Genomic DNA, 288,070 nt, shown 5'->3' on the forward strand with positions numbered 1-288,070 from the left:
TTGCTCAGCAATAGACACATTCTACAAAAGTTGAAATAAAAGTGCTGTTAAGTCTGATAGCTATAAAGAATATTCTTGTGTAAGAAAACCACAAAGCTTGGGCCGGGTGTGGTGGCTCATGCCTGTGATCCCAGCACTTTGGGAGGCCAAGACAGGAGGATCACGAGATCAGGAGATCGAGACCATACTGGCTAACACAGTGAAACCCCGTCTCTACTAAAATTACAAAAAAATTAGCCAGGCGTGGTGGCAGGCACCTGTAGTCCCAGCTACTGGGGAGGCTGAGGCAGGAGAATGGTGTGAACCCAGGAGGTGGAGCTCGCAGTGAGCCGAGATTGCTTCACTGCACTCCAGCCTGGGCGACAGAGCGAGACTCCGTCTCAAAAAAAAAAAAAGAAAAAGAAAGAAAACCATAAAGCTTTTCACATAAAAATGGAAATAAATATTTTAGTGTTTGATATTTATTTAATTCACAAAATTTTTTATTTTGGATTCCATTAAATAATAAACATCCATATGTGGTTAAGTGCTTGGATGCCCACCACTTCCTTGTGATTATGGATGGAAAACTTGAGATAATGCAAAGAAACTTTAAAAGTGGTATGAACCACAGCCAAAACTACAATCAATCAGAAAGTAAGCCAAAGTGGCCGAGTGCCGTGGCTCATTCCTGTAATCCCAGCACTTTGGGAGGCTGAAGCAGGGGATCACGAGGTCAGGAGTTCGAGACCAGCCTGGCCAGCATGGTGAAACTTCGTCTCTACTAAAAATACAAAAAGTTATCCAAGCATGGTGGCACACACCTGTAGTCTCAGCTACTTGGGAGGCTGAGGCAGGAGAATTGCTTGAATGCAGCAGGCAGAGGTTGCAGTGAGCCGGGATCGCACCACTGTGAGCCAAGATCGCACCACCGCACTCCAGCCTGGGCGACAGAGTGAGACTCTGTCTCAAAAAAAAAAAAAAAAAAAAAAAAGCTTACCTTTAGTTATTAGGCAATAACATGCAATTTCTAAAACCTAACCTAAATGTAGTTTTTAAATCAATTTAAAATGTGTCAGTTTAGTTACATTTATTGAATCAAGTTAACAAATAAGTATCTCTTGAAAATGAGAGCTCCCAGGACTTATAAAAACCGTAAAGTTCCCATTTGCTTTCTGTATTAGCATAGCTAATTATGACCTTTACTTAACATGCATAAGTCAATTGAACAACTCAGTATATCACCAAATTAAAAACAAGAAGTATATTAGAAAAACAAAATCCAAAAGGGAAAAGTTTATATAACTAACCTCGGTCAAGCAGTTCATGCTGTTATTCGAAGTCTATGGGCTTGAAGTAGCGATCCTTATGGGTATTTTTGGAATATATTTTCTGTTGTGACCTATACTATTAAGATTTCCAACCCAGGGTGGCTCTGGGTCTGGCCTCATAGGCAGAGTGGTGAGAACAGATTTCATGTGCTCTTTCTCTATATGGAGCTTGCTGCTGACCATTGCTATTATCTCATTTGATCTGTACAGATAGCAAAAAACAAACGCTTAGTATTTTATTTTTCCTTAAATGATTCCTAAATGATTTGCATTTTTAAAAAAATTGCCCTGAGAGCAAACAAAATTACCCACTAAACAGTGTTTTAACACCAAAGGTGTGAGAGCATACCTGTTATAAGCAAGTATAATTTTAAAATTGTTCTAAAAAATCACATATGTTTCTAAGAAGATTTCTAGTGAATAAGTAATTCAAACAAAGTAGGAAGGACAGAGAAATGGCTATCGATGTATGGCTCAATAGGTAATGCTTGCTACCTTCTAGAAGGCTGTACTTACAAGATTTGAGGATGCCATTAGAAATACTTGTATTCAGGCTGGGCGTGGTGGCTTATGTCTGTAATCCCAGCATTTTGGGAGGCTGAGGCGGGCAGATCACAGGGTCAGGAGTTCGAGACCAGCCTGGCCAACATGGTGAGAACCTGCCTCTACTAAAAATACAAAAATTAGCTAGGTGCAGTGGTGGGCGCCTGTAATCCTAGCTACTTGGGAGGCTGAGGCAGAAGAATTGCTTGAACCCGGGAGGCGGAGGTTGCAGTGAGCTGAGATTGCGCCACTGCACTCCAGCCTGGGTGACAGAGCAAGGCTCCATCTCGGGAAAATTAAAAAAAAAAAAAAAAAGAAATACTTGTATTTAAAGGTAACTATGCGGGATGATATGTTAATTTGCTTGACTAAAAGAACCACTTCACTATGAATAAACATATAGTAACATGTTGTATGCCTTAAATAATATATAATTAAGAAAACAAAAACAAAAACAAACAAAAAAAGAAGCTAGAAATACTTGTATTTAGAAAACCAGTTTCAGGATTTTAGAAATCACTCCTAAATATATTTTCAAACATTTGTTTTCACCACCCTTGTACATTTCACCCATTATCTAGGAAAAAATAAGCATTTGGCACTGAGAAATCATTCAGAGCAAGAACTCCTAGGAGAGAACTAGATGGTTGGATTGATGATCAAAAAGAACTAAAGCATCTCTGAAGGCAATCAGCCCTTAGCATTGTGACCAAGGCACTGGAGGTAAGGCTTGCCCTTTCTGTCTTCCACACACCCCTTCAGGCTGACCAAGGTGTTATTTTTAAACAGCTTTGTAAATTACACTTTCTTTCATCCCTAGGATGATCATTCCCTGTTTCACAAGCATGTCTTCCTGTAGACTGAAAAAACTATACAGAATAGTTTGTCTCAAAGCGCCCTCTAGTGATAATACTAAAAATCACAATCAGGAAAGTTAAGTTACTAAATGCCAGGATGTGCCCAGAATAGCAGTAGTTTGGGCACTTTGAGTTTAGATTGTGACCTACTAAAAAACAAATTAAATTCATTAATATTTCCATTTAGAAGAATTCTGGAAAGTAATTTTATAGCAAGATCACTTTATTGACTATAAAGCTTCAAAAATGCTAAAAGACTAATAGACTAGGTTAACTACGTAAGATTTTTCAGGGGAAAAGGCCATACAAAAGTTAAAAAAAAAAATAAGGGAAGAGACAGAAACTGTCCTTGACTAACATTTTAAATGTAAGTTTATTTACTAACGTTATTTTAAAAAATTATACTATCAGGATAGCTTTCACTTACTACTAATCTCATGAAGTTGTCTCACTAAAAATTGCGCTTTCACGGCAAATTAATGAACTCGATTGATTTCCGACAACTGTTTTGACTTATTTACTTAAATTTTTTGACTTGGATTTGTTAGCTTTTAATGTTACTGCAAAGACTTCCTCATATTCTTCTAATTCCATAGTAAGCTCTTCATAAGCGGTTTTCATTTTGGAGAATTGACATTCCATGTCTTTCAGTCAGAATTCTCTTTTATTCATTGAAGCCATATTATTCTCTTTTAACTGCTGTAAGTGTTTTTCATATTCTGCTTGTTTCTAAAACAAATGAAAAAATCATACTTTTAAAACAATTATAACCTAATTAGTCTGCATTTGTTGCCTTTCATTTTGAGTCAGTGATTCAGAAAGCAATTTTAAATATGTGTTTTAAAAAGGAGCTGAAGTTTAAAACATTTATTAGCAATTTCATGTAAATTGATAACAGAATTCAGAATTAAATATGAATTATAAAAATTTGAAATCATTCTTATGTTAGTGTTCATGTAATCTAATCATTTAAAAATAATAGAATCCATTGAAAATGTTAAAAACTGAACAATGTAGCTTAAGACCAATTCAAAAGTATCATATAATTTAAAATCGCAGTTTTCTTTTTCTAATAGTCTTATGCCAACTGATCTTAATAACCAAATGACTGTATACTGAAAATCACTACTCTGAAAGATCAACTTAGTTATAATCATGATGGAAATTTAAATATTTAAAATAAGACACAGGTGCCACCTTTTTTTCTAAAACTCTACAAAGCAAATTCCTATAAGAGAGGCAGACAAAACAGTGTATATCTATATTATAATTTGCAGTGAAATAAATGAAAGCACATTACAGATAAACCTACCTGATTAAAAAAACTAACCTGTAAATTGATTTCTTCTAATTTTTCTATTTCCTGTCTTGCTCTTTCTTCTAGCTGCAATTTACATTCTTCTACGTCACCAAATTCTACCATACTTTTTTCCATGTGTCTTAAGATTCACTACTTCTTGTTCCAAAATTTTAACCTCCTCAAGTTTTTCACATTTCTGTTGTACTTCTTTCATAGATAACTCCTGTTGAATAACTTGATTCTTTTTAGCCAAATATAGACATTTTTGAAGATATAGATTCCAGCTCTGCTGTAAGTTCATCAAACTGCATAAATAAAATAATACAGCTTGATAATGAAGTAGGCTGACAATATTTTAATACAAAACCAGTAACAAATTTTGAAATACATTTACTTGCAATAAAATGTTATCTATAATGCGGTAGATTCTTCCAATGTGAACCCTTAAATTACTCAGAAAATCAAGAACAAAGTTAAAGCCACCAAGAGTCAAAGAGATATATTAGTTACTTTTATCATCTTTGCCATAGAACTTTTGCACTTGATCCTACACTTCTATTTTTCTGATTGTTTATTTTTGTTCCTCCCTAAATGACTCTAAGTTATTTCTTAGTAGAAAGTTTCTAATCTCCTTCCCTCATGATCATACCCAATAATTTCTAAAGAGGTTTTAGGGACATCATATTGGGTTATTTAGGCCAAAGTCAATAAATGGCTCTCAGAATAAGACTCTGAAAATAATAATCTAGGCCGGGTGTGGCGGCTCATGCCTGCAATCCCAGCACTTTGGGAGGCTGTGGCAGAATGATCACTTGAGGCCAGGAGTTTGTGACCAGCCAGAGCAACAGAGTGAGACCCCCATCTTTACAAAAAGTTGTTAAAAACAATTGCAATTAGTTAAAATTACAATTAGTTTAAAATTACAATTAGTTGAAAACAATTACAACTGGTTAAAAACAATTACAAAAAGTTAAAAACAATTAGCCAGACATGGTGGCACATTCCTGTAGTTTCAGCTAGTTGGGAGACTGAGGCAGGAGGATGGCTTGAACCCAGAGTTCAAGGCTGCAGTGAGCCATGACCACACCACTGCACTCCTGCCTGAATGACAGAGAAACATCATATCTCAAAAAAAGACAAATTAATGCGTCCTGTAAATAAGGAGTATGATATGGTTTGGCTGTGTCCCAACTCAAATCCCATTATGAATTGTATCTCCCATAATTCCCACATGTTGTGGGAGGGACCTGGTGGGACATAATTGAATCAAGGGGGGTGGTTTCCCCCATACTGGGCTTGTGGTAGTGAATAAATCTCACAAGATCTGATGATTTTACAAGGGGTTTCCCCTTTCACTTGGCACTCATTTCTCTCTTCTCTGCCACGATGTAAGACATGCGTTTCCCCTTCTGCCATGATTCTGAGGCCTGCCTAGCCATGTGGAACTGAGTTCATTAAACTTTTTTCTTTTTCTCAATTACCCAGTCTCAGGTATGTCTTTATCAGCAGCATGAAAATGGACTAATACAGTAAGTTGGTACCAGTAGGGTGAGGTGCTGCTATAAAGATACCCAAAAATGTGGAACTGGGTAATAGGCAGAAGTTGAGACAGTTTGGAGGGCTCAGAAGAAGACAGAAAAATGTGGCAAAGTTTGGAACTTTCTAGGGACTTGTTGAATGCCTTTGACCAAACTGCTGATAATGATATGGACAATAAAATTCAGGCTGAGGTGGTCTCAGATAGAGATGAGGAACTCATTGGGAACTACTGTAAAAGTGATTCTTGCTATGTTTCAGCAAAGAGAGTGGTGGCATTTCGCCCCGCCCTAGAGATACGTAGAACTTTGAACTTGAGGGAGATGACTTAGGGTATTTAGTGGAAGAAATTTCTAAGCAGCAAAGTATTCAAGAGGTGATGTAGGTGCTGTTAAAAGCATTCAGTTTTAAAAGGGAAACAGAGCATAAAAGTTCAGAAAATTTGCAGCCTGATAATGCGATAGAAAAAAATTTTTTCTGAGGAGAAAGTCAAGCCTGCTGCAGAAATATTCATGCATTAACAAGGGGCAAAATATTAATCACCAAGACAATGGGAAAAATGTCTCCAGGGCATGTAAGAGACCTTTGGGGCAGCCCCCACCCATCACAGCCCTGAAGGCCTGGAAGGAAAAAATGGTTTTGTAGGTATCCAGGCCCCCACTTCTGTGTGCAGTGCAAGGACTTGGTGCCCTGCATCCCAGCCACTCTAGATATGGCTAACAGGGGCCAAGGTACAGTTCAGGTTGTGGCTTCAGAGGTTACAATCCCCAAGCCTTGGTAGCCTCCACATGGTGGTGAGCCTGTGGTTGCACAGAAGTTAAGAATTGAGATTTGGGAACCTTCACCTAGATTTCAGAGGATGTATAAAAATGCCTGGATGTCCAGGCAAAAGTTTGCTGCAGAGGCAGAGCCCTCATGGAGAACCTCTGCTAAGGCAGTGTGGAAGGGAACTGTGAGGTTTAAGCCCCCACACCGAGTCCCCACCTGGCACACTGCCTAGTGGAGCTGTGAGAAGAGGGCCACCATCCTCCAGACCCCAAAATGCTAGACCCACCAACAACTTACACCATGCACCTGGAAAAGCCACAGACACTCAAGACCAGCCCATAAAAGCAGCCAGGAGGGAGGCTGTACACTGCAAAGCCACAGGGGCAGAGCTGCCCAAGACCATGAGAATCCACCTCTTGCATCAGCATAACCTGGATGTGAGACACGGAGTCAAAGACGATCATTTTGGAGCTTTAAGATTTGCCTGCCCCGCTGGATTTTGGACTTGCATGGGGCCTTTAGTCCTTTCATTTTGGCCAATTTCTCCCATTTGGAATGAGTGTATTCATCCAATGCCTGTACCCTCAATGTATTTAGGAAGTAACAAACTTGACTTTGATTTTGCAGGCTCATAGGCAGAAGGGATTTGCCTTGTCTCAGATGAGTCCACAAACTGTGGACTTTTGAGTTAATGCTGAAATGAGTTAAGATTTTGGGGGACTGTTGGGAATGTATGATTGGTTTTGAAATGTGGGGACATGAGATTTGGAAGAGGATGGGGCAGAATGATATGGTTTGGCTTTGTCCCCACCCAAATCTCATCTTGAATTGTAGCTCCCATAATTCCCACATGTTGTGGGAGGAACCCCATGGGAGATAATTGAATCATGGGGGTGGCTTTCCCCATACTATACTTGTGTTAGTGAGTAAGTTTCATGAAATCTGATGAGTTTATAAGGGGTTTTCCCTTTCACTTGGCGCTCCTTTCTCTCTTGTCTGCTGCCATGTAAGACATGCCTTTCACCTTCTGCCATGATTGTGAGGCCTCCCCAGACACATGGAACTGTCAGTTCATTAAACCTCTTCTTCTTTATCAATTACCCAGTCTTAGGTATGTCTTTATCAGCAGTATGAAAATAGACTAATACAGATTATGAGGATTCTAATGCCATTAGCCTTTCCCTAAACTTCAAATGTTTTATGATAATTTGAATTGCATTCCAAGAAGTAATGATTCTTCATGCCAAGGCCATAGAAAACAGAACCCAGAAATAAATCCACGTATTTACAGGCAACTGATTTTGGACAAAGGTGCCAATAACATACGTTGGGGAAAGGACACCCTCTTCAACTAATGGCACTGGAAAAAATGGATAGCCAATGGAGAAGAATAAAACCAGACACCTGTCTAACACCATATACCAAAATAAACTCACAATGAATTAAGGTCTTAAATAGAAGGCCCCAAACTATCAAACTACTAGAAGAAAACATAGGAGAAATGCTTCAGTACATTAGTCTGCACCAAGATTTTATGTGTAAGACATCAAAAGCAAAGGCAAAAAGCAAATAATAGACCAACGGTACTGTATTAAGCTAAAAAGCTTCTGCACAACAGACAACTGAATGAAGAGAAAACCTGTAAAATGGGAGAAAATATATGCAAAGTATTCATCTAATAAGGAACTAATATTCAGAATGTACAAGGAACTCAATGTGACAGTACAAAAAAAGGGTAAAAGATCTAAATAGACTTTAAAAAAAGACATACAAATGGTGATGAAATATATAAAAAAGATCAATGTCACTAATTGTCAGGGAAATGCAAATCAAACCCACAATATGATATAATCTCACTCCAGTTCAAATAAATGGTTATCATTGAAAAGATAAAAAATAACAAATGCCATTGAGTTTGCAGAGAACTCATATGCTGTTGGTAGGAATGTAAATTGGTGCAGCCACTATAGAAAATGACATGGAGTTTTCTCAAGAAACTAAAAATGGAGCTGCCAAGGAACACAGCAATCACACTACTGGGTATTCAACCAATAGAAAATAAAACAATATATCAAAAGGATACTTGTACTTATATGTTTATTGTAGCACTATTCACAACAGCTAAGGTATGGAATCAACCTACATGTCCATCAACAAATGAGTCTGTGGCTTGTTTTCTGTCTCTTAACATCCATTTTATTTTTACTTTTGGAACTAAAGAAGAGGAATGGTCAACTTTCTGTTATTGTTGTAACAGCAATGGCAGAACCAAGAGAGAAGGCACCCAATCTTGTAATCACATTGGAAGGCCCTGATTGTGCAAGTGTGCTAATTCTACATTGAGCAAAGAAAGTCGCATGGTCAAGTCCTACATTAATGAAATGGGGTAGTATATGCAGGTGGGGGAGGGGAAAAAATCTTAAGAGTAATATAATCTGCCATACCATCCATGAACCTACAATGGCTCCCTGTTACCTTATTATCTGGTTTGTTTAATGTTGGAATCTTTCTGGAAGATCCTTCAACCTTTCTGGAAGACCCTAATCTGAGAACACCATCAAAAACACACTTCTTCTTTTGGCATAATTTAAATTCTCTGACATCATTCACATTTATCAATGTCACATATATAAGAACTCACCGGCCATGCGCGGCGGCTCACGCCTGTAATCCCAGCACTTTGGGAGGCCGAGGTGGGCAGATCACCTGACGTCGGGAGTTCGAGACCAGCCTGACTAACATGGAGAAACCCCGTCTCTACTAAAAATACAAAATTAGCCAGGTATGGTGGTGCATGCCTGTAATCCCAGCTACTCGGGAGGCTGAGGCAGGAGAATCTCTTGAACCCGGGAAGCGGAGGTTGCGGTGAGCTGAGATTGCGCCATTTTACTCCAGCCTGGGCAACAACAGCCGAGATTGCACCATTGCACTCCAGCCTGGGCAACAAGAGGGAAACTCTGTCAAAAAAAAACCAAAAACTTCACCTACCATATTCCTCCTTGAGTCCAGTTCAGTGAAAAAAGGCTGGTTTCTCGTTTCTCCTCACTATCTTTTCATAGTTGACAGCATGTAATTCTGTAAACCATGTAATTCTATAACCATTTTCACAATTGTCTAACAATTTTATAATGGATTGGTTGCTTACTATTAATTTTTTAAAAGTCATGGCTTCTCCTGTCATTTCTTGCTTACCAAAATTATTTCATGAGATGGGTTAGTCCTCGTATATTTGAAAATGATGTTTGCTTCTTTCTACTTAAAAAAAAATTTGAACATACCTGTTTGGATCACATTGTCTTGTCCTGATAACTGGATAGAGGTTGCTTCAGCATTGTTATTGTTGTTGGGGTGGTTATTATTAATATTACTTAATAATAATTTATTTATTTAAATAAATTATTTAATATTATTTAATAATATTTTAAAAATTAAAATTTTAAAGAAGACCAATGTCTTTTTTTCAATCCCAGTACATTTTTCAGAAGTAACTAATGCTGTTGGCTTTGTGCATTATAATTCAAGACCATTTTATATGTTTTAGTTATATATACAGTATACACACACGTGTTATATTATTCCATTTCTTCTAGCATTAAACATCAGTGTGAAAAACTCTGAGAAAAATTTACTTTTGAACAGAACTTTTCCTTTTCTCAGATGTCCCCTTTTTAGAAATTTTTCTTTGATCCTTGAAGTTTAGTAACAACTTTAAATGTGTATATCTCGGCCGGGAGCAATGGCTCTTGCCTGTAATCCCAGCACTTTGGGAGGCCGAGGCGGGTGGATCACCTGAGGTCAGGAGTTCAAGACCAGCCTGGTCAACATGATGAAAGCCCATCTCTTCTAAAAATGCAAAATATTAGCCAGGCGTGGTGGCTGGCATATGTAACCCCAGCTACTTGAGAAGCTGAGGCAGGAGAATCGTGTGAACCTGGGAGGTGGAGGTTGCAGTGAGCTGAGATTGCGCCACTGCACTCTGGCCGAGGCAACAAGAGTGAAACTTCATCTCAAATAAATAACTAAATAAATGTGTAACTTCGTCTCAAATAAATAAATGTATATGTCTCACTATTCATTATTGTATGGCCTTTTCCTGGATATTTTGTATACACATGTGTACTTAACAATGGAAGAAAAATATTCCAAATATAGTAGAAAAAAATTTTGTTCAGAGGTTTCCAACACATTTGATTTTGCAGATCACAGATTTAAAGCTTTTGAGGACCAACATCTCTATCAATTCCTATAAGATGTCCAATCAATTTCAGTTTCATAGCAGGCTCTTCTGTACTGCACACCATGCTTAAAGCTGGAGGTCTGGTCACACATGCACAAAGGTTGCCCGTTGGTTCCTGGAGGTGGTCACGTCCAAGAAGCTTCATCTTCCCAGGGGAGGGTTCCTTTGTCAAGAAGTGGGTAAGTTTACACATACAGCTTTGGTACCTGTGAGCAGGAAGTGTCAGAAACTTTCAGGATATGCTGCTGTTTCTCTTATGAAGTCAGGGTCCCGAGGATCCAGTGCCCTTGTGCTTAATGAGAACAATTCCTCCTCATTGTTTAGTGGGTTAAAATATAAGGAGGCCGGCCGGGAGCAGTGGCTCACACCTGTAATCTCAGCACTTTGGGAAGCCAAGGCAGGCGGATCACAAGGTCAGGAGTTCGAGACCAGCCTGGCCAATATGGTGAAACCCTATCTCTACTAAAAATATAAAAATTAGCTAGGCATGATGGCATGCACCTGTAGTCCCAGCTACTCAGGAGGCTGAGGCAGGAGAATCACTGGAACCTGGGAGGCAGAGGTTGCAGTGAGCCGAGATCGGGCCACTGTACTCCAGCCTGGGCAACAGAGCAAGACTTCATCTCAAAAAAAAAAAAAAAAAAAAAAAAGGAAGCCTCGTTTTTAAGTAACACAGATACAGATAACACCTTTTTAAATCACCTATTTATTCTAGAACAATTTTTTGTTGTTGTTGTTTTGTTTTGAAACAGAGTCTCACTCTGTCACCTATAATGGAGGGCAGTGGTTACAGCTCAGCCCACCACAACTTTCGCCTCCCAGGCTCAAGTGATTCTCCTGCCTCAGCTTCCCAAGTAGCTGGGATTACAGGCATGAGCCACTGTCATCCAGCTAGTTTTTGTATTTTTAGTAGAGATGAGGGTTTCACCATGTTGACCAGGCTGGTCTTGAACTCCTGACCTCACACGATCCACTTGCCTCGGCCTCCCGAAGCGCTGGATTTATAGGCGTGAGCCACTGTGCCCGGCCTAGAACTACCAAATTTAATTCAAGAAAATTTAGGCCCCATGAAAGATTTAAGAGATTTATAAAGCTAAAATCTAGTTTTTTCCCAGTAAATTGCATTTTAGGCAAAACCCTCCCAATGGTTCTAAAATAATACTAAAAGGGGCATCTGGTAATACAGGAGCGATTATTATTATTATTATTTTTTGAGACAGAGTCTCACTTCGTTGCCCAGGCTGGAGTGCAGTGGCAGGATCTCGACTCACTGCAACCTCTGCCTCCCGGGTTCAAGCGACTCTCCTGCCTCAGCCTCCTGAGTAGCTGGGATTACAGGCGCCCACCACCATGCCCGGCTAATTTTTGTATTTTTAGTAGAGACAAGGTTTCACCATGTTGGCCAGGCTGGTCTCAAACTCCTGGCCTCAAGTGATCCACCCGCCTCGGCCTCCCCAAGTGCTGGGATTACAGGCGTGAGCCACCGCACCCAGCCATACAAGAACAATTTTAAAAATTAAATTAAACCCACCAGGAGCAACAAACAACTCCAGATGTGCACCACCTTTAAGAGCTGTAACACTCACTGCGATGGTCTGTGGCTTCATTCCTGAAGTCAGTGAGACCACAAACCCACCAGGAGGAACAAACAACTCCGGACACGCCACCTTTAAGAGCTGTAACAGTCACTGCGAAGGTCTGCGGCTTCACTCTTGAAGTCAGCAAGACCACGAACCTACTGGAAGGAAGAGACTCTGGACACATCTGAACATCTGAAGGAACAAACTCCGGACACACCATCTTTAAGAACTGTTAACACTCACCGCGAGGGTCCATGGCTTCATTCTTAAAGTCAGCGAGATCAAGAACCCACCAAAAGGAACCAATTCCGGACACACTAGGAGTGGGGTGCTGGTGGGGCAGGGCACAGGTAGGAGCGAGGTGCGGGTAGGATCAGGGTATGCGTAATATTGAGGTGCTGTTGGAGTGGGCCATGGGTAGCATGGGGTGCTGGTAGGGCTAGGCGTGGGTAGGAGCGAGGTTTGGGTAGTGGCTGGTGCTGGAGTAGTGAGCCATGGATAGGAGCAGGGTGCGAGCAGCGGCGGGGCTCAGGTAGAGTAGGGTGATTCCTGGGCCAGGCATGTGTAGGATGGGGTGCTGGCAGGGCACGGCACTGAAAGGAGCAGAGTGTGGGTAAGATTGGGGTTCTAGTGGGGCAAAGATGGGTAGGATAGGGTGCTGCAGGGCGGATAGCAGCCGGGTGCTGCTGGGACAGGGCACAGGTAGGAGAAAGGTCCAGGTAGGAGCTAGGTGCTGTGAGGCTGAAAGCAGGTAGTGTGTCCGGAATTGATTCCTTTTGGTGGGCTCTTGGTCTCGCTGACTTCAAGAATGAAGCCGCAGACCGTGGCGAGTGTTACTGTTCTTAAAGATGGTGTGTCTGGAGTTTGTTCCATCAGATGTTCAGATGTGTCCAGAGTCTTTTCCTTCTGGTGGGTTCGTGGTCTTGCTGACTTCAGGAGTGAAGCTGCAGACCTAGGCAGTGAGTGTTACAGCTCTATCAAGGTGTCACCTCAGGAGTTGTTTGTTCCTCCTGATGGCTTCGTCCTCTCGCTGACTTCAGGATAGAAGCCACAGACCTTCGCAGTGAGTATTACAGTTCTTCAAGTTGGTGCAGACCCAAAGAGTGAGCAACAGCAAGATTCACTGTGAAGAGAGAAAGAGCAAAGCCTCTGCAGCGTGGACGGGTACCCAAGCAGGTTGCCACTGTTGGCTCGCATGGCCAGCTTTTCCCTTATTTGGCCCTGCCCATGTCCTGCTGATTGGTCTATTTTACAGAGAGCTGATTGGTGCGTTTTTACAGAGCACTGATTGGTGCACTTACAAACCTTTAGCTAGACACAGAGTGCTGATTGGTGTGTTTTTACAGTGTGCTGATTGGTGCGTTTATAAACCTTTGGCTACACGGAAAAGTTCTCCAAGTCCCCACCCAACCCAGTAGCCCAGCCGGGCTTCACCTCTCAGTAGGAGTGGGGTGCAGGTAGGATCGGGGTGCTGGAGGGGCATGGGAGGGTAGGACAGAGTGCGGTAGTGAGAGGTGACAGAGCGCTGGCAGCCCTCGCTCGCTCTCGGTGCTTCCTCAGCCTCGGAGCCCATTCTGGCTCAAGCAGCCCTTCAGCCCACCGCTGCACCGTGGGAGCCCTTCTCTGGGCTGGCCAAGGCCAGAGCCGGCTCCCTCGGCTTACAGGGAGGCGTGGAGGGAGAGGTACGGGCGGGAACTGGGGCCGCCCGTGGCACTTGTGAGCTAGCTAGAGTTCTGGGTGGGTGTGGGCTTGGCGGGTGGGCGTGGGCTTGGCGGCCGGCACTCAGAGCGGCTGGTCAGCCCCGCCAGCCCCAGACAGTGAGGGGCTTAGCACCCTGGCAAGCAGCTGTGGAGGGTGCGCTGGCTCCCCCAGCAGTGCCAGCCCACAGGCGCTTTGCTCAATTTCTCTCCAGGCCTTAGTGGCCTCCCCATGGGGCAGGGCTCAGGACCTGCAGCCCACCATGCCTGAGCCTCCCCCCACCCGCCCTGGGTTCCCGAGCAGCCTGAGCCTCCCCAAGGGGCGCTGCCCCACTGCTCCACAGCACGTAGTCCCATCGACACCTAAGGGCTGAGGAGTGCTGGTGCGCGTGTGGGTGCACAGTATGGGACTAGTGGGCAACTCTGCCCACGGCCCCAGCGCAGGATCCACTAGTCAAAGCAAGCTGGGCTCCTGAGTCTGATGGGGACTTGGAGAACTTTTATGTCTAGCTAGAGGATTATAAATGCACCAATCAGCACTCTCTGTCTAGCTAAAGGTTTGTAAACGCACCAATCAGTGCTCTGTGTCTAGCTAATCTAGTGGGGACTTGGAGAACTTTTGTGTCTAGCTAAAGGATTGTAAATGCACCAATCAGTGCTCTGTGTCTAGCTCAAGGTTCGTAAATGCACCAATCGGCACCCTGTCAAAACGGACCAATCAGCTCTCTGTAAAATGGGCCAATCAGCTCTCTGTAAAATGGACCAATCAGCAGGATGTGGGTAGGGGTCACATAGGGGAATAAAAGCAGGCTGCTGGAGCCAGCTGTCGCAAGCTGTGCTTGCATCATGTTTATGAACTATTGCACTCACGGGGAAGCCTTGCAGCTTCACTCCTTAAAGCCAGTGAGCGGCAAACCCACTGGGAGGAATGAAGAACTCCAGACGCACTACCTTAAGAGCTCATTGCAAAGGTCTGCAACTTCACTCGTGAAGCAAGCGAGACCACATAACCCACCAGCAGAAAGAAACTCTGAGCACGTCCAAACATCTGAAGGAACAAACTCCAGACACACCACCTTTAAAAACTGTAACACTCACTGTGAGGGTCTGTGGCTTTATTCTTTTAGTCAGCGAGACCAAGAACCCACCAATTCCAGACACAAGACCATCTCATCTCAAGAGACCAGAACGTCCAGGCACCCCTAGAATGTAGGTGCTGGCAGAGCCTAAAGCCTATCCAGCCCATGCTCTTCCCTGATATCCTTGACAGATTGTGCCTCTGCAAGGACATGGCCAATAATGGGGGGGCTGGTTGTGGAGGCAGCACTCTAGGCAAGGGAAGAAATGAAGTGTCTGAGAACTGGCGTGGTGAAGGGGCACTTTGTGGAGAAGCTCTATTCACATTTGGATGTGTCGAGAGTGGAATGATACGAGGAAAGTCAAAGGGCGCCCACCCCCAGAGCCTAGGAGTGGGCACAGCAGTGTACCATGCCTTAGGGGATGGTAGACTCTGGGCAGAGATCCCAAGAGAAGCAGGAGTTGGAGTCTTGGGGCCCAGTGTGATAGGGAACTAACTTTACTTTAAAGCCAATTTGTCAGTAAGAAAAAACAAGAGGTGGACCTTGTGGGAGAAAAAGTCACAAGCTTGGTGTGCTTGAGTCACAAGCCTTGCTGTGCTTGGTGAGAGGGATCCTGAGTGTACTTGAAGCGCTCTCCTGTTTAAAAGGTGAAAGGGGAACAGTGGTTTTCTTTTCTCAGTGTAGGTCAGTGTAAAAAATCTGCTTTGTAATTGCATAAGGTCTCAGCACAAACAAAATCACAGAAAATGTGAAATGTATCACAACACAGTCAACTTGCTTAGAATGTAGTCGAACCTGCATACAGTATTGAGACACCAGACAACTGTTTCAGTCTCCACATTTCTTTCATTTCCTTTATGAAAGTTACATTAAGAAAAAAAAAATAACTCCCCTGAGTATTCTTATATTTTTGGTCAGTGAAACAGTAATCTCAGCAAAGTTCAATCTTGGTATCACAAAGCAGAATTTCAGGTTGTTTCATCTAATTGCCACTTAATACCAAAGACATGATATTTATTAGCATGTATTTCTAATTAGGGGAATTAGAACAAACCTCTGTGGCAAACACAGATTACAGCTTGAAGTGAGCATCATGGATTTCTACAACAAACGCTCTGACAAATATTTCCTATGATAAACATCCACGTTCTCAAGGTGGGACAATTAACCCAAACTTTCCAAATTATATACAAACTTTTGCTCTATCTAATTAAGCTGATAAACTCATTATTTTAAATGACAACATACAAAAGAAGTACAGATTTTTTACTTAAAATGTATTGGATATGTGGATATTCTCTTGTCTTTCTAAGCAAATGCTAATATCAATTCAGTGCTTAACAATGTCAGCAGCAACTGGGTCCTCTAAGTCTCCTGTTACTGAAGTTTGAGGGATCAAGCCTCACCTTAATTTTGACGAAGACTAAACTCAAGATGTCTGTGGCTTACAATTTTCTTATTCTACTTAATGAGGTAGAGAAGTTCATTTGGAATTGAGCACTCCATTAGACTGTTTCAGCTAAATTTCAGGTGGCGTTTTCTAACAATAAGAGCTGTTGATGCTTTGGAAAGCAGCAGGTTTGCTTCACTGGAAGTGATGATGGCCTTCCAGAAAGGGTGAGGCAAGGTTTCCTAAGATCTCATCCAACTAAATGATTCAGAAAGCGCCAGCCTGGGGATTCCAGGTGCTTGTGACTCGGGCATCTTTCTGCCATCCCACCTCACCTGTTAAGTCACCTTTTGAAATTGGGTATGATTGAAATGGAGTTTAGGGAATGCTGTAATAGTATATCTCTTGCTTGCCTAATTCATAGAAATGTGCACAGGCAAACTGTGATGCTAAGTGAGGGCTTTGATCCTTTGATCCCGGGCACTCCTCCCACGTGGAGCCATACCTATTTCTCCCTTGCCCGTTCTCCTGCCTCTGAGTTCAGATGTGGCTCAGGCCTGAGACAGGAGGAACTATCAGTGAAGGAGGAAATGTTCCCCGCTCCTCCAACACGAGGCCTCCTTCTGCAACTCAACTTTCTGCTCCCAGGACAGGCTGATCTGAAGACCCCACCGCTTCACCTCATCTGAAGACTCAACTCAGTTAAAGAAGAGCAGGCAGGCAGCTGGGGATTCATTCTCTGGGAGTGGGAGCAGAAGGGAGTCCCTTGTCTTATTTTTGTTCCTTCCCAGTTGACCCACAGCTGGAGTACGGGCTGGGCAAGTAGGTGCCGGACAACTTCTGGGGAGACTCAGGCCTCCTTATTGGCCATCACAAAGCCCCAGAGAAAAAGATGCTTCCAAAAACTGCAAGATGAGAGGAACAGGTAAAGGTCATGGGAGGGTTAAGTAGAGCACAGCAGGCTGCTTCACCAACCCTCTGTGGCCTTCCCCAGGTGGGACAGCATGGCAGCTGCTAACATTGAGTCTAGGCCATCAGGCAAGGTGAATTAGGGACAGTACCACTGGGGAAAGTACCTCGGTGTAACCCATGCGCCGTCTGCCACCCACCCACGAAGCTCAACCTCTTCTAGTGCTCTTTTCTGTTTTCAGGGTCCTGGAGTGACTTGACCTCATTTAGTCATTCTATGATTATCCCATTTACAGGCAAGGAGCATTTTTGTTGTTGTTGTTAATGCTCTTAACTCTAGCAAGCTATGAATTTAGGACGTGTCTGTGCCCTTTGGCAAACTTACTGTCTCCTTAGGAATTTTGTGCCCGATTTCTTTTGCTCTTCCAGACTGCTGCCCATGCTCCTCTGCCCTGCCGAGCACTCTGGGAGATGCACCTGGTTGGACACTAGGGCTCCACCCTCCAGCTTCTAGGTGGGCTCAGTAGATGGGGATCCCGGAGGAGACTGTACAGCAGCTGCTGGCACAGTTGTCCTGGAGCTACCTGGGCCCAGATGCCCCAGCTGTCTCCATGCAGACCTTTCTACCCACCTCTCCTCTCATACTGGGTTCTCTGTGTAGGTAAGAGTGGTACAAGCTTCCCTATCACATGGGTAGAGTCAACTTCCCTTTCCTTTGTGGTGCTACACCCCCCGCCACACCTCAAGTAAACGGCCCTTTCTAAGCCCCGCTTCTGTCTTGTTTGGGCACAGCATGTGTTTTCTCCTGGGACCCTGAAGCACACATCTGTTCTACTCATGTAAAACAGACAGCTGCATAAGAGAAAAGAATATATTCATGTGTACAGCTGTTGGCAAGAAGTCTTCAGAGATGGAGAAACTGATGAAGAATCTTGCTGCAAGATCCCAACCGATGCCGAGGGCCACTGCGAGGAGCCAGCATAGACGTGAAATTCACACCCAGGGCAGCACCTGTGTCTTCTGAGCCTTCTCATGAGGGCTGCAAGCACAGTGGTCTGCTACTGCCTGCCTGTAATGTTTTCTTTTAGAATAGACCCTGTGTGTAGATGAAAGAGCATTCGACATCATTACTATGTGGGATGCTGAGAACCAGGTGTGTTCCTCTCTGGGCATAAGCTCCTGAGGCTCCCGAAAGTCTCATCCTCCTAGGCTGAGGATGCTGAAGGGAGTGGTGGGATGGAAGGCGGACCTAGAAAGCACACGAGCAGGCAGAATCCGCTCTGCCCAGCTCCAGTGTCTTTTCTTTACTGTGCTCACCATATGTTTTCAGAAAGACAGACCAAGAACAAAAGTGGGAGCCACCTAAATGTCCAACCATGATGGTCCATGAACACAGTGGAATGTGCAAGATAATTGTGAAAATTGTGCAGCAGTATGGGGAACTGCTTAGGATACACAGTTAAGTGAATAAAGCAGCATGTTAAGTATTATACATGCCATGGCTACAATTCCAAAATATGTATGTACATAGGCAAATTCTGGAAGAATAAAACCAGAAGAAAATGTTGTATTAAAGTGATAGTATCATGGATGTATATAGATAGCCTTTGATGTCTTTGTTGGAAGAGGCCATCCTTGCACCCTGTCCCTTGCTGAGCATGCCACAACTGCAAGGCCCTGAGTGTCCCTGAGCTGGCCCATTTCTCAGGTCCAACTGATAACTCTGAGGTGAGGTAACATTGCCCCCTCCCCACAACCCTCCAGGCAAACAGCAGGCTGGCTTCTGGCTTGCTATAAGCGCAGTGCCTTCTCCAGGCTCCACACTTCACACTGCACACACAGCATTCATCTAAGCCTGCTGTGTCACCTGTGAGGGAACTGGGAATGAGGGGAACTGACCTAGACGTGCTGCTGGACATGCTGCTAGTTGTGTAGCAAGTAACGGTGTCCATGGTCCCTGACCCAGCAGTCTCCTGGGTTCTGCCAACATCCAGGAAACAGTAACAGGTTGACTGAATAGCTTCTAAGAAGGATAAAATCAAATTCAGACTGTCACTCAGATGACAGTCTTCATAAGGTTGCGATACCGATTTGAAATTACAGTTGACTCTTAAACACGGGTTTGAACTGCGAGGGTCCACTTAGAGATGGATTTTTTTTTTTTTCAAAAAATACAGTCCGTGGGTTTTGTATCCACAACCAAACACAGATAGAAAATATAGTATTCTCAGGATTTAAATCTGCCCTTACGGAAGCCTGGCTTTTCATAACCTCGGGTCCCCAGGACTCACTGTGGGACTTGAGTATGTGTAGATTTTCACGTCTTACCCTTGGCCCTGGAAGCAATTTCCTGCAGATTCCCGGGATGACGGTATTTGCCTAATGTTTCTTTCCCAGCAGACTCATGTCTGTCTTGTGCACTGCTGTGCTCCTGGCACCCTGGGGGTGCCTGGTGCAGAGCAAGTTTCCTCAGATGGCCCTTTGTGGATGGACTACAGGAGCAGAGATGTGCCAGGAGCAATTTTCAGAAGGAATTCAAACCAAAATGTAGAGTTTGAAGGCAACAGTGACCTTTGCAATCATACCTCCCTGTTATTCAGTAACAATTAAAGCCACCACCATGCATCAAGCACCCACAGGCCACGCCTGTCTTCTGGATAATTTTCAGGTCATCATATTTCAATGTTCTGTCCATTTCCAGGCACAAAGTGCTTTCACTCACATTTGGTCCTTGCTGCAACTGCATGCCACTGAAGACAGGTGTGTCTGATCCCAACGTGGAACCCACAGTAACAGCAAGCAGCGACTGTTGCTTGTGGAGGAGGCCCTGTGTACCACATGTTGCTCTTCACTTCTGATCAGGGCTGTTTACTTGGGTCCCATCACAGCTGCTCTGTGACTAGGGAACTTGATGTCTCCATTTTTCAACTGAAAACACAGAAGTACAAAAGGGTTCACCAACCTGTCCACGGTTGCCCTGCTTCTAACTGGTCGTGTTGGAATAAAAACAAGCAACTGTCATCTGGGATATTAACCACCCAGGCTGTGGTGTTGCAAAGCAGGGGAGCACGGAGCAGGGAGCATGCCACCCTGCTGAGATCAGCTCACTCACAAGTGGCAGGGCTAGGGCTGCAGCGCAGCTCACTTATGGGCACTGTGTGGGCCTGAAACCAAAGTCCACATCCAGAGGTCATAATGGCCCCCAAAACAGCTTCCTGACCTGCTTCTGTGGTCCCAGACCTCTTGCTACTGAGGTACCTTAGCTTTCCAATTACTCTTGCCAATTCTGCCTGCCCAGTACTGCTAAAAGGCCGCTTTCCTCTGTCCCATGACCTCAAACACACTTCAGAGAGAATTTCTGGGCACTTTCAGAAGGCTGGTCACTACAGCACAAAAGAAGTCAAAGTTATCGCGTTAGTGCTCCCAAATCTGAGGCATAGTTTGGAGATGGGGGCTCTGAGTCAAGGGGCAGGCTGGGGACTGTTCTGATGCCTGTGACTATGGGACTGAGTCAGTCACAGCCCCTCTCATTTTCACCAGTGAAGGACATAATGTATACAGTGGCACATTTCCGAGACAAAGTGCCTTAAATTGGCTTAGGTCAGCAAACTACAGAAGAAACAAGATATTCGAGGACTGTGCTTGGATAGCTGATGCCTGCTTGTAGGCCTCCCCATTTCCCCGCTTACCCCCCATTAGTTGCCTTCACCAGAACCAAAGAAGTTTAGTCTAAAATGAAAGCTTACTACTAGCCTGCAAAATAGCTCCCTTTGTCTGTTCTTATCAGCCGGCCCAGCTACTTAGGTCGTAAGTTAAATACTTGAAGAGTCCCTGAGCTGACTAGGATTGCAATGCATTGTGGGCTGTGACAAAATGCAGCAAGACAACCCTAAAAACAAACAAACAAACAAACAAAAACACCTAAAGCCCCTGCCTAACAATCAACAGGTGATGTCCAGGAAGGTTGTGACCCCATAGTACTCAGCCTGTGAGAAACTGGGGGAGGAGCCTGTGCACTAGTGGACAAATTGCTTGTTGAAACTGCTGGGTGTGCCTGTCCATCAGACATCCGATTTTGCAAGACCGACTTTTTATTAAAAATCTCACTTTCGCTGTTCTCTGGGTCTCTGAGTCCATTCTTCGGGTTTGGATGGGTGAGTTTGTTTCTTATACCTAGTGAGGGACTGGGCCAGGCAGTCCCTGAGGTCCTCCCTCTGCTTCTCATGAGACATCTGTTGTATCTCTTCCTCTCCTCATCACACACTTCTGTGACTCCCCTTGAAAGACAAGAGCATGTTCAGTCCCCATCAGACATGGACAGTCAGTGCTTCCTTGCCCCCAATTTCTTCCCCTTGCCCTTGGCCACCCTAGACCCCTGGGCTTTCCCAATAAGTCACACATCAAAACCTTCCTGCCCTGTGTTTATAGAATTTTATATTTTGATTATGGAAGTTAAAAGTATAGTGATCCAGTTAATATTTTGTTTCTTCCAGAAAACTTAAGGCTTTAACTGTGTCAAAATATTTGCATTATGAAAGGTTCATATCCCCCAATATCTGCATCCTTAGAAATAAGAGCTTAGCTGCTGTTATATAGATTAACTTTGGCAGTGCCAGCCCTTTATTTGTATATGGAGCACAGGAGCCTGAATTAGCTGGCATTTTATTTCCTTACTAAGTCAATAAACACTTTTTTTTTTTTTGAGACGGAGTCTCACTCTGTCGCCCAGGCTGGAGTGCAGTGGCGTGATCTTGGCTCACTGCAAGCTCCGCCTCCTGGGTTCATGCCATTCTCCTGCCTCAGCCTCCTGAGTAGCTGGGACTACAGGCGCCTGCCACCACGCCCGGCTAATTTTTTTTGTATTTTTTTTTTTAGAGATGGGGTTTCACCATGTTGGCCAGGATGCTCTTGATCTCCTGACCTCATGATCCGCCCTCCTCGGCCTCCCAAAGTGCTGGGATTACAGGCGTGAGCCACCACACCGGGCCTAAACACTTATTTTTTAACACTATTGTCCCAGGCACTGTACTAGGTGCCAAGAAAACAAAAATGAACGCAGAAAAAATATATACTCAAGTTATTCATGATCTAGAGAAAAAGACAGACGTATGTGAATTCTTAGGCAATGTATGCCTAATACATCAACACACATAAGTGTGTGATAAACCATAGGGAGGCTTGGGAAGGCTTCACGAAGGAGGGTGCCTAAGAGCTGAGGGCTTCATCTGAATTTCAGCCCCCAGGTGGTTCCCCGACTCCTTTCCCCACAGCTCTGGGCTGCAGTTGACAGAAGGGTAGGTCAACTAACGTGGGCGAGACCATAGTTTCCACCTCACCGTCCAGTGGCCAGGGGTCCACTAGAGGGAGCCAGATGATTGTGGGAGAAACAAGCCTTGCCACAACCTCTTTGGTGTGGTAAGAAAATGTTTCTGTTTTAACAAAGTTGTACGCAACTCCTAATCGTCACACATATAATCCTGCAAATCCGAATCCTACCAATCAGCAGGCACGGGTTCATCTCTACATCAACTTCCCTTATTTGATGTACAGATGAACCCCACTCTTGCTAATAGTACCTGAGTGTGGGCAACAATTCCAGATCTTTCCATAAAATTCAGCACAAGGGCCCTCATGGGTAAGGTGGCTTCCTCATTTGAATACAGATTCTCACATTGACATGGGCATACCTCTGAGCATGGCTTTTGAAGGACAAAACAAGCCTTTGAGGCCTGCCACTGAATTCCTGTTATTTCAGAACACAGGGTTTCTGTGTGTGTCTTCTTCCTCCCCTGCCACGTTTCAGGGAAAGGGAATTCAAAGTAAAGGGGCCCTTTGCAAAACATACCTTGCAGATGGACCCATCAGAACTGCATGGGTCTTCCATTTGGGTGCCAGTTCCCAGGCTGACAGATCTGTGACTCTGTAAATGAGTAAGAACCTGAATGTGTCACAGAAAATCCTTGCTGGTCCACAGACTGAATGAAGCAAATGTGAGGTGAGGTTGATCATCACGAAGTTTCTAAGAGTAAAAGAGAGAAAGCAAAAAAGTACATCTTGTTCTCTTCAGCTCAGTGGTTGGATTTAAATTCAGTCTCCACATAAAACTTCAGAAACGGCCCCTGCCCTGGGACAATGGCCAAAATACAAATAGCTGAAAATCTCCTTTCACTCTGAAGGCCAGTCCTTTCCCCTGGGCAGCCCCCTTTCCTTCGGAGGAGGGAGGCAAACCTCCTGGCTGGACTGGAACTCCCAGGGCGTTCAACAGCAACAGGGCGGCCTGCTCTCACTCGCTTTGTCTCCAGTGTTCAACCCTCTCAACAGTTTCTTCTCGTTGCTTCTGTGACTGTTTATTTTTTTTTCTGCCACCTTTGTTAATCCTTCCCCTTGCTGGCCCCAATTTCAAGTGTTCCCTGAGACTGGTAACTCACTGCTTTGTGCCAGGAGGTTCCTTGGCTCCAATCAAGGCTTCCTGGCCACTCCCACATTCTGAGCTGGACACCTCCTCAGCAGGTCCCACCCCACACAAGCTCTCCTCTTCAAACCGGCTGGCTTCCCCAGCCCCTAGCCCTCTGAGGCCATCACCCTTTCATAGGCGTCTATATGTGTTTGTCAGAGCTGTAAAGAACCACAAACCAGGGGGCCTCACATCGCAGAAACTTTATTCTTTCACGATTCTGGAGGCCAGAAGTTTGCGAGCAAGGTGCTGGTGGAGTTGGAGCCTCTGAGGGCCTCTAGTGGTTTGCTGGCCATCTTTGTGTTTGCCACCTCTGCCTTCATCTTCACACGTTCTCCGTGTGTGTCCATGTCTCCAAATTTCTCCCTTCTGTAAGGACACCAGTCATATTGGATTAAGGCCCACCCTAACGCCTTGTTTTTACTTGATTACTTCTGTAAAGACACTGTCTCCAAATAAGGTCACATTTTCAAGAACTGGTTTGAACTTCAACATAGAAACTTTCTTTTTTGAGGAAAAGAGAATCAGGATTCAACCCAGAACAACACCCAAGCGAGAAGCCTGAGACGGAGCTTTGTGTCCTCCTGCTCCCTAATGCCAGCCTTAGCGAAGCCTCCCTGTATCTCCCACACCCACTCCCCAGCCCGCACCTTCACCTCCAGGGGGCCTCTGTCCACTGACCTGTCTTCCCCCAGCCAATCCTCTGCAAAGTGCTGCAGTCCCCAAACCATAAAGAACCAGTTTTGTTACATTGCTATGGTTGCTCAAGGACAGACATTAGCTCCCTAGCACTGTGGAAGGCAAGTCAGAAGCCTCTGCCTCCCCTGAATCCCTCCCGTCCTCCCTGGGAGGGAACCACACTCAGGAGCTAACCAGTTCTCAGGAGCCTCATGGCAACTGCTCACATCTGAGTCCCAGCTGGAGTTCAACCTAAGTCTCCCTTCTTCAGGGACATCCTCCTGATGCTTAACTGTGCTTTCTTAGAGCTTTACCAGCGCTGCAGCAGAGGCCTGATAGCTCTGTGCTTAGTGATTTTGCTGTCTCGTGCCTGTCTCTCTCCTAGCAGGTGGCCAGCTGCCTGAGGGTGGGGCTGTGACTGGGCTTCCCTGTGTCCTGGTCCTCACCCAGCACCCAACTGAGATGGACAGGAGGTTAATACGTGAGCGTTGAATCAGCCGAAGATCTGGGGACCAACTCAATGATTACAGAGTGAATGATGGTGCCAAGGCCAGGGCTCTGAACCTGCAGGGAAATTGCTCACTGTTTGTTTGTGTGGCTGCACCCTGCCTCCCCCTTCCTTGGGGGTCTGAGATGCCACAATCGCCTTCTCTGGTTCACTAGAACAGAAAAGGGGCCCAGAAGCCCCCATGATATCACACACCCCCTCATGCCCTGAGGCTCAAAGCTCTTTTCAGAGAAGTGTTGTGTTGTTGAGCTCCACCTCCACAGGAGTGATTGAGCTTTTCAGGGAGGGCTGGGGGCAGCCATCAGGTGCCTGAGTGGGTTTGGTCATGATCCCTGGATAGGGACCCATCTGTGCCTCCCTACCCAACAAGGAAATGATTCATTGTCTGAAAGTGCCGCCAGAGGGCAAGGACTTAGCCCCAGCCAGAGTGCAGTGTGGTGTGAAAACTAGCTCAGGAGTACTATAACCTATGAGCTTCCGGATTTCCTTTAGCAATGGGAAGGTCACTGGCCAAAGGGTGACCTCAAGGTCAGAGGTCATTGTCTATATAAGTACCCTCCGCAGCAGCCTCAAACAGAGGCCATTTCTGCTTGGACACCTGCAGCCCTTGGTGGCCCAGAGATGCTGCCTTGAAGTAAAAATGCAAAGCGATTTGAAGTCTCCAGAAGACAGAGGGGTGCTGGCCTCACTCGGCTCATAATGAAGCCCCGGATTGTGTGCTGGGGCTGGAGAAGCCACAGGAGCTGTTGCCGCTGGGGCCTGGGCAGAGGGCAGCAGGAAAGCACAGGGCTGTCCCTGCATGAGGAACTCACTGAGACCTGTGCTTGTGTGAGGGATGGTTCATACAAGTATTGAAGGTCCACATCACCAGCATCGGCCACCTTGAAGACCAGCATGGGTGGAGGACCAGCCTCCAGCCAGTCAGCTCTGCCCTGGAGAGGAGACACACCTGGCCAGGACCAGCCACAGGATTTGCAGGCCCCATTGCAAGATGAAAATGAGGGATCCATGGTTTGAAAATGACTAAGAATGTCAAACCGGTGACAGCAGAGCAAGCATGGGCCCTTCTGAGTGCAGGGACAGCCTAGGTGTCACCCCATGAAGCTAGCCCCAGACCCCACATGTGGAGGAACTCACTGCTCAACCTAAACCTCTGTTGAGGGAGGCCCAGTCACACCCAGGCTTTCCCGCAGCCTCTTCCAGTGGGATTCCCACAACACCTTTCCTCCCGGAAGCGCCCTGCCTTCCTCTGGAAAGGGGCCTGGGATGTTCCCTTAGAATAACCTATCAAGTGAGCATTTGGCAAATGGGCTCTGTATTTGTGTTATATGGAACAATAAAAATGTTCTTGGGAAGAAACTTTAACTCCAGAGCTCACCTCCTGCTTGAAACAAGTGGCGTCTCCTGCAGCTAAGTGAGTGTCATGTGGGGTTGGGAGCGAGTGCTTTGAGGCCAGGACAGGAGCTGGGGCAGAAGGGGCCCAGGCTGTAATCCCAGCACTTTGGGAGGCTCACGCCTGTAATCCCAGCACTTTGGGAGGCCGAGGCGGGCGGATCATGAGGTCAGGAGATCAAGACCATCCTGGCCAACATGGTGAAACCCCGTCTCTACTAAAAATACAAAAATTAGCTGGGCATGGTTGCACGTGCCTGTAATCCCAGCTACTTGGGAGGCTGAGGCAGAGGAATAGCTTGAAGCAGGGAGTCGGAAGTTGCAGTGATCCGAGATCGTGCCACTGCGCTCCAGCCTGCATGACAGCAAGACTCCGTCAGGGAAAATTAAAAAAAAAAGTGGCCCAGTAAGCACAGGTCTGCAGCTGAACCCAAGGAAGTAGGATTCAGACACAGACAGGGGAAGTGAGTTTGCTAGGAGGAAGAAAAGACAGACCGCAGGACCCAGGGACTCAAGGTGAGCATCAATCTCACTGTTCTCAGCAGGGTGGGATGCTGGTGGTCTCATAGAATGGGGGGGATCTCGACAGTCACTGGGAGACAGTGCTGACCAAATGAACCAATGAACTGTGTAGCCAAGGAACACTACTCTGTGTGTGTATGTGTGTGTCGTGTGTGTATGTGTGTGTCACGTGTGTGTGTCGTGTGTATGTGTGTGTTGTGTGTGTGCATGTGTGTGTGTCACGTGTGTGTGTCGTGTGTGTGTGTATGTGTGTGTCGTGTGTGTGTGTCGTGTGTGTGTGTGTGTGTGTGTGTACAGAATCTGATGCTTTTTTAATGGAGGATGGCTGAAGACCAGGAGAGATGGTGGCAGGATGGCATCAGGGTTGTTTGCTCTGGTTTTAGAGCCAGGCTGTTTAACTCAAGTCGAAGCATAGTCATTTTCTAGCTGGGTGACCTTGGCAAAATTCTGGGCCTGGTTTCTTCATCTGTAAAATGGGAATAGTAGTAATAGCCATATTTTAGGGTTGTGTGTGAGGATTAAATGAATTAATAATATATGTGCTTTGGTGTCTGGAGTGTACTAAATACTCCAGAGATATCACCAATGATTATTTGTTAAGCCGTAATTACTGCAGGACCTGAATCCTGAGACACATAACAGTCTGAGAGCTCTGGGGGTGGAAGGATTACACAACTGTGCTGGTAATTGCTACCTTTTGAGTGTTAAGTGTGCACCTTGGGGCATTCCCACTGACAAGGGACTCCCACACACAGAGTCCATTTCCCTAGAACGTTATAATCAGTCTTCCAGATCCTTGGCCACTCAGAGGAGCACCTCGCACGTTTCAAAAGGTAACTTCCTGAATACATATCTGCTGGGTTTTCCTTCCTCCAGCTCTTCTCTGTTTCATTTTTCTCATCTTACTTTAAGCCTCTTGAGCAGATTAACAAGGCTGAGAAAATTCCCCTGGTCCTTTTTAGCTGCAACATGATTCAGCATACTTCTGATCATCCTCTTAGGCTGATATGTGGGTTTTCTTGACATTTTTAGGGACCTAGTTTGATGTGTTTGTCCTGTGAGACTCACTGTGACACCGGAAATAGACCCTGTGATTAACTACAGTGTTGTGCTTTTTTTTTCTAAAGCCACAGTCATATTACTGGGTATGTGTCATTTATCTGATATTTTTGGGGTACTATGTTGCACCTTATTATCTAAAAGCCAGGATTCAGAGGACGTATAATTCTCATAAGAACAATGAGTTGGATACTGAGAGAAGATGTTCAAGATCAGAAAGCAACTCAGAGATAAAGTTAAGATTTGATTTCCCAAATTCTAATGTATTTAATTTCACAAAGGAACAAAATACCAGCAAATACACAATTGCCCAGCGACTTTGTTGTAGTGAAATTAAAACCCATAGATGGCTGGGTGTGGTGGCTTGCGCCTGTAATCCCAGCACTTTGGGAGGCCAAGGCAGGTGGATCACATGAGGTCAGGAGTTTAAGACCAGCCTAATCAACATGGCGAAACCTCGTCTCTACTAAAAATATAAAAATTAGCCAGGCGAGGTGACACACACTTGTAATCCCAGCTACTCGGGAGGCTGAGGCAGGAGAATTGCTTGAACCCGGGAGGCAGAGGTTGCAGTGAACTGAGATCGCGCCACTGCACTCCCGCCTGGGTGACAGAGCGAGACTCTGTCTCAAAAAAAAAAAAAAAAAAAAAAAAAAAAAACCACCCACAGATTACCAGAACCACACTCTCGCTCTGTAATGTGTGGGGCAGATGCGTAGCTGAGCCTTTCTCGGATGGCTAGCATGGGAGGAGAAGCAATCCACCGGCCCTGGATAATGGTTAATGGTTGCTTTGTTTTGTGCATTGCTTCCTTCTACAAGGGTGGTCAGGGTCTCAATGGGAAAGAGGAACAAGAAGCATTAGAAAAATAATTGTTCCTAGAAATATGAAGAGGGGCCAAGAATTAGAGGACAATAAGGAATGACTGTCAATGTTGTTAGGGACAATTAGGTAATGTCATAATGTCTGCAAATACCCGATGTCTGAAATATTCTAGCAAAACTGAAATAAATAGATTAGAAGAATAAAGTTGGAGGACTCATGCTGCCTGATTTCAAGGATGACTATAAAGCTACAGTATAAAAGACCATGTGGTATTCACCTAAACATAGACAAATAGATCAGTGGGTTAGAAAAGAGTCCAGAAACAGCCCATACCAATATGGTGTATTGACTTTTAGCACAGGTGCATAAACAATTTGATGGAGAAAGGGGAGTCTGTTCAGCAGATGGTGCTGGGCAATTGTATATCCACATGCAAAAGAAGATGAACTCAGCAGGTACCTCATACCTGATACCAAAGATAATTCAAACTGGATTACAGACCTAAAGATACAATATAAACTACAGAGCTGGAGAAGAAAACATCACAGCTGTTAGGAATGGGTATTTGTCTTTGTAGTGTTCCATTCATATCAAATCATGTCATGCTGTATAAGTTGTGTCTGTAACCAGCTTTTTGCCACTTAGCACTGCATTTTTTCCAGGTCGTTAATGTTCCTCCTGCCTCTTCACTGATGCTGACTGTGCCAGGCCATCCTCTGAGCTCTGATCTAGAGGAGCACTGTAAGGCAGAGGCTGCATAAAGAACTTGGCCTCCCTGAGTAGGAATCCAGAAACACACTTGGCAGTCCAGCCCATCTCTCCCATGGGGTGGCCTTGGGATAAAGAGCATGGGCCCTTCTGCAGTGACAAAACTTAGAACTGTTGGAAAGTCATGTACCTCACAAAATCCTGAAAAGAAAAAGAGAGCTGTGCTTCATGAGTCACCTCTGACTTCAAGAGGAGCTGTCTTTTCCCTTGGCCCCATTGCACGTGTTTTCCAGAACCACAACACCCTGCGATGTCTGTATCTGTGCCTGTCACTGTCTTATTTAAGAAAACCCCAAACCACATAAATTGTGATAAACAAAAGTATTTTGAATTCCACCCTTTAGGCTTATTATCACATAAAAAATCATGCCCTGGATTTAAGTGGGTTGACACTGCCGAATTCATGATAGGAAATGGTCATCTGACTTCCTTCTGGAGGAGAGACCTGAGAGGGAGGGAGTGCTTTGACTGGAGTCCAGGGAGCACTGAGATATATTTAGCCTCTCATAAGCATGAGCTGCTGGGGTTAAGTCAGACCAGTTCTACTACTCTGTGTGTCCTAGGACATCACTTGATCTATATTTCCTGTCTCAGTTTCTCCTGAATGTAAGATTTACTCCAAGAGAGCAGGAGCTGGGCCACATCTGTTTCATTTTCATTTTCTTCTGTATTCCAAATATCAAGCACAATGCCTGGCATCCCATAGGTATGAAATAAAAATGTATTGAATGTCAATGAATGAATGAATAATGTATGCATAGATGGATGGATAAAATGGAAGGGTGAATAGGTAGATTGGTGGGTGGATGAATGGATTGGTGGATGGTTGGATGGATGGATACGATACATGGATGAATAAGATGGGTGGATGGATGGGAGAATGGATGGACGAATGCATGGATGGATGGATGGATGGATGGATGGATGGATGGATGGATAGAAGGATGAATACATGGATTGATGGACAAATGGATGGATGGATAGATGGAAGGGTGGATGGGTGAATGGATAGATGGATGGATGAGTGGATGGGTGGATGGATGTGAGGATGGATAAGATGAGATGAGATGGTATGACTTTTTGTTGGTTCTGTAGTACAATTAGTTCAATTAGGGTGCTTTTTTTTTTGAGACGGAGTCCCGCTCTGTCGCCCAGGCTAGAGTGCAGTGGCATGAGCTCACCTCACTGCAAACTCCATCTCCCAGGTTCAAGTGATTCTCCTGTCTCAGCCTCTTGAGTAGCTGGGACTACAGGAGCCTACCACTACACCTGGCTAATTTTTGTATTTTTAGCAGAGACGGGGTTTCAACATGTTGGCCAGACTGGTCTCGAGCTCCTGACCAAAGGTGATCTGCCTGCCTCGGCCTCCCAAAGTGCTAGGATTACAGGCATGAACCACTGTGCCTGGCCTTGGTGCTTTATTGAAGCGATGAACTCAGGTTTTTTCTCACACATTCCACACATCAGGCTTCTGTTTAGACGATGTTTGATCTTACTCATGAGAAGAACCAGGTAATGAGCCCTCCTCTTACTTATCTTTATTCTTTGTAAAACCCCCAAAGTTGCTAATTAACAACAACAACAACAAAAAGAAAACCCAAAAACATACTCAAAAAACCCTGCAGGGGCCTCCATCTTGGTGGGATTCATCTACAAGCAATCTGCATTTGTCCATCAGGGTCAGGGTCTGGCATGGGCCTCCCACATTTCAGCCCTGACAGGATGTGATTCCAACCCCACTGCAAGGCCCCAGCACCCATTTACCCCAGGGGTCTAGTGAGCAGCCTTCTTCCTCACAAAAGAGCCTGTGGGCCTGTCCCCTTCCATAGCTGCTGGTTTGCTTTTTTTCTCACATAGAGAAAAATGTATAAAGAATCAAAGCCAAAGAAAGTAAGCTGTAGGGTCATTTCATGATAAATGAGCTATGGCTCCTCTTGAGCTTTTTAGAAAGTTGAAGGCCAGGTGCATTGGCTTATGCTTATAATCCCAGCACTTTGAGAGGCCAAGGCGGGTGGATCACCTGAGGTCAGGAATTTAAGATCAGCCTGGCCAACATGGTGAAACCCTGTCTCTACTAAAAATATAACACTTAGCCAGGCATGGTGGCAGGCGCCTGTAATCTCAGCTACTCAGGAGGCTGAGGCAGGAGAATCACTTGAACCGGGGAGGTGGAGGTTGTAATGAGCCGAGATCGCACTATTGCACTCCAGCCTGGGCAACAAGAACAAAACTCTGTCTCAAAAACAAAAAAGAAAAAAGAAAGAAAGTTGAGACCACACGGAACTCTCATTACCATCTGGGCATTTCCAGCGTTGAAGGATCCTGCATTATCAGCCATGAACACTTAAGACACGCCTGGTTTTAGTTCAACTCAATAAAAGTTTCTTGAGGGCTGAATGTGGAGACGCCATGAATTCTTGCTTAAAGGGAGTCTGCCATTTGGACAAAGAGAAAAGAGGGTGGGACTGGAGAAGAACACAGACAGAATACAGTCAGGAGGCGAGGTGAGCCCTAGTCCAGGAGGAGGGGGCCTCGGCCTCTGCTTCCAGGTGGAGTGCATCCAGCAGCCCCTGAAGCTCATCTCTCTAGAAAGGGGGAAGTTCAAAACATGGAAAAGGTAGTGGTATCACACAGAACTCACAAACATGTGTCAGAAATTGTTAATATAATGAATTGGAATGGCCTACAAAAAAAAAAAAAAAAAACTTCAGGGAGGATGTAAGTGGCAATTTCAAGTATTTGAAACTCAGTTACAAATTCAGGAGTAAAAGAGCTTTGAATAGAAAAATAGATGCAACAGGGCCCGGTGCGGTGGCTCAAGCCTGTAATCCCAGCTCTTTGGGATGCTGAGGTGGGTGGATCACGAGGTCAAGAGATCGAGACCATCCTGGCCAAAGTGGTGAAACTCCGTCTCTACTAAAAATACAAAAATTAGCTGGGTGTGGTGGCGTGTGCCTGTAGTCCCAGCTACTCAGGAGGCTGAGGCAGAATTGCTTGAACCCGGGAGGTGGATGTTGCAGTGAACCGAGATCCCGCCACTGCCCTCCAACCTGGTAACAGAGCAAGACTGTCTCAAAAAAAAAAAAGAAAAAGAAAAAAGAAAAATAGATGGAACAAAGTGTGGACACTGCTCCTCAGCGAGTCCCGCCTTCACTCAGAATCTATTTACTGTGTGCACAGTTCTAGCAAGCCCAAGATTCCTGCTGACTAGCCAAACACCAACGGAAGATAATTTAAAAAGAAGGCTGCTAGAGATGCAAACGCTGAATTTAGGGGGAAAAAAGAGGCAGCTGAAAGTGAGGACCTACATAAAAACTATTTTTAAAGATTAGGCATAAGAACTCAAAAAGTGGCCAGGCATGGTGGCTCACGCCTGTAATCCCAGCACTTTGGGAGGCCAAGGCAGGTGGATCACCTGAGGTCAGGAGTTCAAGACCAGCCTGGCCAACATGGTAAAACCCTGTCTCTACTAAAAATACAAAAATTAGCCGGGCATGGTGGTGCGTGCCTGTAATCCCAGCTACTCAGGAGGCTGAGACAGGAGAATCACTTGAACCCAGGAGGTGGAGGTTGCAGCAGTGAGCCAAGATTGTGCCACTGCACTTCAGCCTGGGCAACAGAGCAAGACTGCCTCAAAAAAAACCTCAAAAGACTGAACAGTCTAAGGCGATGAACTATGAACTATTCACACATCTGATCCTATACCTTCCTGGCTCCTATGTCATTACAATACGGTACACTTCAAACATTACCCAATTTCCTAATATGTGGCATCCTATATGTAACTTATAAGCTAGGTACTTGGAATTCTCCATAATTTTCTCTTAGATATAATAATAGAAGTAATGGTTTTGTTTTCAGATCAGCACATAAGAGTCATTGACCTCTATAATACAACTGCACTATTTATAAGTTTCAGAAAACAGTAGAAAACAATTCTGGAACCACGGTGTCCTTTTAAACATATGAAAGCCATATGGCAATTCTAATGAGATAGGCCCACAGCTGACGGTGTTCCCTGAGCTGCTGTCTGGTCCAGAGCCCGTGCACACAGGTGGAGACTGACTCTCCCTTAGGACCACTGCCTTTGCCTGGTTTCCTATGCAGATGACAGCAATCTGGTCACAGGGAGAAACACAGGCTGGGAATGCTTCATGGGAAAGGATGGAGGGCTAGCACTTGCCTCGGTGAGATCAGAAGAGATCTGATTTGTACCTAGACAGGGTCAAGGGCATTCTTGTTAAGTTAGGGCATCTGTTCTTGACTAGGCCACTGAGGGCAAGGTCTGACCCCTGTATCCCGACACCTACTGCCTGGGATTGGTGGATGATACATGATTTTGATCAAATGAAACAAGGAATGGACAACGATATCCTTTCCTAAAGAGGGGCAGCCTCTGACACAGCGCCAAGCCTAGGGGTAGTGATGGAGCATCCCTACCGTCTGCTCCTGGGATTGCTGAGATGTGGGGCTGGAGGTCACAGAGCCAGCCACGGAACAGCAACTGTGAGCCATCACAAGCCACAGCACCCCATGCAGCAGGAAATTCTGAGGAAGCAACAGCTGATGAGGAAGAGGAAGGAGAAGAGAGAAAAGAGGTAACTTATTCCCATGAGGAGAAGTATCGAGGACACTCGGGGCCCACTGGTGGTGGCAGGGTGCATAGAGGATGAACTGGCAGCCAGAGGTGAGCACACTTTGGTCAGTGCCCAGTTAAAATGAATGTTCCCACTGAAAAATATCTCAAACCTTTGAAGAAAGGATTAAACTGTGCTTAGTATCTTCTGAGACACATAAAGGTAGTTAAAGCACTTTAGAAAGAATACCATCAAAATGAGTTAAGTTTTTTTTTTTTTTGAGACAGAGTCTCCCTCTGTCACCCAGGCTGGAGTGCGCTGGCACAGTCACTAAACCCGTCTCCTGTGTTCAAGCGATTCTTTTGCCTCCATCTCCTGAGTAGCTGGGATTACAGGCATGCACCATCATGCCTGGCTAATTTTAGTAGAGATGTCGTTTTGCCATGTTGGCCAGACTGGTCTCAAACTCCTGGCCTCGAGTGATCTGCCCATCTTGGCCTCCCAAAGTGCTGGGATTACAGGTATGAACGACTCCTCCCAGCCATGAGTTAAATTTTTAAAAGAATGCATTGTTTCTCAAGTCATGTCTCTTAATTAAAAAATACACTTATGTGCTGGGTAAATGAGATATTATGTCTTCCAGGTTGAAAAATTATTATTATTATTTTATTTTTATTTTTTTGAGACAGAGTCTTGCTCTGTTGCCAGGCAGATGGAGTGCAGTGGCGTGTTCTGGGCTCACTGCAACCTCTGTCTCCTGGATTCAAGTGATTCTCCTACCTCAGCCTCCTGAGTGGCTGAGACTACAGGTGCGCACCACCACAACCAGCTAATTTTTGTATTTTTAGTAGAGATGGGGTTTCACCATGTTGACCAGGATGGTTTCTATCTCTTGACCTCATATCCACCCGACTTGGCCTCCCAAAGTGCTGGGATTACAGGTGTGAGCCACCATGCCCGGCCGGCTGAAGGTTATTTTAACAGCTGATTAGGGGAAAAAAAAGTGAGACTTCACATTAGGAAAAGTCCTCCCATCTACTGTCAGAACATGCCTGTGAAGTGTTTGAAATTTCTCTGAATTTTAGGTTCATAAATAATGAAAACAATCTTCAGCTCTGCCCAAAACAGGAAAACAGCTGGAACAATAAAAAGTAAAGGACCCTGTGATTCACAGAACCAAAGTGAATACAGCTGAAAGCAGACTGTGCTTTTAAGGTTGGGTTTATATTGAACACCTTGTTGAACAAGCAGGCAAAAATTTAGTCATCCAAACAGATCTTGCTATTCTCAAGCCTTTGTTGGACTCTCATCTGCAGGCTGTGGTTCTAGGAATTTTGGTCAGAGTGGGCCGTGTTTGTTATTTTTCAACAGGTCAAGAAACACAGTAGAAAAACAGCAGACTGTGAAAAAATACTTACAACAAAGGGTTAAGATCCTTAACATAAAAGAGCTCCTAAAAGTCACCATGAAAAACAAAACAATTTGACTACAAAAAAAAAAAAAATAGAAGGCAAAAGATATTGTTACCCACACAATGGGTGGGCTTGGTCACTTGGTGGAGGACAACCACCCACAGAGGATTTAGCAGGGAAATTTTACTACTTGCAAGGAGACCAGCAATAGCTCCCAAATCAGGGCCTGCCCAAGCCAAGGGCCAGGTCAGATTTTATAAGCAAAGGGTAATGACATGTGATCTGATTGGATATTGCAGTGAGGTGATGCCTGATGCCTGGTGGCACAACCTGACTGGATCTTAACATGGGGTGAGGCCAAAGCTCCATCCGATTGGATCCTGGATCCTGAATCCTGGCATGCAGTGTCCTCTTCTTAATTCAGTCCCTGCCTCTCAGTCTGAGCACTTAGGTTCGCCCTGTGGCTGCACACTTGGTTTATCTGGGTGTGCTCAGGCTATGTGAACTGAGAGTTCCTGGCAACTGAACAACAGCTCACAACTTTGTTACATAAAAGTCGAACCAGATTGGTCTGGTGTAGCTACCATAAGAGTAGGCAATTCAAAGAAGAATCATAAATGGCCAATAAGGATTTTAAAAAATTCTCAACCCTCCTGATGATCAGAAATATGCAAATCTGATAATAAGATACTCCCACTGATCAGATCAGCCAAAGTTAAAAGCATTCGCTTTTATGCACAACGTAGGGCACTGTGTGATCTGGGACCATTTGCATCAGAATCATCTGGTGGACTTATTTAAAGGCAAATTCCAATTGCCAAAACCTTGAAGGACCCAGATGTCCTTCAACTGGGTAACTGACAAACTGTGGTCCATCCATACCATGGAACACTACTCAGCACTAAAAAGGAACAAACCATTGATACAGACAATAACTCAGATGAATCTCATAGGCATTCTTCTAAGTGAATGAAGCCAGGCTTGAATGTTACACACTGTATAATTCCAGACTTGAAAATAAAAAACCAATAGTGACTGAGAAAAGCCCTGTGTTTACCAAGCGAGTGAGATGGGTTCAGGTGTGAGTAGAAATCGGTAGCTAAGGGAGCTTGTTGGGCTGGTGGAACTTTTCTGCATGCATTGTGGTGGTTACACAAATCCATTCCCTGTGCTAGAATTCATAAAACCCGCACACTCCACCACTGACCATCCCAAAGCCAAATTTACTGTGTGAAAAGTAAACAAACAAACGCAACCCATATGAGTCTACCTCAGACCTAAACATCACAATCTCTAGGGAGGTGGGGCTGAGCTGATGGCTTTTCCTAACAAGCTCTCAGTGGTTCTCATGGACACTACGTTTTGAGGACCACAGGCTGGCATCACAATGGGGGTGAGTGTGACTAGGAGGTTCTATCAAAACATAGAATGTGCCTACCCTCCACCCAGTGCTTGAACATCCCTTCCCCCTCATCACTCCGGGAAAGGATCCTGCTCAACACCCAACTACTCATTCAAACCTGGAACCCGAAACTTTAATGAAGGTTGCTCTACTGAGATTTCTCTCCCCACCGAACATGTCTGTGACCCACAAAAAAGCCCATGAAAGAAAGTGCCCAGAGAAACCAGAGCTGTGGAAGGCTGGCTTGACGGTGCCCCTCACTGCCCCTGAGAAAACAGACCCATTTCCTCTCTGCCCACCTCTTTCCCTGACACGTCCCTAGCAGCAGTCCTGTATTCCCAGTTCCTCTCAAGATATTCTGAATAGTCTTCGGGTATCCTCTCATTGCCTCCAACTCAAGGTATATAAAACCAAAACTCATTGTCTTCCCACTCAAAACGTCCTCCCCTTTCTGCCTGCCAACCCCAGTCAGTATTGTCTGCAGCCTTCCAGGCTTGGATCCTTGACTCACAGCCACCCAAGCTTCCTTCCCCTGTGTGCGATTAGTCACTAAGTCTTAGTAGTGATGAGGGCTTCCTGCACTGTGACTGTCCGGCATGCTTTTTCCTCTCCCATTTCCTCAGCCATCAGCAATTCCAGGCCCCTCTTTACTTCGTATGTATTCTAGCAACATCAACTGGCAAGACAAAGCTCAGACGTCACCTCCAGAAGGTTTTCATGGCTTGTGATAATCTGGCTTCACCTGTATTCTACTTCATGAGACAACTGACTGTCTTGTGGCCTCTTCCCTGTGGCCTCCATCTCTCTTTGCAGCCCCAGTCCCTGGCACATGCTTGGCACACAGCTCACTGCAACTGCTCAATGAGTTTTGTGGACTGGATGTTTGCTTGTGGGAAGTGGAAGCAGGGACCAGATGGATGGGCAGAAGGATTGTCCTATTCAAATATGCACTGGTGGTCCTGTCTTGTGTGGGCACCAGTTGAATCCAAGAGCTCTCAACCTGTGGAGTGTCAGATGAAAGCTATGGAATCCCTCCTCAGAAAAGCAAACAGACCCACACAATGATGGCACAGTTTCAGGGTCATCAGCCTCCTGAGGTGTGTCCACAATCACCAGGTCAGAAAACCCTGCTCCTTCCTTGCATTCAATTGGGCACATCACTGTCAAATTAATTTTTCTGAAACATGACAAAATCTCATCAGAAATATACTACACTTTGTTGTCCCAAATGCTTGCCACCAGAAGTGTTTTGTATTTCAGATTTTTTGGATTTTGGAATCTTTGCATTATACTTACCAGTTTGGCATCCCTAATCCAAAACTCTGAAGTCAGATTAGCAATATTCAACCTGTACTAAGGAGAGCAATTCTGAATTTTTTGGCTTGGCAGCCACGGCTATTTTTGTGCCCATCTAAATACACCTACTACCTACTATCCCCAGTGTGTAATCAGGCCATTGATGCCAGAGAGAGGTGTGAGTAGAATGATCACCAGTAGTGCCTGCCCTGAGAATCTGGCCACCGGTGCCCAGAGCAGAATTGTCTGGGGACTGGCTGGAGGCCCATACAGAGGCCCACACAAGAGCTCACCTGTGTTGACCAGCTCTCTTGCTTGCTCCAATTCCTATGCTGTTGCCTTGACTCAGCATGTGGTTCTCAGTGGGGTGATTCTTCCCTGCAGGTGACAAGTACTAATGTCTGCACACATTTACAGCTAGGGAGGGAGTGCCACTGGCCTAATGTCTGCACACATTTACAGCTAGGGAGGGAGTGCCACTGGCCTAATGTCTGCACACATTTACAGCCAGGGAGGGAGTGCCACTGGCCTAATGTCTGCACACATTTACAGCCAGGGAGGGAGTGCCACTGGCCTAATGTCTGCACACATTTACAGCCAGGGAGGGAGTGCCACTGGCCTAATGTCTGCACACATTTACAGCCAGGGAGGGAGTGCCACTGGCCTAATGTCTGCACACATTTACAGCCAGGGAGGGAGTGCCACTGGCCTAATGTCTGCACACATTTACAGCCAGGGAGGGAGTGCCACTGGCCTCATGTCTGCACACATTTACAGCCAGGGAGGGAGTGCTACTGGCATTGAGTGGGTGGAGGCCAGGGATGCTCTGAGCCTCCTGCATTGTACAGGACAGCCGCCATCACAGAGAACTTTCTGGCCCCAAGTGTGGATAGAAAAGATCCCGGTCTGTAGAGCCCTGTCCACCCATGGTCAATCCTGAAACTCTCCTTTAAGTCCCCCCTCCTCACTGAGACTTTCCTGGGCCCTCCGGTCTTGCAGGATCCTCCCTTTCTTTCACACCTGTCCTGCCTGGGCAACATTTCTCCCCAACAAACCAGCGCCTGACCCTTGAGCGGGTCTCACCCAATCCTGCGCTTGTTTTAACCATATCCTTAGTTAGGTTCTAAGGTCATTGCGGGCAGGGAGGTTTATTTTCCTATAGACCTTAGCACAAGGTCAGCGTGTGATAAATATGTGTTGACCGTCGTAGTTCCCTGAAGCACAGAATGAAAAATAAAATTGCTTAAATTTACTGATTTCAGGATATGGGATCAAAGGAATTGTGTTTAAATGTAAAAAAGAAGTTCTAGAATTTCCACAGAATTTACATTCTTCTTGTTGTAAGGAATATGCCTGGTAATGGAACTCAAATATCAGCTTGGATCACCCTGGCCTTTGAAATTTGAGGTAAAATTAGGCTTAAGCCTTATCCAGCACACAACGGAAACCTCAGTGTCTCCCACCCAGGGACTGTCTTGGAGGCTGTGTGTTCAGATGTCACTTCTACCTACCGGCGTCTGCTCCTGAGTTTCCACTCTTCAGCCTCCCTTCCCAAGGCCTCCTTCCTACACTGGCACTAGGCTTCTTGCCCCATCCCCCTAGAATCCATGGCACAGGGCCTTTATCTTTGTAGAGTCTTTACAGAAGGTTAGAAATATAGAGTTAGTTAGAAATTAAGTAGTAGACAGCTGTAATTTTTTTTTTGACAGCCTTACTTCTAAAACCCCTTCAGCAACCCCAGTCAAGGAACTTCTCCCTCTAGACTTCAGCCTCCTGCTGAGTCACCTTGCACTTTCTCTGCCTTCCTTCCCTTCCTCACATCCTCCCTGGCCCCATCTTCCAATTCCTCTGGACTTCTGCAGAGCAGCCAACTCTTCCCCCAGCTTCAACTTCCCCACCCCAAGCAGGTGGGACATCCTGACCCTGAGCAAAGGCAGTTCTCTCCCTAAGAAACACTGGTGCGCTTTGTTCATGGCACTCCATGGATACAAAGCTCTGAGTTCTGTTGAACATGGACTCACCTACGAGTGGTGGTGCTATCAGCTGAGACGGGAAGCAGGACTCAGTAGAAGAAGAAAAGGTCTGGACTGGTGTAGACATGCACTGGCTCCTGAGAAGCAGGGAAGGTCGCTGTTATGGGTTCTGTTTCTAAGTGACGTTCACTGCCTGGCTGTGTGTTGTCCAAGTGTTTTTCTTTCTTACCAAACCTTGGAGGTCTGGAGGCACCATATATGTCACACATGTGGGCAGGGCTGGCCATCGGGGCCGATGGGAGCTGCCTGGTGCACAAGTCCCTGGGGATGCCCATAAGTGCCTCATGTTGGCACTGAAGAAATGCAGACAGTGTGCCGCTTTGGGGAAGGCTTGTTGTTGCTGATTTTACACACACACGCACACATATATATACACATACACACACATATATACACACATATATGTATGTATGCAAAGTGCTATAAAGTTATTCTTATTTTGTGAGTGATACAACCTTATTATTTAAAAATTAGGAAGACAGTTAAAAAGAGGGTAAAACTTGTATCTCTTTATGAGAAATGATCACTGTGACTATTTCAGCATACTTCCTCTGGCTCTGAGAAGAATCTTTAGGAAATAAGGAGCTTTTCATCTCCAGGGAGATGCTAGGGTCAGTTTTACCCCAAGGCAAAAACCTTCTCATTTTACGGGGCCAGATGCTGAAGATCAGAAACAGTTCGATCCTGCCCAGAGAAGGTGTCTGCCTCATCCTTAGAGTTAATGTGGCCACTTCCTAGGCAACTCAGAGGTTTTATGGGTCCTTTTGCCTCTTAAAATTAATTGAGTTATTCACTAAATACAGGTTGAGCATCCCTAATCCAAAAATACAAAATGCTCCAAAACTTTTTTAGTACCAAAATGACCCTTAAAGGACACACTCACTGGAGCATTTTGGATGTTGGATATCAGACTAGGGATGCTCAGATTAGGGATGTTCAGACTAGGGATGCTCAGCCAGAATGAATTCTGCAAATATTCCAAAATAAAAAAAAACATTTGAAATCTGAAACACTTCTGATTCCAAGTATTTCAAATAAGGGACACTCAACCTGCACTTAGTGAGTGATGCCAGGGAGTGATGCCAGGCACTGCTCTAGGCACTGAGGGTGCGTTGGAGACAAAGTGACAGCAACGTCCATGCTTCTTCCTCGCAGAGGACAGCGCCATGAGGAAGGAGAGTCTCTTCACTCCTCTGGGCCTTAGTTTCCTCCCCAGGCAAATAAACTGAGGAGGCTGTACCCAAATAAACATTGTCAGAGCTTAGGATAATCATGTGGAGTGCCTGTTTGTCTTAAACAGAAGCATTTCTTTAAGATTCCTTAAAAAAAAAAAAAAAGAAATGAAAAACTTTAAAAATGTTAATGACCTTTGCATTTTATTTTTTGGTATGTCCAGGTTTTTTGTTTTTATTTTTAGACAGAGTTTTGTTCTGTCGCTCAGGCTGGACAGATCACGCAGTGGCATGATCTTGGCTCACTGCAACCTCCACCTCCCGGATTAAGTGATTCTCCTGCCTCGGCCTCCTGAGTAGCTGAGATTATAGGCACCCACCATCACAGTCAGCTAATTTTTGTATTTTCAGTAGAGATAGGGTTTCACCATGTTGCCCAGGCTGGTCTTGAACTCCTGACCTCAAATGATCTGCCCGCCTCAGCATCTCAAAGTGCTGGGATTACAGGCATGAGCCACTGCTCCTGGCCATATGTCCAGGTATTTTTAAATATAAAAACAAAATTTGGCTGGTGCAGTGGCTCATGCTTGTAATCTCAGCAATTTGTGAGGCTAAGGTGGGCAGATCACCTGGGGCCAGGAGTTCGAGACCAGCCTGGGCAACATGGTGAAACCCCGTCTCTACTGAAAATACAAAAATTAGCCAGGCCTGATGGCCCATGCTTTTAATCCCAGCTACTCAGGAGGCTGAGGCAGGAGAATCGCTTGAACCCAGTAGGCGGAGGTTGCAGTGAGCCGAGATCACACCACTGCACTCCAGCCTGGGCAACAGAACAAGACTTCATGTCAAAAAACAAACAAACAAACAAAATAAACCCCACAAAATTTAAAATTCTTTGTAGAGTAGAAATGATGCTCTGGGAAAATACTCCCTGGGCAGGTGGTGGCTGCACATCCACTCTGGGAAAAACTCTTCAGCTGGAAGATAGAGACCCTCTTTTCCTGCTCTCACACAACGTGGGGATAACGTTGACGCGTTCTTGGTAGGCAGTGCAGCGGGCAAGATATCCAGACGCTGGGTGCCAGTGGTAGGCAGGAGAAACCACCGAGTGGGAGCAGATTTTCAGAAAAGGGAAGCTAGAAGAAAACTTCCCAGTTGTGTCTCAGACAGGCCCTGTGGTCTGAGCTCCCATCCTTGACAAATGAGATTACTGAATGCCTGTTTAGCAGTTCCAAACACTATTCATGATCCGACGTGACTCTCTAGTCTCTCAGAGAGCGCAGCCCTGTTGCACAGGTGTGGAAATGGAAGCAAAGAGGGAAGGTAACTTGCTGAAGGTCACACAAGCAGGACCTGGAACCATGGCCCCTAATACCGATCGGGCACTTCTTCCCCTGTTCTGTTTCTCCTCTCTGGGACCTAAAATCCCTAAAAATTCCCTAAAAGTGGAGGTGTGCTGGAAGAGTCACAGATGGCTCTGTTTTGTTTATCAGGAAATTGAGCAAGGTGCCTAACGGAAACCAAAAGGGCACCGGGGCACGTACACATGCCCTGACTTTGTTTCTCTCTTTGGCTGGTGTAACTGCTGCTACATGGACAGCGGAGCACACTGATTACATCACAGGACTGATGCTGAGCACCCCTCCATGCGGCAGGTGCTGCAGGTCCTGCACCTCCTTCTTCTACACACTCTCTTGCAGGCAGAGGTTGCTGCCTGGCTGGTTCCATGTCACCGGGTCTCTACCCTGAGCCCGTTGCAACATAGTCAGGGCTCCCAGGGTAAACTATGCTGGGAGTCCCCTAGGAAGAAGAAAGGGGAAGGGCTGAGTTCTAAAGAAAGCCCGAGAGCTCTTCATGAAGCACCTCTCTTTCTCTGCTTTAGAGATTGCCCCAGGGCTGCTGGGGCCGAGCACCAGCTCCCCATCAAGGCCCTGGAGAGTCGCTGGCAGCTTTCTGTCTTCTCTGCAGACCCTTGGTTCCTCCTGCCCCTCATCCTTGGCAGAAGGAGCCTCAGTTTCCCAGTCTGTAAGGTGCCAATAATCATAAGCTACCTCAATGGTGTTTTCCTTTGAATTTTGAGAATTTTGAGAATGGAAACTTGACTATCTTTATCTCTCTTCCTATACCCCCCATTGACACATGAATCAGCGTTTCTCAGAACACTTCAGGTTTGGAGTGTGTGTGGCAGAGGAGGGTGGAGCAGTGTGGAAGGTGGAGAGGTGGGCGGTGTCTGGGATATCAGCAGGGCAGTGGGCATTGGAGGTGTGCTCTTGGCCTCAGCCACAGAGCCGTTCCGGAGCCCTGCGTGGGCGAGGCCAGGGCGGCGCCTGATGGTGCCCTCAGAGAAGCACTGGGACCAGCAGGAGAGGCTGCCGGTGTGCAGGAAAAGGGAAGAGAGCCGGGGAATTGCTTTTTGACCCATAAGGGAGCCTTTCTTGGTGGACGGGGAAATCACAAAATTGACTACGGTGTAGTCAGCTACATCGGGTACCAATTTTCAAATACTGGTGAGATCAGTAAAAAGAGAAAGGGAAGGAGATCACATATAGCATGAAACCAAGCCATCAATAATGAAAGTACCACTGGTTCCTGAGCAGCGTCTGTTTCTAACTGACTTTGCTGGGGGAGGGGCCAGACAGGTAGAAGCAAAAACAGCAACGACAGCGCAGCAGTTGCTTCATGTGAGTAATAATTGAATAGTACGAGACTCTTCCACATTCATGTATCCAAGGCCTAAGTGTGGCCAAGGTCTCCCTGGTTCCTGAGGTTTGTTTCATGCTGGGTTCCTTATACTCCGGATGTCTGAGCGACCCTTAGGGGCCAAGGTGCCCACACCTGTGCTCCCTGCATGACAGACTTCCTGGGGTCTTGGCTCCCAGTCTGTCCTCATCCTCTACAGACTTCATGGGGTCTTGGCTCCCAGTCTGTCCTCATCCTCTACACACACCCAAATGTGGAAGTCACCCCCGCCTTGAGTGAATCCCACACCCTCAGACCATTGGCCATGATATTACGTGTGTTGCAAAATATCAAGGATTCAGCTGAGAGGTTTTGCAGTGGACAGCTCAGAGGCGGACTCACACACTGCCCAGGCTTTCCCTGGGGGGCCCTGGCCCGGGGGTCCCCTGCCTTGAAGATGCCCTTCCTCTCCTCCCTCAGTCTCCCACTGTCTTCAACTCAGGCCCTCACTCTTCTTATCAAAGACCCCAAAATGCCTCTGCTCAAACAAATGGCTTGACCTGCTAGTGATATAGAAAGGTGCGTGGATCCTTTGAACATGTTCGTTTCTCCTTTTCTCCACCCACCCTGCCCCGTTTCCCATTTCTCTAAGTGCCTGGAAAGTGTGGAGATTCTCCTGATGGTATGATGCCAGCTGTGCCCAGCTCCCTGGAACACAACATAGGGAATTAACCAGTTTGTTTCTCTTTCCTCCGTTAGTGAAAATGAGTACTTTAATAATGCAGTGACACAGGATTTGTTGCTCATGTGGCACCTGCATGGCCACGCTCACCTTCATACCACGCGGAGGCCGAAGGCATTGTTCCCTCAACCGCGGCCCCTCTCCCCTCAGCAGCCCCGGCCATTCCACCATGGTGTAGTCCTCCTGCCCTTCTCCATCCATCTGAATCCCATCCTGCCAACTCCAGGGCTGCACGCCCTCTGGAATGACCACCTGCAGCTAGCCCAAGCTGCTCCTGCTGTTTATTTTCTTTGCGCTCTGTTTAATTATTTCCCACATCTTGGTCTTCTCTCCTTGATTTCAGATGGATTGCTGAAGACAGAGAGTATTTGTGGCTCCACTCAGGCTGTACACAGACAGGGGCACTCAGCATCCTTGGGTCGTATTTCATTCTAGGGCCAGGAGCGCGGGCTACTGCGTCAGTGGGAAAGACGTGGAGATGAGTTCATATTTATCTATTTCACGGTGAAATCTGCAAGGTCCCTAAGGCAATGGCTTTCTTGAATGGTGACAGCAACTGATGAGTCTGAAAAATCTTTGTCTCTCACTTAGGATTTTTGCACAGCTGGTTTCATAATTCAGTTATTTTGATACAAAAGGGTTCTGCTCTAATTAGTAAAAAAAAGACAAGGCGATAGTGTTTGCCTCTTCATTAGGTGGCTGCCCCATCCATGCCTTTCATTTCTGGAGTAGGTGCCCAGGAAATGTTTACTGAGTTGCACCAGTGAATGAACTCATGACGCCGGGATTAGAAGGGGAAGCCCTTGGAGCCTCCTTCTGCCCCAGTTCTCAGCGACTCTGGTGTTCAGTAAGTATTAGCTGGTCAGTGGAGCGCTGTGAATCTTTCCTCCTCTGGTCTGTTGTTCAGGTGATGGGAGTTTTGCAGACTACAGTGGGGTGCGGGGGGGCTCAGGAATCGGGTGCAGGGGCAGTTATTGTTTCCGCTTGGGTGAACTCCCCGTGGAGAATAGTCAGGGCAATCCTCGCCAGACAGTCTAGCAGATCTAAAGGCTCTTAGCTCTTCAGGAACCCTGTTAGTGGGCAGGGGGCTGGCGGGCAGCACTCTAACAGGAGGGTCCTGTGCTGCCTGTCCTTCATGGCAGTGCCGCTGCTTTACCCCTAAACGCTTCTGCACGTACTTCCCAAACAAGGACATTCTCCTGCATAACTAACTCCAATACCATTTCACACCAGAGGGTTCTGCGTGCGGCTGTTTTTGGCACAGGAGTCCATCTTCATGCCAAGCTACATGCCCCTCCCCATTCAGGCAGCTCTAGGCAGGCAGCACTCATTGTCTGTGTGGCTGGACAGAGAGCTGGGGCTCCCTAAATCTCTGGGTTCCCAAGAGACAGACCTGCAATGCTCTGAGCACCAATGATGTGGCTGGTTTCCCAGTGAGCTACAGTTTTCTGCCTTCCAAAAAACAGTGATTTAAAGAATGGGTGAATAAGATAATGTAAAATGGTGCAGCCACTGTGGTGAGGAGTATGGCAGTTCCTCAAAAAAGGAAACAGAATGACTGTAGGGTCCAGCAGTTCCACTTCTGGGCATCACACAAAGAATGGGAAGCACAGTCTCAGAAAGATACTTGCACTCCTGTCTTCACAGCAGCTCTGTTCACAATAGCCGAGAGGCGGAAGCAGCCGAGCACCCACCAACAGACGAATGGATCAACATTACATGGTCTGTGTACACAACAGCACATCATTCAGCCTTCAAGATGGGGACATCCTTATACGTGGGCGAACCTGGAGGACATTTGCTCAGTGAAATAAACCAGTCACCAAAGAGCAAACACTGTATCATTTCTATATGAGGTTCCTAGAGGACTCAAATCCAGAGAGACAGAAAGAAAACTGAAGATTTCCAGGGGCTGGGTGGATTGGGGAGTGGGGAGTCGGTACTTCATGGGGACAGAGTTTCAGTGTGGGAAGAGGAAAACGTTCCAGAGATGGAGGGTGGCGATGGCTACACAATCAGGTGAATGTAATTAATGCCACCGAATTGATAAAAATGGTTAAAATGGTAAATTTTATGTCATGTGTATTTTACCACAATTTTTTTTTTTTTTGAGACAGTTTCACTCTTGTTGCCCAGGCTGGAGTGCAATGGCGCGATCTTGGCTCACTGCAACCTCTGCCTCCCAGGTTCAAGTGATTCTCCTGCCTCAGCCTCCCGGGTAGCTGGGATTACAGGCGCCTGCTACCACGCTTGGCTAATTTTTTGTATTTTTAGTAGAGATGGGGTTTCACGATGTTGGCCAGGCTGATCTTGAAATCCTGACCTCAGGTGATCCACCCACCTTTGCCTCCCAAAGTGCTGAGATTTCAGGCTTGAGCCATCGCGTCCAGCCCCACAATTTTCTCAAAAGAACAATATGTGTGGAGAGGATTGCAAACTCATTTAATAATGACACAATGTTTTCATAGTGTTTCCCCTAAAAATCCCAAATGTTTCATCTCGTATCACCCACCAATTTCTGCTTGAACTAAGCTATCTACAAACATGAGAAGCAGCTTCCTATGGGGAAAAGAATAAAAGAAAAAAATTGTGTCTCTGTCACGTCATACCCACATTACTTAGCCTCTCTGAGCCTGTGTCTTCACCGAGAATATGGCACCTTATGCTCAGGCATCAGATGAGCAAAGCCCTCTCTCACTCCCGTCCTGCACACGCCTTGCACACACTTCCTACTTGTCAGAGTCTTTTTAGTTTTCTCACACATTATTTCAGAGTAACTTAGCAATAATAGCATTTATAGGCCAATTATATTTGTTTCTTCTGGATTCACTTTATTCTGACCAAGTAGACTGTCATACACAGATATAGACAGAAGACAGGGAAATACCGGGTAGAAGCACGCGGTTCCCTGGCAAAGGCCCCAGCCTCAAACCTGGAAACCTGAGGCCCTACACGAGAACGAGCATTCTCGTTTTCATGCCCAAAAGTTGCCTTCTGGCCCACCATGGCCCCCATCCTGTACCCACATAGACCCCAACCCACAGGCTCCACTAGCAGTCAAGGAGATGAACTGGAGAGCAGAAGACCAGCAGAGAGAAGAGGAGCATCTGAATGTCAAGAGGTGTTCGACTGGGAATAGTAAGAGAGGAGATCAGCCGATGATGGCCAAATTCCAGGGGAAGATCGTCTTCCCACTCCATCCTCCTTCCAGCTCCCCATCCATCCCAGTGAGAGCCACCTCCACCACCCAATAAAACCCCTGCATTCACCCTTCAAGTCCGTGTGTGACCTGATTCTTCCTGGACACTGGACAAGGACCTGGGTATTAAGGGGGCACTGAGCTGGTTAACACTTAAGCTGTCTGTGGATGGCAAAGCTAAAAGAGTGCACTGTAACACACGCCCACTTGGGCTTCAGGAGCCTCAGGCACACACTCCTGGATGCTTCCATGGGACTGGAGCCCAGGGGTGTTCACCCCAGCTCTTGCACCAGCCCATCTGCATGCTCCCCCTCCCATAAGGGTTTTGAGCAGGTGCCGCATGAACAGACAAGCCACACCGCTTTTGCTTGTCCTGCGAGGGGTGTCAGGGAACTCTCCTGTTTCAACATCATCTAGCAAAATAAGTCAAATCAACAGGTTTCCTCCAGAGTCCTCATGGAAGTCCTCAGTGGCAGAGCAGCCCACGTGCAAGTGCTTCAGATGCACCAGCCTCTTGGCCATCCTCATTGTCCTCAGCTCACCTGTGCTGAGAGGGACTCTGGGGAGAGAGGTGGAGAGGGACTCAGTCTTGAGGAAGGTTGGCTAGGGGCCAAGAAGGGAAAAGGTGAATAGGAAGGTCCATGGAAGGACTGGGCAGTGGGACTCATGGAGTAGTGAGGGCTGACATCCTCTTTTCACACTCCAATCCTCGCATGATGCCCTCCAGCCTGAAGAGGTGTATTAATCGTGCGGACTTAATTTGAGCTGTGCCGAAGGAACAAAGGGAAAGGTGAGGAACAAGGCCTACTGGGCACTATGGCAATATGGGGGAAAGCTGGCAGCCAGGGCCAGGACACGGGATAGGAACTGCCAGAGGACATGCGAAGACCCACTGCAGGCCTAGGGATGGGGTCTCAGGTGGACTGATTCACCTCTGTGGCCCCAACATCTCTTAGAGTGCTCAGGAGAGAGATCCAAACCATCTTCAACAATTTTAAGTCCTCAAGCCACCTCCAAACACATACACCAGTAGCAACGTGGCCTTGGGAAAAGGACCCCACTGGTCCAAGTGTCAGTTTGCTCACCTGCAAAATGGGAATGAAAATAGTATCTCCCTCCTGGGTGATGCTGTGAGGACTAAATGAGATTATGTTTCAAAGAGTTAAACGCAGCACTGACACTCAGGAAGGTCTCACTGAATAAAGGTCAGTTTTTATGATGCCATGGGTGATGGTCAAGACTCATGGTATGCGCTACTGGAGAAGATGAACAATTAGTCAAATTAGGAAAATAACTGATTGGCCAAACAAGTGGACACAGGTCAGCCCAGGCAGTTATTTAAATTATGTAGATCAGAAAGAAGCCTGGCTGTTAGCTTGACTTCTCAGTTTTTTAGTCTGCAGTGGCAGGTTTGGCAGATCACTGGTCTCGGGAGATTGTTGTAGCATCAGGAAGAGCATGCAGCGTCCCGTCTGCCAAGACCAATCTTGACCAACAGTGGGAATAAGAAGTGATGACCAGTGCCTGGTTTACTGGCGGGCTGCCATGGAAGAAGGATCCTCCCAGCAATCATTGCAATTCCCCAAACTGGAAACTTGGTCAAGTAGCCAGAAGGTGTGAAAATCACCTTTGTTTGCCAGCCTGTGGCAGCCACCTTAGATCTCACTATGAGCTTCTGCTGTGGCACAGGCTGGCGGGCTGCTCCTGTACTGACTCAAGGAACCACTGACGACCTTCTGACTCACTAGCACCTCTTCCTGCTGCTTCTCTGTACAATGAGTCCCCCTCCCCAAGAGCTAACCAATGATAAAGATCACGACCAACAGTTGTTAAACGTGTACTAGGTGTCAGGCAACTACTAGGTGCCAAGGTGTTATTTCATCATCACAAGAGCCCTGTGAAGTGTGTACATTTATTATACCCTTGCTCTGCAGGAGGAGCCCGGAGTGCCAGTGGGTAAATGGCCAAGACCACAGTTTCTAGGTAGCAGCTAACGTACAAACCCAAACTTGTGGCTCCCAAGTCCCCATTCTTAACAGCTGGACAATGGAGAATGAACAGCTCTCAGCCCACATAATGTAGGGTTAGGATCAATATCATAGTTAATAGATTAAATAAGGGCCCATCTGGTACAATTTGAAAGGCAGCAAATGTCTGTTTATTTAAAACAAACAAGCAACAACAACTAAAAGACAGTCCATATTTTCTGAAACTCCTGTAGAGCTCATTTCTTTTCATTTTTTTGTTTTTGAGACAGAGTCTCGCTCTTGTCGCCCAGGCTGGAGTGCAGTGGCACGATCTCGGCTCACTGCAACCTCTGCCTCCGGAGTTGAAGCAATTCTCCTGCCTCAGCCTCCCAAGTAGCTGGGATTATAGGTGCCTACCACCACGCCCAACTAATTTTGTATTTTTAGTAGAGACGGGGTTTCACCATGTTGGCCAGGCTGGTCTTGAACTCCTGACCTCAGGTGATCCACCTGCCTCGGCCTCCCAAAGTGTTGGGATTATAGTCATAAACCACCACACCCAGCCAGCTTATTTCTTTAGATTAAGATCTGAAGACTCTATGCAAATGTTACCTACTAGGGAAGGAAACTGTGCTTATTAAATATGTTCTACTGCTGGGGAACTGTGCTGGGCCTCCCTGGTCATTCTGAAGCATGTAAAAGTCTGAGAGCCACTGCCCTGGGGACGTCTCCATGCTGCCGGCTTCAACCGCCCTGTATGGATGCCCCAGAAGTCTCTGTTCTGTTTCCTGAGCTATACATTTTAAAATACTTTAAGACATGCTATATGCTTAAATGTACATTTTATATAGATATATATTACATATATATTTGTATATTTTTGGTACTTTTTTCCCCTGAGAGACTCATTATCCATGTAGTTTGACAGTGTCTTCATCTAGCTATCCCTCTGGCTCTTGGCAACCTGAAAATCAAACTTGTTTTATCTTATCCTAACCAGGCCGTCTTCTGACTTCTCTGTTTTAGTCCATGACTGCACCATTTTCTTCATCACCCAAACTGGAAAACTCCATCATCTGGGGTTCTCCCTTCAGCTGTGCTCCCCACGTCCAGGTAGTTGTTGAATGATGTAGATTCTGTCTTTGGAAGGTCCCTTGGTTCCACCCTGTGGTTTCATCCTTGTTCGAGCTCTGCTACCAGCAACCACCCTTCCCTTCCCTCCCACCACCACCAGGGGACTCGGCCAATGGCCAGTGCTGATGGCGCCTGCCTGGGTGCCAGCCTCCCTCCACCTACATGCCCTTCCCCGCTCTGGTCACGCCCTTCCCCTGAACAGGTAGGGCTCATCCACAGAATGCCTCTAACCTACCCCACGTCTTCTCCCAGCCACGTGGCCAGGTGCTGTTTCCCAGACAAGCCTGAGTCTTCCTGTCCTCACCGCAGCCCATGCAGTTCTCTCCTTCCTTTCCACATAGACACCCCTTCATTTGTCCTCTTCAGGACCTCCCAGAGGCTTACATTCACCAGAGCCTTGGCCAGTTGCTCTTGAACAGCTCTGTGCCAGGTCTAAGGGTAGGCTTGGGGACGGGGCACCTGAGCCTGAACCTGAACCTGAACCCTCCACTTAGGAGCTGGGTGGTTACAGAGACATCAGCTCTGAAAGAGGGTTGGGCTGCACTGAGGGGAGGATCTGGAATGGTGGGAATCAGGCTGACATGGATCCAGATCGACAGGTATTTGAAATTTGGCACTGCCCATGGCTAGCTACATGGCCATGGTCAAAGTCACCAGGCTGTAATTTGATTTTCTCATCTGCAAAAAGTGGGAACGATAATGGCTCTCTCGGAGGACTGTTGTGAGGGCTGGAATGAAATGTCGAGCGTGTGGTGCAGACGCGTCCACAGCGGCAGTGCTCCCCAGGCTCTGAAGCATGGAACCCATGGGCTGTGCTTACCTCATCAGTCCCTCGGACCCCCCGAATGTGTCTGCAGACATTTGCCATGCTTTCTCTGGGTTCAAGATTGTGTTCTCCAAGGCTAAGTTGTGAGTTCCCTGACACAGGGACTGTTTCTAACTTATCTTTGTAGAGCCTAGTGCACTGCCCAGCACAGACAAACAGCTCAGGAGATGTTGGATGTAGTTAAATTCAAGGAGAAAAGAGGCACCCCAGGCAGGTGTGAAGCGTGGGAGGGGTGCCTTTGGAGGCCCTGCTGGGGAGCCCCCGGGGACAGCCAGGGGAAGACTGAGAACAGCCAGGCCTGAGGGACCAGAGCAGCTGGTGATCGGGGGTTTTTAGAATTTGCCAACCTCTTGACTGGCCTGGTTGGGCTAGATGCTGAGAGGCTGTGAGCTTCCCTGTGGTGGGGGTCCTGAAGCAGCAGGGCCTGCAGCCAGCCTGCTGGAGTTCAAATTCAGGCCCTGCCCCTCGCTAGCTCCCTAGGCCTGGGCTTACTAACCCATGAGGCTAAGTGAGGGTGATGTGACTCGCTCCACTGAGCCTTGGAGATGACGCCGTCTCTGTGCATTGCCTGGCATGAAGCTTCTCATCTTGGAAGGTCATGACTGAGAGGTTTCAGGGGAAATGTTCGAAGGGCAGGATTAGCCTAATCTTGAATCCCTTAGGAACTCCACCATATTGCATTACCTCTTTGGTTACAGGAAACCCCCTTCAGGGCCCCTGTCTTCCCAAGGGCTATTAATGCAGATACCAACTACTGGAGGGTGATGCTCCAGAGGAGGCTGGTGACCACCTGCATTCAGGTCCCTGTGGACTGGAAGAACAGCAAGAGGTCACAGCTGGGCCATGCTACTCAGAGTCCCGCACAAGCCAAGTCATCCCACAGCCACCGAGTTGTTGCCCAAGTGAACACCTGAAGGGAACCTCAGCCCAGGCTTGTCTGACTCCAAAATCCATCCTCTGTCCCCAAGGCCAGGCTGACTCAAAGATGGAGGGGACCTCGTTGTCTCAGTTCTCGGGAAGCTCGAAGGCTAATCTGTTTTCGCAGAAGAAATGAACTCACCAATTGACATGATCAGAAGGAAGAATGACCCAAAATTCAAATCTAAAAAGCCCCAAATTCCTTACTAATAGACTGCCTCTCACCAGCTTCTATTAAGTGAGAAAACATCTCTTCCCCCCACTGTTTTTTTCTCCCTTCTGAAAAGAGGAACAGAGCAAAGACCCGAAAAAAATCTCTCCACATAGCTATTGCCCAGGCACCTGTACTTTGGAGAAAGAGCAGAAATGGGTACGAAAGGCTCCTGCTGTCTAATTAAGGCTGGAATTCACATCACAGAAGCAGAGCTGGAGCCAAGGGAGCTGCGCGGAGGTTTCTAGATCCCACCATGCACAGAAGATGTGTGGGCTGCCCGGCAGGGGCACTGGATCTCCTGAGGGAAAGGGCCCCTCCAGCACCAGCTTGCATGCTCGAGGGAGGAGCTGCAAAGGGCCTGGAGAGGTCAAGGCTTCTCCTTGGCAGGGTGGGCCCAAAATTTGGTACTGATCTGTTGGCTTCAGATATAGTTAATGTGTGACATCAACACAGCATTTAAGGGGCTTAATACCCTCACCGTAGCACCCGGTTACATCCCAGCAGGTTTAATCTGCAAGAAATGACCAGGCTGGAAGAAACAGGGCAGCCCATCATACAACACCAGCGCTGGAGGCACCCTGGAGAGGTAGTTGGTCCTCCCCACCTCATTTTGCAGGTGGAGACTGAGCCCCGGAGATGTGGAGCAACATGCCTAGGGTCACACAGCAACAGCACACAGTAGGACCAGGCCAAATTCTCTTGCTCCATCACTTTGGGAACAGTGCAGCACAGCACCAGCAGGAAGTGAGGAGCTCCTGTGTGGATCCTGAGCAGCCCTGCAGATATGGTTATCTCTAGAGTCACAGCCCTCACAACCCTCTCCCCAGCTTCTGAGTCCGTCCCTTCTTAGCCTGGAGTAGTGAGATGGAGGCACCTGCATCTTTGAGAACCACAGTTGTTCCGATTCATGTCCCCCCACCCGCCCCCGCGCTCGCTTCCCGCTTCTCTCCTGCCCTTTGCTGAGCACCATGCCTTGCACAGAACACAGAATGGGGAACTGGTGCCGGGGCCAGGGGCTGGGCCACTGTGTGGGCCCGAGTGATGAGTCAGTGTTCATTGAGCAAACGAGAGAGGCACAATGAATGAGTAAATGGTCTGTATTTTCTTTGTTACAATTTAATGTCCTGATATATAAAAGGACAATTTATATATCCTTTTTTAAAAGGATATATATGTTAAAAATATGAACACCAGAAAAAAATATCTCACATATCTGCACTTCTGTAATCATATATAATCTTTTCATGAATTTGGGTTGCATTTTATATCCTTAACTATTATATTGTACATTGATTCATATAGGTCCTGTATTTTTGTTACAGTTATTCCTAAGTATTTTCCCCAATTTTTTAAATATTTCAAACTCACAAAAAAGATAAAAGAATAGTACAAAGAACCGCTGTTTGACCTTCACTGTAGATTGATGAATTATTAACATTGGCCATATTTGCACTCTCTCTCCCCCTCTCTCTTTGTTTTAGAAACCATTTGAAAGTAAGTTGCACAGGCCATATTTAAAAATTTCTGGATGTTTCCTAACAACAAGGACATTCTCCTACAAAACCACAATATTATAATCACACCCAGGAACTTTAACGTAAGTTTTAAAATATAGTTTAAAACAGCTTTAATATACGGTTTAAAATAGTTTAAAATACAGTTCGATTCAGAGCAGAATGTGTTGAGAGAAACTGAATGCACGTAGCCCAGTCCCGGTTGCTGAAGAAATTCAGCCTTCCCCTTCCCTAGACTGGTTGACTTGAATCAGCAAAGTCTTGAGTTTGCATTGCAAGTCCTAGGCTCTGCCGTCCCCCAGCCCCTCACCTCGGTGCTCTGCAAATGCTGAATTTCTTACGCTTTAGGCACCTAGACCCTTAAGAAACAAGCCCAAGCCAAGCTACCTGCTTTCTCGTCTCTGAGGCCGGCCTCTGGCCTCCCCAGGCAATGTCATGACATTAGACTAACTTTGGAGAAGTCTGGGAACTGAAGGGAAGCGAGACAATTCTTGTCACTCTGAAAAATATATATAGCTTATTATATTTCAGGGAAGCCTTTTGTTTTGAACTCAAACGCAAAGCAGACATGGTGCAGGCATATTTTACACATGAATGCTGTGCACGGATTTGCGCTATCTCCCCTCCCCGTGTGCCATTTCTAACTTCATGGGTGCGAGTCATGCTCCTTGTTTCCTGTAAATGACCCCACGAGCTCCACTTAGCTCATTGTGTGAAACTACAGCTGAGCAGTAAGGAGAGGAGGAGTGATACCACAAGAAGAGAGAGAGCAGCTTGCCCAGATGGCTGACCATGAAAATGGCCACGAACATGAAACAAGGACCGTTCATTAAGAAAAAGAGACTAGCAACTTTAAAAAAATTAAACAAAGTTGCCAAAGACTTGAAGAAGTCATATGTCGCCACCTCTAGATTACTGCTATTCAAAGATTACTCCTATCTTTGAACTTCCATAAAAAGATAGCGATGGGGAATTCAGAAACCACAATACCCTGCCTTTAAGAATCGGGGTGCTCAAATGGGATTAAGGTGCATTTGAGAGTGGACGCTGCAGTCAATAGAGAGCTTTGATGTTTGTGGTATCAAAGTCCTCAATTTCAGTTATTTAAATGCAAAGAGTGGCATCTGGGGAGAGAACACAGTTTCTGATAAGAAACCTATTGGTTTTTTTCCAAAACTGGTAAAATTGTAAAGGGTTTGTAATTCCCAGAGCTGAAAGAGGTATATTCTACGAAAGGAAGTGAAGTTTGTGGTTCTGTATTTATAAGATGACTAACAATAACAAGAAAAATGAATGGACTCACATGCCCTTTGACAATGTGAAACTTCTGTTCTGGCTTGTTAATAATTGTTTTTATTTGTCTCAAAAGAAAAAAAATGCAAGTGAGATAAAAGAAAAACTTCAGCCAAATTAAATGAAAGGGACTTTAATTGAGCAATGAAGGACTCATGAATCAGCCAGCCTTCCGAGCCAGAGTAGGCTCAGAGACTCCAGAGCAGCCACATGGAGGAAGATTTATGGATAGAAAAAGGAAAGTGACGTACAGAAAATGGAAGTGAGGTGCAGAAACAGCTGGATGGGGTACAGCTCGGCGTTTGTGGTATTTGAACATCATTTGCGTTATTTGAACATAGTTCAAACAATTGGCTGCATTTGATTGGCCCAAAATGAGTGATTGGCACAAGAGTAGGATACAGTTCATTTACACCTCCGCTTGTTATAGTTCATGATGTACTGAAAAACCTTCAGGCTAAACTTAAAATATGTAAGGAGGCAGCTTAGTCTAAACCTGATTTAACGACTGTAAAGATAGACAGTTGGAATCAGCACAAACTACTGCAAAGTATATTTTATAATGGCCTGAAAGAAAGCATTCCATTTTCCAGTAGAGAAGCAAAGTTTTAAGAGCTTTTAAACCTAATGGATCTGTGGAGAGTAAAAATCTAGATAGCTGCATGATCACAATAATGAAAGGGACGTTGGCCGCAGGAAGAGTGTGTTTGTGAGATTCTCTTTGCGCGTATGAACGGTCAACATCTTTTTCCTTTTGCTGACAGTGGAAAATATCATAATGATACATCCAATTACATACTTTCCTCTTACTCTTTAATGTATTTGCCTGAAATCACATGTTTGGCTTTCCATGTCCCCATGTGGTTCTGGGAGTAGAAATTCTGAGAAGGCTTTGCATAAGGAGGCTTCTTCCCTCCCACCCGCTCACGGATCTGCAGCTTGACAACTTCAGCTCTAAAAGGGGGCAATTTTTTATCTTGTACCTTTTCTTATAAATTTTGGGATACAATTTATTTTTGGTTAAAAAAAAACTTCAGAAAGTGGTTTAGTTGAAAGCACCTTAGGCTTTCTTATTAAGAATTGAGCTGCCCATGCTATTCATACTTGTAGCTTAATTCCTCACTTATTGTTGTCATAATTGCAATTGGATTTTGCAACAACAGCAACAAAAGCCTCCCTGGCAAGTTCCTGGTGATTCTGGGGAAGAGGGCTTGGGCCTGAGCTGCTCTAACCTCTCCTTCAGTCCTCGGCTTCCCGCGGTCTCTCTATAGAGATATGAGACCCCCCGTTCCCGGTACAAGCCACTTTTCCAGCTTCACACACATGCCCTCTCAGATATGCTCCCTGTGACTGGCGACCGTTCTACTGGAAGTAATTCTGAAGAAAGCCTCTGAACCCATGAGGCCCACGTGGGGCTTACTTAGCATTCAACTGTCTTCTCCTACATGTCACCATGTCCTGTCTCCACGACTCATGTTTGATCCTCGAGGGGGCATCAGAGCTTCCTCAGCGCCTAACAAGGCCATCTGTATATGCAGTGGTGATCCCCATTTCAATGTAAATTACGACCACTCTCCACCACTGCTACCCAGGATATTTCCCGGACTCCTTAGGTGTGTGAGGTGCAGAATCAACCAACTGGAAAGAAACACCCTTAGCCACTTTAATACTCCTCCTCCCTCTTTCTAAATTTCCTAAACTCAGAAAATGGGCACCTTTTCTGAGAAGCACAAGCTGTCTCTTGCCCCTTTTACAAATGTCAGTCATGTGTTGCTTAAGGACAAGGATACCTTCTGAGAAATGGGTCCTCAGGCAATTTTGTTGTTGTGTGAGCATCACAGAGTGAACTTCCACACACCTGTGTGCTGTAAGCTGCTTTACACCTGGCGATATGAGACAGCCTATCGTGCCAGGCTCAGACCTGCATGTTACTGCACTGAGTGCTGTCGGCAGTTATAACACAGTGGCGTGTGTGTGTCTAAACAGAGAAAAGGTACCGTGAAAGTACAATATGAAAGATTAACAACAGTACCTGTGCAAGGCACTTACCATGAATGGAGCCTGCAGGAGTGGCAGTTGCTCTTGGGAGTCAGTGAGTGAGTGGGGAGTGAGTGTGAAGACCTAGGACATTACTGTGACTACTGCAGACTTTATAAACACTGCACACTTAGGCCACGCTCTCTCTCTATATATATACATAAAGTATATATATGTGTGTGTATATATATATAAATAAAATTGTGCTAAGACGTTGAGGTGGCTACAATGTCATTACGTGATAGGAATTTTTCAGCTCCCTTATACTCTTATAGGAGCACCATAGTATATGCTGCCTGTTGTTGGACATGTTGTTATGTGGCACATGACTGTATGGAAGAACAGAGAAGACCATTCAGAGCTTAATCGGAGGCAGTGGTGACTGCAGGACCCCTGCATCTGCTTCAACCCAACCAGACATCCCTGGCCCTGCCCGCCAGACCCTGACCTCTGCCACAGATAACCTGGGAGCCTGTGGGCATATGGTCAGCAGGTGGCGTGGAGCCTGAGGCACGTGACTTTCATGTGCCGGCCCAGTGGTGCCCGCACCTCATTCTTAGAATTTCCTGGAAGTGGCTTTGCTCTGAATGCCTGCACTGGTGCACTGGCATCACAAAAACAAAAGTTTCTTCCCAGGAAGGGATGGGAGCAGCAGGGGCTGGTGGAGGAGCTGCCAGTGTTTTAGTCATAGAACCACGCGCCCCTCCAGGTGAAAGGTAAAGCTCCAACTCTGCACAGTAATCCAGGGAAGCATCTGCTTCAACGGGATGTGAGCTGCTTTCTCCTATCGGTGTGGGTTTCATTCGTGGTGACGCCTCTGCAACATCCGTTTTGCCCTGAGTTTCTTTCTGGCCATAGCATGCACCTTTGGGAGGCTATGAAGTTCTGATGCTCAAGTACTACAGGAGAGCCATTGAACTGAATCTCTGGAAGTGGGGCCCAGGCCTCTCCTTTTTAGAAGCTCAGTGTGTGCTTCTAATGTACGGCCAGAGTTGAGAGCAATCAGGCTCACCCAGTCACGGTGATACCAACTCTCCAACCAGTGACTATTCTTGGAACATGCAGATCACTCTGTTCTAGACGTGAGGCATGAGGAGAAGTCTTCAGGAAGCTTCTGGAAAGGAGTTCATCACTCCTAAGGGGAAGATAGTACCTCTCTGTCTTGTCCAGATGTGACACCTGGCAGAGCTGCCTGGAAGACACCAGTGCCCCAGGCGCCAGGTATGTAGAGTCACAACCCTGCGTGCCGTGTCTGGAGTCTGCCCTGGCTCTGGGCTTCCTGTGGTAGGTGATGACACAATGTCTTACTCCCTAAGCCTACTTGAGGCTTGGGTGTGAGTTATTTGTAGAGAAAAACATTCTTACTCATTCCTGGGGCTGTTCCTTCTGTACCTAGGGAAAGAGCGGAGGAGCCAGGTTCCCGGTCCAGGCCCCACTTCCTGTTAAGCCCTTTAGCTCATTTCATCTGTTCCTCACCAGATTCTAGAAGGTTTGCGAACTCTCCTCATGCAAAGTCTGGCTGCGGGGGCAGTGAGAGTTGCTGGAAATCAGACTCGAAAGCCACACTGCTTCAGGAAACTGAGGTGCTTTCCTCTGTGTACAGCCAGCCAGTGGGTCACCAGGTCCCAAATTAGACACTATGGATCCATGTGCTAGTTAGATCTTTACATCAGCCTGTGAGGTGGATGAGATCATCACCCTGTTTCAGAAGAGGAAGGTGAGGCCCGGAGAGGACGCAGAGTGCCAAGGCTGGGGTGGGAATGCTGTTCTCAGGACAGCATGGCAAGGGTGCGTTTGCTGGGTGCCCTGTGGGTGTGGCCACTTGGGAAGTGGCTGTGAAGCCTTGTGGTGCAGCGGATGAGGAGACCTGCCTGCCTTTGGTGTCGAGCAGAGATCTCACCCCTGCTTTGTGAGTTTCTGAGTTTCTGAGTGACCTCAGCAAAGCAGCTTAACCTTTGAGCTCAGCTTTCTCATATGAAAAAGGGGTTGAAAAATCTTCCCCACATTTATTATGCAAAAGCAACTGATGGAGGAGCATCTGCTGATGTTCAGCAAAATGTCATCTGTGTGCTGCTCCTCATTCCACGCCTTCACCCTGAATGCCCAGCTGTTTACTCAGAGTCTAGGGGGCAGCAGAGAGTTACTGAATATGCACGTGTGTCTACACTGCAGCCACGGGGAGGCGGAGAGAGGGGGATCCCCACCATGCTGGCAGCCTGGATCCTGGACAGACCCAACTGGGGAAAGGGCCTTGGAATAGACCAACCTGGTGAGGGAGGTGGGGGGAGCACATGATGCAACCCATTCACATTGCAAAGCCCCAGAAATTCCTGGGCGTAACTTTTCCACCCCCACCCACCCTGTGTCTCTGTGGCTTCAGGCGCGAGATTGTGGGGCAGAGCCAACAGACAGAGCTGGGGACACTTGGAGCGGGTTCACAGTGGAGTAGAGTGCGAGATGCTAGACCCAGGCCTTTACCAAGCTGCACGTCACTGGTAGAAAAGGACATTAGGAACCCTAGGTAAAAAGCAAAACAAAAATATATCTTACTTGGCATCTTAACCATTATTGTTCAGTCGATGGTAGCTATGATTCTATTTGCCTGTGTTACTATTTACTCCGAAAGAATGGATTTAGGCCAGAACATTTGCAGCCTGGCTGTGTAAGGCACCGTAACAGTATCAATGAGCTGCCACACTCAGGATGATTTAGTTCTCTCCATTTTCTCAGATCTCATCACCCCCAATCCTCAGCTCCCTTGTGACCAAAGGTTAGCATTCTTCACGGAGTAGTTAGTCTGTGGACTGGGGGTGAAGCGAAGCCCCTCCATTCCCTGGGTCTGGAGACCCAGGGCCTCCGAAGCTCTGGCCTGGGCCATGCAGACTTTTCATGGAAGGTGAGGGCAGGGACTTCTGACACTGAGGCCCTGAGTTGGGGCCAAAAGTTGCAGGTGAAGGGCACCATCCCCAGCAAGATTGCCCTCACTTCAGATGCCAGCTGCAAACTCCAGGGTCCCCAGGCTACCTGCACTTCTGACCAAGTCAGGGGTTCCCCTGACCCCTTCAGAGTCAATAATTCACCAAAATGACTCTCAGAACTCCAGAAAGTGCTACATGTATGATGACAGTGTTATTACAAAGAACACAGCTCAGGACCAGCCAAAGGAAGAGACAGCAGGACACAGTCCAGGAGGGCCTGGAAGGCAAAGCTTCCATGTGCTCAAGACCCGTCACCCTCCCACTACGTCCATGCGTTCACCACCTGGAAGCTCCACCAAGCTTTGGGGCCAGAGCTTCCACTTGGGTTTCATGACATAGTCGTGATTGATTGAATCACTGGCCTGATGGTTGAACTTCATCTCCAGCCACCTCCCTTCCCTAGAGGTCAGGCTTAGAGCCCTGATCCTCTAGTGACACGTTGGTCTTTCCTGTATGACCGTCACCTATCCTGAAGCCACCCAGGCCCCCACCATGAGTGACCTGTTAGCATAAACTATCAGGGCCCACCATGAATAACAGAGACACTCCCATCACTTGGGAAATTGTAAGGCTTTAGAGAGCCTCTCCCAGAAGATGGAGACAAAGGCCAGCATGAGTCCTCATCACACAGGAGGAGTGTGGGTGTCGTGAGTGTGAGCGGTCTTGCTCACACAGGCACATGCCTCTGTTCTCTAGAGAACAAAAACCACAGCTCCTTAGCATTTCATGCGAAGCCTGCCATCCACTGGCCTCATCCCTCGTTGCCTGATGTGGGGCTTTTTCTGCAAGGCCGGTGCTCGCGGCCCTCCTCAGGGAAATTCTCTCCAGCTCCCTGGAGCATGGCTGTCATTCGATCTTTGGTGTAAACAGCGTTTGACAGGCTTCTGTAATCATAATTATCATGACATAATTGTAACTTTTCTTCTCAATACAGTCATTTTCTCCACTCAATTAAAGTGATATTTTGCTTACAAGTAACAAAAACCTGGCTTAAAGCACAAGGACATTTCTAGTTTACTTAAGTCCAGAGATAGCTGGTCCCAAGGTATTTCAGCCACTCAGTGAGGCAACTGAGAACCAGGTTATTTCTGTTCTGTCATCCCTAGAGAGTTGGGCTACGGAGCAGTCACCGTTTAACATGGACATAGGCGGCAGCTGCCTGGGAAAGCACCATGTGTTTTCACAGCAGGGTTCCAGGTTCGCAAGAGAAGGACTTTCTGCTCTTGCACCTCTCTCCCTTATGGGGGGGAATATTTCTGGGCAGCCCCAGCAGACATCCTACTGGATGGCAGGGTCTCTCCTGGCATTCTCCACTGGCAAGGGGAGTGCGTGGCTGCCTCTGTTTGGGCCGTTCCTCAGAGCTACTGTATTGTTCCCTGAATATAATCAGGCTCCCCCACAGGATGGTGGTGGGAATGGCTGGTGAGCCTATGACACTGCGAGGTTGTAGAGTGTGTTCTAAAACAACAGAGAGGCATCAGAGCATGAGGAGGGAGGGAGGGAAGGAAGAAACAGGCAGTGGTGGGAAGGAGGAGCAAAGGAAACAAGAAAGAAAGATTTAAACCAGGCAGGAACACCAGGTCCTAGCGTGTAGGTACTTTTTAAGACGGAATGTACTTTACAACTAAACCCTATGTCAGTCAGATTCATGTTCATTTATCATGACTTCATTATATGCTGTAGTAGCTTAGTAGTTTTCAAAACCTTTTTTTTTTTTTTTTTTTTTGAGACAGGGTCTTGCTCTGGAGTGCGGTAGCACAATCTTGGCTCACTGCAACCTCCACCTCCTGGGTTCAAGCAATTCTCCTGTCTCAGCCTCCTGAGTAGCTGGGACCACAGGCGCCTGCCACCACACCTGGCTAATTTTTGCATTTTGAGTAGAGATGGGATTTCACCACATTGGTCAGGCTGGTCTCAAACTCCTGACCTCAGGTGATCCACTCTCCTCGGCCTCCCAAAGTGCTGGGATTACAAGCGTGAGCCACCGCACCTGGCGGTTTTCAATCTTTTTGAAGCAAGCAAATTTTATATTAAAAAAATAAAACCTTGGTTTTTTGGTGTGTGTGTGTGTTTTTATCATTTGATAGGTCAATATAAAACAAAGGCAATCCGTTTTCCACCCAGAAGTGACTTATACCACATGCTTTGTCTAAGCCTTCATTTGCTCACGGGAAAAATGTTCCTCACCTTTCTAGAATGAACAGAAGTACTTTCTTTGGAGATTGACAGGGGCCAGAACAAAGTTAAATAATGTACTCCTGAAAATGCAATTTTGTCAAAGGAGTAACTTCTCTCAGTCCTCAATGCGTGCAGTCATTACAGAAGTGCTCGGCGGAGTCAGGGAGTCTCAGCACCGTTCTAGAAAGCCTTCCTTCCACTATGCCTGGGCTGGCGGGAGGGCAGGACTGAATGGCGGGATTGCACCCCTCCCGGCAATGTCTAAAAGTGGAGCCAGGCTCAGCCAGGCAGTGGGTGGGGGTGTGTGGGTCTCAGCCAGTTTCAATGGTTTTGACAATGAAACTCACCTGGGTGTGTGTTATTTGGCTTTGTTCTTCAGATTTAGACCCTCTCCTAAGTCAAATTGAAACTCCCCGAACTGGTATCCTATAAGAGCTGACCCTTTAGTAATGTGTGCTTCGAATCATGTGAACTGAAACCTGTGGACTTCCCACAGCCCAGCAGGACCCACCTTCCCAAGCAGCAAACCCTGGAGCCTCGAGCTGACACGTCAGCCCTTGTGCTTCGTGCAGATTTAGAAGGAACTCCAGACAAACTTCATTCACTTCAAACCCTGTCCCCTTGGAGCCTCGAGCTGACATGTCAGCCCTTGTGCTTCGTGCAGATTTAGAAGGAACTCCAGACAAACTTCATTCACTTCAAACCCTGTCCCCTTAACCTATTTCCAGTATCCAGAGGTAAAGCAAATCGTTCAGTGTGATGCCCAAATAAAACTATAAATATACATATGTAATATATACAAATACAGAAAAATATATACATATATAATATATGTGTACACATGTCTATATGTTTGCACGTATGTATATGATCTTGAATCATGCTTTTTCATTTAATAACATGACTTGCAGAACCTTCCACCTGCATATTTAGTTCATATCACTTTATTCTATTTAATAGCTGCAAAACATCGATCTAGTCTCTTCTATTTGTTGATATGAGGGCTCAGACCCCCACCCATCCCTCATTTTTTTGGCCTTGTAAATGATGCAATTAACATTGATAGATAGACAGACAGACAGACAGACAGAGATATGTAGAAAGATATCTATGTATCTCTATGTATCTATTTTTATCTGTACTTAAAAACAAATATCTGTAGAGTGAGTTGCCTGAAAAAGGATAAGTGTATTTTCACAGGAATTACCTATTGCCCACCAAAATTGTTGTACAACTCACCCTCTCACCAGCAGTGCAGCAGACTGTCTGGTAAACCTCACCAATGCTGGGTTTTATTAAGCTTTATTTATTGCCAATGCTATGTAAATAGCCAGTTATACAGCACTAGTATTTTGCTTTCCATTTCCTTAATCATAAGTGTAACTGAGAAATCTGTCTCATGTTTGATTGTCAAGAACTGGCTTTTGATAGTCTCTATTTTTCAATAGAATATTTCCCCTTTTCTTTACTGATATGACAAAGCTGTCTTTACAACAAGCAAAGACACCTATGGTTGGTCACCTGCCTTGCAAAACTTTCCTAAGTATATTGTTTCTCTTTTGGTTTTGTGTATTTTATATGTAGAAGGTTAAGCTTTTTGTGAAATTTGTTAATAAATGTTATTACTTCTGGCATTCCTGACCTCTTTCATCATGACTATTTTTTCAATCACTCATCTTTTTTTAGCCCTTATGATTCCAGCTCCTTTTAACATATGACACCGCTTTTGAAAGATGGTGGTTGCTAATTCGTGAAGCCGTTGACTCCCCAGATGACGTTCCTGTGAAACGCTTGGCAGTTGCAAGAGGAACTTGGGTCCTCAGTGCCGTTTACCAAGGCTGACAAAGTCAAGTGGCATTATCGTGTCATTGTCACATCAGTATTTGACTGTGGAAGCTGAAAGCCCGTTAGATAATTACATAAACACTCATGGTAACAAATACTGTTTCCTTATTTATTTATTTTTTTTTTTTTTTGAGGCAGAGTCTCTCTCTTTCGCCCAGGCTGGAGTGCAGTGGCACAATCTCGGCTCATTGCAAGCTCCGCCTCCTGGGTTCACGGCATTCTCCTGCCTGAGCCTCCAAAGTAGCTGGGACTACAGGCACCCGCCACCACGCCCGGCTAATTTTTTTGTATTTTTTAGTGGAGACGGGGTTTCACCATGTTAGCCAGGATGGTCTCGATCTCCTGACCTCGTGATCCACCCGCCTCGGCCTCCCAAAGTGCTGGGATTACAGGCGTGAGCCACCACACCCGGCTGTTTCCTTATTTTTTATTATGAAAGATTTCTGGGCTGTTGCAGTCCTATTTATACCTATAATTTCTCTTATTCAACTGCAGTGTCATTGCCTTTTTGTTTAATTGCGGTAATACTCCTTTCACTGGAATACTTTGGAGGAGAGTTGTAAAGTCTCCTGAGAAAATTTCTGTGAAAAGTTTTAAAAATATTGGGGGTAGTGTCTGCCAGACAGATTCTTCTCTGATGCCCTGGGCCCAGCCTTCTGTTTCTGTTTTCATTTATAATTTGTCGTTTCTTTTGAGAATGTCTCAAGTCAAGATAAAGATCACTATGATGGGAACATTTATGTCCTCAATCACACCAGATACTACATTATTTTTTATTTACTTTTCTATAATTTCCATTCTTATGTAATGAACACTTAATAATTTTACATGTTCAAAGAACAATGAATGTGGGAAAAGATCAAATAACAATAGTGTGAAAATTCAACTTTTATTGAGCAACCAGGAAAGATCCCTGGGTTTATTGATTTTGAAACCAGTGTGGGAGGGTGAGAACATGAGAGATACCCTATGCAGAATCATGAACTGATCAGGGACCCTACAGAGATCATTTGGTCTGACACCTTTTCTCTATTCACGTGAAACAAAGGCCTGGACCCTTGATCAGGGTCACTCAGTAAAGTAGTGAACAAGCCCCCGTGAAAGCCCAGGTCCTCCCATTGTCAGTAGGGTGATCCCTATTCTACCACATTCTGCCTCTTGTGTAAACTGACACTCTGCTTTAAGTATGTTTAGAAACCTGTAGTCTATAGCAGTGGTCCTCAACCTTTTTGGCACCAGGGAACAGTTTCATGGAAGACAATTTTTCCACAGACTGGGGCAGGGGAGGGGGATGGTTTCCAGGTGATTCAAGTGCATTCCATTTATTGTGCACTTTATTTCTATTGTTATTATCCTATTGTAATATATAATGAAATAATTATACAACTCACCATAATGTAGAATCAGTGGGAGCCCCGAGCTTGTTTTCCTGCAACTAGATGGTCCCATCTAGGGGTGATGGGAGACAGTGACAGATCATCAGGCATTAGATTCTCATAGGGAGCGTGCAACCTGGATCCCTTGTATGCACAGTTCGCAATAGGGTTTGTGCTCTTATGAGACTCTGATGCCGATGCTGGTCTGACAGGAACTAAGGCAGTAATGTGAGTGATGGGGAGTGGCTGTAAATACATATGAAGCTTCACCCACTCACCCACTGCTCACCTCCTGCTGTGCAGCCTGGTTCCTAACAGGCCATAGACCACTACCATCCATGGTCTGGGGGTTGGGGATGCCTGGTCTAAGTGAAGTAAATATCCTAGTCCCCTTGAGAAGGAGTCTCCATTAATGTGGAGTCAGGGAGCTTTCTAGAGGAGCTGCGGACCTGCCCCCTCAGTTCCAGCTACACAGCTGCTCAGAGCCTGTTTGGCACTTGCCATACTCCTGTCCCAGGACAGGAGCCCACAATGATAACAAAGGCTGCCAATCACTGAGCAACTACGACGTGTGTTGGGCAGGAGCTCTGTTGCTTCTAATTCTCACAACAGTGCTGCAAAGGAGGGATTGTTCACTCCATTCTGTGATGAGGATATTGTATGGGTTGTGCCGTGTCCCCTAAAAAGGGAAGTCCTTACCCCCAATACCTCAGAATGTGACCTTATCTGGAAATAGGGTCATTGCTGATGTAGTTAGTGAAGCTAAGATGAGGTCATGCTGGAGGAGAGTGGGCCTCACTCCGTAGGGCTGATGTCCTTCTAAGGAGAGGACACAGACCCAAAGAGGGAAGTCCAGGTGATGACACAGGCAGAGATGCAGCGACGTGTCTGCAAGGCGGAAGCGAGGCGAGAGAACGACTCTGCCAGCACCGTGGTCCAGGGCTGCCGGCTTCCAGGACTGGGAAATAATACATGTCTGTTGCTTTAAGCACCCGGTGTGTGGCAGTTTGTTGAGGATGACCATGAGAAACAGATTCAGATGCTGAAGCTCGTAGAGTAGAAAACATGCCCAGAGCCACTCAGCCAACAGGCAGGTTCAGCCAGGGCTCAAATGGAGGTCTTCTTGGCTCCAAAAGAATTGCGTTTCTTCTCTACTCCACATGGCCCATCTCATCCCAGATGACCAGGGGAGACACTTGATGGCAAGGCCAACTACTGCTACCCCAGGGAAGAGAACATAGAGAGGCAGAGGGAGGAGAGAGCCTAGGAGAGCGCCCTTCCTTTGCTGAGCTTGGCAGCTGTGCAGGCAGCCTGGCCCAAAGCAATCATTATCACATAGTATAACCACAGCTCCATTGTACAGCCAAGAAATCTCCATCTTAGGAATACAAAGTGAGTGAGACAAGGCTTAAAAATAATATTAGTAATAATAATAATATCAAATAATATCAGAATAACCCTTTCAAGTGTGCTTTGCAAACAGCATCTTTTTTTTTTTTTTTTTTTTTTTTTTTTGAGACAGAGTCTTGCTCTGTCGCCCAGGCTGGAGTGCAGTATTGTGATCTCGGCTCACTGCAACTTCTCCCTCCCGGGTTCAAGCAATTCTCCTGCCTCAGCCTCCTGAGTAGCCGGGATTACATGTGCATGCCACCATGCCTGGCTAATTTTTGTATTTTTAGTAGAGAAGGGGTTTCACCATCTTGGCCATGCTGGTCTTGAACACCTAACCTCGTGATCTGCCCACATCAGCCTCCAAAGTGCTGGGATGACAGGTGTGAGCCACCACACCAGGCCGAAAACATTGTCTTGTTTTAAGAGTTGTCACTTTGGCCAGGTGAGGTGGCTCATGCCTGTAATCCCAGCACCTTGGGAGGCCAAGGCGGGCAGATCACGAGGTCAGGAGTTCGAGACCAGCCTAGCCAACATGGTGAAACCCCATCTCTACTAAAAAAATACAAAAATTAGCTGGGTGTGGTGGCATGTGCCTGTAATCCCAGCACCTTGGGAGGCCGAGGCAGGAGAATTGCTTGAATCCAGGAGGCAGAGGTTGCAGTGAGCGGAGATCACACCACTGTACTACAGCCTGAGTGACAGAGCAAAATTCCGTCTCAGAATTGTCACTTTTTGAGACAGTCACAGTGAATGTCACTGAGCCTGAGCAAATGCTGCTCCTTGCCAGGCTTTCTCATATGCAGGGCCTGAGGCTCAGAGGGTAAGAAACTTTCCGAAAGACGTACAGCAGAGGATTGGGGATCTGGATGCTGACCTATAGGATTGAGTCCATGCCTTGTGCTGCCCTAACAGAAAGTCCTGGGAAGGGCTGAGCTCAGGATACAAGCTTTACTAGGTGCAATAAATAGGTCACTGCTGGGCTGGTTCTCCTGAGGTCTCACTATCAGCTTTGGAGAAGATGCTTTTGTTCTTTCTGACTTTTGGCCCAGGAATCTTTATTAACTACTGTGATCAGGAGAAAGAGCCTGTGACAAATTGGAGGGTTTTGCCTACGGGGCTTCTAGGTTGCAGGGACAGAGAGATGCGTAGAGACTGAGGGAAGCAAAGGTGCATGGGGGTGAAGGTGGTGCCTCCCCCTCTGCTGGTAAACAAGAACAGCCCCTCCACAACAACCTCCCTTCCAGATGCCTGGGGTTTGCTGCTTGGAACCAAGCACCGTAGTCATCTCCTCTCCCCTGCCCTCCCTGTTCCTCTGAAGCTGAAGTCACTTCCCTGGATGATGCCTGGATAGAAGCAGGCGGGAGGGGAAAGTGCCTTGGGTGGAGGGAAGCTTGTGAGATGAAAGAGGCCTCCTGAGGGGCTGTCAATCATCTAGGGCAATCTTTTTCTTTTTCTCTCTGTTTTTTTTTAATTAAGACGAAGTCTTGCTCTCTCACCCAGGCTGGAGTGCAGTGGTGGCATCTCAGCTCACTGCAACCTCTGCCACTCGGGTTCAAGCAATTCTCCTGCCTTAGCCTCCCGAGTAGCTGGAATTACAGGCACGCGCCACCACACCCAGCTAATTTTTGTATTTTTAGTGGAGATGAGGTTTCACCATGTTGGCCAGGCTGGTCTCAAACTCCCGACCTCAGGTGATCCGCCTGCCTTGGCCTCCCAAAGTGCTGGGATTACAGGCAAGAGCCACCAAGCCGAGCCTCAAGGGCAATCTTTATCCTTTTCCAAGGTCAGTGAGTTGTACTCAAATCCCTCCTCAGAAATCCTCTTCATAAGAAGACTCTATTTCCTCCCATGCCCCCAGTCCTTTCCTCAGTGAGCCCAGATAGGCCTAGAACTGTGAGTGAGGATTTCTTCCAAAAGGATGAAAGTTTTGATGAGTGAAGTAAATATTTTCCCAATCAAAATGAGAAGTAAGAAAGGAAGAAGAGAAAGGAGAGAAAGAAAGAAAGAGAGAAAGAGAAGAAAGAAAGAGAGAGAGAGAGGGAGAGGAGGGAAGGGGAGGGGAGGTAAAGGGAGAAACTAAAAGGAAAACAGAGGGGAGGGAGAGAAAGGAAAAAGTCTGGAAACTTCCTAGGATGAGCTGACTTCCCTCTAGCTGTCCTGCTCCCTCTTCCTCTTCATCTCCCTCTCCCTCTGCCTCTTCCCTCCCACCATCTCTGTCTCTCACTCTTGCTTTTGTTCTTGCTCTCTCTGTCTCTCTCTCTCTCCACCGCATTTTCCACTTTTTCACATACTATGAAGCAGAAAAGAAACTTATCTTGAAAACATTCATCCAGGACAAGGTGTCACCCACACACTGACTGTTGGGGGCAGAGTGGTTAATTCTTTCACAGAGAGAAACTTCTCTCTGGGGAGAGCGGAGAGAGAAACTTCTCTCTGGGGAGAGCGGAGAGAGAAGAGGTGGAATTTTTCACTCACAGAGACTGACAAAATGAAATTAAAGAATTTGGGTCTAGAAGGCCCAGCAGTAAAAATAAATATGGAAAGAACATCCTCATGGAATATTCCACAACCTGTGTCTTTCCCAACCCTACTGCCTTCTCTCCATGTCCCTGGAGACCTCATGTCTAGGACCTCCTTATCCTAGACTTCCATGTCCCTAGACCTCATGTCTAGGGGGAATTTTATCTGGGGCAGTAATGGGGAGAAAGAGGTTCTAAAAAGAACTGTTACCATCAAGTAGGAGTTTTGCATTTTGGACCTCAAATCTGTGTGGACAGTAACTGGAACCTTTTTGATATTCAATAACCGAAATTTATTTCTCCTTGAGTGCCCATTTCACCTGTTGGCAGAAGCTTGTTTTCAGCCACATCAGGCTCTCCAGCCCTCCCCACCTAGGACTTTGCTGACTCAAAGGCCGGATTGCTCTGTCCACAGCCTCCAGCACCCCCCGCTCCCTCTCTTGCTGGAGCCATGCTGGGTACCCAGAAACCTCATGCCCAGTCTTGGCCCATCTTCCCAAATATACTATTTCCATTTTTTCTTTCCTGGTAATTTCTTTACCCAGTGGCCATCCCCCCATTACTGCTGTACCTCGAGTACCCTGGGGCTTCAGAGAAAGTCTGCTAACAACAGAAAAGGCAGAAGCCCTGAGCCCGTGTCACTCTGATCCTAAAGGAGAAGGAGAGCTCCTTAGTGGCTGCAGCCTATTTAACTTTTGTCTGCTTTCACATGACTTCAGGACTCTGAAAGATCAAGCAAAAACCAGGATCTTGGCCCAGAACAAAAGTGAAATGGCATTTTTGCCCAAATATTAATAAACGCAAATGCACACCCCTGTTGTCCCTGTTGGACATGCTGTGGGACCGTAGATTTTCTCAGTCACTAATGGGAGAAATGTAAATGGTAATCAGCTCTTGTGGTGGGTAACTTGGTGATAGGTATCAAAAATCTTAAAACTTTTGAGCACTTATCACTTCTGCTTGGAAGAATTATAATCCTGTGCAAAAAATTGCATATGCACCTAAAATGTATGTAAAGAATATTTATTTAAGTATTGCTTAAATAATAGTTAATAATTCAACACAATCTGAAAGTCCCCAAATAGGGGATTGGCTGAATGTATTAGGGTACTTCCATACAATGGAGGAAACATGCAGCCATGAAAGTTTGCTGTATGTGATATTTAACCATATTAAAAAATCAATGATATATTGCTAAGTGCAAAATACAATTTTTTTTTTTTTTTGAGACGGAGTCTCGCTTTGTCACCCAGGCTGGAGTGTAGTCGCATGATCTCGGCTCACTGCAACCTCCGTCTCCCGGGTTCAAGCGATTCTCCTGCCTCAGCCTCCCAAGTAGCTGGGATTACAGGCACATGCCACCACGCCCAGCTAATTTTTGTATTTTTAGTAGAGACAGAGTTTCACCATGTTGGTCAGGCTGGTCCTGAACTCTTGACCTGAAGTGATCCACCCTCCTCAGCCTCCCAAAGTGCTGGGATTACAGGGATGAGCCACTGTGCCCGGCCTATTCTTTTCTTTTCATCAAATTTTTTTCTCCAACAGAAAGCCCAATAGAAAACAGCACAGTGTTAAGCCTTCATGGCTAATACAAGCTCAAAGAATACTTCACAGAAATGAAAAACCATTTGTGTTCCACACCTGCCTAGGCTGGTCATGAGACAGGTGTTTTGTTTGTAAGCTGAAAGTTAAAGATTATACCTCTTGCTGAATTCGAAATGAGTTCACCAAAAAACAAAGCAAAACCTTCCAAAACAAACAAAAAATTCCACCACATCCATGTGTTGTTTCAGTAAATCCACTTTCTTGCTGACTGTCTCACCCCTCCTCATTGTTCTTCCTATAAAATGGATCACTTGGCCCACAACCACATGAACCAAACAGATCTTAACGATCACTGGCGACATTGAAATCCAAGAATACAGGAACTGTTGAAGCCTGAGACCACGTCTGGGAAGGGAGAATTGAAAAGGACGAGAAAATCATCCCACAAAGGATTTGAACATACACAGAAGTGGCATGTTAAAACAATACGTACACCATGAAGAATCTTGAAGAGAAAATTGTAGTTGGGAAGTTTCTTAGTAAGGGGAGAGGGAGTTCTTACTATATACATTATGTTCACATATTAACATTAATCAATATTAATTTCTGGACGAATATACTTCACTAAAATGAAAAATGGTTTGATGTTGAAGAAATTGAGACATAAAAGAGAATACATTTATTTAACTTGGGGAGTTAGTTTCACTTTGGTTTATTTATGATATTTCAATACGTTGACTTTAATTTTTTTGGATACACTATATTTGTACATATTTATGGGGTACATGTGACATTTTGTACATGCACAGAATGTGTAATGATCTAGTCAAGATATTGATCATTTCCACGTGTTGGGTACATAGCAAGTCCTCTCGTAGCTATTTTGAAATACATAATACATTGTGTTAACTATAGTCACACTGCTCTGTTATCAAACATTAGAACTTATTAAATGGAAACATACCCAGCACTTGGGGAGGCCGAGGTGGGCAGATCATTTGAGATCAGGAGTCCAAGACCAGCCTGGCCAACATGGTGAAAACCCATCTCTACTAAAAATACAAAAAAATTAGCCGGGCATGGTGGTGTGCGCCTATAGTCCCAGCTACTTGGGAGGCTGAGGCAGGAGAATTGCTTGAACCCAGGAGGCGGAGGTTGCAGTGAGCTGAGATCGCATCACTGGGAGACAGAGCTAGACTCTGTCTCAAAAAAAAGAAAAGAAAAGATACAAAGGCACACTCTTATTTTATGAATAAATGTTTCCTCAGTCAGAGACAGATGCTTGTCCATAAGCCCTGCAGTTATCATTGTGAGTGGTAGTGAAGATGACACCAGAGGCGCAGCCCTGTTAGTATTTCTAGGGCTGGTTTTTGTCCATCCCTAAGACTGCAGTTTATTAGATGAAGTTGAAATAGCTCCTTACTGTGGAACTCTGAAGAGAAGTAACTGCTTCACTTGGCTTGCTGGTCTAGTGCTGGAGAATGAGGTTATAGGTGTATCTTTGACCACTGTGGGACATGGGCCCTCATCTTCCAGAGGGACAAAAGTTGCAAGATCTCAGAGTTGCCTCGGGATTGTTGAAAGATCAAAATCAGACAATAGGCCAGTGCAGGGTATTGTTATCACTGGGTGTCAGGAGCTGATAGCTACCAGAATTTAAATGAAGGGCATTCAGAATCAATGCTGTTGACAATGCCATAGATGGTTTCCCTCCTTCTGAGTCCACCCTTGACCAGGGCCACAGCCTGGCTTCTGTCATAGAACTCCCATGGTACTTTCTATGAAGTTAAGAAAGTCATTGCACACCTCCCAGCACTTTTATTTCTGCTGAATAAAATCTCCCTCTCCTGGCCTTGGAAACTGCTACAGCTCACTAACCCTCTCTCCTCAGAAACAGCCCTTCCGGCAACCCTGGCGGGCACCTGCCCATATCCTCAGGGAATTCCACTGGACTGTCCCGGTTTTCTCCCTGGCCTCACGCCATTTTCACTGCATTCGTGTTTAGCACATGCTTTATTCTCTCCTAGTTACACAGAGTTTCATGGAAAATCTCATGACAGTTTTTGGAATTGGGTTGATTGATAGGGCCATCCTTGGGAGAGGATGTGGATGGCAATTGGTAAATTGGGGCAAACGTCGAACTCATTTAAATATTTTTTAACCTGTTGCTGTCTTTCACATTTTTCTCCTGAGAATCATATAACCTTAGAGCTGGAATGATCCACTCTCTCATTTTATGATGAGAAAACGGAAGCTTAGAGAAATGAATTAGCCTGGGCTGAAAGATTAAACAACTATGGGAGCCAAGGCAGGAATCTAAGTCTCCTCCTCTCCAGTCAAGAACTTCTTGCCTCCAACATCCTCTTGAGCTCACATCTCAGAAGAGTGACACAATGTCCTCTCCCTGGGACCTCTATGTAGCTCCACGTGGTCTAGGCTCTTGAGGTGCTCGGCTGGTACCCTTGCCCAGAGCAGAGAGTGAGGCAGACTGAGCCAGGGAGCAGGCAGGTGCTGGGGAGCCAAGGAGCCTCAGCGGGATGCCTTCCCAACTTACCACTGTTGTCATTCCAGAGCCCAGCTCACATTTGTCATTTTAAAAGCCATTTGTTAAACTCCCTTAGTCAATCCCATAGCCCCATTTTTCTTGTTTCCCTGTGGCACTTGACTAGGAGTTAAAAAATAATAACATTGAAGACAGACCAACTATTCCTATTCTTGGACCAAGTTCCAGGAGCTGTGTTTTCCAGAGCAGGGAATCAAGGGGAATCAATGCAACCTGAGTACAGTAGACGAGCGGTTTCCCGCTCCTGGAAACCCGGGGCTGGTGCCAGGTCCAGGGCATGCACTCCAGAATAGGCAGGGGCAACCTCTGAGATGCAGCCGAGGTACCATCGCTCCTGTGGGCAACTTCCTCTATAAAAAATATTTAAAAGTATTTTACTGCTGCGCTGATAAAATGACAGATGTAATTGAGATGGGATTCATTATTATATATTCATGATTATTATGTATATTTTTCTTCTGATTTTAAAAGAAATAAAGATTAAGCTTTCTTTTTTTTTTGGACGGAGTTTCGCTCTTGTTGCCCAGGCTGGAGTGCAGTGGTGCAATCTCAGCTCACTGCAACCTCTGCCTCCCAGGTTCAAGCGATTCTCCTGCCTCAGCCTCCTGAGTACCTGGGATTACAAGCGTGCACCACCGCGCCTGGCTAATTTTGTATTTTTAGTAGAGTCGGGGTTTCTCCATGTTGGTCAGGCTGGTCTCTAACTCCCGACCTCAGGTGATCTGCCCGCCTTGGCCTCTCAAAGTGCTGAGAATTACAGGCTTGAGCCACTGCACCCAGCCAAAATTAAGCATTTCTGAGGCTTCCGAACGCAGCCTGGGCCCCAGGCACCATGCTTCCTGTGCCAGAGAGCAAAGTCGGCTTGCATCAGAACCAGATGAGCTGCGGGCAGATTCTGCCTCTTCGTGGCATCCTGAGTTCCCAGAACCTCTGTTTCCTTCTCTCTAGAATAAGGATTGCCCAGGGCTACTGTGAGAATGGGCAGAGATCACATATATAAAAGAGAGCATCCTCTCATCCCTCCCTCACCTCCCACCTTTTCCTGGGAGACTAGTCTGCAGCATTTCTTGTCTGCACAAACTCTTGGATTTGTTGCTTCTGAAATTGGAGACAAGCCACTGGTTAAGGGCACAGTCATTAGCAAGATCAGTTTTCCTCCTTCTAAGCTAACTTTTCTCTCTCTGCACAGCACTCCCTCTGCTCTGGTCAACATGTGCACAGCTGCACTGAAACTTCTCTCTGGTGACCGCCACTCCCTCCAAATAGCCTCACAGTGCCCTCACTGTTGCACACACTCAAGCTACCGCCAAGCTAGAATAATCCACCTTGGGCATCTTTTAAAAAATGCACTAAAGGAAAGTGCTATCTCATCCCTGAGCAATGGAGGAGGAATATATGTTTCAATTAATGGTAAAACGACCAAGACTGATGCATCCTATAGTATCTGGGACCTGCTTTACTCATTTGTCATGAAAAATTGTGGAGGATTTTGAAATGTGAAAGAAAATGTGAGTGATGTCTACAAATCTATATATCTACAGTTGACCCTTGAACAACATGGATTTGAACTATGCAGTTCCACTTATACACGAATTTTTTTCAATGAAAGTTACACTGACTGTGCCTGACTGTCTTGCCTTCTCTTCCACCTCCTCTACCTCTTCTGCCCCTGCTACTCCTGAGACAGCAAGACCGACCCCTCCTTTTCCTCCTTCTCCTTAGCCAATGTGAAGATGATGAGGATGAAGACCTTCATGATGATCCACTTCCACTTAATGAATAGTAAATGTATTTTTTCTCTTCCTTATGATTTTCTTAATAACATTTTCTTTTCTTCAGCTTACTTTTTGCTAAGAATACAGTACATAATACATATAACATAAAAATATTTTTTAATCAACTGTTTATGTTGTTGGTAACACTTCCAGTCAACAGTAGGGGATTAGTAAAGTTTTGAGGGATGCTGAATTTTACCAAACATTTAAAGAAAAAGTAACACCAATCCTACTCAAACTATTTTGAAAAACAGAGGAGGAGGGAATACTTCCAAAATCATTCTATGAGGCCAATATTACCCTGATAACAAAACCAGACAAAGACACATCAAAAAAAGAAAACCGCAGGCCAATAGCCCTGATAACCATTGATGCAAAAACCCTCAACAAAGTATTAGCAAACTGAATTCAACAACACATTGAAAGGATCACTCATCATGATCATGCGGGGTTTACCCCAGGGATGCAAAGATGATTCAACATAAACAAATCAATCAGTGTGATCCCTCATATCAACAGAAAGAAGGACAAAAACCGTATGATCATTTCATCTGATCCTGAAATAGCATTTGGTAAAATTCAACATCCTTTCACAGATAAAAACCCTCAAAAACTGGGTATAGAAGGAACATACCTCAACACAATAAAAGCCATATATGACAGACCTACAGCTAGTATCATACTGAATGGGGGAAAACTGAAAGCCTTTCCTCTAAGATCTGGAACATGACAAGGATGCCCACTTTCACCACCGTTATTCAATACAGTACTGGAAGTCTTAGCTAGAACAATCAGACAAGAGAATGAAATAAAGGGCATCCAAATTGGAAAGGAAGAAGTCAAATCATCCTTGTTTCCAGATGATATGATCTTATATTTAGAAAAACTTAAAACCTTCACCATAAAACCATTAGAACTAATAAACAAATTGAGTAAAGTTGCAGGATACAAAATCAACATACAAAAATTAGCAGCATTTCTATATGCCAACAGTGAACAATTTGGAAAAGAAATCAAAATACTAATCTCATTTACAATAGCTATGAATAAAATAAAATACCAAGAAATTAACTTAACCAAAGAGGTAAAAGATCACTAAAATGAAAACTATAATACATTGATGAAATAAACTGAAGAGGTCACAAAACAATGGAAAGATATTCCATGTTCATGGACTGGAAGAATTAATATTGTTAAAATGTCCATATTGCCTAAAGCAATCTACAGATTTGATGTAATACCTATCAAAATACCAATTACATTCTTCACAAAAATAGAAAAACTAATTATAAAATTTACGTGTAATCACAAAAGACCCAGAATAGCCAAAGCTATCCTAAACAAAAAGAACAAAACTTGAGGAACCACATTAACTGACTTCAAATTATGCTACAAAGCTATAGGAACCAAAACAGCATGGCACTGGCATAAAAACAGACACATAGACCAATGGAACAGAATAGAGAACCCAGAAACAAATCCATACATCTAAAGTGAACTCATTTTCAACAAAGTTGCCAAGAACATACATTGGGAAAAGGATAGTCTCTTCAATAAATGGTGCTGGGAAAACTAGATATCCATATGCAGAAGAATGAAACTATACCCCGTCTCTTGCCATATACAAAACTCAAACTGAATTTAATACTTAAATCCAAGATTTCAAATTATGAAACTAGTAAAAGAAAACATTGGGGAACTCTCCAGGACATTGGTCTGGACAAAGATTTCTTGAGTAATACCCCACAAGTACAGGCAATCAAAGCAAAAATGGACAAAGAAGATTACATCAAGTTAAAAAGCTTTTGCACAGCAAAGGAAACAATCAACAAAGTGAAGAGACAACCCACAGAATGGGATAAAATATTTGAAACTATCCATCTGACAAGGGACTAATAACCAGAATACATAAGGAGCTCAAACAACTCTATAGGAAAAAAATCTAATAATCTAATTTAAAAAATGGGCAAAAATCTGAATAGGTGTTTCTCAAAAGAAGACATTTAAATGACATACAGGTATATGAAAAGGTCCTGAACATCACTGATCATCAGATAAATGCAAATCAAAACTACAATGAGATATCCTCTCACCCCAGTTAGAATAGCTTATATCCAAAAGACAGATAATAACAAATGCTGGTGAGGATGTGGAGAAAAGAGAACCCTCATACACAGTTGGTAGGAATGTAAATTAGAACAACCACTATGGAGAACCATCTGGAGGTTCCTCAAAAAACTAATAATAGAGTGCCATAGGATCCAGCAATCCAATCCCACTGCTAGATATATACCCAAAAGAAAGGCAATCACTATGCTGAAGAGATGTCTGCACTCCCATGTTTATTTCAGCACTATTCACAATAGCCAAGGTTTGGAAGCAACCAAATTGTTCATCAATAGATGAACAGATAAAGAAGATGTGGTGTGTATACGCAGTGGAGCACTATTCAGTCATAAAAAAGAATGAGATTCTGCAATTTGCAACAATGTGGGTAGGACTGGAGGTCATTATGTAAAGTGAAATAAGCCAGGCACAGAAAGACAAAGTTTATGTATTCTCACTTATTTGTGAGAACTGAAAATTAAAAAAATTGAACTCATGGAGATAGAGAATAGAAGGATGGTTCCCAGAGGCTGGGAAGGGTACTAGGGGGTGAGGGGAGTAGGAGGGATGGTTAATGGGTACAAATATATAGTTAGAATAAATAAGATCTAGTGTTTGATAGCATAACAGGGTGACTATAACCAACAATAATTTATAGATTGTTAATAACTAAAAGATTATAATTGGATTGTTTGTAACACAAAGATATGATAAATGCTTGAGGAGATGGATGCCCTATCTACCATGATGTGATTGTTACACACTGTAGGCCTGTATCAAAATATCTCATGTACTCTGTAAATACATACATCTATTATATACCCACAAAAAATAAAAATTAAAAAAACAAACAAAATATTTTGAGGGAGTCAGAAGTTATAGGCAGATTTTTCACTGCACAGGGATCTGCACCCTGACCCTTGCATTACTCGAGGATCAACTGTACATCTATATCTGTACATCTCACCCACTGACGTTGTCCTCAGTATTCTTTTACAGCTCTATAAGTTGTAGAAAATGGATAATAATGTGAATTACTCTTGTTCATATAAATGCAAATTAATTGTGTCCCCATTGGGATGCAATTGGCCATTGCCCTATGGAAGAGCAGTTTTATGGCTATTTGTAAATTCATTTTATAATTCCTTATTCCTTGTATATAAATGTATGGTTCTCAGAATTCTCTATTGAACCCATTGTAACTTTTAATTAATGAGTGAAATAACATCTTTGACATGTGTTCATTTTATATTTGCATAAGAGTCTGCAAATCACCCTTTAACACATTTCATCACTACTCTTGAGTTCACTCTTCCCTCCTTCATAAAGTCGCATCACCTTCTGACATGAAGCAAACCCTGAAACAAGGTCTGCAAATCACAGGCTCATGATGGGCCCAGATTCTCTGCAAAAAAGAAAGGACATCAAATAAGATAGATGTCATAAAGTGAGTACCTTCATTATGAGCAGTCTGGAAACCCAGTCTCAGTAATGGTTTGAAGTCATCAAATGTATCTACTCCCCTTATATAAATTTTACAGTTGTATAGGCCTGTTAGGTTGAACCATATGAAATTGCTGTTCTACAGGTTAAAGTGTTCAATATCAGCAAATCTCCATGGTTTGACCTAATAGATATGTATGCAATTATAACACTCATATGGATGTGTATGTAAAGATACACAAAGCACGCATTCATACAGAGTAAAACTACACCATGAGTGAAAGTTCTGGGCTAATTTAGGTGTAAGCAGAAAATCATGCTTCTTGGTGTATGTGTTTCTGTTCCTTTAAACTCTAATTTCTGGAAGTTTATGTGAAATGAGGAGAGGAGTCTGTGCTGTATTGTGGGAAACTTATGAGGCCAGGAATTAGGAAACCTACAGTCTCACTTGCTCTAAGACGTACTCATCCCTTTAGTGGACATTACTTTAGTAAATTTTTCTTGGATTTTGAAGGATTTTACAGGGTCTCAATCTGTTTTTTCCTGAGGATCCAGAATGGATAGGAGATTGGGTTGAGTTGAAGCTTACAATTATCTGTTTTCCTTCTTTCAGTTTTGAAGAAAAATATTTCCTGATATAACCTTTTTTTCCTGAGTGGCCTCTTTCTACCAAACTAAGAGAGCAGCAAACGCAAAATGTGGCTGAGATTCCATTTGGCAGGAATCCAGTGATTCTGAGTTTGGCTCTCCACATTTTGCAGAACACATCCTCCTGACTCACAAACCTACACTCTCCCATGTCCATCATGGTGAAGGTGCCAACATGACGCTAATGACTCACACGCACCACAGGATGGTGACACTAGACGCACTCATGGAGCCACTCGTGCTCAGTTTCCTAATTATGGGAAAGACTTGTATTGAGCCATCTTCATGTTCTCACCTTCTCCTCTGCAATGTGTGTGACCTTCCAGCACAAGCACCAGCCCTTAGAAATGTGTCAGCCTGTCTGGCCAATATGGTGAAACCCCGTTTCTACTAAAAATACAAAAATTAGCTGGGTGTGGTGGTGGGCACCTGTAGTCCCAGTTACTCGGGAGGCTGAGGCAGAAGAATCACTTGAACCTGAAAGGCGGAGGTTGCAGTGAACTGAGATCACGCCACTGCACTCCAGGCTGGGTGACAGAGCGAGGCTCCGTCTCAACAAAAAAAAAAAAAAAAAAAAAAAGAAAGAAATATGTCAATATGTCAGCCTATAAAATCTGTCTCCAGAGAAAGGGAAGAGAAGGAATTACCACGTCTTGGCATGGGTTATAGTTGGTGAAGTTTACTATTGTGTACAGAGGAACTTGAATTTTCTCTAATCATTAGTAGTAAGTAAAACATGCTTCTTAATGGAGTGACTGTTGTGGAGACATAGAGAAATACAGAAAAAAAATTATATATATATATATATGGAACAGGGTGAGGGAGAGACAAAAGAGAAATAATACACACTTTTTTACATAATAGCTTTATAGAGGTACAATTCATACCATAAAATCACTCTTTTAAAGTGTGAAATTCAGCGTTTTTAAATATTTTTGAAGAGTTGTGTAACCATCATGACTACGTAATTTAGAACATTTTTAACACCTTCAAAAAAAAAATATCCCACACCTATGAGCAGTCACTCCCTATTTTCTCTTCCTCCCAGCCCCTGGCGATCACTAATTTAGTTTCTGGCTCTGTGGATTTCCCTTTTTCAGACATTTCGCATCCATGGTCTGATACAGCATGTGGTCTTTTGTGCCTGGCTTCTTTCACTTCACATTTTCAAGGTCTTTGAGGGTCATCGGTGCTGTGCCATGGATAAGAACTTCATTGCTTTTGTGGCTAATAGTCTCTTGTATGGATAGACCACATTCTATCTAGTCACTCATCAGTTGATAGACATTTGGGTTGTTTCTACTCTTTGGCTATTACAAAAAATGCTGCTACTATGAACATTTATGTACAAATGTTATGTAGACATATGTTTTGATTTCTGGGGTATACACCCAGGAGTAGAATTTTTAGATAGTATGAGAACTCTGTTTAATATTGTGGGTAACTGACACACTGTTTTCCAAAGTGGCCGCACCATTTTACATTCCCATGGTAAACTAAGAGGGTTCCAATTTTTCGTGTCCTTGCCAATACTTACTATTTTTTTTGAGATGGAGTCTCACTCTATTTGGAGTGCAATGGCTTGATCTCGGCTCACTGCAACCTCCGCCTCCTGGGTTCAAGCGATTCTCCTGCTTCAGCCTCCTGAGTAGCTGGGATTACACGCAAGCACCACCACGTCTGGCTAATTTTTGTATTTTAGTAGAGATGGGGTTTCACCATGTTGGTCAGGCTGGTCTCGAACTCCTGACCTCGTAATCTGCCTGCCTCGGCCTCCCAAAGTGCTGGGATTACAGGCGGGAGCCACCTCGCCTGGCCAATACTTACTATTATTTGTCTAATTATAGCCATCCTCATGGGTGTGAAGTGATATCTCATTGTGGTTTTGATTTTCACTTCCCTAATGGTGGATAATTTTTGGGCATCTTTTCATATCCTTATTGGCCATTTATATATCTTTCTTAGAGAAATGTCTGTTCAAATCCTTTGTGCATTTTTTAAAAAATAGTTTATTTTTCTTTTTATTATTGAGTTGTAGATGTTCTGTACTTATTCTAGAAGCAAGTTACCCTTCTATTCTGAATATGTTTGATTTGTAAATATTTTTCCCATTTTGTGGGTTGTTTTTTTCACTTGATGGTGTCTTTTGCAGAACAAAAGTTTTTAATTTTGATCACGTCCAATCAATCTTTTTTTTTTCATTTGCCACTTTTGCTTTGTTGTTTTATCTAGGAAGACTTTACCTAACTCAAGGATATTAAAATTTACCTTTAGTACTTCTTCTAAGAGTGTATAGTTTTAGCTCTCACATTAAGGTTTATGACTCATATGGATTTAATTTTTGTGTATGTAAGAAAGGAGTCCAACTTTATTCTTTCGCATGTTGATATTCAGTTTTCCTAGCAACGTTTGTTAAAAAGATCTAAAGAGAGGTGGGAAATACTGGATCTACTCATAAAACCACCTGTGTTTGATTTTCTAATTTCTAATTTAAAATTATATCTATGAGTCTAATAATTTTCTAATTGTAAAAAATATTTTAATTTTTAATTTTATGGGCACATAGTAGGTGTATGTATTTATGGAGTACATGAAACATTTTGATACAGGCATATAATGTATAACAATCACATCAGGGTAAACGGGGTATCCATCTCCTAAAGCATTTGTCATAGTTTTGTGTTACAAACAATCCAATTATAATCTGTTAGGTATTTTAAAATGTACAATAAATTATTGTTGACTATAGTCACCCTGCTGTGATATCAAATACTAGATCTTATTCATTCTAATATATATATATTAGAATATATACATATATTCTAATTTGTATATATATATAAATAGAAAATAAATATATATATATTTCTTTTTTTACATGGAGTCTCGCTCTGTCACCCAGGCTGGAGTGCAGTGGCATGATCTTAGCTCACTGCAACCTCCGCCTCCTGGGTTCAAGTGATTCTCTTGCCTCAGCCTCCCAAGTAGCTGGGACTACAGATGCACACCACCATGCCTGGCTTATTTTTGTATTTTTAGAAGAGACAGGGTTTCAGCATATTGGTCAGGCTGGTTTCGAACTCCTGACCTCAAGTGATCCACCTGCCTCGGCCTCCAAAAGTGCTGGGATTACAGGCATGAGCCACTGCATCCACCCATTCTAGCTATATTTTTGTACCCTTTAACCATTCTTCTATCCTCCCCACCCCAACCCTTACTACCTTCTGGGAACCATCCTTCTCTTCTGTATCTCCATGAATTCAATTGTTTTAATTTTTAGCTTTCACAAATGAGTGAGAACATGCCAAGTTTGTCAGTCAGTGCCTGGCTTATCTCACTTAATATGATGACCTCCAGTCCCATCCATGTAACAGGATCTAATTCTTTTCTATGGCTGAATAGTACTTTATTGTGTATATGTACCACATATTCTTTATCCATTCATCTATTGATGGATACTGAGGTTGCTTCCAGATCTTGGCTATTGTGAATAGTGCCGCAATAAACATGGGCGTGCAGACATCTCTTCAGTATAGTGATTTTCTTTCTTTTGGGTATATACCTAGCAGTGGGATTGCTGGATTCTAGGGTAGCTCTATTTGTCAAAATTGATTGGCCACAAACATAAGGATTTATTTCTGGACTCTAAATTCTCTTCCATTGATCTACATGTCTGGCTAGTACCACACTGTCTTGCTTACTGTCACTTTGCAGTAAGCTTTAAAATCAGGATGTATGAGTCTTTCAACTTTGTTTTTATTTTTCAAGATTGTTCTGGTTATTCTTGGTGCCTTGCCTTTCCATATGAATTGTATAATAAGCTTGTCAGTTTCTGCCAAAAAAAAAAAAAAAGCCAGCTGGGATAATGATAGGGATTATATTGAATCTGTAGATCAATTTGGGGAGTACTGCCGTCTTAACAATAAGTATCGAGTATTCCAATCCATGTCCATGAGATGTCTTCCATTAATTTAGATCCTCTGTAATTCTTCCAATGATGTTTTGTACTGTAGTTTTCAGTGTAGAAGTCTTGAATTTTTTGGTAAAATCTATCCTTAAGATATTTTATTCTTTTTGATACTATTATAAATGGAACTATTTTCTTACTTTTATTTTCAAATTGTTCATTGCTAGTGTATAGAACCAACTGACTTTTGTGTATTGATCTGCTACCCTCCAACCTTAATGAACTAATTTTGTATGCCTAATATTTTGTGGCATGCTTAGAATTTTTAATATTAGATCATGTCATCTACAAACAGAGATAGTTTCACTTCTTTCTTTCCCATCTGATGTCTTTCACTTTTCTTTCTTGTCTAATTGTCCTGGCTTGATCCTCCACTGCAATGTTGAATAGAAGTGGTGAGAGTGGACTTTCTTAGGGCGAAAACATTCTGTCTTTTACCGCATATGTAATGTTAGGTGTGGTTTGTTTGTAGATTCCCTTGATCAGGTGGAGGAAGTTCCCTTCTATTCTTAGTTTTTGTGTGTTTGTATTATGAAAGATTGTTAGATTTTGTAAAATGCTTTTTTCTCCATCTCTTCAGATGACTATGTGGTTTTGTTGTCATGCTATTAATACAGTGCATTACATTGATTGATTTTTCAAAGTTGAAGCATCCTTATATTCTTTGGATGAATCTCATTGGATTCAGTTTGTGTTTTGTTGAGGACGTTTGTATTGATATGTATAAGGGATATTGGTTTGTACTTTTCTTATGATATCTTTGACTGGTTTTGATATCAGGGTAATACTGGCAACATAGAATAAGATGAAAAGTGTTTCCTCCTCTTCTCTTTTTAAGAGTTTATGAGAGGGTCCGGACGCGGTGGCTCATTCTTGTAATCCCAGCACTTTGGGAGGCTGAGGCAGGCGGATCACTTGAGGTCAAGAGTTCGAGACCAGCCTGACCAACATGGAGAAACCCCATCTCTACAAAAAATACAAAATTAGCCAGGCGTGGTGGCACATGCCTGTAATCCCAGCTACTCAGTAGGCTGAGGCAGGAGAATTGCTTGAACCCGGGAGGCGGAGGTTGCGGTGAGCCGAGATCACACCATTGCACTCTAGCCTGAGCAACAAGAGCGAAACTCCATCTAAGAAAAAAAAAAAAAGAGTTTATGAGAGATTGGTGCTAATTCTGCGTTTGATAGAATTCACCAATGAAGCCATGTGAGTCTGAGCTTTTTGGTAGGAAGTTTTTAATTACTAATTCAGTCTCCTTGCCTGCTACATGTCTATTCGTATTTCTTATTTACTTTTCTCTTGGCTTCAATAGTTTGTGTCTGGTATACACATGTTAAAATAAAAATGTTAATTTGAAGTTTCTCCCCATCCCTGTCATCTACCTATCCTCCTTATTACTTGGGCTCATCTCCTTGACAGCAACTATAGGAAAAACAAGAAAGCAAAAATATTATCTCTTTACATGAGACAGATTCCTTTGGATTTTGCTCCCCCGGGGCTTCTTTTGATATATTTGGTCTCCTAGCCCCTCCTCTTTAAAACTTCTCAACTCTAGAAAAACACAGAAGAAAAAGACTGAGCGAGAGAAAGAGAAAGATTGCTCTAGTGAGATTTGAATCCATTCTGTAGCGCCACATGGATGAAAAGTAGGCCTATCAAATGCACAAATAGGCTCGACTCACTTGGGATCTCAAAGCCCTTACGACACGTAACTGCTAGCAAAGGTGTGATGATTCATATCTTCAGCAGAATTGAGAACATGGAACTCTACTTTGCCTTCCTCCTTAGAATTGTTCAGAGGAAATGTTATTTCTTCCCTGAAAGTTAGTTGCAAGTTTCTTTCCTTTCTTACTGAATCAAATGTCACATATATTGATAGATAACCACTTTCACACAGAGCTAGGTAAATAAGATTATGATTCTTATATTAATTCCAGAGTGATGATTTGATAAAGAGAGGGGATAATCCATCATTTCATCCTTGCAACAGAGGTCTCAATTTTGTTGTTATTAGAAGGAGATGAATTATTTTTTCTTTAATATACTTTAAAAAACAAAAACCAACCACCATCAACAACAAAAATACTCTCTAAACTTGTGTTTAAACTGCAGCAGAAAAAACTATTTTAGTGACCTTAGCATTTTCCTAGTATTACCTCACCTCAGGATTTGAGTTTTCCAATGACAGTGGCAGTGCCTTGTTATTTTTAGGGATTCGACAGCCTTTTCTGCAAACCGTTCCCTTGAACTCCCCTCATCTACCTCTGCATTGTGATATCTCATGTATCAAAAAGTTTCTTTTTCTCTAAGATGAAGCTGGCTTATCTTTATTCAGTCTAGAAGATTTGATTACACAGAAATGATCTAATAGTTGCCCACTGAAGGATTTCACTGCATCTGAACTCATTCAAAATGCTTCTTGCACAACTATTGGGTTATGAAAGGAAGACCAACAGTCTCTCCACAAACTGGACTCTAGCTTGTGATTTTGCAATTAACCCCCTGTGGAACCTTGAGGTAATAATTTAATCTCAATTCTAGACTTTTTCTTATCTTCTCATAAAAGCTGATATTCTTTGTCTCTATAAAAATAACACTTGATTACTGATAGGAATGTTTTTGAATGAGCCTTTCAAACATTGCCAGTCTTGCTCCACTGGCATTCCGATGCCTGTATTGATTTTTTGCTCTATTTCTTTACTTATAAACTTGTTATTTTGAAATAATTTCAGACTTATAGAATAGTTGTAGAAACAGTACATAGGATCCTTACATTTCCTATGCCCAGAATCCCCAGATGTTAATATTTTACCAGATTTGCCTTCTCTGGATTAATGTTTTTAATAAAGCAGTGATCTCTAGGATGGATTATGGAATATGGATTATCATTCCATCAAGTGGCAGGCAGTCAGCACTTTGTTAGTCAGTTCGTTCTTGTTTTCCTTCTAAGTTTTGCATGCTTCTTAAACCCTGTTTCAGAAAGTCAAAGAAACATACCTTCTCATTCATTTAAACAACACTGAAGGACCTGAAAAAACCTATCCTTAATTATTTCATAACTGAAACAAAAACAAATTTTAGCATGTCAGTCTGATATTGTAAGCCATACACAGGAAACCCAAGGTCAACGTAGAGTGTCTTTTTCTAGAATGGTAAGCCAGGCATTATTGTTTCTATTATTCTATAAATTACAGCTGACATGCATGTATGACAGCTTAACACAGATATTAAACAGACCAAAGAGACTTTCAATTTCTACCTAGGTGACAGATTATTTATCTCTACAGGTAAAATCGTAATAAATCCAAAAATCATAGGAATGCCATGAAGTGTTTATTTTCTAGTTGGAGAGGAAATTATGTTGACACCATAATTATGCTTTATTTTCCTTTTTCATTCATGGACCTCAGTTGCACAGAATCAGATGATTCATAATTCTTGCTTCACCACACACTTCCCCACTGGTCCATGCATGGCCCTTTTCTATTAATTTACTCATTTATTTATTTCTAATAACACAAAAAAACACCCATGAACCCACCACCTATCACCACTGATCCATAAGCCAGGACTATGAATTTTTTTAATTAATTTATTTTTTTTTTGAGACACAGTCTTACTCTGTTGCCCAGGCTGGAGGGCAGTGGCATGACCTTGGCTCACTGCAACCTCTGCCTCCCAGGCTCAAGCAATTTTCCTGCCTCAGCCTCCTGAGTAGCTGGGATTACAGGTGTGTGCCACCACACCCGGCTAATTTTTGTATTTTTAGTAGAGACAGGATTTCACCATGTTGGCCAGGCTGATCTCGAACTCCTGACACCAGGTGATCCCCCCACCTCAGCCTCCCAAAGTGCTGGGATTACAGGTGTGAGCCACCGTGCCCGGCTGGACAATGACAATTTAACTCAGATTTTCTGCTCCTTTGCGACCTTCTATCCCTGCTTTGCCCCACCTGACTCGCAGGCTGGTAACTGTGACCCTAAATCCTTGTCTATCATTCCCTTGCCTCCCTTTTTAACATGGGGTTTTTACTTTGTGTCTCCTGATTAACAAGCTGATTTATTTTGTTTTATTTTTAAGTCCCTCCCAGATCCCACGCAGATATGTCTTTCACATCTTTGTATTACAGGGAATGGCTTGGCTCATCCATTTTGGGGAAATTAATTCTTCATTTATTCATACTTAATTATTCATTTATTCAAACAGGGTTTAAGAAGCATGCAAAACCGGCAAAGACAGAGAACAATCCCGCCTCAAGGGACAATAAAACCAAGAAGTCCTTTTGTGGGCTGTCTCGGTTGCCTCATACTGGTGTCTTCATGACACGCCAGCACTAGGCGGCTCCTCCTCCATGGGCTGGATCATGTCTGTGGCTGGCCAAGCCCATGGTGAGCAGCATCAGGAGTTTCCTTTCTGAGAGCTTTTCTGCATGGTGGCTGAATTATGAATCTGTATTAAGGAGGTTTTAAAGACAGAAGGCTGACTTTTGGGGCTTTTTACCTTCTTGAGGTCAATGAAAGTTGGTTCAGCAGGAAGGGGGCATCCCAGGATAGTGGAAAGGACATTGGATTTAGAGCATAGAGACGTGAATTGTAGTTTCAGTTCTGCTGCAAGTAGCTGTGTGACCTTGAGCAAATGATTTCTACCTCACTGGACTCAGCCTCCTCTTCTGTAGAAGACACATTTGAACCAAATCATTTCTTTTTTGTTTGTTTGTTTTGTTTTTGAGAGAGGGTCTTGCTCTGCTGCCCAGGACTGGCACCATCACACAGCCCTTGACCTCCTGGGTTCAAGCGATCTTCCCAACGTGGCCTCTCAAGTAGCTGGGACTACAGACACACACCATCATGCCCAGCTATTTAATTTTTGTAGAAACAGGGTGTCACTGTGTTGTCCAGGCTGGTCTTGAGCTCCTGGGCACAAGCAATCCTCCCATCTCGGCCTCCCAAAATGCTAGATTTACAGACGTGAGCCGTCATCCAGCCCCACATGATTTCTAAGGGTCCTATCAGAGAAGGAACTTGGGGGAAAAAATGAGTCAGGGTCTCACTGCGCTTCCTTCATTCATTTGGTTGTGGAGTCAACACACATGCCATTGGGTTTCTACAATGTGCCGGGGATGCAGGAACTGAGTCCTATCACTCTGTGAAGTACAATGTCCTACAGTGTATTTTTCAGTCTGTCTGACTAAGTTGAGATCTGCTTATGAGCAAGGACACTGTCAAGCCTCGACTGGGACTAACTTAAGCAAAGGGGTAGATTTGCTGTAATACTACAGGGGTTGGAGTATTTCCTAAAAGTCATAAGCAGGAATACAACTGGGCCTCAGTAAAAGGCTAGAGATGTTACCCTGAATGTGGAGGGGAACCAGAAAGTCACTTCTCCATTTCTGTTTCCATGTCTTTTTGGCAGCCTGCTTCATTCTTCACTTTTGCCATAGCTGCTACTTCATGGAAAATAGCCTCGACAACCACAGTATTTTATATATGAGACAAACTCTTTCTAAGTCTCCATTCTGAATTCCTAGGGAATAATTGTGATTCCCATTCCAATCTACTCTACTGTGGCCTGGCTGTCGTGGAGGTTGGGGAGGTTAAGGTCAAACAATGGCCTTTCATCCTTCCACCATGAGAATGGGGTGGGAGAGACACGCCTGGGAAGGTTTCATGTCCTCCAGCTCTGGTAGGGCCTGTGATGAGAGCTGGTTTGCTCATCTCTGTGCCTGGTGCTAGCCCAGAGTGGGTACTCAGAACCTGCATTCTGAATGAATGAACGCGTGAATACAATCAACTGAGAGTGAAATTATAGGTAAAGAAAAACATACCAAGTGAACCCCACTCTTGGCTTTACGAGGAAATTAAAAGAATATTAGCAGAAGAGAATAAGCCACACAATTTTGAAACAGAACTTCCTGGAAGGCATGAAACTCGACACGTGACACTGTGCATTCACAGTTTACAGCCACGTGTTAGTATCTTACGATAGAGAGAACGCGTGTGTGTTTTCTTATAAGGTATCAAACAAGTAGGAAGTGATGACGGAATGACTTCTCTTTTGAGTTTTCAGTGACTTAGAAGTCTTTCTCAGAGCCTTTCATGTCCATTTCAAAATACTGATATCAACAAAGAACAACCAATGAGGACAGAGAGACCCGTTTGCATTCTCGTAGCCATGACCCTAAAATCCAAAGAAAGTTTCTAATGGATAATCGTGGCATTTTAGAGCTAAAGTGAGTCTGTCCCAGCATCTCATTCTTTGCCCTAACTTTACAAAAGAGGTTAAACTACTTGCTGCCAGCTAGAGACAGAGGGGACTCCTGGCTCCATGTTTTAGAGAATGTTGAGCTTCAGTTGTCACCAAAGCCCATGTGTGGATGACCTCGAAAGCTGCACCTGATTTGTGCGTGAACACCTCATTCTCCCAGGCCTGGCTAACAAGAGCTACATCAAAGTTAGGGTGCATAGGTCTGAGCCTTGCCAGCCCAGAGTCGGAGCCCCAAAGAGGTCACAGGTTTATATTGACACTGTCTCCCAGGCAGGCAGCACATGGAGACACAGTGGCAGGAGAGTGGGAGAGCTGTCATTTTTTTTTTGTTTATTTTTTTATTTTTTGAGACAGAGTCCTGTTCTTGTCGCCCAGGCTGGAGTGCAGTGGTGTGATCTGGGCTCACTGCAACCTCCGCCTCCCGGGTTCAAGCGATCCTCCTGCCTTAGCCTCCCAAGTAGCTGGGATTACAGGCGTGTGCCACCACACTTGACTAATTTTTGTATTTTAGTAGAGTCAGGGTGTTTCACCACGTTGGCCAGGCTGGTCTCAAACTCCTGACCTCAGGTGATCTCCCAGCCTCGGCTTCCTAAAGTGCTGGGATTACAGGCTTGAGCCACTATGCCCAGCCAAGAGCTGTTATATTTTATGTCAAATTGTATTTATTTGATATATACTTCTATAAATTTATTCCATAATTTTGTTTAATATTAAATTATATTTAACATACATTATACACACACTTTTGTGATAGTGTTATACTTTCCATAATTTATCTATTTCATATCTCATGGGGACTTTTTAAAGAAAGGAATCTTTGACATTAAAAAAAATGTAAGCTGATTATGATCTTAAATCAAGTCTAAAATTTTAACTTAGATCTAAAATTCCTTGAAGAATAAAGTTTGTAAGAAATTTCTCAGCATGACAATTCCACTCGTGTTATTGAAGGACAACATATCCATTTACAAAGTCAACACATTTTCCTCTAAAACACTAAATGTGTGCTAGAAAAAAATACTTCCTGGAGAAGCGGTTTCCTTTTTGAAATAATTTTATCTTTTTCTGACTGCCTTTGGTTGACTAATCATGAGAAATCTCCCCTTGATGTGGTAATTCTAATTCTGACGCCATCTCCATGGGGAAAAGAAAACTTCCAATTTCTCTTTAAGAGGAAGTCAGTGCCTCAGACAGATTATCACTTCCCTGGAAGAACATCTCCTCACAAGTGGATTTTTTTAAGTTTAAGAAGTTAACTTTGTAATGTTTAAAAATGAAAACTGCTGCTAGATTTGATAAGCTTAGGAGGGAAGCTCAGTATACCTTCATCACTACTCATCGGGCTGATTGCTTAGTTCCGGCCTCAGGTGAGAACGGGAAGTGCTAATTAGGCTTCCAGGAAGACGCCCACACTGACAAGCGTGCATCCAAGCCCTCTGCTTCTCCAGTACTAAACCTGGCATACCTTGATTTCAGCCTTGCCAAAGCCCTGCAGAACTATTATGTAAGGGAATTGGCTAATCTTTATTTGCTCACTTTTAAATGTCTTTTGTGCCTAAGGAAAATCAAACCCATTGTTGTTGGGGTTTGAGAAGGTAAATTTACCACACCTCTGCCAGTTACAGCTTTAAGACCAGGTACAGAAAGCAGATATAAGTCAGTGTATTCACTTTATTTCTGGTAAGGCTGGGTTAAAAAATCTCCACTTGGACCCAAGGTCTCAATGGTCTTCCACTGAACTTAACCAGGCCCACCCACCCACAGGCAGGACAGCTGTGGGCCTCCCGCCACAAGGGCTGCACCTGGCTCCTTGGGCTCACCCCATGGAGGGGAGGAGAGCAGGTGCATCCTGTGACCAGGCTGTTCTAAAAAATGATGAGAGAGAGAGAAAGCACACCAAGGGGAGGGGAGTGGTGAACCTTTACACAGTGACCCCCAACCCTTAATAAGCAGCAGAATTAGTCATCTATACTGAAGAGTTAGAAAGGGGTAAGGAGAAGAAAAAAGTTCTTTCCAATGTCTGAAAGGTCAGGCATTTCCTTTTCCTTGGCAGAGGCAGGAGCAGGTGGGGACAAGAGAATAGGTCTCCCTTTGGTTGGTCACTCCAGTGGGTCACTGCAAATGCTGTTGTGCACACTAGGCTTTGCTGAGTGTAGCTTTGCCCATAGGGCATCAAAATTTGAAAGCCCAGAAAAAGTTTTATTTGATTTTATAATTTCAACTTGTATTTTAGATTCAAGATGTACATGTGCATGTTTGTTATATGGGTTTATTGCACGATGCTAAGGCTTGGGGGTGTGAATGATCTCATCACACAAGTAGTGAGCATATTACCCAACTTAGTTTTTCAGCCTTGTCCCTATCTCTCTCTCCTGCCTCTAGTAGTCCTCAGTGTCTACTGTCTCCCTCTTTATGTCCATGTGTACCCAATGCCCAATGCTTAGCTCCTACTTATAAGTGAGAACATGCAGTGTTTGGTTTTCTATTCCTGTGTTAATTAATTCACTTAGGATAATGACCTCCAGCTGCAAAGGACTTTTTTTTTTTTTTTTTTTTTTTGGTAGAGGTAAGATTGTGCTCTGTCGCTCACTGCAGCCTTGACCTCCTGGGCTCAAGCAACTCTCCTGCCTCAGCCTCTTGAGTAGCTAAGACTACTGGTGCATGCCACCACACTTGCCTAAGTTTTTATTTTTTACTTTTGTAGTGACAGGGTCTTGCTATGTTGTCCAGACTGGTCTCAAGCTCTTGGCCCCAAGTGGTCCTTCCACCTTGGTCTCCCAAAGTGCTGGGATTACAGGTGTGAACCATTGCACCTGGCCAAGTTCATTCTTTTTTATGGCTGCATAATATTCCATGAAGTATACGTACCACATTTTTTTAATCTGCTCCACAGTTGATGGACACCTAGGTTGATTCTATGTCTTTGCTATTGTGAATAGGGCTGTGATGAAGTGTTAAACGATCATTTGAAAACTCTTGTGAAAGCCATTATATCTCACCTCTTCAATAAACACTCTGTTCCCAGTACTGCCAGCATGGTCCCACCAACAGAGGCAATGAGCTGAGCTCCAACCTCAGACCAGGATAGGCACCAGCAAAGATGAACAGGACTGGGGACCCAGTACCCCTTTGTGGGCATGGGGACAGGCAATCGCTTCCTTCTCCCCTCTTCCCTTTCCCTGCTGCTGACACTGGTGCCTCTTTTGTTTTGGGAGTCTTTCTATGTTGCTTGTCCCTAACATCAAAATTACAAGCTAAGAAGCTGAAGACAGAAGGATTTCTTTCAAATTAGTGTTAGAATTCTTTCAACGGTTATTTATTGAGCACTTGCTATATGCTATTCTAGTAGCTAGGCATGCAGCACTAAAAAAAATAGAATTTACATTCTGGTGGAAAGAAACTGCGGTGACCAAGTAATTAATCTTTGGAGAGAATTTCACGTATGTGTGCATTTGCCTTTTATGTGCTTCCACATAAATCAAGCTTGTCCAACCCACGGCCCATGGGCCACACGCAGTCCAGGATGGCTTTGAATGTGGCCCAACACAAGCTTGTAAACTTTCTTAAAACATTATGAGATTTTTAAATTTATTGGCAATGTTTTTTAGCTCACCAGCTATAGTTAGTGTATTTCATGTGTACCCCAAGACAATTCTTCTTCCAATGTGGTCTAGGGAAGCCAAAAGATTGGACACCCCTGCATAAATCAACGTATTTATAAGGCACATTACAGTTACTTTGAGGATTCTCATTGAGACAGTTCTTCAAGGGACAATTATTATAAGAAGGCATAGGAGACAAATCACAAACACCAACAAGATTTATACAATGGATTTATTGACCATCTAGGCTGTGCAAGAGACACTTTCATTTTAAGGCTTACTATATTGCAGGAAGCGTATTACAACCACAAACTGATTGCTCTTTAATGGTCAAAAATAAACCCCAAACTTACATCTTTGTTTTGTTTTAACCAGGTAGCTAAAAAGCAAAAATTAAAGTTTAGATAAATTTTATTGTGGTAAAAGATACGTAACATAAAATATACCATTTTAACAATATTTAAGTGTACAGTTCAGTGGCATTAACTGCATTCACATTGTAGGGCAACCATCACCACTCTCCATTGCCAGGACTTTTTTCATCTTTCTGAACTGAAACTCTAACTAATTAAACAATAACTCCTCCTTCCCTCCACATTCTTGCCCCTAACAACGGCCATTCTGCTTTCTGTCTGTGAATTTGCCTAACACAGGTACCTCACATAAGTGGAATTGTACAGTATTTGTCTTTTTATGACTAGTTTATTTCACTTAGCGTAATGTCTTCAAGGTTCATCCATATGTAGCATGTATCAGAATTTTATTCCTTTTTAAGGCTAAATGATATTCCATTGTATGCATATACCACATTTTGTTTATCCATTCATATACTGATGGATATGGGGTGTTTCCATCTTTTGGCTATTGAGAATCAATCTACAATAAACATTATCATACAAGTAGCTCAGTCCCCACTTCCAATTCTTTGGTTATATAAGAATGGAATTGCTGGGTCATGTGGCAATTTTACACTTGACTTTTGAAGGAACCACACCAAACCGTTTTCCACAATGATTGCACCATTTTAAATGCCTGCTATCAAATGTACAAAGGTTTCAACTTCTCTACACCCTTGTAAACATTTATTTTCTGTTTTTAAAATTATAGTGATCTTAGTAGCTGTAAAGTGGTGTCTCATTGTGGTTTTGATTGGCATTTTTATAATGATTAATAATGTTGAGATTAATGACCAATTATTTGCAAATCTTCTTTGGAGAAATGTCTATTCAGGTCCTTTATCCTTCTTATGTATTGGGTTATATGTTTTGTATTTTTGTTGTTGAGTTCTAGGAGTCATTTATATATTCTGGATATTAATCCCATTCCAGATATATGATTTGCAAATATTTTCTCCCATTCTGTAGTTGTCTTTTACTTTCTTGATAATGTCCTTTGATATACAAATATTTTGATGAAGTCAAATTTATCTACTCTTTCTTTTGTTTCTTGTGTTTTTGGTGTCCTGAAAATCTACTACTGAACTCAAGATTATAACAGCTTATTCCTATGTTGTCTTCTAAGAGTTTTGTTTTAAGACTTTATCATTTTAGAGGAGTTTTAGGTTCACAGCAAAATTAGGTGGAAGATACAAAAATTTCCCATGTGCCTTTTATCCTATGTATGCACAGCCTCCCCCGCTATCAAAATATCTCATGAGAGTGGTACATACAATTAATGAAGCTACCTTGACACACCATAATCACCCAAAGTTCATAGTTTACCTTAGAATTCACACTTTGTGTTGTATATTCTACAGGTTTGAACAAATGTATCCATCATTGCAGTATTATACAAAATCTTTTCACTGCCCTAAAAAAATCTTCTGTGTATTCAAAGATTTTACAATCACTGATCCATGAGTTAACTTTTATATATGATGTGAGGTAGGGGTTCAACGTCATTCTCTTGCATATTGAAATCCAATTGTCTTTGCACTGTTTGTGGAAAAGACTATTACATCCCCCATTTAACGAACTTGGCATCTATGTCAAAAATAAATTGGCCATACCGGGCACAGTGGCTCACGCCTGTAATCCCAGCACTTTGGGAGGCTGAAGTGGGCAGATCATGAGGTCAGGAGATTGAGACCATCCTGGCTAACACGGTGAAACCCTGTCTCTACTAAAAATATTTTAAAAATTAGCCGAGTGTGGTGGTGGTCGCCTGTAGTCTCAGCTACTTGGGAGGCTGAGGCAGGAGAATGGTGTGAACCCGGGAGGTGGAGCTTGCAGTGAGCTGAGATCGTGCCACTGCACTCCAGCCTGGGTGACAGAGCAAGACTCCATCTCAAAAATAAATAAAATAAATAAAATAAAATAGAATAAAATAAATAAAATAAAATAAAATAAAATAAAATAAAAAATTGGCCATAGATGTATGGGTTTATTTCTGGACTCTCATTCTATTACATTGGTTTATATGTTTATACCTAGGCCAGTACCACATTGTTTTGCTTTTTGTAACTTTGTAAGCTTTGAAATTAGGAAGTGTGACTCCTCCAAATTTTTTTTTCTTTTTAAAGATTGTTTTGACTATTCCAGGGGCCTTGCAATTGCCTATGAATTTGAGGATTGACTTTTTCATTTCTGCAGCAAAGGTTGCTGGAATTTTGAAAGCGATTTTATTGAATCTATGTATTGCTTCAGGTAGTATTAACACCTTAACAGTATTAAGTCTTCTAATCTGTGAACACAAAATGTCTTTCCATTTATTTCTTTAATTTCTCTCTTTAATTTCCTACAGCAAAGTTTTATAGTTTTCACTGTACAATTCTTTCACCCCCTTAGTTAAATTTATCTCTAGGTGTTTATTCTTTTAGAAGTTGTTATAAATGGAATTGCTTTATTTTAATTTTCTTTTTTGATTGTTTATTGCTGGTATATAGTAACACAACTGAGTTTTTTGTGTTAATCTTGTAGCCTGTGATTTTGCTGGATTTGTATTCCTGTCAACTCTTTAGAATTTTCTATATATAGGATCATGTCCTCACAAATAGAGATAGTACTACTTTTTCCTTTTTCATTTGAATGTCTTTTCTTTCTTTTTCTTGTTTAATTTTTGTGGCTAGAACTTATAATGTTGAATAGAAGGAATGAAAGTGGGCATCCTTGTCTTGTTAGGAGGAAATCTAAAAAATCTTAAAGGAGAAAGCTTCACTATTGAGTAGGATGTTAGCTGTGGGTTTTTTATAATTGCTGTTATCATATTTAGGCAGTTCCTTTCTGTTCCTAGTTTTCTGGGTTTAAAAAAATCATGAAAGGGGGTTGAAAATGCCTTTTCTGCATCAATTGAGATGAGAATGCATCTTTTCCCCTTGTTACATTAATTTAATTGATCTGTTACATTGATTATTTTAAAATTTTGAGCCACCTTTTCATCCTGGGTTAAATCCTACCGAGTCATGGTGTATAATTCTTTTAATGTGTCATTTGATTTGGTTTGCTAGTATTTTGTTGAAGTTTTTGCATCTCTATTCATATGGGATTTTGGTCTATACTTTTCTTCTGATGTCTTTTTCTAGTTTGACATCTGGGTTATGATTGCCTTATAATATGAGTTCCCATAAAAAGTATTCCCTCCTCTATTTCAAGGATGGGAGGAAGAGTTTATAGAGAATTGGTGTTAATTCTTTAAATGTTTAGTATAATTTACCAGTGAAGCCATCTGGTCTTGGACATATCATTGTTAGGAGGTTTTGATTACTGATTCAATCTCCTGTTTTATATTTGTTGAGATTTTCTATTTCTTCATGAGTCACTTCAGATGATTTGTGTGTTTCCAGAAATTCATCAATTTCATCTAGGTTATCTAATTTGTTGGCATACAGTTGTTCATAGTATTCTCTTATAATTTTTTATTTCTGTAAAATCTGTACTAATACCTCCACTTTCATTTCTGATTTTAGTTATATGTGTCTTCTCTCTTTTTGGTTTGCTACTTTAGCTGAAGGCTTGCCAATTTTGTGGCACTTTTTAGCAAGCCAACATTTGGGTGTATTGATCCTTTTTTTTTTTTAAACAAAGACTGGCTCTGTCGCCAGGCTGGAGTGCAATGGCGTGATCTCGGCTCACTGCAACCTCCACCTCCTGGGTTCAAGTGATTCTCCTGCCTCAGCCTCCCAAGTAGCTGGGACTACAGGTGTATGCCACCACACGCAGCTAACTTTTATATTTTTAGTAGAGACGGGGTTTCACCATGTTGGCCAGGATGGTCTCAATCTCTTGACCTCGTGATCCATCCGCCTTGACCTCCCAAAGTGCTGGGACTACAGGCGCAAGCCACTGCACCTGGCCTATTTTTTTCATTCTCAGTTATATTTATCTCCATTCTAATTTTTATTTCCTTCCTTCTAGCTTTACAGAAAGAAGTTTAGTTTTCTTCTTCTTTCTTTAGATCCTCAAGGTGTAAAGTTAGGTTTATTGATTTGAAATCTTTCTTCTTTTTAAAGGTAGGCATTGGCCAGGCACAGTGGCTCACACCTGTAATCCCAGCACTTTGGGAGGCTGAGGCCAGAAGATCACCTGAGGTCAGGAGTTCACGACCAGCCTGGCCAACATGGTGAAACCCCATCTCTACTAAAAATGCAAAAATTAGCTGGGCATGGTGGCGTCCACCTGTGATCCCAGCTACTTAGGAGGCTAAGGCAGGAGAATTGCTTGAACCAAAGAGGCAGAGGTTGCAGTGAGCCGAGATCACACCTCTGCACTCCAGCCTGGGCGACAGAGTGAGACTCCATCTCAAAACAAACAAACAAATACATAAAGGTAAGCATTTACAGCTGTAGATTTCCTTTTAAGAATTGCTTTTGTGGCATTCATGTTTTTTTATGTAATACTTAAGTTTTTCATCATCTCAGTGTATTTGCTAATTTCTCTTGTGATTATTTCATTGATCATTGGTTGTTTAAAAGCATGTAATTTAATGTCCACATATTTGACTTTTCCAGTTTTCCTTCTGTTCCTGGTTTCTGTTCCTGGTTGAAGGACATACTTTGTATACTTTCTTTTAAAATTTGTTGAAACTTGTTTTGACTCAACATATGATCCATCCTGGAAAATGTTCCACCAGCATTTGGGAAGAATCGTATTCTGTTTATGTTGGGTGGAATGTTGTGTACATGTCGATTAGATCTAATTGTTTATTATGTTGTTCAAGTTCTCTGTGTCTTTACTTATCTTTTGCCAAGTTGTTCTATCTATTACTGAAAGTGGGTATAAAAATTTCCAACTATTATTGTAGAACTCTGTCTCCCTTCAATTCCACTAGTTTGCTTCATATATTTTGAGGCCTTGTTTTATGCATATATGTTTATCATTGTTATATCTTTTTAAATGAACTTATGTCTACACTTTTCCCAACACAAGTCTTGCTATATAACATTTTCATCTCTGCTAATGTTCTTGGTTATTGAATTTTCATTATGATGAGTGCAACTGAGCCTCTTTTCACATGATTAAAAGTCATTTTTTTCCTTTTTCTATAAACTTAAGGCTCATAGCCTTAGCTCATTTTTATTTTAAAATTATTGTTACACATAACAATTATTTTATGCTATTGTTTTAATAACATAACTATGTTATCTTAATTTACTAGAAAAGTTACTTCTTAATTCCAATCTACTTTGTAAATATTCATTTCCCAGTATGCCATTTGTTCCTTGACTTGTTCATAATGGCTTTTTCCATGCAGAAATGCTTGACTTTCATGTATCTGAATTTATAAAAGTGTTCTGAGTTTTGTATAACAGCCGATGATTCTTCATTCAAAGGGTGTTTTGAAACATTTTCCTTAAATGATTTTAGTACTTTTCTTATTTCTTTTTTCATTTTTTTTAACCTATTATTTTCTTCAGAATGTATGCTGATACAAAGTGTAAGGGAGGGATCTATATTTACTCACCTTTCTGGGTGGCTTTCTAGTTTTCCCAAACTATATAGTGACAAGTGTATTCAATTAGCTTTGATGTGATCTAATTATGAAAACAATGTGTTGTATCTGCTGAAGCCGACTTCCACTGACCAGAGAATTTTCTAATGTAAGACAGTGCAGCTATGTCCCATATTTTGTTACCAAATCTGTCCTTAGTAGAAAAGACATCTAAGGATTCCTAGGTCAGCCAGGTAGACAATTTGTCAACAAGTCAATATTCCTGTTTATTCCATTCTAACCTTCTGTTCCAGGTTAGGAAATGGGCTTGCTATAACCTGGACTCTATCTGCACTTCATTTCAATGATTGTATCTTTTTACAGCTTTCAGTGGGCCACTGCCTTGGAAACCTGTTAGGTGCCATTAGGTTTGCTTTTTTTTTATGAATGAGGAATGCAGCCCTATCGTAATCTGCTGTGAAACCACCCCAAGATCAACCATTTATCTACTGAGTTGTATCTCTGACTGTTTTCTATTCCTATTTTGATGTGTTACCCATCTAGAAGAAAATATTTATAAATCACATACCTGATAAATAACTTGTATCTGCTAAATATATAGAACTCTAAAAGTCCAAGTATAAGAAAACAAACAACCATTAAAAATGGTAAGTTTTTACAGACATTTGAACAAAGACAATCATATGAATGGCAAATAAGCACAGAAAAAGATATTCAACATTATATGTCATTAGGGAATAAGACATCACTTGATACTAATTAAGATATCTCAAATTACAGATGATGACCAAGCCAAGTATTGGTGAGGACGTGGAATAGCTGGAACCCTCATTAATTAGTGGAGGGAATATAAGTTAAACATAGTCAAATACAAACCTGCTACGTGATCCAGGCATTGAACTTCTAGTTATTTACCTAAGAGAAACAAAAGCATAAAATATGTACATAAATATATATGGCAACTTTATGTGTAAACACCATAAATTAGAAACTACTTAAATGTCCATGAACAACTGCATGGATAAATAAATTGTAGTATATTCAAACACATACAAAGGTGTATTCACACTGCTCAACCATAAAAATGAATTAAGTATTAATACATGCAGCAACATGAATAAATCTCAAAATAACTATGCTGAGTAAAAGCAGGCAGACAAAAAGAGTGAACAAAGTACATTATTCCATTTATATAAACTCGAGAAAATACAAACTACTCAAGAGTTTGTATGGAGTCAGCTGGGCGCAGTGGCTCACGCCAGTAATCCCAGCACTTTGGGAGGCCCAGGTGGATGGATCACTTGACCTTAGGAGTTCCAGACCAGCCTGGGCAACATGGTGAAAACCCGTCTCTACCAAAAATACCAAAAAAAATCAGCTGCGCATGGTGGCACATGCCTGTAATCCCATCTACTTGGGTGGCTGAGGCAGGAGAATCGCTTGAACCCAGGAGGCAGAGGCTGCAGTGCCTGGAAACCGCATCATTGTACTCCAGCCTGGGCAGCAGAGTGAGATCCTGTCTCAAAAAAAAAAAAAAAAGAGTTGGTACTGAGTCCATATGCAATGGGGGAGCCACTGGAGGGTGTTGCCCATGGTGCTATGTTTTAGGGCTCTCTGGAATTAAATGTAAAACTGCATTCATAAACTGATATTTCTGGGGAAAAAATTTCAAAATATCACTCCTTGGGAAGGCTAGAATGAACTCTGTGGTACTGGTGGTACTGTATTAGAATTGGAGACATCAATATGAACTCAGATTAGCTTAATACAGATGGACAGACATAGAATAATTACAGCCGTGTGTCCATGAGTTAGTGTACAATTTACATCCTAGGTCTGCCCATTGAGAGGGCCTTGAGTCAGTGAGCCCCCAGTGGCAATGGGCATACCCAGTGCCAAGGTCTTAATTTCTAATCATTCTTCAACAAAAGGAGCCAGGGTTCCTTGGAGAAATGGCTGACTATGGGACTGACAGGGAAAATACAAGATAGACCCAGAGTGTCTTGCAGTGCCAGCAAGAAAAGAAGTACTAAGAAACAAAGCAATTGGGATGTGAACAAGGGACACAGGAGCCAACTTGGAAGAGCTCCCAACAGCCAAAGCTGAAACCATTTGAACAGGAAAATAGAGAACATACTATTGAATTATAACCCAAAGTGTAAAATAAATATTGTGAGTCCATACTAACGTAAACTGCATAAACAAATAAATATGTAAATAGACGAGAACAGACAAATCTTTCATATGGAAGGATTACAAATAATTTATGTAATACCTTGCCCTCCAGGAGATTCACTTAGTCCTCCCTCCCCGCCTCTGCCCGCTCATGCATGTGGGGCTTTGCTGGATGACTTGCTTCTAAAGAGTAGAGAATGCCACATTTTGTTTCCCCATTTATTCACCAATGTGCCTTTGGGTTATTCCTATTCTTGACTAATTTTGAGTAATACTGCTATGAACATGGTTATAAAAATATCTGTTTGTGTCGTTGCTTCCAATTCTTTTGTGTATCTCTGCATAAGCAGAATTTCTGGATCATATGGTAATGTTATGTGTAATTTTGGGGGGAACTGCCACGCTGTTTCTCACAGCGGCTGCATCATTTTATATTCCCACCGGCAACGCACAAGAATTCCATTTCTCTGCATCCTTGTCAACACTTGTTTTTGTTTTCTATTGCTTTTATATTTTTTATAATAGCCATCATAATGAGTGGGAAGTAGTGCTTCTTTGTGGTTTTCACGTGAAATTCTCTAATAATTAGTGATGTTGAGCATCTTTTTATGTGCTTATCAGCCATCTGCATATCTTCTTTGGAGAAATGTCTGTTCAAGTCCTTTGTTCATTTTAAAATTGGGTTGTGTGATTTTTGTTATTGTTCTTTATATAGTCTGGGTATTAAACCCCATTAGATATGCAAATATTTTCTCTCATTAAATGGGTTGCCCTTTTAACTCTGGTTATAGTGTTTTCTGGGCAAAAATTTTTTAATTTTGATAAAGTAAAATTTGTCTATTTTTTTCTTTTGTTGCCCATGATTTTGGTGTCATATCTAAGAAATATTTACCAAATCCAATGTCATGAAATCCTTCCCCTATGTTTTCTGAATTTTATAGTTTCAGCTTTTATGTTTAGGTCTTTGATTCATTTTAATTTTTGCACATGGTGTTAGGTAAGGGTGCAACTTCATTTGTTTTAAATATGGATGTTCAGGTTCCCAACACCATTTGTTGAAAAGATTTATTTTCCCCTTGAATGCTTTTGGCATCCATGACAAAAATCATATGTCCACATGTGTGAGGGTTTCCTTCTGGGCTTTCTATTATAATCCATGGGTCTATATGTCAGTTTTTATGTCACTACCACATTGTATTGATTACCCGTAGCTTTGTAGTAAGTTTTGAAATCAGGAAGTGTGGATGCTCCAACTTGATATTTCTTTTTTTAAGATTTTCGTTGACTATTCAGGGTCCCTTAAGTTCTGTATGAATTGTAGGAGTTTTCTATTTCTCAACATAAAACAATGTTAGGATTTTGATAGAGATGTTATTCAATCTGTGGATTATCACTTGGGGGTAGTATTGATATCTTAACAATATTAAGTCACAATCCGTAAATATGCGATGTCTTTCCATTTATTTATCCCTACTTTCTTTTCAACAAAGTTTTATAGTTTTTGGTGTACACATCTTTCACCTCCTTGGTTAATTCCTAAAGATTTTATTCTTTTAAACGCTATCATAAATGGAATTTTTTAAATATTTTGAATTGTTCGTTGTAAGTGTATAGAAAAGCAAATAATTTTATGGTTGATTTTGCATTCTGCAACTTTACTGAATTTTTATATTAGTTGTGTGTGTGTGTGTGTGTGTGTATAATCTTTCAGGTTTTATATGATATAAGATCATGTCATCTACAAACAGAAAGATTTTACCTATTCCTCTCCAAATTAAATGCTTTTTATTTCTTTTTCTTGCCTAAGTTCTGTGGCTATGCTATGGACTAACTGTTGTGTCCTCCCCAAATGTATTTGTTGAGGCCCTAGTCTGAATTGAGATGGTAATTAGAGGTGTTGTTTATCCATGAAAAAGAGTTAAGAGTTAAACTTTGTCAAATGCTTTTTCTGCATCAATGGAAATTATTGATGAAGAAGAAAACTTATTTCTATTCTCTATTTCCTTCATTCTGTTAAAGTCGTCTGTTACATGATTGCTTGCCATATGCTGAAGCATCTTTGCACTGCAGGACAAAAGTCCATTTGCTCACTGCATATGATCCTTGTAATATGCTGCTGAATTTGGTTTGGTAGTATTTTCTTGATGATTTTTACCTCAATATTTATAATGGATATTCATCTATAGTTTTTCGTCACATTCTTGCCTGGTTTTGGTATCAGAGCAATGCTGCCCTCTGAATAACTTAGGAAGTGTTTCTCACTCCTGAATTTTTTGAAAGACTCAGGAAAGGATTGGTGTTTTTTTCTCCTTTTAATATTTGGTAGAATGTATCAGTAAAGCCATGTGGTCCTGGGCTTTTCTTTGATCGGAAGTTATTTATTTATTTATTTATTTATTTATTTAAGTTTTTTATTATTGATTCAATCTTCTCACAAGTTATAGGTCTACTAAAATGTTTTACTTCTTTTTTTTTTTTTTTTTCGAGACAGAGTCTTGCTCTGTTGCTCAGGCTGGAGTGCAGTGGCGCAATCTCGGCTCATTGCAACCTCCGCCTCCCGGGGTCAAGCAATTTTCCTGCTTCAGCCTCCTGAGTAGCCGGGATTACAGGTGCCTGCCACCATGCCTGGCTAATTTTTGTATTTTTAGTAGAGACAAGGTTTCACCATATTGGCCAGGCTGGTCTTGAACTCCTGACCTCAAGTGATCCGCCCACCTTGGCCTCCCAGAAATTGTTTTATTTCTTTATGACTCAGTCTTGGTAGATTTTTTGTCTCTAGAATTTTGGCCATTTTGTCTAGGTTAGCTAATTTATTGGTGTACAATTATTCATGGTACTCTCTTATAATCCTTCATATTTCTGAAAAATTGGTAGTAATGTCTCCACTTTCATTTCTGATTTTAGTAATCTGAGTCGTCTCTCTTTTTTTTCTTAGTCAATCTTGCTAAAGTTTCTCAATTTTGTTGATCTTTTTGAAGAACCAACTTTTGGCTTCACTGAGTTTCTCTATTGTTTTTCTATTCTCTATTTCATTTATCTCTGCTCTAATCTTTATGATTTCCTTCCTTCTGCAGCTTTGGGGTTAGTTTGTTCTTCTTTTTCAAGTTCCTTAAAGTGTAAATTTAGGTTGTTGATTTGAGATCTTTCTTCTTTTTTAATGTAAGCATTTACAGCTTTAAATTTCCCTCTTAGCAGTGTTTTCACTGCATCCTATAAATTTGAGTATATTGTTTTAATTTTCACTTATTTATAAGTAATTTCTAATTTCCCTTGTGATATCTTCTTTGATCCATTGATTGTGTAAGAATATGTTGTTTAATTATCATATATAGTGAATTTTTCAGTTTTCTCTTTTTGTTAATTGATTTGTAACTTCAGCTTGCTGTATTCAGAGAAGGCACTTTTATAAAAATAATAACAATCTTTTAAAAATGTATAGACACTAGTTTTGTAGCTTAACATATGTTCGATCCTAGAGAATGTCCCATCTGCATTTGAGAAGAATATGTACTCTGTTTTTGTGGGGTGGGACGTTTTATACATGTCTGTTGGATGTAATTGGTTTATTGTGTTCTTCAAGTCCTCTATTTCCTTGCTTATTTTCCTTCTGCTTGTTCTATTGATTATAGAAGTCTGCAACTATCATTGTAGAACAGTCCATTTCTTTCTTTACTTCTGTCCATTTTTGCTTCATGTATTTCGTGGGTCTGTTATTAGGTGTGTAAATGTTTATGACTGTTATATCATCTTGCTGTATTAAAACTTTTATTACTATCTAATATCCTTCCTTGTCTCTTTTCAACTTTTTTTTAAACTTAACTCTATTTTGTATAATATTTCTATCCCTTCTCCAGCTCTCTTTTGGTTACTATTTGCATGAAATATCTTCTATCATCCTTTTATTTTCAACCTTTTTGTGTCTTTGGATCTAAAATGAGTCTCTTGTAGACAGCACACAGTTGAATTATTTTTAAAAATTTATTCATCAATCTCTGTCTTTTTGTTTGAAAATTTAATTCATTTATATTTAAAATATTCACTAGTAAGGAGAAACTTATTTCTGCCATTTTGCTATTTGTTTTCCACTTTGCCTTTCGTTTTCAACTTTTACATTACTGTCTTACTTTGTGTTTGAGTTTTTGTAGTGAAACATTTTAATTGCTTTCTTATTTCTTTTGGTGTATATGTTATAGCTATTTTCTTTGTGGTTTCCATGGGAATTACATTTAACACCTCCCATTTATAACAGTCTAATTTGAACTTACACAAGCTTATGGCTCCGTCTGTACCTTTTAATTGTTGACGTTATAAATTATACGTGATCAAAAACAATGACTAATAATTGTTTCTCTATGTATTTCTCTTTTAACTCATAGAAAATAAAAGGGGAGTTACAACACAAAATTACAATTATATTAACTTTTATAATTGCCCATGTAAATCCTCTATTGGCGATCTTTATTTCTTCGTATGGCTTTGAGTTTCTTTCTAGCATCCTTTCATTTCAACCTGAAAATCTTCCTTTAGCATTTTTTACATTTATAGCCACTATATATTTAAATCTCTTTCTTTCTCTCTTCTTCTTCTTGAACTGACACAATGCATATGTTTGTCTCCTTGACAGTGTCCCATGGGTCCTCTGGACTCTGTTCACTTTTCTTCAGTCTTTTTCTGTTTCTCTGACTCAGTAATTTCCATTGTCCTATCTTCAAGTCTGCTGATTCTTTCTTCTGCCTGCTCAAATCTGCTTTTGAAACTAAAGAGTTTCAAAACTTCACCAAAGTGAATTTTATATTTGTTATTGTACTTTTCAACTCAAGAATTTCTGTTTTCTGTCTTTACTGATATTTCTATATATATATAAATATATATATTTAGAACATATATGTAAAATATATATATGCTTAATACATAATGCTTAATACATTCTATTATTATCATACTAATAATTATTTTTACTATTCAATAAATATGAAGAACATTTAAAGTGGATATTTCAAGTATTTTCAATGGGCTGATTCATTATTCTGAATTGTCAAGACTATTTTATTTTACATATATATGTAAAATATATATATATTCTATACTGGGGATCAGCCTGAGATGTAAACTTAAGGTTACCTCAGGTCTTTTCTGAGTCTGTATCTTTCCCTAGACATGCATACTGACTTTCTAAATTTCCTCATATAAGCAATTTCTTTTGAATGTCCTAATCCTTAAATCTCAGCCAAGCCTCTTTCTAGAAGCTAGACATCTTCAGATAGACTCCAGAGTTCCAAAACTCATTATATCAGCCAGGTTCTGGCAATACCATTATTGACTAGGCAGAGAGAACAATTCTTGGAGCTTCCTACTTGGCCATCTTCCTTGACATTCCTCTGTAGGTATGTGTGCACATATACATGCACACTGAAACTAAAGATGAGTCCTTAAAAGTGGAAGACAATGAAAGTAGAGTGGGTCAGAGTGACGCAATGTGTGAAGGATTCAAGCCACCATTGTTTGAAGATGGAGTAAAGGGGCCATGAGCCAAGGAATCCTGTGACCTCTGGCCTCAGTTTACAGCAACAAGAAAACATGGACCTATGTTCTACAGCTGCAAGGAGCTGAATTCTTCCAACAAATCATATGGGGAGGAAACATTCTCCCCTACAATCTCCAGAAAGGAATGCAGTGTGCTGAAACTTTGATTTTAGTCCAGCAAAACCCATGTCTGATTTCTTTTTGTTTGTTTGTTTTTTGTTTTTTGAGACAGAGTCTCACTCTGTCACCCAGATTGGAGTGCAGTAGTGCAATCTCGGCTCACTGCAACCTCTGCCTCTGAGTTCAAGTGATTCTCCTGCCTCAGCCTCCCAAGTAGGTGGGATTACAGGTATGCACTGTCACACACAGCTAATTTTGTATTTTCAGTAGAGATGGGGTTTCACCACTTTTGGCCAGGCTGGTCTCAAACTCCTGACCTCAGGTTATATGCCCGATTTGGCCTCCCAAAGTGCTGGAATTACAGTTGTGAGCCACTGCACCCAGCCGATGTCTGACTTCTGACAGATGTTACAGATGTTACAGCTACAGAACAGTAAGCTAATAAATTTGTGTTGTTTTACACCACTAAAGTTGTGGTAATTTGTTATAGCAGCAATAGAAAACTAATACATACATCCAGTATTATTCCAGTAAATTCAATTTCTTTCTGCTAGAACCAAAAGAATCTTTGGTTATTTAAGAATTTAAGATTAAACCCATATATTCTCTTAATTAGAAAGAAAATGTGTTTTCCTAAAACCTGTGATATGTGCCTAGATATGCTCAGTGTTATCCTTCCTTTGTTAGTCCATACTCTACGAAGACAAAGACATTTCTACACTGCTATTGATTTTTCTTCAGAATTAGATCTGAAGTTTTGTTTTGTGTTGTTATTGTTATTGCTTCCTCTACCAACTTGGATAAACTCAACCAAGCAAAGACAAATAGTTAGCAGATGTTCTTCCTTTAGCAGAATTAGAATTACAGCAGTTAAGAAATACAGGTATATGAAATAAAAACAAAAAGTTCTAACCTGTGATTCTACTAATCAGTTTAATCTATGGGAACTTTAATGATGCTATTAAAAATTAAAATAACTTCATAATTTGTTTTCAAAGTAATGATTAGGATTTCGGGTAGGGTTGTTCTGTGATTATCTCTAATGCAATACAACATAGTGAATAAGTGTGCATAAAAAATAGGGAGGGAGTTCACATAGTAGAGTAGTAGTTAAGTGTTTGCCTCTAAAGCCACACTACCTGGGTGAAAATACCACTCTTTCCACTTACTTAGCGCATAATTTTGAAGGCTTACCCTCTCTTCAGTTTTCGATCCATTGAAATGAGGATGAATATAGTACTGATTTATAGAACTGAAAATATTAAATGAGTTAATATATTTAAATTTACTTACATAAGTTCTGGCCCATAGAAAATGCTTAATACATTCTATTGTTATCATAATAATTATTATTATTGCTATTCAATAAATACGAAGAACATTTAAAGTGGATATTTCAAGTATTTTCAATGGGCTGATTCATTATTCTGAATTGTCAAGACTATTTTATTTTACCTTCAGATATCAGGTAACATCATTGCCAAAACAGTTGATTTCTTATTGGTTAGGATGCTTTTTGCTGCAACATAAAACTCAACTAAATGTGACTTAAACCATAAGGATATTTATTATTTACCCAACAATTACAGTTTCTTTGGCTTTCCATATAAATTTTAGAACAAGCTTATTGATTTCTACAAATAATCCTTCAGGGATTATAACTGGGATAGCACTGAATCCACAGATCAATTTGGGGGAAAACTGGCACTTTAGAAATATTGAGTCTGTCAGTCCACGGACATGGCGTACATGGCATACATCCATTTATTCAGATCTTTGATTTCGCCTCTCAGTGTTTTATTATTTTCAAACATACAGACCTCATATAAACTCTATTAGGTTCATATCTAAGTATTTTCTGCTTATTGGTGCAATTGTAAATAATACAGTTTTAAAATTTCAATTATTACTTTTTATTGGTATTATATAATAAAACTACTGATATTTTAGTATTGACCTTGTATCCTCTGGTCTTATTAAATTCATTTGCTAGTTCTAGCCATTTTTGTATATTATTTGAGATTTTCTACGTAGATAATCATGTCATATGGAAATAGAGATAGTTTTATCTCTTTCTTTCAATGTGTATTCTCTTCCCCACCTCACTTTAGTGTTTTGGCTAGGATCTCTAATATGAGGTTGAAAAGGGTTGGTGAAAGTGGGCATCCCTTCTTGTTTCTGATCATAAGGGGAAAACATTTAGTTTCTCACCATTAAGTGTGATGTTGGCAAATTTTTGGTAGATGCTCACTTGGAGGAAGTTCCCTCATATTCCTAGTTTGCTGAGAGTTTTTATCAAAAATGGATTTTGGATTTTGTCAAATGGTTTTTCTGAATCTCATCAAATGATAATTTATTTTCTTTATTGATATGGTGAATTACATTGTTTAATTTTTTAGTATTTGAACCAGCATAGCATTCATGGAATAAATTCCACTTGGTCATGATTTATTATATTTTTATATATCATTTATTTGACTTGCTAATCCTTTGTTGAAGATTTTTGCACCTATATTCATGATGGGAATTGGCCTGTAGATTTCTCTTCTTGTATTGTTTTCATCTGGTTTTGGTGCCAACGCAATGCTAACTTCACAGAATGAATGGATAAGTGTTCTCTCTCAATTATCTGAAAGCTTTGAAAAGGAATAAAATTCTGATACATGAGTGAACCTTGAAAACATTATGCTAAGTGGAAGAAAATTCTTATGCTAAGTTTGTGTAAAATTGGCACTATTTCTTTCTTAAATGTTTGGTAAATCTGCTAGTGAAGCTATCTGAGCCTGGAGATTTTTATGAACTCTTTTAAAAATGTTACTTTAAAAATTGTAAAACATATATGTAATATAATATAAAATTTACCATTTTAACTATTTTTTTTTTATTTTTTTGAGATGGAGTCTCACTTTGTTGCCCAGGCTGGAGTGCAGTGGCGTGATCTCAGCTCACTGCAACTTCCACCTCCTGGGTTCAAGCGATTCTCCCGCCTCAGCCTCCCAAGTAGCTGGGGTCATAGGCGCCCGCCACCATACCCAGCTAATTTTTGTATTTTTAGTAGAGATGGGGTTTCGCCATGCTGGCCAGGCTGGTCTCAAACTCCTGACCTCAAATGATCCACCTGCTTCAGCCTCCCAAAGTGCTAGGATTACAGGTGCGAGTCACAGCACCCAGCCCATTTTAACTACTTTTAGATGTCCAATTCGGTGGCATCAAGTACATTCACAACACATGCAACCATAAGCACCATCCATTTCTATAACTTTTTATCACCCCAAATAATAATTCCTCACTTTTACCTCCCCCAAGCTCCTGGTAACCTCTATTCTACTTTTGTCTATATGAGTTTGACAACTCTTGGTACCTCTTGGATAATTACTGTGGAATTATACAGTAATTATCCTTTTGTTCTAGCTTATTTTACTTAGCATAATGTTTTCAAGATTCATTTAAGTATCAGAACTTCATTACTTTTTAAAGCTGATTAATATTCCATTGCATGTATAAGCCATGTTTTGTCTATCCATTCATCTGTTGATAAGACATTTGGATTGCTTCCATCTTTTTCTCCCAGGAAATTTGGCCTGCAGTATCTTTTTGAGTTCCTACCTTCAGTTTTGCTATGATATACTGAGGTATATAGTATCTATCCCTGGAAATAGTTATAATTCTTCTTCTAGGTAGTTTATTTGGGAACTTGACTCAATTTGGTCAGGAGTTGAGTTGAACTGGATTCTTCTGGTAGTTTATTTGGGAACCTGATTCAATCTGGTCAGGAGTTGAGTTGAACTGGACTTCTGTTGCTGCTCTGGTTCACTTCAGTGCACCACTGGCTTCAGTGGTCTCTGGTGCTTAGTATGGCTGCTCAGGTCCTGGAGAGTTTTCCTCAATGTTCCTTCTTCATCCTCAGCTTTGGCCTCCTTGGTACTCTTGCACCACAGACATTCTCTCTCTCTGTGCTCTTGCCATCTCCCAGTGGTAGGCTGCTTCTTCTTACTTGCTATGAATAATCGTTGTGGTGGGAAGCAGGAGAATTCTTTGTTGTCCTGGTCTAGCCTCAGCCTCAGGCAGGCCCTGTGTGTCTGGGACTTCAGGGTTGGGGTTTCTGCTCCTTCCCTTGGAGCTGAATTCTCCTGCATATCTTTGGCAGAGCTTGTATCCCTAGGGTTGTCAGGGAAAATACAGGATTCCCATTTAAATTTAAATTTCATGTAAACAATGAAGAGTTTTTTAACATCACTACGTCACAAATATTGGAATATACTTATAGTAAAAATTATTTATTGTTCTATGAAATTCAAATTTAATGGTATTTTTATTTGCTAAATCTGGTAACCCTAGATATTTGGTGTTTTCTACCCTCCCCAAGTACCCCAGTAGTAGGAGGCCCATTAGGGCTCTGGGACCAGGATTGTTTTCTTATCTTCCCCAAAGGTTAGAGGGTTTCTTGAAAAAATTCTTCCTCAGACATAGGCATGTTCACCTGTGCCCTGGGACTGAATGTTTCTTGCTCCTCAAAGTGAATTAAAGCTTTAGTTCCACAGAAGAGAGGGTCTGGGTGGGACTCACGAGTGTCCCGCAGTGACAGCACTTTCCCAGTCTATGTCTGCACCACCTTGAGGCTCCTTCTAATCCTCCAACTGCAGCCCTGAAATCTCTCTCATGAGAATCTGGTGGAAGTCTGTGGGGACAGCCTGGACGTGGCTACGTGGCTCTCTGAGAATCTGGTGGAAGGCTGTGGGGAGAGCCTGGATGTGGCCTCATGAGAATCTGGTGGAAGGCTGTGGGGAGAGCCTGGAAGTGGCTCTCTGAGAATCTGGTGGAAGTCTGTGGCGAGAGCCTGGACGTGGCTCTCTGAGAATGTGGTGGAAGGCTGTGGGGAGAGCCTGGAAGTGGCTTTCTCTCATACTAGCTCATTGTTGTTCTCTAGAAATCTGTCTTGAAGGTTTATCTCCTTATCTACTTGTATGGTAGCTGGGATTCTGTTTCTCCCATTTACCACTGGTGGACAAATGCTCAAATCCTTTCTACCCTTGGAAGGAATTGTCTTTTTTTTGGATTTGGAACTATTTGGTTACCCTATGACCTCAGGTATTTGATGGGCTCAGGAAAAGTTACAATTCTATGGTATATCTAGTTTTTACTTGTTAGAGTGGGGGCAATACTCCTGCCATTCTGTATATTTTCAACTCCTCATCTGTCTTTCTTTATGAGTGGAAATCTCAGTAAAGACATAATAAAACAGAGCTTTAAATATATGCATTAGAATCTTCTTTAATTGGTCTTGCAAAGCACATAGGTTCCTCTGTTGTAATAAATAATAAAGATAGTGCCTTATCTTTATTATTCTCTAAATACATGTTAGGGACATTATTTGACCAACAGTATAACTGCATGGATGTTATTGCAAAGAACTTTCAGGAGGACTGAGAGCCATCTCTCAATGAGGCTGTCTCTCTTTCACACTGTTTCATTCCTAAGGCTATCTGCTGAGCACATCTGGGGTTGTCAGAACTACCAAACTACTGGAAATGAGGTGCATGATAAAATAAATTATTTCAAATTAAGATCTCATAAAACCATCTTTGAGGTTACTTATTTAGCATACATTGACTTTTAAAAATTATCTTTACAATTTAGGACATTGCATAGTTCACTTCCTCAATATCTGTTGCCTATTTAAGCTGACAGATTTGAAATGATAGATTAGAAACAGGCCTACTGCATGACATGTATAATTCACTCTGCCAGTCAAATTTAAGAGTCGTTGCCTTCATCTGGCCTTTACGCCTAGCATTACCTTCCACTGCTGACAATAGGACTGGAAGTGGCTCTCAGTGAGGCTGTCTGTGAGGCTGGAGGCTGGAAGTTCAAGAGGCAGGTGTAGGCAGAGGGCGTTTCCTCTGAGGCCTCTCTCCTTGGCTCATTCTCCCTGTGTTCTCACATGGGCTTGCCTCCGTGTCTCTGTGTCCCCACCTCTTCTTCTTGTAAGGACATTAGTCGGATTGGATCCAGGCCACCCTGATGGCCTCACTTGACCTGGCTTACCAGAAGTAGCCATCATCGCCATATGGGTGTTCAGGTGGGAACCTCAGTATCTCAGTATCTACCACGTCCATTTTGATTTTGCACTCAGCACTCCATCTTTTTTTTTTTTTTTTTTTGAGACGGAGTCTCGCTCCGTTGCCCAGGCTGGAGTGTAGTGGCACAATCTTGGCTCACCGCAAGCTCTGCCTCCTGGGTTCACGCCATTCTCCTGCCTCAGCCTCCCGAGTAGCTGGGACAACAGGCGCCCGCCACTATGCCTGGCTAATTTTTTTTTGTATTTTTAGTAGAGACAGGGTTTCACCATGTTAGCCAGGATGGTCTCGATCTCCTGACCTCGTAATCCGCGCACCTCAGCCTCCTAAAGTGCTGGGATTACAGGCGTGAGCTGCTGCACCAGGCCTCAGCACTCCATCCTCTTTAGCCACCCTTTGTTTCAGTTTTGTGACTCCACCATCAGCTCTTCCTGGAAGACTCTGTCTTATTCATCTTTCACTCTTACCTTTTCATCTTCCAATGCTTATTTAAGTATTTTTGCAAAATTAGAATTCAGCTGCTTATTTTAAAATTATTAAAGTAACATGCTTATAGCGATGACCTACTCATGGTGGCATGTGCTTTCACTGCTCCCAAAGGTGGGACAAATAATCATTTTTAGAGCAATCAAAATCTTGTGATTTTGCTGTAAGACACTTAACAAAATTTAAGTTGTTGTTGGGTTTGCTGTGTTTTCTCATGGAATTTGGCTCTGTCTTTTCTGCTTGGGTAACCCAGAGGCACCTGAAACTCAGGTGTCTGGGCAGCAATCATCATTTTCTCACTTAACAGGTTCCTCCTCCTCTGCTCCCAGCCTTTGGGAAGGGCGCCGCCATCCATGAAGTTCCCTAAGCCAGGAACCCAGAGTTACCCTTGTGTCTTCCTCCTCCCCATTTCCCAAATCCAGTGAGTTTCAAGTCCTGCACATCTTGCAGTCTGTGGCTTCCTCCACCAGCACCCTTCAGTCCCCCTTCCCCACGGCCCATCTTTGGTTATAAGGTCCTCATTATTTTTTACCTGGCTTTCTGTAAAGGTCTTCTAAATGATCTCCCTGCCTTCAGTCTTACTTGCTAGAATATGACATCCTCTAAACTGCCCACAAGATTTTCAATCTAAAATGTGAATCCGAGGAAGGCTTCCCAAGCTCCCTGGGAGGAGTGTCAGCTTCTGGCGAGGCAGGAGAGGATGATCTTCATCTGTCCCTGCCTCTCCCCATGCTGCACTCTCTAGTCCCACCTTGGTGTACCACCTCGGGCCCCCAAAGGTGCCCATCTCTCTCGCCAGCACGCCTCTGAGTCTGCAACACCCTGCTCCGGAACTGCCCTTCACCCAGGCTTCCTCCTCTGGCTGAGGGCTTTTTCCTCAAGGGATGCAGCCTGGACTGGTGGCTCTGGAGCCAGGCAGGCCTGAGTGTGGATCCCGGCTTAGCCATTTGCTCAGCCTCCCTGAGCCTAACATTCTTATCTGTAAAAAGGAAAAAATAATACCAACCTTCCAGTATTTCTAGGAGGAATTAGAAATAGTAATAAATATCAATATGTGGTAAAAATGACACAGATACCTCTTATTGTAGGACAAGCAGGATTCTAAGTGCCTTACTCATATTAACTCAGTTGTTATTCCAGACTCCATTCATGATTCACCTCCTCCATGCAGTCTGTCTTGATTTCTCAATACCTGACTGGATGCCTTTGCAGATTATTTTTTCCCTCCTTGTTCATGTTCCCTCTCTCTTTGCCCCACAGGTGTCCTGGGAGCTTGGTGCATATGGACCACATCAGTTGGACTGCTGTGCTGGCTTCCGGGTGGGTTTGGCGTTTGGATAAAGGCGTTGAGAAAGGCCAGGGTGTTTCTTCCCCATGCTGTCCATGATTAAGCTGTATCTGTGGCAGCGGGTGTGTCTCTCCCTGTATTAGTTTGTGAGGCACTACAGACTCGGTGGCATAAACAACAATTATTTACTCACAGTCTGTGAGGCTGGAGGCTGGAAGTTCAAGAGGCAGGTGTAGGCAGAGTGCGTTTCCTCTGAGGCCTCTCTCCTTGGCTCATTCTCCCTGTGTCCTCACATGGGCTTGCCTCCGTGTCTCTGTGTCCCCACCTCTTCTTCTTGTAAGGACATTAGTCGGATTGGATCCAGGCCACCCTGATGGCCTCATTTGACCTGACTTACCTTTTGAAAGGCCCGATCTCCAAATGCACTCACATTCTGAGGTGCTTCATAGGAATTTGTGGAAGAGGGACTCAACTCAGCCCCTAGTGATCCCCACCTACTCCGCAGGTGGCCCCCCTGCCATGGCTCCAGCGGCCACTGGGCTCCAACGAGGCTGTTCTTCCGCTGCTCCTTCAGGCCTACGATGGTCATGGCTTCCCACTGTCTGGTCTCCAAGCCCAGGGCTCCTCTGGGTTCTCTTCACCCTGCCATGCGATTCATGAAGTGATTCCTCACTGAAGGTGCTTCAACTGTCTGACTGGAGTTTCATTTGCTGCTGCTGGGACACTTGATGGTGCCTTGGCCGCGAGTACCCTGGGCCACTTTCTTTCTCCTGCCCTGAACACCTGGGCATGCAGCTCTGTGCTCCCTATGGAGGTGCAGGTTCCTTGGGGGTAGAAACCATGCCTTGCTCTTTGTGCACCCGCAGGGCCTTGCCCGGGGTCTGGTGTATGTAGAGCGGGTGCCAGGTGTTCAGTTCAATGCCATCATTGACGATGGTTTCTGGCGCCACTCTCCCCAGCATTCTCTCCAGCCTCCCGAGCACTGAGTGTTGTGGACTGGGAAACAGCTCCTGGGGATCTCCTGCTCCCACTTCTTCCCCTACAGTCCTGCTCCTGTTCATCTCATGATGCTCAGAGAGATGTGGGAAGCAAGGCATCCTTACTCGGCCTCAAACAACCTTCAAATTCTCCTGCTCCTGCCGTGACTGTGACCACCGCCTCCCGCTTTCCAGAACATCCTCCGATTCCAGCCTTTGTGTGGCTGCTCACATCCCTCCTCCCACCAGAAGCAGTGGTTGCTGTCCTCACCTCCTGATGGAATTGTACTCAGCCTTCCGGGGGAGATGCTCAAAACATCACGATACCATGGATACTGACCAAACACAAAGCAGCTTGGAGCAGGAGTGGGTTTTAAAGTCCTGAAGGCTCCCAAGCTGTGCCTGGTGTTCACCCTTTAGTTGCTAGACAGTGGAAAGGTACGGGGAGCCCCAGAGGAGCGGCCTTTGTAGTGAGGAGGGAATCTGGACAGCAAATATTTTCTGATTTTCTGTCGATTTGTGTGGCTGTGAAAAATCACTTAATGCCTCAGTTGCTAAGTGGCTTAGACTAGCATCTGATGATCTTCAAGGGCCTTTCAAGCTCTACAATTTGATTTTCTTCAATACATGTCAAATTTGATTTGCTGATTTAGCTCATTACCAACCATCTATCTCTCAAGGCTGAGTTTTCCTCAAGAAGAAAAGGTTTCCCTTCACAACTAAAACGTTCCCAAATCTGTATTCATAGAATTATGCCACTTTTATAGATTTGTAGCCTTTCTAAATTCAAAGGCTTTTCTCAGAAATGGTACTTGTGAGCACCCCATATAAAGGGAGAAGGGAAGGGGTGGACACAGTGAAAGGTGGAAATTCACCAAATCAGCTGTGGCTTAGAAGCAGGAGCACAGTCATATGGCCCTTCCACTTGGCATACGGCACCTGCATCACTCCCTACATATGGCCCCTTTGGAAGCGATACTTCATAAACCAAGAGCTCCAGAATTGACCAAGACAGGCCAATCATATTCTTTGCCCTAAATAACCAAAGTTGTTCATCTGGAAACACATATAAGTATGTGTGTTTGAAATAACTTCACAGCAGTACAGAAAGGTAAGGATGCTTGTTTTCACGGAAAGGAAGAGTCAGCTGAGGCAGTTCTAAGTATGCCTTCCTCTAAGTTCCCAAAGCAAGTTTTACAAACTCAGAGTATACTTCATCACACGGAAATCACTTACGTGTGGGCCCCTCTTTCCCATGAACTCATAAAGCAACACCGAGTTAAGAGGGGGGCAGGTTGTTATTTCTGTAACCCCAGTTACTAGCAGAATGCCTAGAACATAGAAGGTTCTCAAAAAATGTTGGTTGAATGAATTTAAAAGGCCCCTTAATGCTTGGAGATAGAGAATGTGCACAGGGCTTGTGAAACCCTGTTACCTGGAGAGCTACCTGGGCTAAGGGACAGTATGGAGGAGGAGACTTGAGAGGGGAAATTAAAAGTGATTAATTATCAACGCATTGATGCACTCAGCCTCTCCATTTTATGAAAATCTAACAACTTTTAGGAGGCTGTCCATCTCCTTTTAAATAAATACTGTTTGAAGCATTGGAATTGCCTCAATTTAATGTTACAAGAAAAAGTTATTAGACTCTCATAGTTGTAAGATGTTTTCCAGGGAAAATATTCAAATAGAATCTGATACCTTATTGACTTGTTTGAGGAAAAGATCAAAATGTGTTTTTCCTCCATGAAGAAATGCTGACATCGACGCTTCCTCAGCCATTATTTCCTTTCGGGAAAGCATCAATTGCCCGATCCAAGCCTTGAGTAGAAATTTGTTCCTGCCATGTGTTCCAAGCAGCTGAGTGAGCCTGGCCCTGCCCAGCAATGGGAGGCAGCTGCTCTCCTTCAACATCTCACACGGGGAATTATTTGTACCTAAAGAGGATGGTGTTTAAATGATAATTGTCTTTTTCTCATTAAAGCTAAAGTATATTTCACCAAAATATACCACAGTTGAGGGTAACCAACTGCCGCAGATTGCTCATGACTGAAGGGGTTCCTGGGACACAGAACTTTCAGTGTCAAAATCAGGAAAATCCTGGGCAAACCATAGCATAGAGGCTTTTATACCAAATAGAAGATTATGCCCCCTTTTAATGTGGTGACTAAACATTTTAGAAATAAGAAATTCTACCAAATTAAATAGAAACTAACTGATACAACTAAAACCATATATTTAAGAAAACAGAAAAAGAAGGCCAAGGGATTATTAATGTTAAGTCTGTGAAAGAGTTGCACTTAATCCACAACTAGAAGAAAGCATGTTCTGTTTCAAAGGAGTTGTTCTGCGAGCACTTGATTAGATGTCTTACTTCCGCAGCCCTGTGATACTCAGATATGTAATGTTACCAATTAGAACCAACACTTACACTGCCTCTGAAGTTCTAGAGTTGCTATTACTAAAAACACATACTTTCAGACCAAAAAGAAGCTTCATACCATGGCTCGAGTAAAACACCAACAATGCCGAGAGCTTCCTGTCCCTTTGGCTTGGTGGTTATCACTGCAACAAAAATAGTGAAATTTTGAAAGCAAAAGTTTATTTTAAATTGTACATGTTTTTAAAAGCACTGCAGTAAGAAAATATGTCCACATCTCTCTCTGTCTTACATATCAGTCATCTCTCTGCCCATCCACTGCACCTGCCCACCTGTTAAGTTGCCCTGTAAACCTCAACAAGCAAGAGGGGAACTGCCATTTAAAAGTTACAACATTTTCTGTCTGTAGAGATAAAGATCTCATCTCACCTTGAAGACAGACTGTGGCTTTGCTTGGGAAAAATTACCATCATGGACACTTTAACTACATCAGAGGTAAGATAGGTACTGCTTTGTATTTTGGGGAGGGAGGGCAGATAAACTGTTGTCATTTAAGCCAAATATAAATGTTTTTACGTTGACACATTGTTCTAGTCTGTTCAGTAATGCAAGCTGTACATTGATGAAACAGGGCAAGCTTAGCCTCAGACTTTTCTGCCCCCCTATTTTTTGCAAGGGGCATATGAGAGATGAGAAAGAAATCTATCCCAACCTTGTGTGATCATGCTGCAATTGCTTGAGCCTCTTCCCAGCAGTTGTCCTCATGTTAGTTGTTGTTTGTGGGGTCTGGAGTTGGGGCCCCATGTAGAAAGGGCACACAGGTGTGCAGAGAAGGTGAAAAGCACAGGTCAGACCGGGCACGGTGGCTCACACCTGTAATCTCAGCACTTTGGGAGGCCAAGGTGGGTGGATTGCCTGAGCTCAGGAGTTCAAGAGCAGCCTGGGCAACATGGCAAAACCCTGTCTCTACTAAAAATATAAAAAATTAGCAGGGAGTGTTGGCATGCTCTTGTAATCCCAGCTACTGGGGAGACTGAGGCACGAGAATCGCTTGAACCCAGGAGGCAGAGGTTGCAATGAGCCAAGATCGCACCACTTCACTCCAGCCTTGGGGACGGAGTGAGACTCTGTCTTAAAAAAAAAAAAAAAGGTACAGATGAACCTTCACTTGAAGGTTGATGGTTGATGGTATTCTCATGAGTAAACATGATATCCTGGTACCAGGTTGCTGCTTCAGATGAGATTGTCTCATCTGAGCAAGGACAGCTCCTCGCCTGCAGACCAAGTGGTATTTGGTTAAAAAAATAAATAAATAAAAATAAAAAGCAAGCTCTGTGTTGCAAAGAATAGAGAAAATGATCCTGTGTCCATCACCTAGCCTGAGGAACCCTTGATACATGATGATTTTTTCAGAATTCACAGGGTTTTCTTGATGAATAACTAATCAAAAGAATGATAAATATTAACACATGTGAAACCAACGGAGAGTTTATAATGACAGTGTTATATCATGTCATACGAAACGGACTTCCCCTCTCATGGTAAGTGAAATTTCTCATGGGACATTCCATTCTCTCAGGAAAACCCCTGCTCCCTGCAGCCCCCTACCCAGACATTTTTCAGTGTCTTCAGATCCAGTTCAATTGCAGTTTTGCATGAAAGAGTGAATAACAAAAACAAATGAAAGCAGTGCAAAGCTCTGCACTAGGGAAGAGCTCAACAGTGACACTCGGCAGGCAGGCAGAAGCATCTTTACGGAGGGCCGCCCTAGCCCAGTCACTTCTTTGAGCTGGGGCTTCCCTTGCTGTCCTCCCTTCTGTCTTCACTTCTGGGCTGCCCCCTGGTCCCTGCAGGCATTTGAAGAAGCAGAAGTGTGCCTCAGAGAGGGTAGCTGATGGTGCAGGTGCAGCAAGCGCAGATGGTTAGGACCCTCTGTGCAGGGACACTTCGGGTCCATTTCCTGCTGTCCACGAGATTGCAGTCCACATGATCATCTTGAATAGGATTTTAAGAGAGTTGGAGACCTCAGAAAGAGTACCACATACAAGGCAAATGGTTAAGACCTTCTGGCCATGTCTCCTTCTGCCCAGGCAAGTTAGGCTGAGGAAGCAGTGCCCAAGCTCTGTCTTACAGGAGTCCTGTCAAACACTGATGAAAATGACAATTATTCTCCTGAGATTAAAAAGGCATTCGTGGTTCAGATTTTGTTAACTGTTTTGGGCTGGAGTCATCAACCATAAAATGTTGTTTTTGTTTTGTTTCGTTTTTAAACCATGAAAAGTTTTAAGGGCCTAGTCTGTTGTCCCAGGTAGACCTTCCTCTGTAGAGACAGGGAAGTATATAGGCCAAGTCAGACCATTCCACACACAGAAAATGAACACAAGCAACTTCCGTGATGGCCATTCATAAATCAGGCATGGTTTCTTAACCAAAGATCAAAGTACAACATGACGCCAAGAGGCAGAACCACAGAGAGTATTGTGCTCTGCCAAGTACAGCTATGGCTGTAGACCAAGGGATGGAGTACAGCAATACACGGAAGCATTGTGTGCAAGGGCTCTCTCCTTTCTCTCCTCTCTCTCCTCTCTCTCCTCTCTCCTCTCTCTCTCTCTCTCTGTTGAGTGTGTCCTATATCTGTTTCAGAAACAAAAGACAACAGGATTGTGGTAACTCCTAGACAGCCATCTCACATGGAAACTACATTGCTCAAGAAAAGGAAACATGAGGAGATGCAGTATTGATGGAGTCTCTGGCGTATCAAAGTATGAATTATTTGTGATCCTTATGCCTGGACAAATTCAACAGCCTCCCAGATGTGTTTCTTTCCTATATCAACAAACATCTACATGGTTCCCCACACACTAGGGACTATCTTAGATGCTGGATACTGAGATAATGATTAACAATTGGTCCCTGCCCTCAGGCAGCTGCCATTTGGGGGAAAACAACAGTTGTCCTGAAAATACACAGGCATATATGTTCTGACCTGCAGGCTGATAATAATGTGACCTCCAAATTTTAGGAACCAGGGCTCTGTCTTATTTCCCCTTTGCTTGGCACTGTTTTATAATCTGCCTGATAACCTCATTCCTGCAAGCCTCTGCCAATCCTCCCAGGAACTCTGTCCACAGACTTTTGTTGACTCCCAACTAAATGCCTGAGAACACTTTCCCTTTACCTGCTCCCAGATTCTCTGCCCTCCCGCTCACTTACCTGGATATCCATTCCTCTTGCTGCTCTTCCCTGACCCCACACTCTCCGGATATCCGTGCTGAGATCTGAGTCCCGCAAATCTCTTATGTGAAAGGAGGAAACCATGTTCGTAATTAGAAGACTGCTTGGAAGGCTGGAAATTGTGACCTTTGAAGAGTTGAGGTTGTATACCACAGGGGCCCATCCTCATGGTCAGGCTGTTCTGCATGGCCTTGAGAACTCGGGTATTCAACTGGGCAGCCTCTCTCTGGACAATGCTGGAGAAACAGAGAAAATGTTTTGTGCTTTTGCTTCCATAGTTCCAGGTTCCCCCTTTTTTCTTCTTTCCACAATTCATTAGATTCTAACTTTCTTTTACTTTTACTCACGCTTTGGCTAGATTAGCTCCTCATTTTAACTTCTTGTTCTTAATTTGTTAATAATGAACAATTGTGGCTTAAGAATTCTGCAGAGAACTAACATGATCTATTAGTGTAGATTTAGCTGGTTATTGAGGAGAGGCGGTTGGAGACATTTCTGATTGTCATGACTGAGAGGGTGCTACTGGAATGTAATGAGCAGAAGTCAGGGATGCTTCTGAACATTCTGCAGTGCGCAGGACAGCCTTCTAGAACAAAAATGTATCCAGCCTCAAATGTCAGTTTTGCCGAGGTTGAGAAACCCTGGACTGCAATATGTTCAAGAGGCCAATGAAGATTACATAATTACTTCTCTGTTGGGTAGAGGTTAATCTCGATGCTCTGAAATTATCACTAACACCTATAATGATTTGGCTAACTCTAATGGTTGAGCTTCTGTTTGCGGGCTTTTAAACACCGCCACCTTAAAGTTTAAGGTTATTGCTCACTAAATACACTATTAGCCAGTTATCCTTAACCATGTGTAAGTATGGACTCAGCTATCCTACACACTCTGTAGACTATTCCTTATTGTGCACACATGAAGGCTTGACTTCTTTCGGAGTTGTTGCCAAAATTTGTGATGTTGGCAGAACTGAGAGGAAGAAAATAACAAGAAGTGGAAGTAAAAATCTTACATAGTGTGAAAATCCACTGGGCTTGTGATGCCTTAAAATTTTTATGAGTGAGATAAAGCACAAATGAATAGAGATTCTACTATGGATGTGAAATATGCCAGCTTTGTTGAAGAGTTTCCTTTCTTCCTTTCTTTCCATAATCAAGAGCTAGAGAGTAAAAGTTATAGAACTGCAAGACATGAACAATTGGGAATTATTATTATAATAAAGAGAGGTGTTCAGGGTTAGGGTGGAGGAGAGTACAGCGAGTCTCTTGGGGGAAACCCCCCAACCCCACAAAATCAATAATTTTTTTTTTTTGAGACGGAGTCTTGCTCTGTTGCCCAGGCAAGAAGTGGCACAATCTTGGCTCACTGCAGCCTCTGCCTCCTGGGTTCCAGCGATTCTCTTGCCTCAGCCTCCTGGGTAGGTGGGATTACAGGCGCACGCCACCACGCCCGGCTAATGTTTGTCTTTTCAGTAGAGACGGGATTTTGCCATGTTGGCCAGGCTGGTCGAGAACTCCTGACCTTAGGTGATCGGCCCGCCTCGGCCTCCCAAAGTGCTGGGATTACAGGCTTGAGCCACCACGCCCAGTCAAAACCAATAATTTTTTTTTTTTTTTAATCTTACTCTTCTGACTTCTGGTGTTAATAGTCTCCTCTTTTCCCATTTAACCAAAAAGAAAAATTTGAGATTTTGATAGGAGCTCTGGGCATGTGGACCTTTTAGGCCAACTGAATGCTGATTTTGACTGTAAGGAGGAAGCCATGGCAGGTTCTGAGTTTAGGGGGAAAAGCAGATGGTCCAAGCTGGAGAAATATATCTATAAGAAGAGTATGAATAAGAGAGAAATATTCCAAGCGGACAACAGAAGAAAAAAATCAGTATGAATTTGTCATTCACGGTCAAGTACCATAAACTTTATGAACTGGTTGTGTTCTTGAACGTTCATCTGACTGTTGGATGAACAGCCCAAGAAAGGCAGAGGGCTGCAGAAGTAATTCATTGGTTGCTGGATAGAAGCTTCAAAAATTCACTTGTTTTAAAGTGCTCTTGTTTTAAAGAGATTTAAAAATGCTCTTGTTTTAAAGAGAAAAAAAAAAGCTAGCTCAGAAAAGTTGATCATCTTGCTCAAGACCTCCTTAAGAATTAGAAATAGAGGGTGATTACTGGGATTCCCCAGGCAGTCCACTAACTATTCTGTGTTGTCTCTAAGCAGGAAGGTGGTAAAAACAGTTACTTAATGGCAGTGTGTGGCAGAGGAGAAAGGGCAGGCTGTCCAGGTGACTGAGAAGCAGGCGGGAGAAGAGGAAGTGAAGGCAGTGAAGAAGGAACACTCTCCCAAAACAAGAGGCAGAAAGGGCACTCCGGGTCTGGGTCCCATTCTACCTAGAGAAAACATGCAAGCGCATATTGAGTGAGGGCTTTACACGGGGGGGTTTTGATACCATTTGTTGCCCAGAAGATATGGGGTACAAGGACAGAAATGGCGACAGACGGAGTCTACAAGCTCTTTCCAAACGTTCACATTCCTCAGAACCTCACCCGTTTTCTCGGCCACAAGAAATTATTAATTTATTTGACAAATATTTTAAAATTTTTGTGCTAGCTTTTGTCCCAGGCCAGATGGCTGTATTATTGAATAAGACAACTTTTTTTTTTTAATCTGAAAGTTGCTGGCTAGTGAGACAGATAAAAAGAAAGCAAATACATGTATTTCTGATCAATAAAACGGAGTAATATGATAGTGACTGGAGGACCAACCTGGAATTGGGTGGTTAGGAAAAGCCTCTTAGGAGAGATGGCATTTGGGCTGATACCTCAGCGATAACAGGCAGCTATGCAGAGAGCTGGGGATCCAGTGTCTGGATAGAGAGCACAGCCCAGCGAGCCTGACAGGTTCAAGGAACAGACAGGAGACCAGCATGTCTGTAACTCGTTTAGCAAGAAGATAAAATGAAGTCAGCAGGGGTGAGCCAGGGCACATCAGATTGACGCATGTACTCATTCAGCAAATATTTATTAAGCACCTACTATGTTCGGGACATTGTTGAGGATACATAAATTAAAAAGAAAAACCACTGGCTCAGGATTCTGTCGCCGGAGAGAAACTTAAGAATTTAATAACGTTGATAGAATACCCAAAACAATTCTGCTACAGGCTAGAAATTGATCCATTCCAGACAGAACCACAATGCAGACATTAAGGGACACACATCATCTAAGGCCGTGAGGTCTGAGGTCAGAGATCCAGCCATCCGCTCCCCCAGGGTAGGGAGGTCAGGCCTCCCCGGGGTGAGTCACGTAGCCCACCTCTTCCCACCAGGCGAGCCTTCTCGGTCTTGCTGCGTGGGGCAGGACCGCAGGAAATCCCCCAGCCTAAATCTGCCGCACTCAGAAAACCCAGGCAGGGGAGCCCCCAGAGACCAGGCCTCTCATTAGCACCTGATTCACGGAGGCAGCCAAGGCTGGGTAGCGACTGCTGGTAACTGGCCCCCGGAGTCGCCCCAGGGGAAAAGGCCAAAGGGGATCTGCAGACCCCCGACCTCGGAGCGAGCTCCGAGACGAGCGCAGCCGCCCGGTCAGAGCAGCGCCTGCGCGTCCGCCAGGCCCCGCCCCGCAGCCTCGGGCGTCCCGGCGGGGCGGCTCGGGCCGCGCACGCGCTCTGGCCTCCGGGACCTGCCGCCTGGGAGCCCGAGCCTAGTGCCTCCCACGCCCGGCGGCCGGGAGCCGGGGTCCGCGAGGGCAGGGTGGGGCGCGGCAGCCAGGAACCCGACTACAAGTCCCAGGGTGCGGGCGGGCGGACCGAGGAGGGACGCTGGGCCTGCCCGGTGCGTACGGGGGCGGGGACCGGCAAGGCGGGACCATTTCCCGGCATAGGCTCCGGTGCCCCTGCCCGGCTCCCGCCGGGAAGTTCTAGGCCGCCGCACAGAAAGCCCTGCCTTTCACGCCGGGTCTCTGGAGCGCCCTGGGTTGCCCGGCCGGTCCCTGCCGCTGACTTGTTGACACTGCGAGCACTCAGCCCCTCCCGCGCGCCTCCTCCCCGCCCGCCCCGCCGCTCCTCCTCCCTGTAACATGCCATAGTGAGCCTGCGACCACACGGCCGGGGCGCTAGCGTTCGCCTTCAGCCACCATGGGGAATGGGATGAACAAGGTAACGTCTTTCCTCGTTCGCGCTGGGTTTGCCTCCGCTCTCCAGCCTCCTCTCCGACGGGTGCCGGCCGCCCCGTGCTAGCTGCCCTGCCGTCTCGCCGGCGTCGGCTGCCCGACGACTCGAGCCCGGGGTGCCCTTTCCCGCGGTGGGGACGGGCGCGGAGGGAGGGGCGGCGCGCCTGGGCGGCGACTGCGGAGTCGGGGTTCGGAGGTGTTCCCGCCCCCACCCCACCCGGCTTCCGGGTAGGCGGCCCCCAGCCGCCTGCCTTGCCAGCCGGTGCGTTTTTGTGGCTGAAACAAGCCATGCCCTTTAAAAGCTTTGACACTTGTTCTGCCGAGAGATCAGCTGAGCTCCGAATGGATGTGGTTTCTTTTTTGCCCTCCTCTTCGCTCCCAAACTACGCTCTTGAAGCATCACCACCGCCCCCCGACATCATTAGTAAACGGGTGTCCTCTGTAATTTCCTCTTTCTCCTCACATTCTGTGTGTGTGCCTGTGAGCACAGATAAGTTTTTCTTGTGGACAGAGAAGTTAACAGAGTCCTAAGTCCTGAGCTGTTTCTGGATAGTGGGAAGGAGAGAAAAGATTCAGAGTTGATTAGGTTATGTGACTTCTGCGACAAGGGCAACCTGTTGCTGGCTGCTCTCGCTGATGAGGCCTTGTAGAAAATCTGTGTTGCTCCATTTGTCCCGTCAATTTCTGGGCCCCACCCTGTGTTCTTTTGTTTCCCGCACCTCACTTCCCGGGCCGTGGGCTAGCCCTTTCTGTCCAAGGAAGTTGCCAGATTCCAGCTCTGGCAGCTGAGAGTTGCCGGGGTGTATTCATGTGAACCACAAGGTTAAGGATTTTGTTATTTGGTACTTGGCTGGTTTCAAGGAAGGAGTCACAAGACTTTACAAAGCCCGCAACAAAGACAAGTACCTTTTTACAGGTCTTTGAATGGTCCTGGATTAGATGAGTCGTCCTTCTGCTTCACTTTTTCATTGTGCTCCACCCACCCACATCTCTATATGCTGTCAGCTTCCACACTGGGTGGGGATGGCAATGTGGCTGTGTTTTTTTCTTGTCCCTCAGCACTGGGTCAGCAGTGGTTTGGGTGTTGGGGCTGGAGTATTGCAAATGCGGATTCACGGTAGGGAAGGGAAAATGCAGTGGGGGTCAGTCCAGGGAAAACCTAGCTAACTTTTTGCATGCCCATGTCATGTTTATTGTGTCCTGGTTACTCAGTTTGTGAAAGACCTGTTGTGTGTTTGGGGCCTGCATATCAATACTGGGGTATTTTGGTAAAGAGAATTGTATTCACTTTTTTTTTTTTTTGGCGAGTGATCAAGTTTGGAAACAGACTATCTCTCTCTTGGATAAATACTTGTATTATATTCCCATGAGCACTGGAATCCATCAGCACCACGAGCCTTCTGCTTTTTAAATTAAAACAGAACAATAAAGATGGTCATCATAAGTTTGTGGGCTCCGTTTGCCTTCCCATTGGTGGTGATATCTCAGCTTTCCTTTGGCTGTTTCTACAGCTTTTCCCACTTGAGCTGTTCACTCTCCACCGTTTTCAGCATTTAATTTTACAGTATTTGTGTAATACAATTCAAAAAATATATTTAGGAATACAGATGGTAGCCTAAGGGATCAACGTTATTTTCATGCTTTTCAACAAAAGCAGTAATATTCATATACTTTTTACCTTTCAAAATGGGTAATCAATTTCTTGACTTTTATTATCTTGTGAATAGAGACTCACAGTGTATAAATGAAGAAATATATGTATAGAGAGATTTAGAGACTTTCCTGCTTCAACACTTATTGATTATATACATACTATGAGCCAGGTGTTGTGCTAGTGTGTGGGGAGGGAGGAAAAGGGAGTGCAGTGGTAAATGACCCAAAGATCCTTCACAGAACCTTCAGTGTAGATCAACACTTGTCCAGCACTAATATGATGCGAGCCATATATGTAACTTAAAATGTTCCAGTAGCCACATTAAAAAATAAACCGGTGAAATTAATTTTAATAACATATTTTATTTAACAATATATTAAAACTATTGTTTCAACATGTAACCAATATATAAAGTTATTCATGGACGATTCCATGTTTTTTACTATGTCTTTGTGAAAGGAAAAATCTCGGGACCCCCAGATCCCTTAACCTTCAAAGTCTAGCGTGTATTTTATGCCTAAATCACATCTCATTTTGGACTAGCCACATTTGAAGTACTCGATAGTCACTGTGGCTAATGGCTGCTGTGTTGCACAACACAGGGTGTGTATGTGTGTGGGACTGAGAGAGAGAACAAACACAAGGTAGGGAGGAGTAGAGGCTCCAGAGGATAAAATAGGCAATTTCAGAAAAGTGGGGAAAGAAGAAGATGGGATGAAAGTGACCTAGAAGGGGCGTTCAGCCCAGGCAAGGAGTCCTGCTGCAGTAAACATGTTTAACGTGAGATCAGGAGGAACTACCCCAAATCACAAGGTTCATTAGTGGCAAAGTAGATCTTGGGAGGCCAGTAACTTAAGAAACTTAACTAGAACTTTTCCATATATTACTGTGTGACTTGGAACGAGGCTTCATCTGTAAAAAAAGAAGAATGGTTGATTTGCAGAATCAGTGGAAGGTGCTAACCCTAGAAATCCTTTTCTAAGAACGTTTATAAATATGTTGGAACTGACATAACTTGGAATGTGTGTGCCCTGAGGTTACTGGGACAAGATTTCTTTCCAATCTGGTACACATTGGTCATTTTTGGCAAAAGAGCATTTCTGGTCTAAACGGTGCAGACTGCATTCTGACTGCTTTGGGACAGCAGTTTTTATCATTCACATCCCTGTGGTAGCTCTTCTTGTCAGTACATTCCGGTCTCCTGTACGGCAGAATATTGTGCCCGTTTCCGTTAGGTATACGCAGCAGATTATACAGAAGATGGAGGGGAAAAAGGCTTTTATCGTCTAGAAAATTAAAGATGAGGAAATGAAGGTAGGACTGGGCATGGTGGCTCGTGCCTGTAATCACCACACTTTGGGAGGTTGAGGCAGGTGGACTGCTTGAGTCCAGGAGTTTGGAACCAGCCTGGGCAACATGGCAAAACCCTGTTTCTACCAAAAATACAAAAAAAAAAAAAAAAAAAAAAAATCAGCCGAGTGTGTGGTGGCTTGTTCCTGTAGTCCGAGCTACTTGGGAGGCTGAGGTGGGAGAATCACCTCAGCCCGGGAAGTCTAGGCTGGAGCGAGTCGTGATTGTGCCACTGCACTCCAGCCTGAGCGACAGAGCGAGACCCTGTTTCAAAAAAAAAAAAAAAAAAAAAACCCAACAACAACACAGTTGTGAACCATTTTTTTTTTAACACTTTATAAAATCTCAGCTTCACGGTAGCCCTATGAGGTCAAACGACCTTATATTTGCCCAGATTGGGGAATGGAGATTTGGAGAGGTTAGGTAGCATAAGTAATGCTAGGCAGGGCAGAACTGGGTTTGGACCCCAGTCTCCACTGATTTTGAAGATAGGAAAAGTCTTTCCTTTGAGCTGAGATGCTAATTCATCCCAAGTAAGTTTTAAAATTCCTAAAAAGTAACTTGAAAAGCTCCTCATAGCTTCGATTACTTGTCAAATAGCCAAAATCACCTCCTCTCTTCCTTTATGTTTGACATTGATAAGGAAGGGGGTAATTACAGGCAAGAAACTAAAACTATTTTTTTATTGTTTTTGTTTGTGTGTGCAATTCCTAGGTAGATGCCCCACACTGGCCAAAATTATAATCGCCAATGAGTTTATGGTGTGTTTTGAGTTCTTTACCACATAGAGTAAGCCACAACTCCATGAAGTAGATCCTGTTATTTTCATGCCTGTTTTCTGGTTGTACACAGAGGCTAAGGGAACTGCCAGGGTCACCCAGCTGGTGAGTAGCATAGCCTGGACTCAAAGCCACAGTCTGGCTCAGCCACAATGCAGAGTGCCTCACCACGCTGCTAAGATATTAGTCTAGTAAATGTCTCTGGTAAGATTAGCGTTAAACTAAACAGGGTGTTGCATGCAAATGTCGTGTTCCTGTGGAGCCTTTGAAAACTCCTAGTTGACTCAAAGTTCTCTCGAGTCTGAACCCTCAAATCTTTTGGGGGAGAGCCTATAAACAAAACTCCTATCCTGTCTACTTATTAGTCTTCAGTACTACAATACCCCATTAAAAACAAAACAAGCGAGTAGTCTCTAGCCAAACATTATGTCAGAGAAGGCTGCCCCAAATGCTTCTCATGTGCGAGAAGTCTTTATCTTGATCAGCCTAAAAGTGGGCTGAGGCCTTGCATTCTAGGGCACGATATGAGGACCCTCTGGTTGGCATCTTGCCTTCCACTGACTGCCAGGGTTCGTTTAGCTCATCAAGCATCCGGCCTGCCTGGTCTTGTGGCCTCTTCCTTCCTGCCTGCTGTGTGTCCTCTGAAAGCACCCTGCCTGGTGGGAATGGCTGCCATCCCTGTGCTTCTCAGGAAGCCTCTCATGGTGCTGGGAGGCCTCACTTCAGTGGGTGCATCTTGTTTCCATGGGGAGCCCACTGTTGCTAAGAGGGGCTGGCTAACAGAAAGCCTGATTTGGGGCACCTCCACCACTGCTGCTTCATGGGTGTGATCCTGAACAAGTCACTTAAATGTTTCTAAGCTTCAGCATTTTTTTCCTTCCTGGATTCATAGATGTATAGAACTATAAGACCTTAGGTGGTTAGCTAATCCAGTCTCCTTACTGGCTGTAAAATGAGGGTAATGATACCTTCCCCAATTACTAATTGGGTTATTGGGAGAAGCAAATGGGAATTTATTAGAACACATTTTTCCAAACTGTAAAGTGCAAATACAGTCTGTTTTGAGTGTTCTTGGATGTGACTGACACTTGTTTGAGGATGGCTCTTGCCCTGTTAGGAAGATGAGGGAGTATAGTTGGGAAAGGATTATAATTCAAGGAGAATATGTCCCCTCTAGGCATAGACCGGTGTTCTTCAACGGCTGCACCTGTAGACATTTCAGGATAATTGCTTGTGAGACTGCCATGTGGATTATGAGAGGTTTAGCAACATCTCAGATCTTCACCCAATAGTTGCCAGTAGCACCTCCTCCCCACCTGTGACAACCAAAAATGTCCCTGACGTTGGCAGATATCCCCTGGGGAGTGAAATCATCCCCAGTTGAGAACCACTATTGAGGGTTCTTCCTCTCAGAATTTCCTGAGGCCTGTGTGATCTATAACTGGAGAGTTATCGAAAGATGGAATAGGGGCTTACAGGGTTGAGAAGCTCTGTTTTCATACGGGAAGGGGCTGGAAGATCAGGCACCTTTGTGCTGCTAAATTCATTTGTTTCCGCCTGGCAGCAGGTGACTTGGTTGCCTGCATAATACAGTCATCCATCCATTCACCTGTTCATCGTATTATTATTGAACACAGTCAAGGCACTGTGTTAGATCCTGTAGTGAGTTGTTAATATGAAAGACACGAAGACCCTACCATGCAGATTGGTCCCAGGCAGCTTAGAGAGGAGCCTCCTGCAGGAAATGCACACTCAGCCACTGCTGCAGGACTGACAGACAGATGGCCACGTGCCGGTGGGCTCTGGTTCCTTTCCTCTACACCACCCCCCGAGGGCTCTCTCTTTTCTCCATTTAATATTACATTTTTATTTCATGTTGAAGAACAGATGTTAAAGGCAGTGTTCTAAGGGCCCAGGAGAGTATTCTCATATTCTTCCCTTTCTATATGCAAACTGGTTAAGTCCATGGCCAAATGGCATTTAAAACGTCTCTGTGACATTTAACCCTTCAAGGAATCCACCAAAGTTTTCCCCTTCATGCCTGGCTTTGAAACCCAGAAAGTCCTTTCTGACATAGAAAGAATTAAGATTCCGCTGCCACCCCACCCCACACATGGCCTTGTGCAGCTGCTTGCTCAGGAATTTACTTCTCAGCATCAGTTTGGGTGGGGTTCTCAGATGCCATGCATCCTGAAGGACTAAAATAAATGTTTAAAAAATAAACTCAAAATATTTCCTGCCTTAGAAGCAGTATTCTTTTGTGCTTAAGTGCATTTTTGTGGCTGAGGATTTGTGTTTTTGCATTTCTGTGAAGCTGGAGTTAGCACAGTGTAGTGCGTGGGTGTGAAGCTATCCATCAGGAGGGATCATCAAGCGTGGAAAATCTTTAGGGTGCTTTCAAAGCACTTCTGCAGAAGGACTCTGCCTATATTGTCTGTGCCCAGACAGTCTTTAACAGAAAACAGGAATCTTTGACCTGCGGAATGCCAGAGACCATCTTCCTCGGTGGCCTGTGCTGTTTCGTCACCATTTATTCACTGACTTCCTCTTAGTGTGTTAGACTCTGGGCAGGTTTTAGGGACACATTAGGAGACAAGAGGGATGCACCCCCTGCTGCAAGATCAGTCCGAAAGTAAGGAGATGAATACAGCCATTTCGTCACTGATAAATGTGGTGAAGAAAATAAAACAAGGCGATATGAGAGAGAGAGTGCCAGGGAGTTTGGTGGTCAGGAGAGACCTCCCTGGCAACGGTCATCTTGTGGGAGGCCACTCAGGAACAGCGTCCCCAGCAAAGGGAAAGAACAGCAGTTTCAGAGGCCCAAAGATGATTAGCATCAATTCTGTGCTGATTACTTTAGCATAGTGAGACATTCCCAAGTTGCCTTTACAGACTTTTTTTTCCACCTTGTCCTTGCTTTCTACCAGTGGTAGTGATTTCGTTTTCTCTCTGTTTTTCTTGCTTCTGGCTTGAGCTCAGCTCCTGCGTGGGCTGACTGGTCGGCCAGGTTGTTCCAGATGAACACCTTGTTGTTCCCAGGTCTCCTCTATAAATCATCTCTCTGCTGGAAAATTATTTGATTGTATTTCATGTTCTCCTTCTCTGTACTCAGGGATTACCAGCAACAAAAATATCGTGAAAGTAGATGGGTCAAAATTTTTGGGTTTCAAGTCTGAATTATGAAGCTGACTAGTGTAGAAGTTGAAATATTCATGGGCCTTTTATTTAGTCTCCTTGAAAGCAGCCCTGCTTAATCTTGTTGGTAATTCTATATGGAAGAGAATCATACTATGACTACTGAGAGGGATTGAGCAACCTGCTTTCTACTTCTCTTTACGTTACTTAAAAATATTTAAAATGTATGTAAAATACTCATCTTCAATTCCTTTTAACAAGTTGCCTCCTCAGTCAGACTTCCCATCCTTGCCAGCACGCTGCTGCAGCAGCTCCTCGGGTGCTGCTCTGCCCAGCGCCAGGCCCGTGCTGCAGGTGTGGCCAGGCACCGTTTCCCGTGTGGAAATGCACTCAGGGCAGAAAGGGGCAGCGTTCTCTCTCCCTGGCATGGCTTGCATCAGGCTTCACTCATCATCATTTTTTCTCTCTTCTTTCCTCTCACCCTGTTCACATTGTCTGTTCACTCATTCATTGGAGAAATATTGACTTGAGTACCTACCCAAGGGAGAACCAATCAAGTTCAAAAATATATTTACAAAGAAGATACAGGCAGCAGGTAGAGATCATAGACTGGAGGTCCATGGGCCCTGGTCAGCCCACAGATGGGTTTAGTTTGTCAACCACAGTATTTTAGTGGTTTTTAAAATTTAATTGGCAATATTTGAAAATTGGGCTGTTTCCCATAAAACAGCCTGGAATTTGGGGGCCCTGGCCTGCGTCTCTGCATGGCCATGTTGGTTGGTTGCACCGTGCTCACCTCCTTAGATGTGGGTGAGATTGGAGAATGCCTTTGGGCTTGGGCTCAGGCTGAAGACATTTGAGGGTCCACTCCTGAAAGGTCTCCCTTGCCAAGGTGTAGAATTTGGGTTTCATCCTGAAAGCTACATGGAGCCCTAAGCTGAAGAGTCACACAATCAACTTTGCACCTTGAGACGGTTTGAGGAATCCTTTGGAGGGACCACTCAGTCTGGAGGTAGGGAGCTCACTAGGAAGCTGCTGCAGGAATTCAGAGGGGAGCACATGAGTGGGAGAGCTGCTGCGTGGAAGTAAATGGCAAATGAGCAGCAGTGAAGTCCAGAGAAGGCAGAGTCTCCTGTCGGAGTGATCTCTGGAGGGTTCCTGGTTGAGCTGGTCCTAGCAGGGCGGGTAGGTCTCGGTACTAGAGGCAGGGCAGGAACAGACCTGCTGTGCCTGTGACTTTCCTCAAGATCTGTGCACTCTTCTGCGTTTATGCATTTTTCCAGGTTGAAAGCCCGCATCAGGGTCCTTGGTTGTAAGCAACAGCATCCAAATGTGGTTACCTTAGGTAGAACAGGACAGACAGCCTGGAAGGCTGGAGAGCCAGACTCAGGGGCAACCTTGGCAGGAGCAGATGCTGTAACTGGTCAGTGAGAGCATTTCTGGGGCTACCACAAGATGCTGATGCTACAGCCAGTGGACACTGAATGTGCCACCAGCCCTGCTGCCTCTGTTGCCAAAGAGGACACTCTAGGCTGTCTCTGCAGCTGGCGTGCAGACACAGACATTAGCAGCCAGTGGTCAGGAAGGTGCTTGAAGAAATCAGCAAACATGAAGAACCGTACTACAGGCTCTTTCGACTTTCTCAGTGGGAGTGAAGGAAGATAGGGGAGCTGCGGGGATGGCAGACAGTGGGGCGAGGCTAGGACATCCAGGGATTTGTGGTGAAGCGTCACCAAAACGAGCTGGTTGTATGTGCTTGGAAATCGTGGCAAGAGATATAGTGAGCATACTTTAACGAGTGGTACTGTGTCCTTATTTAAATTTCAGAGTGTCCATGCAAAGTGCTGGCAAGACAAGAATTTGCATCCTATTTTGCAAATCGTGGGTGTGAAACCACCCCCATTTCTCATTGCCGATCTGCTAAATCATTCCATATGGGGGCTGGAGGTGGAGAGGAGGGCTTGCCCAGAAATGTGTATTTTTAACAGATTCCGGAGTTCTGATGGGGAGTTTGGTTTGAGAACCACTGCCTTAGAAGAAGTTGACATTTTGCAACAAAGATGTGTTCTCATCAACTTGCATATATTTGGAGGTTGGATCATTTATTTAACAACCCCTTGTTGACTGTCATCCTGGCCTGGGGCTGGGGAGGCAGCAGTGAGCAACAGGATTCATTTGCTGCCCAAGGAGTTTTCCCCAACAGAAAGATGGGCCTTCACTTGGTCATGCCCTCGCAACAGCATCGCCACACAGGGGACACAGAGGGCTGCCATCACTGAGCTGGGGTCCAACCCTGGACTCGGTGCTCAGGACAGGCCAAGGGTGAGGTGGGCGGGAGTGTAACCGCCTGCAGTGGGCACCGTGTGTGCGGTGGGCGCCGTGTGTGCAGTGGCCTCGTGCAGCAGAGTGCAGAGCTGCGGGGCCCCCAGGGCTGTGGGGCCAGGGTGGGCAGGTGGGGCAGGGGACTTGGACCCTCAGAATGCCCACCAGCACTGCAGGGCTGCAAATGAGGATGACGGGGTTGAAGCCGGGCCCTAAACCCAGCGAGTCATTGGGCACCAACCCACAGCCTTCCACAGGCCGCTGGGGATGTTGGGTCACCTGCGTGTCTGTCAGAGAGGTGCTGTACTGGGGAAGCACCTGGCCTTTGCAGGGATCCTGCTGCTGGATGAGGCCCCCTTCTGCAACACCATCCACTTAGAGTCTGCCATGCTCATGTCTGTGTCTGTCTGTCTCCTAGATCCTGCCTGGCCTGTACATCGGCAACTTCAAAGGTGAGTTCTTGCTTTTTTATTGTTGTGATAAAATACACATAACATAAAATGTGTCATCTTGACCATTTTAAAGTGTATAGGTCAGTGGCTTTAAGTAATTTGCATTGCTGTGCAGCCATCACCAATATCCTGCAGGACTTTTCATGTTCCCTTAAAACACCAACTCCCCATCCCTCCTCCCAGCCCCGGGCAGCCACCATTCTGCTTTCTGCCTCTATGAATCTGACGACTCTCGGAACCTCCTCTTAGTGAAATCATACAGTATTTGTGCTTTGGGGACTGGCTTATTTTACGGAGCACAGTGTCACAGTTCATCCATGTTGTAGTGTGTGTCTGAATGGCCTTCCTTCTTAAAGCTGAATAATACTCCATTGTGTGCATAGGCCTCATTTTGCTTCCATTTATTTGTTCGTGGACACTTGGACTGTTTCCACCAAAAGTGAGTTCACTTTTTAAAAGATCAGCTTTAGACTTCTCATGTGTGAGACTGACAGGCAAAGTATAGACTCAGTCTACAGTCTGTTCTGGGAGTGGCCCCCACTTGCACCCAAGCCCCTTGCTGGGTGCACCGCAGCCCCTTGGCCGTCACCTGATGGAGTGGTGTGAGGCTGTGCCCGCTCCAGCTCTGCACTGGTTCTCCTTTGAGCTCTCCACACCCGTTGGAACATTATCATCGAAAGGTGTTGGGCAACAGGCACATTTAGCAATCACGTGACTTATTTATAACCTTTTACAACTTTCATTTTTTAGTTACTGTTGAGGAATTTTCAGAAGCCCATTCTTTTTAAGTCACCCGGGAAACAAGAGTGACAATTTCATCTCTGGCAGATTCTTCTCATCTGGTGCTTCTCTTCTCACACATTTCCTGCCACTTGTTCAGTACCGATTGATTTACTGTCAGCTCTTGACTCTATTTTCACTCAGCTCTGGAGCACGGTGGTCACTGGGCTTGTCGGCCTCCAGGGAGGGGCCAAGTCCCCCTGCCAGGTGACATTCAGAGTTTGTGTAAGTGAATCACTGAGATGAGGTGGGAAGATAGAGATGAGGGGCCCTTATAGGATGGGAGAGACCTGGGAAGCTGGCAGGCAGGTCCCCACTCACGTTAGGTTGGACAGAGCCAGACCGTGTCATAGGCAGCTAATGCTCCTCCCTTCCCTAACAAGCCAGAACATGGCCACTCCTGTTGGCTTTCTGGATGTTGCTGAAATTTCTAAGTTCAGATTCAAATTGATTGTACAAATAATCTTTATTACTTCTCTATAATGTCTATTTCCATACACACCCCCATATCCCCCCAGCTCACTAATAGGCCTCAAAGAGAATTGAGCACAGAGAGCTGCTAATTGCTATGAGAACATGTTAAAAATAGTACTGGACTTGCTAAATTAGTAAGCTTTGTAGTTCTGAAAAAGCAGCAAACCCTTTGTGGTGAGGAGGCCGGGATACATTAATGTAGCAAACGTCGGAGTTATTTAGTGAGTTATTAGCTGTTTTCTTGGGGAAAGGGAGTGTCTTTGAGAACAGAGTTTAGGATAAGTTCTTAGAAGTAGAATTACTAGATGAAAGGCTTGAAATTAAAAATTTTAATAAATATGAACCAAATTCAACACTTCTGACAAAGGTATGTGAGAGTTGTAGCCTTAATCATGAAAGGTTACCTTTTTTGGAAGGACAGCTTTAAGGAAATATTTAAAACTCTTTTCACACTACAAGCTATACCTGTTTTCTAAATATTCAATGACATAGGACTCCTTGCAAGTTCCTGGATCTTGTGCTTTGTGGTTTCGTCTATGAGAGTGTTGTAAACAGCCCGCCACCTCTCCTTGTTCATAGGGTTAATGCTGTTATTACCTTAAGTTATTCTGATATTGGTATGAGGTTGTGTTTTATTCACTCGTTAGCCAAATATTTATTAAACGCTTTCCAGGTACAAGACTTATCTAAAAGAAAGGAATGAAAGTACAGTGAATTGGCGAGTGGCTCGAAGGAGAGGAAGTATTTTCCCCAATTGTGCTGTGAATTCACTTGTTCATTGCACAAGCTTGTCGGGAACACACGATGTGCAGGGAGTTGAATGTGGACCAGCGTCCCAGTCCTCAGGCTATCAGAGTCCAACAGCAGGTGCAGAACAGGAAGGGGCCGGTGTGTGTCCTCACATGAGTTACACACCTGGGGGTGTAGACTGGGAAGATGTCGTCTGTCTCACAGGGCTGTAGTGGGGCTGACCCAGACAATGGGTGATGCCCTCGGTGGGCTCAGTGCCCAATACCTGGTGCCTTGAGAAATAAGCACCCACACACTCACTGCTACTGCCATGGGAGCCCGATAGATGCCAGGTCTGCAGTAGGCAGCTGGGTGGCGTCGGCTGGCGAGGGTAGAAACCCAATGTGGAATGTGGCCTCTTTCTTTTTTCCTGGGCGGTGAATCCAGCTGTCATCTGTGCTCTTGCTTGGCATCTCATATAGTCATTTATCCTGCTCTTTTAAAATCACGAGTAATATGTGCCTCTTGTAACACAAGAACCAGTAGAGTAGAAAGGAACATAAACAGTCACTCCCTTCTTCTGTCCCTTCTCCTTCCTCCCCTCCCGTGTCTTCCCCTTCCCGTTTGCTCTCTTCCCTCCCCACTTCTCTTCCTCCCTTCCTTCCTTCTCCTCTTCCCTCCTTCCTGTCAGTAGGATCCCTCGCCTGTCACTCTGCAACCCTTAAAAAAAAAAAAAAAAAAAAAAGACTTTGTAATGAATCCACAAATGGTTTTGCAGCACCTGGTGATTTTTCCTCCTGGAGAAGAACCACAAACAAACCCAGCTCTGGAGCCCGCTCTTTGGGTCTTCGATGCTTTGTGAGAGCCTCTCTGTTGAGGCTCCAGGATGCAGCAGGCAGCTTTGCCCAGACGCCAGGAGGGAAGGCAGGGAGTGGAAGCCAGAGAGAGCAGCCCCTCCCTGGACCGGAGGGTGGGTCCGTGGCTTCCTTACAACTTGGCACCAGCAACAGTGGATGTCAGCTGATAGAGGAAGCCCTCATTGTTTGAAGATGTCCACAGAATTCTAGAAAAGTGGGAGCACTCTTAGGTACTGTGTGTACGTGAGTGGTGTGCATTGAGACCATGTTCGCAGTCTTGAGCTTGTGTTCTGTGTCTGCCAGTAAGACAGACAGTCCTGGTGGGTACCCAGTTGTTTGGACAAGGCCAGCCTGGTCAGAGGTAGTCTGCTGTCAGCTTACTGAGACAAAATCACCATGTTTAATAGGTCAGCATATGTCCATCCAGACTTATTTTTTCCACATGAATTCTAACTGGTGACCTTCCTGTCGGTTTTATGAATTACTAACCTGTTGCATTTGGGACTGCCAGCTGGGGAGGGGCCCACTGGCACCAGGCCAAAGGTCATTCCCTCCAGGGCTCGGTGTTAGGGTGCACAGGACCTTCTGGGATTCTTCTTAAAGTGCATGTTCTGATCAAGTAGACCTGGGGTGGGGTCAGCTCCAGGTGATCAAGTAGACCTGGGGTGGGGTCAGCTCCAGGTGATGCTGTGCTGCCGGTCGGAGGACCCCATGTTGAGCACCAGAGCGCTAAGTTCTGCCCTGTAGGTTTGTGCTCAGGAGGAGCTAGTTTGAAATATACAAGCTTGTGTCTGTGCACATTAGGGAACTCCACCCTGACCCTTACAGCTGGATTCCCAGCTCATTACCTCGCTGCTCATGGTTGTGGGTCGCCTTCCAGGACAATCAATAATGGGAAGTCTGTAAGAATTAAAGTTCCAGTGTCATCACCCAGCAGGTTTGATTAAGCATTTTATGAACTCTCAAGTAAGTGGCAGAGCCTGTGCCTTACGGGAAAGGATGCATCAGGGAACATGGTGTTGGCGTGCAGTGAGGAAGAGGGGACGCGCTGGCCCCAGAGTGCTTCCCTGTGCTTTGGAGTCCAGCAGGCAGTGGGCTGTTGGGTGATATCGAGTGGTCTTCTCTATTCAGAAATGTATACTTTTTTTTCCCAGGCCACTTTAAAAAGATTCACTCTGTATTATCAAAGCATATTTACTGGGTGAAGAAAATGTTCTAAAGTTATATATCGTGATGATTGCACAGCCTTGTGAATGTATGAAACCATTGAATCATATACCTGATCAGGGTCCATATTAGGGTATATGAATTATATCTCAATAAAGCTGTTGTGAAAGGAGAAAAGTAGATTGAAACAAATATGGATTGTTGACATTCAAATGCCAGGTGGAATGGGTGTCTGGAGGAGCCAGGTGGGAGGGTCAGATGAGCTAGCACTGTCAGGCTGCCCTGCCTCTACTGGGTCCCTGCCCCACCTCCTCCAGGTTCTGTGAGTGCCGAAGCTGTGGCTTTGTCTGTTTCACTGCTTGTCTAAAATGTCCATGCTGGTGGCGATTGGAAAATCCCATTTTGGTGTGAATGTGGGAACTGGCTGCCTGTGGCTTCCAAAACGATTCTAGCTTCTGCCTAATTAATTCTAAGCTAGCCTTGCTGGTACCCCAACTTGTGAGGGGTTCGGGGTTGTCAGTGAGTCCCCATGGGCTATGTAGATGGCTGCCATCCATAGCAGGTGGCTTTGAGGTAACTATTTATTTAGCTCAAGGAGGAGTGAGAGGAGACTGCCATTGTATTATAGATGCGTTTCTGAGCCTGATAACTTAAAGGGCTCATGTTCCTCGTATAAAAAGGTTTTTTCTTTCTCACTTTGGGTCAAAAGATGAGCCGGTCAGAAATAAACTTAGACAAAATACTTGAAAACAATAGCCCTAAATTTGAAGCTCAAAAATTTGAATCTGGGAAAGCAATAGCCTGGAATTTGAAGCCTGAGAGGTTGGAGCAATGAAAAGAGTCTTAAAACTGGTATTTTAATATTACCTAAATTTTTCTTCCCGACATTGCTGAATGTTTAGAACAACGTTTCTTGATTTCTGCTTCATGATCAAGGCTTGTTAGAAATGGAGATTCCTCAGCCCCAGGGTAGATCTTTCTGACTAGCCTCTTGGTAGTTCATAGGGTGTTAAACTTTAGAGCCACTCATGTAGAACACACATACACACACACACACACACACACACACACACAAACTGTAAAGAAGGAAGAAAACCCTTGTAATTCCGTCTCTGAGCTGGGGCTGTCTTTGTACCAGTCCCGCCATGCTCCCTGCCGTGTGTTTGTCTCTGCATTTTTATACGTTGGGTTTGTGTCGTATTTATGGTTTGGTACCTGCTTTACATTATACCCTGAGCATTTTCCCATGCCATGAAATAGTCTCCAGAACCATGATAATTAAACATTTGCCTGTCTTTGTTGTTTTGTTTCGTTTTGTTTTGTTTGAGATGGAATCTCGCTCTGTTGCCCAGGCTGGAGTTCAGTGGGGCGATCTCGGCTCACTGCAACCTCCGCCTCCTGGGTTCAAGCGATTCTCCTACCTCAGCCTCCTGAGTAGTGGGGTTTACAGGTGCACACCACCATGCCCAGCTAATTTTTGTAATTTTAGTAGAGCCGTGGTTTCGCCATGTTGACCAGGCTGGTCTCGCACTCCTGACCTCAGGTAATCCGCCTGTCACGGCCTCCCAAAGTTCCGGGATTACAGGTGTGAGTCACCATGCCCGGCCTAAACATTTGCCTTTCGATCCATTTCTCCTGTATCATTTAGAAAAGCTTGGCCAGGCTGGGATGGGGGTGTAGGGAAGTGGACCTCCTCATTTTCTGCTGGCCCCCTGTTTTGTAGATTAGTAGAAGGGTTCCACTTCAGGGGATCACACCATTTGGTCTTCCTTTTGCAGGTAGGAACATTGGAAGGGAATATAATTTTGTTATCTTCTTAGTTTCATGTGGAGATAATTTAATAGCCAGCTGATAGCTGATAGACAGTTCTGTTTGGAATTTCCAGAAAAAGTTTCATTTTTTAATTGTGCTTTGAAGTGAATATAGATGATGTAAACCACAGTCCTGTCTGAATCCAGAACTGTCCCTGCTTTTGACATCTGGGGAAAGAAGTAATGGGCAGGTTCCTTTGTCTTCTAGAGTTAGTGGTTTTGTAGTTAGCTTTTTAAGAATTCTCATCATTAAGAGGCCATTGAATTTAAAAAAAAAATTTTAAATATCCCTAATATTATGTGTCTCATGCAAAAAGACTGACCTAAGGTCATCTCTTACAAATGCTGACTACAAAATGGTCTCGTAAATTTACCTTCTTGATGATGTAATCCATGTAATCCATCATGATTACAACGTTTATTAATCTAAGTGCATTTCAATTTCTAGATTAACACTTTTGTTGCCTAAAAGGAAGAAGCTGAGGCAAAATTAATACAGAGAATTTATTTGAGCCAAGCTTGAGGACTGTAGCCTGAAACACACTTTCAGGTTGCCTTGGGGAGTGCCCCGGAGAGTAAAATAGGGGCTCAAGTTTTTAAAGAAAAAAAGACGAATAAGGAGAGTGGTGATTACAAAAAATTGTTCAGCAGGAATTCTCATTGGTTTATAGAAATAACATTGGCTAGTGACTGGCTATACAATATTGAACTATGATGTATGGCATTTTATGGCTACTTGGCATCAGTCTAGGGACCACATAGCAGATGGCTTCAAGGTAACCATTTAGCTCAAGGGGGAGTGAGAGGAGACTGCTGTTATATTACAGAGGCCTTTCTGTGCCTGATCATTTAATGGGACTCTTCTTCCTCATAGAAAGTTTTTTTCTTTCTCACTCTGGGTCAAAAGATGAGACAATCAGAAATAAAGTTAGGCAAGGCTGGGTGCAGTGGCTCACACCTGTAATTCCAGCACTTTGGGAGGCCAAGGCGGGCGGCTCACGAGGTCAGGAGATCAAGACCATCCTGGCTAACACAGTGAAACCCCGTCTCTACTGAAAATACAAAAAAAAATTAGCCAGGCGTGGTGGTGGGCGCCTGTAGTCCCAGCTACTCGGGAGGCTGAGGCAGGAGAATGGCGTGAACCCGGGAGGCGGAGCTTGCAGTGAGCCCAGATCGCGACACTGCACTCCAGCCTGGGCAACATAGCAAGACTCGCCTCAAAAAAAAAAAAAAAAAAGAAAGAAAGTTAGGCAAAATATATGAAAGCAGTAGCCCTAAATTCCCTACATGTATGGTCAGTTACGAAGTTTCAGGAAAGAAATATGCAAGTCATTTTGTGGGTTTTTTTTTTTCTGGTTAGACTTTAGGAGCAATTAACTTGCAAAGATATCAAAATGTCCATCCCCTTTCTTCTCTGACAGATGCCAGAGATGCGGAACAATTGAGCAAGAACAAGGTGACACATATTCTCTCTGTCCACGATAGTGCCAGGCCTATGTTGGAGGTAAGAGAGCACCGTGGGGCGTGTGTGGGTGTCCTCATTTGTATTCCGTGGGAGTGCCTATGACATTAATGAAGGCAACCAGGTTCTCTCCAATGCGAACGTCCTCCTGTGATCTCTGGCGGTGTGCCCATTGTGTCCAGGCCGTGTTGATGTTAACACGCTGTCTGTAGCGTGGCGCGAGGGGATGTGCTTTTTCTGATCACACTCCTGCTGCATTGCCACTTCGGCTTTCTTGGCTAAATGCCTAGGAATAAGCTGATGCTGCATTTCCCTCTGGACCTTAAGGACATTTAAACCCCATTTTCATTCTTTTCAGAATTATCTCTTGTTTTAAAATCCAAAAAAATTCATCCTGCTCATTTCCTGATTTTGTCCCATTTAAGCTCAGATAGCTACCACTGAAATCATCCCTGGAGGTTTCCCAGGGCCGCCCTAATGTGGAGACTCTCGGTGTAGAAGCTGTTGTGTTTTAGGTTTTTGGGGTAAACAGGGTGTGTCTGCTTGTGCACTAATTCCAAAAACATCTTTAAATTTACCCTAATGGACGGTTTGAGCTGTTGGCTAGAGGTAAAATCTATTTATGTTTATTGGCCTTGACAGAGCCCGAGTTACCTCCTTTTAGAAAATAATGCTGTGTGGTTGTGATGTGTATGTGTTTTTCTATTTTAGGGTGGGGTGTTGGAAAGGGAGGGGTGGCTTGTTCTGAAAGAGAGAATCCTGGTTCAGGCTGTTTTCATTTAAATTTATATTAGGCAAGAGTAGGTAATGTTTTTTATTTTAAATGTATCTATTTTCTTTAGCCATTAGGGCTGCCAGATTTTAGTTAGTATAAAGCAAGCTAAAACTGATGAGAATGTAGAATAATAAATGATTCTACTAAACATTGTAGTACCAGAGAATCATAGGTGGTGAACAAACCTCAATTAATTTCTCCAGATCTCCGAGCTCCTACTTCCTTGTATTGTTTAGCTCACAATTTTTTTTTTTTTGCTAAGGTGCTGTAATTTGTGTTCCAGCATGATTTTATTGGAAATAACAACAACAACAAAACATTTTTTTGGAGTCTAACAGTTCCTTTGAAAATAACCACTCCATTTTTTAATCTGTCAACAATAGTTTGTATTTAAAATACAGCCAAGCTATGGCCAAGATGGTAAGTTAAACTGCAAACTGGTCATGATTGACTTCCTCTTAAATCACAAGATGAGGCTTGAGGTTTCCTTTATTTTAATAAATTGCAGAGATGCCCTCTCCACCCTCAGCCCCAGGCCTGCCTCCCTGCTTTATACTCCATTTAATGGAACACACTGTCATGTGTGCACATGACCCTTAAATCTGCTCACATTGTAACTTCTGTGTAGATAGGAGATCTGTCAGTGTTAGAAATCAAAGAGCTCCAGCCCTTATCACTCGGGAAACCACAGGCTAACGAGTAAAGCAGGTGGGGTTGTAACCCAGGTATAAAGAGCCCGCTGATTGTGTCAAACCTCAGAGCTGTGGGCAAACTGTGTTCCCAACACAAGACACTACACATTCTTTTTTATTCCCTGTGTAGCTCAGTCTGTAAGGACAAATTCTGTCTTTAAAAAAAGAGAGAGAGAGAAGTGCTACCCCTTTTCTTCACTGGGACGGCTTTTACTTGGAGACATCCTATTGTAGTCTCCGGGTGCTATTATTATCTTAGCTTCATAATAAGTACTTGCATGTGATTTTATATTTATTGTTATGCCACTGTTTTGTAGCATAATGTATTAGTATTGCCTCTCTTAGCATTTTATCAATCTTTAATTTCACAAGTAATTTATGATATATTCTTATTTTAAAAATTAAAACAATAGCCTCTGATTGCACAGTGGGGAAAAGTGGGGCCAAAAGTTATTTGAATTGGTGGCGCTCACATTAAGTTATAGTCTTAGAAGTTCCAAATCTTTGTTTAGCTGTCTGCCTGGGGCACAAAGGCAGTCTTCTGTGTTGAGTTTCAAATCCAGATCCAGAAGCTGTGTCCTCACGCAGCCTGAGATGAGTCAGGGAAATGATGTGTTTGGAGTTGGTGGGGAATTAGCGGACGGGTTTGGTGCTTCAGCAGCTCCGTGTTTTGCCAGCCCTGATCCTGGGAGAGAAATGGGGCAGGGATGAAGGTGAGCGGGGAGACTGTGCGGGGTCAAGCAAATGCAGTGAGCTGACCCCCCGGCTGGTGAGAGCCCCTAAGTGAGGGTGAAGGGATAAATGGTGGGAGAGGAGAGAGCTGGGCCTCCTTTATTTTCTGAGATCTTCAAAACCATGCGTATTTATTGAACGGCTGCTGGCTTCTCTGGGCAGCCCCAGGCTGGGGCTTGGTAGGAAGTGGGAAGATCACTACTGTCTACAATGGAAGGGTTTTAGTCCTGCTACATCCATGCAGGTGTCCTGCAAGCCCTGCTGCTGTGAAGCGATGTATTGGGCACTACCCTGCGGATACTTCTTTGGGTCGTTTCCAACAAACATCTCAATGAGTTTAAAGCTCTGGGGTACTTAGCATCAATTACAAAGGGCTTTTGGAAACTCTAGTTCTGCCTTTATTGTGATGGAGACTAAGCGAGAGAGGGTATTCATATTGTTGGATGTGGCCATGCAAGTTTAGAAAACTTAGCACACTTTATTCCCCTCTGGAAGCTTCACAGTTGTGTTGTCGGAATAAAGGCTTGAGAGCCGTATTGTGCAGACATGTATCAGCCTTTGTGAGCCAGGAAACATTGTATGTGCTTGCTTATGTGATGTGCCTCCTACTGAGACCCCCATGGAACATGTCCTGTGAAATCCAGGGGATCTAAATAAGGAGGCTCCCATTTTTACTTAGGAAGGAACTAAGGAACTTTGTGACTTGGTTGCTTTTGGTTGGATTAGATCGGACCCCATTATTTGGGTAATTTGTTGGGGGTTGGGGTTTCCCAAAATAGCATTCATAGCATCTTGTACTCTTCCTAGCAGCCTGGCAGGAAAAAGAAAATAAAAGGTACTGTTACCAGGCCTTCAGAGTGGCTGTGCCTTGCCTCTGGTCAGGGAGTGGCTGGGTGGTCTCTGATGCGTCTTGGGTGGATGAGAGAAGATGTGTTTATCCACTGGACCATGATGGGTGAGGTGGTCAGCCAAGGGAAAAAGGCCTATGTCTCCAATTACTACCTCTTCAGAAGAGTAGCTAAGGAGTAGACGTTCCAGAATGATGATCTTAGAAACGTAATAGAAACCTGGGGACCTTCAGGCTCTCTAGTCAGCCCTAAATTCACATCTGAGATTCTGAGGAGCTCTGACCCATTTCTATGCCCCACCGCTCTCTGTCGGAGACAGAAATCCCAGCTAAACAGGGTCTAGAGATCAGCAAGCCTGACTCTATCATTCGGTGGACAAAAACCTGGACGTTGGGAGACATGAAAGGACTTGTCTGGGATTCCTATGGCTGTCTGGGTAGCTTGATGGGAAGCCGGGACTCCTCTCCCAGACTGGGGATTTTCCCAGCATGCCCCACTGCCTCTGTTCTCTCCTAGCACGACTGATGTTTCTGATATCCTTAGTGGTATCAGTAGATCTTACCAGATCACCTTTGAAAAAGGTTGTGCTATTTGTGCTTGTACTAGCAATGTATGAAAGTGCCTTTCCCCGCCATGCCGTCACCAGCACAGAGCTTTGCTCTTCTTTCCTTTTAATTAGCAAGATTTTTCCTGTTATTTGCTGCAAATACCCTCTTCACACATCCCATCCCTTTCCAGATAGTTCTTCCCTTTGAAGACAAAGGGTTACTGATTTATTCATTTCTTGAGCTCCCACTATGTTGCAGGTCTTGGGACAGGTACCGTGGGTAACAGAAATGAGTTCATCCCAAGATCTTCCCTGGCAGAGCCTTTAGTGTATGCACAAGATATGCGTTGTAGCTGCTTTATAAATATTAATGACAGTGAGAGAAGAGCTGTGGCTTGGAGCAGGTGGCAAATCCCATAGGAACAGAGCCTGTGGAAGCCCAAAGAATGAGATCCTTCTTCTGCCATTGAATCTGGAGACATTTGACTGGGCCTTTGGCGATGCCTAAGAATTCAGAAAATGTGATCCCTGGCATTCCAGCTGGTAGAGAATGCCAGGACATGACTTCCTCTGAGAACTCTGAGTCCAGCAAGGTGGATGGTGTTATTTGGTGCCTCTGTGGCTTAACCCGGCTGGTTCTCACATCATCTGTCAGCAAGTGGCAGGGCCAGGGCTGGAACCAAGGCCTTCTCACTACAGAGGCAAGGGTCTTCCTGCCAGCCATAGCCCTTCAGGACTACACTTTTGGTATCAAAACTTTGGAGCACATGATACTAGTAACATGGCAGAAAATCATTGCCACATACATTAATTTCAATAGAAAGTAAGCCCAGACCTGTTTAAGAGGAAAAAACAAAATCCTCCTTCGCCTGTTTCCATCCTTAGGACTTTGTCAGGGAGTTGCTCATGTTTGCTCAAAAGTGTTTCCTTATTTGTGGGGATGGGTGGGAGCAGTGTCTTCAGCGTCTACTGATGGCTCCACGTTTGAGGGTTGGTGAAAACTCCTATTGCAAAGACAGTGATTTTTCAAATCAGAAACCCGATATTGTTTGTAGTTGCTGAGAAAATAATATTGAGCAATGAAAGGTTTCTCCCTTCCCCTGAAAAAAAGAAACAGAACTCTTTCTAATGTAAAAATTTCAGTGTTTCATTTTTCATTTTGTGTATTTAACCAGAGCACCTGCAGGAAACAAAACTATTTCTCACTATTAACAACAACAAAAAAAAGTTTTAAGAAATATTCTCATGCCTTCACTAAGCTTCTAACGTGAAGAACCTTACCTTTTTAAAAATGACACATATTATAAGATGACAGTGTAGGATCAAGTAGAGAAAAAATTATTTATACTCATTTATGAAGACCAGAGTATTGTATGTATACCAGGTAGATTTTATGAGCTAGAGTTCAGCTTGGATATTTTCTGTTTTCAGTGTGAACCATTTATGGTGTTTTTAAAAGAATGGGATGTTTTCATATCCAGACATTTATTCTTGGTGATTCTGTTTATATTTCTTTTAACGTTGAAGACATTTTTTGAAGTGTTGGTGCCAAGACTTTACTTGTGTTAGTTTTGTTTGTAGTTGGCTTCTTCCTCTGGCTGTTATCTGTGTGCCTGTACTTCTGTCTTTATTTACCTGCTTATTGATGAGGAAACTCACCAAGGTGAGATGCCCGGTCTGCTTGGACGGCCCCATCCTTTTTCCCTGGGTCAGTGCCCAGCGGCCACGTGGCCCTGAGGCCGAGGGCTCCTGGAGGGACCCTGGTTTCCTGCCACATGTTCCTCTTGCTGATCCACCCCATTTCTCTTGAACAAAAGTTTTGTTGGCTTCCCAAATGTAAAGCAAGCCAGAAGCAAGATGATAAAGGGTGTTTAAAAGTTGAAGAAGGCATGTGTGTATTCTCTTTCCTCTCTTCCCACCCTCTCTGGCTCACATGAATTCTTCCTCCCTCCGAGCTCAGCCCCAGCTCTCCTTCCTCTGAGAGGGACACCGTCAGGGTCCTCCGAGCTCAGGACTTCGGCCCCTTTTCTGTAATATCTTCAGTTTGTACTCTCAGTTGGGCCATGAGTCACGTGTGCACTGTCACTGCTTCTGTAGGATATTAAGCATCCATTTAACCTGTGCTTGATGACGTAAGTGTTCATGGCCCACATCGGGTTCCTGAGCTGGCCTGCGAGCCCACACAGGCAGCTGCCGTGCTGGGGTTTCTCTTGTCCTTGCAGCACTCGGCTTGGATCCAGCACGCAGGGGCCCCTCTGCAGACATCTGCTGATGAAAGGCGAGATTTGCACCATTTAGCCCCGTTCCAAAGTGAGAAATCATGTCTTATCACGCATTTAGCCCTGTTCCAAAGTGAGAAATCACGTCTCATCACGTCTTTGGCCACTTGTGGCTCATTAGGATGTGAAAGTAGAGTGGGGTCAAGAGTGATTTCTTTATCATGAGCAATTTGTGAAGCCAGAGGATCGGTTAGTGCAATGCAGCCTCGCTTATATGGGCAGTCTGTGTAATTCCTCACTTCTTTAGTAAGCAGCGGTGCCTGTGGATGTCCTGTTCTACAGAGCTGCTGTGGCCTCTGGTTCAGAATGATCTTTTCCTAAGTTATTACAACCAGTAACCCCCTGTGCAGCTCCTGTGACTTTCTGATTGATCTCTGGAGAGCTACCTTTGCTTGGCATTAAAAGCTTGGCTCTACAAAGAGGACTGTGCATCCAAGACACAGACAGTGACAGTCAATTAAAGGAGGATTTGCCATGGTCAAGCCCCGTGCCAGGGTTAGGACACAGCTTGTAGAAACACTGTCACAGACTTCATGGAGCTTATCCTCATTAGGAAAAGCTGAGAGGACATTCAGGGCACAGGGACTTGTGTTCTGGTTGTAAAGGGAGAGGCTCATTGCCTGTGGCCCTCCTCCAGCAGCCACTGAGGCTGACATGCCGGCCGTCACCTCCAGCCCTACCTTTTCCCCAGGTTACCACAGCAGGCCTCAGCTCTCAGGACCCCAGGGCCTTTCCCCGGGTGACCACAGCAGGCCTCAGCTCTCACGACCCCAGGGCCTTTCCTGTCCAGAACCTGCAAGTCACAGAAGCTATAGGTTGCCCTTCTCCAGGCACAAGGAGGATAAAGCCCCAAAGCCACACATCTCATACACACAGATGTATACAGATGTTCAAGTGTGCAGCCATTCATGGCAGCCCTGTTTGTAATGGCAACAAATTGGAGCCAACCCACATATTCAGCAGAAGGGGAGTGGTCAGTGCTGGTTCATCCATATTAAGGAATACTCGGCAGCAATTCAGCAAGAAAAGGAAGACGTCTGTGTGTTCACAGGGTTAAGTCCACTGTTAAAAAAAGGAAGCAAGTTATAGGATGATACCCATCATATAATCACATTTATGTGAAGTTTAAAGTCAGTGGTGTATTTCTGTATTACATTTATATGCATGATAATGCACAGATAAGGGTTTGAAAGGACCAGGCCAGACTCCTCAAACTGGTGATTTCCTAGAGAACTAGAATGGGAGGGGAGGGAGGGAAGGGTGATTCCCACTTTTTCCTCTATTTAAAAAAAAAAAAAATTCTTGAATTTATTTGTCACAATAAGATCATGTCCAAGTATCTATTCGAGTGAAGAGAGGGGGAGAAAGAAGGGAAGGGGGTCTGTGGGCCATGCTCTGGGTGTCTGGTAGTGACGGGTAGATTTCATTTGAACGTTCAGGCCTGGCTGGAAGGTGATCTGTGTTTGGCTGCGATGTGTTCATAGATGCGTGTGTGATGCGTGATGTCAGGCATGCTACATCCTGTTGTCCACGGCCGATTGGTACAAAGCAAAGTATGTCATCCACTTCATTTCAGTCATCTTAATCTTCACTCTTCAAAGGGAGAAGATGGCCCAAGACATGTATTTACTGGTCTAGACTTTATTTCCTGTGTGCTTTATTTCTACCTGAATGATTGGACACAAAATGAATCTGTGCCCTTTTTTAGGACTCACAGATCCCCGGGGGATACAGCTTGAAGCACTGGGCAAGATTTCCCATTTGCTTTGGCCATTGTTTCCAGCGTGGGTGAATTCAGCTATCTTACCGAAAAACACTGTGGGTGTCAAGTTGCTAGAAAGGTCCAAGTCTTTTGAAAACCAGTTGCTGTTTGACCTGGAATGGTTTTCAGATTGACAGTTGTTTCCAGCACACCTCAGTTGTTTTCACCTCTCTAGGAAAACCTCTTTGAAGCCACCCAGAATCAGTGGTACTTGCTGTACCAAAAGCTTACAGCAGCTTTCATGTGTTGAGGCAAATTTGTTTGAAGCCAACCCCAGATTTAAATAGATATGACTCAAATAGAAATGATTATAGCAGGGATCGAAAACTGTCTAGTAATCGCTCTTTCTTGAAGCAGGCTGTGTCTAGGTTTCTTGTGTGGCAGTCGGGTGTGTGAGAGCAGCCCCTCCACCGGCTGGTCCTGCTACCACAGACTCACTTGCAATTGGAGCCCTAGAACTCCTGCATGGCTGGACTCAGAGGGCTGGAGATCTTCCAGTACTTAACTGAATCTAGGGAGGACACGGTTTTTAAATTTCTAAATCAAAGAACTCTTTTGGCCTGGCTTCCTAGAGGTACCCTGTCCTTCAGCTGGGGACCTTCTCTCTAGGGCTCATGCTCACTGACCAGCCTCTCCTTACAACTGAAGACTTTTGCAGGACACTCTTCCTAGCTGTTGCCTTCGTGTTGAGTCCCGGTGTCTGAGCGTTTCCTCCTGACTGCTGTACTTGAGCAATCACCTGGCACAGGTGTGTGGAGGACTCTGCGTTCTTGGAGTGGGTTTCCTGGTTTGCATCTCACCCTGTCCACAGTGGGGAATGTGTGAGGGGCAAGATCTGCCAGGATCTCCAAACCAAGGTCTTGGGAGAAGTCTGTAGCATGTGGACTCCTCCATGTTCTGACTGAGTATAGTGTGCATAGACGCCACTGCAGCCTGGTTGCCTTTGGGTGCCAAAGTGCCTATCATAGATGGCATGGGCTCTGCCAGTCCACGCAAGGGCTGCATGGCCATGGGCTGGGAGATTTGGGGAAGACTTTGTAAAGAGAGGGGTGTTGAGGCAGCCTCATAGGACTAGTGCGGTTTGACTCAGTGGGGAGGGAGGGTGAGGGGTGTGTCTTCTGTAGGTTTAGTGCTTCCGGGCAGGTCAGGGAGGGGGAGATGAGCCCCACCTGATGATAGAGTGGAGACAGTGGTCAGTACAGGTGAGGGTGGTGCTGTCTTCAGTTCTCCTTTTGGCTACGTTGGAAGTTGTTATCCCTCCAGACTCAGCAGACATTTATTGAGCACCTACCTTGTAGCGGGGATTGGGGATAAAATACAAAGAGAAGGGAGATGTGTCCCAGCATTAAGGAGAGACAGGTGTGTAAATCCTTAAAAATGCATACCAGAGGCAAGGGCCCTGGGCACCCAGGGGAGGCGGCTAACACTGCAGGGCAGACAGCAAGGCTTCACCAAAGGTGAAAATTTGGTGTGGTCCTAAATGATCATAGAGGTTTGCCAGGCAGTGATGGAGATGACAGTTGAGTTGGAGGTGGGATTCTGGGTAGAGAAAGCAGTGCGTGCAGAGGTACGGGTGCACTAAGGGATGGGGCGTGCGAGGGAAGGTGTGTCCTGGCACTCTTGAGAGCTCACCAGTGTGGCCAGACTGGAAAAGCAGGCTCAGAGCAGATTAGCAAAGACATTGTTTGTTAAGCTGTGGAGTCTGAACTTCATCTTGCAGCAAGCAGAGACCCGGCAAAGATTGATCAACAAAGCCAGTGACACATTCCGATTTCTTTTGCAGGATGTTGCCTCAAGTTTAGAGTGGAGTGAGGGAGGTGGGTACCCCAGAGACCCTCGAAAGCTCTTGAAGTAATCCTCATTAGAAGTGATGAGGGTCTGAACTGGGATGCTGGGGACTGGATATTTTTTAGAAGTGAAAGAGTCAGATTTGATCTGAAAATCTTCCATAAAGTGACATAACAAGGTTGAAAATGAAAGAAAGGGAAAGATTCTCTAGCAAGAATCAAGCAAAAGGAAGATGGCATAGCGATAGTTTTTATGAGATAAAATGGAATTGAAAGCAAAGGAAAAAATAATAATAATTAGGGTAAAGAGGGAAACGACATTAAAAAAAAAAGGAACAATCCATTAAGAAGTTACAACAGCCATAAACTCATCAGACGTCTTCAAAATACTGAAAGAAAGTCATTTCTCAGGCTGGGGAGTCAGGGATGCCTGAGGGTACAGCTGATTAGGCTATGAGTGCCCATGGCTCTACCATCCAGGGATGTGAGTGCTCCAGGAAACAGAGCTGGGTGGAAGAAAGGGACCAAGCTCAGTCATGGGTGGAATGTTCATGTGATATTCGTCAGTGGATAGAAATACAGGTCCAGGGCTCAGGAGAGACGTCTAGGCTGGACATGAAGATTTGAGCATCACAGTATCACAGTGTATCTACATAGGAAGCTAAGCCATTGCTCTTGAATAAAATCATGCGAGAAAATGCTAGGACAGCATGACTAGGGAATGATGGTGGGGCCATCCTCCAGCATCTTGATTTTATGTGGTGTTATGCGATGGAATTCACAGCCTGTGAACACATGATCTTGGGAGACACACATCTTTGTTACTTCTGTAACCCCTTGTGTGGGTTCTAGTTAGTCTCAGCTCTTCTGAGTACAGTCCTTGGGGTTCCCTGCAGGGGCGCCTCAGGGCACTCTGGCCCCAATGTAGAGCTTGTGTTTTGCTTCCCCCAAGCTGAGATTCTGCAACTTCTCATTCACAGACTCCAACCCGAGAAGACCCTCGTGTTTGGCTGTTTTAGGTGCTGTGGACACTGGAAAGGGGAGACTAGGTGAAATGAATAGCAAGTCTGAAATGCTTTCAGAGGAGATGCAATTCTGTAAGGAGTTTGAAAGAGAAGACAGGCTTAGCTTGGTAGAAACAACCAAGGAGAATATCTGTGGAGAGCATCCGCGGAGGGAAAGAGTGTTTCTTGTTCTGGGTCGGGACAGCCCCGTGTGTGGCTGGCTGACTAGCAGAAAGCTTAAGCATCATGGTGGTGGTGGTGATGGAAGAGGACATCTACTCCAGGGAGATTCCGTGGGTTATGGCTGCTTGGTGGCAGGGGGCGGGGGGGCCTTCGAGTTTGCAATCGGAAGTTTGAATGGGAAGTTAAAGGGGGTAGGTTGGTTAAGACCCAAAGCCGGGTTAAAGGGCTCTCTGGGCACCATTGTTGTTTTTAGCCATAAGAAAAGGTGCCCTAGTTTACCAAAGACTGGTTTAAGCAAATCTGCTGTTTTCAGGTGCTCTGAATAATCATTGCCTGCTAGGCAGTGCAGGTGGACCTTGTGTTTGCCCACACCTGCAAGGGAAGTGCTCCAATCTTATTTTAAAACTCTGAGAGTGAAGCAATAGCACCTAGCTAGTTTCATCACCTTATTACAGGCTGTGAACAAGCTCTGTCCATGCTTTTAAAAATGTGTTCCCCTCTGTGTGGCCAGACTCCCTGGGATGTTTTAAAGACATGTGTACATGTGTGTTGAGGTGGACAGTATCAAACCCTAGGTTTGAATTGAGAAGTTATTTCCCTCCTTTCAGTTATCACCGCAGCTCCTGCCAGCGTCAAGTTTCAGCATTCATCACTGAGCAGGGGCATCACCAGCTAGCTCTGGCCTTCTTTTCCCATGGGAAAGCAAATGAAATGCATGGTGAAAGTTCTGGGCATGGGAAGGAAGTAGGTGCATCTGAACTCTGAGTGAGAGCTTCTTTCTCTTGAGGTCCAACTTTTCGTTCTCAGGTTTTTCCCCGGCTAGTGGGGGTTAATCCACAAGGCCCTTGGCTCCTTCCGTGAGAGGTGCAGCCACTATCAGTGCAAGGAGAGGACGCGGGGAAGTGGCTCTTAGGGCGTCCCTTTGCCATCTTAGGATGGCTGCATAGGCACAGATTTCCCTGTCAGTTTGTAACTCTGGGGTGAACAGAGCAGAGCTCAGACCTTGGCTTGAGACTTCTACTCTTGGAAATTATTCCTAAGCAGAGGAGTTCAAGGATCATTTCAGCTGTACTGACCTGGGAGGAGGCAGAGCCTAGCCGAGGTAGAATAGGTACAGATCAAATATATCTATTTTATGAAATACCTTGTTCCAGGAGATCAGCTCCACAGCACCCAAGTGGAAAGCAGTTCGAAGTCTCCTTTAAATGATTGTCAATGAGAGTAGATCTAGAATGCAATTAAATTGCACTGTGGAATGGCTCCACCCTATGCCCTGAAGAAGAAAAGATCTCATAGCTAGCAAAGGAGGATAACATTTCCAAGTGTTTTTGGTTTTTGGCTTCCTGGTTTTTAAAAACTGTTCCTTTAAGCTGAGGTTTCCTGCCTTTTCTGATGGAAACCTCTGCAGCTGCTCCTACTTCAGCAGTGGGCTTGCAGCCGCATGGCTACCCCAGTGAGTGTCCTCTGGCCTCCTTGGTGGCCGGGGCACTCTCTTCCCCTGTGCTTCCACATGTGGACTCTGACCGAGGTGACCTAGGGCCTCCTAGGTCTGTGCCGTGGTGCAAGAGCATGTAGCTGTCAAATAAAAATTTCCCATCAGACTGCTAGCAGTGGCAGGCATGGAGAGGGTGGAGGGTTTGGAGGAATGCCGCCCCTCCTGGGGAGGCCTGGGAGCAGTGACCCGCTCATCCTTAATCAGAGCAAGGAACACGCTCTCCCACCCATCAGGCAGTGAGTGCCGCAAACATCAGGCAGTGAGTGCCACAAACATGCTCTCCCACCCACACCTGCTGCCGCGAACATCAGGCAGTGAGTGCCGCAAACACGCTCTCCCACCCACACCTGCTGCTGCGAACATCAGGCAGTGGGTGCTGCAGAGCACAGGAATGCAGCACGTCTCTAATATTAACTTGCTGCGTAACAGAGGGGTGTCCCTCCTGGTGTTGAGGAGAAACAGAAGAGCCACTGTTCTCACTTCTCTCCACTCTCCCAACCCATGGACGTTCTTTCTGCCCTGAGCTCCCGTGGCCCTCACCACGTCCAGCCTTTGCATGTCTTGAGCCTCAGCCCTGCCCATGCAGAACTGGCCAGCCCTGGAGGGCTGCACCCTGCTCTGGGTCAGTGTTTGCCTCTTTCTCAAAACAGCTTCTAGAGTATGATCCCAGAGGGAGGATGTGGTATTCAGCTGGAGGGATCGTCCGTGCTGTTTAGAAAGGGCTTCCTAGATGCTGCAGATTGTGTCCAAGCCTGAAGACAAGCGGCAGTCTACAAAGCCTGTAACCCATCTGCAGCTGATGGACCCATTCCATCACCAGCAAGGGGCTCCGAGAGCTCACTGGCTTAGCCAACTGCAAAACAGGCACAATGTTCCCAGCAGCACTGTGTGCCTCCCTAAGGAGGGAGCTGTATTTAAGGCAGGCTGCCGAATCCTGCCGGGAGGAGGAGGTTGGCTCAGGGAGGTAGGTACAGCACAGCACACAGCTTGAAGAGCAGTGTGGCCCTCTCCCTGCTGGTGCCTGGAGAGTCATCTGCCTTGGGCTTCCGCATCCTGGTGTGTGCAATGCTGTATCTGCTGGTGCCTGGAGTCATCTGTCCTGGGCTTCTGCATCGTGGTGTGTGCAGTGCTGTATCTTCTGGTGCCTGGAGAGTCATCTGCCCTGGGCTTCTGCATCCTGGTGTGTGCAGTGCTGTATCTGCTGGTAATTATGCAGATGGGATTGCCCTTGAGGGAGAGTCACTGGCAAATCCTGTCAACTACCATTTATTGAGCATCTACTGTGTTCTGGCACTGCACTTAGTATTTTTCACATGTCACATTGACTTTCCTTGTTTAAAGTCCTGTGTTCAAGGGAAATCCTTCTGTCCCTCTCTGCATCAGAGCAAAGGAGAATTGAGCACAGCTGTAGATTAAGAATGCTGCAATTCTAAGAAGGTGGTGTGCTGTATCAGATGTCATTTAAATGGAGAAGACAAATGGGACATGCAAAACAAGCTGTCACCATCAGAATGACTTTGTACAATGGGACTGTCTAGACCGGGGCTTGGCACGCTTTGGCTGTCAAGGCCCAGGGAGTATTTGGGGCTTTGGGGACTTCTGCTGCAGCTACTGTAGCCTCCGGCATGAGGTGAGGGGCCACAGACAGTACGTGAATCAGTGGGCATAGCTGTGCCCCGTGAACATGGGCCCTAGTTCACCCACCCTGGGCTTTGCTGTTGGGCAGCAGGAGCATTACTGAGAGGAAACTAAGAGCTTCCGGGAGCCCAGCCAGGTCTGAAGCTTGGGGCTGGGTAGCCCCCAGTTTAATGCAGCCCCAGAAATGCCCAGCATTTTTGCATTGTCTTTGCCTGTCATGGTTTTCCGTGTGGGAGCGTGCACTTACCACGTCCAGCAGAGCCTCATTTACAGCTGGAGGAGAGTGAAGGTGGAGGCACTGGCTGGCCCGCACTGGACGGTGACTTCAGGGCTGCCTGCAGGTGCTGTGGCCAGCCTGGGAGCAGTGCTGTCAGGGCGCATTGGGTTGGTGGCCACATGTTTAAAATTCTGAAACGGCATGTCCCTCCTCATGCGTTCCTTTCTTCATTTGGAACCGTTTACAGGAGAGAGGTGCCAGGAGACTGATAGATGATGACCACAGCCGTGGGCGTTCGAGGAATCTGGGGTCTAGGAGAGAGACTGGCCCTTCACACACAGTGCCAGTCCTCTGTGCCAGGGCCATGTGCCTGTGTGCTGCTGGTGGTGTGGGGGCCCAGTGTGGGGCTGAAGTCTGCTAAGGGGGAGGCCGAGGAGGTGAGGGAAGGCTCCACAGAGAGCCTGGTGGGTATGTCAGGGAGGTGTTACCGAGAAGAGCCACACAGAAAGCCTATTCCAGAGAGAGAAAACCACAGGGACTTGGCAGGATGGCCGGGGCGGGAAAGCACAGAACATGTGGGGAGACTTAACAGCGGCCCAGGGTTGCTGGAGTTTGAGGAGCGAGGGATGGTAGGAGGGAGATATCATGAATGTGAGGTCAGGAAGGGGGTTGTGGACAGATGTTGAAGCACTGTGAAAATCGGTCTTCTCTACTTTGCAGACAGACAGGAGCCACTGAATATTTTTCAGCAGCTGAGATGTGTGATCAGATAATGTTTGTAAAAGATAAATTTTTCCCTAATGATACATACAGAGAATACTCCCAGAATATCTACTGCTGATTTCTAAGCAGCAGCTTTCACTCATGGCAATTTTTTGAGATGGGTTGTTCAGGATTCGCCTTCATTAAGTAATACCACGGAATGCCTTGGTCTCAAGTGACTGCTGAAACTGGCCAAGTTTTCATGAGTCACAATCGTGTACATCAGCAAGTCCTCCAGCTGAACCGAAAGCACCTGATAGGGCTTTCAGTGGTGAGATGGAGCTAGAGTGAATCTCCCTCGCTGCCTTCCCATAACCCAGCCCGTACTGGCTGGAGGAAATCCAACATTCTGAACATGCCCACTTTAGCCTTGCACTGAAATATCTTGAACAAAAATAAGCTTTTGAGTTCTCATCTGTTGATCTGACAAGTCAAATGTATGTCGGTTTTTGACTAACCTGAAAGAAGTCACAGGTGTTGGAGGTTTCTCATTTGCATGTTGTCTCACAGTATCAAACCAGAGGCTAAATCTTGTCTCTCCACTCTGACCTCCTGCTCCCTCCCCACCCCATCAGTACCACAGAGTTCTTGGAAGTTATTATTTGTAGTACGGTTTCCTAAATTTAGCTGATGCAGGAAGAATCAGTGGCAAATGGGCGCTTTAAGAAAATACATCTTCCGTTTAGAACCTGGACTTAAAACATGAATAATGCAGCCTAACTAAAGGAGCATGTTTATCTGCCATGGCAGCTTTCTACAGTAATTTTATTTATCTGCCATGGCAGCTTTCTACAGTAATTTATTTGGGACTTTTGCTGTGATGCAAACAAAAAAGAGAGGAGAGGTCTTGTCTGCTGGACCTTGACTATTTTTTTGTATTGACTTCCAGTACTTAGTCCATAGGCATACAGAAGTTTTTCCAGGAGTAATCTTCCTTGGGATGGGATTTTGAATTCTGCTTTTTCCCTTTAACCTTACATAATTTCTACACATGTTATGGGCTATGTGAAAGTCATATCTGGAGGAGAAATAATCAAAATGCATGTGCCAGGCACCGAGCTGGGCTGCCACACACGTAAATGAGCATTCTCATATGCTTGCTGTGGAATAAAGGCACTTCGCAAAGAGGAGACAGCTCATCAAACCTGCAGTGTGCATCGAAAAGCAATTTCAAGTCCGTGATTGCCATCTCCTGGGTCTACGATCTTCAAGAGTGTGGCCAGACAGCGTTCACAGTTTGCTTGCTGTCAGGTTTGTATGAAAGTGCAGTAGTCAGATTCATAGAGACAGAAAGGTGAGAGGTGGCTGTCAGGGGCTGCAAGCAATGAGGAGTTTATTACTTAATAGGTGCAGAGTTTACTTTAGGAAAATGAAAAAGTCCTGGAGATGGGTGGCGGTGATGGCTGCACAACAGTGTGAATGTACTTAAGGCCACTGAACTGTACGCCTTGAATGGTTATGATGGCGAATCTTTTTTTTTTTTTTTTTTGAGACAGAGTCTCGCTATGTCCCAGGCTAGAGTGCAGTGGTGTGATCTCGGCTCACTGCAACCTCCACCTCCTGGGTTCAAGCTATTCTCCTGCGTCAGCCTCCTGAGTAGCTGGGATTACAAGTGCATGCCACCACGCCTGGCTAATTTTTGTATTTTTTACTAGAGACGGGGTTTTACCATGTTGGCCAGGCTGGTCTCGAACTCCTGACCTCGTGGCTCACCTGCCTTGGCCTCCCAAAGTGCTGGGATTACAGGCATGAGCCGCCACGCCCAGCCTACGGTGATAAACCTTACGTGTATTTTACCACAAAATAGTGTAGAGAGAGGCTGTCTCCAATGAGAGAGTCTTCTGCTGTGTGTGTTTCTCATCATAGTGTTATAAGCTGTGACCTTGCTTCTGATCAGGGGAGGAGTGGTTCAAATTTAAATTTGGCTTTTAATTCTTTTTTTTTTTTCAGGGTCAGGCTTCTGGGAATGTGGTGAAAGTCGCTCTTGAGAGGTCACTGGCTGGTTTCGCTCAGTTGTTAATTGTGGTAGAGGGTCAGTGTGAATACAGAGTGTGTGTACAGGGGCCGCACAGGCCGGTGCAGCAGGGCACCCGGCACCTCCCTCATGGGACTCACGGTCAAATAACAGACACCATTGCTAGAGGAGGACCCCCCTGGGCTCACCCGTACCAAATAGCAGGCACCATTGCTGGAGGAGGACCCCCTGGGCTCACCATACTGTCACTGCTGCCACACAGGCTGAGATGAGAAACCGGGGCTTCTAGTGGTGACATGTTTATTAGCAGCCAAAATGACGTTTCCATTGCATGGTTTCCTGATCCTGGCCCTTAGGAACTTGCTCTCCTCCTCCTTGTGTTTTGAATAGGCTCCTGCAGGGATCCAGTTCTGTCCTGTAACTGGTTTCTGTTGGCTTTGAGAGGACAGAGACATGGCTTCTGAAGGGCTTATCTTCCTTGTGGAAAGTAGAATGTCAGCTGGGCTCTTGAGAAGACTCTCTCCTTCTTACAACGCCTCAGAAAGAAAAGAACAGTGAATGTTAGAAATCATACTTGAAACAAGCGAGAGTTTGATCTCTTTCTTTACCAGTCGTGAAATCAGAACTTTGGCCCTGCTTTTCAGGGACCTACCTCCGTATCGTTTTAAGTGTAATCTTTAGTTTCAGGCCCAAAGAAAGGTAAAAACCTTACTTTTGGTGGTTACTATACTTGTTGAAACAGAAAACTGAAAAGTATTTAGAACTTTTGAGAAGATGGACTTAGGCAGCTCTAAGCTCTGAAGAGCCGCTGGAATACTTTCTGAACTTTCTTCTCCTCCAAGTAACGTCTGTTGTTTCTTTCAAAACCTAAACACAAAACCTTCACTAGAAAGCTTTCCTTAGCAGATCCCCCATCTCTCCTGCCTCTTTCCTGCATCTTCCAAATTTTTACATCACGTGGTTTTACACCAGTTGTTTTATACTAATTGTTTTATACATGCTGCTTGGCGTTAGTAATATACAGTCTACACCTGGTCCCCTCAACACAGGTAGAGACTGTTCCTTACTTCTTCCCCCTTTTCCTCTCTCTGGTACTCACTTCATCATGTTACGCCACTTAAAATGCCATCATCGCTGCTCGCTCTTTGTCTTCATAGAAATCATGACGGTCTTGAAGCAAACACAGAGCCCGTTTTTCTTAACTGAGCTTGTTTTTGTATTTCAGTGTACTCGAGATTGAAGCACCATAACTTGACGTTTAATAGCCTCATAAAACTGTAATGTTAATTGGCTTTCCACCAGTCCACTGTTTTGGAACGTCATGGAAAGTGCTGAATTCTTATTTATTTAGTGAGAATTTTATTGCAACAGGAAGACAACCCATTTTTTCTTTACTTTTTCAAATATTAGAGGTAGTAAGAGGGAGTGAATACCTTACAGCAAAAACTGTACTAATGGAAACATTGCTGCTATTTTTATTACTTACAAATTTTTCAGATTGTTCTAGAATTTTTATTGCTTTTTTTTAACCTCCAAGTTTGTTATACTTTCCATAATTTATCTAAACATATCCTATTCTTTATTTCTGTTTCTATAAACTTCAAAACCGGAGAGTGGTCCTGTCTTGAGGATCTATTTGGTGAAACCATCTATTCCACATCACATTAAAATATTTGCAGAACTTATTCATTAGTACTAGGATACTTTTAAGTGGGCCCAGCTTTCTTGTGGCACTGGCGGACTCATGCTGCTTTCTGAATTAGTAATTAACTGTCATGAATTGTACACATGTGCAGGTATCTGAAGCTGTTTTAAGGTAACTCAAATTCTGTAGTCTGTGGCTTGGGAGAGACTTTTCATGCTTTGTTAATAACTAAACCAAGATAAATAGATGTTCTTAGGTGGCGAGCAGCTGAACCTTTTTGACAGTTTTGACTCCTTCCTTGACTAAGTTTGCATATTCTTACTGTGGATCACGCCGACTGGCTCTCAGCTGCGTCCTGTTGCAGTGGCCAGGAGGGACGCTGGTGTCCCTCGAGCATGTGTGGGTGGCTTGCCGTTTGCATGGTGTGGGCTGAAGCCCACCTCTCATTTCACGGTCACTGGGACAGACGGTGGTGCTTTACAGTATTTTTCTTTCTTTGCATTCATCTCGCAGTGTGATCTTTGTGTTCATTGTTCTCATCCTCTGTCTCATCACTCCACAGACATTTCAGTGAGTGCCTGCTGTGTGCCGGGCACCCTTGCAGGGAAGCTTGTTATCATTGCTGTTGTCATTCTGTCTTCGACAGAATATAATCTTGACTCAGGTTTTCTATTTTTAGCTGTCCCGCCTTAACAGCAGGTGGTCCCCAGATTGTGGTTGGGAGCCATTTTGTTCCTTTTTAGAGGATTCACAGATGGGAAGCTGCAGCTCCACACACCCACCCCAGCGACTGTGGGCAGGGGCCAGCATGGCCAAGAGCTGCCTCCTCATCCTGGTAGTTCCCAGATGGAGAGATAGCCTTTGCCGTCTTCCTGTGGGTAGATTCTCGTGCCCACCTGACAAGGTGCTCCTGCCTCATGGGACCAGCCTGAGTTGGTCCTTTTGTGCATCAGGTGCCACAAAGGGGAACACAACCACACATGGAGACTGCCCTTAGGAAGCACAATACTGTCCAGTCCCACGGCTGATATTTATAGCCAGCAAAGAGCTATTCAGCAGACCCTCTGTCCATTCTCTTCCTGTCCTTCTTTTTTTTTTTCTTTCCTCTCGATATATAGACTAGGCTGATTTTAGATTCTGCTAGAATAAAGTGGCTGTCAGTCAACATCTGGGGCAGGCGGGCATTTCCATCTCGTCTTAAGCTTCCTTGCCAGATGGAAGTCGCTGATACTGAAGATGGCACTAGAAGGGAAGGTGGCAACTTGAGGCTCCTTCTGGTCTGTCTGGAGGTGCTGGTCTCCAAGGAGCGTGGAGGAAGAGTGTGGGAGGAAAGGATTTCACAAGCTTCTGGACTGATCGACTGCCAACTCTCACTTAAGAGTAAAAGGAAAGAAGTGAATGAGTCATTTCAATGGTGGCTGCAGGAGGTGATCAATGTATGTGCATCTATACCAACAAGCTTGTTTGGCCTCCACAAAGGAAAGGACTGAAATTATTTTTAACAATAATACTTCCTTTTCCGTTTGTTTTCCCTTGAAGTCCCAGCTGTAATACCACTCTAGGTTTGAAGATACTTTCAGTGTTCCCAGCAGAGCACAGCCCACAAGCCCAGGAGAAATGAGGACAGAGACAGGAGGGGGCAACTGGGGAATGACAAAGTGAAGGCAAAGGAGGGAGAAGCTGCTGCCTCACTTTCCTCTTCCACCAGCAGATTCTAAATTAACCCTTGGCATGGTTGAAGCCCATTTGGTCTTAAGTGAGATGTTCCCATGTGGATAAACAGCAGTAAAACTCATCTCCTTCAAGACCCAAAAGGGCCTTTATTGGAAGGTGTAAAGATTGATTCAAAGCTGGAAACAAAATGTACAGAAACTGTGAGGGAGAAAACGTTTTTGATTCAAAGCATACAGAAACTGTGAGGGGAAAGATGTTTTTCTGACCCCTCATCATTGTGGACGAGGCAAGAGGGAATTCTCTCACTTAGGTGTTAGTCGCGGTGAACAGATCCTGCTCTGACTCAGTTTCAGCAGGAAACAGCTCTTACTAAGAGAGATTCAAAGCTCATGATTCCCTCAGAATAGATGGAGAACAGGTTTTAGGCTGAAGTTCAGGAGTGATCCCCAGAAAACTGGCCCCAAGCTCAGCGCCCACTTTGCCCTGAGCCAGCCCACCCCTGCCCCACCTGCCCTGGCAAAGCGCATGTGCTCTGCCCCCACCCTGCGCCCACGAAGCCCATGTGTGCTTCCCGGATCCCACTCAGTAGCTGCCAATCCAACTCCTGAGGGCCAGGTGGGGAGTCCCTAATCGCAAGGGAGGTTGGGACATGAGGTGTATCTGGCGCCTGAATTGGAAAAGTAGGACTCACAATGTCAGGAACTATTAAAATGTGTAGGAGGTGTGGAAGGATTAGGGGCAGCTACACATTTAGTTGTCCCTATTAGCAAACACAGCACAGAAATTCCTAACAATAGGATTTAATGGTAAAAGTTTAATTAAAAATGCAGAAATTATTTGTGAATAATTACTGAAGATGTGTTGCGTTGTAACTCCATCTTCTGAGAAACCTGAGGTTGTCTGTGTGACTCTTCTACCTATCTGTGCTTTTATTCTCCAAGTTTGGTTACTTTTCCAGTGTCTGATGTGCACCCCTAATATTGTCTGTGACATGCTAGCAAGATTCTGTGAGATTAGGCAATTAAGAGAGGAATAATTTAAAAATGATTCATCTAATTCTTCATCAGGCTATAATCTCTTACAAAGAGAATATCAGATTTTTATGTTTTGTGTTTCTACTTGACAGAGCTTTTGAAACATTCTTTCCAGTCCCTCCGAAAGAGAAACAGCCAGTTTTTTTTTTTAATCTCAAATTTAGCATGCCTGTTGTAGCATGGATTTACATAAACCTTTTTCTGAGTTTTATAGAGGAGTATATGAAGTTTATTTTTTTCAAATTTGGCCATTCTTTAAAAAAGAAAAAAGTATTTTTGTTTGATATATAAACCTTTATTGTCCTGAAAAGCCAGCAAAATAAAACAAATTATCCCTAGGGTAAAGCTCGTATTGGTGCATCAGTGAAATTGTAGCTGTCATGATACTAAAATTGACGTAGAAAGCTGTAATATGACATTATAGTTTTCACTCATTATGTTAAGGTTTTTACGAACAGTGCTTCCTTTTTGAACATTCAGAGTCCTAAATGAAATATGTAAAAAATTTGGAATATATAAACTAACATCTGAGATGCTGGTTTTGAAAGCAGTTGAAACTTACTGAAAAGTACTCAACTATTTCACTTTTTTGATGTGCCCTTTGAATTTTGCCTAAACCTACAAGCTGTTTGCAAACCAAAGCAGAATTATTTGTACGCACGGTCACGGAAAATAACCAGAAACTTTAATTAGTTTTTCTGCAGTTCCTTGGCAACAAAAGACGAGTGAAAAACTTCTCCTTTTATTTTTTGACCTGAGTAAATAGTTCCTTAAATACTTTTCTCCACTGAGTTTCATGTTTTTATTTTTATGTATTTACTTTTTATTGTTCTGCAGGGAGTTAAATACCTGTGCATCCCAGCAGCGGATTCACCATCTCAAAACCTGTAAGTTTCTTTTTTCTGTATTATTTGGAGACATTTAAAAAAATGAATAGAGGATGGTAAAGTCAGAGAAGTAGAAGATTGTGAAGTCGTCAGAGCTCATGGGACCCTTGCTGACCCTGCCAGGGAAGAGGCTGTGACCCTACAGAAGCCAACGCTGGGCAGGCTGGGATGAGCTGTGGCAGGAGGCTCCTTGTGGTTGACTGGTCCTTCCATTATGCAGAGAGACTCATGGGATGTCCACAAGAAGGGTCTGATGTTTGAAAAGGATACCTTAAACCTTTAGTATGCTCATCTTTCCTCTAGAAATAAAACCGTAAAGGATTTGTTGGGTTCTGTCTAAAGCAGCGCTGTCTAATAGAAATAGATAGTGAGCCACAAATGGGCAATTTTAAATTTTCTAGGAGCCACATTTTAAACAGCAAACAGAAACAGGCAACATTAATTCCAATAATATATTTTACTTAATCCAGTCTATCTAAAATATTATTTTGATATGTACTCAATATAAAAAATTAATGAGCAAGTTTATGTCCTTCTTTCATACGAAGTCTGGGGACTCTGGCGTGCTGTTTCATACTTAGCACATCTCAGTTCAGACCAGCTGTGTTTCCAGGGCTTGAGAACCCCAGGAGGCCGGCGGCTGCCTTATGGGACAGCATGCTGCTAAAGCCTGGCTGAGTTGAATGAATAGGTCGTTCTGGGTTAGGAAAGTCCAGTCCTCTATTTCTTCATAGCCGAATAAACCTTTGATGTCATTTTAACTCTGCATCTATAGAGAGATTCATAATTGCTCCCTTTTCCGTATTGAAGAAATCCTGTGGAGACAGATAGGATTAGGTTTTGGCAAGATAAGGGATAGGGCTCTAGAGACCCATGGCAGCTACAGCTTTAGCAGTCCCTCTTGGCTGTATAGAAGGGACCTGGAAATACCATGATGTGGAGTAGATTACAGTTTTCCTGAAGCACAAATTTGACTTGTGCAGGCTGAAAGGCTGGGGCTGGAAGTAAAGTACTTAGCAGCCCATGCCGCTGAGTCCGGCCTCTGATTCTCAGGTTGGCCCAGTGCTATGCCACAGGTCAAAGACACAGCAGCCCTCCTACAACTATGTGTTACTGCATTTCACAGGGAAGTTGTAGGCTGTGGTGAAGTTTGTGAATTTGGGAGTCCTCAGGCTTGTCTGGATTCACCTTTTGTGCCCCAAGCACTGGTGCATGCACAGCTTACGAATCAGGAGTGCAGACCGTGTGCCCCGATGTTCAGGATCCTAGGTGTGCCACCACTCTGGGAGTTATTGAACGCTGGCCATCAGCGGACCTTGAGTCTTCACTGGGGCAGAGCAGAGAAATCACAGGTTATGCAATAATTTTGTGAGATCTACCTTTTTGGGGAAAGAAATAGAGCTGGAGTAAGATGGGTTGACATGGGAAAAGTGAGGTGGTGGATCCGGAGGGGAATGGGAGGTGGGAAGCTGGAGCCACTGTGTGCTCCCCAGGGGCTGTGTTTCCACGTGCACTCTTGATATTTCACAGAAAGGTGAACCTTTAAGATCGAGGATGGTGGAGGAGGGATTTTCCTCGGAAAACAGAGTAGCTCTAGGCCTGGAAGGAGGAGAAGCAGCATTAGAGAACTTCCTTGGTTACTAGTCGTGTCAAGAAACAGAAGTGGTTGGAAGGCATGGTGCCACGGAAGGAAGTGAACCACTGCCTTTCTCTGAAGACCATAGCAACCTGCTGCCCATGTTTTGGTGGCTATTTTTAGAATGGTTGCTTTGCTCTTATCTCAAACCGAGATTCTGACATGCTGTTGAACTTGTCAGTACCTGATTGGCAATTTGATTCTTTAGAAGAAAAACTCAGATGTGACCCACTCTGGGCTCTGGACATCTGCTGTCAGTGCAGGTGGCTGCCTGTCCTTGAGCTGTCCCCGATGCTTCTCAGCTTTGCTAGGAGCTGAGTGCCATCTTTGTCTGTGACAGTGACCTGATTTAAGCGTGGAGTGGCCCCTTGCACTATAGACAAGTAAGCAGTAGGCGTAGATGTTAGAAAATCTCAACTGTAAAGCCAGTTACACCTACCTTGGGCAGGTCATTTTAACCCATCTACACCTCCATTCTCCCATCTGAAAATGCCTGCCCTCTGGGTTATTGGAGGCAAGGTCATGTCTGTGAAGGTGTTCTCTGTGAACTCTGAGCACTTGTGAAAATGAGTCTGTTTTTACTCAGCGTATATTAATGTATCTTGAGAGTTACAGAAAAGGTAGTTGCAATAACAAGTTTTGGTGCCCAGGAAGCCTGCTTCAGTTACTTGAGAGACGTGCTGACGTGGAGGGACAGGGGAGACAGAGATATGCTAGCTTCTTCTCTGAGTTCCAGGTCTCGTGGGTCAGTTCAGATCATCTGTCAAAACCTGCCTAATTCCAGTCACCTTTGGTGCTGAAGGACTAGCCCATACTTTTTCTTTTTAAAATACGTATAGATTTAGGGGGTGCAGGTGCGATTTTGTTACATAGATATAAGGCTTAATGGCAAAGTCTGGACTTTTAGTGCATCCATCACCCGAATAGTGAATGTTTTACTCTTTAAGCAATTTTTCACCCCCCCACCTCCTCCTACCCTTTTAATTAGTTATCTCCTATCCCAAATATGTAAAGAGGTCCTGTTAAGTTTATGGTTTGCTTTTGTAACTCTTTCTTTGGCTGGATGACTGGCTCTTGGCCTTTGATGTATCTGGATGACAAAGAAAGAGTTACAAAGGCAAACTATAAACGTAGGTGGGCTTAGGGGTTAGGTAGGTGTGGCAGTGCCGTGTCTGGGGCTTAATGTGTGGAGGATGTGCCATGCTGCACTCTCCAGTTGAAGCTATGACAGTAAGACTTCTGTTTCAGCTGGAAAAGGAAGTCAGAACCGTAGCTCATGAAAAGGCGGAGAAAGGTGGATACTCTGCTGTTGGGAGTCATGCTCTTGTGTGATTTTTTTGGGGAAACGTTTATTTTTAATCCATTAGTAACAGCAAATCTTGTGAATAAGTAAGGCTTCGACACACATGTGTCCATGACTTTAAATATTGCTTGCTGTACTAAAGTTATGTGGAAATGGTGGAGCTGAGTTCGGAACTTTGGAGTGACTCAGTTTGTTAAGACGCAGGTGATGAAATAGCTTGAGTTTCTTTTTACCTGTTACAAGTGTTCTACTGGAAAGCATAGTGTGAGCATATTTTCACCATGTAATCAAATGATTCCCCTCAAGTTGGCAGGCAGAACACCTACCTCTCTCAGGGTATTTATTAAGGTGTTTATTACCAAGTATCAGGTGCTGACAATCAGCTTTTGCTTTCTGTATCATCAACCAATGAGGATGGTCAGACGACAAATATTCGTATTTCTCTAGTTAACAAAAGCAAAAGAAGTCTTACCTGTCACTTGGAAAATGTGTTCTGCAGGACCTAAACAATTTGAAATAGTAGCTCTTTAGCTACTTAAAAAATTCTTGGTGCTTCAGAGTTTCTCTATTCAATGATAAAATAAATTCTGGAAAACTATGTTGCTCATTGTTTTAAACTTAAGTACAGATTTTAAAAATGAATGCCAGCTCTGATGTAATTTAACACTCTTATATCTTAAATTTTTCCCCACAAATCCCTGCGCTAACAGGAATTCTGGCTAGTTATGCTTAGTAAGAGATGTGTGACCTTTGAGACTAGCTGTTGTCACTTGACATTCAGTTGCTGCAAACTGCCCAGAAAGGTCAGTTTTCTGTCTTGGCCTATATCCTCTCAAATCTCCCTCTCTGATCTTCCAGGAACTTAAAATGCAGAAACCTGGTTTGAGATAACATTAACATGTTAGAATTTCAGCTCAGTTCCCCAACCAGCTAGCCTTGCCAAGTCAGGGAATGTAAAAGTTCAAGTTCTCAGAGTTGTAGTAACCCCACAGACCTATTGTGGTGTGTTTTGCATGATTTTGTCATAATTAGAGGCATCCTAGAGTTTGTATCAAATGCACACACTGCGTGTTCCCCAAGTGGCCAGCGTGGTATGGGTTAGTGAATTAAGGGCTTTGGAAATACTTATTTGCTTTTGCTTTCTCTCTGGGATTTCTTAGAAAAGTCATTTTAACCTCTCTTCTCTCATCTGTAAAATGCCTATCTCACAGGGTTTTTTGTAGTATTAGGTTAGATGATATAAGTGAAAGTGTTTTTTATGAACACTAAGCATTTCTGGAAATATGATTATATTTTCTGTCTATTCAAGTAAAGAGTATTAATATATTTTGAAAGTGAATGGTTGGATGCATATTAACTTATATTTACTCATCTTGTTTTAATATATATTACATTGGCATTTTGTACTTTGACATCATGAAGCAAGTAATTATAGATTTTTTTTCTTTTTCTGTGAATTCCAAAGGCATTTGATCTCTGCCAGGCTATGGAGTCAGTAGGTTGCATCATTGCAGTAGCGCCTTCGTGACATTCAGTGGTTTTAGAATCTAGCAGGTCTGTAAATTTCTTGAGGTTTTTGTGGGGAGAAGAAGCTTTAGCAATGCAGAGAGCCTATACTGAAAACATCGGTAAAACGTCCTTGCCTTATTCTATCTGCCTGTCTTTTTGTCTATGTTTTCTTTAACTGACACCTTCTGTACTTTCAACTCTCTTTTTCTCTCATTTACGTTTTTCTTTTATTTTATTATAAAGGAGCACTTTTGCAAGATTAGAGCTAGATGGGCCCTTGGACTACTGTGGTCCTGCTTCCAGACAGTTCCTGAGGGCTCTGCCAGCCCATAGTGATGTTCTCCTGCTCAAGGAGAAAATGAGAGCTGAAAGTGGCATTCAGTTTTCCATAAGACTTCATTTATTCAACTTAAAGAACTATCGTTTAGTCTTAGATTATGTCTTTTTTGTTGTTGAAATATTCTTCTGGGAAATGATGTTGTAGTTAAGTGGTAGAGAGGCCCTTTGTTTTAGTTTGCTTTTAAAAAGACCTTATCTGGCAAAATGAAAAGTACAATATATGCATCCCCCAATTTTATTTTGAATGTTGACAGTGCGTGAAATATCAGAGTTGGGGAATCACTGATACAAACGTGGGCTGGTTTTGTGTGTAATGCTGTGCACTGGTAGAGCAGCTCCACCATGTCTGTCTGGTGAGGAACGTTCTTCCCATGTACCTCTGGGTGGAGTGGGGGCTTCACCATCAGCCTTCCAGCTGGAAAGCGTGCTGGGGCAGGGCCTGTGGGTGGGGGGCCGTGGACAGATTCTGCCCGAAGAGGAAGCAGCTCTCTGTTATGAAACCACCAGGGCCTGGACCCAGACAGAATACTCTACTCATTTGCTATTAGAAAACAAACAAACAAAAACATTTTTTTCTAAGCAAAAACATACATATTTACATACGCAATGTATAAAAATATAGATTTTTTATATATAAGGATGTTTGCCTTTTGTGGATTTGTCCTTTGCTTTCATTTGCACATACACTTTTTTATCATTTGAAGGAAGGAGGAGCCCTGAGTTCCTGTGGCCTTTGCTGCTGTTACAGCGTGGTCTGGCACCGTGGGCTTTTAGGGTGGGACCAGCTGCCATTCAAGGTGCTCAGCCAGATCTCTGGGCTCCCACTCCAACAGGCAAAGTCTTAGATCCTACAGTGGGGATTGAGGCCTCCAAATCGTGCAGTCCTGGAGTGAGAAGTAGTTGTTCAGCCTCAAAAGTGAACACCGTGTAGTGTGATTGACAGGCTCACCCACAATCTTTTCTTAGACTCTCTGAAGGTCAGTAGAGCCCATCTGGGCACTGGCTCTTGGCCTTTGATGCAGAAAGGAAGGGACCCAGGCAGAGGGTGCTGGTCTGTGACGAGGGAGGGAGACAGCTGCGGGTGGCTGGGCTGTTTGCAAGTCCCCTCTCCCTGGAGGTGCCCCTGCTGCAAGGACTGCGGGCAGGAGTGGGCATGATAGCCCCAGGCACTGTTTGGTGAGTTTCTAACACAAGCGTGGTCCGGTCCGTGCTTCCTTGTGCAGCATTCGCTGGCTCTCTGTGGACCGAGCCTATTCCACACGGCTGTGCATGGACGTAAAGGTGAACTGCTGATGAAACGGAGAGCAGGAACAGGGAACTTGTGTTCATCGAAACAGCTTGCGGTAGGATAGTGCTTCAGACTCGCGCTTCTGCTTCTAACTGCAGTTGAGCAATAGAAGGACCAGGAGTGTGGGTATTTCCCACTGTGGAGGAGGGAGTTTAATGACCAGAGTTGGGGCTTCTGTCATCAGCTTCCCTGGAAATAACACCCCCACACACAGTCCTGCACCAAAGTGGCAGTGTGCTCGCCTGCCTCTGGGCTTTTCTTGGGAAAGGCATTTCTAGGAATATCTCTCTGGCTTGGCCTTGTGCCGAATTGTGTCCATGAGTCAAGTTGCGCTGTGGGGCTCTGAGCGGCTGCGTCATTGGCATCCTTCCGGCTCCTGGGGTGGCACCGCGAATGGCCCTATCATGATGCCTGCACGAGGGCTCCGCAGCCCGGGCCCCCAACATAGTGGTGGATAGGAGCTATGTCCTGTGGGCTCTACTGGACTTAACTCTTACTACAGATGGAAAGAGCTACCGGGGGGTGGTGGTGCAGCGTGGGGTCACCTCTCCATAACCTCCTCAGCTCCTTCACACGCCCACTCAGCTCCCGGGGCACGGGTGGGTTTGGATGGTGCCAGGCTGAGCACACTCCCCTCTTGTATTTTGAGATGTGGCAAGGCTGACTCTTGAACCCAGATTCAACCCCACAATATGTAAGAAGCCCAGTTTCATTTTGTCTGTGGTTGGGGACATGCAGATGTCAAAGCCAGATATAAGAAGTGGTCCCCACTCCAAGGTTTCAGTGAAGGGATTCAGTTGTCATCTTTACAAGACCTTGGTGAGGTTCATAGAACTGAATGGGACCCCAATCCTGTCCCCACTCAGAGGGGCACCTGCTAACTTTCATGTTGCTGTGTGGTCTTTGCAGTGTGTTCTGACGTGCTCTGTGGTTTTTCATTTACTCAGGCGGTCGTCATTCATTTCTAGATTTTGCTTTTGCTTTTTTGGCTGTTCTGCGTACAGACACGGCTCTTTCTGACCAGAAAGAGACCCACACAGAACAGACCAGCGCGGGCACTGCAGGCAGGGACAGTGTCTTGGCACCCTTGGGGGGCCACAGCAGCGTGAGCAGCCTGGGGGACCAAGGAGGGTGCCGTCCGGCTGCACCCCTGTCAGCTGGCACTGGCCTGCTGACAGGCACTGGCCTGTCTACTGTGGCCTGCAAGGAGGGCAGGCACCCGGTGTAAACCACCAGGCAAGTTGCAGACCAGCAGTCTGGAGCCACTTCTGGGCCAGATGAGTTGGCTCAAGGTTTTAAACATTGTTGAACTAGTTGCTGATATCAGGTAGCATGAATTTGGCCATGAGTAGCAGAATACCTGCACCCAGATGTAATAAGGTGGCTTGGTACACAGCAGGCAAGAAAGGATTCTTGCTGTAATCCCGAAATCTAAGGTATCAGTGCTGAAGGAGACTCCAGAGCAGACACCCGTTCCAGCTAGGCCGTGAAGCCAAGTATACAGCAGAGTGGGGCACGAAGGGCGCCTTGTTGGACAGGAGCCTGGCCCCCAGCAAAGAGCTGGGTAGCCAGCTGGGAGCTCCCCACACCTTCAGCACAACTAGCCGTCTGCGGTTGGCAGAGAAGTCTGCTGGCCTGGAGGTAATGGAACTGGACAAGACATGTCAGCTGCACTGATTTTGTTTGGGAAGGACATCCTCTCTTCCTGCAGCTCTGTCCATGTTGAAGCAGTGGAAAGGCCATGGGTAGGGACTTCTGGAAAACCTTTCCCTTCCCGAAGAGAGGAAAGTGATCTGTCTCTGCCCCTGGCCTCCGGCCATGGAGCTGGGAGCGAGTGCCATGCTCAGAGCTGCACCACCTGCTGCCAAGTGTCTCTCTCCCTTAGAATGCCATGTGTCAGTCAAACACGGTATTCTGCTACTCATGGCCAAATTCATGCTACCTGATATCAGCAACTAGTTCAACAATGTTTAAAACCTTGAGCCAACTCATCTGGCCCAGAAGTGGCTCCAGACTGCTGGTCTGCAACTTGCCTGGTGGTTTACACCGGGTGCCTGCCCTCCTTGCAGGCCGCAGTAGACAGGCCAGTGCGCAGGCTGGGGCAGCTGACTGGCTGGCTGCAGGGGTGCAGCTGGACGGCACTCTCCTTGGTCCCCCAGGCTGCTCACGCTGCTGTGGCCCCCCAAGGGTGCCAAGACGCTGCCCCTGCCTGCATTGCCCACTCTGGTCTGTTTTTATTTACATCTGGGAGCAGTTATCCCTGGGAAAGTTGACAAAAGCAGATGTGCTAGTTAGAGATGTCAGGTCAGAGTCCAGAGCCCTTGATTTGGTCCCCTAGGGATTTGCACTTGTGGTGACCCTTGCAGTTGTTGCAGAACATGTGTGTGCATGTTTGCGTGTGCATGCATGCACATGGACAGTTGCTGCTGCTCCCTGGCTGTCCTTATCTCACTGAGCACCTACCGAGAGGCCGCTGAGTTTCTTCTGCAGTCAGTACCTGGGTGAGTTTGTTAGGCCGTGCCTGAATTTCTCATTCTTATTACATTTATGTGCCCTGGCATTCTGAATGTCTTATAGTTTATCAGAGTCCCTGGCAAATTGTCAGTACTGAGTCAGTGTTTAAAGAGAAGTCAGTTTAGTCCATGGGCAACTTTTGCTGCTTTATAAGCCTTTCAAAGGTAGAAGACATTGGAGAGGTGCACTTGCTATCCATCCCCTGAGGTGTCTGCACTTAACCCACAAACCAGTCCAGAATGAGGTCTGAGTGGCAGGGGACACACGTGCTGGTTGGGAGCGCACCAAAGTGGGGCTCGAGTCCTGCCTGGCTTCGTGCCTCAGGGACTTGGCACAAGGCCGTGCAACCAGGCACTCCCTGAACGATTAGGGGCTGAATGAGTGACAAGAGAAAAGGGCAGTCTGAAAAACTGAGAGTTAGAAGAAGAAAGGATTAAGGCACGCGTCGTCATTTAGAACTTAGTTCTATTATTTATTTATTTATTTATTTATTGAGACGGTCTCGCTCTGTCGCTCAGGCTGGAGTGCGGTGGCATGATCTCGGCTCACTGCAGCCTTAACCTCCTGGACTCGAGATCCTCCCACCTCGGCCTCCCAAGTAGCCGGGACTACAGGCGTGCACCACCACACCCAGCTAATTTTTTTTTGGTATTTTCTGTAGAGATGAGTTTCGACATTTTGCCCAGGCTGGTCTCAAATTCCTGAGCTCAAGTGATCTGCCCACCTCAGCCTCTTCAAGTGCTAGGATGATAGGTGTGTGCCACCGCATTCAGTCCATTTAGGAATTTAAGAGTTTGCAGAGCATATTGGCATGTATTACCTCATCTGCCCTGTGAGATACCAGCCCCACTTTATAACTGAGAAGATAAATGGCTTGTCCTGGGCCACATGGTCCAGTAAATGGCAAAGAGGGATTGGAGCCAGAATTTCCATTTCCCCACAGCTCTCCACTGAGCTGCAGACAGGACTGCCAAAGTCCGGGGAGACCAGTTTGAGAGAATGCTTTTAGATTTTCCAGATTGCCAGGAGTAAATTAGCTTTTAGGACTTGGAAAGCCCACACGACATGGACACCTTCCTCACCTGTGTCACGGTGGCCTGTGCCATCCACAGCTGGTGTGAGGGTTCCTGTGTGCTGCTGGGGCATTGAGGGGCTCAGATTGAACATGGAGGGGCGGCTGTCCGGAACTTCCCTCAACCCCAGTCTGTGGTAACTGTGTGTTTCAGGGATTTCTTACAGAGAAATTCCAAAAATTCCAGACAACCCACAGCCTTCCCTAGACCTCAGCATTGTAAATAATGGATTCTAAGGCTGAGACAGCTCCAGCCACAGACAGTATGACCAGTTTTGATGGTATGGGACTGGGAGAGCTTTCAGTAAGCCACAGGAAGAATAAATTCTGGTTTCTTTCTTTTTTTTTTTTTTTTTCTCTGTTGCCCAGGCTGGAGTGCAGTCATGTGATCTCGGCTCACTGTAATCTCTGCCTCCTGGGTTCAAGAAATTCTCCTGCCTCAGCCTCCCTGGTAGCTGGGATTACAGGTGTGCGCCACCACACCCAGCTAATTTTTGTATTTTTAGTAGAGACAGGGTTTCACCATGTCGGCCAGGCTGGTCTCAAGCTCCTGACCTCAAGTGATCCGCCTGCGTCGGCCTCCCAAATTGCTGGGATTACAGGCATGAGCCACCACACCCAGCCATGTTCTGGTTTCCATTACCTGGTGGATTATTTGATTATAGCAAATAATAATGTAGTATATGTTTCAAGATAGCTACAAGAGAAGCTTTTGAATGTTATCACTACAAAGTGATAAATGTTTAAAGTGATTAAGCATTTATCAGGTAATTACCCTGATTTGATTATTATACAATGTATACATGCTTTGAAGTGTCACACTGTAGCCCATAAATATGTAGAATTATGTGTCAATTATACAAAAAAATCAACTCACATTTTAAGAAAGAAGCGTCAGGTAGAATTTTCTTTTCATCATATATTGAGTAAAGTAGAGAGATGTCATTTCTCTTTTTTTCTTTTCCCAGGACAAGACATTTCAAAGAAAGTATTAAATTCATTCACGAGTGCCGGCTCCGTGGTGAGAGCTGCCTTGTACACTGGTACGTGTGTCTCTTGCTTAATAGTGCTTTAGCATGTTCTGGTCAGCTTGGCTTCCTATCAAGTGTTTTTCCGTGTGTGAGTAATGGTTTCACCTCCTAATAGTTTTCTGTAAACCTGAATCTCAAATGCGTGCTCCGTTTGTCCAGCGCTGTGTGTTTTCAAACGCGTGCTCCGTTTGTCCAGTGCTGTGTGTTAGTCGCTCTTTCCTTCTGTTGAAGGAGAACCCTAACTCGTTTTGCTTTTGTTTTTTTTCCATTTCCACTGCTAGGATTTCTGTAGGGACCATGAAGGTTACTGGACAACAGAAACTTCCATTCGCTGGCTTGCCTCCAGCATTTCATCAGAACAGCCTCTTACAGATGACCCAGATTCTGTAGGCTCATCCTTGAAACCTCAGTGGCTTTTTGAAGACACTGTTGTTTTTTCTTCAGGAGACTTGATTGCAAATGTGGATTTTCAGTATCGTGCTACTGTAACACCAAAATGACCCAGTTTAGTGACAGCTGTCTGTTTGCATCCTGCTATATTTTGTGTAGCTAGACACACACACACGCACACACACACAGTGAAAAGAAAGCTACTGTATCACACTTAACCCGAGGATGATGCATCTGAAGCGCTTGGCAGTGTGCCTGGCACATAGAGAGTTCTTAGTGAAAGTGGGATGGCATTTTTATGACCACTCGTAATCATGCTAATAGCATGGCTGATTTGTTCAGGGAACCAGTAGCCAAAATTCTGGAGCCAAGGCTCTGTTGTCTAAGTGCTAGGCCGGACATGTCCCCTCTCTGTCTTGAATGAAGTTATTAATTAACTGAAAGCCTAACAATCTTTTGACGTTCCCCAAAACAGTTACTCTTGCACTGTAAGCTCTTTAGGACTGTGAAGTGATAACTCCTGGGGAATATTGCTGCTGAGGTTGGTAGCAGCCCTGCCAGGACAGAGGGGACCCAGGGACCCCAGTGCATGACATCCAGAGAAGCCACCTATGAAAACTATAATGTGTTCTGAGGGCCGATAGGGACGACAGGGAGGATGCTAGATAGTTGAGTTGTTTTTAGAATGGTGTCTGCAGTTTCATACAGTTCTTGAAATCAGATGATTTTTCATCTCACTTTTTTAAAGAGTAGAAAGTGTAATAAATGCAAATGGTAGGATTTTAACGTTGATTTCTGTTTGGCTTTAACGTACCTTGGGGGTTCAGCTGGAGCCAATTAAAGCGGAATTCTGGAACTCCTACTCCTGGGCTTCTCCTGGCTCCCAGTGAATGTGAATCTCCAGGGTTGCAGCCCCAGAGGATCTGTCTTTTAAAATCTCTCCTAGTAGTTCTAATCTAAAGCCCTAGTGAAGAGCCACTACTTGAGAGTGGGGTTTTAAAATTATTATTTATATTTGAATATGTGTAGGCCTGATATTCTAGGAATTAATACTTCATACAGTTATGTGCATCTAAAGATAGGCTTTTCTAAAAGTGAGACATTTGCTGAACTTCCCCATCTTAACCTGTTGCTAGAACTCTCTAAGTCTGATGAAGCACAGCCTTTCTGTGACTGCCCTCATTTGCATGTACACGTAAAACGGGTCTCACTCAGCCTGCTCCAGGTAACTGACCCTAACCGTTACTGCCTGCAGGGTGCCCTGCTCCCACCCTGCGGACACAGTGTGCCTGCTCCGTACTCTGCATATTTATGTCAGGAAGAGTACAAAAGTAAGATTGGGGAAGGGCTTCTCTACGTCATGGGCTTTAAAAATTATAGATCTAGCCCTCATATAGCTAAGAAAACTAGACTTTTAAGGAACATGAAGCATTCTAAACAAATGTAGGTTATAAATGGGTTTGTCGCGTAGGCCCTGGAAGCCTCAAGTTTCCTTGGAGTACCTCAGTTATGTCGTTTGTCCGGGGAAATGGGAAAGAGCTGAGGAGGGGCTTGGGAGCAAGGGAGCATCTGGAGCCACAGCCCATAGAAAACCAATAAATGAAGCTCAAACAGCAGAAGAAAGCGTGCGATTCTAGTGCCGGGAAGCAGAGGAAGCTGGTACACTGAGTGCTGAGTGGCTTCCTGGTGGTGAGCTTGCTGTCCACATATAATCCAAGGCAGGAAGACTTTCTAAACAAGGTCCTTAGAATCCCCTGTTCCACATGGATTGGGCGATGGACCTGGGGATCTGAAACTGCCCTCACATGTGTGCTTCTCTTGGCCCCGCAGCCTGGCCGGGGTCTCCAGGAGCGTGACGCTGGTGATCGCGTACATCATGACCGTGACCGACTTTGGCTGGGAGGATGCCCTGCACACCGTGCGTGCTGGGAGATCCTGTGCCAACCCCAACGTGGGCTTCCAGAGACAGCTCCAGGAGTTTGAGAAGCATGAGGTCCATCAGGTAAGCAGTTCTTAGGGGACATTAGAGATGCAGGCAGGTGCCCCCGAATGGTGCCCACAGTCTTTCCGTACACAGCCAGCATCATGGCGTTTGGAGTTGAAAGGCCCACAGAGGACATCGGCTCCCAGGGTGCCCAGCTGCACCCCTTCAGAAGTCGTCACGATCCCTCGTGCACCTACTGAAGCCACAGGCGCCTACCCTTTGTCGTTTTCCTCGTGCCTGGTACCCCCGACTAGCTCGTTTCTCTCCCTTTGGGTGACGTACCATTTCCTTGGTCTGGCCTATTTTCATGCCCTAGGCCAGCACCTTGAAGGAGCAGTTCCTTCTCTTGCTTGACCGTGGCTGGCCAACCACAGAGCTCTGATTTCCCACTGCTGTTTGTTTCCCTGGTTATGTGTGGCACCATCTCTGCGGTGAAGTCACAGGTGCAAGCCCACGTGGATGCAGATGTGCACGTGTGTGACGTTTCGGATTTGTTTCCATCCTCTCCAGTATCGGCAGTGGCTGAAGGAAGAATATGGAGAGAGCCCTTTGCAGGATGCAGAAGAAGCCAAAAACATTCTGGGTAAATATAAGGAGCAAGGGCGCATGGAGCCCCAGCCCGGCGCCAGGCGGTGGAGCAGTTTTCCGGCACTGGCTCCGCTGGCCTACGATAATTATACGACGGAGACCTAACGCAAGGGACCTGCTGCCTTCCTTCCCACCGCTTGTCTTCAGTGTGCCCGGCTGGGCGGGGCTGCGGTTGGTGTTGGCCGCTGAGGACAGGAAAGGGAGATAGCCAGGGCGAGGTGGGGCGAGGGCTCTTTCCCCCAAGCAACACTGCCCAGCCCTGCCCCAGGCCTCTGCACTCTGCCCACCCTACCCTGGCTGCACCTGAGCTTGCTGCCCCCGGGGATGTTTCCCAGTGGCTGTGCACTGCTCTGTGCACGTGGGTGTGTGTGAGTGCACGTGGGTGTGGGTGAGTGCACGTGGGTGTGGGTGAGTGCACGTGGGTGTGGGTGAGTGCACGTGTATGGATGCATGTATGTGCCTGTGTGAGTGAGGGTATGTGCACCTAAGTGTGTACATGTGTGTACGTTGTGAAAGTGTGTGTGTGCACATGAATGTTTGTGTGTGTGTGAACACTTTCTTACTGCTGGAAGTCACAGAATCCATATTGCTGCCCAGGTTGGTGTGGCCGCCTTTCCCTTTGTCCAGGACTCCACATGGACTCCGAAAAGCTACCCAGCAAAGAGCAGTCTGTGCCTGTGAGCAGACCGTGAGAACTCAGGGGACGAGTGGCTAGGAGCGTGGCTTCTCCCAGAACTCACCCAGGGTGGTGTGGTGGGGTCAGCAGGGGCCAGACTCCTCTAGAGGGAGGGTGGCTCTGGGGCCCTGGAAAACGTGAGAGACTGCCCTGAGCTGGTCCAGTGGGCCAGTACTTTATACCAACTCAGCATTTAAGGGAAGTATCTTAGATTGCCTCGATCTCAATGTGAATGCACCAGGCTGAGGGTTCCCTAGCACCTCGAGTCAAGGCCACTTTTCAGCCCATTGAGCCCTGAGTTCTACTTGATGTTTGTTCTCTGGAGCTGATTGCACTTGAGCTCTGTGGTGGGCAGGCGCACTTTAGCCTAAGTTGGGTGCCCCAGGGCGCTCCCCCCTCTCTGCTCGTTGCCAGCTTCATTCACTCCCAGCCTCTCGCTGTCCTCACTTTGCAGGGGCTCCTCCTCAAGGTTTGCATGCACCTGCAAGAATTGGGAAGAAAGAGCATTTATTAGGCACTGTAGCAATTTGCATTTTAAAATGCCTGAGCATTTATTAAGCTTCTTGGTATTCACTTGGGTTTGATAATTGATCTGAGCTACCTCATTGAATGTTTTTGGAAAGGTGTTTTTTGGTATGCAAGTCAGCTTTGCCTCACAGTTGAAAATGTTCGGTCATGATTGTTTTTGAAACCAAAGGGGAAGGTACCAGTATCATTGAGCTATTTAAAGTTGCCAGTTTGGGCTCCAGTAATGCTTTCTGGTGGGTAAAATTCCACATTCAGGCCACGAGAGCATCTACAGTTTGTACTTTGGGGCTGCAGGCATCCTGGGACGCTGTACGCAATTCAGTGGTCTAGTCCTTTATACCGACTCAGATTCCTTAATCATGCAGAGTCACTTGAATGAAAAAACATACTCGACCTCTCCCTAAAAAGATGTTGCAACCCAGTTTCTCTGAATTCCACCACAAAAAGAGACCCTGAATAAGAAGAGCAGTTTTCCTGTGCATATAGAGGGTGTGTCAAAGGTGAGCTTTTTGGGGACCAGGAAAAACAAAGTTGCCTGATTCCACACACGTGCACAGGCCCCGGATGTACACCCGGAAAGGGGAATGTGGCTGTAGAATCATCCATCCATCTATAGCTAAAACAATTTGCCAATAAAGTACATGTTTTTCCTAAGCCAAAAATAAATATAAATACGTTAACAGAAAAGTGACCTAGGATATTAGCTTGAATGCTTAAATATGTGCACCTTTACGAACCTCTTAGTGTATTCTTGGAGTTCTTGAAGTGTTGTTTTAATATTTGTTGCCAGTAATGTTCTTTCTTCACAGCCGCCCCGGGAATTCTGAAGTACTGGGCCTTTCTCAGAAGACTGTAATGTACCTGAAGTTTCTGAAATATTGCAAACCCACAGAGTTTAGGCTGGTGCTGCCAAAAAGAAAAGCAACATAGAGTTTATTTTTAAGTATCCAGTAGTGATTTGTAAACTTGTTTTTCATTTGAAGCTGAATATATGTAGTCATGTTTATGTTGAGAACTAAGGATATTCTTTAGCAAGAGAAAATATTTTTCCCTTATCCCCACTACTGTCACGGTTTCTGTGCTTCTCTTGGATGCCTGTGAGGGTCCCAGGAGCCTTGCTGCACTGCCTTGTGGATGGCTTGGCGCTCGTGATTGCCTCCTGTGAACGCCCCCCCAAGGACGATCCCAGTGTAGTTGTGTGGCGTGAACTCTGCCCGTGTGTTCTCAAATTCCCCAGCTTGGGAAATAGCCCTTGGTGTGGGTTTTATCTCTGGTTTGTGTTCTCCGTGGTGGAATTGACCGAAAGCTCTGTTTTCGTTAATAAAGGGCAACTTAGCCAAGTTTAAGGTCATGTGCGATGCATTCTTCCCTAGCCAAGGGGCAGTCAGCACGCGCCCTTCTGCCTGTGAGGGATTCCAAGGCAAGATTGAAGCCTACTCCTGGTTTTATTTTGGAGGCTATTGTTTTCCTCCAGAAGGCGTTATAACAAATGCTACAAAAGGAGATTTCGTGTCTCCAAGAAAGAAAAATAGGCCATCAGTGTGAGGTGAGAGAAATCTGGACATGAGAGTTATTGCCTGCACAGAGTAGGAGCTGCGTATTTGGCTAGCCTGGAATGAGTTGTGTTTGCACAGGAACATGCAGCCAGCCACGCCGTGTATATCTGCTGCACAGCATTGAATACGGTTACTCTGATTCCGTCTTCAGCTTTTAATCTGAAGGAGCATCACCTGACTTGAAGAGAAATTTAAGTCAATTTGTAAAATTTTCCTTCTCTGATCTGGTGGAGGAAAAGGGAAATTTAACTCTGCTAGGGTGAGTTTGGGTTGGTCTAAAGGCAAGTGGACTCATGGGCTGATTGACTGTAGGTGGCAGACTTTATGTGGATTCTGATGCCTTGGAGCTTCCGGCAGCGGCTCAGGGGAGCGGCTGTGGGGGCCACAGGAGGAGCAGAGAGAGGTAAGGCACCTTGCCAGGTTCCCAGAGGTCTGACTCCTGAGCTTCTAGCCTCTGCAGCAGTCCGATGAGCGTGAGGGGACACTCACAGAAACACCTCGGGTGTGACGATGCTTATCCTGACGCAACATGCATGCCTGGTATGGCACAGGTGGCTCCGTCCTCGGTGCCTCTGCGTGTTTTCATGGGCCAGACCAGCGAGCCCTGGATGTGCCTCCTGTGGGGCCCACTCAGGAGGCAGCAGCCAGGCCCCAGGAAGACTTGTGTGTGTCTCCTGGGGTGTGAGGCAGTAGCCACAGCAGGAAAACAGGTTTTCATGCAACAGCCCCAGTCTACAGGGTCACCCAGCTGTCAGCCAATGTCACTTCCCACTACCGTGTCTTACTGCGGGATTACATATGACACCAACACCCATCATCTCATAATTGCGTGCTGCTCTGCAGGTCCCGAATTGTTGCCTCTAAGCTTTTTAAACTGACAGAGAAGGTATTTCACTCACTCGAGGCTCAGAGGGGCTGTGAAATGCACCTCGGAATGCACCTGAAGATGTCTACATTGCTGGGACTGGAACGTGCTGGATCTTTTGGTCCCAAATCAGTGGGCAGGGAGGGAAGGAGTGAGGGCACGAGGGGCTGCCAGCTGTGGCTGGAGCAAGCAGCTGGGAGGAGCTCAGCAGAGTCACTCATGGGCTCCGGCCCAGGGCTCTGGAGGGTTCCACTGAGGCAGGGCCAGGCCTAGGCAGCAGTGTTGGCACAAGTGTTGAAACCAGGAACCTCTCCTTGCCTGCCCCCCTCCAGTCTCTGGGAGTTTGTTTTGGACCATCGAGTGGGGGCAGTCAATTCCTGACCTCTGTCTGGAAGCTCAGGGCCATGCTGAGATGGTATATTGACCATCTTAGATGTTACAAGCCAGAGATCCCGGTCTGTTCACAACCAAGCCAGGCCTTGTGGGTCACCCTGGAGATGGGAATTGGCAACCTCTGAGCCCCTGTGAAGGCCTGGGCGTGCACAGTGAGGTGGGTTGAGGTCCACGGCACTTTCCGTTACGCTGTTTTTTCTTCAATTTCTTTGAACACAGATCTTTTCTAGCCTGAAACTCAGAATCACAACCTATAAGCAGAGGAGACTTAACTGGGTCAGCTGCCTCTCCATTCATTCATTCATTCATTGACTTGACAAATTTATATTGATCGTAACAGGTGCTATGGGATCCAGCCAGGCCTCAGACACACTCCTGATTCTCAGAAAGACTGTGGCCTGGTGGGGTTGGCAGTTAGGAAAGTTGCCACTCACAGCAGGGGTCCCCAGCCCCTGGGTCACAGGTTCAGCACCTGTTAGGAGCTGGAGGTGAGCTGTGGGCGAGTGGGCATTACCTTCTGAGTCCCACCTCCTGTCAGATCAGCAGTGGCATCAGATGCTCATAGGAGCACAGACCCTATCGTGAACTGTATGCGAGGGATCTAGGTTGCACGCTCTTATGATAATCTAATTAGTGCCCAGTGAGCTGAGGTGGAACAGTTTCGTCTCAAAACCATCCCTGCCCCACTCTGATCCATGGAAAAATTGTCTTCCACGAAACTGGTGCCTGGTACCAAAAAGGTTGGGGACTGCTGACTTACAGGACAGCATGGTAAGGACTATTACAGCTGCCCCTGGTGCCATGTATGGGGGAAAGGGGTGAAAAGACACATTCCAGTTTGAGGGGGTGGGAGCATTTAAGGGAAGTGTCTTAGAAGACGCGGTACCTAAGTTAAGACCTGCAGTATAAGCCGTGGAATGAGCTGGCACGGTGGGAAGGAAGGAGAGTTCGGGTGGGGACCCAGCACGTGGGCTAGCCAGCAGGTGTGAAAGACCTTGGAGTAAAGAACGACAGCCACTGCAGAACTAGAGCAGCCTCCCCCGGGCTGGGCAGTGCTGGGATTGTGCCAGCAAGGCTGCGAGCACAGCCAAAGCCTGACCAGCCAGGTTTGCTTCTTAGGCCAGCCCTTGGAGCTAAGCAGGCTGAGAGGGGCAGCACCTTACCATGTTCTCAGAGGTCTGACTCCTGAGCTTGTAGCCTTGTAAGTGGTACGGCTGCAATTCTGCAGATGGTGGGGGAGTGGGGGACTTGCTGAAGGGTGCTGAGCCAGCGGGACGCATGATGGGTGTGCAGGCAGAAGGCTCACTCAGGTGCCCAAGTGGGGTGGGGCTGCGTGTTGGGGCCAGTCAGGAGGCTGCTGCTAGGACTATGCCGGTGAGAAAAAACAGCAGCCTGCCACGGGTCATGGTGGTGGAGATGAAGAGGGGCCCAGCAGGCAAATGGACTTGATGGAGGGTGGGGAAGGACATGCAACTATTCTTGGTCACTGACTGCGTACTGGGGAGTGAGGGCCCGGTGCCCTGCCCGCTCCCTGGGATCTTGCTAGCAGTGCAGTGGCTCTTTTGTCCCAGTATCTTCCTGTAGTGTGTGGTGTGTGTGCCTCTGCAAAAAGGTTTAAGGAAGATGCTACAGAAGGGGCTGGGTGGGTCCCAGATCAGGGGCCTCCAAGCAGGGCTATGCTTGGGTGTAACCTGGCTCTGCAGTTAGGTACTCGTGTTTGTCCATCATCCAGGACACATTCCCAGGGACCAGACTCATGAAAATGAAGGTTGAATTCAAATTTCCAGTTTCCTATTTTACTGTGAAGGATAAAATATTGGCTCTCCAAAGACTAATGTCATCTCCTGGTCAGGCTAGCTCTGTTTCTGTCATTAGCAAGATTTGGGGAGATTACCTTAGTCCTGGGGCGTTGTGCAGTGAGATTACCTCAGTCCTGGGGCGTTGTGCAGTGAGATTACCTTAGTCCTGGGGCGTTGTGCAGTGAGATTACCTTAGTCCTGGGGCGTTGTGCAGTGAGATTACCTTAGTCCTGGGGCGTTGTGCAGTGAGATTACCTTAGTCCTGGGGCGTTGTGCAGTGAGATTACCTTAGTCCTGGGGCGTTGTGCCGTGAGATTACCTCAGTCCTGGGGCGTTGTGCAGTGAGATTACCTCAGTCCTGGGGCGTTGTGCCGTGAGATTACCTTAGTCCTGGGGCGTTGTGCAGTGAGATTACCTCAGTCCTGGGGCGTTGTGCCGTGAGATTACCTTAGTCCTGGGGCGTTGTGCAGTGAGATTACCTTAGTCCTGGGGCGTTGTGCAGTGAGATTACCTTAGTCCTGGGGCATTGTGCCGTGAGATTACCTTAGTCCTGGGGCGTTGTGCAGTGAGATTACCTCAGTCCTGGGGCGTTGTGCCGTGAGATTACCTTAGTCCTGGGGCGTTGTGCAGTGAGATTACCTCAGTCCTGGGGCGTTGTGCCGTGAGATTACCTTAGTCCTGGGACGTTGTGCAGTGAGATTACCTTAGTCCTGGGGCGTTGTGCAGTGAGCATGAGTGGTCAGGACCTGAAGCTGGGTAGCCAAGGCTCTGTCCGTACCTGCCATGTCTCCGGGCTGGGGTGCTGCTGGTGCAGCAGATGAGGCACATGTGAGAGCAGGGCTGCTGCTCCTGAGAGGCTGCCTTTCCTGGGTCCCAGGCAGACCCCTGCTGCACACCTCTTCTCTCTGCCCATGGTGATTATTATTTTGTGTGTGTGACAGAGTCTCACTGTTGCCCAGGCCAGAGTGCAGTGGTGCAGCCTCAGTTCACTGTGACCTCTGCCTCCCGGGTTCAAGTGACTCTCCTGCCTCAGCTTCCCAAGTAACTAGGACTACAGGCATGTGCTACCATGCCTGGCTAATTTTTATATTTTTAATAGAGACGGGGTTTCACCATGTTGGCGAGGCTGGTCTCGAACGCCTAACCGCAAATGATCCACCCACCTCAGCCTCCCAGAATGCTGGGATTACAGGTGTGAGCCACTGCGCCTGGCCTGCCCAAGGTGATTCTTTTCTCAGATCACCTTCCTTAAACTTGAGTGTTTCCAGATCTCCTCAGCGCCATTTGTGCTTTTCCCTGGGTTCCTGCTAGTGGCTGTTTTTGTTTATTGGGTGCCAGCTCTTTCTAGTTTCAGTCTCAGCAGAGAATTCTGCTTCCAACTTCTGGAGCTGCCTTATGTTATTTGGACACAAGACAGCCATAAATTCTGCTGACTAGGGTGTGCATGTGTGGGCAATGTGTATTTTATTGTTTTAATTTTATTTCAAAGAACACCTTAGCCTCCAGGAGAGTCACATGTGCAACATCTCGGAGAGTGCTGAGCTCAGGTTCCTGGCCATTCATGTAGCTCAGGCAGCAGGTACATGAAAGCACTCCAAGAAATGGCCAAGCCCTCATCGTACAGCCAGAGCTAGTCACAGTGCTGCTCTGCACACCAGCCTCTAGTCATAAAAATAAGGAACACACTAAGAATCACACCCCTGTGATCCCACATCAGATGTCTCCTCCCATCCTGAGTTATTAATAATTTTATTAAGAATATGCTTTCAACACACTTGTATTTATATATGTACTTAACAAGAAATCACCAAGACTGCAGCGGGCAGTTCCTCTTCCCTTTCCTTTTCATTGCCCAGAGAAAGGGAGAAAAAAAAAACAACACTGCATTTGACTTGTCACTTGGAGGCTTAATTCCCTTCTTACACACAGCAGCGGGGTCTCCTTCCGCCCTCAGGCACAGCTTGCTTTGAGACTTGCAGTATCACAATTAGTGTTGTCTTGCAGCTTGGACTTAACCAGCTTAAATTACCATCTGACTGAAGGGTGCGAGTGCTGGGTCTGCATGTGTTTCTTTCCATCGGGGGAAAGATTTGCCAGTGCATGTTTGAACATCTGCAAGTTTGGGTTTATTTTGGCTCCAAATCTGTATGCAAACTTGGTCATAAAGAGTTAGAAGTTCACCGCGAACCTTCCTGAAGCTTCTAGTTCAGTTTTTAGAGCTTGGTGTTGGAAGAGATCTATTTCAGCAGGTGCCTGAAAGTACGAGGAGTTCAATATTCTAATTGCGTGTAGTGGCAGCTATTGGTTTAGAGGTAGGTTTAGCAGAAAAGACATTTTGGATGGGGTCATTTCTGTGCATGTCCTGTGTACACAGGCCTGATTTTAAAAGCTATATAGGCCGGGTGGGGTGGCTCATGCCTGTAATCCCAGCAATTTGGGAGGCCAAGGTAGGTGGATCACTTGAGGTCAGGAGTTCGAGACCAGCCTGGCCATCATGGTGAAACCCTGTCTCTACTAAAAATACAAAAAATTAGCTGGGCGTGGTGGCACATGCCTGTAATCCCAGCTACTTGGGAAGCTGAGGCAGGAGAATCGCTTCAACCCAGGAAGTGGAGGTTGCAGTGAGCGGAGGTCACACCATTGCACTCCAGCCTCAGCAATAAGAGTGAAACTCCGTCTGGAAAACAAACAAAAAAAACCTAGATGACGGGGGTGAGGTTAGGGGGATGCTTTTTGGGTTAATAATTCCTTCAAGGAATAATGTTATGGAGGACAGGGCTTGGAAAAGTGCTAATCCCAGCAAGAGCCACCTTCCCAGCTTGGCCCGAGGAGCCACATCCCCATGCAGCAGCCCCCACGATGTACAGTAGTGGTAGAAAGGTTGGCCCCTCTCTCCCCGCAGAGGCACGTCGTCCATTGTTCTGCCCTGGGCGTCGGGCACCCACCCCCAGAAGCGGCCCCATCAGCACAGACAGGAAGTGCACCTTGCTGGTGAGCAGGTTTGCTGCTTGTCAGTCAGCGCTGGGTTTCCCCAGACACTGATGGGCAGCCTTTTTGGAAAATAAGAATCAGAAGACTCCAACACGTGCACCCAAGAAATGTCACCTTCTCCTTTACAAAGGGTGTGCCCTTCATGGCAACAGGCCCAGCCCCACAGAGCTTCCTCAGAGCTAGTGTCCTGGGAGAGGCCTGCCATGTGCCAGGGTCAGCTGCTGGGATTCTCCTGGGTTTTGTGTGAAGCTGGGCTGATGTAGTGACACAGGGAAAGCCAGGAAGGTGTGAGAGGAGAGGAACCGAATCTTGGCTGTTACAGCGGCTGTTTGCAGGTTCAGGTGTGGCCAAGAGGGGTGCAGAAGGGTGGGCTGCCGCCATTTCATGCCTGGAAAGTCACTTCCACAGCAAGAGGCCCGCTCCATGCCTTGCCAGGCCCTCCCGTCACCGTGACCCTCCAGCTCCCAGGACCACCAGGAGCACAGGTTGGGGCGGAGGTGGTATCAGCAGATGAGAGCCTTGAAGTGGCCGGGGCCTGGCTGAGGTTCAGTTGGATCCTGATTCTCTGGAATACCTTGGGGAAGTCCCCGAGGAGGCAACACACTCATGTGGGGAACTTCTCCCCTCCACTGCCATGAAAAAACTCCCTAGAAGGGATGAGGGGTGCAGACAGCACCCTGTCTGGTGGCATTTGATGTGGTCAGAGCCAGCCTCTCTGGGTGGCATTTGATGTGTCTGGAAAGGCCCCTTGTATCCCCAAAGACCTCCCATTAGATGGCAGGGTGGTCAACCCGAGCATGGCCAACAGCCATTGAGTACTGATGCATGGCGAGAACTGGCAGAGGACCTTTTCTTTTGAAATCACGTCCTCACGACCATCTTGTGAGATAGGTTTTACTATGATCCTCGCTTTCAGATGAAGACACTGAGCTCTAGTCTGACAGCCAGGAGGCAGCCAGGTCAGGACTGGAATGTGAAGCAGCCTGACCCCAGTCACAGGCAAGGTGCGCCTACAGTCACCCCGGTGCCTTTGAGGTGCAATCACGAGAGGAGGGTGAAACCCATGCAGTGCTAGCAATCACGTGCCACCGTGTTGAAGTTCTTTCCTGAGGATGGGTGTGCATTCGATTAGAGGCCTTGTAGAGTGTGAGAAGGTAAAGGTGGAAGGCAGGGAGTGGCAGAGCGTGATTCACTTCTTGCTTCTTGCAACCAAAGGGTTGCAGCAGGACGACCATGCACACCTCTGCCCGGACCTTTCTGCCTTAGCCTGCAGTAACTGGCTGGGCACTGGGTGTCCTGGGCCCCAGGATGGCCCCCCGCAGGAATATAGAGTTACCTGTGTGTGCAGTGGTGGGGGCTTTCTGTTCTCGATGCTCCATCTCTGTGAAAGATGAGCTCTGCGTGTCCCACAAGGTATCTTCAGAAGCACAGAGATTTGCTGTGCTTGTCCAAGAAAGCACCCTATGTGTTCAGAGTGGCCAAGACGAGACCTCTCCCACAGCCTGGCACCAGGTCCTGGCAGGAAGCGGCCCAGCCTGAAGAACTCAGACAAAGAGAGGCTCATCAAGACCAGGCAAGAGAAGCAGCAGTGGGTGTCAGAGCAACCAGACTGGCAGGAGCTCCCTCCAACCCCTGAGGCTGAGGGGCAGGGCTGGGCAATGGTAGCGCCTGAGCCCATTAGGACCTGGACCCTGGAGGAAGCCAGTAGGCCCTGGGCAAGGCAGGCTTTAAGAACTGCAGCGAGGAAGAGTCTGTGTGGGGTGGCCTGGGTGGTAGGGCATGGAGTGGGGTGGTTGCCTTTCACACAGGCAGCCCTGGCCCTCAGCCATGGGTGGGGCTGGCACCTCAGTGATTGGATGGAGGAAGTGCTACCAGCTTCTGAGAAGCATCTGAGTGTCAACAAGCTGACACTAAAAGGGGGTCTGAGTGGGGAGTCTCTGCTCTCCTACACAATGTGCTCCAGAAATGTGTTATTTGGAGCTTTGCCTGTGAGTCCTGCTTTCGAAGCATTCCTGCCCATGTGCCCCACTGACCTCTGCTTTTCCTGGCAGCCTGTCTGGAGAACCAACCCCTCCCAGGGAAGGTCATCTGTGTTACGGGCGTGGGAGCATCTGCTATGAACTGTGTCCTCGTAAGAGACCCCCATGAAGAGGGGTGGCCTCATCTGCGGCCCCATTGGCCGCTGTGCCCACAGCCCACAGTGAGAGCAAGGTTGGCACCACACAGATTGCCATGAGGGAAAGGAATATTTAATCTGGGCAGCCTCTGTTCGGAGGAGGTGGGGAGAGAAGGCAGTCACTCCGGAATATCCCGTGAACAGAGTGGAGCCTCGAACCCTGGAGCGCAGGCAGGGAGGCGCACAGGACCCACTCTGTGGAGAGTGCGCCGGGTGGAGAGGCCCACAGGGGCTGCTTGGTGGGGGGGGTACCCTGGGCGAGGAGGGGGGTCTGGGAGGAGGGGTTAGGACACTGGGGCATGAATGGCCTGCAGGTAAAGGCCCAGAACTGGCATGGCCTTGGCATCACACTTGCAAACGCTGAGGACCTGTCCTGGGGAGACCAGAGACTAGAAGGCAGGAAGGGCTGGTTTCCAGGTGCCTGCCCAGGAAGCTCTTGTGCTGTGAGCTGTGGGCGGCCGTGGAAGGCCCTGGGGCTTGGTTTAGGCCTGGTGAGGCTGGGCTGGCGGCTGCGAGGGAAGAGCAGTCAGGAGCAGGCAGGAACCACTCCCTGGACTGGACGCCTCAGGGACCTCTCCACAGAAGAATTGAACAAATGAGGCGATAATGTGGGGGTCATCGCCATCGTCTCCTTGTGGCTGGCTGTGGTGGCTTGGGTTCTCCAGAAGCAGAAGCAGCATTAGGGGTGCAAACGGCACAATGGGGTGTTTACACCTGTGACAAGAGGAGGAGGCCGCTGGGTCCTCCAACTACAGCTCAGTCTCACCTCTCCACCGGCCCCATGGGCGCTGCCAGCAGGGACTGCCCTTCTGAGGAGCCAGGGTTGGGGAAGGGTGCAGAGATGCCCGGGCCTGTGCCCTAACCTCGCCTGGGTGTGACCAGAGTAGCACGTACCGCCAGAAGAGGCTAGAGCTCAGGGGCACCCACCATGCTCTCGAACTACCTCTACAAAAACAAACAAAAAACAACCACAGTGCACCTCTGTTTAGCGATATGATCTGATTGAAATATTTGTCACGCAGCATGCCCTCCTCCTGTGCCAAGAATAGCCACGTGCATATCCCTTTCTTACTGTAATATTTATTTTATTTTCTTGGGTTTTTTTTACTGGTATGATAAATATAAAATTCAATAAAAGAAAAGTTTTACTGCATGCATTTTTTTCTCTTATTTTATCCCATGATTATTAATGATTGTCATATAGAAGGGTGTCATTAATCAGATTTCCCTGACACCTGTCACTTGCCAACTGGTTCCATTTCATTTTTTCTACAGAAACAGAAGTGAAAAGGTCTTGAAAATTATCTGGCTTTTCACAGCTTCTTTCATTCTTTCTAGTCCTTTCTTCAAAGATAACTGAAGGTGACTTTGGTGATTGTTGAGGACCCTGGATGAGAAAGCTGCTTTGTTTTTCCTGAGTGTGTTCTGTGGGTATCCCTCCAGCTAAGAGACTCAGCATAGGAAAGTCTGCGTCTCACGCGAGGCCTATAGAGGCGGAAGCTTCCCCGTTTCTCTTTGTCAAAGAAACCTCTTTAGGGTGTCTTTAAATTACCATTTCCCCAAGTGCATTTCAGAGTCAGATTTATAATAACGTATAATAATTTATGTAGATACAACTTGTTAAGACTACCTCTACTGCAAAAAAAAAAAATAAATAAATCACAGAACACATCTATTTGATTATGTGATCTAATTTAAATATTTGTGAATGTTTAATGAGGCCCAGTCATGCAAATGCCTCTTACTGTACTGAGAATCACCATGTACAGTTTCTCTAAGGTGGGGCTCTAGCCTTCCTGCCAAGAGACCTTAAGCTTCTTGAGGGCAGGGCCTGGGGCTTTTCTGCCACTTAGAAGGGACTGGTGCGCAGTACGTGCTGGGTCACCTTCCACGCGGACCCTTGGACCCTTGTCAAATCATTGGGCATGTCTCTGCTCCTCCCTCCCTTTGCCTGTTATCAGAGCCTCCCTGTGGGCTTGCTTGTTTCAGGAAGTTGCTGCACCCCGCAAGCCAGCAAGGACAGCTGCAGGGGCCCCAGCTCATCCCTCAGAGCTGCGGATACAAAGTCTGTGTATCCTTCACAGAAAGAGCGCAGTCTTGGAGCTGTGTGTGCACCTCGCCGTTAACTAGCGTGCTGGCCGAGTGCCTGGCTGAGCGGTCTGCCTGGGAACAAAACTCCTGCTCCCCAAGTCCTCACTCACCCCACCTTTAGAAATACGCTCAGCCCTTCCTTGCCGTTCGCATGCTGTGGAATAGGCAGGGCCAGCTTTAGCCCACCTGGAGCTTAATAAGCTTCTCCATGTGTCGACATCATTTGTTTCTGGGACTTTCTGTTAAAAAGAAAGTTTTAGGAATTGACTCTTAGCCTCTTAAGCTTTCTTTTTTGCTTCCTTAAGCTTAAAAAAAATCATTCTGTCACGTTCATTCCCTTTTTCTGCATTTAAATCAGATCATCAAAATTACTGTTGGCCCCACTGTGCCCCCAGCCGTGTGCCGTACCCCCACCCAGCTGATGCCACGTACCCACCTGAGAGGGTGGGGGCTGCACTTGGAGGCGAGGGAAGCCTGGTGTCAAGCTCCTTTGTCTCCACCTGTGTGAACTGCTCCTGCAGCTCCACACTCTAGCTTCGTCCACCTTCTGGTTTGAGTTTTTAAACTATTATCTCTTTCTGAGCATATCATTGACCTGATTCTTGTCACCTTTCACTCAAATCCGTGCACTTACTATCTGATAGCCTTGTTCTATTTCCTGGAGTTTTTCTTCCACTACCTTTCTCACAATGTATGCTCATTTCTTGGAAGAGTTTGATGTTGACTGTTTGCTGTGAAACTAGCTCTGAACAAAGTTCACTGTAGCAATTGAAACAGTTGTTTAAAGCAACTTTTCTTTGAAAGATGCACAGCTTCTGATACTGGACTCCCGCACTGCTCTATAAAATGCCCAGGTTAACACTGAACAACTTGAGCCATCAATCCCAAGCCACTGGACTGACCACCACGTCCCCGCTGCGGACTCCCAGCCTAGACTTCACAATGCCTTTGTGAACGCTTCAGGGCCACACATGGCATTCAGGTTTACAAATCTGTTTTAGTTTGCAACATCTTTTATGTAGTTTCTTAGGGGAAAAAAAAAAAAAGATTCTGTAGATTTTCTGCCCAATAGTTTCTTTCTGAGATTACAAAAAAAAAAAAAGTATTGTTCCTTCATCTGTGTCAGAATCCAGAAAACTACTTTTATTTGGCCAATTCTAGAATGCTTTCAAAATGTTTTCCGCTTACAGAGCACTTTCACAAAAGTTAACTCTTTTTCCCAACAAACCTATAAAATAACTAGCACACATTTAGCTCTGAGCAGCAGAGCCTCATCTAGCACTGCGGTCTGACTCTGGGTCCAAGGCTCTTTGCCCTAGACCGCATTGGAACCCAGAGTCAAGGAGCTCTCCAAGTAAGCAAAACAAAGCCGTTTCAGAATAACTTAGAAGCAAAGGTCAAGATAGCCTAAACAGATGACATAATTGATTTGAAATGGATTTGTTTATAAGTTAATAAAAAAAGACGACGAATGGAGGGGACCACAGTTACCTAATCCACAAGACAGTGTTGTCACCACACAATACAGTCATGCAGGAAAATGGTTTTCCGTGAGGATATGCCTTGAGGCTACAGGACTTTGAAGTCATCTTTGAGGCTCGTAGTAGGCATGAACTGGCAGTGTGTGGGATCCCACTGAGGAAGTCTGGACACACAGCTGGGTGCCATCTTGATGAGATGGCAGTGAGTAGACATGGATTTGTCCAGGAGAGACATTGCTGGAAGAGGCAAAGACAATTCCAAAGTCTCCCAAATTCTTGGAAGATTCAAGAAAGACAAAGCTACCAAAAAGAAGCAAGAGGCCCCCAGAAGCTTCCTGGGAGGGCAGATGAGGCTAGTGGCCCAAGCACTGAGCAAGCAGAGAGGAGGAAATTTGACCTGGGTGACTGCCTGGGAGCAGGCGCAGATGCTCCAACAGAAGGGCGTGCTCTGGGGAGCACTTGAGGTGGACAGAGGGCGCTGCTTCATCCATAGTTGGACAGACCAAGCACTGAATTATGTATTCTAAGAAATGCAGTTCTGAACCAGTGACTGCTATTCAGTCTAATACAAATCATCAAACACAAATGAATATACTTCTAAGGCGGTACAGCCAATGTCCTCTTGCCCCAGAGGTAAGAATTGTTTTGCCCCAAAACTTTTACAAAAAAAAAGAAAAGCTTGCAAGTCCTTGGAAAAGAATGATCTTCAAAAAGAAAAATTTCAATCGGAAAAGAAGCAATGGGGCGATTAAAAAGTGGTTGTGACAACCACCCGTTTAAAGAGACAGTGATTCAGTGGAATGGTGGGCTGGGCGTCCTTCTGACTTTCTGAGCCAGACTGAACTGAGTCAGCACACCACCACCACCGCCCTCTTCGATGTCTACCAGCTTCAGACTCAAAGGTTAGGAAGCAGAAAACCATGACATTCTTCGGAAGTAAAAAACAACTTCAGATTTGGGAAATTAGCCTGACTGGCATCACTTGGGTGGCGAAGATTTTCTTTTGTCCCAGATGTATACTTTTTGATCTGATAATAGCACTAGACAAATGTTCATGTGTGGAAAGAAAACTTCTCAAAACGACCTCTGAAGCTTATATTTATTTATCTATTTGCCAAAAGGAAGCAGGCGAGATTTAAGGTAAAAACAAACAAACTGTGGCTTCTGTAGTGACATCACCTTTTGCTTATTTGCATATTTTATGAGACCCTTGTTCTTAGTGTGCTTGTTGCTCAAATCTCACTCAAGGAGACCTCACTGTAAAATCCCCGATGTGTATTTCACAGAGTAGACGCTGCTATCCTGTGACGCTTCAGAGCCTGCTGGTCATCAAAAACCAGAGAGAATGTTCTACACGCTGTTTCCCAGGAAACAAGTGGGATTTGATCAGGTGGATCCTGACCTCGCACTCGGCGTGATTTGTGACTTTGGTGGCTTTCCCTGCAGTGTTGCCAGACGCTGCTGGGCGTGTCCCCTGCTTCCCTGCCCTCCTGCCCAGGCTCAGTGCAACCTCTCCAGTCCACCGTTTCCCAGTCCTTAGAGTAGGGGCAGGATTTCTCAGAGTTTTCTCTTCTGTAACATATCAGATGGAGAGTCATTAAAAGATAGAAGTGTCTTTTTGATGTGTGGCCTTTGGGAGAAATTAGAATCGTGAAAACCATTTCCGCCCTTCATTGTTGCCACAGCAACATGTCTAGAAAATGATAGAATTTTCTATTATCACCTTTCTTTATCCAAAACTTTGCCAGATTGGGGTCCCAGGATAATTTATCCCAAAACTCCAGTTTCTAGCCCATTTCTCGCGGTGCTTGGCTCCACAGAGCTGAAGATTCCTGAAACGGCACGTGTTGCCTCCCTCAGGGCTGTGTGTTCAGCCACATTCATGTTTATAATGTGGGAGGAAAAGGTTCTCCAGTAGTGGCCAGACACCCACCTCGTGGCTCTCCAGACAGGTCATGAACCCCCTGAAAATCTCTAGGTCTCTAAAAGAGTGGATATTTTTTACGGTAAATTAACAGCAGCTGAATTCTCCAAGAAGACATGGGTTACCCCATTTACACTAAGAGTCCTCAGAATTTCTTTGAATAGCAACAGCAGCTGTTCTGTAATGCAAACCAAAGGACAGAGAAACTTTTTTTTTTCTTTTTTACTATGGTAGAGTTTTGAGTGCGCAATGGGGAATTCTGGGCGTCTGAGTGGTTTCAAGCCTTTTTCCTCTTTAAATAGCAGGTCACACTGGGCATGTTTCATCGCTGATACCAATTGTTTTATATCCTAACAGGCAACACAGACTGCCTTACAAGACACACCCGTGCTGACCCCCGGCCCCGCCCCTGGCCGTGTTGAACTTGGGTGACCATGCATACACATTATTTTCCACAGAAAGATACACACCAGAGCTCATTAGACAGCCCATTGGGTTGCATCAGGTGCTAACAGACACTGCAGCTGTCTGACCAGCAAAAATATTGTGGGCTTGCTGTAACGGTCATTTGGCTAGCTAGAATGTGGGGAATCTGATCTCTCTGTTTTTAGGAGATTATTTCCCATAGTTAAAGGAAGTCACTGGGGTTGGTTTTAACTCCTATTTTGATTTTCTTCTCCTACAAAACACCATCCTCTCCTAATTTTTTTCATGCTTTTTGAAAACAGCTTTATTGAGGTAAGATTCACATACCATAAAATTCACCTGAGGTCAGGAGTTCCAGACCAGCCTGACCAACATGGAGAAACCCCATCTCTACTAAAAATACAAAATTAGCTGGGCATGGTGGCACGCATCTGTAGTCCCAGCCACTCGGGAGGCTGAGGCAGGAGAATTGCTCGAACCCGGGAGGCAGAGTTTGCAGTGAGCCGAGATCAAGCCATTGCACTCCAGCCTGGGTGACAAGAGCGAAACTCCACCTCAAAAAAAAAAAAAAAAAAAAAAAAAAAAAATTCACCTGCCTGCAGTGTACAAGGATTTTTAGTAAATCTCCTGTGGTGTGCAGCCATCTCCATCATCTGGTTTCAGAATATTTTCATTGCCCCAATAAGATCCCGCTGCCTATATGCAGTGAATACAGTGAATTCCCGTTCCCACTCCCCATATTGACAACCACCAATCTCCTTTTTGTCTCTATCAGTTTGCCTTCTTAGGACATTTCATATAAAAAGAATCATGCCATCCTTCATGTCTGGCTTTCTTCACCCAGCATAAAGTTTTTGAGATTCAGCCCCCTGGGGCACTTCTGGGCGGATCTTTCCTTTTAATTGAACAGCCTGGTTTCTTTCTTATCGGAGTGCAGGACTGATCACTAGTGAGTTGCTTCTCACAGTGGTTCTCCACTGGGGCCGACTGCCCCCTGGGGACATTTGTCTGGAGACATTTTTGGCTGTCACACCTGGGGTGGGGGCTGCTCCTGACAACAAGAAGATAGGGGAAGCTGCTAAGCCCCCTGCAAAACACGGGGCAGCTTCCGCAGCTGGGAATTACCCGGCCCAAGTATCACGAGAGCCAAGGTGGAGGATCTTGTGTTAGACTTCACTGAATTTTCACTTACCATCCAGGTATCTGTCTAGAACCAAGTGGTGCTCGATGGAAATCTCCTTCCCTTTGAGGGTGCTGCATGCCACTGTACTGGAGTTTTTGTTTAATTTTTACATATATTTGAAATACAAACTCTTTTGTGGAATTGATGACTTTTCTTACCATTTGGGTACATTCTGGAATCTCCTAAAATATTATTGGTAGTATGCACTGTCCACGAGAGGAAGATGAGGAGAAAAAGAGTACAACTCTTTGTCTCCTGGTTGAGATACCACACAACCTGGTTTTAGCAACAGAAAAATAGCAAGTGGTTTGGCTGATGCAGGCTAAGATCCCATGAAGCCGCAGAAACAGGTGGGAAGCTTATGGTGAAGTCATCTAATAAAGTAAATCCAGTTTATTCAGCAACAAGTTGCATTTCATTTGTTTTTGTGGTGTGAGGACCAATGTTCCACATTCTGGTTATATTTTGCCAGTGCTGCTCCAGAATTTTGAATCTACTGTTATTCTTAATATGAAGGAATGAAGTTCACAGTGGGGTAGAGGTTAAAAGGAAACAGATCTAAAGAAACAAAACTAAAGAAGTTCTTATGATCCAGCATTTGGCACAGTATAAAATCCCTTCAGGAGCAAGAAGAAATCAGCCTGAATTAAAATATTTTGTTTTATCTGAGACCAGGGACTTGCTGACCACTTACTTCTTTTTCTCTGGGGTGGCTGAGATGCCAAGACATGAAATTCCATCTCTCAGTTCTTTGGAGCTCTGTGTGTTGATGAATTAGAAACAAAGCACTGTTTGGAGCTTAATAACGTAAAAGGAGACTGCTGTGATGTGAGTCGGTAAACTGTAGTTGGCAGAGGGTACCTTTGGGGATTTGACAAATAAACAATGGGGCATTTCAGCTGCCCAGGCAGTCTCCTCTCCTGACCCCTGTTTTGCTTCAGTGGGCAAGTCTGCCTTGGCCCTATGAGGAGGACATGGGGAGGTCGTGGGACGCGCTCCGGGGGCTCTGCTGCAGCCTCGGGTCCCTCATCAACCCTCCTCTTTGTTTTGACACAAAGAATAACAGCACCAGAAATATATGGTGAGAGTAAACTGAGGGCAAAGGACACACATAATGCATGCATGCACATGTACACATGTACACACAACACATGCATCTACACATACATCTGTGCATATGCACATGCATACACAATACATGCAGATACACATATAGCATGTGCACATAGGCACAGATACATCCACACATCCACATGTACAGAATGCTCACATACACATACTATGTGTGTACACACACAATAACATGCATGCACATATAGCATGTGCACACACAATACATGCATACCCACATACATGTGTGCATACACCTGCAGACACAGACATGATGCACGCATACACATATGTGCACATGTGTACATATACGCAATGCATGCATACAGACATACACATACGATTCATGCACATACACATACAAAGTGTGTATGCACACTCATACAGGACTCACATACTCACACACACATTCTTCAGCGTTATTGCAGGCACTTGGACACATTCTTTATTCATCACTGCCGGATCAATATTGTGTCCTGTGTTACAGAGGAGGAAGCTGATGCTAAAAGAGGTTAAATAATTTGCTCCGAGCCACATAGCAGGTAAGTAATAGAGCCTGGATCGAAACCACGTTCTCTCCAAATCTGAACTCCAAAGAGAGAAGCAGCACAAAGGAAGTATTGCCTTTAAAAAGATGTGCCTCCACACGCGGGTATTCCAGCCCAGTCATCCCAACACCACTGAGCACCATTCAGCTCTGCTCAACGAGGGCATGGAATTCTACCTGAATGTGAAGCACAGGAGTGTGATAATAGACTTAATCTCTCTCTCTCTCTCTTCCCCCCCGCCCCCCCCCCCAGAAAGAAGGAGATGTAAGAGAAGCCCCCTGCCCCCAGCACATGTTTCTCTAAACCATTCCAGGAATAAGTAGTTTGCTTTTTGGCTGTGGGAGGTGGTGGCGATGGGAGGGGTTCTGAATTCTCTGTGCACATCTCCTCTCTCCAGAGTCGGTGAGAGGATGAAGCTCTGAGAGTCCCAGGGAGGAGAGTGGTTAGTGGTTGCTGTTACAGTCCCCTCAGGAGTGTGTCTGTTCTTCCCTGGAGGTGACATTCAGTCCCCCAGAAATGTTTGCAGCTGATGGAGGCCTGTGGACTCTCCAGGAGCAGGAAGCTCCCAGCTCTGTGAGAAGCTGTTACCTGTGAGAACTTGACGCCCCAGCTCTGCTCCCTGAACCCACAAGCTCCCTGGGCAGAGCTGGGCTCATGGCCCCCAGGACGTCCCTTCTCTTTGTTTCTGTGATCGTGTTCTCATCCTTGGGTCTTTGGAGACATTTTATTTTGTAAAATCAAGGATTTCAATTGCTATTATTATAATTTTTTTTTTTTTTTTAGGTGAAGTCTCGCTCTGTTGCCAGGCTGCAGTGCAGTGGCGTAATCTCTGCTCACTGCAAACTCCGACTCCCTGGCCCAAGCGATTCTCCTGCCTCTGCCTTGCGAGTAGCTGGGATTACAGTCGGGCGCCACCACGCCCACCTAATATTTGCATTTTTAGTAGAGACGGGGTTTCACCATGTTGGCCAGGATGGTCTCGATCTCCTGACCTCGTGATCCACCCGCCTCAACCTCCCAAAGTGCTGGGATTACAGGCATGAGGCACTGCACCCAGCCATTACTATTATTTTTTAAATGGGGACTCTGGCACTCAGGAACTGTTTATCCCAATTTTGGAGACATACTATGACCTAGTGTGCAGCCAGGAAAAAGTGACATCAGCCCTAAAAATAGTGAAATTCCTCAGGCCATTCAGCCTTTGCCAGACGCTGGCTTCCTGCACAGCCGAGTGACTGGACTGCGAATCCATTCCACGCTTGTTGACCACCTTCTCTACCAGTGAATGCAAAGCATTTCATTTCTTCTTAATTTCAACAAATTTTAATGGACAAAAATTGTATATGTTTATGGAATACAATATATTTTGAAAATATGTAAACATTGTAGAATAAGTACAAAGCATCCATTGTACAATTGAGTGAATATAATTAATAACAATGTATTGTATGCTTGCAAATTACTAAAATAGTGGACTTTAAGTATTCTCACCACTAAAATATAAGTATGTGTGGCAATGCATATGTTAATTAGCTTGATTTAACCATTGCATGAAGCATTTTGATGAGTTTTTTAACCCTCGTCCTATTGTCCTTAGGAAGAAGAGGTGCTTTTCACAACTTCTGAAAGGAAAGGAGATATGTCTAATTTTTACTCCAGAGGGCAGGATGGCCACTAGAAAGAAGAAGGCAGCAGCTGCTGCCTCCTTCCCTGCCTGCCCACTCGCCAAGGATTTTTCAAGCCTCATGTCCTTCAGCGTCAGGCTGAAGCTGTGAGTTCCGTCCTCAGACTGCTGGGAAACTTGCTTAGGGTGACAGAGTTAGAAATGGCCTCGTCAGGTCGCAAACAGAGACCTGGTCCTGAAGCTGTCTGTGTGGTCCTGCCTGGCAGATCCCAGGGTTTCTGTGGCTTGCTGCCCTGTGAGGGCCCATGGAAGCTCTCCCCAGAGGGGCTGGTGGAGAGGGTTCTGAATTCGCGGGCTCTGGGATGTGAAGGGAGCAGACTGCAGGTGCGGGGGCTATCAGATTCCAAAATGCTGCCGGCATAAATGTTATTGAATGAGTGATTCATGCTGGGAGTGTAGGGTTTGGGTGACTCTGAGTCCCTGTCCTCCAAACAATTACACACTGCACCTCCATGTGGGCAGGGAGCATAGGTGCCCACCTCCCATCCTCTGAGATAGGGTTGATAGCACTGGCTAAGACCTTAGGGTGAAACACATGCCAGCAAGGGGTTCAGCGTTGAGGACTGGAGATGGAAATCCATATTCAAATAGCCATTCTGAGGATTTCTCTTGCAGAGGTGATTTCTGGTCAGATCTGGTCAGCACTTCGTGGGTTTGGCTTGGACAGGCAGCTGACCAGACCCGTGCTGGGCCGGGGCCCGGCTCACCATTTTTTGGCTGGCTCTTTATTGTATTATATTTCTTTCAGTTTTGTTGCTGAAAGTTCTTTTGGGGGTTTTCTGCTTAAAACCAGAACCTGCAAATCCATGTAAAGGGGCTCTCTACAGTGGGCTGTGGCAGTGGCCGGGGAGGTTCCCTGCACACACTGCTGTGACTTCTGCTAATAGGAGCACTACTAGCTGGCACTCTAGGCTTAGCATGGCTTCAGCTCATTTCTAATATTCTAGATGCAAACACGTAAAGACGGATGTTCTGACATATTATTTTGGAGACCTTTCTCGTGCTCTGCCTGCCCCAGTGTAGGCTCTGAGGGGACCCTGGAGCCATCTTACCCTGCTGTACCCCAGAGCAGTGCTTGGCACAGGGTGGGCACTCTGCATATGCCTTTAGATGGAGCAAGGCCATTCGGGTCGAAATCACCTTCTCATGAACCCAAGGCTGACACAGTGGCAGGGAATAAGTACATGCGGAGTCACAGACTCATGGTTAGCTGTGCATCCGAGCCCGTCCTCTCCACGCTGGAGTTCCCTACAGGCCAGAAGGGCCTCAGAGAGGTGCTGCAGACCCCCTGGCACACTGCACCCATCGGGTTTAAACAACTTTGCTGTAGATTAACAGAAGGGTTATGAAGGGGGGCCAGGATCCAGTTTGTGGGTCCTCAGATATGCAAAGAGCTCACTGAAAAAAGAACTTTGATTATAGCTTCCCAAATGGGAATTAATGACAAAGATACAGAGAAGTGGTAATAACAGTAGTTACACTAGCAGTAGCAATAGCAGTGGCAGTAATAGTAGTAGTGCTATAGTAGTAGTAGTAGTACTCATATTAGCAGACGTCACAGTAGCAGTAGCAGTAACAGCAGTAGCAGCAGTGCAGTAGCAGTGGCAGGAATAGTAGTGGCAGTAGCAGTGGTTGCAGTAGTAGTGGTTGGAGTAGCAGCAGTGGTTGCAGTAGTAGCAGTAGGAATATTAGCGGCAGTGGTTGCACTAGTAGTGGTTGGAGTAGTAGCAGCAGGTGTAGTAGTAGTGTAGAAGTAGTAGCAGCAGCAGTTGCAGTAGCTGTGGCAGGAGGAGCAGCAGCAGCAATTGCAGTAGCTGTGGCAGGAGGAGCAGCAGCAGCAGTTGCAGTAGCTGTGGCAGGAGGAGCAGCAGCAGCAGTTGCAGTAGCTGTGGCAGGAGGAGTAGCAGCAGTTGCAGTAGCTGTGGCAGGAGGAGCAGCAGCAGTTGCAGTAGCTGTGGCAGGAGGAGCAGCAGCAGCAGTTGCAGTAGCTGTGGCAGGAGGAGCAGCAGCAGCAGTTGCAGTAGCTGTGGCAGGAGGAGCAGCAGCAGTTGCAGTAGCTGTGGCAGGAGGAGCAGCAGCAGCAGTTGCAGTAGCTGTGGCAGGAGGAGCAGCAGCAGTTGCAGTAGCTGTGGCAGGAGGAGCAGCAGCAGTTGCAGTAGCTGTGGCAGGAGGAGCAGCAGCAGTTGCAGTAGCTGTGGCAGGAGGAGCAGCAGCAGCAGTTGCAGTAGCTGTGGCAGGAGGAGCAGCAGCAGCAGTTGCAGTAGCTGTGGCAGGAGTAGCAGCAGCAGTTGCAGTAGCTGTGGCAGGAGGAGCAGCAGCAGTTGCAGTAGCTGTGGCAGGAGTAGCAGCAGCAGTTGCAGTAGCTGTGGCAGGAGGAGGAGCAGCAGCAGCAGTTGCAGTGCAGTAGTAGCAGCAGCAGCAGTTGCAGTAGCTGTGGCAGGAGTAGCAGCAGCAGTTGCAGTAACTGTGGCAGGAGGAGGAGCAGCAGCAGCAGTTGCAGTAGCTGTGGCAGGAGGAGCAGCAGCAGTTGCAGTAGCTGTGGCAGGAGGAGTAGCAGCAGTTGCAGTAGCTGTGGCAGGAGGAGCAGCAGCAGTTGCAGTAGCTGTGGCAGGAGGAGCAGCAGCAGCAGTTGCAGTAGCTGTGGCAGGAGTAGCAGCAGCAGTTGCAGTAACTGTGGCAGGAGGAGGAGCAGCAGCAGCAGTTGCAGTAGCTGTGGCAGGAGGAGCAGCAGCAGTTGCAGTAGCTGTGGCAGGAGGAGCAGCAGCAGCAGTTGCAGTAGCTGTGGCAGGAGTAGCAGCAGCAGTTGCAGTAACTGTGGCAGGAGGAGGAGCAGCAGCAGCAGTTGCAGTAGCTGTGGCAGGAGGAGCAGCAGCAGTTGCAGTAGCTGTGGCAGGAGGAGCAGCAGCAGCAGTTGCAGTAGCTGTGGCAGGAGTAGCAGCAGCAGTTGCAGTAGCTGTGGCAGGAGGTGTAGCAGCAGCAGTTGCAGTAGCTGTGGCAGGAGTAGCAGCAGCAGTTGCAGTAGCTGTGGCAGGAGGAGGAGCAGCAGCAGCAGTTGCAGTAGCTGTGGCAGGAGTAGCAGCAGCAGTTGCAGTAGCTGTGGCAGGAGGAGCAGCAGCAGTTGCAGTAGCTGTGGCAGGAGTAGCAGCAGCAGTTGCAGTAGCTGTGGCAGGAGTAGCAGCAGCAGTTGCAGTAGCTGTGGCAGGAGGAGGAGCAGCAGCAGCAGTTGCAGTAGCTGTGGCAGGAGGAGGAGCAGCAGCAGCAGTTGCAGTAGCTGTGGCAGGAGGAGTAGCAGCAGCAGTTGCAGTAGCTGTGGCAGGAGGAGCAGCAGCAGCAGTTGCAGTAGCTGTGGCAGGAGGAGCAGCAGCAGCAGTTGCAGTAGCTGTGGCAGGAGTAGCAGCAGCAGTTGCAGTAGCTGTGGCAGGAGGAGCAGCAGCAGTTGCAGTAGCTGTGGCAGGAGTAGCAGCAGCAGTTGCAGTAACTGTGGCAGGAGGAGGAGCAGCAGCAGCAGTTGCAGTGCAGTAGTAGCAGCAGCAGCTTAGGTAGCAGTCGCAGTGCAACAGCCACAGCAGCATTAGAGCCTCAGCAGCTGCAGCAGCAGTAGTAATCATAATAGTAACAGTAGCAGCCACCCTTTTTTGAGCACCTCCTATGTGGCAAACACTGTAGTAGGTATTAGTTCATTTAATACTGGAAGGAGCCCTGTTGAACACTCTTCGTGGCTTCCGTTCCGCATGGCGTCTGAGCCCCCTTCACTGGCCTCACAGGAACCCCCGGCCGCGGCGCCTGCCCGCTGCTCAGCCCTCCTCTGGCCACATGCCCCACCAGCATGCAGCCTGCATCCTCCTTTCACTTCCTCAAAGGCGCCGTGCCCTCTCCCCTCTGCACTTTCCACCCCGACCCCACTGACCTGTCTGTCTTCCTCCCCTCCATGGACCTCAGGTTAAGTCATGCCTGGTGAAAGCTCCTGAAGCTCAGACATGCTGGTTCCCCGGTACTGTCATTGCAGCTCAGTCCTTTGTCTCCCCGTCCAGAAAAGAAGGATGTGCTGGAGAAAGGACAGGGCCCATGGAGGGGCACCAGTGCCACCTGAGGGAGTACTCAAGGCAAGAGCTGGAGCAAGCTGAGAAAAAAAGATGTAGTATTCCATTCTAACCCACAGAGCAAAATAAACACCCACAAGCCCAGACTGATACAGAAAACGCAAACCCTGCGAGAGGAGCGCGTTCATCGGCCTTTCCCACCACTCACTGCTGTGCCCCTCCAGGCCCTCGCAGGGAACACGGCACATCGCAGGTGCTTCATAAAGGACAGTGGAGTGAAGGTGGTGGATGTGTGCCCGGCGAGGGTGGTGGCTGGAAGGTCCGCTGGTGCCTGAGGGAAGGGCAGTCAGTATCAGAGTTGGAACTCTGCAGCTGGCTTTAAACTTTGCTTTTTTATGATTGCCTCCCAAAGGTGAGGAAAACTCAATTGGCTTCCTTGTTCTCACATGCCAAAGACAGTCAGGAGCCAGGACTGGCTGCGTTTTACAGCTCTGTTAAGAGGTTGACCTGTGCTGGAAAGTGTAAAAGACTGTTCTTTACAGTTTATGATGCCACATTTCATGAATCTGAGAATCCGTGCCACAAATGGCCTTGCTTTACCAATGCAAAAGGGCAAATCAAGGGGTTCTGGCCCATCTTGTGTCATTCAAACTGTAGTTTTGAAAAGTTCAATTAGAATGTTTTGCCCATGATGAGAATCACAAGAGATTCTTCAAGTGCTTTATCCTGGGAGAGTTGAGTGGCACTGCCCAGCAGCAGCGAGAATGCTTCTCACGTTGCTATTCGGTGGCCCCTGCTCCGTGGGGTCCGGAGTGGTTCACCGCCTGGCTTCTGACTGTTTATAAATCTGGCATAGGCACGCCAGTGGGTTTTGCAGAATCCATGTAAGGATTGCACGTTACATACCAAGCTTGCCGGTGACGCACTGGCTGACATGTCCCACGGCGTGTCCCTGCTTCCTGGCCACTGCAGCAGCCTGAATTCAGCTCTGCAGAGCAACTTATGCTTTCCTGAACCTTATTTCCTTAAGAGCTATTTTTAGAAAAATTAGGACTGAGGTTTGATTCCTGGTTTTAGGCTCCCCAGGCTGGCAGAAGCTGGAATTGCTTCAAAGCAACCAATTCCTTCTTTGGCCACTCACCAGTACTCCTTCTGCTGAGGGATGAGGGGCCGCCAAGGGGGACAGAAGTAAGCCGAGCTCTGCTCGTTGCCCTCACACTGGCGAGCTCCTTAGCGTGTCAGGGGCTGCTCCAGGTAGTGTGGGCACAGCCAGGACCAGAGAGGCCAGCTCCCTGCTCGCCAGAGGCCAGCATCTCCAGTGGATTCAAATGCAACTGACTGTGAAATGGATTACAATGTGTGAGTATAGGTTTCATGGAGAAGTGATCCATTCCCGGGCTGGAGCAGGGAAAATACCAGAAGAGCCTCAGACATCTTATGGGGCCAGAAAATGAAGAGGTGCTTGAAAAAGAAAGGGGTATGAAAAGAAGCCACATGACTAACCTGAAGGAGCTTCCAATGGCCAGAAGTGGAGCAATTTGAGCAACAAAATAAAAAACGAGAATAATGGATTCTTATCCACAGAATAAAAATAAATATCCCTAAGTCCAGATTGATGTAAATAAATAATTGAATAAATAATAAACAACAGAGAAGAGACTTTTCTTCCTTATAGAAGAACCCAGGTTAACGATTGTGGAAGGAATGAGAAAAATACAAAATCATCACTAGGCAAACTTTACAGCAGCAATTGCTGTCAGCAGGAGCTACAGGTGGACACTGAAACCACTGGGCAGGGCTTTGAGGAGAAGCAGGACATTCGCGTTGTCGCAGCTGATGGAGAAATCCTGCAAACGCCACCTTAACCAAGTGATCCAGGGAAACAGCACCACTCCTAGGACCACGGACATCACATCCCCCAGACGCGTGGCAGTGAGGAGGACACATGCCCGTCGGTGGGATTCCTGCCAAACATGCACTAACCTCAGTGCAATCGGAGGAAACATCAGACACACCCAACAGAGAGGCCATCCGCAAAGTAACTGACCAGTACTGCCAAAGTGTCAGGAGCGTGGAGATAGGGCAGCTCTTGGACAAACCATTAAGAAGACTACTGATCTATAAAGTGAAAGGGCTTGGGATAAAAACACACTTTTAGCCGGGCGTGGAGTCTCACACGTGTAATCCCAGCACTTTGGGAGGCCGAGGCGGGCGGATCATGAGGTCAAGAGATCAAGACCATCCTGGCCAACATGGTGAAACCCCGTCTCTACTAAAAATACAAAAATTAGCTGGGTATGGTGGCGTGTGCCTGTAGTCCCAGCTACTCAGGAGGCTGAGGCAGGAGACTTGCTTGAACCCGGGAGGTGGAGGTTGCAGTGAACCGAGATCGCGCCACTGCACTCCAGCCTCCAGCCTGGTGACAGAGCAAGGTTCCATCTAAAAAAAAAAAAAAAAAAAGACACTTTTAAACCCTGGCAGCACTCAAGCAGCATGTGGAAAGCTTGAGAACCATGTAAAATGTGCAATAGCAGTGAGGTTGCTGAAGGGGCCAAGTGAGGTGGAGAGGGAAAAGGCTGCTGGGTCTGGCCAGTGTCGATGGATAGTTAGAGTAGTGCAGACCAACATTTCTTATCTTTATTTAATAGCAGGTTTTTACAAATCAGCCTTATTTGAAAAACTGTCAAAACTCTCTTTTGCCGGATGGGTAGCTTACTTTGTGCACAGCACTATTTTAAGTTCTATTAAACATAATTAAGAAATAGAAGAGAAAATAAGAGATTACAGGAGAAATGCATAAATCAAAGATCAAAAAGCATGTCCATCAAAGAAAAGAGAACCCTGGTACACTGTGGGTCAGAAGGTGAATTCGTATAGCCATTATGGAAAACAGTGTGGAAGTTCCTCAGGAGATTAAAAATGGAGCTACTACATAATCCAGCAACCTCACTACTGGGTATATATCCAAAAAATATTGAAATCAATATATTGAAGAGATGTCTGCCCTGCCATGCTCACTGCAGGATTAGTCACAATAGCCCAGATCCAAAATCAATCTTAGTGTCCCATCAGTGGACACACGGATAAAGAAATTGTGGTAGATATACACCATGGGATAAGATTCAGCCTTAAAGAAGAAAGAAGTCCTGTCATTTGTGACAACGTGGATGAACCTGGAGGACATGATTCTAAGTGAAATAAGCCAGGCACAGAGAGACAAATACCACATCATCTCATTCACATGTGGAATCTGAAAACGTCCAACTCATAGAAGTAGGTAGTACAATGGTGGGTACCGGGGCAGGGGTGAGGGGCTTAGGGGGATGTTGGTGTAAGGATACAAAATCTTAGTTAGATGGGAGGAATTAGTTCAAGAGGGCCATTGTGCAGCATGCTGACTATATTTAATAACAGTGAATCGTGTACTTGAAAGTAGCTAGAAGAGTAGATTTTAAGTATTCTCAGTGCACAAAAAAGGCGAGGTTATATATACATGTTTGATGTAGCCATTCCACAATGTGTGTGTATATATAAACATATTGTACACCATAAATACATACAATGTTTACTTTTCAATTAAAATAGATAAAAGGGAAGATTTTCTGACCATAGTAGCTGATATAATTATATTATGCTCTTTTTAGATGCTAATTACATTACAAAAAAATGTCCATTTGGTTAGGAAATACGTATTTTAAGTGCCCATAGATACTACGTGTATTCTGAGCTACAACTTTGCGTAGCCCACTACAGGTGAGTGGGTCAGAGAGGCCCCGTCCAGGAAGAGGAAGCTGTGGTTTAATTAGAGCTGGGATGGGGGCTTGCCTGTTTCTGCTAAAGACAGAGACTTGAATCATTAGGAAATGGGAATAGGCTGAACGTGAGAGGCAGCAGTGAGGTTTGTTTTGTGTTGTTTATCTTTTTTGGGCTGAAGAGGGCAACTAGGCCACTGGGCCTAAGGTTAGGAGGACAACTGGTGTCATGATAAAGATCTTTCAGGGTTTTGGTCAGATAATTGGGGTTGATTAATGTCATGGTGGGACCTAGAGATTCTGAGAAGGAGGAGAGGAGTTCAGTTAGATACCCAGCGGGTCATGAGCAGTCTATGTGTGCAGAATACCCCCAAAGCCCACACTGGAGAGGCGACTTGAAGGAGGGGACCGTCACCTTGCAGAAGGCCGAGAGGCCCAGAGGCTGAGAAAAGGGATGAGGCCATTGGATTTTTGCCAGGAAAATGTCACTGGTGGTTTTGGTAAAAGTAGTTCCTCCAAGGTAAAGATCAAACTAGAGCTACTCAACTGAAAATTTATTGAGGGGAGGAACCATGCTGTCGTTTATCTTTGTATTTCCCAAAAACATCTAGCCCAGAATATCATCTTCAAATTTTTGACATTGGGGTTCTGTATTTTCCTGCTAAAAGCTTCAACCAAAGCCACATTTCAAGCAATTAAGAAAAAGGCATCTTGGGAGGCCGAGGTGGGCAGATCACGAGGTCAGGAGTTCAAGACCAGCCTGGCCAAAATGGTGAAACCTCATCTCTCCTAAAGATACAAAAAATTAACCGGGCATAGTGGTGCGTGCCTGTAATCCGAGCTACTTGGGTGGCTGAGGCAGGAGAATTGCTTGAACTCGGGAGGCAGAGGTTGCAGTGAGCCGAGACTGTGCTATTGCACTCCAGCCTGGGCAACAGGGTGAGACTGTGTCTCAAAAAAACAAACAAACAACAAAAAAAGGCATCAATGTGAAAATAAGTAAACAGCATCAAGATGCGTTTAAGGAATACATTTTACAATGCAAAGGAGGAGAATGGAAGACTCGCATAGAGGGAGGGATTGAAAAAAAGTTAAGGTCAAGAGATACTGTCCTAGGGTTTGACATAAATCAACAGAATTCGTCAATCCTGATGTGTGTTTCTGTTCTTAAGAAAATATCTATATGGTTTTGCTAATAATACATGTTTATCCCCCCAAAAGTATAAAATTCGGGGAAAAAACTGAGACCAGAACAATTTATACCGAGAACGTGTGACCCCACCACCTATGTTGGTAACATGTTGGGGATTTCCCCGAGGCTTGTGGAGTTTTCTCAGAGTTAAGATCCTGTCATGCATGCAATTTTGCGTATGCTTTCTTCCCTTAAGCTCATATCATAAGCATTTTCCCCAAATTAACCAACATTTTCATATAGTTTTCCTAACTGTGTAGATGTGCCACTGCGTATTTAATTGCTCCCCCATGTCTAGATACTTAAAATATTTCTAAGTTTTACGGTAACCAATGCTGAGATGGACATCTTTGCAAAAGAATGGTCCCATCGCTCTCCAGAAGGAAGCACGCACATTTCAGCTGCGTGGTTATTGTCTTGTGTGTTCTCATTTAAATGGGTGTGAATTTGCTTTTTCTTTTTAGTAATCATGCACTCCTTTATTCATTTATCCGAAAAGATTTTATTTGGAAATCTAATAGGTGGGAACACAGTTCTAGCACCAGCAGTCTCAGAGAGCAAGAGAGACGAGGCCCCAGCCCACGTGCCACTCACAGAGACAAACACGGCAAAAGAGAGGCAGGGGTTGGCCAGCACAGGAAGAGAGGCGCTGTGGGAGAAGCGAAGGCGCCTGAGGTTGGGAGTGCCCGGGACACCGAGGGCCTCCCTGAGATGCAGCCTTTGAGTAAAGACCTTAATGAAGGCAGGGAGCAGGCAGTCATCCAACAGGGATTATTACTGAGGCTGAAAATGTCTTCAATATTGATCGTATTGGGCTCATTCCTCAATGAGACGTGTGGCAGAGGCTGTCCTCACTCCCCAGCTGCTCCTGTTGGCTTCGAGCAATTCTGCCAGCCCGTCACCCTCTGTGTGTTCCTCTCTAAATGGAATCACAGTGCCTGCTTCACCTCCCCACTGGGTTCTGTGAACAATTAGAGGCTGGTGCAGAGAATCCCACCAAGTCAGCCGCAGACCAGACACGAGGCTGACCCCTCTGCAGCTTGTCACTGAATGCCAGTCTGATGTGACTCCTATGTGGAGTCCTCTGACCTCCTTGGGGGCCTCAGTGTGTAAACAGGTGCCAGGCTGAGCCACCCCCTCGAGGCTCCCTCCTCCCAGCATGTGGCTTAATGTTTCAAAACCAGTTTTGGAGAAGAATCCTCCCTGCGGTGGCTGTGCTCATAGGAAGGGCCCGGCAATCCCGCCCCTCCACCCGCACACCCCCTGCCCTGGTCACCGTGCTCCTCCCAGGGCCGCTGCCCACATGGGTCTGCCCAGCAGGCGTGGACACCTGCAGTACTTCCTTCCAGACCGGCAGCCTGGACAGGAAGTTACCTCACTGTTCCCACCCAGGGCCACGCCAAAGCTGTGCTGAAGAAAACCTGCTTGCAGGGAAGTGATCAGTGCTATGGTCAGAGGAAACCTAGTTCCTCCTGACCTCCCCTTGGCCCTAACCTGAGACGCCTGGGGCCGGAAATAGAGAAGCCTGCTGTTAACCTCAAAGTCTCCGGCATTCTGCACAGGTCACGAGCCCTCTCTTCCCTGTGTGTCTGCCCAGGAGTGCCATATTCGCACACCCAGGCCGGGTCCACCTATCTAGCCCGCTTTGGGAGCGAACTTCCAGCTGCTTTTTACGGGACAGTCCTCCAGAACATCTCTCTGGTGCTGCAAAGCCAGTTCTCAGCCAGACTTGCTACCTTCCATCCCAAATGCCACTCCTCTGGTCATGGTTTCCTGTCCCCGATGATGGCGCCGAGGCCCCTGGTACTCAGCATCTCTGGGGTCCTGCCTCCCGGGGTGTTCAAAGACAGCCCTCCTGAGCAGCACCCTCCCTGATCCCCGGGGCTAGCCTGGCCCAGCAGCATCCAGTCCGTTCATGGGGCTCTCTTGCACCTCCAGTCCAGCCTGGAACCCCTGGCACAAAATGTCTAATGTGCCTCTCTCAGCCCCCGCTTTTCTCCAACTGTGTTGTTCAAAGACTGCGGTTCTCAGACCCCATAAATCAAAATCTCACAACTGTCTGACGGAAATGCAGATTCCTGGGTCCATTGGCTGAAGCCAGATAGCTGGTTGGGGCCTGCAAGTGATTCTGACATCCAGTGATGTTGAAGGGCCAGTGACCTGCCCGTGAGTACAGACTCCTTCGCTGGCGTTAAGGCTCCCTCCCCACGGTCTTCCTGGATGGGCTTCAAACCTTTCTGGCCCCTACGCCCTGGGTCCCACCCCCAGCCCAGACTACTGGCTGTTCCACCGTCACACGGGAGGAGTTGCTGCCAGGCTGGGCTCTCCGCCTAGAATTCCTGCTTCTGTGGATTGAAATCTCATTACTTCAAAGTTCAGGTGAAACGCCACCTTCTTCATGATGCCAGCTGCCTCCTCCCCCTTTCCATTTTGTCATCATTGTCTTTCATTCCACCTTCTACTGCCCTGGAGGATGACACTGTCCCCGAGTGAGTTGACGTGCCCCCAGTGCCAGGCCAAGGGACTGTGCGTGTCCCCTCACAGTGGCTCCGTGGCCTAGCCATCCTTGTGTCTTCCTCAGTACCTTGGTTCTCTGCCTCACAAAAGCTATTGGGTTGGAAGAAATCACAGAACCTGAGAAGAAACCCGTGCTTTTGTTCAGACTCAGGATGCGATTCTAGCTTGAAAGAGGAACGCCACCAATGTCAAGTCCTGCTTTTGCGAGGCCCCTCGCCAGAAGGGAGGGAGCATGTGCAGTAGAACGTCTCCTCACTTCATAGGCCAGGGCACCACTCCGGAGCAGGGACTCAGAAAAAGGCAGAGGAGTGTTCACTGGCACGTGGGGAGTGCAGCATGGGTTACCAGTCAGGACGGGTGGAGGGGAGGAGGGTGCGTCACGTCAGCAGGACGGGCAGTGGCCCCGCACCCCGCAGCATGGCAGGTGGAGGAGAGGAGGGTGCGTCACGTCAGCAGGACGGGCAGTGGCCCCGCACCCCGCAGCATGGCAGGTGGAGGAGAGGAGGGTGCGTCACGTCAGCAGGACGGGCAGTGGCCCCGCACCCCACGGCATGGCAGGTGGAGGGGAGGAGGGTGCGTTGCATCAGCAGGACGGGCAGTGGCCCCGCACCCCGCAGCATGGCTTATGTTTCTCTGAGAGGCCTGGTCACACCATACAGTTCGTGGTCCCTGGAAAAGTAAAGTCCCTCCTGGGGTTGCACAGTGCATGCTGGGACATCTTCCTCCACTACACAAATGAAAAAGCCAACAGAAATCTTGCTCCGACTGCCACAAGGATGCATTCTCTGTAACTCTCAAGTGTCCTTCTGATGCCAGATGACCCCGTTTTAACCGGGATATCAAAATGAACACATGCTGGAACTTAACTTTGCAACTGGAACTTGAACTTGATTTTCAAATGGAATTCGGAAGTTTCCATGAAATAGAAAAGGAGGGTGGTTTATAATGCATAAAGCAGACTGGTAGAGGACAGGAATGTGTTAGGGGCGTTTTATTACAGACAGTATAAAAAGAAGTCAGGAAAGAGTACAAACTTCATCCCCAAAAGGAAGGTAAATAACTTATAAAACAAAAAGGTTAACATAAATCACAAATTAGCAACATTTAACATTTTAAGCTTCCCGAAAGTTCTGTGCAGCTCACCCTTGATGAACATATCCAGATGGAACCTGGAAGAATTAATTTGTGAAACTGTGACCATCTCATCAGAGACTGCAGCCACCCATGAGTGTTCAAGGTAAAGCAAAATACATCTGCCAAAGAAGTATAATTAAAATATTCACAGCATAACTCCTGAGATCTTATCTTTGATATAATTTAGCTCCATTTACACTTAGCAGATAATATCAAATTAAAACAGAGACTAAATTCAGTGAGCAGAGAAAACAGCCTAGCCCATGGATTTATTCTCAATGTACTGCCTCCTGGCTTTGGTGATTTTGCAAAGAATTGAAAGAAAAAGCACAACATTCAGAATAGAAAGGGAATTTCTGAAGGGAGTTTCACAACTGAAATTTCAGTTTGAACTGGATGAGGGACGCTGTTTAGTTCAGTGACCACTGAGGACCTCCGGCAGGCTTCGGGGTGTGCAAAGACAGCCAGGATTTAGCCCGCTCCAATGGAGGGCCCCACAGCACAAAGGGACCAAGAAGGGATGGCGAGAGGACAGCCAGGGTGCTCACAAGCTCAGCAGGAAGGAGGCTCACATCTCCATGGAAGTCTCAGGATGGTTCTGGTAGAATTGTCCTCTTGAAACCCTCTGCTGCCATTATTGGGTGCTGTCCAATATGCCTTATGCAAAACACTGACAATAGCATACACCGTTCCAGAATGCTGGCACGTGCTGTGCAATGCCCAAACTGTCCCTGTGGGTTGAATGCCCCTGGCAGGATGCATGTCCACTCCCGCAGGGCCGTGGGTGCCTCCCTTGTCTCACTCCTCTGCTTCAACACTTCCCAGAACTCTGAAGGTTTGAGATGAAATGACCGAGCCACACCTAGTGCACGAACGAGCACCAGGGCCTCTGCAATGGCTGCTTAAGGACCACAGAATAAGCATTGCCTGGTGCCCCCAGTTATTCCCTCTTTTGCTCATTGGACCACCCTGATAAGCTGCAGGGAGGCAGGAACCTCCTCTAAGGCAGCAGGAGAGGGTGGACGGGGCAGCTGACAGGTGCATCTCACGCCTCCGTGTTCTCCATGGGGAGGGAGGTGGGCTAAGAGGCGAGTGGGGCAGAGGCCTGGGCCAGCATGAAGTGTCAGGAGTAAGAGGGGAGAAGACTGGAGGGGGCAAATCCAGGAGGCAGCTGAGGCTGCATTGTGCAAATACAAGCCTGGTTACATCTGTGTAGCTTAGCTTCCCCAGCCCACCTGAGCCAGAGCTGGGTCTGCCCGTGCTCTCACTTCTATTGACATCCAGCAACTCCAAATGACGTCTTCCATCTCAATGGGCTCATCTCTGAAGCTGAATCTTATAGCCTGCTTCTCCTCCCCACCAGGCTATAGCGGGAAATCACTGAGGAAACTATGGTTGAATGCATCGCACGGCCTCTCTGGTGTCTGAGAGAGGCTTCATAGCTAGCAGGCTGCCGCTGGTGGGCAGGTGCTGCATGGAGGTACCGCACCTCCCGTGCAGTGAGTGGGAAGGGCAAGGAGAGCTTGTCAGGGGAGTGGGCCAGGCTATCACATCAGATGGGCCAGGCCTCGCATCGCTCTCTGTGTCCTAAGAAACGTCTGGACTTGAGTGCGTGGGTTTGTGGTACTGCAATGCCACAGTACCTTGGGGAGCCCCCAGGCAAGCCCAGAAAGTTCTGGGAGGCCACAGCCCTTCACTCAAGTTCAAAGGTTCAAAGAAGGGATTCCATGTCACACTTGCGAAGGTACCCACCCCAACAGAAGCTGTGGTTCTGCAGGACACGTGCGGGGCAGACCTCTAAGGCCTTGTCCCAGTGGAACTGCCCTCCCACTTGGCCTGGGTAGCCGCTCACGCTTCTGAAACGGGAAAAATCAACTGCATTCCTGAATGGGAGCCTCAGCACATTAGAAAAGATAATGTTCCAATTTTTTAAAGCTAAACGTATGTGGAAGGAAGCTGAAAGAGGACTTTTGATGAGTCACCTAATGTTGATGTTGAAATAAACCTAATGACCCTCTGGCTAAAATCTGTTCTCGCTCGGGAAGCACCTGAACCCTCGTTCTCCCGCCACTGCTCTGACCTCTGGAAAGCAAGGAGCAAAGGCACACTCAGCAGCTCCCACTCCAAAATGCCCTCCCGAGTCCTCCCAAGCAGCCAAAGGATGACTCCACACCCAGAACCCAGAGTGGCCTGGGAACCAGGCCTCAGGTTCCTGGCCCATTTGTCGTTGCCCAGGGTCCTCCTGCCAGGAATCCTCCTGCATCCTGCCCTGCCTAGAGAAGCCCAGCTCTTCCATTAAAGTTCTGCTCAAATGTCACTGCATGTTACGTCTTCCTCACACACTCCCACTAGCCTTACCGCATCATGCTGGTTTGCTGAGCTATGTGTGGGGTCTTTCCTTCCCAACCCTTCTCTCCCTGAGAGGTGCAATGACCTCACATTGAGGCTGTCCACTTCCCCACTCCTGACCCCATCCACCAAGCCTGGGAGGCACTGGCTTAATGCATCATGGTTAAAAGAAACGAATGGTTGAATTGCACAGAGAAGACACTGTGCCCCAGGAGAGTGCCCTGCACAAGATCCCTGCAGCACATGCTGGGAGGCTCTGCCCAGGTAGCACTTGGGAAAGAAGGATGTATGCCCTGGGCTGCTGGGAGCACTGTGGGAGCTCTGGGATCTCCCTCCTCCTAAGGGCTGTGCTACCCTGATTTGGAAACAATACAGAGGCTTCTCTCCTGCAAGAAAACATGCCCCCTGCCCACCCAGGATCCACCTGGCTGGGGAATCTGCCTAGCTGGGGACCAGGTGGGCATGCTAAGGAGGAATGGGGCTGTGTCTGAAGGAAAGAGATGCCAGCAGGATCCAGGACTCACGGTCCTGGGGTCTGAGAGTGCTGGTCCAAGGAGGGGTGGGGAGCATAGATTCCTGTAAGAGAGAGTGGTTCAGTCTGTGGCCGTGCTCCTGGACACAGCACTGAGCACCCAGCAAGGCCCCAGGAGATGCTGAAACACACAGCTAGGATGGCTCCCAGGAACGTGAGACAGCATTGACTACAGGAAGCCAGGCAGAAGTGCTGCAGCCAGGGCGTGCTGTGGGAGAAGGGCTGGGAGGATGGAGCTCGCACACTGCGTCAGAAACCTTCACATAGTACCTGTCCTCAGTAGGAGCCAAGCTGGGGGTGAGGAGCGGCCCACTTACCAAAACTCTCAGAGACCCCTTGGGGAATTTGTGCTTCTTGTTTCTGCAAATCTGGGCTCTGCAAGTTTCCAGGAGTCACAGAAAGGGTGCCACTAGACTCTAAGCTATGGGAGGCCTCTGGGAGGCTCCTTGGGTGGAGCTTAGCAGCAAGAAGGCCCATGTTGACCTTGGTCATCAGGAGGTGTGGAGCTGCTGCTATACAATGGGGCAGGACCCCGGTAACCCATCCAGGCACCTCTTGGCTCTCCCTGTGTGTATTGATGGAAAATGGTATGTGGAGGTGCAGCACCCCTGGACCAGGAAGGGCACGGTGACCAGTTCAACTGGACCAGGAATGGCACGGTGACCAGTTCAAAGCCCTCAAGGATGAAGGCTTGGGTCTGGCCACTGAGCTGTGGAGGAAAGGTGGGAGCATCTAGAAAGGACAGAGTGGGAGGCACTCATGAGTCTTCACTGGGGTTCCAGCTGCAGTGGCTGAGGCTGGAATTTGTTCCACTAACTTTCCTCTTCTAAGTTTTCTCCAGGATAAAGTTGCTATTTGAATTTCACATAAACAACAAGTAGTTTCTTTAGTGTAAGTACATCCCAAATATTGCATGGAATACACCTACACTAAAACAAGTTATTCAGTGTTTATCAGAAACACCAATTTAACTGGGAGTTTTGCATTTTTATTTGCTAAAACTGGCAACCCTCCTCCAGGGAGGGAGGCCCACTGGAACCAGGAGGAGCTGCCCTCAGGAGCTATGAGAGGAAATGGATCACAGCAGAACGAGGTATAGACCTGGGTGGATGTTGCTGTGCACTGCTTGGATTCCCACTTGGGAGTGAGAGGTTCATTCCCTCGGGTACTGAGACTACTCCTGGGAGGTGGTTCTCAGCAGGCAGCCTTCTGTGGCGATTGCTCCAGCTGGAGAAAATGATCTTCCCAGGTCATGTCTCCTCTGGAGGCAGCTGGCACCCAATGCCGGCTCAGTCAGGGCTGCGGGGGCCCTATCCCTTCACTCCACGCTGGAACAGGCTCGTCCTGGCCCCAGAGCTTTCTGCAGCGTTGACTGGAGTCCATTTGGCTTGGCATTGCATCACAGGCACCTCTCGGCCCAGTTCTGCTCCCTTTCCCTTGACTTCCAACCAAGCATGCTCCCTAATCATACATGCTAACCTCCATCTCAGAGTCTGCCACCGTCCCTGTTAAAGGCTGAAGGAGGACTAGGATCACTGTCAACAAAAGCATGACCTAAGAGGCAAGACATAGTCATGTTTACAGCTTATTACTATGAGCCACTCACTACTTCTAGCTGTCATGGTTCAAAGGTGATTGAAAGACAACTCTGTTTCCCAATGCCTGCTGGATAAATAACTCGGCATGGATGGTGTGACAGCATCTCTAACTTTGCCTGGTAAACTTGTTCCTCTTCCTCACTTCTTTATTGAGGTTCTTGGTAATAGTAGTCCCCACTTATTCTCAGGGGATAGATATGTTCCAAAACCCCTAGCAGATGCCTGAAATAGAAGATAGAACTGAGCCCTTTATAGACTATGTTTTTTTCTGTATGTACATAGCTAGGATAAAGTGTAACTTATAAATTAGGCACAGTGAGAGATTAACAACACTAATAATAATATCAAGCAATGATGACCATACGCTGTAATGAAAGCTGTGGATGTTGTTGCTCTCTCTAACATCTCACTGCATGGCACTTGCCCTCTAATGGCCTGATGGCTGCCACATGGCTGATGGGCCAGCAGCATATACAGTGGGGTCCGCTGGACAAAGCAGTGGTTCACATCCCAGAAGGGATGAAGTGGGACCCTGCGCGATGTCACCACCCTGCAAAGAACGGCATGCAACTTCAAACACGAAGTGTCGATTTCTGGAATTTTTCCATTTCTTATTTTCAGACTGAGGTTGCCCTCAGGTAACTGAAACTGTGGAAAGGGAAACGGTGGATACGGGGGACTCCTGTGTCATTCCCAATCCTGGAAATCCTCCAGCAACCCCTGACTCCCCGACCACCCCACCCCCTGCCGAGCACATCCATTCAGCCCCGTACCTGCTTGTCCTTCCCTCCTTTGCCACCCATGCACCTGCCCATCTGAGAGCTCTCTGCCTCACCCCCGAGGCCTCCCCAGCCTCCTGGACATTGTTCTCTCTTGGGGGGTACCCACACTATGGCCGGATAATTCCTCCTTTACTGCAGTTCTTACCTTATTACAGGGGAATATGAGCCAAAGCCATGTGACTCACTGCCAGGTAGGAACTAACAGAGCCAGCACATGCTTTTCCCATATCCTTCTCTCCATCAGGTGGCCAGGAATGTTCCGGATCCCCGTGGCTTTGCCATGGATATCTCATTTGAGCAAGAAGTAACCCCCCAGAATCTCAGGGGGTCTCGTTACCACAGCATAACCTAACCTTTCTAGAAAGATACACTCCTCTATCCAGCATGCCCAGAGTCTTCTGTGTGACAAGTGACGGTATGCTGTTTCACAAAATTTCGCTGAAAGAGCCGTTGATGAACTTTAGAATAACCCAATATTAGGCGCTGTTAAAAATGGGTGGAATTAGACAAAGCCATTTGCCTTTCACCTCTTGCTTCAGTTCTCAGAAAATTGCCCAAAGGTATTGCAAACCATTTGCATTTTCATTGGCTTTGTTAAGGAGTTGGCAGTGTCAACTGGCCCTGTGTAAAGCCACGTCACTGTTTCTGTAGAGAGCATGACATGTCAGAGAGGTGGGAAGTGTTGCCAGGACTCTTCTTAGAATGCTGGCAAGAAGAGCAGGCGAAAAGGGAAGAGCTGTTTATAAACAGGGAAAGGAGACGACATCACCTCGTATCCTTGGCTTCTCATTACGTCATCGATTACAATCACAAGTCTCATTTCCTACAAGCCTGAAAGCGGGTTCTACTCTGCATCTAGGAAAAAGCCCTGCTTACTAACTCTGCCCTCAAAGAGATCACAAGCTGGTCCTGAACACCCTGTGTCGTGGGAATGCTTACTGTTGAAGCTCTGCAAATTTTCTCATTGAAGGCCCTCAGGGCATTCTGCTAATTAAATTAGGAAAATGTGTATAGCTCTACTTGAAAAAATCCAGGTTTATGCTCTGTATTGTATTACCAAAGAATTTATCACTTTTCAAATAACATTCAATTATTTTAAACTGAGTGTGCAGTGAGAGCATTTATAATATTATCTCATTTCCAGAGTGTTCCATCCCAACCTCTCTCTGGTATAAGTAGCTTAGAAGGTTAGATTTTCTTTTTTTTTTTTCCAGAGGATTAAACATTCGAGAAGAGTGGCTAAGAGGCAGCACCGGGTTTCTCTCATTTCCTCAAAGTGAATTTAGCCTTGTGAAGATGAATAAAGTGAAGGTCAATGGTTAGATCCATGGCTTAAAAAAAAAAATGCAGCTTTCCTTACTCTGAATTTACCATAACCAAAAAGGCCACGAGGCAGCCATTAATGATCTTAAGTTACAACAGAAAGAAGAAAACACCTACTTAGGGTTAAACGAGGGTTCGGTGGTCACTTGCCACCAGCCTCCACTTCATAGGGGCGGAGGATGAGGCCAGGGAAGACGTTCTTAGCCACACTGACTTGACCGGAGAGGAAACGCCCCCTCCTATGACAGCCTGCACTCAGAGGCTGATTCTGAAATAGTCATGCCAAACGCAGCCAATCCCTGTGTACAAGGAGAAAAAATAGTTCCTCAGAGCTGTGTCCTTCGGGCAGCCATCTGGACCTCTCACAATCTCTTTCCTTCTCCCTACACTTGGGCTGAATCCCGCCTTCCCTGCCTGCCAGGTTTGGTTTGGGGGCCAAATGAGCGAAAGTCTGTGAGATGCCCCTAAGTATTGAAGTGCGTAGTAAATGATAATAGCCCTGATTTGTTGAACATGATGATGTGCCAGGCATTGTGCAAAGCATCATTTCACCATCACAACAAACACTGCTGGGAGGCAGGGACACCCCCACCCTCCTTGTATACCCAGAAGTAGGACTTTGGTTAAATGGCTCTCCCAAGGCCTCACAGCCTTGAAAACTCAAGCACTTATTTAATCCCCAATGATACTACCTTTTGGCCATGCAGTGTGTCATGGCCAACAATTAGATTTGCAAACACATATAACCAAAGAGGATTAGAAGAGACATATATTCTATATAAATTACATGAAAATAACACTTTCAGTATTTTCCTGATTTTTTCTGGTAATTAAAAATGATTGCCCTTTATATTTCTTTATGGATACAGTTGCATTGTTTTTAGCCAATTGTAGCCCCCCCTTTAAAGAGTGAATTAGTGAGAAAATAGTGTTATCCAAGATTTTAAGAATCTATTGTGTGTGTTTGCGTGTGTAGGATGGGTTTTTCTAAAATATTTTACTTGCACGCAAATGTATAATTTTAAAGATTGGCTTTTAAAATACTGAATTGAGGTAAATTCAGCTTTTCTTGCAGACTCTTTATGATAAATGTGAAATTGAAAATGGAAATGCTCCATTCAGATGGTGTGCCGACTACAACCTCAACATGCGGATATTCACTAAAATAAGTAACTTCCTCGTGGAATATTACGGTCAGCCTTTGTTTTGGGTACACATTCAATGAAATGGTTTCCTATTAGTTTCTGCTTTTCAACAAGTTATGTCATTTGCTGATAAATATCCAGCCTTTTACTAAGGAACACTGATTTTCTCACGTCTCAGTGTGTGGAGGGGGTGGGAGTTTGGTGGGGAAGCTTTTCAATTTGAGAACCTTTGCCGTTTTTTGTTGCAATTGTGACTAAGATATAAAAGTCCTTGGTCACCATCGCCTGTTGCTACCTGTTCACTGCCTCCCTGAGGGGTAATGAGGCCATCCAGAGTTTTAGTGATTAAAATGTTTTATTATTTGTATTCACATCATCATTAAGAAAAATAACTTCTAGTGGATCAATATGGCAAATGAGTAAACCAGAAGATGGCGTTGAAGATTAGCAATTACATTTAAAAACAAGGTAGTGGTGTGAAGGCTCAGAGTTTCACACAACGACTGTTGTTCTGAACTAAAAGCAGAGGATGTGGATGAGTGAGGGGAGGGTATGTTGAAAATGACTAAACCCGGTGCAGAGGACACGTGTACGAAAGTGCAAAAGGTTTTCATTTGTCATTTTTGTCCTTAGCAAACTCCTCTCTGGTATGTTTGTGAACGTTTGAGGGAAAGGTAACCATTGATTAAAATATAATGCAACAAGAAGGCAACGATCTTTGCTTTGTTCACTGATGTGTTCCAAGTGCCTAGGATGGTTCCTGACAAGTAGTAGGTGCTCAAAATATATTTGTCAAGTGAATAAATCTGTGAAAAGAAAGGAAGAAAAACAAGCTGTGACCAGAACTTTTTGTGAACAAAACCCTGTTGTTTATTACATAGACTTTGGTAATGGAAAACTTACTTGGGTGAAATAAAAAATGGCATCCTGTTAATTTCTGAGAATGTCTGTTGGTTTTAGGAAAAGCATACCTATCCATACCTCACCACCTGTTTTGCTCTAGCCTAAACATAGTTTCTTCTTTGGTTAGGAGACATTGACCAAATATATAAGATTAAAACAAAAACTGAGAAATAAGTGAAATCAAAAGCTTTTCAAAAGTTGCAGGTTGACCTACGGTGGTGGTGGTCTAAAATCATATAGAAACCAGTGATCTGATGGTTTACCTGAAAATGCGAAGTAAATGCACATACTCAGCATCCCAGACGATCGAAAGCTCAACGGGTGAAAGCTCAGGGGGTTAATTCTGCGATTAAAGACATCTTGGAAAAGTATGTAAAATCCCTGGTCCACTTAAGTGTTATTCCTATTTTGGGCTTTTCTTTATTTATTTTGAGATGGAGTTTTGCTCTGTCGCCCATCTCGGCTCACTGCAACTTCAGCCTCCCGGGTTCAAGCGATTCTCGTGGCTCGTCCTCTCAAGTAGCTGGGGCCACAGGCGCCTGCCACCACGCCCAGCTAATTTTTGTATTTTTAGTAGAGATGGGGTTTCACCCTGTTGGCCATGCTGGTCTCAAACTCCTGACCTCAGGCGACCCACCGCCTCGGCCTCCCAAAGTGCCGGGATTACAGTCTTGAGCCACAGCGCCTGGCCAATTTGGGGCTTTTATACCCCACTGGTAAAAAACCTGCTTTCCTCCAGGTTGAGGTTAAAACGACATCATTTTAAGGTGAACTGAAGTCTGGAAGTGATTAAGCACTTGGATCCTTGGGGATCCTCTCCCCGCCCCCATCTCTTTCATGCTAAGATAATTAAAACTTTGGGGCCCGGGCATCGTCTGAGTCACTTCAATGCACCAGCCTCATAGATGCAAAAGGATGTAAGCATGTCAGACACGCAGAGAGAGTATTTGAATCAAGCTTAATAGCTCAAGGGAGCTGGGCCATTTCCTATTTTCTTTTTAGTGAGTGCGATGTTCTCTAAACACCGCGGAGAGGCAGGGTTCTCGGTGATGGCCTTGCCAAGGGTGCTCCCGCAACCTCCACCTGCAGTTCTATTTGGACCATTCCTCCGTCTTCCGTTACACGCTCTGCAAAGCGAAGTCCCCTTCGCACCAGATTCCCGCTACTACACGCCCCCCATTTCCCGCCCTGGCCACGTCGCTGCAGTTTAGCTGGGTTAGTGATTGACTGGCCTCCTGAGGTCCCGGCGCAAAGCGAGATTCGCATTTCGCACCTCGCCCTTCGCGGGAAACGGCCCCAGCGACAGTCCCTGAAGCGGCGCGCGCCCGGCTGGAGGTGCGCTCTCCGGGCGCGGCGCGCGGAGGGTCGCCAAGAGCGCGGGAAGCCCACCCCGGCCGCGGCAGCCCCCAGCCTTCACGCGGGCCCCGGGGCTCGCCCGCCCGGCCGGCCCCGGCTCTCGGCTTGCAAAGTCCCTCTCCCCAATCCAACCCCCGGCCCCCACGGGCCTCGGCGCCCCGCCCCGCCCCGCCCCAGGCCCCGCCCCAGAGAGTTCTATAAAGTTCCTCCTTCCCACCTCGCACTCTCAGTTTCACCGCTTGATCTTGGGACCCACCGGCGCCCTCAGCTCCGAGTCCAGGGCGAGGTAAGGCCTGGAGTCGGGCAGGAGGAGGGGTGTGAGGCTGATACCAGAGAGGGCCCGGAGCGCGAACCAGAGGTTCGATCTCCAGGGCAGCGCAGGCTACCCGGGCTTCGGAGCGGGAAGGGAGCGCGCCCCGTCCTGGAGCTCCGACTCCCACCCCATCTGCGCTGAGCCGGGGGCGCTGGTTTGGGCTCCAAGGCCCCCCTCCCAGAGCGCTGCCCGAGCCTCCCCGCCTGCCCTCCGCGCTCCTGCGACGCGGGTCGCCACAAGCTGGACGGGATGAGCTAAAGGGACTGTCGGGGCCCCAGGAGTGGCTGAGGCGGGGCCGTCCAAGGCACCCACACAAGACGGCACAATTGCCCGCGAGAAACAGCCCCGGCCCTGTGGACCCCAATCCGAGGCTCCTTCCCCTGCTCTTCGTTCGTTCCTAAGGGGCCTAAACTCACGGCGGCCTCCAGCGCGGCGCTCACCCGCTAGCGCAGGAGGAGGAGGAGCTCCACATTTGGGTCGCCCCGAGCTTTGCGTGCGGTGGCCTAGCCGGCCTGGCGCGGTCCCTGCCTCCCAGGCTCCGCAGCTGGCGTCGCCCTCTCCCGCGCCCTCCCCGCCTCCGCTCTCCCGGGCCTGCTCCGGGGTCGGGCGGACGCTCTGCGCGCGGCATCCCCCGCTACTGGGCTGCAGCCCCCGCGTCTGCGCCCCTTGTTGTTTGCAGAGCCCACTTAATGCTCGCTAGCTGGGCAGGGACGGGGGTCCTATTCGGGCCGAAGGGTCTGGATGCGAGCAGAGAAGGCGGAGGGTGGAGGAACCCGGTGCTGCGCCCCTGGAACGCCCGGCCGCAGGCGAGGTCCTCCGCGCGTGGAGGCCGCCAGGGGCGTGGAAACTGACAGAGTCGCGGGGAAGGGGCGGGAAACGGTTTGGGAGTGAGCGAGGAGAAGCGAGAGCTACAAGTGAGTGCGGAGGGAGGGCCAGGAGGGGTGGCGGCTGGATGGGGAGAGTGTGCAAAGCGAGCGGCGTGTGTCGGGAGCCTTTGGGCTGCGGGTGCGTTACAGGAGAGCAGGCGGGTAGGGGCCTTCGCGGGGTTCGAGCTCGGAAGGCGGACGACTGTGCCCGCCCGGGGGATGCGCCCGGGCCGGCCGCGAAGCTGCCTTCTTCCGGGGGCCCGGACGACCCTGACACGGCACGCGCGCACTTCGCAGCCCGGAAGACTCCAGGGCCCCGTGGTCACTGACACGGGGGATCGGGGCGGGGTGCCCGGAGCGCTGTGCCTCGTGGCTGAAGGGCAGCTCTTCTCCCCGCAGAGCAGAGCAGAGCAGAGCAGAGCGGGCGGAGGACCCCGGGCGCGGGCGCGGACGGCACGCGGGGCATGAACCTGGAGGGCAGCGGCCGAGGCGGAGAGTTCGGCATGAGCGCGGTGAGCTGCGGCAACGGGAAGCTCCGCCAGTGGCTGATCGACCAGATCGACAGCGGCAAGTACCCCGGGCTGGTGTGGGAGAACGAGGAGAAGAGCATCTTCCGCATCCCCTGGAAGCACGCGGGCAAGCAGGACTACAACCGCGAGGAGGACGCCGCGCTCTTCAAGGTCTCCGGCCTCGGGAGCCGGCGGGGGCGCGGCGGGGAGGGCCCAGCGCTAGAGCCCGGGGTCCCCGGCGCCACCTCCGCGGCGAGCCCAGGGGACCGCGCGGGGCGGACGGGCGGGCGGCGGAAGCATCAGGTGGCGTCGCCAGCGCCCGAGAAGGAGGAAAGGAGGCCTCATCCCTTAGCGGGACTGCGGGGCCGGGAGCCGGGAGCCCGTCCCGAGCGCGTGGAGCCTGCAGGGAAACCCCCGGAGGCCCGGCCCGGCCCGGCCCGGGGAAGGGCAGTCAAAGGCTTGAGGGGTTTTGGTTGCTCGTCTGTGTGTTCCCGTTTCCACGCAAGCCTCCCGCCCTTCCTCCGGGTCCCTGTCTGCCGCCTCCGTCAGTGGGTCTCCCTCCCTCTCTCGGTGCGTCCGCGCGCGTCTCTCCCCGCGACTGGCTCTGTTTCTCTTTCGCTGCTTTTCTCTGTGAGTCTCTCTCTCTGCACGTTTTTCCTGAGGGCAGCCCCTCTTCTCTCTCCTGCCAGCTCTCTTCGGGCGCTCCCACCTCTGTGTCTTTCTCTTTGTGTGTGTCTCTGTCTGTCTCTTTCCCCCATCGCTGTGGGACTCAGGGCCTCCGTCTGGATCTGTCTCCCTTACCCTTTGCGCGAGTGCACACACGTGTGTCCCTGTTACGATTGTTCTCCCCTAAGGCAGTTTACCCGGAGAACTAGGCGTCTGGGCCCAGCCCCCACCTGTGGGCAGAGCACGGGCAGGGGACTTCCTCCGGGAATTTGGTCTGAACTTGCTCTCAGAGTGCCTCAGCTGTGCGGCCATCCAGATGTCTCCTGTGGGTGGCAGCTCACGCCACAGCTGTCCTTAGTCCTAGGCAAGCTCACCTCAGACACTGGGTGGGTAGAGCCCCCTCAAGGAACCTCCGCATCTCACTCTACCTTTTATAAATACCCAGAAAATATGTCTTCAACTTGGCAGTGATAGGGTCCAAGATGGAAAATCATTTTCCTGGAGGATAGCTGGCGTCTTTCAGTTTACATTTTGAGCAACGGCGTAAATCTAAAGGACCTATGTACCATTCTTTCTTTTAAAAATACAATTTCAAGATTCCTTATAAACTATCTGTACTTTGGGTTTAGCATGTCCCAGCACTTTGGGGAAGGTGAGGTGGAAGGATGCCTATGAACATAGTGAGACCGTGTCTCTGCAAAAAATAATAATAAAAAAAATTAGCCAGGCATGGTGGTGAACACCTGTAGGCCCAGGACCCAGCTACTCTAGAGGCTGAGATAGGAGGACCCTAGAACTCAGGAGTTCGATGCTGCAGTGAGCTATCATCATGCAACTGTACTCTAGCCTGGGCAGCAGAGCAGGACTCTGATTCCAAAAAGAAAGCTAATAAACCAGACCTGTATTTTGACTTTTCGTTCTCTTCATTCTTTCCCACCAGGCTTGGGCACTGTTTAAAGGAAAGTTCCGAGAAGGCATCGACAAGCCAGACCCTCCTACCTGGAAGACACGTTTACGATGCGCACTGAACAAGAGCAATGACTTTGAGGAACTGGTTGAGCGGAGCCAGCTGGACATCTCAGACCCGTACAAAGTGTACAGGATTGTTCCTGAGGGAGCCAAGAAAGGTAGGGGCTTTCCTGAATTTGGGTCACCAAACAGAGGCAGCCAGATCCTTGAGGCACCTTAACTTCATTCTGAGCATCACTTTCTAGCTTTCCTTTTGTATTGCCTGCCTGCCTGCCTTCTGCCTCACAGTGAAGCCCAGCCTCCTTGCCTGAGTTATGTGGGTCACAAGTTGAAATTCCTGTGGGGTTTAGCATAGGAGAATTAATCACACTGTATGCCTCAACGTATATGGGGGGGTGTGTGCATCGAATATGTGTTTTCCAGTTAGTCTTTCAAAAAAAAAAAAAAAGGAAAAAAAGAAATCTGGATAACTTGTTAAAATTTACTTATCTAATAGTCTTTAATGAGTAACTATTTTGCAGAAGAGGAGTAATGAGAGGAATATCTCATTACTATGCATGGTAATAAAACTGTCAACTTTTAAAGTGTAACGTGGTCAGCTGAGGTGTTTGTTAAAAGTCAGATTCCTGGACTCCTCTTTTCAAGATTCTGACCAGTGTGTCTGGAAGAGAGCTCAGGAATCTGCATCTGGAACAAATCCTTCAGGTGACGTCACTTGGGAAACATCTGGCTGGCGGGGTCCTTTATGTCACAAGGCACATTCGCATGCCATCTGTCATGTATTTCTCTACCTGTCCTATACAACTCAGACCTTGTAGAAAGAAATCAGTTTAATAGCATGAACAAATAACTTCCCAAGGGAGTTGCTGAAAAATACCTTATTTGTCAACACCGTGTTATGCATTCTAAGAATTAAATGCTCAGGTATTTTTACAAGATTTGACATTTAGTTAGGTCAGTTCCTGTTTTTACTTTGTGCCATTTCCCTTTTCCCCAAACACGTAGGAGCCAAGCAGCTCGCCCTGGAGGACCCGCAGATGTCCATGAGCCACCCCTACACCATGACAACGCCTTACCCCTCGCTCCCAGCCCAGGTATGGTGGAGGGCACTGGGCTCCCTGAGGGCAAGGCTGTGTGGTCCAACAGCCCAGAAAAACCCCAGGTCACTGAAGGAATGTCTCACTTTCCACACGGTGCTGCCATTGGTGTGGGTTTTAAGTAGGGGAGGGTCGGGCATGTCTGCCTGTTGGAATATGCTTCTCAGGTCTTCTGGGAAAGAGATGTTTTGTGGAAGTGGAAGATTTTGGAAGTAGTGCCTTATCATGTGAAACCACAGGGCAGCTGATCTCTTCAGGCTTTCTTGATGTGAATGACAGCTTTGTTTCATCCACTTTGGTGGGTAAAAGAAGGCAAATTCCCCTGTGGTACTTTTGGTGCCAGGTTTAGCCATATGACGAAGCTTTACATAAAAGAGTACAAGTATCTCCATTGTCCTTTATGATCCTCTGTGGGTGTTTCCACTTAGTGTGATGAACGATTCACTCCAGTCTTTTCGGATGATAAAATGCTTCAGCTGTCAGTCTGATAAGAGATTCCCTGAGGAGTTTGGAGGCTGTAAGAGCACCCCCCGTCTCAATGCCAGTGCTTCTTATCTCAGCTTCTCCTGCGCTCCTTTAGCAGGTTCACAACTACATGATGCCACCCCTCGACCGAAGCTGGAGGGACTACGTCCCGGATCAGCCACACCCGGAAATCCCGTACCAATGTCCTGTGACGTTTGGACCCCGCGGTCACCACTGGCAAGGCCCAGCTTGTGAAAATGGTAAGGAGGATACCAGGGCAGGAAACAGAAGAGCTAATTGCTAATTTGGCCATGGGCCACAGTGAATCCTGGTCTGTCCTGGGCGGCACCAAAGCTCTTTTCCCTTCTTAGAGGCTGCGTGTGCAGCTCAGGGGAGAGGAGGGTTTTCTCACTCCTGTGGGATGGTGGCATCCCACAGCCAAGTTTATTCTCAGGATCCATGCTAGGCACTGCCCTTCATGGGATCTTATTTAAACACTACAGAGATCACTCCAGGCAGTGGAAAACAGTCCCCCACTTTTTATATAGAGAGGAGATTGTGGAAACTCATAAATAAAAAGTAGGGATGCTGGGAGATTATTGAGCTGGTATAGTTCTCTTGAATAGTGGTGTGTTCATTGTTGCTATTGTTGGTATTAGAGGTGATACTAAAAAAGGAACAGAAAAATACCATGGCAAACACATAAAACGTCTCTACAGGTGCCTACCTACCATTGGGTCCCAGAGAGACTTACTGATTCTGGATTAGATGTGGTCCCCTGCCCTTAGGAGTTCCCCAGACATCAAAATGAGCTCCCTCAGCAGAAGCTCTCATTAGCTGGGTGCAGGGAGAATCTAACAATGCGGTAACTCAGGCCTTCAGGACTTTTGAGTTAGTTACTTAAATAGAAGTCCTGAGACAGGTCAACACACTGAACCCTTTGGATGTTTTAGGAATATGTGTTCCTTTGCAATTTGGCCTTTTTCCCCCAGTCATGTTCAGGTTATCCTTGGCTGCGGGCAGTGAAGAGGTGTACCGCTCTTTAATGTTTGTACTGAGTGGCATGTTCACAAAAAAGCTCAGAATTCAGTTGCATTGGCTTTTCAAGAGGGATTTGCAGCAAGGGCTGGTTTCTGATATGGTAGTGGAAGAATCGGCTAACATAAAACTAGTTCCTGAAATTCAGACTTGTGTTCAGTGCTCTGGCTCTGTGGAATTAGTAACCATGGGAAAGAGGCAATGCTTAGAATTGTGTAAAGTGATGGAGTAGGTAGAGACCTGTCTTGAAGCATCGGTAACAGTAAATGAAGCAGCAGCAAGATCAGGTGTTCTGTGCCACATTCTTTTTCCATTCATGTTTCATACAACATTGTCTTCAGGAACGTGGCTCAGTCTTCTCCCAACCCACAAGGGACAAGCAAAATAAAAATGGACTAAACAATTTGTTAGTTTTTAATTGGGCTCTTTGGCATAGACTCAAGTAGACCTGAACTCTCAGCTCTGTTGTGAACCCGCTTTGTGAACAAGGACAAATCATGTCATCTGTCTCTGAGCCTCAGTCTCCCTGTTGGTCTGTTACAGACAGAGTGCTCCAAGTTTCCTTCCAAAGCTGCGCACTGGCTCGTTTCTCCATCAGCTTTGGTTTTCCATTTGGTCTCCAGCTCATCTTTGCCTCACAAGAGTGTGCCCTGCTAGTCACTGGTGCTGGGAGTGGGTGGGAAGGAAGGTGATTGGGCGCCAGCCCCTTCCTTCCCAGACTCCACACACACACCCCAGGAAGCCCCGCAGTGCGTCGGACGCTCTGTCTAGACATCATCTGATTTTTATTTGCAAATGCAGGTTGCCAGGTGACAGGAACCTTTTATGCTTGTGCCCCACCTGAGTCCCAGGCTCCCGGAATCCCCACAGAGCCAAGCATAAGGTCTGCCGAAGCCTTGGCGCTCTCAGGTGAGTGCAGGGTTTCGTTCTGGAGGCACTGCAGGAGGCCAGCCTCTGCTGCCAGCTCTGTCATCTTTGGGCAGATTCGATGGGACTTTAGACACTTGCTTTGCTCCCCCTGGGGTCTGGAGTAGATGTAGATGCATCCTGTGTGTGAGGTGACCAGAGTGATTTAGGAGCACGGTCAGAAAACCTGGCATCGCTGCTTGTGGTTCTGCTGACTGTTTCAGCCACTGGCTTGAATGGAGTCATTTTGGCTTCTTCACTGACACCTCTCCGAATTTCTAGGAATGTGCTTTTACCTTTACCAGGGGCCCGTCTTCAGCCAACATTCTCACAATGTGGAATAATTGCTTGGAAGTGTAGAAGGGCTTCTCATTTTGAGAAGCTGATCATCCTTCCAGGTTGAGCCACAAATAAGTCCTCCTCCTCTGCTCCCTGGGGACATTAGTTCTGGTCCCTCATCTCTAAAACACTGATGTGCCTAAAAGTAATACATATTTTGGTCTTCCTCTGAACTTTAATATAGCTTGCAAACAAATATGGATTCAATCTGATTTTTAAAGTTTTATTTCTAAAAAAAAAAAAAATCCCTGCACCGTGGAGATCTTACCTATTATAAAGAAGGCACCTCTAGGCTAGCCAAGCATACGTGCTATATGTATATTTATTTTTTAGATAATATTTTGGATGGTTTTTAAATGGGATTTGTTTTTATATTAAAACCAAATAGCTTAAGGTTTGGAATTCTCATCTTGCCCTCTGGCATCTTTAAAAATCAGTGATGAAAAATACTAACTAAATTCTGAAGGTTTCAGGGAGGCGGGAGTTGTGGCCCTTTTGTTGCTCAGAGGGGAGCTGCAGTTTGACCTGCCAGCTCTTTCTAGTTGTGAATGAGGCTTGCACCTTTTTTTCTGAGATGCTCATGAGTAACTGAGGATGCCCTTTGGGAGGAGGTGCTTCTGAGCAGGAAGGCTTGTGTTTGTTTTTAGAAACTTTCAAACCCTTGTCTTAAACACCTAAGACTTGTGTGGGTGCCTGAAGAGTAGGAAATAAACAGCTATTTATATCTCGGCAACCTCGTGATTTCTGATGACATTAAATGAAATGAAACCTGCCCCGAGAATCACCTCGAATGGCCAACACCCACTCTCTTTGGGGCGCACTGTCTGACTCGCTTTCAGACAGTGTGTTGAAGCAGAGAATTGAGACAGTGGTGTGGGTTAAGTCTCAAAACCTGCTATTGAGGAATAAGATAGTTTTGTGGGTTTCTTTTTTTGGTATGCATGATACAGATTAATTATCAGCCATGAGCACATTTATTAGATAACTGTGATTCCCATTGATTTTGGGGTTCCATACAGTTACCAGCGGCAGCTGCCTCCTGTCTGTGCCACTTCCCTGCAGTCTGGCTGAGGAGCTTGTGCAAACCTAGCCTGGTTCTTTCAACTCATGGGTGATATTTTAAAGAGGTTTCTGAAATCAGCAAAATGTTTGTAAGTGGATTCATCTTGTTTAAAGTTTCAGGGAGCGCAGTTTTAGAGTTCTTTTCAAACTTAAACACAAAGCCCAGTGGGAAATTCAGCAGACTTTACATGAATTTTTAGAGTACTTTTCTCATTAATTTCTTTCTTTTTACAAGAATTAATTTTGTGATAAAAACACCACATATCCAGTGTGGAAAACTAATTTAAAAATCAGAAAAACAAAAATGGAAAATAAAAACATCACCTTCTACCACCCAGAAATCACCATTAAGGTCTTAGTGCTTACCCTTTAATGTGTGTATGTGTGTGTGTTTATATATAAATTATATACACATAAGTAATTAAGCACCTAATTATATATATAATTTATATATGTACACACACACACACACACACTTGCTTTTTACCTAAATGATGTCATATTATTTTGGGGACCTTTCAGGTCTATGGACCGACTTGCTTCTTTCTGAAACACCGTTATATTTTTTGCTAGTAGAAATTAAACTTAGGGTTCATTTCCTCCAAAGTAAAAATTGGTTTGCTTGAAGATGAATTTTCATTCAGTGACACATGACTTAAATGACATCACCACTTTCATCATCATCATTCGCAAATAAGACTTAGTAAGTTCTTAATAGTGATGCTCTATAATAGGAATTCAACTTACGTTTCCAGAAAATTAATGAAAGATACACTCGTCCCTTAAAAAAAGAGTCGGTGGCCACATACATTTGTAATATGCTGGTTTAGACAAATTAAATGGGTTTCTTTCCACGGGACTTCTCTAAGTGTTGACCGAGCTCATGCTGCCTGTGGGTCTCTGGAGGAGACAAGGGCACGCGGCGTTTCCCAGGCCTCGTTGATGTGGGAACCTTTTGTTCCTCCACGGAGCATGTGGGACACTAGAGACCTTTTGTTCCTCCACGGAGCATGTGGGACACTAGAGTTCCACCACAGGTGCTTGGCTCTGTGGAGCCGTTGGCCTCGAGGTGGTGTCCTTGGCCCCCGGCAGTGACTCCGGAGCTCTGTGTTTGCAGACTGCCGGCTGCACATCTGCCTGTACTACCGGGAAATCCTTGTGAAGGAGCTGACCACGTCCAGCCCCGAGGGCTGCCGGATCTCCCATGGACATACGTATGATGCCAGCAACCTGGACCAGGTCCTGTTCCCCTACCCAGAGGACAATGGCCAGAGGAAAAATATTGAGAAGCTGCTGAGCCACCTGGAGAGGGGCGTGGTCCTCTGGATGGCCCCCGACGGGCTCTATGCGAAAAGACTGTGCCAGAGCAGGATCTACTGGGATGGGCCCCTGGCGCTGTGCAATGACCGGCCCAACAAACTGGAGAGAGACCAGACCTGCAAGCTCTTTGACACACAGCAGTTTTTGTCAGGTAAGGCACCTCATTATCTGTTAGAATGGAGGTGGTGATGGCCCGCCTGCCACAGGGGTCAGAAACGACAGGGTCCCTCCCACCCCAGGATGAGGTCTTCCTCCTGTTGACTCCGGCACCCACCGGGCTTGGGGCTTGACTCCAGCAGAGATCTTCTCTCTGGCTCTGTTGTGGGCAGAGAGTCCGGATCAGATGGTCCAGGTGGGCCGTGGCTCAGGCGCTACTCTTGCAATTCTGGTTTTCAACAGTCACCTCTTAACACAGTTCCGTTTTATTGCACTGTGATCTCGACAAACATGTCTGCTGATGTGGCGGCACTTTTCAGGTTCCCAGAAAAATCATAAAGGTTAGAAGCATATTGTTAACATCCTTGGTTGTGAGATGTGTCACCCTCATGCAGATGCTGCCCCACAAGTGAGACGGAGGGTGGAGTGGACTGTACTGGTTTTGCACAGGAGAAGTTATAGGAGAGTGCTATGAGTTGGCTCTGTGATATGAACATTTCTAAGCATATTTTTCAGAACCAGTGAGTTTTGTTTTTCTACCTTGGATTTCATGACAACTCCGTGAACCTCTGGCTGGCTTCTGTGAAGCCCTCGCCCTGTCATGCTGGGCTTCCTCCCAGGCCTCGTGGGGCTGTCCTGGTGGAGGGAGCCTCCCATGTGGGAGGGGGCTGCTCTACCCGCCACCCGCCACCCCACTGCCAGCTCTTCCTCTGCCTTTTCCCAGCCCTGTCCCTTCCTGAGCCCCTTCAGAAACCCCTGTGTCTTTGATTTTTCATGTACCTCCCCTTTTCTTGAATGTGCTTCTTCATTCAACTTATTTAAAATAAAAATATGACACATCTGTGTGCTCTGGCACTGTTGACATGTGCTCGTACTTCTGGGTGTAAGTGGCCCAAGTTTTTGTAAGCTCATCCAGATTTTCTTTTGGTGCCCAAAGCAAATATGTCCCCAGATAACTAAGCTTCAGACCAGGTGTGGTGGCTCACGCCTGTAATCCCAGCACCTTAGGAGGCTGAGGCGGGCAGATCCCTTGAGGCCAGGAGTTGAAGACCAGCCTGGCCAACATGGCAAAACCCCGTCTCTAATAAAGATACAAAAATTAGCTGGGCGTGGTGGTGGCGCCTGTAGTCCCAGCTACTCAGGAGGCTGAGGCACAAGAATCGCTTGAACCTGTGGGAGGCAGAGGTTGCAGTGAGCTGAGATTGCACCAGACAGAGCGAGACTCCATTCCTGCCCCACCGACAAAAAAATAACTAAGCTCACACAGAGGCTGACAATAGGAAGAGGGAGAACTATGCTGGTTCCCTGAGGCGGCGGCAAGTGAGGAAGTCACCTGGGGCTGGACACCTCTCATTCTAAGGGCAGAACCATCCCCAAGCCCCGGCCAGGGCAGTCTCGTCCTTCTTGGGGTTGGGCATGGTGTTCATGGGGGACCAAGGAAATGGAAGGGCAGCTGGGGGGACCCCCCATCAGCATCTCCTGTATCTGCGCATGGGCCAGGAAGGCTAAGGCCCAGTGGGCCTGGATTTCTGAAGACTCTGGACCTTGGTGCCAGTGGATTCAGAAGATACCACAAGGTGAGGGCTTTCTAATGAAAGTGTCATAAGGAACTGGCACTGGCTTCTCTGAGTGCCTCTTCCTGGACGTTTTTAGGGAGGTAGAGCCCCTGTGGTGACTAAGCTGGAAGGTGTACTTTGAGTCACAGGAGATGGCACAGGCCGGGGGGTGGACGCCTGTGAGTGTCCTGGGGCTGTGGACTTGCGTGCCTAGAACTTACTGTTAATCTGTGAGCAAGAGCTGGTCTTGGCTTTCATTCCTTCCTCTGTAACCAAGGGCTGTGCTCTTTGCCCACTGCAGCCTCTCACCTCAAAGTGTTCACTGAGGTTCAAGGAGGATGCTGTGAACGTAAAAACTGCGGCTGTGCCGACCAGCTTCTGCATAATTAAGGATTACCACCAAACACTCTCATGTTATCTAGGGTTGGAGGCATGCTTTTTCAGAGAATTGTGCCAACTCGCCATTCTGATTAGCCTGTGTAGGTGTAGTCTCAGATCACGGCAGTGTGAATGTATTTTACACATTCTGACTAAGTCATTTGGGTTTGATTTGAATTCTGGAAAAAAAAAAAAAAAAGCAGGAAGTCAAATAGTCCTGTAAGTTAGCTAGAAACTTCTGTTCAGTTGAAGAGAACACTGGAGATCTCTGATCTCTTCCTATTGAGGTCTGCACAACACTAGGGACAGCCCCCGGGGCCCAGCCCGAGGGTGTGTATCTGATAAGGACGCATCTGTTCTGCAGAAGCTTTAGCGGCTCCTGTGTCAACTCGTTTCTTTTGTGGGCATGACATTTTATTGTAGCTACCGGCAGAAGATTTGTCTTGTGTACAGCGGAGGGGGGCATGGGCTAAAGTCAGGGGATGGGCACTTATCTTTCCAACAATGTTCCAGTCCATTTTGTATCTTTTGGGTAGGCGTGCTGGCTTCAGGATGTATATGTGTATATCCACAAGCGGGAGGCCGGGCGGCTGCCCCACTCCCCTTCTCAAGTCAAGTTACTCTTCTGTCCCTGGAGACAGGCAAGACGTCTACTCAGAGTTACACAGTTCAGGCGTAGTGACAGTGGGACTCAGCTGCCTATGGCTGGTGCTCAGTCGCCACGTTGACATGACACGTTTTCGGTGGTGCCTGAGTTACGTGGGTGTCCGCAGTAGCACAGATACTGGATTATGTGGGCTCTGTAGTGAGGGATGAGGTTCTAAAATGATCCTGGGATGTCAAAACATTCTGATTTTTTAAATGAAAACTTGTCCATGGCATAAACTGGTCTTTTGCCATTGCGTGACTACATTTCTTGTTCTTTATCTCCCAACTTCACTGCGGTCTACTACCTTTTGAATCTTCGCGGGTCCAGTGCTGCAAAGCAGCGTTCTTTAGCTGTCGACTAGTTCCTCTTGAAGAATCGAGGGAGACCGAGGGCCCTGGGGGGAAGCACCCAAAGGAATGCATACATGCCATTTTGTATCTGAGATGTTCACATCAAGAGCCCTACTCAGGGAAGTAAGAGTGCTCATTCCTCTTGCAGTGTTCAGAATCACAGTAAGCTCTTGCTTCCTGTTTAACCTGGTGTGTTCGGTGATGAGGGTTTCTGAACATGGTCTTTTTCTTGTGGGCTTCTGCAGAGCTACAAGCATTTGCTCACCACGGCCGCTCCCTGCCAAGATTCCAGGTGACTCTGTGCTTTGGAGAGGAGTTTCCAGACCCTCAGAGGCAAAGAAAGCTCATCACAGCTCACGTGAGTCCTCAGTTACACTCCTACTGTAGTGGCTTCCTGTTCTTTGTAAAGGCCAGAGTTTCATGTAGAAAAGTCCCAAATGAAAAGGAAATGTCAAATGACCTGGAAAAATAAGCGTAACCCTTAAACTAGTGAGGGAGGAAGCATGGTCCAATGAGCAGCACAGCCTGAGGACCCACGTGCTCCTCCCGGACTTGAGATCTGCTCATCAAAGAACCAGGGAGGACAGCCTCAAAGGAGGGTGCCTTTTTCCCCATCTTTTTCATTTTTCAGGAAAGTTGTCATATTTCCATTTTATGGGGATTGAAAAAGATTGATGGTAAAAGCTGCCCTTTAAAATTCTCCATGTTAAGATTACTTTAAGAATGCTATATCTAGCTAGTGGATCTTCATTCAGTGGAAAAGCTTTTCCCAAATGGGAAACTATCCATTCCCTGGAGGCATTTTGTAGGTCTCTGCAGATGTGTCCTAGCACCTCTTGTATTTCTGGAATTTTAGAAATTACTTAATTGTTGGGCATATGATATTTGAAAGAGGCTAAATCTTTCAAGGAATTCAAGCAAATCAGACCCTCTCGTAATGTTCTCTAGCATAGTTCAAGATGGGTTCAACTGTGGCAAGTAACGCTAAAGGGTTAATAGGGTTAGGATTAGGGTTAGAGTTTTCTTTTTTATGAGAAAAAGTTTCTATAGATAACATGAAGCATTAATTTGCCATGGAAAACAGAATCTTGAACCCTTAAGCCTTTTGAATTTGAAAACTTCACATTGCTACATACTTGCAAGCATTATTAATAGGCTTGCATGCTGAGCAATACCAGGTAAAAGTTACACCCCCTAACATCAAAGTTCCCATCATATTCTAGCTCTGATGCTGTTTCTCATTGAACTGAAATGAAACATGGTTTAATCCTGAACATACAACCCCCCTTCTTGATTTTAAAAACAAAGACCAACCAACCAACCAGTATATAATCCCCTAGACTCAGGAGTTTTCTCATGAGTTCTTTCCAGTGATTGACTTAATAATTGATATGATTGTTGAAATAATAACTGATACGTTGTTAATAACAGGAATTGCTAAATGACTAAATAAACTTGTCATTGATAAGCAGCATTTAAGAAGTTGATGATCGGCTGGGCGCGGTGGCTCACGTCTGTAATCCCAGCACTTTGGGAGGCCGAGGTGGGCAGATCATGTGGTCAGGAGTTCGAGACCAGCCTGACCAACATGGTGAAACCCCCTCTCTACTAAAAATACAAAAATTAGCCGGGCATGGTGGTGTGCACCTGTAATCCCAGCTACTCAGGAGGCTGAAGCAAGGGAGTCACTTGAACCCAGGAGTCAGAGCTTGCAGTGAGCCGAGATTGCACCACTGCACTCCAGCCTGGGTGACAGAGTGAGACTCTGTCTCAAAAAAAAAAAAAAAGAAGTTGATGATCAGCTCAGCTATCACATCAATCCAGTTTTAAGTGTGACGTGTGACGTGGATGATGCAAGTCACTGTCCTCTAAGTCAGGGAAAGATGGATCCCCAGATGATCCCCTCATGCTGAAGACGAGGCTGTGTGGTCCATAAAATGAATAAACACACGTGTACACCTATGAATTCCACTTTTAAAAATTATTAATTTAATTCATTTCAGGTACTTAGGAGTTTAGCTTAAGTTGTTATATATAAAATATAGACTCTAATATCATGACTGATGGAGAGCATTCAGCTTGCCTTAGATGCTGTAAATTCAGGAAAAGCTGAACATTAAGGCGTTTTTGTTTTTTGGTGAGTGTGATCCACGCTAATAACCAGACAGGATAAATTTGAGGCCAGTTAACTTCTCTTTTTCCACAATAGTAGTTTTGTTGTTGTTTAACTTTACTTTTTATGTCTTTTACCTCTGGTTTAGAACTATACAGATTACCTAGAAATCAGATCATTCAGGATGAGCTCCTTGTTTCTTTCAAACTGCAGTTGTGGAAAAACAAAATCATTGGCCTAAATTACCCTGCAGATTCCTTCAGAATTCCTTTTAATTTGATCACTTTACTTGATTTGATGCAGTTTTAGTTAAATGTACATTTTAAGTGGCAGTTGATTTGAAAGTAACATATTTAACCCAGAATTAAGTCACTTTGGCTGTTTTTTTACATGTTGATCTATGGAAGGACTAACCAAAAAATTGCTTCTTTAGATGGCTCAAAATATGAAATGTTTTGATGTGTTCTAGGATGTAACTTTGGGCTTTAAGTTAGTGTCTCCTTAGAATCTGAGCGCTATTTAATAGTGAGCCAGTTGCAGGATATCTCAGTAATGTCTTTTTAAAATCTCTTATTAAAGGTAGAACCTCTGCTAGCCAGACAACTATATTATTTTGCTCAACAAAACAGTGGACATTTCCTGAGGGGCTACGATTTACCAGAACACATCAGCAATCCAGAAGATTACCACAGATCTATCCGCCATTCCTCCATTCAAGAATGAAAAATGTCAAGATGAGTGGTTTTCTTTTTTTTTTTTCTTTCTTTTTTTTTTTTTTTAATACGGGGTCTTGCTCTGTCTCCCAGGCTGGAGTGCAGTGACACGATCTCAGCTCACTGTGACCTCTGCCTCCTGGGTTCAAGAGACTCTCCTGCCTCAGCCTCCCTGGTAGCTGGGATTACAGGTGTGAGCCACTGCACCCACCCAAGACAAATGATTTTCATTGTAAATATTTGACTTTAGTGAAAGCATCCAGTTGACTGACCTCTTACTGTTTTGAGGAACTCAGAAGTGGAGATTTCAGTTCAGCGGTTGAGGAGAATTGCGGCGAGACAAGCATGGAAAATCAGTGACATCTGATTGGCAGATGAGCTTATTTCAAAAGGAAGGGTGGCTTTGCATTTCTTGTGTTCTATAGACTGCCATCATTGATGATCACTGTGAAAATCGACCAAGTGATGTGTTTACATTTACTGAAATGCGCTCTTTAATTTGTTGTAGATTAGGTCTTGCTGGAAGACAGAGAAAACTTGCCTTTCAGTATTGACACTGACTAGAGTGATGACTGCTCGTAGGTATGTCTGTGCCATTTCTCAGGGAAGTAAGATGTAAATTGAAGAAGCCTCACACATAAAAGAAATGTATTAATGTATGTAGGAGCTGCCGTTCTTGCGGAAGACACTTGCTGAGTGAAGGAAATGGAATCTTTGACTGAAGCCGTGCCTGTAGCCTTGGGGAGGCCCATCCCCACCTGCCAGCGGTTTCCTGGTGTGGGCTCCTCTGCCCCGCCCTCCTTCACATTGGTTTTCTCTCCTTGGCCTTCCCTGGAAGCCAGTTAGTAAACTTCCTATTTTCTTGAGCCAAAAAACATGAGAGCTACTCTCGGATGGGACATTTTTGTCTGTCCTACAATCTAGTAATGTCTAAGTAATGGTTAAGTTTTCTTGTTTCTGTGTCTTTTTGACCCTCATTCTTTAGAAATGCTAAAATTCTTCGCATAAAGAAGAAGAAATTAAGGAACATAAATCTTAATACTTGAACTGTTGCCCTTCTGTCCAAGTACTTAACTATCTGTTCCCTTCCTCTGTGCCACGCTCCTCTGTTTGTTTGGCTGTCCAGTGATCAGCCATGGCGACACTAAAGGAGGAGCCGGGGACTCCCAGGCTGGAGAGCACTGCCAGGACCCACCACTGGAAGCAGGATGGAGCTGACTACGGCACTGCACACTCACTGGGCTGTTTCTGCTTATTTCATCTGTTCTATGCTTCCTCGTGCCAATTATAGTTTGACAGGGCCTTAAAATTACTTGGCTTTTTCCAAATGCTTCTATTTATAGAATCCCAAAGACCTCCACCTGCTTAAGGAAACCTGATCACTTACATTTTTGTGGTTTTGAGAAAGTACAGCAGTAGACTGGGGCGTCACCTCCAGGGTGTTTCTCATACTACGGGACATTTACTATTACTCCCAGGATCAGCAGAAGATTGCGTAGCTCTCAAATGTGTGCTCCTGCTTTTCTAATGGATATTTTAAATTCATTCAACAAGCACCTAGCAAGCGCCTGCTGTATCCCTACATTACACAGTTCAGCCTTTATCAAGCTTAGTGAGCAGTGAGCACTGAAACATCATTTTTTAATGTTTAAAAAGTTTCTAATATTAAAGTCATATGTATTAACTACAGAAAAGACAAACAGTAGAGAACAGCAAAAAAAAATAAAAAGCATCCTCTTTTTTCCCAGCCCAAATTCTCCTCTCTAAAAGTGTCCACAAGAAGGGGTGTTTATTCTTCTAACACATTTCACTTTTCTGTAAATATACACAAACTTAAAAAGAAAACCTCCTGGAGTCATCTTGCACACACTTTCATGCAGTGCTCTTTGTAGCTAACAGTGAAGATTTACCTCGTTCTGCTCAGAGGCCTTGCTGTGGAGCTCCGCTGCCATGTACCCAGTAGGGTTTGACATTTCGTTAGCCGTGCAACGCGGATATGTATTGGGCAGCAGACTGTGTTTCATGAACTGCAGTGGTGTATACATCTTATAGATGCAAAGTATTTTGGGGTATATTATCCTAAGGGAAGATAAAAATGATATTAAGAACTGCTGTTTCACGGGGCCCTTACCTGTGACCCTCTTCGCTGAAGAGTATTTAACCCCACACAGCACTTCAAAGAAGCTGTCTTGGAAGTCTGTCTCAGGAGCACCCTGTCTTCTTAATTCTCCAAGCGGATGCTCCATTTCAATTGCTTTGTGAATTCTTCTTCTTTGTTTTTTTAAATATTATGCTGCTTTAACAGTGGAGCTGAATTTTCTGGAAAATGCTTGTTGGCTGGGGCCACTACCTCCTTTCCTATCTTTACACCTATGTGTATGTTGACTTTTTAAAATTCTGAGTGATCCAGGGTATGACCTAGGGAATGAACTAGCTATGAAATACTCAGGGTTAGGAATCCTAGCACTTGTCTCAGGACTCTGAAAAGGAACGGCTTCCTCATTCCTTGTCTTGATAAAGCGGAATTGGCAAACTAGAATTTAGTTTGTGCTCAGTGGACAATGCTGTTGAAGATTTGGGGACTTGTTAAAGAGCATTGGGTCATATGGAAAAAATGTATGTGTCTCCCAGGTGCATTTCTTGGTTTATGTCTTGTTCTTGAGATTTTGTATATCTAGGAAAACCTCCAGCAGTAATTAATATCTCCTGGAACACTATAGAGAACCAAGTGACCGCCTCATTTACAACTGAAACCTTGGAAGCCCCTCAGTCCTGAGCGAAAACAGAAGAGTTAGTCACCCTACAGAAAACCCAGCTAGATTGTTGGGTATGAACTAAAAAGAGACTGCGCCATGGTGAGAAAAAATGTAAAATCCTACAGTGGAATGAGCAGCCCTTACAGTATCATTACCACCAGGGGCAGGTAGGTATTAGTGTTTGAAAAAGGTGGTCTTTGGGCGAGTGCATAAATATAGCTAGCCCCAGGGGTGGAAGAACTCTGGGAGTCTTGGGTACTCCAGGAAGGCCACTTTGTGTGTGCGTGTCAGTTACTTTTTTAGTAACAATTCAGATCCAGTGTAAAATTCCTTTCATTGCTCTCCAGTCACATGCCCCCACTTCCCCACAGGTGAAACTTTTTCTGAAAGTGTTGGGATTGGTTAAGATCTTTATTTGTATTACGTATCTCCCCAAGTCCTCTGTGGCCAGCTGCATCTGTCTGAATGGTGCATTGAAGGCTGTCAGACCTTACACACCATTTTGCAAGTTATGTTTTACATGCCCCGTTTTTGAGACTGATCCTCGACGTAGGTGGATCTCCTTGAGATCCTGATAGCCTGTTACATGAATGCAGTAAAGGTCAGTTTTTGTTGTATTGATTTTCACAGCTTTGAGGAACATGCATAAGAAATGTAGCTGAAGTAGAGGGGGTGTGAGAGAAGGGCCAGGCTGGCAGGCCAACCCTCCTCCAATGGAAATTCCCGTGTTGCTTCAAACTCTGAGACAGATGGGACTTAACAGGCAATGGGGTCCGCTTTCCCCTCTTCAGCATCCCATGTACCCCGCTTTCTGCTGAGAGAACTACCAGCAGGTAGGACCCCAGAGGCCCCCAACTGAAAGCTTGAATTTCCCCTACTGGCTCTGCGTTTTGCTGAGATCTGTAGGAAAGAATGCTTCACAAACTAAGGTGGATAATGCTATGCTGCCATTGGTATACATCATGAATTTTTATGTAAATTGCTCTGCAAAGCAAATTGATATGTTTGATAAATTTGTTTTTAGGTAAATAATAAAAACTTTAAAAATTTTGTTATGGAATGTGTGTGTGTGTGTTATTAAACATGCATCCTGATAGCTTTTAAAGCACTTTCTCCTGCGGTTACGTTCCTTCAGAGAGGCTGCTGTACGTGTCCCTGAAATCGGATCTCCAAGTGTTCACCTCGTTAAAGAGACAAACGCTGGCCAAGTGCCGGGCGGCTCCTCCCACACAGAGGAGTGTCTGTGAAGAGTAATCATCCTGCTCTCCCGTTAGCATCTGCCTCCTCTTCCTTTACCTGTACTTTAAAAGGTTTAGGGCTTTCAAGGAAGTTGTTTTTAATGTTTTCTTTTGTTTATATTCGAAGCTCCTCTGATTTTGGTCATTGCTAAAAAGAAGGGATATAGGTTAACTAACATTCCAAATGTGAAAACCGAATGGAAAACCGGATAAAGAGAACAGGATTTAGATGGAACCCCTGGGGATCCGTACGTCTGCTGTTGACCTCAGCTCCAAACTCTTCCTCTCTCTGAGCAGCCAGGCAAGGGAGTCTCCTTTCTCAGCTTCATCGCGTCTGCCGATTACATGACTCAGCTCCTCTGTACCTACTAACTTCCAGTCCAGCAGAAAAACTCAAAGAACCAGGCTGCAGCTGGTGCAGCTGCTGGTTACATAGCGCTGTCACAAAAGTTTGTAGTTTGGATCTAGAACCCCCCTAGAATAGTAGATTAGCATAATTTTGATTTTGCTAAATGGTAAAATTTCTTTTCTAAACCCTCATAAGTTCAGTTGAGAAACTTTCCTGAAAACAAAAGTCAGATTAACAGAAAAATCAGCAGGTGGTGTGTGCTGTACTTATCACGTGAAAGAGATCTCAGTTCAAAGGTACCTCTCTCAAGGCAGTGGTTTCAGGGTCTTGCTTAAATGGTATTTTAACAAAGATCAATAAATCTTAGCATAGTGATAAGACAAAGGAGACAGCAGCTCCAGTGTTTTAAAAGGGGACAAAATGAGAGAAGGTAGTAAAATCTGTTCCCAGATTCCACTGCTGCCTTCTCTGGCAAGTGCTGTTCCCAGGAAGGAAGGATTTATGTCCCGATCTCAGGAGACAGGCTTAAAGCAGAGTGCTTCCCTGTGAGTTCTGTGGTACTAACTTAACAATTCTCAATATTTTGGGGAGAAATATTTTGGTTTCCTTCAGTCCCCCCTTGAAACTTTACTTTCAGAAAGTTTCACATGTTAAAAGCTAAGTTGGTAGTTTTGGAGAGATTTGGGTTAGAAGTTTTAAGATAAGAGATTTGGCAAAGGAGGAGAAGAACAGTTTGGAACAAGCAGAAAGGAACCAGTTTGGGTACATTGTTCCATCTCTTATTGTATCAAGTCTTTAAGTCCTGAAAATAGGTCAGTTCCGTTAAATCATTGCATCCCATTTCAGAGGTGGTGTAAGTGGGCTTCCATCAGAGTTACGTCTCCATATGGTGTAGGCACACAGGTACTTTATCAGAGACATTTCTATGGAAACAAAAAGAAAACAAAGGTCTATGTTTCAAGCAGTCTATAAGCTAGTTTCTGGAGAGCAAACAGCTGAGATTTCTAGATTTGGATTCAAATAATTTTAAGTTGGAGTGGACAGGTGGCGGCAATCTGACAGATTTTTCTGGATTATAGTTTGCATCAGACGCTCCAGTGAAGTTTTTGTCCATAAATAAATTGTGATGATTTCTCCAAAGTTTATATCAAGTTGTTCAGCTTTCGTTTGCAGGGCTTCGGGAAAGGCACGGTTTTAATTTCTAGTGATTTCAAGTCAGAAAGGTGGGGGAAGTTGAGAATGTTAGTCTGAAGAGCCATAGCAGATATTAGAGGAAACTAAAACTTCAGGATTCAGTCCAGATAATTTTTAAAAACTCTAGAACAATGGACAGGCCTAGAATCTAATAACAGCTATGCTATAGCTGTTCTGAAACATATTTTTTCTCTTTACAGTCACCTCCCTGTTTACCAAAGATAATCACAACAAGTCCAGTTTACTTACAAAACAAGTTTAGTGTCATTATATTTAACCTGATCATTTACATAAGTACAGCAAGAACAGTGATTTAACATATAAGCTCTTTTTAAGTTGGCTTTGCTGGAACTTTTCATAAAGAATTTTATTAGATTGGAACACTAAAACCCTCTCCAGGCTAGGAAGCCATGCCACAAACTTGCCAACAGATTTTATCTGAGATACCTGGGTAAATTTCTTTTCTTGAGGTCTCCAAAATGTTTTGAGGTTCCTGGGCTTGTCAGAAAATGACATTATTTACTTACTGCAAGGCTAGAAATGCTGGAAGGGCACCGCATAGTTCAAGAACAAAGTGCCCGGCCAGTTCTTTCAAGGTTTTTATTGGCTCCTTAAAGTTAACGTTCATTCCTTAAAGCAGTCTGGTCATATCTGAAAAAATGACATCCCAGTCATAGCCTTGGTGATATAACCTGTGTTTCCAATTGTTCCAATCCAAAGAGAGCAGATTCCTAGTGAACTTATGCAAATAACTATCTTGCCATAAAAATAAAATTTCTCACATACAGTTTCTAAATCCTGGAAGGCTCGGGTAAAGAAAAAGATAAATGTTTCAATATTTGTGCACAAAAATGTACTTTACAAAATTACATAAAGCTGTAGATTACTTAAGAGGGGAAAAAAAGTTTTCTCAACTATGGAAAGAAAAAAAAGAATCAACAATGCTTTAAACAAAAAATGTTGCAAAAACTCATTTTAGTCCTTCCTTGGTTTAGTTTCGTGTAATTCTTGTTTTGCTTGATTTGGGATTAGTAATTTTATGAGTCCAGTTTTTTTTTTTCATTAGCATTCTGGGAATTTTTAATGACTCCAATCATATGGTCTCAAAGTTGTCAGGAACCTGTATTCAAGAGTACTTCTTGCAGTCCTTTCTATGAGCCTTCTTGAAGACATAACACTTTAGGATCTGCAAAGAGCTTTTAGAGAAAGTTATCATAATAACGCAATTAATAGCAGATAACAAGACTTAAAATGGACATAGTTAAAGACACAATTGACATGGAAATTTGGTTACTTTCTGTGGCCTACAACAATTTAACATAATACCCATAATTATAACTGACAACATTTACCAAAACATATCAGATTTTTAGGAATCTCATACAATTTTAGAACACATATTAATAACATATCCATATGATATGGTTTGGATCTGAGTCCCCACCCAAATCTCATGTTGAAATGTAATCCCCAATGCCAGAGGAGAGGCCTGGTAGAAGGTGACTGGATCATGGGACTGGTCCCTCATGAGTGGTTTAGCACCATCCTCTCAGTACTGCTCTCATGATGGTGAGTGAGTGCTGTCAAGATCTGGTTGTTTAAAAGTGTGTAGCGCCTCCCCCACTTCCTCCTGCTCCTGCCATATAAGATATGCTTGGTTCCCCTTCACCATCCACTATGATTGTGTGTTTACTGAGGCCTTCCCAGAAGCCAAGCAGATGCTGCCATGCTTCCTGTACAGCTGGCAGAACTGTGAGCTGAACCTCTTTTCTTTATAAATTACCCAGTCTCAGGTATTTATTTATGAAGTGCAAGAATGGAGTAATATAGAAAATTGGTACCAGTAGTGGGATATTGTGATAAAGATACCTGAAAATGTGGAAGCAGCTTTGGAACTGGATAACAGACAAAGATTGGAAGAGTGTAGAGGCTCAGAAGAAGACAGGAAGATAAGGGAAAATTTGGAACTCCTGAAGGACTTGCTGAATGATTGTGACCAAAATGCTCATAGTGATATAGACAATGAAGGCCAGGCTGAGGAGGTCTCAGATGGAAATGAGGAACTTATTGGGACCTGGAGTAATGGTCACTTTTGTTACACATTAGCAAAGAGCCTCCACTCTAAAGATTTGTGGAACTTTGAACTTGAGAGCAATGATTTAGGGTATTTGGCAGAAGAAACTTCTAAGCAGCAAAGTGTTTAAGATTTGACCTGGCTGCTTCTAACAGCTTATGCTTATATGTGTGAACAAAGAAATAACCTGAAACTGGAACTTACATTTGAAATGGAAGCAGAGCATAAAAGTTTGAAAAATTTGCAGCCTGGTCATGTGATAACTTAAAGAAAGGAAAATTTCACTAGCACCTCTATTTAGCGTCTCAGGTTCTCATCTGACAAAGTACACAAAGGCCTTACAACCCCATGTGTCCAGAGATAGAAGAATAAAAAAAGACAGTCTGTGAGAGAGGAAATCAAGAGCTGTTCATAGTGGTAGAAAGGATTACCAATGGGTACCACAAAAAGCCAAGACTCGTATAAATAATTAAAAACAAGGTGTTTAAACTAATTTGTATAAATGGTTCTCTCCCAAGCTAAGGTATTTACTAAGGAAATCAATTTGGTGGTGGGTCTAAAGAACTTTAACTCTGTGTCAAATCCAATCTCTGCTCGAATGCTGCTTAATTAATTCCCTGAATAACATTTCAAAAACATGGTAAGATTAACATCTTCCATGGGTTGAGAAAGGCTTAGAGAATTAGGCTGAAGAGCGTTTTGTCAATCTTGCAATGACTTACAGGCATTTGAAAAGTGAACTTCTCTAAAAGAAATTTATTTTAAATATAGCCAGTCTAATTTATTTCAAAGTGAGGTAAACCAATAAGCCAAAATAAAAACACCAGAGTCACTATATCCAAGAGCCAATTTATACAAATAATTTTCTCCTATTAATTTAAATTTGGAAATGAAGGAAAAAAGAAAAAACTCTTACCCTCCCCTCTCAACTGAGCACTAAAAATAGAGATGTGAAGAGCTGACACTGGTAAGAAACCTTACCCTTTTCTGCTGCTTTCTGTCAGATCTCTCAGAGCTCCATCCATTGGCCCTAGTGCGAGCAAAGTGTCCCTTTGTGGTTGTCAAATTGAAGGAAAGACAATATGATTTATTTTCTCAATCCTCATATTTTCTTACCTGAGACACTTTCCTGAAAAAAAAAAGTCAGATTAACAAGACAAAAGCTGGAAGAAGTTTGTTGATGAATATTGTACCCATCACATAGAAGAAGGCCTCAGTTCAAATGTATTTCTCTCTCAGGGCAGAGTAGATGAGGAATCTTTCTTAAGTAGTATTTTAACAAAAAACAATAAATCTTAGCATAGAGACAAAGCAAAGGAGGGGGCAGTTCCAGTCTTTTAAAAGCTGGGAAAATGTGGGAAGATAGTAAACCTTGTTCCCAGATTGTTCTGGTGCTTGCTGATGCCTTCTCTGGGCCAATTTCTAGTAAGGAAGGATTTATGTCCTGACATCAGACAAATAGAGGTGGGGCAGAGTGTTTCCTTGCATTTTCAGTGTGTTTAACTTAATAATCCTCAATATTTTTGGAAGAACTATTTTAGTTTCCTTCATAACGAAATAGAAATAATGGACAAACAATCTTTCTTCTTCTTGGGGCTACATTTGCTCAACAAATACAGGTGGACTCAAGTCAGTATACATACATAGGCAAGTTTTTCTTCAAATAATATATCAACTGGTTATATCTAAAAGGATATTCCAAAGGGTTTTGAGCCCTTGAGATCGCTCTGAAGTAATTTTATGTATCTCTAAGGTACCAGTGTTTATTCTCGTAAACTGTTCTGTAACTGCAGCACAAGTTTGACTGTATTGGATTTGATTTCCTAAAAACAATTGTCACCTGACAAACACGCTTGTTCCAGTGTGCCACCAGTGCTCTCCTAGGCCAGAAAGACATGTTGGGTCCTATCTCTTCTCTCTGCAAAGGAGCTCTGGGCAGGCTATACCTAAATTAACACAGGCAGACATATATTCTCTGTTTTAGTGTAGCATTATGAATTATATGGTGTTTGAAGGCAACCCGGCCTTTTCAGTGACCCCTCCTGCTGCCACGCTGGTAGTGTGTTGGCAAATATGTCTGTCCTTAGGGAGTCCCCAAAGACTCCTTCCTTCTCTTCCTTCTCTCCCCTCTGCCCTCTGGCTCTGCTCCCCTGGCTAGTCTGCGCCCACAGGTCTTGGCTGTGGCACACGCCCCTTCCGCAGGCATTGCTTCCCTTCTTATTCCACTCTCTGTTTGGGTCTCCAAAGTGTGATATCTGTACTGAGAAACACTTTCCCCCACTATGTCATTCCCCTTTCCTTACTCTCCAAGCAGCTGGGTCACTGGCGCTCAGGACTCAAACTGGCTGGGAATGTGAGAAAGATAAGCCCCTTTCCCCTCCTGGCCTCCTGCTTGAGACTAAAGCAAAATGCTGAGGGTTGAGGAAGGGAGAGCGAGTGCTCGCTGAGAAAGGAAGAAATGACTGTTTAGACTTCAGCCACTTCCTGATAAAGGGGAACGATCTTCTGCCTCCTGGAAAAAGCCTTGAGGAGACAGCAAACTTGGGAAAAGCTTTGATGAGACAGCAAACTTGGGAAAAGCTTTGATGAGACAGCAAACTTGGGAAAAGTTTTGAGGAGACAGCAAACTTGGGAAAAGTTTGTGGGAAGGAACAGTGAGAACCGCAGGTTACGAAGAGGCCAGGTGGGCCGGACTGAAGGATAACTCCATGGTAACCTGCGTGGATCGATGACTATGGGGCCAAAGAGTGGGCATACCTGGGTGTGTCTGAGCAGAAACTGCATTGAGGACAAGACCCCCTGCCCACCAGCACAGGCTCTGGCTCTGTGGGAACTATGCCAAACTTAGCCCCAGTTCAAGGGAAGGAGAGGGATCCAAAGTGAACTGAACTTGAATTTGTATCACCCTAGTGGAATATGAGCTTAAAATTAACAATTATATTGTTAAAGAAAATATGAACTACATTTCTTAAAAACTTTGGCTCTGGACTTAGATTTCTACCCACCATGTCCGCAGCATAACACTGCCCATCCTTTATTGTAATTGTCTGTTTATTAATTTGTCTTCTGTAATATAAATTCCTTGAGGAAAGGAACTGTGCTTTCCAGTAAACACCCAGTACTGGTGCAGCGCCTGGCTCATAGTCAGCACCATCGAATCCTCAGGAAATGACACAGTTGGCGAACTCAGATGTCTACCATGTCCAACAGTGTCCAATAGGATGCTGGCTAAGTGATCAGCCACCTATGGCATGAAATGCTATAGAACCACTTACAAATCGTGCAGTATACGAGTATTTCATGGCATGGGGAAATGGTTGTTACTTTGTAAAGTAAAAAGAAACAGGTTTCAAAACAATGTGATATATTTTTTAAATTTTATGGAGCTCATACATAGAATTTTTAAAAAAGAACATTCAACAGTGTAAATTATACCCGTGAGATGTGGGGTCATGGAGATTTTTAATTTTCTTGTGTGCTTTTTTGTACTTTTCAAAATTTCTCCTGAGACCACATACTTTGTTACTAGAAAGGGGGAAAAGCACAAATGTAATCTTCTAAGTTGATACATGGGCTTCCAGTTTCTCAAGCTGCCTTGTGGGGTCCCCAGAGCTCTGGGGGTGGGACCAGCTCTGAGGTGAAGGGACCAGGGGCTCAGGGGCTCAGGGCCCGTCTCCCAGTCCTGTCTCCATTAATTTCTTTTCCTACCATTTCCCCTTGATACGCTTTCCCCCACCTCATCTTTCCCAAGATGCTTCTTTGTCCTCTGAGCTATGACATTGCGGAAGAACGCTCTCTCAGCTTTCTGGCTGCAGCTGCCTCCATGCAGGGACCCCCAGCCTGTGAACTTCTCTCCACCACCCCCACCGCCCCATGCGGAAACTCCCTCGGCCACCCGTTCTCATCCCCAACCCATGTGGGACCTCCCTCCCCACCAGCACCCCCACACAGGGACCTCCATCCCCCACCAGCACCCCAATGCGGGACCTCCCTCCCCCACCAGCACCCCAATGCGGGACCTCCCTCCCCCACCAGCATCCCTATGCGGGACCTCCACCCCCCACTAGCACCCCAATGTGGGATTTCCCTTCCCTCTCCCACTAGCACCCCCAACTCAGGACCTCCCTTCCCCCCTCCCACCCCCATGTGGGGATCTCCCTCCATCCCTAGCACCCCCATTGTGGGATCTCCTTTCCTCACCTCCAACCCCCATGTGAGAACCTCCCTCTCGCTCTCACCCCCATTCTGGGACCCTCCTGAGTCTCTGCCCTTCCTCAGTCATCACAGTCTCTGTACAGCTAAGGGTTGACTCTTTGCCTTTGGCCCTGCTGTTTCCCCTCACACTAATGTCAGCATTTGGGGTTGCCTGGAAACAGGAAGGATAAGAACATTGATTCTTCTTTTTTATTTGTGGAAAACATGTATAACATAAAATTTACCATCTTAACCATGTTTAGGTATACAGTTCAGTGGCATTCAGTAATTCACACTGTTGTGCAGCCATATCCAGCATCTGCAGGACTTTTTCATCTTCCCAAATTGAAACCCTGTCTCCATCCCACACTATCTCCCCATTCCCTGGCCCCTTTGCCCCCAGCCCCCACCATTCTACTTTCTATCTCTATGAAACTGACTACTCTGGATACCTTGTATGCGTGGAATCCTGCAGTATTTGTCCTTCTGTGTCTGGCTTATTTCACTTAGCATGATGTCCTCCAGGTTCGTTCATGTTGCAGCACGTGTCAGAATTTCCTTTCTTTCTAAGGCTAAATCATATTCCATTGCATGGGTGGACCATATTTTGTTCATTTATCTGTCCTGAACACTTGAGTTGCTTCCGTGTTTTAGCTGTTGTGAATAACGCTGTTGTGGACACGGGTGGACAAATGGGTCTTCAAGACCCTGCTTTCAATTCTTTCATGTGTATACCCAGAAGTGGAATTGATGGATCAAATGAAAATCCTATAACTAATATTTTAAAGGTACCACTGTACTGTTTACCACAGTGGCTACATCATTTTACATTCCCACCAGCAATGCACCAGGATTCTAGTTTCCCCACATCCTCACCAACACTTGTTATTTTCTGAAGAACATTGATTTTTTAAAAAGGATTCATTCAACAAACATCTTCTGAACACTCCCCATGTTCCTGACCCTCCCTGCTTTCCAGGCATAGCCAGCTTTAATTGCACAGCTCCTGGGTGGGTGCAGGAGGCCAGCAAGCACTGAGACAGACGCTACAGGCAGGGCATTTCCGAGAAGGAAATATTTTCATTCTCCATTTTTAAGGTGAGAAACTGAGGCCGAGGAGTGTAAAGCCATTACCCTAATATACAACTACTAAAAGAGGAAGCCAGGATTCAAATCCAGGCCTTTGTGGTTTCATAGCCTTATCTCTTAATTCTGATGCCAGCCTGCCTTCCCTTCCACCATTGACGGACCAAGAGTCAGAGAGGTGGCATGGTGTACCTGTATTCACACCACTGGTGAGCAGCCCTCCAGCATCACACCCAGACTTTCTAAGATGCTTGGCATCCCACAGATGGGAGCCAATTTCTTTAGGTGGGGAAAGAGAATGGGAGCAGAGAGAACAAGCCTGTTCCACAAAGAAAGGAGAAGAACCAAGGGTTTAGGATTAAGCATAAAGGTCTAATTAACATTTATTAGGTGCTAAGTGCACTGCCATGTGTCAACTCCTGTAATCCTTGAAGTAATCCTGGGAGACAGGCATTTCATTTCTCACCTTACAGATGGGGGCACAGAGCACAGGGAGGGATCTTGACAGGGTCCTATGGTCAGCAAGTGTTGGTGAAAGGATATCATCCTGACTGGTCCTACCCTGGTGCTCCATCTTCATCCTATAAAACTCTCTGTGCCTTAGTTTCTTCTATGAAACAGGACACCTATTTCACAGGGTAGTTGTCAGGATTAGTGATAAAGTGCCAAGAGTAATAGCTGGGGCACAGTTAATCCTATGTAAATATTGGCGTATTGTCTTAGTCTGTTGCCTGTTGCTATAATGGGATACCATAGACTGGGTAATTTATAAAGAAAAGAATGTATTATTATGATTCTGGAGGCTGGGAAGTCCAAGAGCATGGCACTGGTACCTGGTAAGGACCTCCTTGCTGCATCATAACATTGCATGGCTGAGGGTGTCCCATGGCCAGGGGGCATGGGCATGTCAGCTCAGGTTTCTCTTCCTTATGAAGCCACCAGTCCCACCATGGGGGCCCCACCCTCATGACCTTATCTAATCCTCATTACCTCCCAAAGGCCCTACCTCCGAATATCATCAGCAAATCAATATGGGGGTTAAGTTTTCAACACATGAAATTTGGGGGACATTTAAAGCACAGCAGCTATTACTGTTATTAACTTGGTATTCATTAGAAGCTCCTTTGAGAGTAAGGCAGTATCTTCTTACCTCAGTGTTCCCTAAATTTGTCCTATTCACACTGCCTTCAAACTTTTTTTAAACATTATTTAATTTAAAAATATGACTATTATGCATTTAGTACCTGTTATCTATTTAAAACATTACTTCTTAAAATACTTTTAAAAGTATAGTTATTTTCTTAAAACTGTTGGTTTTAAACATTTTTCTTTAGACAAAGTCTTACTCTGTCACCCAGGCTGGAGTGCCATGGCACCATCTTGGGTCACTGCAATCTCTGCCTCCCGGGTTCAAGCAATTCTCCTGCCTCAGCCTCCTGAGTAGCTGGGACTATAGGCATGTGCCACCACACGTGGCTTATATTTGTTATTTTTGTAGAAATGGGGTCTCACTATGTTGGCCAGGCTGGTCTTGAACTCCTGACCTCAGGTGATCTGCCTGTCTCAGCCTCCCAAAGTGCTAGGATTACAAGCATGAGCCATTGTGCCTGGCCTAAAGTTAAATATCTACTTTAGCATCATGTTGAGCAATAAAATGTGTAAACGCCACAAATTTGATGGGCCAGTGATATATGTTTTCCAAAATCTTTTTAAAATAATAAGAATTAAAATGCCTTTAGATGCAACTGAAGTCCTCTGGATTCCACCTGTGGCAGGTGTAGTACTACTCCTTAGATAGACACCAAATTCCTGTCTCCCATGGTGCCTAGCATCTGCTTTTGGGGCCTCATGCTCATCAGATGAATAGAAAATTTAATCAATTAAGAATTAATTACTTGATTGATTATTGACTTCAGGGGAGATCTTCATTTTTACCCTGTAACTTTAATCAGTAGGTCAAGTTATAGACTGGAAGGAGGAGTTTCCTCTTTCTCTGGCCAACCGTTTTCTCTGATCAGCCATAAATCAACAAGCAAATCTCTCTGAAACCTGGTGAATGGATGCCTTCCTACAATTTCACAGCTTTGTTGGAAAATTCTGCCTTCCTTCTGGATAAGGAACATAAAGTCCTTGTCCATGGTCAGTCTCATAGATTTACATTTTTTCCATGTTGCTGAAACATGACTCTTCTCTGTAAATGATTACATGTTGGAGTCTTTTCCTGGCAAAAAAAAAAAAAAAAAAAAAAAAAAAAGCCAAGAAATGCAAACAACTGAGCTGAGACACTCACTTCAGAGGCGCCTGAACATTGTAGTCATCCCCGTGGCTATGTTTGCTTGGGTGACCTCGCACCGGGGCTTACTCACCACCGTGTGATTTTTGCGACCACTTAACTTTTGCTCAATGTTTTAAAGGTTCATGAAACAACCAAGAGGCCTGCTTTCCCTCATGTTCATAAGCAATGGCAAAGCAAAATTCAGGGTTTTTTTTTTTTTTTTTTTGGACATTTAGGACCCAGGTCATGATACAAAACATTGAACTTTAAAAGATGTTTAGGTTGAAAACTTTAAAAATAGATTTTAACCATCTAAATGAGAGAATAAGCAGAATGAGGGATGGAGTGACGTCCCCTCTCAGCGTGAGCTGCCTGGCCACATGCTGCCACCCTGGACCTGGCCGGCTGGTCACTTTGTTCTTAGTCTCCGCTGTGCTGGGAGGCTGTCCCTCCCCTTCCACCTGGTTCCTTCCACCTGGAATCAGGCGCTAGGTCATGTCTCCCCTCACCAGTGACCACAGCCGGGAGAAGAGGGAGGAAGGTGAGTGGAGGGGCCATGGGGCTTCCACGGGCTTGCGGCCTGCCTGGACGGAGTCCCTGCTCTCCCACTGCTGTTCAAGACACTCTGGGTGAGGAGCAGGGAGCCCCTGTGCCTCTTACTCTTGATCCCAGACTTTCTTCAGCCTAAGAGAGACCATGTGTGACTCAGGATGCCACCTCCTCTGCAGGATGGAGGCAGGGAGCCCTCAGAAAGTCCCTTGGGAGCGCAGAAGAAAAACTCAGCTACGGAACAAGGTAGAGAATGGCAGCACGTTAGTGCTACCAGAGTCTGCCTGAGACCTGGGTAGGTCCCCAACATTTGGGACGGCTGTTTTTGTCCTGGAGTTTGAAAGAGAAACCCCTGAAAGATGGGTGTGGCCGCGGGGAAAGAGGCGGGGTGTGGGCCTCAGGGCAAGGCTTGGGGTGGGGCGGGGGCTGCAGGGGCTCCCAGTGCTGTGAGATGTGTGGCCACGGGGCCCGTGCTGGGTAGGACCACCTCCAGGAGCCCGTGGGTGCCCGGGAGGAGGGCAGAAGATGCTGGGCCCTGTCGGGGAAGGGTATCGGTAAGGAGTTGCGTGTGACTTTGCTCACCTGTCCTGCACAGGGCACAAGGAAGGCTTCCCAGTGCTGTCTCATTGTGGCCTGGCTCCTGCAGGCTCCGAGCCAGCCTTTCCTGGCCAGCCCAGCAAAAAACCCCGAACAGATGGAGAACTGCTTCGTGATGGGAAGCTGACACCAGCAGCAAAAGCACAACTTTCGGTCAAGGGAAAAACACAACTCCAGTCATCTGGCGCTAGGCCTCGGGCTCTCCGGTCAGCAGGGTCCTTTCCAGGCCGCTGCAGGCGCTGCTGAGCTCTGGACCGGGGCCTTCCCACCCTCCCTGCGCCTTCCTTTCTGCATTACCCTCCCCGTGCTGGACCCGGCGCCTGGGTGTTAGGACCTCTTCCTGGGACAGAGAAAGGGGCCGGGCTCTCTGCGGACAACAGCTCTGGGGCGTGCTCCGCGTTTCCAACCAGCACGCCAGGAAACCTGCGCACCCAAAGGCGAAAGGAGAGCACAACAGGGCAGAGGGGAGCCGCAGCCAGGGAGTAGGAATGCAGAGGCCTGCAGAAGGACCAAAGGCAGCTGCACAGAGACTGGAGCACGGAATCTGGGGGCCACAGGGCCGAGGGCCTGGGCAGAACCCCACTGAGGTTTGTTATGAAGCCAACCAGCGAAACTCTCAAAACCAGAGCGCTCCCAGGTGTGCCTCCAGTCAGGGAGGTCCAGAGCTCCTAGTGTTGTGTCTGGAATTTGTGAGTTCTTGCTTTCTCTGACTTCAAAGAATGAAGCCATGGGCTCTCACGGTGAGTGTTACAGTTCTTAAAGGCAGCATGTCCAGAGTATGTTCTTTCTGATGTTCTGATGTGTTCCGAGTTTCTTCCTTGTGGATTTATGGTCTCACAGGCTGAAGAGTGAAGCTGTAGACCTTCACGATGAGTGTTGCCGTTCTTAAAGTGGTACCTCTGGAACCATTCGTTTCTCCTGCTGGGTTTGGTTGTCTCATATGGCTTCAGGAATGAAGCTGCAGACCTTCATGATGAGTGTTATAGTTCATAAAAGCAACGTAGACCCAAAGAGTGAGCAGTAACAAGATTTATGGCAAAGAGCAAAAAAACAAAGCTCCTACAAAATTTAACAGAACCTAAACCAGTTGCGGCTGCTGGTTGGGGCAACCTGCTTTTATTTTCTTATCTGGCCCCACCCACATCCTGCTGATTGGTAGAGCCGAGTGGTCTGTTTTGACAGGGCACTGATTGGTGCGTTTACAATCCCTGAGCTAGATATAAAGGTTCTCCAAGGCCCCACCAGAGTAGCTAGATACAGAGTGTCGATTGGTGCATTCACAAACCCTGACCTAGACACAGGGTGCTGACTGGTGTGTTTACAAACCTTGAGCTAGATACAGAGTGCCGATTGGTGTATTTACAATCCCTTAGCTAGACATAAAGGTTCTCCACCTCCCCACCAGACTCAGGAGCCCAGCTGGCTTCACCCAGTGGATCCCGCACCGGGGCTGCAGGTGGAGTTCTCTGCCAGTCCCGCGCCGTGCGCCCGCACTCCCCAGCCCCTGGGTGGTCGATGGGACTGGGCGCCCTGGAGCAGCGGGCGGCGCTCGTCGGGGAGGCTCGGGCGCACAGGAGCCCACGGAGGGGTGGGAAGCTCAGGCATGGCAGGGTGCAGGTCCCGAGCCCTGCCCCGCGGGAAGGTAGCTAAGGCCCAGCGAGAAATCGAGTGCAGCGCCGGTGGGCTGGCACTGCTGGGGGACCCAGTACAACCTCCGCAGCCGCTGGCCCGGGTGCTAAGCCCCTCATTGCCCGGGACCTGCAGGGCCGGCCTGATGCTCCGAGTGCGGGCCCGCCAAGCCCACGCCCACCCGGAACTCCAGCTGTCCCGCAAGCGCCGCTCGCAGCCCCCGTTCCTCTGGCGCCTCTCCCTCCACACCTCCTTGCAAGCTAAGGGAGCCGGCTCTGGCCTTGGCCAGCCCAGAAAGGGAGAAAGGGGCTCCCACAGTGCAGCGGTGGGCTGAAGGGTTCCTCAAGTGCCGCCAAAGTGGGAGCCCAGGCAGAGGAGGCGCCGAGAGCGAGCGAGGGCTGTGAGGACTGCCAGCACGCTGTCACCTCTCAGTGTCACGCAGACTCCTTGCAGGCAGGAGAAAAAGAGGCTGCACAGCACGGCTTCCTGCCAGTCAAAGGCCTGGGAGCAGCCCTGGGCTCTGCGCTCTGTGTGCGGATGCAAAGGCACAGGGGGAGGAATCTGGCCAAATGCAAGCGCCCCTCACTGGGCATCTCTGCCTCCTGCCCCGCTTCTGCCGAGGCAGGCCTGGGGTGGGGGGGCGGCCAGAGCCAAGTGTCTGCTTCTCTGCTGTTTTTCAACAGATCCACCATAAAAAGTACATTACATAAACTTCTAAGGAATTATATTAGCAACAAAGGTAATCCATACTCCAACTCCTCATTACTTCCTGATTTCTCAACTGCATTTACTAGCATCTCTTCTTTAGAGGCGGTTTGTGTGTATTGCCTCTGTCGGGTGAAGGGTGTGCTGAAGTGCAGACTTTTCCAGCCCTGCATGCAGAGGCGTCAGGCTGGGAGCTTGAAGCTGGTGGGAGTATTTACACCGCAGGGATGGGCAGAGACTGCACATCAAGGCTTGTTCCACCCCCTCCTCCATGCAGCTTGCAAGCCATGCATCAGCACACCCTGGGTGGGTTTGATTTGCTCTTCTGCTCCCCATTCCTTCCACCTCTGGTCTTAGCAGCTTGGGGCTATTAGGGTGAGAAAGAAGGACAGCAGAGATGGAGAGGGACGGGTCTCTCCCTCTCTGGTAATATTATAATACAGCTTTTTCTTGGACAACTCTGGCTGGCAGAGGTGTCCAAAGTCTGGCTTTCGTGAATGAGTCCTAGGTGAGGCATGGGGAAAGTCCCCCAGAAGCTTGGTTTGTAGGGATGAAAGGAGAGCTCTTGGAAGTCCCATCCCTGTAGGCCCTGCCCAAGGCACTTTTCTGGGGGTGGGCCAACTCAGCCAGGCCAAGCCACTTCTGTTGGGTCCACTCTTGCCTCCCCGCACCGGGGCTGCCCCACATCTGTCTGTGTCTGCCTTTCCCTCTCTCCAGGCATCTTTCCCAACTTCTCAGACATCGGGGCCAGGGAGATGAGCGTGCGTGCCTCTTGCGTGCAGCTGTCTGCAGGCTCTCTGTGTGTGTCTTGGAGCGCCCCTCCTTTGGCTGTGGCAGGGAAAGAGCAGCCCACCACACTGGCCTTGGGAGGTGGGAAACCCACTGGGTTCTCTCCAGCCACGGACACTCCTTGCTGTGAGGGTGTCTGAGCCTCCCTGCTTCCCCCTCCCTGCACCAGGCATCTGCCTGGCCAAACCAAGACACGCAGTGCTGACACTGGATCTGAGGAGTCTCACGCCATCATCTTCATATTTCTTTCAAAACAGGCTTCTCCTTGCTTCTTTGCCTTGGTTACGCATGGCAGGCGATTCTTGAGCAACAGCCAAGGCTCTGCCATCCCAGCGCACCACATTTGAAGAAGGAGCTGCTGAGGGTTGGAGTGCAGGCGTGTTTGCTTCCATGAGGACTGCCTCTGCCTCCTGGGCAGTGGGGTGGAGAGAGCTGCATTTGTCCCAGTTGGAGAGGGGTGGCAGGACAGAGTCTCGGCTAGTGTGTGCAGGGTTTCCTCTGCAGAACCAGGATGCCCTGCTACAGGCTTAGCCAAGAAAAAAACCAGAAGCCCCTCCCACACTGCCCAACACACAGAAGGTGCTCAACAAGCGGCAGCCATATTCAGCATGGGAGAAGGAGCACCAAAGCACAGGGACGTGGCCACACATGTGCAGCTGCTCTCAGTGGGGAAGACGCCCAGCGGGCTCATGTGCATGTTTCTGTCGCCATCTTGGGGCAAGGGTTGTTTTTTAGGGACCAGTTTGCTGCATGGCCAGGGTAAATGCCCACCGCCCTCATGCCCATGACTCATGAGTCCCTGGAAGCTGTGGGAGGTGAGAGCACCTTTCTGCAGGCCCTGCAGGCCTGACAGGAGAGGGCCCAAGGAGACCTCAGTTGTGCAGACATGGCACCCGTGGAATCTCTAATGGGTCCAAGCAGCAGCACAGTCTCGAGCCCTCTACCTGCCGAGACACCTGCTGCACTGGTTAGGAAGTGGCTCGAGGGGAGGCAGCGGCACTTCAGCCCTTCAAACATGCGTCCCTGCTCTCCTGCTCCTGCTGACCCTTCTTTTCTTGAAACCCAACATTTTCACTTCCTCAGGGGCAGGGAGGCGTGAATAAATAAAAATAAAATCTGAAAAAGTAAAAGGTAGCCCAAGCGTTAGGCTCTGTCCCCATATCCCTTGGCCCTCTGCCAATATCCCACAGCTCCACTGGACCATCTCTACTGAGTTCGGGTGTCTCATCTCTTCATTATTTCTCATGCATGTCGCCCAGGCTTGAGAAGGATTTCTTTAATACCAGAGAAGTCATGTGGAAATGAGACCCCAGTCAAGTGGTATAATTCTGTGGAGTGACGACTATCTCCGGTCCCGTCCTTCATCCCAAGATGAGCAGACTCCATTGAGTAAGTCGTGGCACTGCAGGAGAGAAGCAAGCGCCGCCTTCACTCCTGTGTCCTGCTCCTAAAATGTTGAACATCAAGCACAATTCTCCAGGCGCTAACTGAGCAGAGCACACAGGGAGGCAACCACCTTGCTTTTTCTAGATACTGACTTCCACCAAGGCAGCTGAAAAAGTGGGCAGAGTACTGTATAAACTGAAGGCACCTGCTCTGGAAGCTGTGAGGCTGGAACCCGAAGGGAAATGTTGCCATGGGTACAACTGTTGCCCTGCGTGTTTATGCCAGTGATGTTATTCTCTTCATTTAGTCATCTTAAATTCAACTGTTAGGTCATTATTAGTAATTCTAATTTCTTGTTTAATTTCCATGCAAGGTACGACTTCCCTGTAAAATGCACAGATAGAGGCAGTGTTCTATATTTAGTGAGAGAGATATTATCTACAAATTACAGGGAAACAATTACATCAAGGTCCTCCATTGATGAAATAAACCACAAGAAAGAAATGAAGAGTAAGAGAGGAGCGCTGTGCTAAAAATGGCTAAGAACCAAAGCCAATTGACTCTCCTACATCTGATGAGTCCTTTACCTCCACGAGTCCCCCCAGTGAATGAAAGCATGGCCTTTGTGCCCTTCGGGGTTAAGGGAACAGCATTAGCATCGTAACAATTTCCTCTAGACCCTGAGAAAACCATTATCTTCTCTGCTGGACAGTGATGTCTCTAAACCACAAACCACCAGGGTAACTGGCTGTGTTCTTAGAAGAGACAAGAAGCAGGGCACAATGTCTCTTTGGGTGCCTAAAACCAGGCATCCAGAGAGAGCTTCTTGCCTTATACCCAGTCCAGTCTTTCACATTCTTTAAGAGGGAAACTCAGGTAGCATGCGGGAAAGGGACCTGCCCAGGGCTGGATGGCTGACAGAGCAGAGACTGCCCCGGTCCTCAGCGTCCCTGACATGGTCTTCCCTTTCAGAATAGGAAACTCTCTCTAAGTTTCTCCTAGCAGTTAGTGTCCCATAGAAACTTGATACATCCTGCAGATGAGAACCCTTCTGGGAATTTCTTAGTAGCCACATTCAAAAAGAGTACAACGTAACAGGTGGAATTAATTTTAGTAATCTATTACATTATAGTAATCTAATATTATTACTAATTTTAGTAATCTATTTTATATAATCTAATATTATCCTTTCAACATGTATGTACTCAGTCAAAGCAATGATTAATGAGATAGTTTGTATTCTTTTTGGCACTAACCCCAGTGTCTCGGTGCAGACCAGCCCCCCTCAAATTCTCAATGGTCACATGTGGCCAGTGGCTATGGTGTTCAACTGTGAAGATGAGGACATACCTCTGTTCAGGAGGCACAGCCTGGGCTCCGATGCTGGTGCTGCTCCTCCTTACGGATGTGACTTTAGGCATCGTCCTATCCTGCTGGAACCCAGGCTTCCTCAAGTCAAAAATGAGGGTACGAATACCTCCTCCACTAACCTGTGAGGCCTACATAATCCCATAGAGTCCAAGATCCCCAGGAGGCATCTTGCTTGGTGCCTGGCACACAGAGGTATGCTGAACCCTATTGCTATTATTAAGAGTTGTGCCATTCATTGGGTAAAATTCTTTCTGGGGGTTCTAGGAAATGCACCCTTTCTCAGATTTTCATTGGGGTAATTCAGGACCACATTCTGGTAGAGATCATCAGTTGTGAGTAACTCAATTTGATGTTTGAAAAAACATGTATTGAAAACCTCCTGGGTAGCAGACATTGGGCTTGGATAGGGGAGCTTGATGTTTAAAAAGACATGGTTCCTGGTGGTGAGGGAGACAGCATTTGGGAACTCCCTGTACTTTCTGCGTAATTTTTCTGTGCATCTAAAACTATTCTGAAAAATAGAGCCTATATATATTTTGAAAAGACGTGGTCCATCATTAGCCTGACTGGACCTTTGTACAAATTAGACAGAGGCACCTCTTTCTGAAACCAATTTTTTTGCCAACAATCAGAAAGTTGTGCTAATAAATGTATATGTATTACATATATGTATATATTTATAAATACACATACAGTGACCACAGTGTGAATGGTGCCTCGGAATTGTGCAGCATAAAACCTGCACAACAGTGCACAGCAACCCTCTTTACCATCAGTCAACTGGAGGAAGCAGACACACAATCTAACTGCTAGACTAACAGGCAGGATGAAACAGGTCCAATAACAGTGGGAAAAATGAGAAGGCAGAGGATAAAGAAGGAAATCAGCCCGGGAAGAAAAGTATATGGAAGAGGTGAAGAAAGAAAGGGGGGACTGAGGCGAATGGGGTGAAAGGCAGTGGTGGGTGTCACACTCCCGCTCTGCCACGTTTTGTTATTACTGCTTCCTGTGCACTGAGTATCCATCGATGTACTCCTGGGCATGTCTCTGAGGACTGGGGATGCCCCTGGAGCCATGTGGTCTTGTGAAAGTAAGACATTGAGTTAAGCTTTCTAGCTCTGCTGGGACAACATTAGACCAAGAAATGGGTCTCTGTTCCGGTAGAGGCATCACCACCATCTGACACAGCTTTAAAACATGCTCAGCTCCCATAGGGACAGGATGTCGTTGGCCCGCCAGCACCAGGGCTCCAGCAGGTTTGTTTCCCAGTGGTAGGAGACCCTTAGTTCATTCATGCCACCTCTTTTCCTAGATACTCATGGAAATATGTGCTTTGAGGATGGCTGACACCTGCTTGGTATCACTGGTTTCAATGCCATGGCATTGGCCTTCTTACCCCTTCACTAGACAAATAAGGTAAACTAGCCTCAGACCCACGCAGAGCTGCCACCTCTGTTCATTTCTCTGTGAGTCATCCTTAATGAGCTACAAAAACGCATGACCCAGGCAGCCATGCAGAAGCCAACACTAGAAATGCATGTCCTTCCCGCAGGGTGGTGCGGTGGGGGAAGGGAAAGTTGCGAATAAGCGCCTGCCTTTAACTTCCTGAAGTCAGGGTCAAATCCAGCAGCCACCTCAAACAACACCCTCCCAGGAACAGTCATAGCTTGGCAAAGAACTGAGAAGAGAGTTGTATGTGACCACATCCACCAGAGATTACACTCACATCCCAGCCAACCCTGTAAAAAGACCACAGGAGAAAGAAAAGTCAGAGCAGCCACACAACAGAACCGATGCAGCCGGGGCCAACTCATGGAACATATCAGGAGATGTGGGCTTGAAGAGCCACATCTTTTTTTAATGAATATATAATTTCGACTTTTGCTTTAGAGCCAGGGGTGCATGTGCAGGTTTGTTACATGGGTATATTGCCTGATGCTGAGGTTTGGGATGCGTTGGATCCCATCACCCAGGTACTGAACATTTCACCCAACAAGTAGTTTTCAACCCTTACCCCACTCTCTCCCCCACCTACTAGCCCCCAGTGTCTATTACTGCCAAAACAGTCAGATGTTGAAGATGGGTAGGAATCTCCATTTCCATTGTGCTTTTCCAGAAATAGTCTATGTTCATGCTGCCTCTCAAGCTATATTGTTTGTGGTGACCGACATAAGTAATAAAAAATCAAGAGCATCCATGGGAATGCTGCACACCAACAGCCAGACAAAGACTCCATCCTCCAGACATCAGTGGTGAGTGGGCGGAGGAGAACCTGTTACATCTGCAGGTTTGAATATTTCGTGAGCAAATAAACCTCCACCTAGGAAGATATGTGGATGGCAGATAGGCGCATGGAAGGCTGTTAAATGTCATTCATCATTTCAGAAATTCAAATTCGGTTACAAGGGGCTCTGCACTCCTATTTGAATGGCTAAAATGGGAATGAAAAAATCTGGCAATACCCAGTGCTGAAGAGGACACAGAACAACCAAAACTCTCACACGTGTTGCTGGTGAAAGTGAAAAATGGTAAACCAGTTTGGGAAACAGTTTGGTGGTTTCTTATACAGTTAAACATATGCTTACCATCTGACCAAAAGATTCTGCTACTAGGCATCCCTTAACCAAGAAACATGAAAACTTATCTTCACATAAGCATGAATTATTTTTCAATGCATTTAAGTGGAAGGAGCCAGACCCAAGACTACCTTCTGTAGGTTTCACTCATACGACATTCTGGAAAAGGCAAAAAATGATAAGCACAGACGAGAGACCAGGGAATACCAGGGGCTGAGGGTGGGAGGAGTCTGCCCCAGGGCAGCATGAGGAGGGACCCAACTGTTCAGCGCCATGCTTATGGTAATGTTTATGATAGTGCTTCTGGTAATGTTTATGGTAGTGCTTCTGGTAGTGCTTATGGTAATGTTTATGGTAGTGCTTATGGTAGTGCTATGGTAATGTTTATGGTAGTGCTTATGGTCATGCTTCTGGTAGTGCTTCTGGTAATGTTTATGGTAGTGCTTATGGTAATGTTTATGGTAGTGCTTATGGTAGTGCTCATGGTAATGTTTACGGTAGTGCTTCTGGTAATGCTTCTGGTAGTGCTTATGGTCATGCTTATGGTAATGTTTATGGTAATGCTTCTGGTAGTGCTTCTGGTAGTGCTTATGGTCATGCTTATGGTAGTGCTTATGGTAGTGTTTATGGTAATGCCTATGGTAATGTTTACGGTAGTGCTTATGGTAGTGCTTATGGTAATGTTTATGGTAGTGCTTATGGTAATGTTTTTGGTAGTGCTTATGGTAGTGCTCATGGTAATGTTTACGGTAGTGCTTATGGTAATGTTTACGGTAGTGCTTATGGTAATGTTTATGGTAGTGCTTATGGTAGTGCTCATGGTAATGTTTACGGTAGTGCTTCTGGTAATGCTTCTGGTAGTGCTTATGGTCATGCTTATGGTAATGTTTATGGTAATGCTTCTGGTAGTGCTTCTGGTAGTGCTTATGGTCATGCTTATGGTAGTGCTTATGGTAGTGTTTATGGTAATGCCTATGGTAATGTTTACGGTAGTGCTTATGGTAGTGCTTATGGTAATGTTTATGGTAGTGCTTATGGTAATGTTTTTGGTAGTGCTTATGGTAGTGCTCATGGTAATGTTTACGGTAGTGCTTCTGGTAATGCTTCTGGTAGTGCTTATGGTCATGCTCATGGTAATGTTTACGGTAGTGCTTCTGGTAGTGCTTCTGGTAGTGCTTATGGTCATGCTTATGGTAGTGCTTATAGTAGTGTTTATGGTAATGCTTATGGTAGTGTTTATGGTAGTGCTTATGGTAGTATTTATGCTAATACTTATGGTAATGCTTATGGTAGTGCTTACCCAATTTGATGCACTGCACACCAGAGTGAATTTCGCCGGGTGCGGTGGCTCACACCTGTAATCCCAGCACTTTGGGAGGCCAAGGTGGGCAGATCACCTGAGGTCAGGAGTTTGAGACCAGCCTAGCCAACCTGGTGAGACCCTGTCTCTACTAAAAAAAAAAAAAAAAAAAATTACAAAACTTAGCCAGGCATGGTGGTACATGCCTATAGTCCCAGCTACTCAGAAGGCTGATGCATGAGAATCGCTTGAACCCAAGAGGTGGAGGCTGCAGTGAGCTGAGATCACACCCCTGCACTCACAGCCTGGGCAGCAGAGCAAGACCGTTTGAAAAAATAAATAAATAAAAAATAAACTTTATTGCACCTTTTTAAAAACAAAGAAAATAAAAATCCTACATCAAAAGTAGGCATTTTAGTAGCTTTGGATCTGAGAAAAATTGTTTTCCCACTGAGGAATGCCATAGCATTTTTTTCAAATACATAACGTTCCTAGAAGAGCCAAAATTAAACTTAAAAAAGAAAAAAGAAGCTGATGTAATTGACAACTTTTATAGTCTCCTCGTTTCATTCAGGTCAGGAAAGGATCAGCAAAGGGAAGCAAACATTCAGCAGGCCATGGCCGGGACCCTACGCACTGCACAGGCCAGGCTAGAAGGTGCTCCTAGACCCAGCATGCCTTTGCTTACAGATGCCTAGGCTAAGGGCGTGTGAGCCGCAGTCCGGCCTGGGCTTCAGCCCTGCTACTGCGACTCTGCCGGGACAAAGGGAGGCACTGATCCCCACGGGCCATCCCAGACACTGATACATTTCGGACTTTGCCAGCATCTGTGCTACCTTCTCTTTCACTTTCCTATAATCCTGTTTCCTTGCACAGCATGTTCCCTAGATGAGGGACCAGCAAGCACCTGCAGGTCTGCAACGAGGGCCCAGGGCCACAGAGACCAGCCATGGGATGGGCCAGGAGGGAGAGAGGAGGCAATGGCTTCTCTGTGTCTGTCACCACATGCTTCATGGTTTTTTTTTTTTCCCCTTGGCATTTCTGTCTTGCCACAAAACAAGTTTCAAAATGGCAGAACCCAAGTGATTTTCAGCTGCAGGCAGGCACCCCCAGCACACAATGCAAGAATGCTAAGCAAAGTCCTGTAGTCACTTTCCTTGGGCCCTTCCAATCCCACAGGCTATCTGAGAAGTTGTGGAACAACGAAGCCCATGATTTTAGGATGCAGCTGGGTCCCCGGAGGCACACAGACATCCTCCCTCCACCTGTGTATCCAGAATTGGTGGATTCCTGGTTATCACTGACTTCACCAATGAAGTCACAGAGCCTCACAGTGAGTGTCAGTTCTTAAAAGTAGCGTGTCCAGAGTTTATTCCTTCTGATGTTCAGATGTATTGCTGGTTTTTTCCTGATGGGCTCATAGTTTCGCTGGCTCAAGAACAAAGCTGCAGACTTTTACAGCGACTGTTACAGCTCTTAAGGCAGTGCCTATGGTGGGTTTGGGAATCTCACTAGTTTCAGAAATAAAGCTGTAAACCTTCTTAGTGAGTGTTACAGCTTATAAAAGCAGTAGAGACCCAAAGACTTAACAGCAAAATTTATTGCAAAGAGAGAAAACACAGACTGTCTGCCTATCATGGGGAAATAAACTTAGGCAGATTATCACCACCTGGTTGGGCAGCCTGCTTTTATTCCCTTATCGGGCTCTCCCCCTTCCCCCACATCCTGCTGATTGGTCCATTTTACAGAGAGCCGATTGGTCTGTTTTGACAGGGTGCTGATTGGTGCGTTTACAATCCCTGAGCTAGACACAAAAGTTCTCCAGGTCCCCACCAGATTAGCTAGATACAGAGTGCTGATTGGTGCATTTATAAACCCTGAGCTAGACACGGAGCGCTGATTGGTGCATTTACAAACCTTGAGCTAGATACAGAGTGCCGATTGGTGTATTCACAATCCCTTAGCTAGACATAAAGCTTCTCCAAGTCCCCACCAGATTAGCTAGGTACAGAGTGCCCATTGGTGCATTCACAAACCCTGAGCCAGACACAGGATGCTGATTGGTGTGTTTACAAACCGTGAGCTAGATACAGAGTGCTGATGGGTGCATTTACAAACCTTGAGCTAGATACAGAGTGCTGATTGGTATATTCACAATCCCTTAGCTAGACATAAAGGTTCTCCAAATACCCACTAGATTCAGGAGCCCAGCTGGCTTTACTCGCTGGATCCCGCAGGTGGAGCTGCCTGCCAGTCCTGCGCTGTGCGCCCGCGCTTCTCAGCCCTTGGGCGGTGGATGGGACTGGGCGCTTGGAGCAGGGAGCCGCACTCCTCCGAGAAACTCGGGCTGCGCAGGAGCCCACGGCGGGGTGGGGGGGGAGGCTCAGGCATGGCGGGCTGCAGGTCCCGAGTTCTGCCCTGCGGGGAGGCTGCTAAGGCCTGGCAAGAAATCGAGCACAGCAGCTGCTGGCCCAGGTGCTAAGCCCCTCACTGCCCGGGACTTGCGGGCCAACCGAGCTCACGCTCACCTGGAACTCGCGCTGGCCTGCAAGCGCTGCGCACAGCCCGGGGTCCCGCCCGCGCCTCTCCTTCCACACCTCCCCGCGCAAGCTGAGGGAGCGGGCTCTGGTCTTGGCCAGCCCAGAAGGGGGCTCCCACTGTGCAGCGGCGGGCTGAAGGGCTCCTCCAGCGCGGCCAGAGTGGCCACCAAGGCGGAGGAGGCGCCGAGAGCGCGCGAGGGCTGTGAAGGCTGCCAGCACGCTGTTACCTCTCACCTGGGCCTGGAGCGGCATCTTACTCATTCTGTATTCTCAGGCACCAACAAATAGCTTGGGTTGTCATGGATGACTCAGCAAGATGTGCTTAAAAATTAAATGCACGGTAACGGGGCTAGGACTGCCACCCCTGGCTCCACTTCTCGAAGGGAGCAAGAATTCTATCAGAGATAAAAGATGGCATTTTGGGGAGCAGAGATTAACTCATCTTAGATGGACTATTTTCACTGAGCGTTTGGATGACATACACTTGGAATAAACATTTTACCATTCCGATGAGAATAACCTTAACTGCAGAGCTGGGAAGTAGTACAGGGAAGGAGCTCAGTACCCTGCAGCCCAGCAGGAATATGCCGGGCACTGTGTGCAAGCTCCATCCATTCTTCATAAAGCGGCCTTGCGGTGCCTGAGACCCCTATGGGCAAGCTGAGCAGTGGAGAAAGACACAAGAAGAGGCAGCAGCCCACGAAGGGCAGCAGGAGGGCCACCATGAGGGACAGAGCGCTGTGACCCATCTCTCCACCTACGCCCAGTTTTCATCTCTGCGGGCTTCAACTCCTCTCAGCTTTCACGGGGAAAACACCCAGGTCAAACACAGTTCTTCAGTTATTAGAAACACTGTGTGGTTTCCCCCAATTCCTTGGCCTCAGCCACTGGCATAAACTGAACACAAGGCAATCCGCCTGGAAGCTGGTCTCATTTGTTTTTGATTAGGATGTGTTGGAATGGGAAAGAAATGTTTCTTTATCAGTTGAGGTATTAATAGACCGATGGTGGCCTGCAGAGCTGCAGAGGCAGGATTTCTGGTCCAGGGGCTGCTCTGAGGCGTTGGCAGGGGCAGCACATCAGCAGCCGTGACACTGCCCTCGCCGTGTGGCATCCTGAGTTCTGTCCTTCAGCGCAGTTACGTCCCAGGACAGGCCAAGCCTCATCTCATTCATGAGCTGGGAGGCTCCCATGGAAAGTCCACATCCTTTGGCCTCCAGGCCCAGGAGACGCCCGCTGCGCCAGCTGTGCTGCTATCTGGGCGTGCATTGTGTGGTGGTCACAGATCTAAGTTTCTGTTTCTGGGATTCACAGGCAGTCGCATCCATTTGCCGCCACATACAAGTGCTGAACCAAACACCGCCTGCTGACTGGACCCTGAGTAATATCTGGCTATTTCCCTTAATCAGTTTCACTGGAAACAACTGTGAATGTTCAAGAGAATGTGTTTCATTCTGCTCTGGAATGAGTCCAGGAGAGAGCACCAGGGGTCTCAGCTGGGTACAGGTAATAGAAAGATGAAGGAAGCGCGGACATCAATTTTTTTATGTACACATGATATAAAAATGCACCATTTTAACCATTTTTATGTGCGTAGCTCGGTGGCATCAAGCACATTCACATGGTTGTGCAACCATCACCATCATCCTTCTCTAGGACGTTTTCATCTTCCCAAACTGAAGCTCTGTCTCCATTAAACACCAGTTCCCCATTCCTCTTCCACCAGCCCCTGGCAGCCACCATTCTGCTCTGTCTCTATGAATTGACTGCTGTAGGAGCCTCACAGAAGTGGAATCACACAGTGTTTTTCCTTTTATGACCTGTTTATTCCATTTAGCAAATATCTTCAAGGTCCATGCATATTGTAGCATGTGTTAGAATCCCCTTTTTTTGCCATCTGAGTAACATTCCATCATATCATATCATTCTACATTTTGCTGGTCCATTCTTCTGTTGATTGACACTTGGGTTGCTTTCTTTTGACTCTTGTGAATAATGCCGCGATGAACATGGGTGTGCAAATATCTAATGCTGCGATGAACATAGGTGTGCAAATATCTCAAGGCCCTGCTTCCACTTCTTTTAGAATTCTACCCAGAAGTGGAGTTGCCAGAAGTGGAGTTGCTGGATGAGATAGTAATTCCGTTTCACTTTTGAGGACCACCATACTATTTTCTGCAGCAGCAGCTGACTCGACCACCATACTATTTTCTGCAGCAACAGCTGACTTGACTTTTTTTAATGGAGACAGGAGAAAGTTAACATGATGTTAACCGAACAGATCCCATGCCCAGCAGAGGTGTGTGCAGCGGTGGCAGAGCCAGGACGGGAACCGGACTTCAGGCCTCACCAGGGCAGGCTTCTCCAGAGATGCATCCTTAGCCAAATGCTGAAGGAGGCTGTATTTGCAGGGTGCGGTGGTGAAAACAGGTGCTTGGCAAAAGCACCCAGCAGTGTGCACAGGGAGGGGCCCCTGCACTTGTGTCCCAGGAGCCCCCAGTCCTTGATAGTAAAGGCAGAGAAAACACCATTCTATGAAAGCTGCCGCAATTTGAACCTGTTAAGCATGAGAGAAGTCAGTCTTCCTTTAGGACAGAGTGGATTCTTTTTTCTTTTTGGCAAATAGAGTAGATCTAGGAAAACTGGCTGAAGGGACACTGAGTTCTAGAAATGCAAAACGAAGGAGCCCAGCCTCCATGACTTCTGACTGCCACGAGGGCAATAATCGCTGGAACACATACATAGCTGTCGTTTACTGGCTGGCATTAACCCACAGATTCATTAAAAGAACGCTATGAGGGAAGTACTACGATCATCCCATTTTACAGACGTGGGACAGAGAGGTCAAATAAGTTACCCGTGGTCACCCAGCTTATAAGGGGGACGAGTTCCGCTCCAGGTAGCCTGACTGGCCTTGATCTCATCTCTGCAGGGTGAAGAGTGCTGAAGAAGCAGACACCTGTCCTCTGCGGCTGGGGATACAAATAATAATAAACAAATGAGCATAAACATATAGGAAATACCACAGGGGGTGGCAGACTTTTTCCGTGAAGGGGTCAGCATGGCTCCATTGAGACTTTCTTTAGAGACACTGAGATTTCCCTGGTGAGATGGCTGTCAGACGGGGCCGGTGGGCTGATTCCGGGCTTCACGCCTTCCCTTCTTGGCTTTGTGCTCCTTTCTCTCTGATATCATTTCAGGAGTCTGCAAACGACGGACTGTGGGTCAAACCCAGCCCACTGCACATAATTTTTTTTCGGCCATTAACAACACATGAAAATTATTCTTACCTCCCAGGTATTTGATCTCATCATACATTTTTCATTGTCAGCAGCAGACCAAGAATTGCTCTGATGCCTTATAGGAACTTGTCTGTTCAAAGTGTACATGAAATAACTTTTAAATCATGCACTGACAGAAAGAATAGCATAATGGCCACGTATACTCATCACCAGCCCCAGCCTCGTCTCATCTGTGACCTGCCCTTTGCCCCTCCCCTAGAATTATTTTGGAATAAATTCCAGACATTGTGCCAAGAAACAAATGAATCTTAAAAGACATATGTCTCAGAAAATTTTTATATGTCTCAGAATATTTAACATAAATATATCATACACATCAACTAAGGATTGTATTAAATATCCATCATTTTGCTTTATTTAGATTCATCTGAATTTACCAGAAATAAATCTTAGTATTTCCTGATATAAATGTACCAAATATATTCTACTAGTCTAGTTGCACTGAAACTCAGATTTTTCCGTGGATGTTCATTGTCCAAAAATATGGCCAAAAAGAAGAGCATCACGCAATACTAGAAAACATAGGAAATTTAAATTTCCCAGGAGAGCCCTACTGATTTGCTGATAGGGGTGTAACAAAATCACTCTCTGCCAGTGATGCTATGAAAACTGGAGGAAGCCTAAGCAAAGGGTTTTGCAACAGCTCTTCTGGAAACAGTTCCAACAGGATAGAGTCAGTGCAGCCATGTGCAAGGCAGCTGTGATCCAAGTCTTCCGTAGTAATTAACACTCTGTAATCTACCACCTATGGCTTGGGCGATAACGAAGTACCTGGCATTCATCCAGCACCTTCTCATGAGCATGCTGTGTTCGCTTGCATCAGCTCACCGTGCATCTCTAGTTCTATCACTTGCGGTTCACAGGACCAATCTTGTACCAACATTGTGATGGTCCTGGCAGCACAGGCACATTTGGCATTGAACTTCCCTGTGAGTATCCTGTTCCCTTTGCTGAGGTCCTTTCATATCACACTTGCCTGCTGAACTACCTTTATTCAAACCTCTGGCCAGTCAGAAAGTGGTCTTTGTCTTCTCGGGTTGAGGCTGGGGCTGGGCATGTCAGCAGGGTCTTGGAGAGTGATAGTCCAGCCCAGGATGCCACTCCTAGGCTGAGAGTTAATAAGGCTGGCTCTCGTCTGGGGAGCAGGCATCCCATCCCTTCCTCCCCCCTCCCGTCCCTTGCCCTCCTCTCTCTTCCCCTTTCCTTCTGACCCTAACCCATCCCTTCCATCCCTCCCATCCCTTCCATCCATCCCATCCCTTCCATCCATCCCATCCCTTCCATCCATCCCATCCCTTCCATCCATCCCATCCCATCCCAGCTTATCCCACCCTTCCCTTCTCATTCCGCCTGTCCCATCCTTTGCCTTCCCATCCCTTCCATTCCCATCCCATCCCATGCCATCCCCTCCCCTCCTGTCCCTTCCCACCATTTTCTTCCATCTTCTCCCTTTCAATCTACCCCATCCTTCCCATTCCATTCTACCCCATTCCATTCCATTCCATTCCATATCATTCCTTACCATCCCTTCCATCTCATCCCATCCCATCCATCCCATTCCATCCCTTTCATCCCATCCCATCCATCCCATCCCATCCTTTCCATCTCTTCCATTTCCTTCCCTTCCATCCTCTCCCACCCATCCATCCCATCCCATCCCATCCCACCCTGTCTCATCCCTTCCCATCCTATATCATCCCTTTCCATCCCATCCCATCTCTTCCCTTACTGTCTATTCTCTTCCCATCCCTTACCTTCCAATCCCATCTCTTCCCTTTCAATCCCACCCTACTCCATCCCATCCCATTCCTTCCCATCCATCCCATCTCCTCCCATCCCTTCCCATTCCACAGCTACCTAGAGAAGTCAGCTCGTTATTTACAGCCCATGGCACTGTCTTTATTCTTTGGCATGCCTCTCCCATCACTGAAGACAAAATCAATTTCCCTTTATAGAAAGCATGAGGTTTCACAAACTTTCTGGTGAGTTGTCCTCCCCTGGCTTCTTTGCAGGAAAGCTCAGCCACGTTACCGACTTCAACAGCTGAAATGTGAGAGGAAGTGACCCCATCACCTCCAGGCAGACACTTAAGAGCTGGCACATGGGTGATGGCAGCGCTGTCAGAGAAGCTCGAGGGCATTCCTGCCCCTCTCCTGCAGCCCATCTACTCCCCTGTCCTTGCCACACACACTACAGGACACTTGTGTGGAGCCTGTGGGCAGCTCCAGCTGCCAACACACCTCCCACCTCAACCCCGCTCAGGGCCCACATTTAAGAGCCACATTTTTTGGGGATTTGTTTGTTTTGAGACGGAGTCTTGCCCTGTCGCCATGATGGAGTGCAGTAGCACAATCTTGGCTCACTGCAACCTCCGCACCCCAAGTTCAAGGGATTCCCCTACCTCAGCCTCCCAAGTAGCTGGGACTACAGGCACGCGCCGGCACGCCTGGCTAATTTTTTTGTATTTTGGTAGAGACGGGGTTTCACCTTGTTGGCCAGGCTGATCTTGAACTCCTGACCTCAGGTGATTCGCCCTCCTCGGCCTCCCAAAGTGCTGAGATTACAGGCGTGAGCCACCGTGCCCGGCCAAGAGCCACATTTTATTACTTGTTTCTCCATTGTTGAAATTTAGGTTGGCCCCCTTAGATGTGTGCATATATATCAATGTATATCAATAATTATTTCCAAGGAGTACGTTCTTAACAAGTGGAGTGAGTGGGTCAAGGGTGACCCTTTGAATAATTTTGTCTACATACTGTGGGTTTACCTCTTTGAGGGCAGAGCCACCCTCACTGCAACCAGCAACTTTTCAGATACAGGCAGCATCTCTGCAGGCCTCAGGTGTTCCCTGATAAACATTCTCCCTCCATTGAAATGGTGTTGAATGGCTCTCATTAGTGTCTTAATTTCTTTTTATTTTTGGACTGTTTTTCACGTCTGCCCTGTTCTAAAAATGATAATAATGCAATAATCACTACGACTATTGCTACTACTTGAAAATGCCCTGGCTGCTTTGGAACTATCTAAATATCTCTAAATATCCCTTGAGCCTCAAAACAACTGTGTGGGGGTACGTGGGGGAAGATATTCATTAACTACAGGTGGGAAGCTATTGCCCAAACAAGAAACCAAGACAAGCACCCAACTCCTCTGGTCCTGTGTTCACTGGTCTTGTAAAAAACATTGTCAAGGTAATGACATCTGTGGTAAAATATCAAAGAACACAGCAAGGCTTAGAATGGGAAGAAAAAGCCCCAGGCACTCCTTCCCCAGAGCAGCACCTGGCTCCCTCCACCTGTGCCTCTGCAGGTGCCTCTACCCAGGACTGCGGACCCAGGACTGCCTCCACCCAGGACTCCACCCAAGACTGTGCGCCCTGTGCCCTGGGTTGCTGATTGTCTTACCTACTGACTTCCTCAGTGAGTGTGAGAGTTTGCCCTCAAGAGCCATCTACCCTCCCATGCCCCGATGGTGACAGTGCTGTCCCCAGCTGTCCTGCTGGCTGTCCCTCGGTGGCATCCCCCCTTCCTTTCCCACAGGCCCCCTCTCCCTTCCGCTTAGCCACAGGGTCACCCTCTGGGGCGAAACTCCAATACGCCTATGGTCATCTGTGATCAAATTGCAGCTGATGATATGGGCTTTGCTTGGTGACCATAACCGAGTCTTCTGCACTTTGTCTGCCCTACAGGCTGAGAGCCAATGGGGAGGCCACGTCCCTGAAGCACCATAAAACTCTTCCCCGTGGGGCCAAGGGGTGCTGGGTGGCCTTCCCTTCCTCGTACAGCTTTTTGTTTTTCTTAGAGTTTCTAACCCACTAACTGGGGTCCAAAGTAAAGCAGAGAAGTGGGGAAAGGAACCAAGGGAAGGAAGAAGAGCTCCAAAATGCTGTTCAAAAGCCAACATGGTGAAACTCCATCTCTACTAAAAATACAAAAATTGGCTGGACGTGGTGGCACGCGTCTGTAATCCCAGATATTCAGGAGGCTGAGGCAGGAGAATCTCTTGAACCTGGGAGGCAGAGGTTGCAGTGAGCAGAGATTGCGCCACTGCACTCCAGCCTGGGCAACAAAGCGAGGCTCCATCTCAAACAGCAACAACAACAACAACAAAACAACAACAACAACAACAAAGAACATCTTCCCATTAGCACTGGAGCAGCTTCCTTGGAGCATAGAACACGGTGCGGGCGGGCTCTGCACTATTCACCTTCTCCTGCACGCCTTGTCTCCTGAGTGCCATGGTGGGCTCTTTGTGGCTTTGTTCCAAGTTGTGCCACTGATTGGCTGGGCGCGTGGGGCACCTCAGTTTTCATCATCTGTGAAGTGGGGGTGCAGCAGCACATGGCTCACAACGCTGGGGTGGACATCGCATGAATTACACAGGTGGATGCGGACAGCAATGTGGGCCCTGGGTCCCAGCTTACTAAGGGGAGTCCCCTCGCAGCAGATGAGTCCTCAGGCCTTTCGTGCTTTTGTCCATTGGACAAGCCCTCCTCAGGGACCAAGGTGTGGCCCCGGGAGCAAGCCTGGCACCGAGGGGGCCCCTGCAGGGAGGGACAGCAGGCGCAGGGCCTTGGGGAGCTCCAGAGGACGCCGCATGGCAGGCTTTAGGCAAATGCGTGGTGAATGAATTTGATGACAGCTCAAGTGTACTGAATGGATGTTGAGTGTGTTTGAAATCAAAGACCAAACCACAACACTGGGGAGGAAGCGAGAGGATGGTGCTAGGCAGGGCAGGGCGCAGTGTGGAGGGAGAACGGCCGGGCCAGGCGAGGGGGACTCACAAACACAGGGTGTGCTGAGCTCTCAGAGCTGCTCTTGCTTTTCAGATGGCAACAGTGGTGGCATTTGCCTTTTTCTTCCTCCAGCCTTTAGGGGTTTGAAGTGATAGTTTAGGGGATTCATCAGGATGGCTGTAAACAAGCAGAGGGAGGCAGGGCACACCTCCAAGACATGCTCTCTGGCACTTCTGGTTTCCTGGGTTTTTAGCTTTGCTGTCATGCAGTGGAGTCTCTGGAACCAAAACAGGTAACAGGATTGAAGACTCTGTTTAGGGCCCTGGTTTGGGCCTTTCCAGAAACCATCATAGGAACTGTTCAAGAAATGGTTACCAGGGAAATGCAGGCACAGTGGCACTCAGGCCCCTGGAAAAATGGGTTGATTGCAACAGAAATATCTTTCTCGAAGTGCAGCCCCGTTATAGTCAGAGGTTTGGGTAGGAAAAAGCAGGGGCAGTGGTCAGTCAGAGGCACAGAAGATGGACCCCAGAGTGGAGGAGCCCCCACTGGGGCAGCCAGGGAATCTGGGAGGTGGGGGGGCAGGGGCTGGTCACTCTGTCTCCGGCCCATGGTGGGCTGTTTCTGTGGAGCTCTAGAGCCCATGACTCCAGGTCACCAGCATCACGGGAAGCTTGGGGCCAGAGTGGGTCTCTGAGAGTCATGCTGAAAGCTAGATGTGGTCTTATTGTGTCCACTCCTCTAGGAGAGGACACCGCAATTTCCAAATGAAGCAATGCTCATCCTATGTGCTAGTGATGTGAAAATACTGGGGTCACTGTGGGCTTTCAGGAAGTGCCTAGGTGGGGCCAGAGGTTGGGGTGAACAGAAGGGACGGGGTGGCCGGGCAGGAGGACTGAGGGACAAAGCTAGGAGAGGGAGCTGGGCAGCCAGCCTGGTGGGGATCTCAGAGCTGCCACCCTGCCCAGCCCAGCACAGCCATCTCTGCCCTGGGCTCGGCTGCTTCTCCTGAGTCCAGCTGTGACCTAGCAGGAAGCCCCTGGGCTTGTCTGCTAGGGGTCCTGGCTCAGTGCTGAGTCACACTTTTTATGGAAATATCAGGTGCCTGTACCTCACACTTCAGTCCCAGAGTCTAATTCTTGTTGCTTTCTCAAGCCCTGGGCCTAGCCTTCCAATTCCAGGACCTGCCCACCTGGTGGACCTGTCCCTCCCCCAGCGCAACCTGGCTCCCTGGAAGGATGAGAAGCAGTAGGGGAGACGAGGCACAAGCTGGGGCAGCCCCTGGAGGGGAAGTTGAGGCAGGGATCATCTATTCACATGCAAAAGGGAGGCCTCTACGGGGTGCTGGGGGCCCGCATGGAGAAGTTCTAGCTGCAGTGCTGGGCAGCCCTGGAGCAGAACTCAGCAGTGCAAGGCGGCTGCTCAGAGCGGCCACGACAAGGCGGCGCAGGTCTGTCCCCTCCCCCGGCGCCTGTCACTCCCTGCCTCTGCCTCCCTGTCCAGCCTCTGCTCATGCTTCAGGGTCGCTGATTTGGATCCAAACAGCCACACATAGGAGTCTCTTGAGTGGGGGGTGCTGGGGAGTGGCACTGGGAATGTGGCCTGCAGGTGAGCACACCCCACTAACCTCATTTAACCTATTTAGTGTCTTATGCAATTTAAGAAAAACCAAAAACCAAACAATAACAGCAAAAAACCCCACACCAACCCACAGTCTTTGAAAGGGTTGGGTTCCACCAGGAGACTCAGGCGTCTTAGTGGAAAGAATGATCTGGGCTCTGGCTGGGATGGCACAGGCAGCTGGGGGGCGGTGCCCGCCGCCGGGAGGCGTGGGCCTGACTCAGTGGAAGGAAGTGGTGTGTTTCCATTGCAGAGCTCAAAAACAAGGTGGTTTGAGGAACGCTTGTGTGTCACCGGCATTTCCCTGTTGTGTTTATGAAGTGAGGTGGGAATCAAGCTCTGGGGTTACTCTAATTGTGTCTTTTACAAGAAACCAAGAAGCCCCCATGGAACACAGGCAGGGGCTGAGGCGGCCGGGAGGGGCTGGGGAAACCCAGGCGCAAGCGCGCTGGGCTGGGAGGACGGGGCCGGCCATCTCACCCGGCTCTCCAGCACCCCATTTTAAGGATGGAAATCTGGGGACCACCCTCTGCCCGCCTGCCTCTTCCCAGTGCATGTCCTGAGCTCCCTGAGCTGCTTCCTTTTCTAGACGCTGTGTGGGTGCAAACAGCAGGTGCTCATGGATGGCACAGATGACAAACAGCAGGTGCTGATGGGTGGCACCGCATGTCCAGGCCAGGGAGAGGCTGCGGGGCTGGGAGGGCGGAGCTGCTAAGATGGACGTGCACACAGCAGACGGGTGAGGCTCCGGTGCCCCTGGAAGCCTGCTGACCACGCAGCGCGCAGCATTGCCCCTCCCTAGCTGAGGCCATGGGGGCGGGGGGTGCGGGCTCTTACTGGCGTGGCAATTCTGTCTTCCGAGGACACTCAGTTTCCCCGGGTGAGGCGAGCGCTGTGCTGAGCCATGCACTACAGGGGAGCAGTGGTCTGGACGATGGATTCTGCACAATGAGAAGCCGGGCAGCCTCCCGAAAGGAAGTGCCTGCGAGGGATCCAGATGCAAACAGCCCAGGCCACAGGGCTGGTCCCTCTCTCCTCCACAGGAATCTCCCAATGCAGGTCGCCCCACAGAGTAAGCATCCCTTGAAGTAATGTTTCAGGGGCTCATTTCTGTATTTAAGGGAGGGAGGGAGAACGAGCCAGAAGAAGGGCTGCACCGAGCGCCACAGTGGAGAGGAAGCGGTGAGACCAACGTTCCACTCACCTGTCTCGGCTGCCATCGGACAGCAAAACAATGGGAGAAAAAATCCCCACGTTTTCACAAGGAGGTTTACTGGAAAATCTTCTAATAAACAGGCTCGTTAGCACAAGCACAGCAATCTCGAAACCACCTTCTCATCATTCAGATGTTGCTTTCAGAATTGCCTCCTTCCTCCAGACCACTGCCATGGAGGCCCGGCACTGAGTCCCCCGGAGAGGTCCTGTGGCTCCACTCGAGGCTGTGACATTATCATCTGTTATGGGCTGACTGTGTCCCCCTCCAACTTCATATGTTGAAGTCCTAACCCCCATGCTATGGTTTGAAGATTTGTCCCCACAAAACTCATGTTGAAAAGTAATCCTCAGTGTGGAAGTCTTGAGAGGTGGGGCCTTTAATAGATGGTTCATGCATTAATGGGTTAATGGATTATCATGCTATTGGGACTGGTGGCTTTATAGGAAGAGGTAGAGAGACGTGAGCTGGCACGCTCAGCATCCTCACGATGTGACGCCCTGCGCTGCCACGACTCTGCAGAATCCCCACCAGCAAGAAGGCCCTCACCAGATGCAGCCCCACCCCCACGATCTTGGACTTCCCAGCCTCTGTAACTTCAAGAAGTAAATTCCTTTTCTTTATAGATTGCCCAGTTTCAGATATTCTGTTATAAGTGACACAAAATGGATGAAGACGAATCTTGTACCTCAAAGTGACTGCATTTAGAGACAGGGCCTTTAGAAAGAGAATGGAGTTAAAATGAGGTCTTTAGGGTGAGCCCTAAACTAACATGAGTGGTGCTCTTTTAATAAGAGGAGAAAGCACAGATACACACAGAGAGAGGCCCCTGCCAGCCTACAGGGAGAAGACACCATCTGCAAGCCAAGGAGAGGCCTCCAGAGAAGCCAGCCCTGCCACACCTGGCTCAAAGCCATCTGCCCTCCAGGACTGTGAGAGAACAAATGTGTGTTGCTGAAGCCCCGAGTGCACGCCCAGTGCGTGGTGCTTGTTAAGGCAGCCAGAGCAGACTGATCCAGCACCCTTCTAGAGAAATGGTTTCATATCGAAGCTTGGAAGTCACTGAGCCCCCTGATTTTATAACTGTGGAAATGGAGGCACCCCGTGTTGGGTCCCACAGCTCACCAGCTCAGCCAGTGTTCCCTGAGCCTGGCGCAGGTGGGCGCTGGGCACCGCGATGGGTGGGGGCTGGGCCTGTCCTCTCGGGCTGTTTGGCTCAGGAGTCACACAGGCCCTAAGCATGGGGATGCGGTTCCAGGCGCCGGCAGGTGCCACATAGGAATCCAGTGGGTGTGTGAGGGGTTCTCACTGATTCCCAGAGGCAGAGAGGTGGCGGCTGGGACCCCAGGGAGCGAGGTGGAGCCCAGCAGAAGGGAGCACGAGGAATTTCCAAGTAAGGGACCACTGGCTCACCTGGAGGGAAAGGCAGGACCCAGAGCCCCAGGAGGCCGCTGCAGGCTCAGATGAGAACGGAGGGCGGCAGCCAGCACATTCTGGATGGAGTTTAAGGCAGAGTTAATGAAGCTGGTCAATAGATTCGGTGTGGGGGCGAGAAGGAAAGACAGGAGGCAAGAAGGAACCCTAAGAGTCCAGAGAAAGCTGAGGCTGGAGACGGAAAGCCTAGGCCTGGCCAACACAGACATGGCCCCAATCCCCCTGGCCTGCCCGAGACCCTGTGAGCGAGAACTGCTGCCATCCCAGGATGGGCCCTGGGGCACCCAAGGGATGAGTTAGGAGGCGAAAGGAACCCCGAGTCCGGGAAACCGGGAGGGGCTGCGTTTCGAGGAGCGAGGGCTTAGCTACTTATTTGCTGCTGAGATCTTGAATGACGTGGGTGACAGGTGACAGCATGCTCGCAGCACTCGCTCGCTCTCGATACCTTCTCGGCCTCGGCGCCCATTCTGGCCGCGCTTGAGGAGCCCTTCTCTGGGCTGGCCGAGGCCGGCGCCGGCTCCCTCGGCTTGCGGGGAGCTGTGGAGGGAGAGGCAGGGGCGGCAACCGGGGCTGCGCGCGGCGCTTGCGGACCAACTAGAGTCGGGGTGGGCGTGGGCTTGGCGGGCCCCGCACTCAGAGCGACCGTCCGGCCCTGCCGGCCCCGGGCAGTGAGGGGCTTAGCACCGGGGCCAGCAGCTGCGGAGGGTGCGCCGCATCCCCCAGCAGTGCCGGCCCAAACCCAGCGGCGCTGCGCTCTACTTCTCGCTGGGCCCGCAAAGCAGGGTTCGGGACCTGCAGCCCGCCATGCCTGAGTCCCCTTCTGCGCCGTGGGCTCTTGCGCGGCCTGAGCCTCCCTGAGGAGCACCACCCCCTGTTCCACGGCGCCCGATCCCATCGACCGCCCAAGAGCTGACGAGTGCGGTCGCAGGGCGCGAGACTCGCAAGCAGCTCCACTTGCGGCCCCCAGGTGAGATCCACTGGGTGAAGCCAGCTGGGTTCCTGCGTCTAGTGGGAACTTGGAGAACCTTTATATCTAGCTAAGGGATTGTGAATGCACCAATCGTCACTCTGTATCTAGCTCAAGGTTTGTAAACACACCAATCAGCACCCTGTGTCTAGCTCAGGGTTTGTGAATGCACCAATCGGCACTCTGTATCTAGTTAATCTGGTGGGGACTTGGAGAATCTTTATGTCTACCTAAGGGATTGTGAATGCACCAATCGGCACTCTGTATCTAGCCCAAGGTTTGTAAACGCCCCAATCAGCACTCTGTGTCTAGCTCAGGGTTTGTAAATACACCAATGGACACTCTGTATCTGGGTAATCTAGTGGGGAGGTGGAGAACTTTTGTGTCTAGCTCAGGGATTGTAAGCACACCAATCAGCACCCTGTAAAAACGGACCAATCAGCTCTCTGTAAAACAGACCAATCGGCTCTCTGTAAAATGGACCAATCAGCAGGATGTGGGTGGGGCCAGATAAGAGAATAAAAGCAGGCTGCCCGCTCTAGTAGCGGTAATTCGTATGGGGTATATTTCAGTGTTGTGGAAACCTTGTTTTTGTTTTTTTTTTTTTTTTTTTTTGGTGGAGGGATGTTGTTGAGTGTGTGTCCACAGATTTTGAGTAGTAACAGTCACTTTAAAGGTTTGGACCTTCACTGTTGAAGCTAGCAAGATTACGAGTGCACTGGGAGGAACGAAGAGCTCCACACGCACCGCGGTAAGACTTGTCACATTCACGGTGGAAGTCTGTAGCTTTACTTATGAACTAGTAATACTGTAAGTCTATCAGAAGGAAGAAACTCGGAACGCATCTGAGTATCAGAAGCAAGAAATCAGACGTGCCCCACACGCGTCGCCTTTAAGAAACTACAACACTCCGCGGAAGTCCGCGACTTTATTTTTAAAGTCAGTGAGACCAAGAGCTCACTAATTCCGGACACATGGGGTCGGAGAAGAGCTCAGGACGGATTCTGAATGCTGTTTCTCGGAAGGCAGATGAGGTGCACAAAGGGCTCCTCCGTAGTAAGGTCTGTTCCCTGAACCATGCCCCGTGTCTTCACTGCTCATGGGAGCTAGTGTCTGTTTGCCCCATACGGCCGCACCACTCTAGGAGCCACAGGAAGCCGGTATTGCTAGGTTGAGCTCAGGCCTTCACCAGGATGCAGCTGTGGGCACAGGTGGTTGCCACCGGGTTCCGGGTAGGACCTCACGTATAAAGGAAGAAAAAAAGGGAATGATTTTTTTCCTACCCTTGATTTCACCTCTGCTTTTGGTAGCTGTGTGGGGGTAGTAAGGGATCATTTTAAGAAAAACCTACAAGCAGAGCAGTGTACCAGGCTCCTGATGTCACTGGGTCGCTTGTAATCAACCCCCCTGGCCTTCAGCCTGGGGCTGAAGTAAGAAATGCCCCTGCTGCCCCAACACATCCATGTCTGAGGTTTTAATTTGGTTTTGGCAAATAGGCAAGGGAGTTTAAGTTCAGCCTAGAGAAGTCTTTGGTTGTTCTAGTTAGTTTCATGTAGTAGCAGGGTAAGTAGGCTTGGGGGAGTGCGGACGAGGGTAGGAGACGTGTCGTCACTCAGGGATGGTCAAGCTGCAGGTACAAGGCAGCCCTGACTGGGGCCAGAGTGCGTCCGTGGTGAGGTGGCGTGCCCGGCACCTTGCAGGTCCTTTGAGGAAAACCTGGGGCAAATTCTTTAGCTCTTCCGTGGCTGTTCCCATAAATGTAAAACGGAGGTAATAGAGCCCACCCCATAGATTAAATGGATTCCCAAGTGTAAGGCAGTCATAACAGTGCTGGGTGTCAAATGTGCTACATTATAACTTGTGGCCATCTTTTTTTTTCCTCTTGAAAGAAATTAAAAGCTACAATTTATTGAACACATGAATGGTCCGGCATTACACAATATGCTGGATAAATGTGGCTTAACGAGTTCACCCAGCTTGGTCTCACTTTCTGGGGCTTCCTACCAGTCTTGAACTATCCCCAAATGCGTTTGTCCTGAGCCAGGTTCCCCAGAGACTTGAAGCATCTCTGACACTAAAAGTCACGTAGCTCAACTTCAACGAATGCACAAATGCGCCAGCCAGCATCCCAGAAGATGATTGCTGCAGCCAGGGCTGAACACCTAGTGAGCCTCCCACTCTGTAATGGGAAAGGCCAGGGGAAAGGACTCTGAACACAGGGCTACTGTGTTAGGAAGCAAAACTTTCAGTGGAAGGGACGGCAATGTTACTAATGGGACTGAGCAGCGCGTCTGCTCCAGCATGGAATGCCCCCCTCCCCTCCTTCGGTGCACCTGTGTGTGTCCCCGTCGTCTCTCCTTGTGGTTGACCTGGGGAGAAGAACCCAGAGCTGCTCTCAGCACGACTCTGGGGGAGCCCGGAGACAGACACACAAGGTCACTCAAGGAGACAGAGCAGGAAGGCATAGCCTGCTATGGTGAAAGGCCATGTAGGGTCCTAGCCAGATCCTAGGGACCTGGGGATATTGGCAAGGCAAGGGTGCCTTTTCCTGAGCAGCAAGTTCTGATGAACTCAGCATCCTCATCACCCGGGTCCCTTGTCAGTTATAACTAACGTGTACGATCTGGATTTCCAATAACAACTCCCAGCATTTCTGCAGTCTTCACTGCTAAGAAACCTCCGGGGGCTCCCTGTGGCTCACTGAATTAAATGCAGTCTTTGATGGGATTTTGAAACTGGTGACACAGCTGCCTCTGGCAAGGATTAGACACGGCCAGCTGCCCTTTGCACACAGAGCCCTGAGCCGCGGTCTCCGTGTGAGCCTGACTCGTTTCTGGCACAGATTCACCTTGTGATGCTCCAGGGGCCAGCTGGGAATGCTGCTGCTGCCTCTTTCAGGAGGCCAGCCCAGCGCTGCCTCCACGGGCCAGTTGAGGCAGGGATGCTGATGAATGCCCACTCTTGTTTCTCAAGCTCTTAAGGCAACAATTCCATTACCATCGCTAGTTCTCACTTCAACACAGGGAGGACGGAATGGCTCTGCCAGTCATCAGATGAGCGGAGTCCACTCAGGGCTGCTAGTCCTTTAGCAAAGGCCACAGATGGGTGAGCAGCAGAAATGACATGGGAAGCTGAGGCCGGGCCCCACAGCCAACGTGCTTTTGCTCTATCAATTGAGATGATCAGTTTTTCTTTTTAAAAAATCTTTTCAGAAGATGAATTACATTCGTTAATTTTCAAACGTTGAACCAACTTTTCACTAATGGGGAATCATGCTTTTTACCCTTTTGGTATATCGCTGGATTCTGCTTGCCAACATTGCATCAAGCCTTTACCATATATGTTCATGAGTGTCACTGGTCAGTAGTTTGCTTTTCTTATAATGTCTGTGTCTGGTTTTGGTATTAGGGCAATGCAGGAATTAGGAAAAGAATTGGGAAGTGTTTGCTCCTATATGCTAAGAGTCCTATATTGTAAAGTAATTATTCTTTAAATAGTAGGATTCACTAGTGAAGACATCTAGGCTTGGAGGTTTTGTTTTGAGAGGATTTTAAACTGTGAAGTCAGTTTCTTTAATACAAAAATATTTGGGTTATCTAAATCTTCCTGAGTTGAGCTTTGGTAGTTTGTATTTTCAAGTTTGTCCGTTTCATCCATGATATCAAATATCTTGGCATAATGTTCTTCGTAACACTCTCGTAATGTCGGTAGGCTTTCAGCCCAGATATCAGCAACTTGTGTCTTCTCTTTTTTTCTATATCACTCTAAGGATTTATCAATTTTATTGATTTTTCTCAAAGAATTTGATTTTGGTTTTATAGATTTTTTTTTCTTTGGCTTTTCTCGTTTTCAATTTGATTCCTTTCTGCTCTCATTATTTCCTTCCTTGCACTTGCTCTGGATTTAATTTGTTCTCCTTGCCCTCTTAAGGCGGAAGGTTCGTGTGTTGATTGGAGACCTTGTTTTCTAGTGAAAGCATTTAATGACGTTCATTTTCCTTTCATCACTGCCTTAGATGGGCCCCATAATTTTTGATATATTTCATTCATTTCAAAATATTTTCCAAGTTACCTTGTGATTTCTTTTTTGACCCGTGGGATATTTAGAAGTGTGTTGTTTAATTTCCAAATACTTGGGAATTTTCCAGATAACTGTTATTTCTACTTTAATTCTCTTGTAGCCAGAGAACATACTTTATATGAGTTCAGTTCTTTTAAATTTGGGTAAGATTTATTTAATAGATGAGCAAATGTTTTATGGTCTATCTTGGTGAATGTTCCATGTGTATTTGAAAATAATGTGAATTATGCCATGTGGCAGAGCATATAAACGTCAATTAAGTGAAGCTGGTTGATAGTATCACTCAGCTTTTCTATGTAGTAAGTCCTCAATGTCCTTGATAGGTTCTTGGAAATTGACTGTAAGTGAAACAACATATAATGAAACCCGTGGGATCCCAGGCTAATTGATATAAACAACGGTTAAGTTCCTATGGCATATTCCTGGTCACAAAAACACCACCAAATTTCTAAATGAAGACCCCGCACACTTCTAAACATTGAAGTAAATTGGAGCCATACGTACATTTAGAAAGATTAATACAAACAAGTAAGATGATTATTAACCCGATTTCTGGTGAGTGAGCGAGCGATGGCAGCTGTGGTGGTGGTGAGTGGTGCAGGGAGGAAGGCTTAGTCCTCACGTCTGGTGACAAGTGAGGGTGAATCGTCTGACAGCCACCTCTCACCTGTCCAGCCTCAAACCTCTTTATCACTTGTGTTTTTGTTTCAAATGTCACACTTTTTCTGCTTTTTAGTGGCCACAGACCTCAGGGGAGCACGGTGTACCCTTAGCACTCACTGCAACAGGGTACATCAGGGAATACATGTTTGAAAGTGAGAAGTGTAGGAAGCACCCCATCACCGCGAGGTCAAAAACAGACAAGATCAAATACGGTGGGTTCGCCGAGCACTTCCTTACCGCTTTCGCTGTCGTGCATTTGTATGCTTATCATACACTTTACGAGTTTTTATTTTACAATAATTTGTTTTTTTTTTTTTTTTTTTGAGACGAAGTCTTGCTGTTACCCAGGCTGGAGTGCAGTGGCGCGATCTCGGCTCACTGCAGCATCCGCCTCCCTGGTTCAACCGATTCTCCTGCCTCAGCCTCCTGAGTAGCTGGGACTACAGGCACGTGCTACAATGCCTGGCTAATTTGTTGTATTTTTAGTAGAGACAGGGTTTCACCGTGTCAGCCAGGATGGTCTGGATCTCTTGACCTCATGATCCACCCCCCTCAGCCTCCCAAAGTCCTGGGATTACAGGCGTGAGCCACCGCGCCTGTCCTCATTCATTCTTTTCTAATGCATTCATTCCAGTTAAGGGTTGTGGGTGGCCCAGCAGCTCAGGACACTAGGCAGGAACCAACCCTGGTGAGGGCACCATCCCATCACACTCACACCCACACCCACAATCACCCAGACAGGGACCGTGGCACAGGGAATAGGCACAGACACGCCAGTTCACATAATGTGTACATCTTTGGGATGTGGGAGAAAACCAAAGCATCTGGAGAAAACCCATGCAGACATGAGAACATGCAACCTCCACACAGTGACCGTCGGCAGGAATTGATGGATTTTTCTCAGGAACGGGGTGCAAGCTGTTGGTGGATCTACCATTTTGTGGTCTAAAGAACAGTCCTCTTTTCAAAGCGCCACTAGGTAGTGCCCCAGTGGGGACACTGGGGGCTCCAACCCCACATTTCCCTTCTGCACTGCCCTAGTAGAGGTTCTCTGTGAAGGCTTTGCCCCTGCAGCAGGCTTCTCTCTGGACATCCAGGCTTTTCCAAACATTCTCTGACATCTAGGTGGAGGCTCCTAAGCCTCAACTCTTGCATTCTGTACACCCGCAGGCTTAATACCACATCAAAGTTTACAGCTTGCACCCTCTGAAGCAGTGGCCCAAGCTATACCTGGGCCCCTTTGAGCCACAGCTGGAACTGGAGTGGCAGGGATGCAGGGAGCAGTATCTGGAGGCTGCACAGGGAAGTGAGGCCTTGATCCTGGCCCATGAAACCATTCAGTTCTCCTAGGCCTCAGGGCCTATGATGGGAGGGGCTGCCTTGAAGGTCTGTGAAATGTCTTCCAGGCCTTTTCCCCATTGTCTTAGCTCTCAGCACTTGCCTTTCTTTTAATTATGCAAATTTCTCCAGCAGGTGGTTGCTCAGCACCCCATTTGAATGCTTCCCCTTAAAACTGGCATTTGCTTTTCTACCACATGGCCAGGCTGCAGATTTTCCAAACTTTCATACTGTTTCCCTTTCGGATGTAAGTTCTAACTTAATTCTTTACTTCTGCATTTGAGTGTAAGTTAGAAACACCCAGGTCACTTCTTGACACTTTGCTACTTAGAAATTCCTTCTGCCAGATACCCTAGGTCATCACTCTGAAGTCCAAATGTCCACAGATCCCGAGGGCATGGACACAATCCAGCCAAGCTCTTTACTAAGGCATAACAAAAGTGACCTTTGCTCCAGTTCCCAGTAAGTTTCTCACTTCCATCTGGGAACTCCTCAGCTTGACCTTCATGGTCCATATATCACTGTCACCATTTCAGTCACAAACATTCAACCAGTCTCTAGGAAGTTTCAAACTTCCCCATCTTCCTGTCTTCTTCTGAGCCTCCAAACTCTTCCAGCCTCTGCCCGTCACCCAGTTCCAAAGCTGCTTTCACATTTTCAGGTATCTATAGCAATGCCCTACTCCTTGGTACCAATTTTGCGTTAGTCCATTATCACATTGCTATAAAGAAATACCTGAGACTGGCTAATTTATGAAGACAGATCTGATTGGCTCACGGTTTTGCAGGCTGACAGGAAGCATGATGTTGACATCTGCTCAGATTCTGGGGATGCCTCAAGAAGGTTGCAATGGTGCCAGAAGGTGAAGAGGGAGCAGGCATGTCACATGCCAAAAGCAGGAGCCGGAGAAAGAGTGGGAGGGTGCCACATTTTTAAACAACTACATTGCACAAGAACTCACTATGACAGAAACAGCATCAAGTGGATGGTGCTACACCATCATGAGAAATCTACCCCTACGATGCAGTCACCTCCCACCAATCCCCACCTCCAGTACTGGGGTTTATAATTCAACATGAGATCTGAGTGAGGAACACATCCAAACTATGACACTATGCCACTTCCACAGGGGGTAAGAACACTGACATTGTGGTTCTTTTCCATCCTTTGTGCTGTTATTGTCATAACTTTTACTTCTACATAAGTTATAAACTCTAGAGTACATTATTCCTATTTTTGCTTAGTGTTTTTTTGTTTTTGTTAAGTTCTGGGATACGTGTGCAGAATGCAGGCTTGTTACATAGGTATACATGTGCCATGGTGGTTTGCACCTATCAACCCGTTATCTAGGTTTTAAGCCCCGCATGCATTAGGTATATGTTCTAACGCTCTCCCTCCCCTCATCCCTCACCCCCCCACCCCCTGACAGGCCCCAGTGTGTGTTGTTCCCCTCCCTGTGTCCATGTGTTCTCATTGTTCAACTCTCACTTACGAGTGAGAACATGCAGTGTTTGGTTTTCTGTTACTGTGTTTGCTGAGGATGATGGCTTCCAGCTTCATCCATGTCCCTGCGAAGGAGGTGATATAATTCTTTTTTTATGGCTGCATAATCTGTGGTGTGTATGCACCACATTTTCTTTATCCCGTCTATCTGATGGGTATTTGGGTTGGTTCCAAGTCCTTTGCTATT

At 46.0% G+C, this 288,070-nt stretch overlaps 3 protein-coding genes across 25 annotated transcripts; 2 read left to right on the forward strand and 1 right to left on the reverse strand.

The window, feature by feature from the left end:
• Nucleotides 1-109,315: 109,315 nt before the first annotated feature.
• LOC129038268 (uncharacterized) lies at nt 109,316-125,706 on the reverse strand. 8 transcript variants are annotated; one of them, XR_010126543.1, is made up of 6 exons: nt 124,936-125,706; nt 122,154-122,410; nt 119,653-120,067; nt 119,062-119,125; nt 118,262-118,497; nt 109,316-111,890 (listed from the first exon to the last, which is right to left on the reverse strand). XR_010126543.1 is itself a non-coding variant. In XM_063665714.1 (3 exons), the coding sequence occupies exons 1-3, from the start codon at nt 122,488-122,490 to the stop codon at nt 111,548-111,550; spliced, it is 744 nt and encodes a 247-aa protein (XP_063521784.1). In that variant the 5' UTR covers nt 122,491-123,176; the 3' UTR covers nt 109,316-111,547. The 8 variants fall into 8 exon arrangements, 1 of the variants encoding a protein (XP_063521784.1); XR_010126544.1 differs by having other exon boundaries at nt 119,653-120,071; XR_008503110.2 differs by having other exon boundaries at nt 119,653-121,574.
• A 125-nt stretch (nt 125,707-125,831) lies between these two features.
• Nucleotides 125,832-200,089, forward strand: DUSP22 (dual specificity phosphatase 22). 11 transcript variants are annotated; one of them, XM_054491031.2, is made up of 8 exons: nt 126,048-126,325; nt 135,998-136,031; nt 143,271-143,353; nt 165,198-165,247; nt 175,877-175,951; nt 178,160-178,331; nt 178,824-178,896; nt 180,915-181,451. In XM_054491031.2, the coding sequence occupies exons 1-8, from the start codon at nt 126,305-126,307 to the stop codon at nt 180,959-180,961; spliced, it is 555 nt and encodes a 184-aa protein (XP_054347006.1). In that variant the 5' UTR covers nt 126,048-126,304; the 3' UTR covers nt 180,962-181,451. The 11 variants fall into 11 exon arrangements, with proteins under 11 accessions (XP_054347005.1, XP_054347006.1, XP_063521786.1 ...); XM_063665716.1 differs by lacking the exon at nt 180,915-181,451 and adding an exon at nt 194,744-200,089 and having other exon boundaries at nt 126,187-126,325; nt 178,751-178,896; XM_054491033.2 differs by lacking the exon at nt 180,915-181,451 and adding an exon at nt 194,744-200,086 and having other exon boundaries at nt 126,187-126,325.
• A 23,037-nt stretch (nt 200,090-223,126) lies between these two features.
• On the forward strand, nt 223,127-242,229 carry IRF4 (interferon regulatory factor 4). 6 transcript variants are annotated; one of them, XR_010126545.1, is made up of 10 exons: nt 223,127-223,241; nt 224,534-224,814; nt 226,250-226,436; nt 227,284-227,372; nt 227,956-228,100; nt 229,680-229,787; nt 232,303-232,656; nt 235,840-235,952; nt 238,287-241,343; nt 241,807-242,229. XR_010126545.1 is itself a non-coding variant. In XM_054492473.2 (9 exons), the coding sequence occupies exons 2-9, from the start codon at nt 224,599-224,601 to the stop codon at nt 238,428-238,430; spliced, it is 1,356 nt and encodes a 451-aa protein (XP_054348448.1). In that variant the 5' UTR covers nt 223,127-223,241; nt 224,534-224,598; the 3' UTR covers nt 238,431-242,227. The 6 variants fall into 6 exon arrangements, 5 of the variants coding, with proteins under 5 accessions (XP_054348448.1, XP_063521792.1, XP_063521793.1 ...); XM_054492473.2 differs by having other exon boundaries at nt 238,287-242,227; XM_063665722.1 differs by having other exon boundaries at nt 227,959-228,100; nt 238,287-242,227.
• Nucleotides 242,230-288,070: the final 45,841 nt, after the last annotated feature.

The sequence above is a fragment of the Pongo pygmaeus genome, chromosome 5, assembly GCF_028885625.2.
Source record: "Pongo pygmaeus isolate AG05252 chromosome 5, NHGRI_mPonPyg2-v2.0_pri, whole genome shotgun sequence".
Lineage (NCBI taxonomy): Eukaryota > Metazoa > Chordata > Mammalia > Primates > Hominidae > Pongo > Pongo pygmaeus.

Coding starts and splice junctions, on each gene's coding strand:
- LOC129038268 (XM_063665714.1), bottom strand. CDS start 122,490: ATGAATTGTGGAAAGAAGAAAAAAGGGGGAACCTGGAACTATGGAAGC. Junction 119,126..122,153: donor CAAGAGGAATGGATATCCAG/GTAAGTGAGCGG, acceptor TTTTTGTTGCAG/TGATAACCACCAAGCCAAAG. Junction 111,891..119,061: donor GGTGTTTTACTCGAGCCATG/GTATGAAGCTTC, acceptor TGACAACCCTAG/GGATACAAGCTCTGCCAAAG.
- DUSP22 (XM_063665715.1), top strand. CDS start 126,305: ATGGGGAATGGGATGAACAAG. Junction 126,326..135,997: donor TGGGGAATGGGATGAACAAG/GTAACGTCTTTC, acceptor TCTGTCTCCTAG/ATCCTGCCTGGCCTGTACAT. Junction 165,248..175,876: donor GATTCACCATCTCAAAACCT/GTAAGTTTCTTT, acceptor TTCTTTTCCCAG/GACAAGACATTTCAAAGAAA.
- IRF4 (XM_054492473.2), top strand. CDS start 224,599: ATGAACCTGGAGGGCAGCGGCCGAGGCGGAGAGTTCGGCATGAGCGCG. Junction 226,437..227,283: donor TCCTGAGGGAGCCAAGAAAG/GTAGGGGCTTTC, acceptor CCAAACACGTAG/GAGCCAAGCAGCTCGCCCTG. Junction 235,953..238,286: donor GAAAGCTCATCACAGCTCAC/GTGAGTCCTCAG, acceptor CTCTTATTAAAG/GTAGAACCTCTGCTAGCCAG.